Source organism: Mustela nivalis, assembly GCF_964662115.1.
Source record: "Mustela nivalis genome assembly, chromosome: 8".
In the NCBI taxonomy this organism is placed as follows: Eukaryota; Metazoa; Chordata; class Mammalia; order Carnivora; family Mustelidae; genus Mustela; species Mustela nivalis.
Window position 1 is genome coordinate 23,509,877 of NC_139027.1, and position 256,551 is coordinate 23,766,427.

At 46.8% G+C, this 256,551-nt stretch overlaps 2 protein-coding genes and 9 long non-coding RNA genes across 13 annotated transcripts; 8 read left to right on the plus strand and 3 right to left on the minus strand.

The window, feature by feature from the left end:
* Positions 1–16,149: 16,149 nt before the first annotated feature.
* Positions 16,150–77,823, minus strand: LOC309871789 (glucokinase regulatory protein-like). 2 transcript variants are annotated; one of them, XM_082745230.1, is made up of 6 exons: positions 77,548–77,823; positions 29,251–29,347; positions 28,974–29,071; positions 28,794–28,876; positions 16,997–17,052; positions 16,150–16,445 (listed from the first exon to the last, which is right to left on the minus strand). In XM_082745230.1, exons 1-6 carry the CDS (start codon positions 77,572–77,574, stop codon positions 16,357–16,359), a joined length of 450 nt encoding a protein of 149 aa, XP_082601356.1. In that variant the 5' UTR covers positions 77,575–77,823; the 3' UTR covers positions 16,150–16,356. The 2 variants fall into 2 exon arrangements, with proteins under 2 accessions (XP_082601356.1, XP_082601357.1); XM_082745231.1 differs by lacking the exons at positions 16,150–16,445; positions 16,997–17,052 and adding an exon at positions 19,618–19,697.
* Positions 33,445–35,597, minus strand: LOC309871824. The gene is made up of 3 exons (XR_014315504.1): positions 35,326–35,597; positions 34,084–34,178; positions 33,445–33,498 (listed from the first exon to the last, which is right to left on the minus strand). It is a non-coding gene; the product is annotated as an uncharacterized lncRNA (long non-coding RNA).
* On the plus strand, positions 36,681–49,221 carry LOC309871833. Its single transcript, XR_014315513.1, has 3 exons — positions 36,681–37,232; positions 37,979–38,031; positions 49,003–49,221. It is a non-coding gene; the product is annotated as an uncharacterized lncRNA (long non-coding RNA).
* A 3,360-nt stretch (positions 77,824–81,183) lies between the features above and the next one.
* Positions 81,184–82,664, plus strand: LOC309871839. Its single transcript, XR_014315515.1, has 4 exons — positions 81,184–81,297; positions 81,706–81,889; positions 82,031–82,184; positions 82,605–82,664. It is a non-coding gene; the product is annotated as an uncharacterized lncRNA (long non-coding RNA).
* Positions 82,665–87,397: 4,733 nt separating this feature from the next.
* LBH (LBH regulator of WNT signaling pathway) lies at positions 87,398–113,670 on the plus strand. Its single transcript, XM_082745268.1, has 3 exons — positions 87,398–87,648; positions 90,276–90,378; positions 111,124–113,670. Exons 1-3 carry the CDS (start codon positions 87,623–87,625, stop codon positions 111,310–111,312), a joined length of 318 nt encoding a protein of 105 aa, XP_082601394.1. The 5' UTR covers positions 87,398–87,622; the 3' UTR covers positions 111,313–113,670.
* A 1,697-nt stretch (positions 113,671–115,367) lies between these two features.
* On the minus strand, positions 115,368–120,984 carry LOC309871840. Its single transcript, XR_014315516.1, has 4 exons — positions 120,601–120,984; positions 118,594–118,648; positions 115,594–117,335; positions 115,368–115,540 (listed from the first exon to the last, which is right to left on the minus strand). It is a non-coding gene; the product is annotated as an uncharacterized lncRNA (long non-coding RNA).
* LOC309871842 lies at positions 117,521–157,765 on the plus strand. Its single transcript, XR_014315519.1, has 3 exons — positions 117,521–118,550; positions 147,514–147,612; positions 157,661–157,765. It is a non-coding gene; the product is annotated as an uncharacterized lncRNA (long non-coding RNA).
* A 17,940-nt stretch (positions 157,766–175,705) lies between these two features.
* LOC309871841 lies at positions 175,706–178,574 on the plus strand. Of its 2 annotated transcripts, none has more exons than XR_014315517.1 (2): positions 175,706–177,049; positions 177,377–178,574. It is a non-coding gene; the product is annotated as an uncharacterized lncRNA (long non-coding RNA). The 2 variants fall into 2 exon arrangements; XR_014315518.1 differs by having other exon boundaries at positions 175,706–176,580.
* A 2,262-nt stretch (positions 178,575–180,836) lies between these two features.
* Positions 180,837–188,971, plus strand: LOC309871843. Its single transcript, XR_014315520.1, has 3 exons — positions 180,837–180,966; positions 188,232–188,339; positions 188,920–188,971. It is a non-coding gene; the product is annotated as an uncharacterized lncRNA (long non-coding RNA).
* Positions 188,972–189,016: 45 nt separating this feature from the next.
* On the plus strand, positions 189,017–193,063 carry LOC309871844. The gene is made up of 3 exons (XR_014315521.1): positions 189,017–189,084; positions 192,214–192,345; positions 192,551–193,063. It is a non-coding gene; the product is annotated as an uncharacterized lncRNA (long non-coding RNA).
* Positions 193,064–194,966: 1,903 nt separating this feature from the next.
* Positions 194,967–198,405, plus strand: LOC309871845. Its single transcript, XR_014315522.1, has 3 exons — positions 194,967–195,591; positions 195,735–195,888; positions 196,469–198,405. It is a non-coding gene; the product is annotated as an uncharacterized lncRNA (long non-coding RNA).
* The last annotated feature ends 58,146 nt before the right edge of the window (positions 198,406–256,551 follow it).

Here is a 256,551-nt window from a genome sequence, read left to right on the forward strand (position 1 = left end):
AAGATTTCAATCTTTTTTATGGCTGAATAATATTCCATTGGAGATGTATATCACATTATATTTTTTTCCATTCATCTCCCAATGGATGTATAATTCTATTTTTATAAGGTTCAAACAAGGCAAAATTAATCCATGACTGTAGACATCAGAATAGAGATTGCCTCTGGGTGGGAGGAGAACAGACTGGAAAGGATTATGAAGGAACTCTCTAGGACTATGGCAGTATTAAAAGCTTGACTGGGGGTGCTAGTTAATAGGTGTATAAATTTATCAAAACTCATCATACTGTACATTTAAGATGTATGCATTTTGCTGTTTATAGTTATGCCTGAATGAAAAGTGTATTTGACAAAAAAGCTATTTTTACATATATATGTACTAATAAATTTTATTAATTATGTATCAAGGTGACACTGAGGAATTTACACTATATATCCTTCTGGGAAAGCAACGAACGTTTGCCCTCCCCAAAGAGGGGAGCCAGGCCTTGGTTCTTAAGGACTTAGTTTTCCCAATCCACAGCAAGGAGTTAAGTTTCGCCTGCTGAAAAAATTGGCAAGAACCTAAAAGACACCCCTCATGTAAGACTAAACCTGTGGAGGATTTTAAGCTGAGTTGTGCCGGAAGCCTAGTATTTGGTGTTTCCAGGGTGGAGAAGAGCAGGCAGCCGGCTTCCTGGTATGGAAACAATGCTGCAGCTGCAGCTACACTGGAATAATGAGGCCCTGAGCCTCGTGGGATTTAGGTCCTCCTGGTCCTAGGACCTCAGAGATAGTAGACTGGGAGTCTTGACAAAGGTCTCTGTGACCAAGCTTGGCACATTGGAACTGAGCCACAGTTTTTGCCTTCAGATGGCAAAGATGAAAAGCAACAGTTACTCCTATGGTTTTAAGGACCTAACCCTCTGGGCACCTGGGTGGGTCAGTTGGTTGAATGTCTCTTGATTTGGGCTCATGTCCTGATCTGAGAGTCATGGGATCAAGCCCCACATTGGGCTCCATGCTCAGTGGGAAACCGACTTGAGGTTTCTCTCTCTCCCCCCTCACTACCCCTCCCCCATGCTTGTGCATACGCTCTCTCTAAAGAAATAAAAATAAAATCTGTTTTTAAAAAAAGGACCTGAGCTTCCGCCATTTGGGATAAACTTCAAAAGCTCCAGAATTCCCATACAATACAAAGGTTGGGGGAGGAAAAACTGACCCTGGGCTTTTTAGACAACCTAAAGTAGATTATACTCGATGTAGACAAGAAACTATATTTGCCCTTTCTTATACCTAAGTGTTCTCGAACAATTCACACCTGTTAAAGTCAATTAACTTTCATGCCTCACCTGTTACATGGGGAAAAGTGGACATTTGTCTTTTCCTCTTAAAGATGTTAAAATGAACTTTGCAACTTTAAAAAACATGCTGCTTTAAAATGAAAATATTATATACCTAATGTCACTTATCATGTATTATGAAAAAGAGATAAAGCGATGTATAAATTCCCAAGGGGTTGACAAATTTTGACAACGAAAGTTTTGAGGGTCCAAACAGGCTGGGAAAAGCTGCTGCAGGTGGTGGGGTGCTGAGAGATTTTGTTTGTTGGTTCAGTCAGTTTTGGCGAGTGACACAGTCAGCCCCAGGAAGCTCTGTGCGTGTGGTTTCTCTTCCATAAAGCCAGGGCTATGTTCTACGCTCTAGGCTGGAAAAAGTTGGTAGGAGACCAGCCAGCATACCATAAATAGATGAAGTCCTAGTGAGGACAGTAATACTCAAGTGGGATTGCTGTGTTTGAGAGATGTTTCTGAGAAGAAAAAACATTGAAAGGAACTTTGTGGCCAAATATATTGCTAACTAGATCTACCTCCAAGATCTAGGGTATAGGCTAATGCTGTCCAATAGAATTTTCTATGATGATGGAAATATCCAAGATCTGCTCTGTCCAGTGTGATAGCCTCTAGCCACATGTGATACTTGAAACGTCCACAGTGCGAGTAAGGAACTGAATTTTAAATTGTATGTAATTTTGGTTAATTTAAATTTGAATGGCCCCACGTGGCCAGTGGATACCGGACTGGGTAGCACAGGTCTAGACAATTAATTTGAGCGGCAAGGTGAACATGTCCGCATAGATTTTACAAGCACTTCAAATGGCATAGCTAATTTTCAGCCTCCTACCACACAACTTCTGCCTAATGTTTCCTATTTTGTTCATAATGCCATCATCTTGTCAGTCGTCCAGGTTTAAAATTGAAAAGTCTTTTATTCATTTCACAAACACCCAGGGAGCACTTACTAAATGTCAAGCAGGATACTAGGCATAGGGAATACAAAGATGAATATAGTCCTTGTAGGAAAACAGTGATAATATTTATAATTAACTCTTGTATTTGAGGTCCGATCAGGGAAAAAACCAGACTCAGTCCCTTCTCTCTTGCTGCTTTACTTTTCACATCCAAACTTTTGTCACAATAGCCCCCTGAGGGGAAAGACTTTCGTCCCTTCCATTTACCGCTGTATCCATAGAGCCTAAAGGAGTGCCTTGTACAGGGTGGTGGTTGCGGCTGGTCAACATCCATCCGAGGACTGAATCCGCGCCTCTCCTACCATCCGGCTTGAATTCCCTTTCCCTCCTTCCCACTACCTCGTTAACAGTCTCCAACTGGCTTAGCTACCCAGACAACTGCCACAGACACGTACTGGCGTGATTTTAAAGTTTCACTTTCAAACTGTGGTCCTGGGTCAGTAAGGTAACAGTATATAAAATCGATACACAGAAATTCATTGCATTTCTATACACTAATAATGAAGCCATAGAAAGAGAAATTAAGAAAACAATTCCATTTACAACTTCGTCAAAAATAATAAAAGACCTAGAAATAAACTTAACCTAAGAGTAAACAAGGAGGTAGAAGACCTGTACTCAGAAAACTAGAAAAGACTGATGAAAAAAACTGAAGATGGCACAAATGGAAAGAGAGTCCTTGCTCCTGGCTTGGAACAACAGATATTGTTAAAACACTCATGTTACCCAAAGCAATCTACAGATTTGATGTGATCCCTTCCAAAAAAATCATCGGCATTTTTCACAGAACTAGAACAATCATAAAATTTGTACAGAACCACAAAAGATCCCAAACTGCTGAAACAATCTTGGGGGAGGAAAAAAACACATCTGGAGGGGTCACAATCCCAGATTTCAAGGTATACTACTACAAAGCTATAACAATCAAAATAGTATGGTACTGGCACAAAAACAGACACACAGGTCAATGGAACAGAATAGAAAGTTCAGAAATAAACCCATGATGATATGGTCAATTAATCTTCGACGAAGGAGGAAAGAATATGTGATGGGGAAAAGTCTCTTCAACAAATGGTGTTGAGAAAACTGAATAGCTACATGCAAAAGGATGAGATTGGACCATTTTCTTACAACATACACAAAAATAAACTCAAAATGGGTAAAGGACCTGTATGGAGAATGAACCCATAAAAATCCTGGAAGAGAGCGTAGGGAGTAAGATCTCTGACTTTGGCCACAGCAACATTTTTCTAGATATGTCTCCTGAGGCAAGGGAAAGCAAAGCAGAAATAAACTGTTAGGACTACACCAAAACAAAAAGCTTCTGCATAGCACAGGAAGCAACCAACAAAACTAAACAGCAACTTACTGAATGGGAGAAGATATTTGCAAATGACATAAAGGGTTAGTATCCAAAATATACAGAGAAATTACGCAATTCATCACCCCAAAGACCAAATAATCCAATTAGAAATGGGCAGAAGAGAGGTGCCTGGGTGGCTCAGTTAGCTAAGTGTCCCAACTCTTTATTTCAGCTCAGGTTGTGATCTCAGAGTCATGAGATCAAACCCCATGTTGGGCTCCACACTCAGGGCTGAGTCTGCTTGAGATTCTCTCCCTCTCCGTCTGCCCCTCCCCCACACTCATGTTCTCTCTCTCTCAAATAAATAAAATCTTTTTTAAAATTTAAAATAGAATTATGTTATCCAGTAGTTGCATTATTAGGTATTTACCCAGAAACTTTGAAAACGCCAATTTAAAAGGAAATATGTACCACTATGTATATAGCAGCATTATTTTTTTTAAAGATTTTATCTATTCACTTGAGGGAGAGAGCATGCATGAGTAAGGCGGAGGGACAGAGGGAGAGAGAGAAGCAGGCTCCCCCTGAGCAGGGAGCCTGCCAGGCTTGATCCAGGACCCTAGATTCATAACCTGAGCTGAAGGCAGACACTTATCAAACTAAGCCACCCAGGTGTCCCTAGAGTAGCATTATTTACAATAGCCAAATTATGGAAGCACTCCATTGATAGATGAATAAAGAATATGTGGTGTATATATATATATATATATATATATATATATGTATATATGTATGTGTATATATGTATACACACGTATATATGTACATATATATACACACATACATACACACACACAATGGAATATTATTCAGTCATAAAAATGAATGAAATCTTGAAAAAAATGAATGAAACCTTGTCATTTGCAACAACGTGCATGGATCTAGAGAGTATAACGTGAAGTGAAACAAACTGGTCAGAGAAAGACAAATTCCATGTGATTTCACTCACATGTGGAATTTAAGAAGCAAAACAAATGAACAAAGGAAAAATAAAGACAGAAACCAAAAGATAGACTCTTAACTACAGAGAACAAACATGGTTACCAGAGGTGGGGATGGGTGAAAGGGATTAAGAGTACACTTATCTTGATAAGCACTGAGTGATGTATATAGAATTGTTGAATTACTATATTGTACACCTGCAACTAATATAACACTGTATGTTAACTATACGGCAATTAAAATTTTAAAATAATAAAATAATATAAAAATTTTCTTTCATTGAAAAAAAAATGTGACGGGGCACCTGTGTGGCTCAGTGGGTTAAAACCTCTGCCTTCAGCTCAGGTCATGATCCCAGGGTCATGGGATCGAGCCCCACTTGGGCTCTCTGTTCAGCAGGGAGCCTGCTTCCCCCTCTATCTCTGCCTGCCTCTTTGCCTGCTTGTGATCTCTCTGTCAAAAAAATAAATAAAATCTTAAAAAAAAAAGAAGACCTTAGACATCTTTTTTTTTTTTTTTTTTTTAAGATTTACTTATATATTTGAGAGAGAGAGAGAGCATGGAGCAGGGGGAGGGGAGGGAGAAAGGAGGAAGGGAGAGAGCCAGACTCCCTGCTGAGCGCAAGGCAGGTCACCGGGCTTGATCTCACAATCCTGAGATTATTACCTGAGCCTAAATCAAGAGTCACAGACCAACTGAGCCACCCAGGAGCCCCCTGACATCTTTCCATTGCATATAGAATGAATATATATACACACATATGTGTATATATATGTATAGATACGAATTCTTCAGCCTGGCATTGAAAGCCCTCTACAATGTCACCTCTGTCAATTTTCCAGATTTTTTCTCTCACTGACCTCCCTATACTTCTACATTCCAACCACATAGGTGTCCTCTCTTCAAACATATCCAACACTCTTCAGTTTCCCCTGCTTTTCCCAATCCATTCCTTCCAACTGGAAAGTTGTCCCTACTGTCTTCCATCCACCCTATCCATGTCCAAAGCCCTTCCCTTCTTCTGAAGCACAATTCAATCCTGAGCTCCCCCAGAGGCATTTTCTAGATCCCCCTGCTTCAAAAGACTGCCTCCAACCTCTTCAGCAATATTTATACTTCTACTAACTCTTATCATTTTCTCTTTCATTATGTATATATCCATCTGTCTCCTCAGGTTCGCCTAGAGTTCCTAGAGGGTGGGGTTGGGGTTTTATTTTTCCTCAATGTCTAGTACACCACCATATATAATAAGAGCTCAAGGTTTGCTGAAATAAACTGAGCATGATTGACACTTCTAGGAAGACATCCATAGGCACTGTCTCAACTCCCCTCTTCCCCCACCCAGTTCCTCCCCTGGCCCAAGAGGTAGGCATTTCCAGTGCTTCAGAGGCAGGGATGGGGAGCAGTGGATTTCCAGGGAAGGTTGCATCACATACCTCTGAGGCTCTCTTGGCTGCCACCTGCTCCCTGCTCTGTCTCCCAGAGAAGAGCAGCCAAAGCCCCCAAACCAGGAAACCACATAGTAGTAGAAGGCTGACATATGACGGAGGCGGTATGGCCAGCCCCCAAATCGGTGCCATTTCTCAACCCCATGCCTCTCTCAGCCAAATAATATTACCCCTCAGGGTTGTGACTCCATATGACAGCACAATGGTCATTGCAATGTCAACCTGGCAGGGCCCAGCCATTGTGCGAGCTGCTTGGGTCTCTTCTCGAAGATGTGTCCATCAGAGGCCCCTTTCTGCAGCTGCCCATGGACTCTGCCTTGGCAGCCAATGCTCAGGGAAGACCTCTTTTAGCATTCTACTAGGATTGGGTTGGACAAGTTGGCATAGAGAGTATGGAGGCAAGATTTCAAAGGAGCAGCCCCTCCAAAGGACTTGTCTTGTCCTATAAGCATCTTCTCTGGAACCATTCACTCCCTAGAGGTCCAGGTCTGCTGTCATATGTTCCCAATCACGAATTAGAATACTGAGGCAAGTACATTTAGGAAAGCTAGGCTATTTTAAGTACAGATACTCTCAGGAAATGTGATTATATATGGTTTCCTAACTCCACAAAGTTTGACACATTTCTTAGTTGCTATAGCATTGAAACAGAGATGAGATGTCACTTAGGGAAATTAAATGATCTTAGAGGATCACTCAACTCCAAAATCCATAGTCTCATTTTCTAGAAGATTTATTATGTCATTACACTCAGAATTAACTGGATTCTCTATGGTTAATTCACTGTAAACAAAATTTACAAAGAATCAACTTATGCTATACTAAAGATGAATAAAACTGGCCAGGGTATTTTTTTTCTTGTAGGAATGTTAATTTGGAAGATCAATTCAGTTAAATAACTATTGAATAGCAGGCACTGTTTTTGAAAAAGACAATGATGGTATCTTACCTTACAGAATTTTCAACCCACTGGGGCAGCCAAAGTAATATTCTCAGTAAGCCCATCATCAAGGAAGTGGTTAAAAAACACATGATATGTTCATATTATGAAAGACTTTGCAGTCATATAAAGATTATAAAGAATGATACTTGATAGGCTGAGCACACCTTCAGTGGCAGGTTACTAGTATATGCCCGCCTGGAGTTCTAAGGTTAGGGGTAGAGGTACAGTTTTCGTTCTTAGAACATGTGTGTACAATTTGACAAACACTTTTTAAAAAGGATTTTATTTATTTATTTGAGAGAGAGTGAGAGAGGGAGGAGTCTCTGAGCAGGGGGAGGGGCAAAGGGAGAAGGAGAAGCAGGCTTCCCACTGAGCAGAGAGCCAGACACAGAGCTTAATCCCAGGATTCCAGGATGGTGACCTGAGCCAAAGTCAGACCCTTAAGCAACTGAGCCACCCAGGCGCCCCACTGTTTTCTCTATGTGTTTAAAAATGTATTCTTTGAGGGTATCTGGGTGGCTCAGTGGATTAAGCCTCTGCCTTCAGCTCAGGTCATGATCTCAGGGTCCATGGATCGAGCCCTGCATTGGTCTCTTTGCTCACTGGGGAGCCTGCTTCCCTACCCCTCTCTGCCTACTTGCGATTTCTGCCAAATAAATAAAATCTTTTAAAAAATGTATTCTTCGTGTCTTGAATATTCACTCACCATTATGTTTGAGTTATCCACGCTACTCTGTACCTCGAGGATTCATTTTTATTACTTCATTGCATAGTATAACCATTGCATAACTCACTTTTTTCTTTTTCGATTTAAACTCAATTAGCCAACATATAGTACATCAAAAGTTTCAGATGTAGTGTTTATCAGTCATTGCCTAACTCATTTATCTATTATGATATTGATGGACATTTGTTTTCCATGTTTGGCTGTTATAAACAATGATATTAAAAACATCCATGTCCTTGTAGCTCCATGGATATATATTCTTGTTTCTCTATGGCCATGGCTCTTCAGCTTTAACATACATCAGAATCACCTGGACAGTTTGTAAAAACACAGACTGCTGGGCCCAACCCCTAGAGTTGCTGATGGATTAAGTTTGGAGTAAAGCTCAGGAATTTGGCATTTCTAAGACGTTTCTAGCTGTTGCTGGTCCTGTTGGACCAAGGACCACACTTTAAGGACGCCTGCTCTATAGTATCAACCAAGGAGTGGAATGGTTGGGTTCTAGAGTATGTGTAACTTAAGCTTTAGAAGACAGTGCTAAACTGCTTTCTCCAGAGTGGCCGTGTCAATAGCTCCCCCAGTGGTGAATGGCGGATCTTCCTGCTCCATTTTCCTGCCAACGTGTGGTTTCGGCAGGCTGTTTCCGTTTAGCCAATCTGGTGTATGTGGTAACAGTATTCCATTCCTTAACTTAAATCTCTCCAGTTACTAATAATTACTAACTTGTGAACACATTTTCATGAGTTAATTGGGCATTTTTCTCATTGGGCATTAACTCATTTCATGAGTTAATTGCTGCATTCCAGCTGCTAATATTTTGTTTAGGATTTTTGTTCCCTACTTTCATTAATGAGGCCATCCTGTGATTGTTCTCTCTTGTTCTGTCTTTGTCAGGCTTTTGGTATCAAGGTCAGGCTAGACTCCTGAGTTGGGGAATATTTCCTCTTGTTTTTAATGCCTGAAAAAGTTTGCACAAGATTGAAACTATTTGAGGGGCGCCTAGGTGACTCAGTGGGTTAAAGCTTTCGGCTCAGGTCATGATCTCAGGTCCTGGGATCGAGCCCCATGTCAGGCTCTCTGCTTGGCAGGGAGCCTCCCTCCCCTCTCTCTCTGCCTGCCTCTCTGCCCACTTGGGATCTCTGTCTGTCAAATAAATAAATAAAATCTTTAAAAAATAAAATATTGAAACTATTTGATTCTTCAACATTTGGTACAATTTGTCAACAAAGCTTGGGGTTTTGAGTGACAATTTTTTTAAAAAGATTTTATTTATTTACTTGACAGAGATCACAAGTAGGCAGAGAGGCAGACAGAGAAAGAAAGGGAGAAGCAGGCTCCCCACTGAGCAAGGAGGCCCATGTGGGACTCGATCCCAGGCCCCTGAGATCATGACCTGAGCGGAAGACAGCAGCTTAACCAGCTGAGCCACCCAGGCATCCCAAGAGTTTGTAAATTTTTTTGAATCTTCTTTGGTGAGTTATATTTCCTAGTAATTTTTTCTGTTTAATCTACATTTTCAAATATATTAACATAAAATTATTCAAATGCAGTACTGTCTTCTTGTTTTTATGAGATTGGTTATTTGAGTCTTCTTTTTTCTGTTATCTTTGATCTTGTTAGAGATTTGTTGATTTGATTTTATTTTTTTAAGGATTGTATTTATTTGAGAGAAAGAGTGAGTGAGTACGGGGGGTGGAGGGGCTTAGGGAGAGAAAGAAGCAGACTCCCTGCTGAGCAGAGAACCCCGCTGTGGGGCTCCACCCCTGGACCCCAGGATCAGGACCTGAGCCTGAGGCATGTGTTTAATCAACGGAACCACCCAGGCGCCCCATGTTTTGTCGATTTTAATCAATAATTTCAAAGAGCCAACTTTCTGTATGTTTGCTTTCCATTTCAATCATTTCTCCCTTCGTCTTTCTTATTTCCTCACTTCTCCTTTCTCTTTTGCCCCCGTTTTATTGAGATATAATCGACAATTCTACTTTCTTTGGATTTATTTGGCTGGGGTTTTTTTCCTAACTTTTTGAGATTAATGCCAAGATCATTCACTTTTAATCCTTTTTCCCTAATATAGGCATTTGAGAGTATACATTTTCTCCTAAATACTACTTTAGTTTTGTTCTGTAAGTTAGGACACATAGAATTTTTATCATTCTGTTCCAACTATTTTCTAATTTCTATGGTGATTTCTTTGATCCATGCATTATTCAGTAATTCATTTTAAGTTTCTAGACATATGGGGATTTTTCAGTTATCTAACAAAGTTGGACTGTGGCCAGAATATATACTTTAATTTCACTCCTTTAAGTTGTTCTAAGACTTTATTCCCCATTTATGGTCAGTTAAAAAAAAATTCTCTGTGTGCTTAAGAATTCTGCAGGTATCAGGGGGCAGCTGGTGGATCAGTCAGTTAAGCGCTAGACTCCGATGTTGGCTCAGGTCAGGATCTCAGGGTCCTGGGTGGGGAGTCCGCTTGGGAGTCTCTCCCTTTGCTTCTGCCCCTCCCCCTGCACCTGTGTGTGTGCGTGCACGCTCTCTCTCTCTCTCTCCTCTCTCAAAGAAATAAACCTTTAAAAAAAAAAAAAGTCTCTTCAGAGTTTCCTCTTCTGCCTGGGGTTGGGGGGATGTCTCTATGACCATTTGGTCAATTCTGTTCATCTCCATGTTCAAATCTATACTATTCCTAAACTTTTGTCTGCTTTTTGTCCACCAATTACTAAGACAAGTATGTAAAATTTCTCATCATGATTGTGGATTTGCTTATTTCTCCTTTGAATAGTGAGAATATTTGCTTTATGTATTTGTAAGTTTTATTTAAAATCATCATTTATTCCTGGTGAATTAAGTCTGGTATTACTAAAGACCCTCTTTATCTCTAACAATACTTTTGGCCTTTAGTTCTTTTGTCTGATACTAGTATTGCTATAGCGATTTTCTTTTGATTGGTACTTGTATAGTGTATCTTTTCCCATTCTTTCAACCTTTCTATACCTTTTTAATATTGGATAAATTAAAAAATCTAAATATATGCTATTGGCAAGAGACACGTCTAAAACAGATTTTATTGGAGCACTGACAAGAGTAGGCAATGAGCTGGACAGGGGCTGGAGGCAGGGATGGTGGTAAGTAGGTTACACATTAGAAGCCTGGGAGCACGACACCCTGACTTTGTGGCTTCCAAGTCCCCTGGGCTAACAGACCAAGAGCCACAGGTGCAGAATAAGCCACTCTCCTCTTCCACCTCTGCCCCAGGGTAACCCCTAGACTCATTACAATATATTTGTGATGGGGTTTTAGCCCCCCACTTCTCATGGGGGAAACCTGCCCTGATGGTTCAGGGACAAACTTTGTAGGATCAAAAACTAACCTCCCGGGGAGCCTGGGTGACTCAGTGGGTTAAAGCCTCTGCCTTCAGCTCAGGTCATGATCCCAGGGTCCTGGGATGAAGCCCCACATCTCTCTGCTCAGCAGGGAGCCTGCTTCCCCCTCTCTCTCTCTGCCTGCCTCTCTGCCTACTTGTGCTCTTTCTCTCTGTCAAATCAATAAATAAAAATCTTAAAAAACAAACAAACAAACAAACAAAAACCTAACCTCTCTCAACCTGTGGGAGGACTTGCTCAAAGGATTGGACGCAGCCTCCATTAGAGGCTGACCAATGTATGACGCAAGACCCCCTCCACCCCCCACCCAACACACACACACACACACACACACACACACACACACTCCTGCAGCCCCAGGGCAGTTGCCTTCTCTGAGCCTTCCCCCTTCTCCCGCCTTGAGAGTGTACCGTCCTCAATAAACTCTTTGTGCTTGCTGCTTTCTTCTCTCCTTATTTAAACTCAAGTTAGTTAACATACACTGTATTATTAGTTTCAGCGTGGAGTTTAGTGATTTATCAACACTGTATTATTAGTTTCAGCGTGGAGTTTAGTGATTCATCAGTCCCATATAACACCCAGCGCTCATTATATCACTGTCCTCCTTAATGCCCACCCCCCGCCCCAACCCCAGCTGTCTTTATGAGAGCACGGATCCGCACGGAAATCTTTCGTGGGGAATCCAAGAGCCAAGACCTCCACTCACACAGCACGGACTGTCCCACCCCAAACGGCACGCCCTCCATTTCCAGTTCCATTACGCATCCCATTCTATTTAACGCAGTTACTAAAACATTGAGATCAAAATTACCCTTTTACGAGGCACTTTCTATTTCATCCTGTTTTGTATTTCTTTTTCTCTCATAACAAAGTATTTTTAATTAATTACTCAATTTGTTCCTTTACTATGTGGAAGTTCGATTCTGTTTTTGTTCTTTCGGTACAAGGGTTGACAGACAAACTGTTCTGTGGGTCAAGGCTAGCCTGATACCTGTTTTTGTAAATAAAGATTTACTGGGACCCAGCCACACTCATTTTACTTACTGTCTTTGCTTTGCTACAACAGCAAGCAGTTACAATGACAACCATAGGGGGTCTGCAATGACTAAAATCTTTACTATCTAGCCAACCCCATTTTTAAAAAGATTTTATTTATTTATTTGACAGAGATCACAAGTAGGCAGAGAGGCAGGCAGAGAGAGAGAGGGGAAAGCAGACTCCCCTCTGAGCAGAGAACCCAATGTGGGGCTTGATCCCAGGACCCTGGGATCATGACCTGAGTCAAAGGCAGAGGCTTTAACCCACTGAGCCACCCAGGTGCCCCGCCAACCCTATTTTTTTAATGCAACCCCTTTAAAATGCAATATACACACTTAACATTTCAAATTCTTAAATTAAAACCTCTGTCAAGACCCTCTGAATATTTTAATTATATTTACCCCTTTCCACATATGGGTTACTATGATCAGGAATTTTATTTTCTTAATAAACTCTATTTTGGAATAATTTTAGATTTACAGAAAAGTTGCAGAGGGAGCCCAGTGAGTTCCCATACACCCTTCACCCAGTTTCACCCAATGGTAACATCTTATAGACTTTGGTACACGTGATTAACACTGGCACATTTACTTTTAACTGAGTGCCAAACTTCATTCCGATTTCACCAGGTTTTCCACGAAAGTCCTTTTCCTGTCCAGCATCCAACCTAGGGCCCACACTGGATGTAGTTGTCATGCTTCTTTAGTCACCTCTGGTCTGTGACAGTTTCTCTGACCTTGACAGTTTATAGGAGTACTGGCAGGCAGGTTCTTACATTTGGGTTTCTCTGTTTTCTGGAGGCTTAGACCGAGGTTATGCACTTTGGGAAAAATACCACAGAGGCCACATGACCTTCTCATTACATCATCTCGGGTAGTACCTGATAGCAGCTGGTGTTTTGAATCTTCATTACTTGGTAATGAAGATTACAAGGTAGTGAGTGCCTGCCAGGTTTCTCCCCAGTGAAGCTATCATTTTTCTCTTTCCGTACTCTGTTCTTTGGAAGCGAGCCCCTATGTATAGCCTACGTTGGAAGGAGAAAGGGGTTGTTAAGCTCCATCTCTTGCAGTGGGGTATATCTACCTATATTATTTGGAATTCTTGTGTAGGGAAGATTTATTTCCTCCTCTAATTTATTTATTCAATTATTTTGTTATATCGGTATGAACTTATGCATACTTATTTTGAACTCTGTGTTATAGTCCAGTCCAACATTATTTTGTTTGTTGCTCAAATTGTTCCAACGTTGGCCACTGGGAGCTCTCTCAGGTTGATTCCTATGTCCCTTTGATATGATCTGATTCTTTTGTTTTTATGGGCGCTTCTTTACTTTCTGGCATTACAAGATGCTCCTGGCTCCCCTTTCTGTCTCTTCCTCCCATGACAGAGCACACCAGCCTCTAGTTTATAGGTGAGCCCAAATCTTCTCTCCTCCAGGATGGAAGCATTTCACACCTCCTAGACTCAGTGCCTAGGATTTGACCCCCTCCCTGTCCAAACCATAGCTGAATTTGGATTGGATCTTAGACATTTTGCTGTGCTTTAGGGCCCATCACTGGAGTCGTATCGAGACCCCATGATCTCCTACCTGGTCCCAATGTCTTCTTTCAGCCTTACTGTCCCAAGTGCCTGGCCCTAGCCTAATATTCAAGACCACCCATGTTATGAAAAGAATGACTGATTGAGAGGACAGATCCTGGGCTCCAGTTTTTAATATATTAAGTTTGAAGTATATGCAATATCTAAATATCTCCCACCCTCACCTCTTACTTTTGATTGAGCAAATGAATAGAGCAGGAAATTGTTTCCTTCATTTTCCACAATCCAACCCAGTCTTCTGGGATAGAGCCTTTCATCGCTTCAGCAGAATTACTGCCTTGTGTTGATAATAGATTACAGCTTTTTCAACCTCAGAAGTTTGCTTTATGCAAAGTAATGGTAAATCTTGTCACCCTACCAATTGTCTCTGGATAATTTTAAAAAGTCTTTGAACCTCTTTAGCTCTGCCCAGAGGATAGGTTCCATTGACAATGACCTGACTCTCTGATATTAGAACCACACATCAGTACAAGTGTCCAAACATTCCCAGGTTTTCTTTGGATGTTCCCTCACCCCACCCAACCTCCTCTCTTTGTTTTCTTTCTTTTTTTTTTTTTTTAATTTTATTTATTTATTTGAGAGAGAAAATGAGAGAGAGCATGAGAGGGAATAGAGTCAGGGGGAGAAGCAGACTCCCCACTGAGCAAAGAGCCCAATGTGGGACTCGATCCTGGGACTCCAGGATCGAGTCCTGAGCTGAAGGCAGTCCAGGATCGAGTCCTGAGCTGAAGGCAGTCGCTTAACCAACCGAGCCACCCAGGCACCCCCAACCTCCTCTCTTCCAAAATTTTCCTTGAATCTTGACCTTCCCCGTAATTTCCCCAAATAAGCCTACTTTTTTAATCTATCTCAACTCTCTCTGTCATGTATTGGAATTGTTCTTTTGTGCTTGTGAATTCCTAGGGGGTGGGGATCAGACCTTAGCCATCTTTGTCTCCTCCAGCTGCGACTCCATCAAGTTCATTATACCTGAACATCACACACAACTGAACCAGACTTGAACTGACTTGGTACTACTGCACCATCCAAGTACTTGGCAACAGAACACAACAAAACACCCTCTGGACTTCTAGAGTCCTCCTGCATCCAGCACTGGGGAAATCGGACCCTGAACCATATCCATCCCACATCTGGGAGCAAGGCTACAGCAGGCCAGCATCATCAACAGCATCAACGGGGTACTCTGCCCTCTCCCTTGCTAGAGAGCTGGGTACCTCTTCTGACGACCCTGCTCACGATGCCTAGAAGAAAGAGGAACTGACCCAATGAAGACAAGCAGGAGAGTTCTAGGTAAAGAGAAGCAGAAATCTTTTGCAGGACCCTTTCCTCACTTTACCCATCTTGAGCTATAGAGTTAGGAAATGCATTTGTGGAGGATGAAAACCAAAGGGATGAAACTGAAAAGTCAGGGGAGTGGTGGTTGAAGAAACTGGCCCTGGTAAAGGATCTCATGTCAGTGCCAATGTATGACGTCAGTGCCAATATATGACAGGGAAGGAGTGCTCCGATCGAGGCTGGAGGCCCCCAGACATTTTAGGGGCACTTACGACTGACTTTACAAGGCTGGTGACTCTACCTCATAAAACCAAAATCTCTTTGGCTCCTTAGCGGTCACCCTACTGCCTGAAGGTTCCAGGGAGCTCCAGAGCTTTTCCTTTTGTACTTCTCGAGCACAAGGGGGAGCCAGCACTCTTTTATCAGAGTCCTACGCCCTAGGCACTGGAGGTCTGGAATGGGTCGGCTTTGCCTTCCCCATGTCCAAACAGTCGAAGCTGAGGTCTAAAATGGACGGACCCGGGTTCTAGTGTTCGTCGCACCCCACCACCAGAGGCTGTTCAACACCCCCAGAGTTCTGGATGTCCCCCTTACAAACTAGGGCAGGGGAAGCAGCTCTCACTTCAGAGTCTACTCTGTGGATGCAGCTTTCAATTCTAGGGATGAGGAGCCTGCTGTCCTGCCTAATTGGGATCCTTTCTCTGGGCGTCCTATGTTGGGGATACAACTTTTCCCCTTCCTCTGGAATCACCTAGGTTCCCGCTTCTCCCTGCGTGTGTGAGTCCGTGCAGGAGCCAAAGGTAGGCGCAGGTGCGCGCACACACAAATCCACATGTTGGCGATGAGGGATACAGAGGTGCTGGGATAAGGTCTGGATCAGTGGACAAGGAAATGGGTTTGAGGGGCAGGGCGGATGTAAAGAAATAAACTGGTTGTTGGGACCAACCCATGCCACCCGTCGTGTCCCACCTTTAATTTATTGACTCTGATCTACGAGATCGGAAGGTTAACTTTTCAAAACAAGGCATTTCATTTTATTTCTGAAATCAGAATATGCCAGTGGTCAAGGGCAAGAACCACCCACACCACCACCACCACCACCACCACCACCACCACCACCACCACGACCACCACCACCACCACCAAAGTACAGAGCCTCTTTTCCCCCACCCTCTGCTGCGGGTGGCCCTGGGAACTGGGCCTCTATTCCTACTCCCGTGCTGTGAGCCCACCATGCCTCTAAGGGCTTCACGCGCCTAGAAATACCAGTTCACAGCGGGGTAGGCTCTGGGGCTTCCAGGGGGTCCACGCTGCACTTCCGACCTGGCGCAGAGAGGGCGCTCCGGACAGCCTCACAAACGGATGGAACGGCAGCCAGCGGCGCCTGCGCCTCGGGGATGGAGCACCGACATAGGAGGTTCTGCAGGGCTGCTGGGATCACCTGTGGGGAAGAGGCAGGGAGAACTGAAGCCAGAGAGAGTGAGGCCATCTGCGAAGAGCCCCGGAAGAGCCAGAGCATTCAGTGTGGGTGTCAGAAGCCACTAGATTAGATGCAAGCACTGAAGGGAGTTATCAAGACCAGAAATTGTAGTCAGGTGTGTTAAGAACAGAAAGACGCCTTCCCCCAGGCCCAGAAAACTCTCATTCATCCTTTAAGACCCAGTTCAAAGGCTCTTCCCCCTCTTTTCTGGCTCCCCTCCTCAACAGACCCCTTTTCTGCACCCCTGCAGCAGCCTTTCTGCACCTCTGTGCCTCCTTGTCACGATCGCAGCGCCCCGAGGAACAGGGAGCTCATTGGCAGAACGTCTCTAACTTTGTAAACCCAGTACCAAGCAAGATTCCTGAGACAATGAGTCCTGAGGACTCAGTAAATGTTTGCTGATTGACTCGCTGCCGGCAGGATACCTGCTCCTTCTCGTGTGCGAGCTGGATGTGGAAGGAGATGGGAGCAGCCCGAATGTCATCTGATAGTGGCTGGGGGAAGTGGATCACCTGCAGGAGGGTCTCCATGCATCGAGCCTTGGGGCATGGAGCTGTCCAGAGAACCGCTGTGGAAGAAGCAGTAAGGTCAGTGTCCGCTAGAAGGTAAAGGCAGGGGTGGGGGTGGAGGAGGAGAAAGAAGTGGGAGAGTTGCAGGCAGGCACCTGAGATCCTGAAGGCTGCCCACAGAGGCTGCAGAGAAGTGGTCCCCATAGGTAATCCCAAACTCGCAATCCCCAGGTGTGAAGAAAAAGGGTTAGTGGTGGGCTTTGATTGGCTGGGTTAAACTGGAGGATGAATGGCAAACTGGTCACACTTTCAGCCGTGTGCCTCCAACCCCATAGGCTGGTATCTTAAACTCAACTCACTCTTTTGGTTTCCTCCTTAACCGTATCCTTCTTTTATACCCTGCCAAGATGGCTCATTGGCAAAGCTGTTCCTTTTTGTCACCCTCCCCTCCCCTCCGCTAGCTCAGCACTGCCCAAGAGTAATATAATGGGAGCCACAAATGTAATTTAGGATTTCCTAGTACTCCATTAAAAGAGAAACTGAAAAATTAATGCAAAAATTAATGCAAAAGAAACAGAAAATTAATTTTAAATATGTTTTATCTCATCCAATATATCTAAAATATTATTTCAACATGTAAATAATATTAAAAATCATCGGTAGGATATTCTACAATATTTTTGTATCATGTCTTTGAAATCCAGTGTCTAGTTTATAATCCCAGCTCATCTCAGTTCAGGTACTGAATTTCTATGTAAAAGTAAAATCTAGTTCTATCAAAACAATAAAGTTGCATTTAATGAAGAAAATTACCTGCTTCGGTTTTTTTTTTTTAAGATTTTATTTGTTTATTTAACAGAGAGAGAGAGAGATCATAAGCAGGCGGAGAGGCAGGCAGAGAGGGGGAAGCAGGCTTCCTGCTGAGCAGAGAGCCGGATGCGGGGCTCGATCCCAGGACCCTGGGATCATGATCTGAGCCGAAGACAGAGGCTTAACCCACTGAGCCACCCAGGCGCCCCTACTCTGCTTCAGTTTTTAAGCAAAACTTCAAGTTCAGCTCCTCGGACACACTAGTCACATTTCAAGGGCTCAGCAGCCACATATGGGTGGTTGCTGCCATTTTGGATGACTTGGGTCTAGCTAGATTTGGCAAGCTCAAATTCTGGTCTGGCTTTCAGTCTTCCACGTAATCCTCAGATGGGCCACTCTGCTATGGCGAGGCCTGGATCAGACAGATCTCTGATTCCCCCTACCCACCCCAACCCCAGGATCTTAAAGAGCATAATGCACTTTTCTTTTTCTGGTTGGTTGTTTCTATTGATTTGAGAAGGTTTTAGGGACCTGGTGGGTCCTCACTAAAGCTCTTTGATTGATTCCCTTTCCACAGGGTTGTCAGATTTAGCAAATAAAAATACAGGATACCCAGGAATAGGAATTTCAAGTGAATAATGAAAAGAATACTATAAGTACGCCTCAAATATTGTATGAAATACACTTATACCCCCCAAAACCTTTGTATATCTGAAATTCAAATGTGTCCTGTATTTCTATTTCCTAAACCTAGCACCCCTCCTTTCACGACCAGCGGTTGCACTATGTGCTCAGCAGCAATTCCTCCTCCTCCTAGTACCAGCGCCTTGACCTTCCTCAGAAAACTATCGTCCCTCCGTTCTCAGGCCAGGCTGTTTGACTGACACTCACTTCCCACTCTTTGCCCCAGGGCCATCCCACAGGGAGAGCACATGAGCCAGGCCTGGGCAGAGGGCGGCTTTCCCCTGGAGAACGGTGACCAGCTCAGGGATGGCATGTGACCCAAGACAAGCCACCTTCCTCCCAGACATGCATGGGAATCACGGGCACAGATACACTCTCCGTCCATCCGGTTGCTACATTGGTAGGATGCAGGACCGGCACTGCTGGGGCCCCGTTTGCCACCTGTTGGAGAAAAGCTGCCTGAGAAGGAGAGCAACCTAGAAGAAAGCTCAAGGCTGACATTCTCTGGAGTACATTGTTTAGAGTACTGGGATCTGGCTATCCTGGGAGCCCAGTTACGTGAACTAGTCACGTGCCTTGTTTAGCTTAAACCAGAATGAACTAGGTGTCTGTCCCATACTTGTAACTGAAAGAATTGTCTGATAGTTATAATCTCACAGGCATGCCCCAAGCATGCACATGCGTTCCCTAGAGGAGAGGATGAGCCCAATAAGACAACAGCAGGAGGGGGGCGCCTGGGTGGCTCAGTGGGTTAAGCCGCTGCCTTCGGCTCAGGTCATGATCTCAGCGTCCTGGGATCGAGTCCCGCATCGGGCTCTCTGCTCAGCAGGAAGCCTGCTTCCTCCTCCTCTCTCTCTCTCTGCCTACTTGTGATCTCTCTCTGTCAAATAAATAAATAAAATCTTAAAAAAAAAAAAAAAAAAAAGACAACAGCAGGAGGAAAGTCAGCCCTTAGCCCCACCCACGTCCATAGCTCTGCGGCAGCCCAGGCAGGAGGCCAGGCCCCAGCCAGCCACGTCCCATCGCCGCCTTCCTGCAGCATGGCCAGCGCCCTCCAGAAGAGCTTGGAGTTGCGAATGCGCAGGTCTAACATGTGGTTTTGGAGGATCTTCCCAAGAAGCACGTGGGTCCCCGTACTCACGGTATTCAGCACCCACTTGGTGCTTAGCTCATGCTGGAACTTCTGAACAGGGCACACACACACGGGGGTCTGGGAAATGAGAGGATGGGAGAGCAGCAGGGTGCAGAGGGCCCTATTGTCAGACAAGAATCCAGGGATCAAAAACCAGGGACCTCAAAACAGATGGAATTTGTTTGACCAGCCCCGAGTTTAGATGTTAGGATGGTAGTTATAAACCAGGACTGTCCCCGGCAAAACTGCTGCTGTCACACATTTGTGGTTTTGACCCCCCAGGACACACATCTCTTCTCTGAGTTCTTGCACAGAAGGGTTTTGCACTTATCAGAACGTTCCTTTTGCCCCCCAGGAGCCCGACAGGGGAGGAGTGAAGGTCCTGGGACTAATTCCACTAAACCAAAGGCTCCTGGAGCAGAGGTGGTGTCTTACTCTGCTCCAGAGCCCCAATCTTTTTGATAATGGCTGATACATGGTTATTGATCAATACACATTTGTTGAAAATTAGTTTAATTTAACCCCTATAACAACCCAATGACCTAGGCTTTTTTATCCCCATTTCTACATCTGTGGAAACTAGAGGTCAAAAGTAAAGTAACTTGAGGGGCACCTGGGTGGCTCAGTCAGTTAAGCCAACTCTTGAGTTTGGCTCAGATCATGATCTCGGGGTCAGGAGATCGAGCCCTGCTTTGGGATCCCATGGGAGATTCTTTCTCTCCTTCTCCCTCTACCCCTCCCACCACTTGTACTCTCTCTTTCTCTCTCAAATAAATAAATAAATCTTAAAAAATAAAAAGAAGTAACTTAAGGGGCCCGTGGTGGCTCATTCGTTAAGCGTCTGCCTTCATTTCAGCTCAGGTCATGATCCCAGGGTCCTGGGATCAAGCCCTACACCCTGCTCCCTGCTCAGTGGGGAGTCTGCTTCTCCCTCTCCCACTCCCCTGCTTGTGTTCCCTCTCTCGCTATGTCTCTCTCTATCTAACAAATAAATAAAATCTTAAAAAAAAAAAAAAGAAGCCACTTGAATAAGTTTATATGATAGTGACATGTAGAATCAGGACCTAAATCCAGGTCTTCTGATCTGTGATGAAAGCATTCCCTACTTGGCCACAATCATCTCCTTGGGGGAATAAGGTAATGTATATGAAAGCACACTGATACTAAAACACTGTGCAAACACACAGTACTGTGAGTGAAAGCCCACCTGTCCTTGGCTCTCATCTCTTGCCCTTATATAACCTTCTATTACTACACTTTGCATCTATTACTGTAACAAGAGTCCAGAAAACGAACTGAGGGGATTCATTACTGGGTCCTTGCCAGGCTAGGGAACAAGCTACCACTACTTCTGCCTCCTTATTCTGGCACCCTAGAAGGAGCAGGTCACACACACCCCTTGCAGAGGGTATATTGAAAATACTTAACAAGCGATTGACAAGGACATGAGTACTGAAGAGGAACATTTGCAAGGATGTGGCTGGAGCTAGAGACTATGAGGATAAATGAACTAAGTCAGTCTGAGGAAGATGCACACCGTAGGATTTCACTCGTGTGTGGAATTTAAGAAACAAAACAAACAAAGAGGAAAATGAGAGAGAGAGAGGCAAACCAGGAAACAGACTGTTAGCTACAGAGAACAATGGTTACCAGAGGGTAGTAGGTGGGGGCGGGGGTGGGTGAAGCAGGCGATGGGGATTAAGGAGTGCGCTTGTGATGGGCACCGGGTGTTGTATGGAAGTGTTGAATCATGATATTATACACCTGAAACTAACATTACACTGTATGGAATTACATTACATTGGATTTAATTCCATACATTACTGTATGGAATTAAATTACACAGGAATTTAGATAAAAACTGAAAAAAAAAAAACCAAGAAAAATATATTAAGGCTCATTTGTCAAAAAAAAAAAAAAAAAAAAAAAAGAGTGCACGCAGAAATCTGACCAATCGGAATGAAGCTAGCTAGTATGCAGTACACAGACTGCCCTGTGGGAAAGAGATCAGTCAAATCTGGGTTATATCATTTATGTCACTGACCATCAAATAACCATTTGTACCATGAACTATCATTAACACAAAAATATTTTCAAGTGTACATAATCTGAATCCAGACACATTCATTTTAAAGTCCACATAGAAAAAAGGCAGCAACTGTACCTAGAAAAATCCTTAAGAAGAAGAGTGAGAGAAGCATTAACCTTTCAAATATTAAGCCCATAATAAGCCTCTGTATTTAAACTGAATGGCATTATCACATCAATAGACAGACTGGTAGAACAGAACAGAAAGTCCAGAAATAAACCAGTGCACATGGGAACTAAGTATCTGATAGAGGTTGCACCTCAATTCACTCAGGAAAAGATGAATTTTAAAAATGTATTGAGGTGGGGCGTTTGGGGGCTCAGTTGGTTAACATCTGCCTTCAGCTCAGGTCATGATCTCGGGGTCCAGGGATGGAGCTCCCCATGGGGCTCCCTGCTCAACGGGTAGCCCGCTTCTGCCCCTCCCCCAGCACCTTCTCTCTCGCTCGCTCTCTCTCTCTCAAATAAATTATATATATATATGGAGAGAGACAATCAGATAGTCACATAGAAAAAAATTAAATTGGGTTCATACCTTAACCCACAGAGAAGAATAAACGAATGAATTGCAGGTCTAAGTGTTTAAAAAAAAAAAAAAAAGGAAAGGAAAAAAGAAATCATTTTTACCAGAAGAAACATGTACTAGAAGAAAACACAGGTGGAGTCCCTTTATAACCTGGGGGTAGCAGAGAGCTTTTTGTGCCTCACGGTCCAGATTCAACAAAAAATGGATTAATAAGTTCTACTCCAGTAGAATTAAAACAAAGACATTTGCATGGTTAAATCCCAAATGAAATATTTACAATGCATATCAGAAATAAAGAACTAATGCCCCTGATTTATAAAGTACTAAAAATCAGGGGCTTGGTCAGTTAAGCCTCTGCCTTCAGCTCAGGTCATGATCAAGGCCAGCATCGAGGTCATTGCTTAGCGGGGAGCCTGCTTCTCTCTCTCTCCCTCTGCATGTTGCTCCCCCTGCTTGTGCTCTCTCACTCTCTGTCTCTCAAATAAATATATTTTTAAATAGAAATAAAGTACTAAAAATCAAGGGAGCATCCAGACCCCAATACTATTAGAAAATGAGTGTATTTCATGTATTTACATGAACACACAGTTCACCACGAAAAAGGTTTACTAAGACCTTTAATAATGTGAAAGAATGCTCAACCAAACACATAATCAGTAAAATAGAAATGAAAACCACACAGAAATAGAATTTCTCATATACCAGATTGGCAAAAATTCAAAAGCTTTTGAATGCTTTTAAAGAGGCTATGGGGAAAGGGTGCCTCGGTGGCTCAGTTGGTGAAGCATCCAACTCTTGGTTTTGGCTCAGGTCCTGATCTCGGGGTCATGGGATTGAGCCCCATGCTGGGCTCCACACTCAGTGCGGAGTCCACATAAGACTCTCTCCCTCCGCCCTCCCCTCCCTCCAATAAATAAATAAATCTTTTTTTTAAAAAAAGGAACTATAGGAAACGGGCATTCTCCTATATTGCTGGTACAAGAAACAAAATGGGACAATCCTTCTGAGGGGAAATGCTGCCGTATCTCATGGAATTACGTATGTATTTGTCCTTTCATCCAGCTCTCGTTCTTCTAGGAATTTACCCAAAGATACACTTCTACATGACAGAAACACACGCATATTCATTGCATCATTATTGGTAACAGCAAAACGCCGGAGACAACCAAATGCCCTACATCAGAGACTGCCCCAATCATTCTTGCACATGTACAATCTACACACAAATGTAAAAAATAATGAGGAAGGGTTTTATAAACCCAAGTGGTTATTTTCAGAATATCTCATTAAAGCACAAAAGAATATACATAGGACAGTGCCTCTTGTAAAAGAAAAAATTGCAAAGTACAAACAAATATGCTTTTTTTGCAAAAAGAAACATAGGAAGGCAAGTCAGTAACTAATGAAATTGTTTACCTGCTGGGATGAGTGGAAACAGGTGGAAGGAAGAGTGAAGGGGAGGGGACATCTCCTTATTATTCAGTTTGACTTTAAACCACGTTGTGTTTTACATATTCGAAAGACAAAGTGATATCGAAAACAAAAAACTCAGGGACACCCGGGTGGCTCAGTTGGTTAAGTGTCTGCCTTTGGCTCAGGTCATGATCCCAAGGCCCCCGGATGGAGTCCTGCAATTGGGCTCCCTGCTCAGCAAGGAGCCTGCTTCTCCCTCTGCCTGCCGCTCCCCCTGTTGTGCTCTCCCTGTCTCTCTCTCTGACAAATAAATGAATAAAATCCTAAAAAAAACCCAAACCCTCTAAAATGGAAAAAAAAAAAAAAGGAAATGAAACTCACTATATATCATATTGATAACATAACTACAGAGAGAGGAAAAAATTTAATCCTAGTGACTTTTTTTAAAAGATTCTATTTATTTATTTGACAGAGAGATCACTAGCAGGCAGAGAGGCAGGCAGAGAGAGAGGGGGAAGCAGGCTCCCTGCTGAGCAGAGAGCCCCCTGCGGGGCTCAATCCCAGGACCCTGAGATCATGACCTGAGCCAAAGGCAGAGGCTTTAACCCACTAAGCCACCCAGGCACCCTAATCCTAGCAACTTTTGAACACTTTATGTGTCTTTTGTGGAATATGGTCAGAAGACAAAAAGAACTGCAAAGAAATCTTTACTGTTTCTTGGTAAGTTTGTTGATGGTAGTGGTATCAGGGTAGCAATTTCAAAATGGGTATTTATTGTAGGACTAAGGAAATGGACAAATAAACTGATAATGTTGAGAATCAACGTTCTCATTAAGGGGAAACAGGAAGGAGAACATATATAAATTCATAAATATGTGCGTATGTATATATACACATATATATATCTACTTATGTGAAAAAAACATATACAGTTGCTCCTTGGACAAAAAAGGTTTCAACTACACAGGTCCACTTATATGCAGATTTTTTTCAAAAATACAGGGTTGTGTACTATAAATGAATTTTTTGTATAGGTTTCTTTTCTTTTTTTAAGGTTTTATTTATTTATTTGACAGAGAGGAAACACAGCAGGGGGAGTGGGAGAGGGAGAGGGAGAAGCTGGCTTCCCACAGAGCAGGGAGCCAATGCAGGGCTTGATCCCAGGACCCCGGGATCATGATCTGAGCAGAAGACAGACGCTTGAAAAATGAGCCACCCAGGCACCCCTCTGTATTATTTTCTTAACGTTTTCTTTTCTCTAGCTCATTTTACTGTAAGGATACAGCATATACTACATATAACTTAAAAAATATGCGTTAATTGGGTGTTTATGTTATTGGAAAGGCTTCTGGTCTAGAGTACGCTATTAGTTAAGTCTGGGGGAGTCAAACGTTATACAGGGATTTTCAACCGTGTGGGTTGCCAATGCTTCTAACCCCCATGTTGTTCAAGATCAACTGTATTTCCTTATTTGTTCGTTCATTTTCTTTCTTTCTTTCCTTCTTTTCTGAGACAGAGGAGAAAGAGAGAGCCCACGCGCACATGCAAGCAGGGAGAAGGACAGAGGGAGAGAGAGGATCTCAAGCAGTCTCCACGCTGAGCTTGGAACCAGATGTGGGGCTCAATCTCATGAAACTGAGGTCATAACCTGAACCAACATCAAGAGTCCAACATTTAACCGACTGTGCCACCCAGGTGTCCCTGTATTTCCTTGTTCTACCCAAGAATTTTGCTTAGAGGCAAAGTCAGCAGTAGCAGTGAGCGTACCTAGCACCTAGGTTTCTAAATACGGCAGCCTCCACTTACCTCAGGGGATAAGTTCCAGACCCACTGTAGATGTCTGCTACTGCGAACAGTACGGAGCCACACACATACCATTTTTTCCTATCGTACATTCCAACGATAAAGATTAGTTCATGCATTAGGCACAGTAAGAGATGAACACCACCAATAATAAAATAGAACAATTATAACAGCAGACTATGATAAAAGTTATGTGACTGGGGTCTCTCTCACAAAATACCTTATTGTACTGTATTCATCCTTCGCCTTCTGGTGACGATATGAGATGACAAAATGGCTGCTCCATGACATGGAGGGACGGGAATGACGTAGGCATCGTGACATAGTGTTAGTCTACTACCGACCCTTTGGCGATCCGTAAGGTGGTCATCTACTTCTGGACTACCAGTAGATTAGGGTAAATGAAGCTGTGGAAGCACAACCGTGAGAAGGCAGGACTGCTGTACCGATCCCCAAGGACAGCCACCAGCGCTCCTTGAAAATTACGGATTCCAGCCAGGACTGGAACTAGGAAAGTACAAGGTGAACCTGGGACAACATTTCTGTTCCCCTACATAGACGGCTGGGGACACTACTGTACAGACACACATCTACATACACACACATAGGTAAGTAATAATTAACAGAGTTAGAAACTGAAGTGGAGTGGTTTCTAAGATATCTTGCTAAGAAAAAATGCAAGGCACAAAAGACTATCATACGCTACTCTTCTGCATTAGAGAAAAGGTGCTTTTTTTTTTCTTTTTCTAAAAAGAAACACAGCAAAGAGTGTTCCAACACTAATGTGACTATGTCACAATGACAAAGGGGCCAGCTTGAATAAGTTCTCATTTTGAGTATTAAAATCAGTAATGACAGGAATGGGTTAAAACACATTTAACAACAAAATATTCATGACTCCACACTGAGTCTAAGTAAATGTAGATGGGGTGGGGAGAGAAGGGAGAGATTTTCTTTACAGAAGAATCCCAACTAGTAAATGTAGACAGAAAGATAGAAAAATCACCATTTAAAAACCACCAGAGTAATACATTGATTCAACCAAGAATGATCTGTGGATGCTAAAACTATTGAGTGAAAGATCACTAAGAACAGGATGCGAAGAAATCTGACACACCCAGGGCACCTGGGTGGCTCAGTTGGTTAATCTTCTGCCTTCAGCTCGGGTCATGATCTTGGGCTCCTGCGATGGACTCCCTGCTCAGTGGGGAGTGTGCTTGTCCCTCTCCCGCTGCCCCCCTGCCACTCCTAATCTCTCTCTGCCTCTCTCAAATAAATAAAAGCTTAAAAAAGAAAAAGAAAAGAAATCTGGCACTACTTTGAGTAAGTGAGAAAACATAACATTACCAGTAAAGGAAGGAACTGACATCAGGCATCTCCCGATGTGATACCCTCGTCTGTGAGCCTCATCTCTGCGGCACTCCTGCCAAAACGCTTCACCTGAATATAATGAAGAAACAATCGGGCCAATCCAAGGTGAAGCACATTCTGGAAAATAATTGGTCAGACTCCTGTACTATTAATGTCATAAAAGACACAGAAAACAGCTAAAGAATTCATCTAGATTAAAGAAAACTAAGGCGACCTAATAACTAGGTGCAACGAATTATCTCTGATTGGATCCTGGACCTGGAAATAAAAATAATGCAGAGATAATTGGGGAAATTTGAATACAGTCTGCATATTCAATAATCATACTCACGGTCCTTTTTCCTGAGTATGAAAATTATATTGTGGTTATGTAGACAACAAATGTCCTTGTTCTTAGGGGACACAGTAATTTGCGTCAAATGTCATCTTATCTCCTTGACACCTGCCCATCTTATAATGATATTATAAATGAAATAGTTTGTAAAGCACAGAGTCCTACGTGCGTATTAGGTATGATGACGGCATAGTGGAAGCTAGAAGAGGTATCTCACATCAAGGAGGGTTCTAGACAATGTGGGTTTCATTGGAGAAGACTTCTCAGAAGATGCAAGATGTCAAAGGAGACAACGAATGTGGAAAGTATGCCAAAAAAGTAGAGCTGTGACCAATGAACACCATTTGGAAGGGAAGACAAAGGTACCCACTGGAAGGAGCATGGACCCCCTGGCTCAGGGGGAAGGGCTTCCTTTGAGTTCTGAGTGCAGGTAAGAAAACATGGCAGCTGTTTGGTCAAGTCAGGAAGCTTCCTGGAAGAGGTGATCTGAATAATGGATGAGACCACATCTCTCCAGCGCAACCCTTCAGAGCCCTGGTTGTACCCTGTGGATGGTGGGCAGGTGTCAAGTGGGAAAGCGGAGGAACCACAAATGCAAAACTGCCTTCTTTCTTGGGCCCCAAAGCACAGCTGAACTAACACTCAGATGTCCCAATGCCCTCTCCAGACTAAACTGCAAAGTGTATCAAACTGATAATTATTTCTATGATTATTTTCAGTGCTTGTACTGACAATGTCTTGCTAAAGCATTATCAGTGCTTCAGTAGTGAAATTATAATTAGTAAAATTATAATTAAAAATATTATAATAAATATTAATTGGTGAAAATATTATAATAAATTATAATTAATGAAAAGTAGTGAAATTATAATTTCATTAAATTACAGATAATATCAATAATTTTGTCTGCAGTGAATTCAACATAGTGAACTTGCAAGGATATACCTTAAAGACTTTTGTATAGTCAGGATGACTATAACATCAACAATGAACCTGAAACAAGGTGTCAGGTGACTGGTGGCCTGGCCTGTCTTTTTCACATATTCCCGGAGAGAACTGAGCCATTACCTTGGAAACACTGACCAGTGACCTGGTAACACAAGAACTTGCCCAGCTGGCTTTCTGGGAGTCCAGCAAAGCTTTCCACCCTCTAGCCTTGAGGGGCTTTGTGTGTGTGTGTGTTTTAAAGATTTTATTTACTTTATTTGACAGACAGAGATTACAAGTAGGCAGAGAGGCAGGCAGAGAGAGAGAGAGGAGGAAGCAGGCTCCCTGCTGAGCAGAGAGCCCCATGCGGGGCTCAATCCCAGGACCCTGAGATCATGACCTGAGGCAAAGGCAGAGGTTTTAACCCACTGAGCCACCCAGGTGCCCCTGTGTGTGTGTGTTTTAAGATTTTATTATTTATTTATTTATTTATTTGCCAAACAGTGATCACAAGTGGTGAGGGGAGGATCCCTGCTGAGCAGAGAGCCTGATACAGAACTCTATCCCAGGACCCTGAGATCATGACCTGAGCCGAAGGCAGAGGCTTAACCCACGGAGCCACCCAGGCATCCCAACTTTGAGTTTTCTAATTTCTGGAACCCTTCCCCCTCTGAGTCCCTCAGCACAGAGAACACCGTCTCATTCCTCATACCTGGATGAAGTTCCCTTCGTATTCGAAGAAAAGCAGTGGCCACGTGATGCTGATGATGGAGGGAAGAGCTTCCTCAGAGGGGTCTGGAGAAACAGAGAGAGAATGAGCCAGAGCAGCATCCCCAGGAAGGCCTTGCTGTAACTGCCACCCCAGGTTCCGTCCCCAAGGCTGGACCCTCACCGGCAGGGTCTGCCCCACGGTGCTATGCGCCAGGGCCTGGATGTGGGCCGTCTTCTCCTTCACCTGCTCCACCAGCGCCTGCACCTCCGTGAGGTTGTCTAGGAGAGGGGAGGGCGCCAGAGATGAAAGCTGATCCCGTTCCCTGCGGTCCTGTCAGGACACGCGCCCCTCTCCCTCCCTCGGAGCAGGTGCTTTAAGACCCAGAAAAATGGCAGCTCCCCTGAGTCACTCCCCTGCCTCCCTCTGCTCACCCCACCGCTCCTGCCTTCCCTCTCACCATCCAGGGTGAAAATGAAGACCACGGTGCCGATTTCTGTGAGGGATGGCAAGATGCACGTCAGGAGGTCCTCTTGGGAGAAGGAGAACTGGGGACCCTGGGCATGAGAAGATGGGGGGCCCCCTCCCATGAAAAACTCCCACCCACAGGCCTGGGGACCACAGAGAGCCTCACAGGACCTCTCACACAGCGTGTTTGTACACAGATGGAAGAACTGAGGTTCAACGAGGTCAAGTGTTTTGCTCAAGATGATGCAGCAAGTTGAGGGCAGAGCCCTGGACTAGAGCCAGCTTTAGAGGGAGAATCCAGAACCTTCCGCCCTCCCTGTGCTACCCCAAAGCCTCCCGACCTCTAACCCATATTCCCTTCCCTGGACTGTCTGCCTGCTCTCCTCCCCCACCTGTCCCCAGCGCCCCTCACCTCCCACTCCCTGCACACCTGTCACCTTCACAACCTGCCCCATGTCCCGTCATCCCCCACCCCTGGCGGAGGAGCTCAGTCCTCTGGTTAAACATGTCACTGGGATCACCAGTGAGAAAGCCGGAGGCACCTGGGAGAAAGGCCAACAGCTCGAGGGGTGGGCCCAGGGCCCCCTCTAGACAGCATGGGTACCCAGCCCTGCCCAGGGGAAGGCACAATTCCCTGACAACTAACAGAAAGGACTTCCGTGAGCAGAACATAAGACCCAACCGAGGCCGAAGGACATGAAGAGAGCGGGGCGAGGAGGACGGGCTCGGAGCGGACGCGGAGGTCAGCGGGGATTCTGGGAGCCAGGCCAGAGACACAGGCCCCCGCAGAAGGAGTTCTTCCTGCACAACCTGGGCCCTCCCCCAGCCAAAGACTCTCTGAAATGAGGTGAGCTTTTGTGTCCCAGGTGGGCACAGAGATCAGTGGGACCTGAGGAGCCCAGGGTCTGCTGGAAACAAGTGAGACTTTGTGTGCTAAGAAACCCAGGCCAGCTCTTTTCCCACGGCCCAGGGTGCGGTGGGGGTGGTGGTACTGGGCCTCCGTCTTGCTGCCATTAACCAGTCTGTCTCTGCGTCCACACTTGCCATTCCCCAGCCCATACCCACCCTCTCCCTGCCTGACTCTGACTGTGCTCTCCTACCTCTGAGAGGCTGGGATGCCTCGGTCCACAGTCTTATGGGCGGCCAGTAGCAAGGCTTTCAGCAGGATCTTGGTGGTGCTTCCACCTTTCATCCGTGAGGAGCCACTGAGGCCCTCAGGCTAAGGAGGTGATGACACCGGGGAGAGGTTGGGAGGGGAAGGAGGATCCTGTTCACGAATTAGTGGCTGCTGGGCATGCGCTCTGGCTAGAGGCCCCTGGCACAGAGCCTGGTTAGTGATTCCTGGGCATGCGCTCTGGTTAGAGGCCACTGGGCCTGCATTCAGCAGGACTGGGGGTGTCCAGTGCGCTGTGAGGAAGGCTGGATTGTGGGCTTCACTGAGACAAGCAGAAAGGGTAAGGGCCACCTCTGGTCATTTCCATGGCACATTCAGGACTCTAAGGAGAAGGCCACGATGACTGAGTGTCCCGTTAGCAGGAAATAAGTGTTTTTTGGAGAGGGTTTTGTTTGGTTTGTTTTGTTTTTTCAAGAAGTTTCTTCCAACCCAACCCTCCACTTTTTCAATAGCAGTTCGTCAATGCAAACATCACATTTCAGGTCCTTTGGACAGACCATTGAAGCAGCCATTGTAATGGACAGGGATGTAACACATCACACCAAGCATAAAGAGACTATTGCAAAGAGAATGATCAAATTGGTGACTGAGAAAGGAGATTAAAAGTAAACAACTGCAGATGGGAGGAGAGATAAGCGCCTGAGAGCTGAAAGATACGGACCTCACACGGGGAGGCTGCCTTCCGTTCTCACAGAAGGAAGAGCAAGGAAAATGTCACACATGGGTCCATCCCTGGCAGAGAGGCCCAGGGGCAGGCACTCGGCTCAGGGCCTTGTCCAGTCAAAGTGAGGGTAGACCACACTCCAGAGAAAGAGGAGCACAGAGGCTTGGAAGGTCCACCCAGTTTTTGGAGAGGATTAGGAAGGCAGAAGAATGAAACTGCATCCCATTGTTTTAAAGCCCACCTTTGAAACGAAAATGTAAGAGAAACAGAAAGCAATTCACCCTTCCATTCAATCCTCTCTACTCACAGATGCAAAAGAGGTTCTTCAAACAGGAAACCTGCCCTAGATGGGTTAGCTGTTTAATGATGACGGATTCAGCAGACAGGGTCAGGAGGGAAATACAACATCTTAAGGTGAAGGAGGAAATGGGAAAATAGGATTTGCTTTACATTTTAGTTGACACACTACGCCAGGAATTCAGACAAGACATAACAAGATCGGAGGCATCCAGGAGGCGGCAAGCATTCCCTAGGTGAGGGTGCGGAGGATCCTACCTCAACAGCAGGACTGAGCCCGAAAGCTTCCTGTTTCCCGGCAGCTTCTGCATGCGCTCTGCTATTTGTCGGAATGCGGAACTCCAGTCTTCTATGGGTCATTTCTGGGGTCCACAGAGAGAGTGAGGTGGGGAGATGGTGAGAATCTAAAGGAAGGGCCTCAGATGAGAGTCAGGATCAAAGACCACATTGGGATTGGGGTCTAAGGTCAACATTCTCCTAGAGATGTGCTTTGGAGCTCAGAGGGGCACCGTGTCCCTAAACCCCAAGGAAAAGGGTTAGTAAAATATTCAGCAATTTAATCCCAGAGTAAAGCCAGCACTCAAGTTTAAAGCTCCAGCCTGATACCAGAACTTTCTTGTGCCCCCGTCCTTGCCCGTGTCTCACTGCCATGGCCACAATACCCACAACTCTCTGTAGGCCCCTGGAGGAGTGCCTATCATCAGAATGTCAAAACTGCCACTTTATTTTCAGTCTTAAGGTCCATCAGAAGCCCTTCCCATTCCTGGAAATATATTCTGGCCATCTCCCCAAAGAGTGAACCCCTCACTACCTGAGGGAGGGACAACCGCTCCTGCCGAAGGAGCACAGCTACAAGGCATGAAGCGTAGCATCCAACAGTTGGCAAACATTTCTCGAATAAATTAACCACGAACAAAACAATGTGTTAAGGGGACGAGAGAACATCAGGCTTGTTACCTGCTTAGGTGCAACCATGGAATCTCAAAGAATGGGGATCTTCTGTAGTTGACCTCCACTGGTCAACCCTGCTAGGGGATACCCGGCCAATGACCCACTGTGGCAGGAGCTCAGACAGTTACCTCTGTATAAGGCCTCCCGAACCTCCCCTCATCATCCCATCCCTGCAAAATGTCCCTTCTTTAACTACTTTTGTATTTTTTCATTTGTATTTCCTCGAGGGCAAGCAAATTTCACATATTGCACGCCCATTTTGTAAAAGTGTTTCCTGTCATTTGTCCTCCAACTACTTCGGAAAGTCCCTAGAGACCTAGGCAGAGCCTGGAGCCAGGGTTCATTGTGCAGTTTAACACGGAGATCCCCAAACTTGCTAGTCATCAGCATCACCTGGGGAGTTTGGGTTGGTGTTTTTTCGTTTGTTTGTTTTTTGTTTTTTTAAACTACCCATTTCTGGATACCGCGCCCACGCTGAGAGTCAGTTTCAGGAGTTTGGGAGTAGAGCCCCCAAATTTGTATTTTTAACATGCTTCCCAGAGGACTCTAAAGATCAGCCAAGTTTGGGAGCCGCTGATTTAAGGAACAATTGGAAGAGCTCCACGCCCACATGGTTTGAATCCGTCATTTCACTTGGTCACAGGGCCTGAAATTAGCATCCACTGCAGCACATACATTTTTGGTGAAAGAGAGTCCTCCATTAAAAGGAGCAGGGTTAAAAGTATCTCAGAATCATTTATATCTTCACATGAATTACGCTACACGCCTGGAATCTGGGAGTTGAGAAAAGGACCTCAGAAAGCACCCGGCCGCCCCTCCCCCCAGGACCACCACTGCATGTGCAGAGCGGCTCTTGAGGAATCCACAAGCCTTCCCTGGAACATTCCAGCGACAGGAAGCCTTCAGCTTCATCAAGAGGCCCACACCAATGGTGAAGTCAGCAGAGCCTGGCCGGGCACCAGCATCTCCAGGGATGGTCTTAAAAAATAAGGTATTTCAGGGCCTCACCCCAAAGTGACAACATCTGAGCTCTCGCACAAGGGCCTACGAATCTACTTTCTTCTTGTTTTAACACTCCTGAGGCTGGACATCCAGGGAACCACACCTGAGCACTATTGGTTTCACATGCTGACCTCTGGGATCAAAGCGGCCATCTACATAGAGAATAAGGCGGAGGTGATTGGGTGGCACAGAGTCCTCAGGAAAGGGGGACAGGGTGGGGGTTTGAGTAGCCACAGGGGGACCCAAGGAGAGCCTAGGATGACAAAGGAGAATGGTTGCTACAATAAGGGAGCTGGGCAAAGGGGAATCAGAGGCCACTCAGCACCCACGGCTCCTTTGAACAGATGCTTTGGGGTCCGCATCGTCCCGACCCTATTCTATCTCCTGGGTCTTGTTTTCCTTGTCTCTTCATTCCTGTTTTGAATGTCTGCTTTCTGGTATTTTATGTGGCCTCTGTAAGCTGCCTTCAATCCTTCCCGAAACAAGAGACTACATCAACCAGTGGACCAAAAATACGAAACAAAAACAGAAACAAAACAAAACAAAAACTCACCAAAAACAAAAACCTCATAAGCTCAGGGACAGTCCGTATTTACTTGAATGTTCTGAGATACGGTGAATATGACCATAGCCACCATGCCCTCCTCTTTGTGGCTAAACTGAAGATTTTGACAGGTTTCCTCTCAGCCTCCCCCAGGGGCCTGGCCCGTCAATGCCTTTCATTACAGTGGGCTCACCTGGCCATGTTTACGGGGCTGAAACCAATCAGGACTGGTAAGAAGGTGCCTGGGCTGTCCATGCCGGAGTCCACCTGGCCTGCCACAAAGGGAGCCTGATGGCAGGGGGAGAAAAAGGGTATGATGAGAGCGCAGGGGTTACTCTAGTGTTTCCTGAGGCGCAGGACCATCAGATTCCCCATAGTCCTTGTTAGAAATGCAGAGTTCCAGCCCCAGGGAAGATTTACTGGATCTGCCTTGGAAGGGGAAAGCTCCAGGCCTGTATTTTTAACATGGTCCCCCAAGGAAATCCTCTGCATGGTAAAGTTTCAAAACTCCCGGACTAAATTGTATGCTCCTTAAGGTCGGTGTCCTGCCCTCCTTGTGTGTCTCCTTCCGCATCTAGCATTGCTCGACCTGTTTCTCTTAGTGAATTGTTAGAATCAGTACACTGCAGTGGTGAGAGAAAATTGGGGTCACCAAATCCAGTGCTTGGAATCTTGTCAAAATGCAGATTCAGACTCAGTAGGTCTTGGTGGGGGGCGAGATTCTACATTCCTAGCAAGTCCTAGGAGATACTGATGTTGCTAAGCAAGGACCATGCTTAAGTAGCAAAGGACAGGTCCAGGGGTCAGCTTCTTATGTAAAGAGCAAGAGAGTAAATATTTTAGGCTTTGGGGCCCCTGTGAACTCTATGCAATACCCAACCCTATCGTTGTAGCATGAAGTGGCCATAGATCTTATGTAAACACAAATGGCTGTGTCTGAATAAAACTTTATTTACATAAACAGGCAGAAGCATGATTGGCCACTGTGGTTTGCTGACCCTGGGACTAGTCCATCTACCTTGCTTGTTGAATGGACTGATACACAGGTATTCTGGAATCGGATCCTTTCCCTGTCATTCCACATTCATGCAGCTGGGTCTCAATTAGTGAGAGTGAAATCAAAATTCCTTGTGCGAACCCTTTCTGTTTTCTAGTACCCACTTCCTCAATCTATTTTCCATGCTGTTCTGCCCCCACCCCCTTCCTCCCTGTAGAATGTATCCCAGAAAGGAAGGAAGCCATTAAAGGTGTTATCACTAATCCTTGCTCAGTGGTGATCTCAATAGAGATGTTAAAAGGATTAAGTTCTGCTGTGAGCTTCCAATAAAAGACCAAACCCTGAAAAGCCCCCAGTGGTAACCCTATGGGGATCCCCTCTCACTCCTGAGAGCTTTTTCTGTCTCCTCATCTAACAAAACTCCATTGCTTTACTCACTCTCCTTTGGTCTGGAGATTCAGTCTTTGGCTCCGTGAGACAGTAACTCGCTCTCCTGTTTCAGCCTTCCTTGCGGGCTCACAGAACTCTCGGCTCCGTGCTGTTTCTGCTGCTGCCATGCTGAACACAGCCAGGGTCAGGCCAGCAGCCTGCGTCAGACTGCAGGGTTCGGACCTCGGTGCCACCAGGCGCTTACTTCAGGCTACTAGATTACATTTCCTGCGCTTCCTTCTCGTCATCTATAGAATGGGCCCACTGGCACTTCTCAGAGGTCTGCTATGGGATGAAAAGAGAGCATGTAAAGTGTTCAAGAGAGTGTCTGTCACCTAGCGGCCATTGCTGACAGCTGTCCGGCTCTCGTGCCATCTCTCTGTGACCTCTCCATCCAGCCTGGGCTCTGATGACCTCTCTTTGTCACTGTCTGGCACAGTGTTTCCCTCCTGGATGGACAGTTTTCGTGGGCCTCTGGCCTCCTTCTTGTCTGCCTAAACGTGGCCGTCTTTGGCTATGAGGCACTCTCGCAAGACCCAAAGCGGGGGACATTATGGTGAGGATCCCTCTTCCTGTGAGGAGGGGTGTGGCTGTGCAGACGCTGAGTCTCTGGGCTTCCTCCTTGATAGCAAGCAGTCCCTCCTGAACCTAGCAGAGGAGACAATGTCAGCCACAAGCCCGCCTCCAGCAGAACATATTCCACGGCTGGGTAAGGAAGGGTTCTGAGGATTATAATCAGAGGAAAACACAAGGACGTTTGGTTCCTCTCTCATCCGTGGGTGTTTCAGAAGTTTGTCCTGTACTCTCCTTGATTTAAAAATTCATTCCTCAGAGGCTATGCTGGTCGTCCACCTTTTCCCACCCCGGCACCCTTGAGTGGCCCACTCCCATCAGGAACAGCCTCTGAGGGCGGCAGGAGTCTCAGGCTGGGGCATAATTATCTCCAAGGGCACAGCCAGCTTGAGAAGAAACAGCTTCTTCATTTTCCTCAGAGGGAAAGCATTTAAGAGTGTGTTTCCAAGGTTCAGCTGCTCGTCTAATAACAATAATAATTACCTTAATGTTCTTTAATAGGGGGTTAGTTAAACAAATTATGGTACATCCTTGGTACATGATGCAGCCATTAAATTAAATGAAACAGAACAATACACTGGACCTGTTTCTCGCTCTCTGAAAGTAGAGTGTTTCTATGAAACCTGAAATGACATCCAGCAAAGAAGCAATCCCCATTAATCTATATAGAAAAATTTTTGATCATTTCCACACTCCCCAAAATAACCTCTTTCAGGCTCTTCTGATATCTTAGGACACATCTGGCTCATGCTCATGGAAGCACAGAGTAAGTCAAAGCTGTAGTGGTTTGAGGCCTCGATGCTGAGTGCAGTTCCCAGAGATGGCGCTTGGGGGCGCCACCCAACCCTAGAGGCTCTCGCTTTTCGCCTTTTTTTCCTTAAAAGTGAAAATTCACTTCTGATTTCTTTCGGTTAGCGAAAACAGGTGCCAGTGTAGGTCCTTCCTAAACGTGAAGCGGCGGAGGGCGGACTTTCAACAAGCGGGGATACCTGTATGTCTTTAATGGGTCGGTGGCTCTCATCCCGCACCCTGCGTGGGGGGAGGGGGGTTGCGAGTGGTGTAGGTCTGGGTGGGGCTTGCCAGGCCAGATTTTGGAACTGGAGGGCAGTGCCCAGTCGCATCTGGAATTAAAAGCATGCCCCTGGATGGAGTCCGAAATGCATTTTCATACCCGCCACCCACCCACCTCTCCTGGGGAGGGGTAAACGTCCGGCCGGAGCAGGTTTCCTGGAACACCACGGCAAAGCCAAAAGGATACTGTAGAGACGAGGCTGAGGCTAGAGTTACAATTTCTGGGAGACGGCACGGTTCAGAACTGCGTGTTCCGAGTGGAGAGCGATCGTGTGAGTCACTAAATTGAGGAAGTCTCTGAGACTCCCTTTCGGAATCAGAGCAAGGCTGGTTCAGGACCAGCAAGCTGCTGCCGCTCCCCCCCCCCCCCCCAAGTGCTGCCTTGGGGCCTGAACATCTGGGAAACACCAGAGCAGACTATTTTCCCCTGGAAAGATCTGCAGCGAGCTCTGTGCTGGGGGGCAGGGAAAAGGTTCTGGAAGGGCTTGGAGCGGGCTGCAGAAACAGCCCAAGGGTGAACACGGAGATGCGCCTGTGTGAGCATTTTCAAGGCCCCACCCAAAAGGGACTTGGCAGGAGGGCATTTCTGGGCAGCTTGCCCTCGGTGCTCTGAAATGAGCGTGCAGCATGGCGGATAGCAGCTGGGGATGGATATGTTGAATTTATAACCTTACAGCAGGGCCTGGGGGAATGTTGATGATTCCTGAAATCATTGCAGTGTGCTTTCTGCCTCCTACCCAAAGAACAAGGCATGGGGATCCATGCATGCTCTCACTGAGTTCCTGCTGCAGTGACATGCAGCTAAAAATTAGTAAACCACGGTGCATCGGCCCTTACTGTTTCCTTTCCCTGGGGTACCTTTGGATGTGAGTGCCAGTGGGCGGAGAAGAAAGAAATGCAACGCTAGCTGCCAGCCCCAGACACAGGACTGACCAGTGGAGCTCCGATCTGAGAAGTCCAGGCAGGCCTCCGTCTGAGCCAGGACCCACCCTCTAAGGACAGATCTCTGCTTTTCCAGGTCCCCTGGGTGTAGACAAGCAGGTTCCCAGGCCCAAGACTCTCCGGCAACAGGTAGGAGTCTCTAATTTGCTTCCCATGTGGCAGGAGAGTCAATAAATGAGGGTGCTGTATTCTAGCCGTTCACCCTCTGACGTGTTCGTGTGAATGAGGTAACCCCCCAAACCCAGGGTATTGGCAATGCCTCTGTATTAGGTATCAATGGCTGAGTAACAGATTAGCCCAATAACTAGGAGCTTCAGACAATAATAATTTATTATCTCTCACTGTTTCTGTGGCTCCAAAGTTCAGACTGGGTACTGTGGGGATGGCTCATATCAGGAGGCTCCTCCCCTCGTGTGGGTAGCTGCTAACTCTTGATGCTGACTATAGCCAAAGGCCAGAAAACTGACACATGGCCTCTCCACGTGGCCTGGCCTTCCTCACAATATGGCGGCTAGTACCAAGGACAAGGGTCCTGAGAAAGAGAGAGAGCCAAGCAGACACGGTATCCTTTATATGCGCCATCTTCAGAAGTCGCCATATTGCATTGATTAGAAGCAAGTCACTAACCCATATGTGAAGGAAGGATTAGGCTCCATTTGCTGTGGACCTATTTAAAAACTACCGTGGGCTCGGCAGGGCACTTGGGTGGTGCAGTTGGTTAGGCATCCCAGCTCCTGGTTTTGGCTGGGATCATGGTCTCATGGTTGTGAGATCGGGCCCCGCATTGGGCTCTGTGCTCGGTGCAGTCTGCTTGGGATCCTCCCTCCCTCTCTCTCTCTCTTTCCATTGCCCCTCTCTGCATGCTTTCACTCTCTCTCTCGAATGAATGAATCTTTTTTTTTTTTTTAAGATTTTATTTATTTATTTGACAGAGAGAAATCACAAGTAGATGGAGAGGCAGGCAGAGAGAGAGAGAGAGGGAAGCAGGCTCCCCGCCGAGCAGAGAGCCCGATGCGGAACCCGATCCCAGGACCCTGAGATCATGACCTGAGCCGAAGGCAGCGGCTCAAACCACTGAGCCACCCAGGCGCCCCTCGAATGAATGAATCTTAAAAAACAAAACAAAACCTATCGTAGGCCTCACAGTTACATGGGTGATGACAAATAGAAGCATTTAAAAGCTGTTTCTCCCCACATTCCCTTTTCTTCACCATAACTAAGATGTTGACATGTACAGGGGGTAGGGGTTGAAAATGTCATTAAGTTTGGCTCTCATGGTGCCATTCCGTCCCCGGCCTGGTAATGAAGGGTAGTTGGGAGACAGGCTGGCAGAGACAAGGGGCGCTCCCACCCTAAGAGGAAACCACCCCAAAAAGGATTTGACACCAATCTGGAAGGAGCCCTCCATCTTTTCCCATGTGAGCACCTACCTGATAGGGAGAAGAGCACGTGAATAAAAACCTGATTGGGTGACAGGCACAGAGAGGGCTAATCAGATTAAAATAGCCACCAACAATCTCATAAAAAACCCTAAACTTAGAAATGCCCACAGCAATGTCCCCTTCCTCTTCGGGAGCTCTGTACTAGTGCTATATAAACTTTGCTTTGCTGCCCACCACACTTTGTCTGGTCTACCTCTTCATTCTCTGAAGTGGCATGACCCAGAACTGTGGGCACTGAAGGAGGAGGGAAATCCTGCAACACTAGGAAGTGGGAAGGAGGTAAGAGGGACTCACTTGGGCTCCAGCATGTCGTACCCACAGAATTCCCATAGAGAAATTGAATATGGTCCTAAGAAGATCATGATATGAGGAAGGGAAGTTTTAGCCTGTAAATGGGGACACTTCACAGGAAGCATCATTAGACATTGGCTGTTTCTTTGAGAAGGTCCCTAAAGTCCACGGAGGGGAAGGGGGACTGAACAAAACCTATTAGCATCTGATCCTGGCCTCTGGAATATACTAGCTATTTAAATTGGAAGTGCCTTAACCCGCACAGCTTCTTAGCCTGTTTAAGCTTTATTTCTCTCATCTATAAAATGTGAATGAGGACACCCATCTGGTAGGGTTTGCATGAGAATTAACTTAGATGATACAGCTTTTCTCATGTGAGAGAAGAGACCTGGACTCACGCTGGAAGTTTTTAAATGCAGAATAGCTCAGGTCTGAGAGCCCAGTAAAGGTGAGAGAAAAGGAAGATTTTCTTTTTTTTTTTTTTTTTAAAGATTTATTTATTTATTTGAGAGATAGAAATCACAAGGAGACAGAGAGGCAGACAGAGAGAGTGGGGGAAGCAGGCTCACGCTGAGCAGAGAGCCCGATGCGGGGCTTGATCCCAGGACCCTGGGACCATGACCTGAGCCCAAGGCAGAGGCTTTAACCCACTGAGCCACCCAGGCACCCCAAAAGGAAGATTTTCTAAGACAAACCTTGCATCTGGTTAAACAATGCAATTATGAGCTTGAGTTTATTTTTAACTTTCAGTTGGGGATTTTTATTTTTATTTATTTATTTATTTGGTCAGGCCACTGCTTAGTGTCTGGACCATCTGGAGACAGTCTGATACGTGTTACATATTTTACATACGTTACATATTTTTAACTAAAACTAAGGCTGTTGGTATAGCATTCTTACATTGGTGCAGGTTTTTGCATAGAAAATTTCTAGAAGAAATATAAGTAACCATTGCCAGTAGTTTTCTCTGGGTTGAGAGAGAGAGAGAGATTTTTCATTTTATATCCTTTGGTTCTACTAAATTTTTCTTCAGCTTGGGTATGTACCACTTTTTCAACCTATTTAACATAAATTAGGTGGTTTATGATTTAAATAGCCATTTATTAAATAACCATTTAATAATCCATGTTAGGAATTTTTTTTTTAAGTAAACTCCACGCCTAGGGTGGAGCCCAACGTGGGGCTTGAATTCAAAACACTGAGACAGAGACTTGAACTGAGATCAAGAACCGGATACTTGACCGACTGAACCACCCAGGTCTACCTGTGTTGGGGATTTTGGATGCATTGTATCTGATCTTTCTGTCAACTTTTCAAGATTGGTTTCATTACATCCTATTTTATAGATAAGCAAATTCTATATAGAAAGATTTTAAGAGAGAAAAGGTATTTTAACGAATTGGCTTATGTGATTGTGGAAACTAGTAAATCTTAAATCCCTATGGTAGGACAGCAGGTTGGAAATTGGGGTAAGAGCTCATGTTGCAGTCTTCAGCCTAATTCAGCATGGCAGTAGGCTAGAAACTCAGTCAAGATTTCTATGCTGCAGTTCTAAGAAGAATTTTTTTTGAAAAGATTTTATTTATTTATTTGACAGAGAGAGAGAGAGCACAAGTAGGCAGAGTGGCAGGCAGAGGGAGAGGGAAAAGCAGACTCCCCACCAAGCAGGGAGCCTGATGTGGAACTCGATCCCAGGACCCTGGGATCATGACCTGAGCTGAAGGCAGACACTTAACCCACTGAGCCACCCAGGTGTCCCACTGAGAAGAATTTCTTCTGGAAACCTCAGTCTTGGCTTTTAAGGCCGTCAGCTGATGGGACGATGCCTGTGCACATTATGGAGTACTATCTGCTTGTAAATGTTGAACACATCTAAAAACGTGTTGATTGTAAATGTTAATCACATCTAAAAATGTCTCACTACAACGTCTAGAAGGGGGGTTGACCAAACAACTGGACATCCTAGCCTCTCCAAGTTGATGCGAAATTAACCATTACAGTGAGTTGGACAAAATTTCACAGCTAATAAATAGATAAGCCACAATGCTAGATATTTCTAGGGTCAAAGGCCAGAAGAGCAAACCATACACAGTATGCCGAGAGAAAACCCTACACAGCCAGATGGCTGGCTGTCTTGGATAGGGGTTGGCCAATGAGTGGTAAAGTAGCACTCCCTAGAGGTCGTCTCTGGGCAGATGAGCTCTTCTAAACTTCTAGACTGAGTTCCAGTGCCAACTAACTATGGGATACTAGGCAAGTCACACCTCTTTGTGTCCATTTCATTTATTTCTCTTCTAAAGGGAGGGATTGGAGTAGATGGTTTTTTAGGTTCTTTCAAGCAATACATGGTAATATTCAATGCTACAAAGAGAAAATTCAAATTTATACATATATTATTACATATTATATTACTATAACATATTATTATATATTATATATTATAATATATTGTTATAATATGTTAATATTATAATAATATATATTATATTATACATATTATATTTATATATGATATATCATAATATGCATATTATATTTATATAATATATATATTTATATATTATATATAATATAAATTTATAAATTTGCCTTTATAATATATATTTGTATATATTATATAATATTTATATATTATATAATATAATATCTCTAAGGTTATATAATATATAATATAATATATAATATGTATATTATAATCATATAATATGTATATCATAATCATTTATTAATATATGACATATAAACATAATATGTATATATAATATAATGTATATTATTATAATATTAACATTATTAATGTTATTATTAAATATTATGTATTTATTAATGTAATTTATACATTTATTTATTTAATATGTAATTATTAATGTATTTATTAATGTATATTATTAAATATTAACATATTATAATAATATATTGTGTATATATAATATATAAATACATATATATTATATATTATAAATATATATATTTATACATAATAATTTATTAAGCTCATTAGACCATTTATGTCTTACACACTTTTAAAAAAATTAATTAATTTATTTATTTGTCAGAGAGAGAGAGCGTGCATATAAGCAGGCAGAGTGGCAGGCAGAGGCAGAGAGAGAAGCAGGCTCCCTGCCAAGCAAGGAGCCTGATGCAGGATTCGATTCCAGCACCCTGGGATCATGACCTGAGCCGAAGGCATCAGCTTAATATACATATTATATTATGATATATCATATATTAATATATATTAATTATACATATTAATATATATTATAAAGGCAAATTTATATTATAACAAGGTATCACTACATACCCACCAGAATGGCAAAACTTAGCAAGACTGAAAATACCAAGTGCTGGAAAGAATTGGAACAACTGGAACTCTCCTAAATCAGCAGTGGGAGTACACTTTGGTATAACTACTTGGACATCATCTGGAAGTTCTACAAGAGCCAGCTATATTCCGACTCTGTCACCCAGCAGTTACATTACTGGGTACCCCAGACCCAAGAGAAACAACTACATTCGTCCCAAAAAGACATGCATAAGAATGAGCATAGGAAAAAAAAAAGAAGAAAAAGAAAAAGTGGGTGGAGGGTAATAAAGGTTACATGAAGTCTTAGGGGCGGAACCTAATTCGATAGGACTAATGTTCTTACAAGAAGGGGAAGAGACCCGGCACACACACAGGAAAGACCATGTAAGGACTTAGCGAAGAGACAACGAGCCATCTGTAAACCAGGAAGAGAACGCTTATCAGAAACCAATCCTGATGACACCTTGATCTTGCACTCAGCCTACAGAGCTGTGAGAAAATATTAATTCTGTTATTTAAACTGGAGGAGGAGGAGGTGGGGAGGGAGAGGAGGGAGGGAGGGGGGGGAAGGGAAAAGGAATGTGCATAGAAGATTTACTCATATTTATTTATCCTTAAAAACTGGAAACAACGCACTGTTTATCAGTAGAACGGAGAAATATTAGGGGACATATTTATACAATGAAATATTACATCACAATAAAACAAACCAACTACTGTTACATGCAACAACATGGGTAAATCTCAGGTATTATTGACTGTAGGAGAGAAAACAGACTCTAAAATAGGCTTCCATTTATGCCAAGTTAAAGAGCAGGTAAAACTTACGTGAAGTGGTAGAGGCGAGAATAGTGGCAGCCCTTGGTGAGTATTGGCTGACAATGGGCATAAAGGAGTCTGCTGGGACACCGGAAATGCTCTTGAGTTAGGTAGTGATTACACAGGTTTATTCATGTGCAACAGTTCAGCAAGCTTTGTGCATTTTACTATATGTATGTTATAACTTGGTAAGAAAGGGTCAAATTAAAAAAAGATTATTGAGCAAAAGGTTATTATTATTTTAATGCAAGGAGGTGATTCTGGGGAGGTAGTAAGGGGTTGTAATCGGGGAAGGGCAGGGGGAGGCTCCTGGAACGCAGGTAATATTCTGTTTCTTGACCTGGAAGTAGTCACACAGATGACCACATAATAATTTATTAAGCTCGGGGCGCCTGGGTGGCTCAGTGGGTTAAGCCGCTGCCTTCGGCTCAGGTCATGATCTCAGAGTCCTGGAATGGAGCCTTGCATTGGGCTCTCTGCTCAGCAGGAAGCCTGCTTCCCTCTCTCTCTCTGCCTGCCTCTCTGTCTACTTGTGATCTCTCTCTCTGTCAAATAAATAAATAAAATCCTTTAAAAAATAATTTATTAAGCTCATTATAACATTTATGTCTTGCACACTTTAAAAAAAATTAATTAATTTATTTGTCAGAGAGAGAGAGCGCTCATATAAGTAGGCAGTGGCAGGCAGAGGCAGAGAGAGAAGCAGGCTCCCTGCCGAGCAAGGACCCTGATGCAGGACTCGATTCCAGCACCCTGGGATCATGACCTGAGCTGAAGGCATCGGCTTAACTGACTGAGCCACTCAGGCATCCCCGTTTTATACACTTTTATTCATATGGCTATGTTTTGCAATTTAAAGTTTTCAACAATCAAGCAACTTGGTTGTTATTCTCTCTCCTTTTTTTTTTTTTTTAAAGATTTTATTTAGGGGCACCTGGGTGGCTCAGTGGGTCAAGGCCTCTGCCTTCGGCTCGGGTCATGGTCCCAGGGCCATGGGATCGAGTCCCTCATCGGGCTTTCTGCTCAGCGGGGAGCCTGCTTCCCCTCCTCTCTCTCTGCCTGCCTCTCTGCCTACTTGTGATCTCTTTTTTAAAAAAAGATTTTATTTATTTAAGAGAGAGAGCAAGAGCAGGGTCAGGGGCAGGGGGAAAGGGAGAAGCAGACCCCCAGGTGAGCAAGAAGCCTGATGTAGGGCTTGATCTCAGGCCCTGGGATCATGACCTGAGCCTAAGGCAGACGCTTAACCGACTGAGCCACCCATGTGCCCCAGTTGTTACTCTCTTGATGCAGCTGAAGATTGGAGGTTCTGGGAAGGACTCCCGGGCAGAGTGGCTGCAGCTCAGAAGGCCAGCTCCCGGTCTGGTTCTGCTGCCCCCCTCCCTTACTTCAGGGCACCCGACCAACAGGAGGTGTGTTTGATTGTACGCAGATCATTCCATTTCCCTTCAAGAAGCAGCATTTTCTTCTCTGGTCTGATGTGTTGATTACATTTCAGACAGGATTAGTGGGGTGGATGCCATTAAGCAAAAAGGCATCTCTTTTGGAAACAGCCCAGAATGTCTGGATTCCATTTTTAAAAAGCCTCAGATCCCATTAAGATGAAATAGAACTATGTGGATTCAGATTCAGTGGGAGAAGGCAGAACTCCGAGTACCCGGCCGGCTCCTGCGGACTCCTGGCGGGGTGGGGAGGAGGAAAGCGGTAAATGAGACAGTGTAATTTGGCAGTAAGATCAGAGCATGCTCAGCAGCTCTCTTTCTGAATAACAAGGGATCAGGAAGTTAAATACTGTCCGTCTGCTGGGGAAGGGCTAAATAACTTGTCGTACCCCTACGCTACGAAACTATGTGCATCCCATGAAAAGTATCAGTTCGAGTTACAGCAGGGCACCTGGGTGGATTTCTACGGGCAAGATGCTTTAGCTCTTCAAGTATCTAAAATACGATCCTATCATATAGACAACTTCCCCATTTCTGTACACGAGTACTTATGTCCTTGTGCCTGTATGTGAGTCCACATGTATGGAAAGAAACACACCAGGTTGTTAGTATCGTCCCCCCGGAAGGATTTGGAGCGGTAGCGGGGCCTGAAGAGGGTGGAGGAAAAGCAAATCGCAACAAACCGCCAACAAGGACGATGTGATCACGTGCGTGTGTTTATGTGAAAATGAATAAGGAGGCAGGAATTCAGTTATGTATTACATCTCTGCAGTCACTAGCCCTGAGCCCAGCCCCACAAAGAACAGACAAAGACTCTGCACCAGAGGCTTAATCTCCTTTCGGGGAAACAGGGCATAAACCTATACACTCTCGGGGAGCCTGTCCACGTCACCCAACATTCTCATGCTCTCTCTCCTGCTTTCCTACCATTCTGTTGCACTGTTTATTTAACAAGCATTTCCTGAGCTCATACTAGGTTCTAGGCACAATCACTGCTCAAAGGAACGTTTCTAATTATGGAAAATATCATAGAATTAGAGATGGGTATATAGAGATGCTAAGAAGATATTTATTGAATGGGTTGAAACTAGCAATAATTGGGACAGAAAGAGGTGCTACGTAAGATTTTGTCATTATTGTCTTGGCAGCCCATTCCAGCAGACTCTGATGAGACCTTACTCCTTAGCTAGTCTAACTTCCATCTTCTAGATCTGAAGAAGCAGAGGCCCAGGGTAGGGCAGAATTGGGATTCCAGCCCCCAGCTCAGGAACCAGTTTGTTTCTTTCCACTGTCCTAGGAAGTCTTCAAGAAGAACTGAGAGCAAATGACACCTGAAAGCGAAGCATTTGCCATTTTAGTCATCTTTCGTATGAGGCAGCTGATATAATGCAGGAGACGTGGCACTATGGGTTGATTTGTATCCCTCCAAAGTTAGGTCCAAATCTCAGCCTCTGGAACCTGCGAATGTGACCTTATTTAGCCACAGAGTCTTGGCAGATGTAACCAAGTCAAGATGAGGTCATACAGGATGGGTGGTCTCCAAACCCTACGTGACTGGTGTCCTTGTAAGAAGAGGGTCATTCGGGCACCGAGATACAGACACAGGGGAGAAGGCCAAGGGAAGACGGAGGCATGGACTAGATTGATGTATCAGTAAACCAAGGAGCACCAAGGTTTACTGGCAACCACCAGAAGCTAGAAGAGGCAGGGAAGGATTCTTCCTCAGAGCCTCAGAGGGGGATGGCCCTGCTTAATTTCAGACTTACACCTTCCAGAGCTGCAGAAGGATATATTTCTACGTTTGTGCTACGATGTTGTTAAGACCCACAGGACGCAACACACATGGGTTGGAATTTGTTCAATTTGGGGTAAAATCTGCTTTTTGTTACTTACAAGTTGGATGATCTTGGGCAAGTCAACACACTGGATCCTAGTTTTGTTTTTTTTTTTTTTAAAGAGGTGCTCACAGGCACCTCTGAGTCAGTATGTGCTTAATTAACTCTTTTGGCCCATTATTCAAAGGGCTTGTAAAAACAAAAACAAACAAAAAAGCTCATTCCTTTTTATTAATGACTTGCTTCATAGAGGGTGGTATTTTTTTTTCCATTGGGATATGCAATTTCCAAAGTCACAGAGCACATCCCCAACTCAGGAATAGAACCGGGGTCTTGTATCTCAAACCTATCTCCTCTCTCATCAGCTTGAGCCCAGTCTTCCTAGCGCATCACTCTTTAGGGGAAGAGTGACACTGTTCCTGACGTCAGAGAGGGACAAACCTTAGCCAGCAGCAGCAGCATTCTCCAACACGCCAGCCACTACTGTCAGTTCACTGCAGCTGAAAAGATGGAGGATTGGACAGCCTCACTGCGCGTGACGCTGTGAGGTGAAGAGGGGTGAGGAGCTTCAAGCCTGCTGCCCAGCCTGGTCCATTCTCTTTCTCAGAGTTCAGCCAAGGGATCAGAAAGCTGGGTGCCTTCCCTGAATTACCTGGTTTAATCCTCACAGCAGGTAAGAGGCTGCTAGTTTACAGATTAAAAAATCCAAGGATCCAGGGGCCCCAGGATGGTTCAGTGGGCTGGGCCTCTGCCTCTGGCTCAGATCATGATCCCAGGCTCCTGGGACAGAGCACCGCATCAGGCTCTCTGCTCAGCAAGGAGCCTGCTTCCCCCCCTCCCCCCACCTGTCTCTCTGCCTACTGTGCCTACTGTGATCTCTCTCTGTGTCAAATAAATAAAACTTTTCAAAAAAAAATTTTAAAAAACAAACTGATTCAGCTCTAGATATAGATGAAAATTTGGATTCATTCAGCTTCTAGAGGAGAAGGAAGACAGAATTCCTTCCTTTCTGTATGCCGCCTATGAAATGTTTTTTGAGTAATCGCTAGGATCCAAGGACCCAAAGATGAATAAGGCACAGTCCTCTGTGCCCAAGCCCTCACCATGTGCAGGTGGAAGACAGAATGTTGTAAGTTCATAGCTCATGAGAGCTTCAGAAGCTGTGATCCTGCTGAAAAAAAGCGGGAGGTTTCTAGAGCTTCTGAAGGTAGCAGGAGGGAAGTTCAGGGAAAGCCTTTTAGAGGAAGAAATCCTATGTCATCTTTCCCAGTTGTTGGTTGTAAAAGGTGATTCTGGTCTCAAGTATCACAGGGACGCCTGGATGGCTCAGTCGGGTAAGTCTGCCTTCAGCTTGTGTCATGATCCCAGTGGCATCGAGCTCTCCATCGGGCTCCTTGCTCAGCAGGAAGCCTTCTCTCTCTGCCTGCCACTTCCCCTACATGTGTTCTCTCTCTCTCTCTGACAAATAAAATCTTTAAAAAAAAAAAAGAAGAAAAAGAGGTATCACAAGTTATGAAATCTCCTCCAATTCACCCACAATATCGGAAACACCCTTTTTCTCCCTCTGTTTTATACCTTCTTAAAAATGAGGTGTCTAGAAAACTTAGGGCCACAGAAAAACCTGCACAGAAATGCATATTGGTCTCTGCCTCCCACCCCCTGCATTCCTGACCTAGAACTCCTAGAACCCTTGAAATTCTCTGGATGATAACGGCATGAGTAACATCTTTTGTTCAATATAACATTTGGTCTTTGATCCAGGTTCCTGACACTGGGCTTCTGAAAACCTGATAGATCCCTGGATGATAGGAGTGTTTCTGTTCTCTTGAAGGTCCTGGATGGCTCCTGGGGAGAGTGGGTCACAAGCCATGATTAGAAGCCTGGAATTTGCAGCCCTTGAGAAGGGAGAGGGCAGAGAATGGAGTTACTGATCCATCACGCCTACGTATGATCCCAATATGTTTTAGGGTTGAAGAGCTTCAAGATAAGTGAATACACATCCGCTGGAGGAATAACACACTCCAGATCCACAGGGACAGGAGCTCCTGTGTTTGGGATGCTCCCAGATTTTGCCCTACCCATCTCTTCATCTGGCTGTTCATCACATTTTCTGAGAAACTGATCAGTGTCAAGTGTTTCCATGGGTTCTGTAGCCGCGCTAGCAAATTACTCAGACCTGAAGAGGAAGTCATGCAAATCTCAGCTGTGTAGCCAAACTGGACAGAAGCTGTGAGTAACTGGGGACCTACTCTTTTTAATCAGTATTCAAAGTGAGATGGAAACAGTCTTGTGGGACTGAGCCCTGTGGGATCGGACACTATCCGAGGTAGATGGTGTTAGAAAGGAGTTAAATTGTAGGACACCTGCCTGGTGTCATGCATGGTGGCTTCATGTGGGGAAAACCTTCTCTACTCTTCATGACGACAAGCGTCAGAAGTGAAGTGTCCTCCTTGAAGGTGAAGGAGACACAATATAAAGACACAGTGTGTGTGTGGGGGGGGAGGAAATGAGAGAAAAGCTGGGTTTTTCCTATTTAAGGATGTGTGCAGCAGCTTTGTCCATAATTGCCAAAATGATGCCCTTCAGTGGGTGACTGGATCAGGGAACTGTGGTATATCTGGACAATGGAATATTTTTCACTGATAAAAAGAAATGAGCTAGTGGGGGCACTTGGGTGGCCCAGTCGGTTGAGCAGCTGCCTTCTGCTCAGGTCATGATCCCAGGGTCTGGGGATTGAGCTCCACATGGGGCTGCCTGCTCTGTGGGAAGCCTGCTTCTCCCTCTCCCCCTTGCCACCCCCCCGCCTTGTGCTCACTCTCTCTCACTCTCTCTCTCTCAAATAAAATCTTAAAACAAAAAAAGAAATGAGCTATCAAACCTTGAAAAGACATGAAGGAAATTTAAATGCATATTACTGAGTGAAAGAAGCCAATCTGAAAAGTATATTGTGTGACTCCGACTGCGCGATATTCTGGAAAAGGCAAACTTAAAGAGACAGTAAAAAGATCAGCGGTGTCAGGGACTGGAGGGGAGGGGAGGCTGAGTAGGCAGAGCACAGAAGATCTTTAGGGTAGTGGAAATACTCTGTGTGATACCACAAGGCTGGAAATACGTAATCACACATTTGTCCAAACCCACAGAATATCCAACACTAAGCGTGAACCCTGAAGTCAACCATGGACCTTGCGTGATTATGATGTCTCCTGTAGCCTCACTGATTTTAATGAACGTCCCATCTGGAGCGCGTGTTAATATGGGGCAAGTTATTTGTGAGTGCAGGTAGGGATATACAGGAACTCTCTGTACTTTCCGCTCAGTTTTGCTGCAAAGTCAAAACTGCAAACTTAGAGTCTATTTTAAATAAAGGAGAGAGATGCTCTTGGTCATCTCTTGGTAAAGCGAAGAATGCCTCTCTTACTCTCCCTTTTCTTCACCAAACTGTCTCCTGTGAACAGTGGCCGTTGAGTGGGATTACCCTGAGTGCCAGGTGCAGGGAAAGAGATGTCCATATGCAAAGGAAGAAGAAATGCTGGCCGCAATCTGGAGCTCCTTACCTTGGAAACAGCAAGGTGCGTTTCAGGAATCTTGTTTGAGGAGGGGTCAGCAGGGGGCGCTCTCGGTAGCACGAGCACTTACCACTGTATACTTCCCCAGAAACAGGAGCTCGGATCTGTTTGTCAATATCCTGCAATCAAAGTGCCCGGATGGTGGCAGAACACCCTACCAAGGTAAGAGGGTCAGGGCTGTGGGCTGCACCGCGAAGAGGGACCCAGAGATGAGGAAGGGGAAATGTCCCAGGGGCCCCTGTCTTGAAGACGGTGAAACCCGATGGAAGGAAGGAGGCAGCTGTGGCCGGAGGGAATTGTCCGGTTCTCCCCCACCCCCCATTTTCCCCTCCTCCTTATCAGTGATGGAGCTATTGGGCTAAACACTTCACATGGGTTTCTTAATCGTCAGCTTAGAATCTGAAGATGAACCCACTCTTATGAGCTGTGGGATCCTAAACCTCTCTCTGTCCCCACGTGTGAAATGGGGACATTAACACCTGCCCCAGACCACCGTCTTTCCTTTTTAATTGAATTTAATTTAAATGTTATTTTCCATAGAAAGCAGAAGAGTAACGTATTCCAAAGGAGGGCGGGGATCAAGAAATTCATCCTGAAAAATTACTTTTGTGTAATTCTGTGGGGACAGATGTTCCCTCTGTGAGCCTGTCCTCTGGTTGATCACCCCCCTGGAGTCTCAGTGTCTTGTGACAGTTTTTAGGTATTTGGTTGATTCCCATGTTGGGTATAGGTGGGAGACACCTTCAAATCCACAGATTTTAAGGTGAGAGTGACGTTATTTCTCAGCACGGCACCTTCTATCTCAGAAGACTGCACGGGCTTTTTGTGGAGTCAGCAGAGTTTAGGTGAAGCAGGCACATAATTATCAGAGTGTTAAAGAGGTGACAGGAAAAAAAATACCACACTGTGGACTAAGGTATTCAGAGGTGGTGTGAATTTTTAAGGCAGTTGGTGGCCTAAATAGGCAAGTTGAGGCTGGTGGTGCCAGTGACTGAGGGCATGGCCAAGTGCAGGCAGCCTGGTTCCTCATGGGGCAGCCTTCTGGGACTCCTGACACTTCTACTCACCATCTCCCGTTGCCCTATGGTAGCACAGGGATGGGCATACCACTTGTGTGGCCTTTAGGGGAGAATTTAAAGAACTTAATGAGAACCGAAAGACCCACCATTTTGTATTTCCCTGAGAGATGAGTGATGTTGAACATTTTTTTTCCTGTGTCTGTCGGCCACTTGGATGTCTTCTATGGGAAATGTCTGTTCATGTCTTCGCCCCAGTGAAATACCACCTCACACCAGTCAGAATGGCTAAAATGAACAACTCAGGAAACAACAGATATTGGTGAGGTTGTGGAGAAAGGGGAACTCTCTTAACACTGTTGGTGGGAATATGAACTGGTACAGCCACTCTGGAAAACAGTGTGGAGGTTCCTCAAAAAATAAAAAATAGCGCTCACTCCCTATGGCCCAGCAATTGCACTAGTAGGTATTTCTCAAGGATACAAACATGGTGACCTGCCCCCCCAGTGTTTATAGCAGCAATGTCCACAAGGGCCAAACTCTGGAAAGAGCCCAGATGCCCATCAGCAGATGAATAGATAAGGAAGATGTGGTGCAGTATATATAATGGAATATTACTCAGCCATCAAAAAGAATGAAATCTTCCCATTTGCAATGACGTGGATGGAATGGGGGTATTATGCTGAGCAAAATAAGTCAATCAGATAAAAGACAAATACCATATGATTTCACCCATATGTGGAATTTAAGAAACAAAACAGATGAAGGGGAAGGGAAGGAAAAATAAGATAAAAACAGTGAGGCAAACCCTAAGAGACAGTCAACTCTAGGAAACAAACAGGGCTGCTGGAGGGGTTGTGGGTGGGGCAGGGGAAGAGGTCATTGGGGGATAGGCATTCAGGAGGGCACCTGATGGAATGAGCACTGGATGTTACATGTGACTGATGAAGCATTAAATTCTACCCCTGAAACTAAGAAACAAAGACCCACTATCTGAACATCTGCTCTGCGCCAGCCATTATACTAGAGCTCACATCATCCCATGGAATGAGATGCCCAATGACATATGAGATACTCAGTTTTCCCATTTCACAGACAAGGAAACTGAGGATCAGAGAGGTTAGGTCCCAGAACGAGGCCTGTGGGTGCACTTTTAGGATCAATGACCACAGTATCACAGGCTCTCATACCCTTGGTTCCCTGCCCCAAAGCTCACAGGGCTGCTGTAAGAACCAATGACCAGGCTTTTCTTTTCTTTTTTTTTTTTTTATTGTTTATTTGAGAGAGAGAGAGAGAGAGAGAATGAGAGGGAGAGAGCATGAGAGGAGAGAAGTCAGCGGGAGAAGCAGACTCCCTGCTGAGCAGGAAGCCAGATGTGGGACTCGATCCCAGGACTCCAGGATCATGACCCGAGCCAAAGGCAGTTGCCCAACCAACTGAACCACCCAGGCACCCCTGACCAGGCTTTTCTAAACAACAAAATGAAAATAGGACTTTGTCAATGTAGGCAGCTTTAGAAAAAAAAAGTGCCTTTATTTTTTAAGTTGATGTTTAGAAGTAAGAAAGCATCTCAAGTTTTATATTCTCGTCTGTAGTCTTGTTTAGGATGATAAAAAAAAAAATTCACCAACAAAAACATTAGCGCAGCTCCCCAAAATCGTTTACTTACAGGCATCCTCAAATTTGTTTTTTATGTGACTGGTGCCATTTTGAATGTCAGAGGACAGTCTGCAGAAAATCGAAATAGAGTTTTGTTGGAAAAACAACAACAAGAGCAACAGGACATCATTTCGTCCGCACAGAAGGTATTGAATAAAAAATACAAAGAACACTTTTCTCGTTTCGGCGGCAGTCACCTGTGGCCTGTGTTCTCTGTCCTGCGCACCCCCCGCCCCCCACCACTCTGCCTCCTCTGTGCATGTCTGCAATGGTGTCTGGTTTCATTTCTTCAGTTTCCTCTCCAGTGGATGTTGATGCTGTTCGGTGGTACCTTCCAGAAGCTGGGGAGGAAGGTCCGTAGGATGGAGGAGAGGGCTGCAGGTGAGGCCTCGTGGGCAGGGCTGGCTTCGTGCACCTGCGAGCCCTGCCAGCACTACAGGCCTCCATGGCTCCCAAGGGCCCTGTTCTGAGATTCTATGCTCACGCAGTTTCTGCCTGAAATTCTTAGCTATTTTGTCTTTCTTAAGTGAGGTCTGACAGGACAGTGGAGCTTGATCTCACTCTCTTCTCTGAGCCCTGGGGCTCTAGTCCTTATGTGGCCTGACCCTCCCCACCCCTGTCCTGCAGCCACTGCTGTCTTCTGCCCGGGGTGGCTCCTAGGTCGCTTGAAACAGACTCAGGAACCTAGATACAGGCATGGGGAGGGTCAGGATGGGGACCCCCTTCTCATGACATCTCAGGGTGGGGTCAGTAACTGTCCCCCTTCAGGGCTGGCATTGACACCTTGGCCAGAACGTTCTGCCCCTTTTTGTTGGAGGGACAAGTGCATTCTGGTGCACATACTGAAATCCCTGCGGGTCACAGGGTCCCTGGTAGGAGGTGAGAGCCAGCAGACCATGGGAAGGGGAGCATGACTTCTCTGACCCAACAGGGGCCCTGCAGCTTTATTTGGCGTGGAGCTCACAAAAGACGTAGCAGGCCCTTCCCCGGGCCTCTCTCTAACTGTCCTTCAGTGAACACCAGGGTCCCCAGGTGGCCTGTCATTCTTGCCCTGCCTCCTGCATGCCCCTCCCAGTGTCCTTCTTTGCCACCTCCTGTCTCTTCAGAGCGCCATTTAGATGCCCCTTCTGGGCTGGGCCCACGCTAGTGCTCACGGGTGGCCCTTTCCTGGCCCTCCACCTCTGACTTTTGGGCTTGTACTTCCAACTCCTCTGTTGGGCCTGTTTCCTCTATATAATGGGGACAGAACGAGTCGGGGAGTCTGTGGTTGCACATGTGGGGGTCACCCCTCAGAGGATGAGGCCTGGAGTCCCTCTCATCTGTGCCTAGCACGTTGCCGACATCTGATCCCCATGGATGGAATTGGGTGTGGGAATCTGCAAAACACCCGATTTCTTAGCCCGTTCACACTCCTGCGGGGGATCTCTACATCTGTGTAGCCCCGTGCAGCTTCGGGCTTCGGGCACATCCATCGTGCCTCTCCCGGTTCTTCCTCCTGTTCCCAGGGGACTGAGGCTATCACTATGGGATCCTGGCTCAACCCAGAAGTGACCTCTTCTGGCTTTGTGTCCCATGGAGGCCACTGCTGTCCTGACATGGGGGCCCCTGACAGCTCCCACATGCACTGAGAGCCTCCTACTCGAGTAGGGCTCTCACTTGATCTTTTTTCTCCAGCCTGATTCAGATGCCCTTTGCCCCCAGGAGGCCAACAGGCAGCCACTTGGCCAGACACTGAGAGCGTGAGGGCAGCAGCTTGGAGGTCCAGCCTTCAGATGTCAACCCATTCGAGGGGGAGCAGCCCGGGGCCATGACGCTGGGGAAACAGCAAGAGATGAACACCTCCTCCAAGGAGTGTGGATGCCTGAGACAGCCCAGGTTTGAACACATACCGGGGGGAAAAGAAGACCCCCTCTCCTCCGTGGGTTTCTCAAACTTTAGAGTGCAGAAGAAACTTTTAGGAAGATTCTTTGTCATCTGCTTCTCCAAACCTCACTCTCCAGCAGGGACAACTTGGTGGCTGGGGAGGCGGGGCCCTGGAGTCTGAATTTGTAACCAGCCGCTGTGGCAGCCCCCTCCCCCACCCACGGAGAGCAAGTCCAGTGCTCCGTGAGCAGCGCGACGCGCCGCACAGACCGCGGCCAGAGACCGGTGGGCCGCCCACACACAGACCCCTGAGTGGGGAAGCTTGAGCAAGCCACTGAGGCAAGATACCAGACAGAAAAGGAACTTGCTAGTTGGAGTAGGCCTGGAGCTAGAAGGTTATGTGGACTCTAGGGCTGGGGGAGCCGGGTTGGGCCCTGTTAGGATGATAAATAGAGGGGTGAAAGGAAGGGGGAAGGAGGGGGACGAGAAGGTAAGGGGGGGGGAGAGGGAGGGAGAGAAAGAGAGAGAAAGTGTGTGTGTCTGTCTTCCCACCTCTGGCTCTGCCACTTCCCTTCCCCTGCTGAGACCAGAGGCCTCATCCACATCTCCATGGGTTTCTGGCGTCTTCTGCTCCTGGGGTGACTCTGTTTTGCCAGCAGAGGCCTGTAGCACACAGGGCAAGCACTCCCCGACAGCAGGCAGTGGTGCTGGAGAGCACCTGCGCTCCTCAGCCTGCGGGCCCTGGTGCCTCCAGGGGCAGCCGGGCCCACTGCATTGCTGCATTCTCTGTTTGCATTTCCTCAGGTAGCTCTGGGAAAGGGATTACTGAGTCTGAGGGTGTGGCCTTGTTCCAGGCTTTCTTGCACGTTGCCCACCTACTATCCCGCACCCCCAGTGGAGTGCCTGCTTTAGGGCAAGGCACTGGGCCAGGGAAGGCTCTTCCCGGCTCACAAGACTGCAGGGGATGGGGAGTCAAGCAGGTTCGTGAGGTACTGGGGATGCCTCTCACAGGGTCCAGCTCTGGGGGGCTCTGTTTTCTTCAAAGAAAGCAGAGCCCAGCGGGAGCTCTAACAATTCCAAGTGTTGTAGCAATGCTAGTTGGGCGTGCAGTTGCCAACGCAGCTGACCCCTGAGCAACGTGGGCTTGAACAGCGCGGGTCTGTTGACATGTGGATTTTTTCGGTAAATACAGTATGGTACCGCAAATGTATTTTCATTTCCTTATGATCTTCTTTCTTTCTTTTTTTAAATAAGATTTTATTCATTTATTTGATACAGAGAGAGATCGATCACAAGTAGGCAGAGAAGCAGGCAGAGGGGGAGGTGGAAGCAGGTCCCCCGTTGAGCAGAGAGCCCAATGCAGGGCACACTTCCAGGACCCTGGGATCATGACCTGAGTCGAAAGCAGAGTCTTTAACCCACTGAGCCATCCAGGCGCCCCTCCTTATAATTTTCTTAATAGCATTTCCTTTTCTCTAGCTTACTTTACTGTAAGAATATAGTATATAATACACAAGAATATAGCATACAGTAAGTAATACAACAGTGTGAATCGACTGTTCCTGGTAAGGCTTCTGGTCATCAGTGGGCTCTTCGTAGTTCAGTTTTTAAGGAATCAAAAGTTCTCTGTGGATTTTCAGCAGCTCAGGAAGTTAGCACCCCAACCCCATGTTATTCCAGGGTCAAGAGTAATTGGAACAGTTCTTGGTTTTCTGAAACAGGATGAGGATTTATTGGAGGTCATGGTCAGCTGCATAATGGTACTTGGAAGATGGCCAGTTCCTGTTTCCTGCAGCCTGTGAATGTATCACCTTGCAGGGAAAAATGGGCTTTGCAGATATGATTAAATCAAGGATCTTGTGATGGGGAGATTATTCTGGGTCCTTCGAGGAGAGAAGCAGGTCAGAGTCAGAGGAAGAGATGTGACCTTGGTAGGAGAGGTCAAAAAGAGATTGGAAGGTGCTCTGCCGCTGTCTTTAAAGACAGATGAAGGGGCCATGAGTCAAGGACTGCAGGAGAAGGCCCTGTTCGGCCGCTGGGAACGACAGGAAATGGATTCTCCCCAGAGTCTCCAGAAGGAACCGGTCCAGCCAGCACCGAGTGTGTCCCTCTTAGACTTGTTTCAGATTTCAGACCTCCAGAGTTGTGAGATTGTCAGTCTAGGCTGTTTGAAGTCACAGTGTTTATGGTAACTGTGGAGAACCTGACCTCCCTCAGCCTCCAGTCTCCGAGGTGCGGGGTGGGGGGCCCTGCCTCCTGGCTATCTCGGGAAATGCCCCCAGAGGAAAGTGTTCAGGTGGCTGCTGGCCAGAAGGACAAATTCCCACCCCAGCGGCTTGGGGCTGCTCAGCACACTTCTCTGGGCCTTCGTGTGTTATGACTTCAAGGTGGAGAGTGGCCAATTCCCAAGTTCACTTCCAGGTCTTGCACCGAATACATGTTTGTTACTTGGTGAGGTGCGGGAAGGCTGGCCAGGGGTGGAATGGAACCTTTCATTTATTGCCATGAGATGTGGCATAAGAGCCCCCTCCTCATCCTGGTACAGGGCGCCCGCCGGCTTGCACTGGCCCTCGCCGCAACAGGAAGAGACTTCGTAGCTAGACTCCTGGTTTGCACAAACCTGGGTCTTTACCCACGTAAACCCAAGCAAAGCCGGATTTGTATGTCAAGCCTGGATGGAGAAAAGGAGTCAGCAGCTGTCTCTGGACCACCGAAAAGTTCTGGACGCTCGTCCCGTCCAGCTTGGCGAGGAGCAGCACATTCAACAGCCATTGAGGCCGCAGGACAAGGGACACACTGTAACTGCACTCCTCTGACCCGGGAGCTTTGGGAAAGGACATATGGAGCACTGTGCTACTGGAGAAGTGCCATCCTGAGCCTCAAGAGTCTAGCGTGGTTCCCCACTCGGTTCTCAGGCAGGAAGTCAGCTGGAGGCCCAAACCCGACTGTGTGCCTGAGAACACAAGACTGATATAGTTTTTAAAAACTACTTTTTAATTTATTTGAGAGAGAGAAAGAGAGAGAGAGAAAAAAAACATAAGAAGGGGGAGGGCCAGAGGGAGAAGCAGACTCCCCGTTGAGCAGGGAGCCCGATGTGGGGTTGGACCCAGGACCCTGGGATCATGACCTGAGCCAAAGGCGGATGCTTAACCGGCTGAGCCACCCAGGTGCCCGAAAGGGCTAATTTAAACATACCCGAAAAAGAGAGCGAAAGGTTAAACAAAACCCAAAAAACCCTCCATTATCCATCACCCAATAGATATGTTCCACCACCAAAATGTTCTACCCTGCTTCATTTATCCCTTTTTCCTTTTTTTTCCTTTTCCCTCTTTGCTAAAATATTTTAACAGAAATCCCCAGCACTGTGTTATTTTGGAATGTATCTGAAAAATGAGAAATTTTCGTAGAGAACTCCAATGTCACTGTCACATTTGCCTCAATGAGCTGTGATTCCCTGATGATCTAATATCTAGGTCTAACCAGATTGCCCCATTTAGCTAAAAGGTGTCTCTGTGAAGGCAGTTTATTTTAATCAGGATGTCTCCCCACCTTGCCTGGGATACTCTGATGCTTCATTTTCTTGTAACCTGGCGATCCACTCACCCCTTTTCTTCACTCCTGTGTTTTCTCCATGTTATTGACTTGCTGCAGGTGCTGGGCTGATTGTCCCATAGAACAGATTACCCGGAGTATTGGGAGACTGAAAGGGGGGGAACACGCTGCTATAGTCATATAAATGTGTTACAGAAGAAGTTTGGCCTTTGTAGCGTGTCTAGGTATCAACACCGGGACCTGGGATTCGTCTGTGTGTCTTTGGGCCCCTCACTCTATCCCATGGGTCTGATCAGTGAGGCCAAACCTTTATGAGTGGTGTCCAATAGAGGTATCTGGGGGGATTAGATCCCGTGAAGTTGTGGATGCCGGTTGAGCCGTCTGTAAGAAGGGGTTATTCCTACATCAAGTGTTGGGCCTGAAGTCTCTTGGGCTGGCAGGTGGGAAGGGAAGATAGACCCGGAGCGGGGGAGGACAACCCAAGACTCACAAAGACAGGTGGGGACCCTCGGAGAGAAAATGGAGCTCACGTTGGCTCCTATTTGTAAACAAATTTGTAGACAAATAAAACCATAATGAAATAATCCACAGATAGGTACTGCTCATGGTTAGGGTTTGGTCTTTTTTCTCTTATATCTCACACACACACACACACACACATTCACGTTATATCTATTTCACAGTTGCAGTTAATTCCTTATACGGTTCCGAATCCCATTTTTTTCTGTTCACATGATTCTTGTATATTCCCAGTCATTAAAATTCTTGGACAGCATTACTTTCATTGGATGTCATCTCCCCCATAAAGCTGTATCAGAATTTATTTAACCGTGTCCTTGCTGTTGAGCATTTATGCTACTTCCATGAAACATTTATGCTACTTTGTTGAAAATTACGCAGTCTTAAGGGGCAATGCCAGGGATGTCTGTGTGGCCCAGTGTTCATGTCCTCAGGAGGACGGAACTCCTGGTTAAAGAGCACTGACATGTCAAGTTTTATCCCCAAACAAATGATGACTTGAACATCTAGAAAAAATAGATCCAGAGAAAGGGAATATTTCTTTTCCACTCGGAACCTGCAAGCCAGGAATGCATCCAATTTTGCTGGTTTGGCTGGTACTGGGTCAGAAACGCATAGTTGCTCCGTAATACCCAGCTCTGCTTCTTAAGTAATTAAGACACGAACCCAGGCAGTGATGAACATCCCACTCAGGGCCTCTCGGCACTGAATTGCTCTCAGCCTCCTCTACTTCTGTGGAGGGGAGATGCTGGGGCTGGGGGTGGGGGTGGGGACCGCTCATGGCGGAGCACAGCCACTGTTCTAACCCTGGCTCCCCAATCGCCTCCCCGTAGGAGCCCTCCAGAGGGAATCGATGTTCCCAAGGCCCATGCATCCGAGGCTCACTCTTGGCCAGAATCTAGAACAAGGAAAGGGAAACCGCATCTGTGCCCAGGTGAGCCTGTCTGGAGGGGGGTCCCCGGCTATGGGAAGGAAGGGCAGGCACATCCGGGAGCCAAGTATGGTGGGGAAGGAGAACAAAGGTTCACGGGTATCTCATCCTATAGAACCAATTACCCTGAGGGTCAAAGGAAAAGGAGGGGGCACACTGGGAGAGTGTGGGGGAGCCCTCATGGGGACCCTTTCCAGATACAGCTCAGGGGTTTCTGGGAGAGAAGCTAATTCCCTCACTCCTCCAAACTCCTGTGTCTGACTCCAACTAGGCATGCCAGCTGCTCTGCTACTCTGGAACACTCTGGCTTTTCTCTAAGAGAAATAGCCTGACAAGAACACCAGAAATAAGCTTGGGACTCTCCATCATTTTCTAGATAGATCTGGTCCCCAGACAGAGAAAGGACAGGCACTGGCTCAGAGCTGTGGGCAAGGAGGAGGTAAACAGCCTGTTACCTGTACAGAGTGTCCTATATCCAGGGGCTCTGTCATCCTACTCCTTCTCAAAGGTCTCCAGTGAGCAGGGGAGCTGCCAGAGACCTGCCCTGCTGGGACCCGGGCCTTGGCAAGTCTGCCCCAAGTTTCCCCAGCAGCTTAGCTGAGCATTCCCACTGCCCCAGCACGGGCAGCCCTGGGATTCCCTCTAAAAGTTCTGGGTAGAGCCCAGCCACCTCAGATGGGACCACAGAGGACCAGCCGCGCACCTGAGAGCTCCTCCGGGCCCTCCTGGGAAACATCTCATTTTCTATTTGCAGAATCACAGATGTTGACTTTTGATCTCTCCCTCTCTCCCTCTGGGCCTCAGATTCGTGAGGACAGCTATTTCCTTTCTTTTTTCTGTTCCCTACAGACAGAAAAAACCAGGAGGGCTCAGAAAGGGGGTTCAAATATTGGAAGAGTTACATACTGGCTACTGGGGTGAGTAAGAAAAGAAAAGACCAAGCCTTTCCATGTGAGGCCGGGCTGTCTTTAGAAGATGGGGAGGGGGCACCCTTCAAGGCAGTGTTTCCCCACCTTTCACGTGTTTGTGAATCACCCAGGAATCTCGTTATGATGGAGACTGAGATCAGTAGTTCTAGGGATGAGCAGATGAGGTCCACACTAATGGTTCAGGACCACACTTAGAGAAACAGTTGTCAAGGGGCTTCCTGTTGCTCCTTGCTCTAGTCCTGAAATGCCATGATCAGCAGATCTCTCTGCCAGCTTCACGCAACCAGGTCTATGCAGACAAGATGCGGGTCTCACGAGCTTCTCTTAGCAGATACTTCAATATAACTAAAACCCTCACTTAGGTCTATATTACTTCTACCCCATGCAAACATAAGGACATTCAGATACACACAGATTTCCAAGGAAGGTGTCTGCGGACCAGGATCTGCCCCAACTGGTCACACAGAGGCTCTTACTGGAAGGTGGGGGTCTTCTTTCTCTCACTCTATTCCATCCCTAGCCTTATTTGTCCCCCTTTAAAAAAATATTCAGCTCAAGCATTATATTATACTGAATCTTTTGCCATTCCATGAATGGGCAAGTTCCTGAATACCCCGTGAAAATGACCTTTTTCCCTTTTCTATTTCCTAGTTCCTTTTAAAAAATTTCAAGTTCTGTAGATTTTGTGTACACGGGCTCAACTTTAAGAAAATGCGTTACGAGATAACTCAAACATAATATAGTGGATTCTTACCATGCATTAGAAAGTGAGTCTCAGCTTTATAAAAGGATTTGCTGCATCCTGCCTTCAGGTAATGAGCTCTTGTTGGGCATTTAAACTATGAGAATCTTGCTGTCAAGATTCCGATTTAATTGTTCCGAGGAGGGACCAGGGCAATGGTATTTTGTTTTAAAGTTCCCAAGATAATTCTAATGCACGTGCGAGGAGGTGGGCAGGGGGACTACCAGACTGAATGATGCCGGGTTTTCAACTTTAAATGACTCCCACGACTTGCCGGACATTTAAATGCAGCAGAGATTTTTGTGCACCTGCTGTATGCCAGGCACTCTGTGAGGCTCCCAAGACGTGAGGGAATCAGCCCCAGGTCCCACCCTGAAGGCATCCACTATCCAGCAGAGGAGATAAAACACGCAGAATTAATTTCATCCAGGCGCCCCACAAGTCGTGAAACAGGGAAACGGTGCCGCACCAATAAAAGGAGAGGCAGGAATGGGGGACGGGGCCCTCCATGGTCATTCCTGTCCCTTTCCCTTCCTCCCAGAAGGTGTGAACTCAGACTCAATATTAACGCGAGGAACTATGTAGCTTTCCGGACTGGGTGACTTCTTATGGTTTTCTGTAAGTGGCCAAGGCTGAGTATGAGATGATTTTCAGCATCTCCTCTGCCAAATGGTCAAGCAACTGCTGCTGCCTTCTCCACTGTCCTCTTACTTCTTTTCTGGATGCTTCTCCAACCTCTGGCTTTGGGTGCTCTTCTTCCCAGATGGCTTCAACTGGTCCCCTCACTGCTTTCCATCCCTCACGCCTGGGCTTGCCTGTCCCTAGTTTACCTCTCAGCAATGGTGGGCCCTAAGGTCTGGACTCCACACTGAGCTAGAAATGGCTGAGAGACCCGTTCAAGAACTCCGGCTTCATAAGGCAGGAGTCTATTACTCCAAACGCCATTCCCCAGAGGGGAAATTCGTGAACGAGTCATTTTAATAAAGGCAAAGCCAGGTAGCCCCCAATTTAAGCCACCAAAGAATAAAGCAAATGGATTTTTGGCAGAATACAGCATAGGCCCCAAGACTGCGCTTTGACCTCACTTCTGGGTCTCAGCAAGTGGTCAAGTGGGGTCCTTACCCAGCAGGGAGAACGCACCTGCTCCCAAGCCGAGCTGCTCAGAGAGGAAACGGTCTGCTTCGTGGGAGGCGAGCTTTACACTGGAAACATTTTCCCATTGGATGTGAGGTGAGGTTTTGGAACAGGAGTATTTGGGCAATGCTTGGGGTGTTGGCTACTTCTAATGAGCCTTATAGGATCCTCTGAAAACCATGCTGTGGCCTGCCTTTCACTGCCTTCCAATTCCACAGGTCTCTGAAATACTGAATTGAGTTCAGTGTGCATGTGAGGGTGGCCACGGTCCCGCAGAGCAATGACAATGAGCCAGGGAGACTGGGACTTTCCTCAACCCCCGCTCTAGGACCCTCAGATGTATCCCAGGGCTCAACCCTCACAACCCCTTCAGCGTGGAGACAGCACTCCCACTTTACAAACAAGGAAAACTGAGGCTCAAAGATTTGCCCAATATCCCACAAAAGACAAGTGGTCTGAGTCCAGGTTTCCTGACTTTGCATCTGAGTCTTTATAGTATGATATCATGATTTTGTAATCTGTTCAGACACAGCAAAAAACGGAAAAGCTCCCCAGAGTATTTATCTTCCAGAAAGAAAATGATCTCAAAGAAGTGGATTTGGTGGAATTCAGCACTGGGTTTGCTGCCAGGGCAATGCTCATGGGTCACCAGGAGGCGGCAGAAGCCTACCATTCTCGGTGCTTCCATCCTTGAGAAGCCCCGTTGGCCCCAGGAGTTAAGTAGAGTAAGACCTTTTCACAGAGAGAGAACCCAGTGAAAACGCAGGAATGCCCACGTGGACTGCTAGAAAAGCCGGTTTCAGGCAGTGTGCATCAGAGCCAGAGGCATGGAAGGAAAAACTCTCCCCTCTGTGGCTGCCCCCAGAAAGTAGGAGGATGCCCCCAGAGGACCTTTAGTGGCACAGGATTTGAATATAAATGATCTAGAACTTGGGCCATCTGTCTGCCTTGTCATCTTTCCGGTGTCATCTCTTCTGTCTGCCGGCTCCCACGGCGAGGAAACGAAGATCGTAACAGCCCCGTCATAGGACTGTCGGAACTATCTGGCAAAAGCACTTTGCAAACCGTAACGTGTACTCACACGTTGCACACAGGTTAGTGGAGGTCCGTTCATGGGCTACTCCCCTGACATCGTCCCCAGTAGCATGTGAGCTGGTGACAAGGTGACTTTATGACGCTTGTGCTGGGGGGGGGGGGTGGCTCTAGCTGGCCTTGAGGGGATAAGCAGAGGGAGAAAGGGATGCCACTGCCCCCAGTCTTTGGTAGGGGTCATCCTGAGCTTAGGATGTGTGCCCAGTGTGGTGTGCCTCTAACGGACTCTCTGTTCCCTTGGGGTCTTTTGTCCTCAGAGGAACGCCCTCAACCTCTTTGGGCAACAGCTGAGAAGTATGAGAGTCGGAGATGAGAGCCAGTTCCCTCTGCCCCAGGGACCAAGGGCAGAGTCCCTTCCAGGCCATGTCGCTCCAAACCCAGGAACAGTCCTTCTTGCTTCTGCCCAAGGGCATGACTTCAGGTCACATTCATGGTTTTATTCATCAGCTGACGACCCTGAGAGGCCGGGAGGACAGATTTGCCTTTAATCCCATTTTCTAAGATGAAGAAATGTTGCCAGTTTAACTGATTTGCTTAAAGTCTGATGGTGGTTAAAAACAAGCTCAGAATCTGGTCTTGGGACCCTAAAGACACCACCCTGCCCTAATGTTTCCACTGACAGAGATCTCCCATCCCTCTCCATCTGACCTTAATCTCTTTTTAAATTTCTGGCGTGGAAACGTCGGGTCATCGTTCTCAACCTATGACGCATCACCGTTATCAAGCTGTGTGAAGACCTTCTCTGGCCTGTTCAATTTCTTCCATTTTGTCTTCCCATCACCCCAGTTTGTACTCCCACTCCTCCACACTTCCTTCTCAGCCCCCAAATCGGTGCTCCTTCCAAGTTGGTTGATCAGGTGATTAGTTCATTCATTCATTCATTTGCAAGCTGGAGCCAGATATGTTTCTGGCCATGACTGTTTTGTGATGCTTTCAAGTGTGTGTGTTCAACGAGTGTTATTATGATATCATACTATAAAAGCCTCAGATGCAAAGTCATATGCAAAGTTTTTGGTATTGTTGTTTTCAACTCATGAACCCTAATCTCTGGTGCTTCTTCTGCTATACTCCTAGTGTCTTATAAGCTTTCCTCATTCCCTACTCCAGCCATCCTGAAATATATAACTTGCGGCTTGTACCTATTTCATTTGCTTCATATTCTTATTGGCTCTGATATGTTATATATTACTCTGGACTTTAATTCTAAAACACCTTGAAGGTGTTTCCTGGCTCATTTAAAAAAAAAAAGATTTAATTTATTTATTTGACAGACAGAGATCACAAGTAGGCAGAGAGGCAGGCAGAGAGAGAGGGAAGCAGGCTCCCTGCTGAGCAGAGAGCCGGATGCGGGGTTTGATCCCAGGACCCTGGGATCATGACCTGAGCTGAAGGCAGAGGCTTTAACCCACTGAGCCACCCAGGCGTCCCTGTACATGCTTTCGACTCCTGTGTCCAACGCAGTAACGGTGATGTTCAGAATCAGTCACTTTAGATCAGTCCTCAGTCATCACCTAAAAGTCCAAGTTAATTTCTCATAAGGCTAACAGTAAATCAGATAATAACATTGTATAAGTTTAAGGGGTACAGGAGTATTGATTTGATACACTTGTACATTGCCAAACGATTATCACCATAGTGATAGCTAAAAGCTCCTTTATACTGCATAATGGCCATCTCTTTCTTTTTGGTGGGGAAAACATTTAAGTTTTACTCTCAGCAATTTTTGAATGTATGATACAGTATTACTAACTATAATCACCATACTGCAGATCTGCCAGGGCTTATTCATCTTGTAACTGGAAGTTTCTACTCTTTTACCAGCATTTACCCATTTCCTCGCACCCTCCAGCCCCTGGTAAACACCATTAGTCTATTTCCATGAGTCAGCTTTGGTAGATTTCGCATATAAGTGGTATCATACAGTGTTTGTCCTTCCCTCTCTGACTTGTTTCTCTTAGCATAATGAGCCCAAGTTCCATCCATGTTGTCACAAACGGCAGAATGTCCTTCCTTCTCATGGCTGAGTAATATTCCAGTGTGTGTGTGTGTGACATCTTCTTTATCCAGATGCCCCAAAATTGTACACTTTAAAAATATTTTCTATTTTAACTTACTTTCCACTGCTGATGTAGAGGGAAGATATTCATTTTTATAATATTATCTTTATTCAGCAAACTATTCAGCCAAAGGCTGAGCTTTTGTATTAGTACTAATAATTTGTTGATTATATCCTGTTTTCAGTGTGGTCATCATTCCCTTTCCTTCCTCTGGTTCTTCTTTGTTCTGATTATGTGGCTGTGGCTAAGCCTCCAGTACTGGGCTGGTCCATACCAGTGAGAGCAGGCACCTGGTCTGGCAGAGGTGCATCTAAACTTTTTCCATCTAAACTTCCTTTGCTATAAATACTCAGTAAAGAGCCTTCATCAAGTTGAGAAAATATACATTTACTCTAGCTCTGTGAGTTTTTTTTTTTAATTCAAGGGTGTTCACCAAATACTTTAAATGCATAAAATGCATGAAATTTTTCTTCTTTAGTTCATTAATGATAAAGACTACCTTAATAGTTTTTTCCTCATATTAAAGTCTCCTGTATTCTCGAATAAAACTTAATTGGTCATAACTCTTTAAATACATTGTGGGATACAGTTAACTAATATTTTATTTATAGTTTTCATATCTATATTCAAGTATGAAATAGTCTAGTAGTTTTTTGTGTGTGTTTTTATAATCCTTACCTGACTTTGTAATAAAGGTTACACCAGTCTTATAACAAAGGAGAAACCAATTTCTAGTTTCTAGAACAATTTATATATCTCATGTGATTATCTCTTCCTTCGAAGTGGGTGGAACATCTTTGTAAAACCATCTGTGCCTAGGGCTTTTCAGGAAGAGGGAGGTCTTTGTGTTGTAATTCTTAACTGAGTCCTTTCAACTCTGTGTGCTATTTATTCTTATTCTAATTTTAGAAATCACATTTTCCCAAAATTACATCAATTTTGTTGTCTCCTAATTACAATTTCTCGTAATATTGTTAGTCTAAAGTTTTCTGTTGTGTTTGTGGTTTTTTCAGTGTTTATTCCGTGTTTACTTTTTTTAAAAGCAATTCTGTTTTTTAAAGCAATGCTTTTTTTTTAAAGATTTTATTTATTTATTTGACAGACAGAGATCACAAGTAGGCAGAGAGGCAGGCAGAGAGAGAGTGAGGAGGAAGCAGGCTCCCTGCTAAGCAGAGAGCCAGATGTGGGGCTCGATCCCAGGACCCTGGGATCATGAACCGAGCTGAAGGCAGAGGCGTTAACCCACTGAGCCACCCAGGTGCCCCACTCATGTTTACATTTTCTCTTTCTTTCCCTCATTAATTTTTTCATGTATTTGTGTATTTTATAATCTTTTCAAAACACTAGCTGGTTTATTGTCTTCTTGTTGCTGCAGTCCTTTTCTCTGATTTTTGACCTTACCTATATGATTGCTTCCCGCCCTCCCTCCCCCTCTCTCTTTCTTCCTTCTCTCTTCCTTCCTATTCTCCTCTTCCTCCTCCATCTTCTTCTTTTTCTTGTTCTTCTTCCTCTCCTCCTCCTCTACTTCTTCTCTCCTTCTCCTTCTTCAGGTTTATTCTGGAGCTTTTTTCTAGCTCCCTTCCTGCACTAAAAAATTAGCTCCAAGAATTTTTGAAAAGGGGGTTTATATAACTAATAAAAAGGGCTTATGTAACTAATACTATTTTTATTCTACTTACATTTAAGTGGTATTTTAGCTGGCTATAAAATTCTAGATTTGAAATCTTTTTCCATCAGCACTTTAAAATATTACTTCATTGTCTTGTGTCCAGTTCTGTTATTGGGGTTTCATGTCATGCTGATTATTTTTCCTTTTTATTTATTATTAATATTAATATTATTATTATTTTACAGATTTATTTGTTCACTTTGGGTGGGGGGCAGAGGGAGAGGGAGAGAGAGTCCCAAGCAGACTCCGCACTGAGCAGAGAGCCTCACTTGGGGCTCGATCCCACCACCCTGAGATTGTAACCTGAGCCATAAGCAAGAGTCAGATGCTCAACCACCTGAATCATCCAGGTAATCCAATTCTTTTTCCTTTTTAGCTGATCTACTTTTTTTCTTTATAGATGTTTTGAGAATTTTCTCTCTGTCAGAGAAATTTTGAGAATTTCTCTCTGAAATTTAATGTTCTTAAATTTCACTACAACATATCCAGGCATGAGCTCGTTTTTCATTTATCTTGTTTAACACTATATCATTTCAGTCCGAAGTTTTATATTTTCTTTATTTCTAAGAAAGTCTCTGTCATTATGTCTTCAAGTATATCCACTCTCCATAATTTATTTTCCCATTCTGGCTCCAAAGTATGTGATCCTAATCACTACAGTACCCTCCCTCTCTGAAAAGAGTCAACATTCTGTTGCCCTTGTCTATTCAGGTTCTGCCTCCTTCCCCCATACTGTGAAAGGCAATGACAGAGTCCAATTTTTGTATTCCTAGTGCATCAGTGCACACTGTGTGGCAAATGAATGAATGAATGAATGAATGAAGAGAATGGAGGAGTGGACAGACCATACATTCAGAGCATGCTGTGCTATTGGGTCAGGGCAGCAACCAAGCTTCATGACAATACTGTGTGCCCACACTGAGATGCATGACCTCTATGGAGGGAAGCAGCCCCTTTAGCAGATCCAACCCTGTGGGAATAAGCACCTGGGACAGCCGGCCTGGCCCAGCCATGCTCTGAGATAGTGACTGCCATATCCACAACCGGTTCTGGCCTCAAGCTCTGTTCTGGCAGTGGTGGGGATCCCAAGGTGAAGCTGGCCTGACATTTTTCTGTACAGCTATGAGATGTATGGCAAGTTGTCCTGTTCTTTGACCCTCGGTTTTCTCTTTTATAACGTGGGGATGATGACATTGCCTTGTCCAGCTTGTAAGGGTGTATAGAGCAGCAAAAGAGATGTTTAAGTGCTTTGTACGTGTGAAGGGTCAAGTGTAACAGGGTGCCACTCTCATCAGGGACACATCACAGTGTACCTAAGAACCTCTAGCCCTTGGGTCTGAGTTCTGAAGGGAGGTTACCCCATGGTAATGTGGAGTCCTAGATTTAAATCCTGCTTCCTTAGAGATGGCCATGACTCCCCACAGGTCTGTGTCTCTCCAGATCATTGGGAAGAGACTTCCAGGAGCCAGAGCCAGCTTCCAGATGGAGCAGCAGTTCTAGGCTGGTAATTCCTTGCTCTCCCCTCCCACATGCTCAACCACAACTTCGTACTGTATTTCCCCACTCCTCCCCCTTCACCCTCCCCTTCTTTGGTTTCATTGAGTTCCCATTCTGGTCTCCCCTGCTTGTAAGAGGGCCCCACACTCTGAGCTTTTCCCTTCCTCTCTGCCCAGCAGAACTTCCTTCACTGCGTTTGAACCTTATGACCCTGTTCTCAGCTAGGCCTGTGCTAAGGCATTCAGTCTAAGGGTCTCCTAGCTGATAAGAGTTTACTTCTCATGAGTGCTCTCTCTATATACACATTAGAAGAAATATATACTTTCAATAGAGTACCCAAAGTCTTAACCCAAAATGTGTACCAGTGGTGGGAAATGTCAGGTCCCCTGGACCCTGGTGTCAGGGCCGGGGAAGGACATCTTCCAAACCCCTCAAATAGCCCACATAGGCAGTAATATAGAAAAAGGCCCCATTGGTTTCCAAGGCACAGACATTTTTCTGGATAAGATTGGCTCTCCTCTACCTAGGCTATCAGCTCTTAGACAATACCATTTCACTTTTGGCTTCTCTTAATGGCCACTCTGATCAACCTTTGAACCTTTATCGATTCATGAGATTTTTCTACCATCTCCTCTTTTTTACTTTTTAAGTAGGGTTGATGTCCTTTCAATATTCCCGCTTTTCTGATCTTTCATAAAAAGTCTTCCTTTTGTATAGCTTTATTTGAAGCAGCTTCAGGTATGAGGTGGGAAATTGGATTGGATTATCTTGGACACCATCCAACCCTCAACTCATTTAATTCCATGAAATTTATAATGTAGTTAACACTGAACTAGCACTACTGAGGATCACTAATGATTAAACCTTCAGTTAAGGTTTCTCAGCTTACTGAGAAGATACAGTGCTAACCAGCAACTTCTTCCTTCCGTGTTAAGATTAATGAATTACTACATCATCTAGTTTGAACATTCCATCTAGTCATATTTTTCCAATGTGTTTGGGAAATCCTATCTTAGTAATGACAGTAATAGATGACACACAGTATACAAGTATTGTCCCAAGCTCTTTAAATACATTAACTTGTTTATTTCCCATAATGATATTATGACATAATTAATACTTTTACTCCTACGTGACAGAAGGGACAACTGAGGCACAGAGATACTAAGCAATTTGCCCAAGATCAGAGTCAGTAAATGATAGAGCTAGGATTCAAACTTAGCAGTCTGGCCTCTTAACGACTATGCATGCTACCTCCTGAAGCTCAGAAAAGATTACCGTGCACCCCTTCATAGGTAATTATGCTGTCACACCTCATCCCAGGAGACTATGAGAACCTCTCCTCTACCCCCTTATCATTGTACTGTGTGTCTGGGTGTTACCTGTTGCACACGGAAAAGAAGAATTAGGAGACCTTTGAAAGAGGCAAGTATTGGAAGTAAAGATACTGAAGCCACAATAAGAAAGAGGAAGTAAGCAAAGTTTGAAGGTCAAGGTCAGAAGGGTTGGAGAGGGGAGCAGAGGAGGAAATGAGGGTCTACTGAGGGCTGCGAAGTCATAAGCACATGCCATATAAAAGAATATGAAGAGGAACACTCCAAATCACAAAGTTGTCAAATTCATCAACAGAATTTTATTTGAAGCCTAACAGGGTGTTTTGTTTTGTTTTGTTTGGAACTAGACAATCTGATTTGGAAGAAATTGATTTCTCAAAATGGATTTGGAAGAGCAAAGGGCCAAGAATAACTGAGAAACAATTTTGAAAAAGGAGAACATGGAAGAACTTGCCCTACCAGATATCAAGATTTATTATCAAAATATTTCGTAATGAAGACAACAGAGTTTGGGCAAAAGGATAAACCTTAGAACAGAATGGAAAGCCTAGCCACGGGCCCACCCATGTTTGGAAACAATACCAAGCAGAGATGATATTACAATGCGTGGGGAGAGGGTAATCTATTTAATAAACGAATCCTAGAAATGACTATCCATATGGAAAATACAGAATTAGACTTCTCCCTTAGATCAACTTTTCGTAGATTGAAGAACTAAAAATAAAAAGCAAAACTTTAAAGCACAGAGTGAAAATACAGAAAATTTTTTTTTTCTTTAAAGATTTTATTTATTTATTTGACAGAGAGAGAGACATCAAGAGAGGGAACACAAGCAGGGGGAGTGGGAGAGGGAGAAGCAGGCTTCCCTCGGAGCAGAGAGTCAGATGCGGGGCTCGATTCCAAGACCCTGGGATCATGACCCAAGCCGAAGGCAGACACCCAATGACTGAGCCACCCAGGAGCCCCCAGAAAAATTCTTTGTGATCTTAACATAAAGAATAATTTCTCTTTAAGAAAGCAAACCAACAAAAAAGAGAACATAGAAAAATCGATAATTTTGTCTTCATAAAAATTAACTTCTCCATAACCAAAGGCCATAATGACAAAGTGAAAAACAAGCGATAGCCTGAGAGAAGATACATGCAATGAGTGTAACACGTAAAGAAATCCCTCAAATTAATTAGAAAAAGATAAACAGCACTTGGGAAGAAATGGGCAAAGAATATCAACTATCAATTTGTAGATAATTTGTAGAAGAGGAACCCCAGAAGGTCAATAGAAATACAAAAAGATGCTTGCTTCCACTATTAAGCAAAGAAATACAAACAAAGCAACAGTAAAATATCATTCACACCTATTAAATCAGCAAAAATTTAAGCCAGCCAATGCCAAGTGTTGGCAGAGCTGTTAAATCATGGAAATGCACTCCCTCCTAGTGGGATTGTAAGTTGGTACAAGTACTTTGGAGAGCAATTTGGCAATAGCTAGTAAAGCCGTAGGTGGTCATGTCCAGAAGTTCTGCTCCTAGGCATCTAGTCTTGTATGTGGGCACAAGGAGACGTGTACTAAGATGTTTGCTGTAGCTTGGAAACCACCTAAATGTTCGTCAACAAGAAAATGGATAGCTGAGTCGTAGTATAGTTCTACAAAGGAGTACAGTACAGCATGTATTGACATAGATAAAAATCTCACAGTTATAATGCTAAGGGAGAAATGAACACAGCAGAAGATTCTGATACTGTATATAGACACATATGTAGCTTAAAAGCTGGCAGGGAGTAATAAGTAATACTTTATAATGCTATGGATACATAAAAATGCAATAAAAATCATAAAAAATATAAAAACATGCATGAAGAGGACTAACACTGAATTCAACACAGTGCTTAGCTCTGGGAAGTGAGGGAGGAGATGGGCTGGAGAGGAGTACAGAGGGGAAATCCATTATATCTCTAATATTTACTTTCTTTGAAGTAGAAAGACCTGAAGCAAATAAGACAATATACTAATATTTGCTGAAGCTGATGAGGCCATCATTAGCACTGCCCACCGAATGTATCTGGCTCTCTGCCTCCCAGGCCCATGGTAGGATTGCATTTTCCACTCTGAAGTTAGGGGTGGCCTAGAGACTTATATTTTCCACTCTGAAGTTAGGGGTGGCCTACAGACTTATTCTGGCCAGTGGGCTAGAGTGGAAGTGACTTCTGGTTCTGACCAAAGCTTTGGCCAACATGGCCGTGCCGAGTCAAACCTTCTCTCTTCCCCAGTCCCTGAGCAGACACAATGTCTCCAGGCAGCCAGTGGGGGTCAGGTGGATGGGTAACACATGAACTTTGTTGCTCTCAGTCATGGAGATTTGGGGATGTTCGTTAGCACAGCACAGCACAGCACAGCCAAGTCTTTCCTGATGGATACAGCTGGAAAGTTAGTCCACAGGGGTTCCCTGTATTATTAGTCTCTGATCTTATCTGCATATTAAAAAATTACAAATAAAATTTTAAAAGTTCTTCATTTTGACTGGGTTAATCCTATTCCTCAGTCCGGAGCACATTATCCGTACTGGTCTGTGCAAGGCCCTACTCTCGTGTTATTAATTTTTTTAAAAAGATTTTATTTATTTATTTGACAGACAGAGATTCACAAGTAGGCAGAGAGGCAGGCGGGTGGGGGGGCTCCCTGCTGAGAGAGAACCCGATGCGGGGCTCCATCCCAGGACCCTGGGATCATGATCTGAGCCGAAGGCAGAGGCTTTAACCCACTGATCTACCCAGGTGCCCCTAATTCTTATTTTCTTATAAGTACCTCAGACCCAAGATGGAAGCAATGTTGACCTGCAGGAGATCTTGCTAAGAGGAGTGAGTGATGGGCTTGCCCACCCTGCCTGATTCCAGCTGCTGCACGCTAGCCTGCAGTGTCTCTCGGTGGCTGGGGGGCACCTGAAACCCAGTCAGAAAGTCTTAGCTCTTCTCCAGAGAAGCAGAAACAAGAACTGTGATGAACGCAGTGGCCCCCAACTGTTGCTGACTCTTTGTAGGGCTTTGAGAAAACTGGTTTTACTCTTCGTTTCCAGTTCTCTGATGTGTCGGAAAACACCAGCCTTGCCCCCAGGAAGTCCCTTTCCTGGCCCCTTCGAGTCAGCACCTGCCCTCCATCCCAAGCAGCCCTCCACCCTGTCCCCAGAGGCCGGTCACCTCTGCAAGAAATGCTAGGAAAACTCTCTCCCCCACCTGCTGGCTTCCAGGTTCCTTTCCAGGGCTGCCTGCAAGACTCCAGAGAGAGGTGGGGGAGGAGAGAGGGCAGAGGGCAGTGGAGAAGGAAGAGAAGCTTGTGCCCCTGGCCAGCTCTGTTCCTTGAGGCGCAGCGAAAGGCAAGCGTGGCCTGGAAGTCACCGTGAAAGGCGATGCCTTTGAGAAGTTCCGTGGAAAGAATGATATCATGGCCAACCACTCCCTGCCCCCCCCCCACCTTTTTTTCCAGTGGGAGTGAGAAGTAAATAGACTGACACATTTTCCAGTCAGGGAGCAGTTGTGGAGAGCAAGTTTACCTTGGCACCGGCGCTCAGGTGGGGCTGTGAGAAACCTTATCTGAGCTTGCCCGGTAAACAAGGAGCCCTCATCTCCCCGGAGCCTTGGCCACCGCACAGGTGACCGCAGGAGGCAGGTGAATGGGGTGAGCAGAGCAGCGGCCTGGCCAGAGCCCCAGAGCCAGACTGGCCCGGGGTGGGGGGCAGGGGTGAGTGGGGGTGGGGGTGCAGACCACAGTAGGTAATTATTGCCTCGATTTGATTGACGGACTCATTACTGACTCCGACGGTTGCCAAGAGAAATGCCATCAAAGCCACCAGATTAAAAGGTAGCATTGATGTCCCTGAATTCCATGATTCTCCAACTGTAATGCATATATAGTCACCTGGGGGGTCTCATTAGAAATCACATTTCTAACAAGCTTGAGGGGCAAGGGGTGCTGCCTGTTGGTGCTGGCCCACCGACCACACTGAGTGAACAGGCTCCACGTTCAGATGACTGTGGGCCTGCTACACAGTCGAAATAGTACCCATTTGAGGAGCTGTGTCTTGACTCTGTCAGGTGCTGTACAGGTGTTTTCTGCCATCTAGCTCTTACTCAATATACCAGCTCTACAAGGTGGGGGTTATTACGCCTGCCCTCTCCTTGATGGGCAAGGAACTAGAGGCTAGGAGAGGTTAATTCATGTGATGTACGTATCATTGCCAAGAGATTTCATTCCTACCTTCCTGATCTTCCTTGAACTGAAATAAACCAAGGTCAACGGATGATAAGCAGCCTGCAGTCGGGGCGGGGGCGGTGACTGTGCCCCTGCCCATTTGCCCTCTTGATCGCCGAGAATGAGCAATGTCTTTTGTATGGAATCATCAGGGCCAAGCATAGGAATTCAGGAACTCTAGAATCAACCTGGGGCCCCGTAATTCCTGGCCTCGATCGAGGCAGCTCTTCAGAAAGGTGGACAAGCCCCATTTTCCATCCCTCTGGCGCTGACATCTTCGCCCACAGGACATACCATCTGAAACTCTTCATACCTAGAGCAGATGCTTTGATGCGTCAGCTCGGAAAGAATGCCTCTTAGGGCCATTCGGAAGACAAAAACCGCCCCAGCTTGTGGGAACACCAAAGCGAAGGCAATTATAACTGGACCGACTGACCCGGAGATCTTTAAATGCCTCGAAGAACTGTGATGTGCTCTTGCAAAACCCAGACTGCCTCCAGCCATGAACTTGCATCATGTCCGGATCTCACCAAGCGCAGCAGCCACCCCACACTGGGGTGCGGCCTGGGGAATGAGAGACGCCCCCCTGCGGACCTGTGGGAGACTGGAGTCCGGGGGTGGGGGGTGGTCCCGCAACAGGTGGGGACACCATCAGCATTTGAACCTCACCCAGAGCGGTTCAGAGATGGGACCGCGATGTGCACTGAGGAGTGGGGAGGGCCAGGTTCAGACCCTCCCAGGGAGCCATCCCGGCTTATACATCCCAGTTGTTTACCTATAAGATCATTCTAGGAGGCATCTGAGGGAGTTTACAGACACTACATAAAATAGAGCAAAGTTAAAAAAAAAATATGAGAGAATACGAGGGGGAGGAAGATTAAGAGAAAAGAGGATCTAATGGGGGTAACACTTTCCCATATACTTGGTCCCATATACTTGGGACCTAAATCCACCCGGTGCTCCCTGCACCCACAAGGTACAAGAAAGAAGCAGAAGCTTCAGGGACATGTGCATATCCAGTCCATTCCTGGTACTGAGGCTCCCCATAGGGGAGAATCAGAAGTCCTCTGATACCTTAAGGGGGAAGTCCTAAAGCTCGTCCCCCACGCTACTCTATGGGCACTGCTTTGGGACCCTGAAGGGCCGTCTTCATAGGCCCTCTGGGCCCTGCCTCTCTGGAAATCTGAATTCATTCCTTCCCCCGGGCCTGGTGCCGTCCTCACTCAGGACTTTGGGGAGTGAGCCCCTTGTGCTCCCAGCCAACCTGCGGACACGGATGGGCAAACTGGGGTCACAACGTGCAGACCATCCACAGACTGGGAGCAATGGTCTTCCTGCCCTGAGCCTCTGGGCACAGAGCGGTCTCCTTTCTTGGGATAAGCACAAGTCAAGGGACTGGAGGACCAGACCAAGTGCTCGTCCTGAGTTTACTCACGGACTGTCAGAGCTGAGGAAAGGCAATTCCTCTCTCAGCGCCTCAGTTCTGTTGCCTGCAAAATGGGGGGCATGGGCTAGTGTTCCATGCGTCCCTCCCTGAGGAGTCCCCAAGCTGCCGCCCCGGGCTGTGCATGACAACGTGAAGAGAGGCCATAACGCAGAGTTGCAAGCTTTGGGTCTGTGGTAGAGAGAGAAATGTGCCACCTGGATCCCCTGTCACAGGAGGACCCACTGCCCAGCTGTGGTAGTGGGGTCGGAAGATGGCCTCTAGCCATCAACTCCTTTCGGGATGGCACAAGCCAAAGAGAGCCACCTCTTCCAAGACCGTGTCCTACCCCAGGACAGCTCACACTGTGGGCCTAGCAGAGCCAGGAAAGGCAGGCCCTGGAATTTTGTCCACTCCAACAGGTAGGATTTGCTCCCCAGCTCCCCGTAGGACTGGCCAAGATAGGCGGAGCCCGCCTCTCCATGAGACTTCCTTCTGGGCCCACTTCCGCTTCTCCTGCCATTCCTGGGTATTGGTCCCAAACCCTGTTGCCACATCTGCCTCTGAAGAACCCATCCGCCACAGCATCCAGGCACCCCCAGAGTGGCCAGGCACCTCACCTTCAGATCTGAAATCCTGGCCACCTCGGACCCAAGAGTGAGAGAAACAACCGGCGTAGTGGCTAGGACAGCACGTGTGGCCAAAGCTACAACTTGGGGTTGTCCTCCCATGCGAGCCCAGATCCCTAAAAGGCAGGACTCCCTTCCCCTCAGACTAGCTCCTCTGCACTTGGCTTTTCCAGTAGGTGGTGCCAGTTTTGCAGTTCTGGCTCAAGACATCCAAGGTTTCTCCAGTTGCCTTTCTCCTCTGCTCCCACAGCCAAGCAAGTACTGGGTTCAGGAGGCTCTGCCTCTGCCCCGCCTCCTGCCACCACCTGCCTCTGGGCTCAGCGCGGCCTCCCACTTGGGCCACTGCCACAGCCCCCTGCAGACCTCCCTCTCCGTTTCGCCCCTCCTTTCTGATTGTCAGATGGCTATCCCGGTGCAGGCTCCTACCCCTGGGATGCCCCCCTCTGCTCCCCCTCATTGTTCTGAAGGAGGAAGGAAATGCTAGACGTGCAGGAATCACCCCAGTCCCCTACACCTGCTCCCCCCGCCCCCCGGCACTGGGTGTGGGGTGTTCGTTGCTGCTTGAGACAAATGCCCCCAATAAAAACAAAGGTGGTAAAACAAGGTGAATCGGATGAGAAGTTTCTGCTTCCATATGGATTCCGCGTTATTCCCTTACCTCGGACTCCGAAGACTGAGCGCTCATTCAGCGGCGGAGACGTCGCTTGCTGCTAAGCACCTGTGCCTGCCTGTGCGGGCGTGTAGAGTCCCAAGAACAGAAGCGCTGGGCGATTTGCTGGCACTCGACACCAGGGGATTGAGAAATACTCTGTAATACAAATAGCTTTAAAATGTCCGCGCCCCCATGTGTAGACGGGCAGCTGTGCGTGTGGGAGACCTAGACCTGCCCAGAGAAGTCTGGTATAACCTCCCTGGGCTGCCGCCGCTAAGCCGTAGCTGCACACCTGTGTGCTTCTAGCTAGGGTGTCGGCAGGTGCGAGAGTCAGTGCAGATACTTCGAGAAAGTGCTGGAAAAAGCGAGAGATGGGATGTCATCCTTCTCTTCTAAGAGAACTGGCTTGGCCTGGCTTTCTCAGAAACCAAGAGAGGCTTGCTACTCTTGCTGTATTTTCCTGTTAATAAGCAACAAAACAAAGTAATTGCTGTGAGTTTCACTTTCCCCTCTTTGAGCTATTCATTTTCAAGCAGATCCCGTGGAGGATAATTTAATACCGCCCTTGTCTGCCAAGGAAGCTGAGTGCTTGCCCCTCTTGCATCCTTACTGTGCCGTGACCTGAGGCCAAGGAACATCAGGCCCATTTTACAGATGAGTAGAGTGAGGCCAAGAGACCTGTTCATTCTCTTGTTAAGGATGTCAGACAAAATCATAATCTGGGGTGTAATTCGTTAATCTTTATATTTTCTTCTTCTTAACCAGCAGAGCCACCCAGGCACCCCTATATTTTCTTCTTTACAAATCGAGAAATGGATAAGCATTGTGGAAGATTATTTCCTGCACATGAAGGGAATAAAAATGAGAATGACCCTGGGGAGTATGTGTGAAGGGGACCCTCGCTGGGGTGGAACTGGAAGGAAAGTGAGCCGAAGTTCCCATCGGCATCCTCCCCAACCACTCTGAAATTCCGAAATTCCAATGAGCAGGTGGCCAGAGCAAGGAACACCCCCAATCTCCAGAAAGACTCAGCGCACAGGATGCTAGCTTTTCTCATTAGTAGCATCAGAGACACTAAAGCATAAAGCTAGATGGCAGCCTCAGGTGAAACTCCTTCCACTGGTCTGGGTTTTGTTTGTAAGAGGAGGCCTGGATGAAAAGGTAGAAGACAGGGGCCCACTCAGAGGGCAGGTGGGGAGGACAGGGCAAGGTTCTGCGGTGCTGCAGGCTCCAGCCACCCCACTGCCCCCAGGAGCTGGCCACGCTCCTGCCTGAAGCTAGATTGTACCACTCCATCTGCTCAAGAGCCTTAGAAGCCCTGGGTGGGAGCCTCTGTGCCCTGAGGGCCTCATTAAGCCTGTGAAAAGGCATATGGTCTTTCTCACTGTCTGGGCTTGTCCAAGGCTCAGGCGGGGGCAAGATCTCTCTCCCGGGGTGCACCTGGGCTGCTGGGCCTGGCCTGGGCCTGGACAGGTGCACCCAGGCCCTGGGCCCACTCAGAGGAGTCCCCTTCAGTCTGAAACTCTATACCTTCTTTTTGTTTGTTTCTTTATTTTTTGTTTTTTGTTTTTTTTTTAGAGTTTATTTACTTATTTGACTGAGAGAGCGCAAGGAGGCAGAGAAGCAGGCAGAGAGAGAGAGAGGAGGAAGCAGGCTTCCCACTGAGCAGAGAGCCCAATGCAGGGCTCGATCCCAGCACCCTGGGATCACGACCTGAGCCGAAGGCAGAGGCTTTAACCCACTGAGCCAAGCAGGCACCCCTAAAACTCTGTACCTTCTTAGTGAAAAGGGTCTGCTGAGACTCTCTCCCACCACTGATCAGTGGACTTAATCCACTCGAGGGCTGTGGCCAGATCGCAGTTGGGGACAAGGATTCCAATCAGATCCCTCCAGAAGGCAGGCCCACTGGTTGCAGCTACCCCAGCCCTTCCGGGGGGTTCACTTCTTGCTCTGTCTTACCATGGCCTGGTTTCCCCTCAGATTTCTGCCACCAACCATCATCACCCCTGTGACCACAGAGCTCGTTCTTCTCACCCACTTACCCGGCCTGAAATGCCATCGTTCGACGGAGGCCACGGGTGTATCACAAGCATGTCTCTCTCACCATAGTGTGAATTTATGCATCAGATCAAGTGTGCTTGTCTAGCAGCTGCGTGGGATTGGGAAGAGGAAGCATGGACTCTCGCATGGGAAAGCAAAGCGTGGCTTTGGAGCTTGCAAGGCTGTGATGAAGGGAGCCCGGGTTTCTTCAGATCAGCGGGCAGGCCAGAGAGAGGTGTGAAACGGGAGGAGTGGAAAGGGGAAGTCTCAGAAGACGCGGTTCACATCAACTCCATCTGACCTACTTCACATTTCTGCTTGGGCGCCACCTAACTGGAAAAGAAATGCTGATATTCACTCAAATAATGAAGAGGTGAGGGTGACTGGATGGCTTTGGCGGACAGAACTGACCGATTTTTTTTTTTCTGCTAGAAATTCTGTGCACAATCCGTTCTGCAGAGTTCAAGGACCTTTGCTAACAAACAGGCATTCTGTTCAGCATGCAAACTTGGACTTGCCAGGGGGTGGGGGCCTCCCGCGCTCCCTCCCAGGATCAAGATTCTTCTGCTCACTCGTCATTCCCAGCACACCCCTGGCACTTTCTCACCCCTGCGCCTTTGCTTTTGCTGTTCTTGTCCTAAGGACTGGCTTTCTCTGGCTTCTACCCATCCTTTGAGGCCCGCTCGATGGTGTCTTTTCTCTTTAGCTTTTCTTGATACCATCCATCCATTCATTCATTCAGTCAGTCCTTCAGCAAATGTTTCCCGAGTGCCCACTAAGTACGAGGCAGTCTTCCACTGATGAAGTCCAGCAGTAAACAAAACAGACAGACTCAGCCCTTACCCTTATGGAGCTTGTATTCTGGTAGTCAGCACCCTTCTTCCCAAGACAAAAATAATCACGCCACCCCCCAAGGTCACATGTCCAAACTGCAGTAGTTATCCTATGGTCTTAGAAGGGGCTGGCATCTGGTCCTCCCAATCTCCTCTGTGATGTACCCCATGCCAAGCACCGGAAGCAGCCCTTGATTTCTTTATTTTTTTTTAAAGATTTTATTTATTTATTTGACAGAGAGAGATCACAAGTAAGCAGAGAGGCAGACAGAGGGGAAGGGGGAAGTAGGGGGCTAAGCAGAGAGCCAATGGGGCTGGATCCTAGGAATCATGACCTGAACTGAAGGCAGAGGCTTAACCCACTGAGCCAGGCACCCCTTGATTTCATTATACAAGGAATTAAGGAGAGCACATCTGGTAGGAAAGGGAGAGGTAAGGGGGTTTTTTTGTTTTGTTTTGTTTTTTCTTTTCTTTTCTTTTTACGATTTTATTTATTTATTTGTCAGAGAGTAAGAGAGACAGAGAGCAAAATCAGGGGGAGCAGCAAGCAGAAGGAGAAGCAGAGTCCCCACTGAGCAAGGAGCCCAGTGAGGGGCTCTATCCTAGGATCCCGGGATCATTATCTGAGTCAAAGACTTAACCCACCTAGCCACCCAGGCATCCTAGAGGCAAGCGGTCTTTTTTTTTTTTTTTTTTTTTAAGATTTTATTTATTTGACAGAGAGAGAGACACACACAGAGAACACAAGCAGGGGGAGTGGGAGAGGGAGAAGTTGGCCTCCCATCAGCAGAGAGACTGATGCCAGGCTGGATCCCAGGATCGTGGGATCATAACCTGAGCCAAAGGCAGATGCTTAAAGACTGAACCACCCAGGCGCCCAGAGGTGAGAGATCTTACATGCAAACTCATATGCAAAACTTGTACGCACAGCACGTGTGCTATTTTTACTCGGCCTTAGTATTGCATAAGGGATCACTAAAGCAGTTTGGGGAATTTATCCTAAAGCCGTGTTATCCCGGTAGACACAGGGTTATATCCCTCGGGGTGTGTTTATTTGGGATGGATTGGGGGTGATGGATTTAGGAGAGCTTAAGTTCCCCTCAGGTGATTTCTTGGGAGCCACCCCAGTCAGGTCCATTGTAGCTGCCCAGGACCCGGTGGGACTGTTGCTGAACAGGCAGGAAAGTGTAACATGGACCCGGCCATCTGATCCCAGGGCCGGGCACTGTGTGGGTGTGAAGCACACTTGGGACTCCAGCGAGCTGGTGTGAGCTCGGGTTACCATTGGCAGAGGCCCTCTGAAGGAGCTGCTCCCGGGCTCACTCCTCCTCCTCGGAGCCCTGGGGATGAAGCCAGGAGGGCCGCAGCTGCCCCTGGAGGAAGCAGGGCGACATGCTGTATACTTGAAAAGAAAACTGAAAGTGCCTTTCTTCACAAGAAACTATTGTGTTTTCCTCTTTTTTCATAACCCACAGGTATGACAGAGTTCCTCTGGTCCCAGGCTGAGGGGGCGGGGGCGGGGCCGGGGGGGGTGGTGGTGGTGGGGGGAGGGGGAGCCAGAGAGGTATGAAGGGAATTTGGATTGTTCCGTGGTGCGTGTTCTTTGTCTAACTCAGGGAAGGTGTCAGCCAGCTGGAGCCCACCCCGAGGAGCCCCGTGCTATATGATAGGGTCCTGGTGATAGGAACCTCTCTTCTGGCTGTTAACGTGCATTCCTGTGTAGATGTGGAAAGAGAGAAAGCATGCCGGAGCCGGAGCTAGGGTAGGAATGTGAGTATTTCCTTAATTGGACACGAGAGCCTTGAACTGGTTCCAGTTTGGGTGTTTTCTTTCAAGAGCCTGGACCCCAAAGATTCCGTAGAGTTTTCTTTCTCACAAAATCCCTTTGGTTCAAAGGCCCCTTGATAGAAATAAAGAAAAAGCCAGGGCTGAATCTCTTTGATATTTGGGAAGGCAAGATTCCAGATCGCAGGCTTCTTTGCGGGGTGAGGAGGTATTGGGTGGAGAGAAGGAGACCCCTCCTAAGATGGTACAGGGCAAGAGTGCCCACAGGCTTTCTGTCAGGCCTCAGAGCCTGGATGGGAGGATGCAAAGCACTCTCCCCTCGAGCATTGATAGAAGAAATTTCTCTTAGCCTTCTGAGTGTTCTGAGAACTCAAAAGATTCCTCTTGCCTCCTTTATTGCTTTAGGAGTCTGCAGCACAGAGAAGCCATGCCACAGGCCTGAGAACTCACAGCAAGTAAGTCAAAGGCTAGAGGATTTTGTCTGGTAGGTTTGGTGGTTTTGTGTGAGGACTAGTCACCTGATGGCTTACGTGGGAAAGCAGCCCACAAACAGGCATTGGCCATGTGTCCAGAACCCAGGTGGACACTTGCTGTGAGGCACCAAAGACGAACTCGTAGAGGGTGAGGGGTGATGTGGGGACACTGGGAGCACCCACTGGGCAGAGCTCTGCTACCTGCCTCTCATGTCTGGCACTCCCCCTCCCCCACCCAGCACTGGAAACTTCAGTCAAGGGACTCCAGGGGAAAATGGGGCGGTCTGTGGGAACTGAGTGAAAAACCAAAGCAGATACAATCAGCTCTGCTGAACCCCATCTTTTCCCCCAAAACACCTTAAAAACAAGCCCCGCGTCTGCTCAGTGCTTTCCAGCTTACCAAGTGTTTTCATAACACTCTCTCATTTCATCCTCACATCAACCCACACACATTCTTGCCTTTCAGATTTCTTATGTACTCAAATGAGTTTCCTTGAAAAAAATTGGCTAGAAACTCCCCTTCTTCTACTCATTTTTTTTTTTAAACCCCAAGACTTTGACTGATATCTTTAAGAAGCTCCCAGATTCCCAGGGTGGGAAACTTATTTATTCTGCCAGCCCTAGCCGACTGGGTGGTGTCCAGTAGTTCTGGTCTTTGCTATTGGAACTACATTAAAAAACAAAACACTTATTTGTTTGAAAGAGAGAGAGTGAGCAGGGAGAGGGAGAGAAGCAGGCTCCCTGCTGAGCACGGACACCGCCCCACGATGATGATGATGATGATGATGATGATGATGATGATAGTGACGATGACAATGCCGGCAGCGACAGTGATGATGGCATGGGGGGGATGGGAAGGGGCTCGATCTCACAATCCTGAGATCATGACCTGAGCCAAATCAAGAGTTGGATGCTTACCTGACACAGAGCCACTCAGCTGTCCCCGGAGCTAACATTTTATATTCAGCTTGTAGTTGATCTGTTAAAACAAATAAAGGCACAAGGGCTAGGATAAGCCTAGGACTGTGGGGAAAACAGAGGCTTTAGAACAAAGACCCAGAGTCAAATTCTAGTTCAGCCATTTGAGAACTATGTGGCCTTGGCCCAGTTACTCAACCTCTCAGAACCTCTCTCTCTCCATCTGACAAATGGGACAATAGTGCCTATGTCTTAAAGTCATCATGAGGGGTAAACATGCTAGCAGATGCAAGCGCACCTTAGGCAACAGCTACTTTGTGAAGTCCCTTGGAGCTGAACACAGCACCGACGTCACCACTGCTAGGCAGGTTAAAAGGAATGCTGTCTTTTTGCAAGGCTGGAGGGAGATAAAGCATGGAAATACACTGCAAAGGAATTTAGATGGAGACTTTTTTACTCAATGAATAATTAGCTACACGGCCTGCATACCTGCACAGGGATGCCACGGGTAACTGAGTACCTTTTATTATTTTTTTTAATTCTTATTTTAGGTGCAAGAGAAAAGGAGCTGGGAAACTGGATTTAGGCGATGTTGGAAAGCAAGGCGGTTCTGATTACACTTGGATTTTTGTTGAAGCAGAATTGCAATTCGACTCTTGAGTCCCTGAAGCAAAGGCGGCAGAGGGAGAGGTGCAGAGGGCTGTTTAGATCCCTGAGCGGTACACAGTAGGTGCTCAGGAAATCCCAGTGGTGGGCTGATAGGGTTCGGAGAGTCCAGATCACGAGTTTGACTTTCGCTGCTGACTTCTTGGCAGAGGCATAGCACTGTAGTGGAAAGAACATTTGACCAGTGGTCTGAAGGCCTGCGTTCAGGTTCCATCTACACCATTTAATAGCCTGGTGACCTTGGATGTGCCATTTAATCTCTTAGGTGTCTTCTCACCTGTAAAATGAGGAGACTGGATTCGGTGATTTGGAAAGTCTCTTTCAGCTCTAAGGTTCTGGGGCTCTATGTTCACTTCACTCAGTGGTGTTTCTGTTTCTTTATTTGAAAGCAATAGGGATAGAAACCTATCTCATAGGATATTTGGGAAGCCGTGGTCAGTCTGCATGTTTAAATACCCTGTGTCTTTACAGGTATGATCACAGCCATGTAGCAGAGTAGCTGCGTGATCTCCGGCAAGTGCCCTAATTTATTTCAGACTCTGTTTGCACACTCTGGGCCAGGGACCACATATTGTGCTATGGGACTCTTATTACATTCTTAGGAAAGCTGAGATCATGAAAATGCTTTGAAAACGGCAAGGCACTACATCAAGTATTATGATTGTGAAATGGCATAGTTGTTATAGTGACATCAAAGTGTAGCCCCGTGCCTCCCCTATTTTCATATGAATGAATGTGTCGCCATGGTTTCAGAAAACAAAGTGTACATTTGGGGTTCTAACCTAAGGCTTGCTTTCCACTCCAACTTATTGACAAGAAGTAAATTTCAGTTAAAATGGGCATTAATATAAAGTTTCCTCAAGAGCAGGCATCTGGGGGCACCTGGGTGATTCAGTTGTTAAGTGTCTGCTTTTAGCTCAGGTCATGACCTCAGGGTCCATGGATGGAGTCCCGTATCGGGCTGCCTGCTCAGCAGATAGCCTGCTTCTGCCTCTCCCAGTCTCCCTGCTTGTATTCCCTCTCTTGCTGTCTCTCTCTGTCAAGTAAATATATAAAATCTTAAAAAAAAAAAAAAAGAAAGCAGGCATCAGGGAGTTACCCCAAGGTTCTCCAATGTAGGGGATTTTTCAGGAGCCCAGATATCTGCTGGTGGAGACCTTACATCCCCACCCTCTTCAAAATGAGGCCATTTTAAGGGTGTGTGTGTTGCAGGAGTAGGGGATAGCTTTCTGAGTCTAGAAAGTTTTGCAAGTAGTAATCATCAATATGTAACTGGGGGGGTGGGTATTGGTATATGAAAATGGTGAGTCAGTCTTTCATCCCAGGCCTTGCCAGGGATTGCTACTAGGGAGAAATGGCAGAAGACACGAGCCCTGCTCTCCCAGGGCCGGCATTAGTCCCTGGAAAGCCACAGTGTGTAATCCAGCTCTCCGAGCACGGGCATCTTCTTTGACTCCCTAGATGACTACATGTCCCAACCAACCTTTTGAGAACTTCTCCCCCCTTGCAAAAGGCACAAACAACCCTGTTAGCAGTAATCCCGTACTGCTAAGTAATCCCCTTAAGCATGGGTCCACAGGAGCTCTGGTGCCCCCATCAGTTCGCCATCTCCCCAAGGAACACCACAGAGTGGCACTTGGAAGCATGAATCAATTTCTCATTTATGGTATGCGGTGGGGTGGGGGTGAGCAGAAGCTCCTGAATTTCTCTAGTTGGAAGGATCAACTTGGGGGTGGCGATCAGGGAGTGAGGGGTTGTCTTGGAGCTGTGTTTTCATAGGAAGTACACTGTTTATTACTCAGGCGAGACATGTATGAATGACCAAAAATAGCAAGGTTGTTTTTATTTAATCCTTGTCGTTATTTTTATTTGGGTTAGCTTGGGAGGGCTCATGAAAATTATGAGGGCCTCCTCATGGTCCTGCCCCAGTTCAACCGACATTACCATGAATCCTATAGCTCCTCACCCCAGTTCCGCTTAGGTATTTCCTCTTTTAAGCCTATATATGGATTCAAGACATTCACTACCTTTCAAAGAGCTGATTGACTTCAAAGCCCATTTAATTTTGCCAAGTTTTTGAAAGCTCCCCCTTCCTCTCCTGCACACACACACTTCCTCAATCCCCAGTACACACATAGATCAGGGTTATAAAGCCATTTTACAGGAGTTTTTGAAGCAGAGGTGTGAAGCAACGCGCTCCCGCCACAGAGGGGCAGACTCCCAGCCTGGCTCTGGGGGCTGCGAAGCCTGACCACCAGGACAGACCCTGGAGTTGTAATTCCCGGGCGGTGTGGGAGGGGTTTGGCCCAAGCTCTTTGTTTCAGATCCCGAGTCAAGGCTAGTTGGGGTGCCCACCCGCACCCCCTGCCCCGTGCCGCCGTTGTGTAGGTGTCCAGTGGAAAAACCCTTCGACGATACCACATCCTTTCACACACAAATAAAACCCTCCACGGATCCGCGGGCTGCAGACCAGTCCCTTGCAAGCTAACGCGATCCCCACGGGTACTCGGTCTCCCCGGCTTCGCGCTCCCTCCCTCCTTCCCACTGCCTCTTTTTTAGCGTTGCTCCGGTTCTCACACAGCTTGCTAGAGATGGAAGGGACGCGCCTCGGGCCTGGTTTGGGGGATGAACTCTGAAGAGGGGTCCCGAGTTATGAGTCGGGGACGGCGAGAGGGTGCAAAGGAGGGCGCCGGCGTCTGGCATTCAGGGTCGAGGGATGGCGCCCTCCTACCGCGCAGCGCGGCCGCCGAGCGGTCACGTCCGGAGCGGGTCCCGTGCCCTTCTCAAGCCTACGATCCTCCGCCCCGGGTGCCCAGGGGGTGTGTGGAAGGAGGAGGCCGCGGGCGCGGGAGGGTTTGTCACCAGGAAGCGGCGTTGACATTGAACTGGTGCGTGCGTGTGTGTGCGCGCGCTCGCGTGTATCCACGCGCGTGTCTGCGTGTGTGAGTCTTGGGGAGGGAGCCCGGCTGGAAGCAAACCACGGCCTTCGGGGAGCTGAGCCGAGCGCGCCCCCGAGCCGCTGCCTGCAGGAGCTGCGAGCGCTGAAGCCATTCATGATTTTGGTGACGTTATTCCAGGAGTGGGCGAGAGGGGGGCGGGGCCTCCCGGGGCCGAGCCCCGCCCCCGCCCCTATAAATACAGCTTCCCGGGCTCTTTGTGGGGCCGCGAGCTCGGTGGAGAACCGCGAGCTCCGTGTGTGCTGCAGACGCCCTGGCAGTGGGGTTGTCTCCGGAAGGCGGACCGGCGAACGCCTAGTGCCCGCACCCCGCCGCCTGCCGCTTCTGTCTGCGCCCCTGACATCCTTACTCGGGACGCGGTGACCGTTTTTAAATCACAAGGGCGTGGGTCAGCCTCCCCTAGGACTTCATGTCTGTATATTTCCCCATTCACTGGTGAGTACCCTGCGCCCTCGGCGGGCATCCGTCTCGCGGCCATGGCTGCGGGGCCCGGGCGCCCGCTCCTGCGGGCTCCGGTGCGAGGGCAGCAGGCGGCGCGGACGCCGGCACTCACCCGCCGCCCCAGCCCGTGCAGGAGTCAACGTCAAGGTTGCAAAGGTGGGGGTGGGGGGAGGTGGTGCCGAGAGCATCCAGACAAAGGGAGTGAACTCGAAGCCCTCACTTAAGTGACGGCTGGGAGGGTGTGTATGTGCTGGTGGTGAGGTGGGGAGGCGGGGGGGAGAACCTGGGATCAAGCCCGAATCCCGCTAATAAAACCCCCAATGCGGAGGGCTGCGGGAGGCACGCGCCCCGGCTGGCGCAGGGGGCTCCAGCTCTCCCCCGGCCCCTCCCCTTTTTCTTTTTGTTTGCATGCAAGTCTCGGCGTCGAGGCCGGCGGCAGCGGGGCTGAGCTGGTGCAAAGGAGGCTTTTGCAGAGCGTCTAGGGGTGGGGAAAAACGCTCTCCCCACACGGAACCCGGTTAAAGCCACAAGCAGCAGCAGAAGCACACGCCGCACCCTCTCGATTTCATTCCTCTTCAAAAACCCGATGCGCCTTTGTGGGGGCCCGGGCTGGGGCCGGGGAGCCGCCCTCGCCGGCCGGGGTGGAAGAATCCCGGGCCGGGCCAGGGGCGGAGGAGGTTCGTGCGGACCCGGGATCCGGGATCCGGGCCGGGAGGGATGCGCCGCGGACGCCGCGCTAGTTGCGGAGCGAGGCCCGGGGCCGCGCCGGCTGCCGCTTCCTTCCTGCGCCCGGGAAGAGGAGGAGCGGCCGGGGGGAGCATTGGCGGCGCAGGAGGGCGCCCTCAGGTGCTGGCAGGGCGGGCGGGACCCGCAGGTTCCAGCTCCGCGCTGTCCTGCTCAGCCCAGGAACCGGAAAGTTCATGCGTCTCGCTTCAACTTTTGGGGCCCGCGCCACAGCCCGGAGCGAGGAGCGAGCGCCCCTACACCAGGCGAAGAACCGGGCGAGAGCCTCTGGGCGCTCTTCTGGCCCGTTTCTTTGCGGGTCGGTTGGGCAGCCTTTCCATGACCCGGGATCCCTTTGGAGTCCCCTTCCCACCGCCCCCCCCCCTTCCTGACGCTAACCCTTGCCGGAAGCCCAGCATCTGTCTCTCCTCCCCCACCTTGGCTCTGTTTAGAGAAATGAACTCTCAGAACAAAGTAAAAATTCCCCTACCCGTGAGGCTTGCGTACCCCCTCCTTGGGGGCGCCCCTCCCCTCCCACCTCCCTGGCGAGTGAGCAGCCAGGTGCCATGTGGGGTAAGACTTGGAAGGCTACTGGAAGCTTTGTGCTGGTGGCCACCCCAGATTTGCCAAGGTGGGTGTTAGGGCCCATCAGAGTTACTATCCCTTGAGAAAGTAAGGGGAAGAAAATAATTGGGAATTATTTTATAGTTGGTTAGTACTTAATAGCTTGCCATGGTTTTTCCACCCGAGATTAGCCATTTAGCATAACTGATATATGCATTATTAGCGTTATGGTAAGAAACAGGGCACCTGTGGCTCAGAGAGGTTGTATTACTTGTTCAAGATCACACAGCTCTTGAATGGCAGAGCTTGCACCAGACCTAATGCTTCTGTTTCCAAATCCAGTGCTGTTTCTACTCGTTGTAGTAAGCATGAAATGAAGAAGAATCCAAGGAAACCCCTGTTTCCTTAGATGCAGTCTGCCTAAAGCCTTGCCCACATTTTTCTTCTTTTTTTGTAACTGTGTGTAAAGGCATGATGGTGAAAATATTGGGTGTTGTGTAGGGAGTACACTGACTTTGGTATGTACTATTTGGCATTATGCATTCCGGACCCTGTATGTGCCCGTGGTTTGTGTGAGGATAATGGAACATTTGTATCCTGCTTACAGAGTACAAAGCACTTTCACATGTCAGCCATTGGTGGGCCAGCTTGGCCCCTCTGGAAATTTCCTTTGCAATCAGAGTCTGGGCATCCTTAAGGCTTTTAATCCAGGGGATGTTTTTCAGGCTTCGAGCTTGCAGCTGCTGTGGCCAGCCTAGAGAAGGGGGTTGGATGGCAGATGTGAAGCTTGCAGAAAGCTGACCCCTTGGGGCTTTAAGTGGGACATTTTGCAAAAACGAACACCAGAGAGAGAGAGAAAGAGAGAGAGAGAGGAATTTGGGAAGGCAGCATTATTGGACTTGGTTTCCCTGAGACGGACTTGTTATCATTATGTAATAATAATATGCAGTTCCCCTAGAGACGGGTTGAATTGGTTTTAATATAGACAGATGGACTCAGCTACCTACTGTTTCGGTTTTTTCTAGTTCTGTCACTTAAAAGAAAATCCAGAGTCTCTCTGTGCCAGTGGGGACTTGCACAGGAGAGGAGGGAAGAGAGGTTTGCCAGAGAGGTTTCCAAGCAGTTTCAGGGCTTTGTTGGGGGAGGCTGAGAGCCCTGATGCCGTGGCTTACCAGGCACTTCCTCAGGGTGTGAGCTTGTTTTTCTGTGAGTTCTGTTTTGAACACCTCTCATCCTGCCTCCAGACAGTCCCCTGATCTAACAGCAGAAAGCACCAAGGATAGGAATGTGAAAGCACGCATGTTTGTTGACTTTTGGTCTGGGTTTCTTGGCAGCCCCGACTATCTGAGATCCGCCGAGATGACTGAAGTGATGATGAACACCCCATCCATGGAGGAGATTGGCCTCAGCCCCCGAAAGGACGGCCTTTCCTATCAGGTGAGTCCTTTCCTATCCCGGGGTCCTTCCGGCACTTCAGAGCCTGGTGACTTTCGCTGGGGCTGGAGGCAGATGTGGTTCTGCATCCCAGTGCCACCTGGAACAGCTGTGCGACCTTGGGAAACTCCCTTCATGCCAGTGAGCCTCAGTTTCTTTGTCTGTAAAATGGGGCAACAATAGTCATTACCTCAGGGGACTGTGGTAAAGATTCAACCTGAGGAGATGCTGTGTGGAAGGCATTCACGGTGCCTGGGACACAGTCAGGGTTCGGCAGGCGTGAACCGATGTCACTCATTAGTCATCCTGGCTGCTGTGGCCTCTCACACTGGCAGCAGCAAGGGGGGCAGATGTGATTTGAGCAGTCAGTCCAGACCAGCGCTTCCCTTCACAGCCATGCCTTGGGCACTAGAAACATCACCTCGAAGGGTAGCTTATGGGGAGAGGTTATTTGGTGGAGTGGAATGCTGCTTTCTTCCTCAGGTGATGGTTGACCCACTGAGGCCCACAGAGTTAATGTTCAGAGTACGTAGAATTGAGGAGCCCTTTCCCCAGAGGCAAGCTGTCTCAGGGGTGTGATTTCTGGCGTCTAGATTAGACATTGTCCTATGTGATGGATCCAAAATACAGGAGGACCTCAAAAAGTGCCCTCAATGTGACCTTCAGACTCTTGAAACAGTGCTCTTCCTCACCTGCGGTGCGCTTGTCTGCTGCCCCCAGCTAGCTACACGACACCTTACTGTCTCTGGAGACATGAACTGCTCATATTTCCAAGGAGAGTCCCGAGGTTCTTACATGTGGGAGGGGAAGGAGTCTATTTTTAAGGGAAGACCTTGGAGCTAGGGAAATTGTGTGCAAACGGTGCTTGGCTTGGGGAAGGAAGATGAATGGGCTCGTGGGCCCATTCAGCAGATACTAACTGAATGTCTGCGGTGAGCCGGGCGCTTTCCAGATGGTGCTCATTTACTCTCAACCAGAGCTCTGAGGCGGGAGCTCTTGCTCTGTTTAACAGATGAAGAAACAGGCTCACACTGTTGTAGTCCCAAACTGCAAAGCCTCGCTCTTTCGGTGTGTCATGGGTCCGGACCTCGAGTCGGTTCTTGCTTAGAATCTAGACTGGCTCTGGCTAGTCGTTCTGTAGAACCATTCCAGGGCATTTATTTTGTAAAGGAAGAAACAGAGAGCTGTGGGTGTGTGACTCAGGGAAGGTTGATCAGAGAGCTGAGGTGAGAGCTGAGTTCGTGTGAGGTAACTTGGTAGTTGACAGCAGGGCCACCTCAGACGGGGAGGCTCAGGAAGGCCCCTCTGTTCGGTGTCAGGGTCTGGCCGAGCCCCTTTGGCTGTCTGGAAAGAAGTATTCATTCGGCCTGAGGAGATGAGGGAAGTGGGGGGAAATACCCTTTCCTGGTTGGTTTTCTACCCTCTGTCCCCAGAGTGGGTCTGAGAGAGACCATCGAAGGCCCCAAAGCCTGTGGGAGGGTAGAAGTTTCCTGGCCCACCAGTGAGGGTGTTTTTGGATACCAGTTTCCAAGCCTCTGAATCAGACCGAATCTCTTTGTGGTTACAGGTGAGGTTTTCTCTCAGTTCTGGGTTTTAGCGTTCCATCACAGAACGCTTCCAAACACAGTCTCAGTATAGCTTGTGTGTGCTTTCTGTGTTCTCCTTTTGAACATTTTCTGGGATCAAGGTGCCACATCCTGCCGCGCCATTGTCTCCACCTTCGGGCCACCCTGCCGGAGTGAGGGCCGGGACAGGTGAAGGGCGTGGAACGTACAGCCGTTGGTGGGGGGAGGCTGACTTGGGGTCACAGCAGCAACCATCGGATCGCCTCCAGGCTCCCCAGATGTCATGATGCCACCTGAGAAAGGGCCCTAACTCTCTCCTAGTGGAGCTGGCCTAAGAGTCTGGCCCCTTGGGAAATCCGTTCCTGCTGCCCGGGCGAGGGCTACTGTCCACTTCCAAAATACCTTATCTGGAGCTTCAAAGCGCTCTTGTCACCAGATTTCAGGAAGGTCTTCTGGTTGCCTGCTGAAGAGGAAGGGGGAGAGCATCATTTGTCCTGGGTGCTTGCTGTCTGCACTATGCTGCGGTGGGCGCTTGGTGGAGGGCCCAGGGCTCCCGGGGAGAGCAACATGGGCATAATACCCAGAACACAGGCAGTCTGGGGCAGCGGCGCAAGGCCATGGTCAGTCCAGGTACAGACGGCCGTGAGAAGGCTTGGCCAGTCAGACTGGGGCTGGGCCCTGAGAGAATATTAGGACCGGGAGAGAGCAACTCCATCTCTAATCTAATTTTCTTGCACACACCCAGATACCCCTTGGCTTGCCCCGGTTTATGCCAGCTGCTGGGCTCTGCAGCTGGCTGATCCAACAATTGTTATATGACCAATATCCTCTGGGCCCACTCAGAGCTCGTGTCATGCAATTAAACACATTCCCGCTGGAGCTCTGGGGACTGGCCGGGACTTCGCGGGCCCAAGCCCATCCCCGGTGCATGCTCGGGCTGGGCTCAGATCTGGGGCGGGACATCTCAGAACTCTGCTCTTGGCATCCTTCCCGAGAGAGTAATAATAGTACATGGCTTTCACCAGGCCCTGCTTTTCCAAGGAACTGAAAGTGGGAAGGAGACATCAATCCCAACTTGGCAGATAAAAAAGAACCTCAGGCTTGTGATTTGACCTTGAGACAAGGTCGTAAAATGGATAGGCACCCTGGACTTTGTCAGTCATTCCCCCACCTTCCAGATATACCCAAGAAGGAAGCTTTCCTCATTTCTCTGCCCCAGATGTGACCTCTTTCTTCTTTCAACACCTGTGGCATTTGTGTTCTGAAGTAATGCCGCCCTGCCCTTTGTGGGTGTGGGTCCTGCCCAAGGCTCTGAGGGCAGGGGAGGCCTTCTTTCCTTCTTTGTGCCCATCAGCCTCCCCAGCCCAAGATGCTTGCTGGTTCCAGGCCTTTCCAGACTGGTGCCAAGTGAATGGTGGTTGTTTTGGTGAGGTTGAGTTTGATGATCTGAAAGCTGGCTATCTTTGCTTCTGCTTTAGGGTTTTGTTTCGTTTTCTTTTTTAAAAGAGTTTATTTATTTGTTTGACAGAGAGATCACAAGTAGGCAGAGAGGCAGGCAGAGAGAGAGAGAGGGAGATGCAGGCTCCCCGCTGAGCAGGGAGCCCGATGCAGGGCTTGATCCCAGGACCCCAAGATCATGACCTGAGCCGAAGGCAGAGGCCCAACCCATTGAGCCACCCAGGCACCCCTCTGCTTTAGGGTTTTTAAAGGGTCTTTCCAGCTCAGGCCTACCAAGGCTTTGGATAAATATCTTTATCCCCTGGAAAATTTGGGTCAGCCCTACCTTTCGTGCTTGGGAGTTAGTGTTGTTTTGTGAGCATCTATAAAAGTCAACAGAGCCAGTGCCTGGTTTCATCTTAGCATTTATTTGGAGAGTCAGCTCGGTATGGGAACTCCATGTCTGCACACCCGCTAGGCATGAATTATGGCACCTTGCTGGGGTTGTGAGTAAACAGTTACATGAAAGTCTGAGTACATTCTGGGTGGGCTGTGGGGAGTCGCCGGGTCACTTGGACTGAGTGGGAGGGTCCCCATGAGGACATTTAAATCCCCGATGGTGGCAGCTCCCTCCCCTCATGGAGTCTGTGGGCCTCCCATGGTACCCCCACTCGTGGCACCAAAGCATCTCCTGCTGACACCTTCTTCCTTGGCCCCAACTTAAGGAAGCACTGGTCAGCGGCTGCCTTGTGGGGCCCTCCATTGGCTCCGGAGGCTCTAAGAGGGAAGCATTTTGGAGTGCCTCGCCTCTCTGATGGGGTCTCTTTTCCTGCTGCAGCTGACCTGGCCTGGGTCCTGTGTGGGGAAGGATCCTGAGCGTTTGTCTGTAGATGCCAGCATGGCCCGGACCCAAGGGCTCTCGGCAATCTGGCCTTGCTCCCTGACTTGCCCCCGGCACAGCACAGTGAGCCTTCAGCAGTCTTACCATTCTCACTAAGTTCTAGAGAGAAGCATGGCTTCTAGGTTTGCATTTAAAATTGTCCCTTCTCTAGCATCTGGATGGAGATCTGATAGCTCTGTCCTTCTGTAGGCTCTTTAAATTCCTCTCTGATCAGCTGGCGCATCTCTGGCTGTTCCTTATCCCCTCTGCTGTTCTTGGTCACGTACTCCTGCCCCCTGACATCCCTTCGGCAGTCCGACAGGCAGCGGGGGAAGGCAGGGAGGAGGCACCGGAGAAGGAGCTCGCTCTTCGCGGCCTTCTGTGTCCTGTGCCTTGCCTTTGATCTGCAGAGCTCAGGACTTCCCTGCCTCCTCCCCTTCTTCCTAAGACTGGAGGAGGGATAGCCTGGCTTTTGCACCAGAGGGAGGAGGGAGAGTGGGGGCTGCTGACCTCTTGCCACAGTTCTGTCCTTTGCTTCTTGCAGTCTGAGAGCCTGAGTTGGAGCTGGGCGTTCAGGACCGGGGTAGAGCACTAGGCCGGCTGAGAGCTGTCCCCCACCCCGATGGGATCTCTCAGTCTCCTCTCTCTGCAAGGCCCGACAGCAGTGGGATCCCCCGTCCCCCTCTCGCTGCCTCCCTTTATCAGAAGCGCAAGTCCTGTCTCAGCGACCAGGCTCGGGTTAATCTCTAAAGTTAGGCCTCGGTTTGGAAACCCCTCTGTGTGGAGCCTTTCTTTAGGAAGACCCCCAAGTCTGGCTCCCCCTGGATGCTCCCACCGGTGCCAATGCATGTGCTGAAATACATGACAGGTCGAGCTTCCGGCCAGGGTTCAGCGCTCAGAGAGGTTTGAGCTCCTCGTCGTCCCTGCCTCCCTCCCCGACAAGCCCTGCTCAGGAGGCCATTCCCCGGGGGGGACCCATCCACCGCCTGGTGAGGCCCAGGGGTGGTACCCCACATGTTCTCAAGAATTTGGGAGGCCCTGCTGCGTGGCCTCACGGAAGTCCCACGGTCCCTAGGAAATCATCTTCTACAACATCAGACTTGAAAAGCCTCTGTTGTCCCTGGAGGGAAATAAAGCTAAAATCGCCGAGCACTTGGCAGGACACGTCCAGCTGTGGCCACGACGTGTTACTGGAATTGCAGCAAGTTTTGTTTCTCCTCTCCCCACCCCCTCCGCTCCGCTCCCTCCCTGGTACAGCTCATAACGAGGTGAGGCAAAACAGGCAGTTCGGGTCACCTGGGGCCAAAGCCCAAGGAGCGCCTCGTTTCTGAGTGGGCATGTGTCTACACACGTGGCCTCTAAGTCCGTGCCTACCTCGTTCAGATCAGCTCTCCTTTGAGGGACCCAGTGCCTTCCTTCTTAGGCCCAAAGCCTTGACACAAACATCGTGTTCACTGTTTTAGAGTGCCCCAGGGGGTGAGGGCCTGCAGGAGGCTGGAATCAGCCCCCTGGGGGGCCCCCAGCCCCCCCAACAGCTCACACGCTGTGGTCACAACAGTCTGTCGCATGGCCAGGGAGAGAACAAGCTTTCTTCACTTCCCCAGCCAACGTGTTGCACGCTAGAACCGAGCAGCCCAGCCTTCTCTCAAAGGGCCTGTGTTAGGCCTGACGCCTGTCCAGTGGTGGCGCGATCCTCACTGCCCGGAGCCAGGGGCTGTGTCTGAGACTGCTCTGTTCCTGCGCCCCTGTGTCCTGAGCTCGCAGGGGTCCACTGGACCCTTCCCCTGTCCGTTTCCCGCACGCAGAGCTATCCCTCTACCGAGGCCATCCCACAGCCATCCCACGGCAGAGATTTTTAAAGCATCAGCGTCTTCTTGACATCGGCCCAGACTTCGAAGTTGAATAGAAAGGAGGATTGTACCATTGGGGAAAGGGATGAGTTTGGGTGGCGAATCTTGTGACCGGAGCCAAGAGCTATTCCTGGGTGTCTAGTGAATGTCCTGAAATGATCTTTCAGGTCCAAGTCCTGAAATAATCTTGGGAGTTATGAAGACAGGCCCTCATTCACATGGGGCTCAGCGTTGTCAAGCCTTCACTCCTTTCCAGTTCAGAGACGCTGGACTGCCTCTGCCACCTGTGGCCTGCCCACCCCAGGGGGATTCTTGATCAGCAAATCAGATCTCGTGTCTGCTGCTTCATTCCTTGGCTGGGGGAGGTCCCTTATTGCACAGATCTTCTTAGAAGAAAATTAATTTGCCAGAAGTTTCTCCAGACTACTGTTCAGCTAGCATTTTATATTTAAAGGAAGTTTGGGAGCTTCTTTGGCCCCCTGACTGCTAGCATTAGGTGCCTGCACTGTCAGAAACTCCTTTTTTAGGCAAACTATAGAGAAGAGGCACCCAAGCATTTAGCTGAAGCAGCATTGACTGCTTGCTTCTCAGCCACAGATATTATTGGAGCCAACAGGAAGGAAGATTCTGGATCTCTCATCCTAAGTAGAATTGGCCTGAGCCTGAAGGACATTCACAAATCTAAGTTCAGAGGTGGTTGGCTTCTAGGTCTGACCTTAACCTAACTTGAATCTGAAGGTGGTTCTCAGACGGAATTAATAATATACCTTGATCTTGGGTCCTGCCTTTACTTTGTAGAACACTGGTCCACCCTGTGGATTTCAGAAGCATCCTTGACTTTCCAAATTCCCGAATGTTTTTTTCCAGACATACACCTGCATACAAGCTCTGATTTAGTAGGTCACTATTAGCCCAAAGTGTGTGGGCAGCACTGAGCTCAGCCACTGATGTCTGTGGACAGAGCCCCAGGTGCCTGCTGAAGACTCAGACTCATACACACACACTTGTAGACACTCACACGAACACCCACGCATGCACACACGTGCACCCATGTATACACACCCACTCACTTATGACCAAAGGGCTGCTGGTGGAATGTTAATAGGGGTTGTTTTAGACTGGAGTGCTGAGATGATAGGAAAATTTTCTCTTCCTTTTCTCAGTAATTTCACATTTTCATTGAAGAGTATGTATTTTATTGTCCTCTTGCTTACTTCTCAAAGTTACTTCCCAAACTGTGAAGACACTGGCCATGTCTTCATAACCTCTGCCCAGGATGGAATTTTAATTTTCTTTAACCTTTTTGTTTTCTAAATCACCGTGATCTCACCTTGCCCAAATCACAGCTGTTCACATTTTAGCATCTTTTCCAGCGCCCTTAATATTTTCACATAGTCAAAATTGCAGAGCTGCGTTCTGCTTTTTTTTTTTTTTTTTACTTACCAGTGTGGAAGTCGTCAGCATCTCATCATTTCAACTTATCTTAAAAATGCTTCAAAGCCAGAATTTTTAATAAGTGAACAGTATTAGATCCTAAAGTTAAAATACGATTCTTTTTTTTTTTTAAGATTTTTATTTATTTATTTGACAGAGAGAGATCACAAGTAGGTAGAGAGGCAAGCAGAGATAAAGAGAGGGAAGCAGGCTCCCCGCTGAGCAGAGAGCCCGATGCGGGACTCAATCCCAGGACCCTGAGATCATGACCTGAGCCAAAGGCAGCGGCTTAATCCACTGAGCCACCCAGGTGCCCCTAAAACATGATTCTTTTTCCCATTCTCCAGTTGTTGAAAACTTTTAGATTATCTCTATTTTTCCTCTTACAAATTATGTGATGATTTATATATAACTTTATATATCAGTCTGTCCATAGTTGATACATTTTTCTCAGAGTAGAGTCTTAGGACAGTTTCTAAGTCAAAAGTTGTGTGTGTGAGTGGTGTGTGTTATAACTATAAAGATAATACTGGTTTCTTTTAGAAATTTAGAAGAATTTAAAATACAAAAACCCACCCATATTTCTGTCACTGAAATATTTTGGTATGTTTACTTCTAGTATTTTTTTTTTAAAGATTTTATTTATTTATGTGACAGATTACAAGTAGGCAGAACAGAGATTACAAGTAGGCAGAGAGGCAAGCAGAGAGAGAGGAGGAAGCAGGCTCCCTGCTGAGCAGAGAGCCCGATGCGGGTCTTGAGGGTCTCGATCCCAGGACCCTGAGATCATGACCTGAGCTGAAGGCAGAGGCTTTAACCCACTGAGCCACCCAGGCGCCCAACTTCTAGTATTTTTTATACATTTAGGTTTAAAAAAATAAAATTGGGATAAATATGTGTATGCTCTAGTAAATTTTTTTTCACTTACTATAATTTTGTGACTCTGTCCATTTGTTTTTCTTTGGAAAAAGGCCTTTCGTTTTGTTACATGCTACTTCTTACTGCCAAATCTTTTTAGGTTATGCCACATTTTACATGAATCTCTGCATAGACTTGATTTCTTTCCTTGGAATAAATTCTTGGAAGTACTAATTCAAAGAGATTCAACATCATTAAGCTTCTTGATTGTATATTACTTTAAAGACAGAAAACAAATAGAAGGGTTTATTAGAAGAGAATCTTCTCACCTGGAAAGCTCTAGCGCCTAGAACTTCAGGGGTATAAAAGCTATAGAGATGAGATCATGAAAGCGCTCTGTGGCAAAAGTCAGAAAGGTGTTTGGTTTATTTCAGAGTGTTTAGGTGATGTTGTACATCTTCTTGTAGTTTGTTCCTTGTGTATTTTGAGCAGAGACAATAACAACTAATGATGGTTAGGCAGCACTTAGCCAGCCTTGCAAAATAGCTGGTGATCATGTTTTTGTTCCTTCCTGGGTATAATGACACACTCTGGATTACAGATGCATGTGGGTCGGCAACTGTCCTACTTGTCTCCTTTATTCTGTTAATGACAATGGAACACCAAGTGACCTTGAGGAAGACCAGTGATATCATCTCTGCCTGGAGGCCCATGACGTTTGGACAGATGCAAATATGGTCCCCTAAGCCATCATGCTCTCTTGGGGTGCCACGTGTGGCTCATGGAATGGTCATGGTTTAGAAATATGGCTTCTCTGGAATCCAGGATGGACTGGGCTCTTAGAAGCAGATCTGAGCATTATAGAAGTTTTGGGCCCAGAACTCAGGTGCCTTTTACCTAACAACTATGCAAACCTCAGGTTCTTTGCAACAAGTAAGCAGCCCAAGCCAGTGTTCCAGTAGGGTCTGCAGATTCCTGGTGGTTTACAAAGTGCGTTCAGGTGTTAACACAAACTTTAGAAATGGCAGTATATTTTTATGGTTACTGCTTATGACAAGTAATACTCGTTTTCCATCTATGTAGTGATACAGAGTTTTATTTTTATGTGTTTTAAACAAGTTAGTAAGATAATTGAGCCATCCTGTGTATGTGGACAAGTAGGCGTTAATTACCATGGTGTCCAACTTCCGGAGATTGGCATCACTATTGTTATCATGAAGGAATTTCTTCTCTCCGACTCTCGTATCCTCTAGATGAAAGCATTCCTAAAGATCAGCTAACACTCAATCATGATTCCTGTGATTCTTTGGTCATTTGCCCTTCACATGTGGCAGTTGAAGCCTTAGTATCTTTTCTGGCTGTTTTCCTCGGCAGCCTGAGATCAGAGGTTCTCAGGCCAAATTACTTGTTAATAATGCTCCGTGTATATACTACTTGATGTTTTAACAAAGTGTTAAAACCAGAGGACAGCTGCCCCTGGGGTTCACGGAAATTTTCGAAGGGATTTGACAGCAGAGAGTGTTTTCGCGAAACCTAGTCCCACATCTTCAGCCTCCCTGTGTTGCTGTTCGAAAATCCCGTTTCCTGAACCCGGGCTTCCCCAGGTTCTTTGCCTATTTTCTTGTCAAGCTTGCCCTTCCATCCCCCCCGCCCCTTTATAAGAGAAGGAACTGCTTCTTGCTCCTGAGTCTTTTAAGGTGACTTTCCCTAGGGTGTAGAAACCAGAAGGTCATCAGACAAATGGGCCATTCAAAATGCTACTGCCTAGGAAGTTCCATAAAATCCCGCCGATCTATCACATGAAGAAACCAATAAAAAAGATTACCTTTGTGTGGAACAATTACTTGCGGTATGTTTATTGATCAGTTACATAGCTGCCATGAGCCAGTCCAGATTTGTTGTTGCTAACAGGCCTTAGGGTCATTTGACATAAAAATATTAACTGTCCATTTGTATATGTGACTGTCTATTGCAGAGAAGTATGAAAAAAGCTAATGACTAAAAACTTGTATTAAAATTCCAATGAACAGTAGGATGGAGATACAGTTTCAAGCAGAGAAAAGAATAAGATTTTAGAGCTTGTTTATGAGTTTGTTTTTTATCTTTTTAAATATTTTATTTAAATATTTTATTTAAATATTTAAATATTTTATTTATTTGAGAGAGAGTGCATGAGTTAGGGGGGTTGGAGAGGGAAGGGAAGAGGCAAAAGCAGACTCCCTGTGGAACAGGGAGCCAGACATGGGGCTCCATCCCAGGACCCTGGGATCATGACCTGAAGTGATGGCAGATGCTTAAGCGACTGAGCCACCCAGGTGTCCTGTTCATGAGTTTTTTCATGGGTGATAGTTGATACCAAGTTACTTTGGAATTTATGAGATATTGGGTACATTTAAAAGAGTGGTATAAAAATTCCATTTTCAAATGTTAATGTTTGTGGGCGCCTGGGTGGCTCAGTGGATTAAAGCCTCTGCCTTCGGCTCAGGTCATGATCTCAGGGTCCTGGGATGGAGCCTTGCATTGGGCTCTCTGCTCAGCAGGAAGCCTGCTTCCCTCTTTCTCTCTGCCTGCCTCTCTGCCTTCTTGTGATCTCTCTCTGTCAAATAAATAAATAAAATCTTAAAAGAAAAAAAGAAAAGAAAATGTTCATGTTTGTAATATATCAGGAGTTTTAGATGTCAGTTTAAGAACATGTGGAAGGACACAGAGTTTTTCCAAATTCTTTCAGAGAGTAGATAAGCAGGTGGACTCAAACTGGCACTAGAGCCGCTCAGACGGGGGAGTACACGTGACTGCAGTGTGGTCTTGGGTCACTTAGGTGTTCTTTGGACATAACCAGCGATGGCATTTCAGAACATCTCAGCACAGGGGATGATGGGCTACAAATCTGGATAACTGGTTTCTAATCTTGGCTTTGCTCCTACAGAACTCTGTCATCTCAGGAGGAAACTCACATCACTTCTTTTGGCCTTGATTTCCCCAACTCTACGGGACAGAGTGGATTCTCTCACCTTTGTTAGAAGGTTGTGTAATGAGGTGAAATCCTCCGTCCTGATCCTAGCTCCACCCACTGGAGTTAGAAAGAAATCTGCTCTTTTCTTCATGTCAGCCTTCTAGCTGTTTGAAGGCAACTTTGTGTTCCTCTCCAGTCTTCTCCAGTTTTAAAACATACCTTCCTTCAACCTTGACTTAATGTGGTCATCCTCTGGAGGGTGTTTTTTTCTCTAGGCCAGCAGTTCTCAAATGTTTTGATCTCAGCCCCTTTCACATTCTTAAAAATTATTTAGGACCCCCAGAGTTCTTTGTTTATGTGGGCTCTGTCTTTTGATATTAAAACAGAATGTTTAAAATTTTCATGTTTTAATCCCTTTAAAATAGCAGTAAAACCATTACATGTTAATATAAATAATGGTTTTTAATAAAGATAAATATGTTTTTAAAAACCAAACCCAGACCAAAGTTTAGTGAGAAGAAAGGCATTGTTTCACATTTTTTTTTTTTTGGCAAATCTGTTTAATATCTGGCTTAATAGAAAATGGCTAGACTCTCATACCTGCTTCTGCATTCAATTTGTTGTCATACGTGTTGGTTGAAGTAAATGAAGACAATCTGGGCCATGCAAGATCTATTAGAAAAGTTAAGAAAAGGAAGAAATATCTTCATAGCCTTATTCAGGTATTTTTTCTTTGCTGTTTCATGAAAATTCAACAAGTGGTGGTTTCTGAAAGGTTAGCAGCAACGTGGAATCTGAAACCTTATCAGTGAGGTTTTTGTGCTCTTCCATTCAAATCCAGCAGCAGTCTGTCTGACACTTTGAATGGGTCCTTTCCCCACTTTTAGTTTTGTAATGTGATGTGTTGATCATTTGGAAAATACCTGTTCGATGAGTAAGACAGAGCTTCCAAATATGGACACATTGCATCCTAAAACATCAGAAAGTCACATTTATGCATGTCTTTACTGGTCTCATCAAAAAACCTTCAAGTATTAGGGAACAGACATGTTTACAGTGGCTGATACGATTTATGCTTGAAAGCTTGATTTTTTATCATTGGGACCAAATATTGTTAGTCATTTTCCACAAAGTGATGTGCTTATTTTGCTCACTTTTGAGGACATGTCCCCCGAATACCCAAGTCAAAACAACCATGGTTTATTGGGCAGTCATGTTTTCAAGTTGACACAGTGTTCCATGGGGGAAGTGGCTAGTTGAGCTGGTAACTGCATCACATGAGTACTTTTTCTTGAGATGACCGTTGTACTTTGGGATGCAGCAGAGTGCTGTCTGCTGCTGGCTTTCCATTTTATCACATACAGTACTAAAACAACATGTACTTAAGAGGCATTATTTAATAAAAATTCATTTTGACTGCTTTATCAAGGATATTAGGTCTTTTTTTCTTTTCTTTTCTTTTTTCCTTTTCTCTTTTCTTTTTTTTTTTTTTTTTTTTTATTGTGAGTTGGAGGTGGTAAAGACTATAATGACTACAGGTACAGTTTGCTGCTGCTGCATTCATTAATTCTGCCAAGGTGTCAGCAATTTCACCCCCCAGTGTTTTGTATGCCATTAGTGCCAGGGTCAACACAGGGAGAAAGGCAAATGACATCTTTGTACTATTAAGAAAGTATTTTAGGGGCGCCTGGGTGGCTCAGTGGGTTAAAGCCTCTGCCTTCAGCTCAGGTCATGATCTCAGGGTCCTGGGATCGAGCCCCGCATTAGGCTCTCTGCTCAGCAGCGAGCCTGTTTCCTCCTTTCTCCCTCTCTGCCTGCCTTTCTGCCTACTTGTGATCTCTATCAAATAAATAAATAAAATCTAAAAAAAAAAAGAAAGAAAGAAAGTATTTTAACTCTGTGGACACTCCTTCCAGGAAAGGAGCTTGGGATCTGAGCTTTGAGAACCACTGCTCTAGACTGAACAGAAAGAATAGGTCTGATCAGAGGACAACAGGGCTATTGCCTCCTTGCTAGTATAGACAGCTTCTAGGAGTACAGCCTTGTTCGTTTCAGTGTTGTAGCATCAGTACTGCAGTTCTGACCAAGTAAAATCTCCAGACCTCTCTTATAGCGCCTACTATCAAGCAAGGCTTCCTGTTTGGGAAGAAAAAAAAAAGTTTTTAACTTGAAGGAAGATGGGTCCATTAGCTGATGACCCCACTTTGGGACAAGTGAGTTGGAGATGATGGATGTTATCTAAGTGGAGATGTTTCATGGAAGGTGGGAGGAGGGAAGTGCAGCTGTAGATTGGGAAATCCTCTGCCTGTGATGGACAGGTGAAGCCAGGAAGCAGAGTCTGAAGAGAAGCCTAGGATGACACCTAGTCTAGGGAGGGCATCTGTCTAGGTAAGATGAAGGTAGATGAGCCAGGGCAGGGGCATATGAATCAGGAGAGACCGTGAAGCCTGAAGCAGGCTGAATGGCCTGGTGGGGTGCTGCAGAGGTGGTGTTGAGTGAAAGCCAGGCAAAGGCCATGGGGCAGGGCTGTAAGGAAGTCCTCAGAGACTTGAAGGGGCTGTTTCCATGCAGGGACGTGTTTGGAAGTCAAGTGGTTAGGGGTCAGGAAGGGGAATCCAGACAATGACGGGAGGTCTGTGGGACTAGGCCAAACATTCAAGATTTTTGTCTCCAAAACCAAGAATGAGAGAATGGTTGGAAATGGTAGCTGTGCCATTTTGGGCTTTCTGAATGAGAGGAGGTATGCTTTGGGACATTTGGCCAGTATTAATGGAGGAGGATGGAGAAAGGGATCTGTCATCCCTAGGGGCCCAGAGGTGATTGGGAGGCATGTCTTCTTTCTAAAGGGCAATGATAATATAGTCAATAGGATGTGGGTATTTGAAATCATCGATGCCGGATAATGGCGCTCTTTCTCTTGCTGCTCTGGAGAGCTTTGAGAAATGTTCTTTAACCTTCCAAAATCCCCATAGCTCACTGGGCCCAGAGTTATCAGTAGCAATTAGTGCTAATTAATTGGAATTTGGAACTCTTGACCTGCAGGATGGGTGTGTGTTTGAGAGATGTTTATGAAGGATGGTGTTTATCTGGAGGATTTCCTTTTCTTTTAAGTTTCAGGGCTGGAGGCTTAAGCATCTCTAATCCAAAGGAAGGAGAACCCACAGTTGTTACAAAGCCTGAAATCTCTCCTCAAGTCTCCTCATAGGATTAGAGACACCAGAGAAGGGTAGGAGGGAGTAGGGTGGATGTTCCAAAGCCCCAGACCAGAGGGATTTGAGCAGAGCGAGAGCGTCAGGGATGGGAAATGAGGTGACTTGCATCCGACTGGAGATGAGACTGTTCTTCCTCCCTGAATCCAGTTAGGAGCCCCTCTGCTGTTTTCTCTGGTTCTTTCTGTTCTTACTAACCACATTGCACTTTGAAAAGTCAGTAAAATGCAAATAGTGATGATGGTGGTGATGATGGTAAAATAGCAGGAGGCAAGTATTTCGAAGAACATACATATATTCCTTGCCTTCACATGTTGTTAGGGGACAAACAGCAGGGTGACTTTTGTTTGGATTCACTGCTCCCTTGGCAGAGCAGGATGCTGGTGGAGATCTGCCCATTGTTAGAAACCAGCCACTCCTAGGAAGGAATAAACACACATGGCCAATCCATTGTTGTTCTGCAGGAAAAATAAGAAACCCAGACTTTGGGAAGCTGAGCGGCAGGAGGGGTCTGATGGCCCGGGCAGTCGACTGCTGGAGTGGGCTGAGAGAGGGGCGGGGGTGTGGAGGTGCATAAGGGAAAGATTGCTAGCCGCAGGGGCTTCTACGGAAGACCAGGATCTGGACAAGACAGTACTTTTTGTTCTGCTTGGCCTAACCCATGCCCTGGAAAAACAGAAACACCAGGAGAGAAGTGAATGAAGTCTAATACATTTCTTCAAAGGACCTGATCTAGAATTGTTGACCCCAAGCCCAGGAGTGCTGCTTACTTGCTGGTCCAAGCCATTGGGACCTCACTCTAACTCTCCTTGGGGACCCCAGTGTTACTTAATGAGAGCCATCATTAAGAATTTAAAGTTTACAGAACATGTTCACACAGACCTATGTTGGATCCTCTCCGAAGCCCTATGAGTTGGGAATTAACATTAATCCCAACCTGTAGATGAAGACAGGAGGGAAATGGGCCACCGCAGCTTCGAGCCTTTGGGTCCTATGCTGGGACTCAACATGCAGGAACGTGTAATCAATCCTATAAAGTAGAAATCCCTTCCTTGTTTCACTCAGGAGGCTACTGAAGCTCAGAGAAGTTACAATAACTGGACCAAGGTCACAGAGATAATAAAGAAGACATGGGGGCAAAGTTAAAGCCCAATCTTTCAGACTCCTGGTCTACCACCAGTGGGCGTGGCAAGTTTCCATCACAGGCTTGAGGTTGATTATTCCCCCTCTGGGATCAGAGAGGGGAGAGGCTCACTGCATGGTTTTGTGTGCGAGGCAGGTCCCTCTCAGTGCCTTGGGGACTGCCTGGTTATCCACCTCAGGCCCTCTGCCCCATCTCCCCTCTCTACCCTACCCCAGTACACCTCATCCCTCTGTTGGAGCCCGGCAAAGAGGAGCGAGCTGCCCACGCTCCAGAGGTCTCAGCTTGCAGAGCTGGTAATGAGCCCTTTGTGCGTCCAGTTTGCCACCTTTCATCTCCTGCTCCCGCTGGTGTCCGCTTTCCCTATTAGCATCTCTCAGCTCTTTGCTGAGCCCTCCGCCCAGTTTGTGGCCAGCTCGAGTTGTTTGTCAGGGATGATGGCTGAGGGATATGTGCACTCAGGGGAGGGCCGCTTCAACCAGAATTGCTCACATTTTCCATCCCAGGTGCCAGACATCTCTCTTCTCTCCCCACCGCAGAAGCAGTGAGGGTTAGGTCACCTGGCTTAGAGGCAGACAGTTGATAGCTAGGCCCCCAAATTTCAGGCCTTTGAAGATCTGCTATTACCTTTCAATTCCCCCTCCACGGGTGAAATAGGAGCTGACTGACCAGCAGCTCTTACACTTAAGCAAAAAGGTTTCTGACTAATTCCTCACCGCCCCCACCAGCTTGACTTTTTTCTGCTATGAGGCTCTGCCCATGAGGGCCCATTGACCAAACCTCCTGACAGTTTTTCTGGACAACCCTCTTTTCATGGTCTTCATATTTAACTGTTTGTGTTTGCACCGCCCAGTGCAGCGGCCACTAGCCACACGCAACTATTTACACTTAAATTTATTTTGTATTTATGTATATCAGATAAATTTACATTAATACAAGTTAGAGAAAAAATTAACAGTTTATCTTGTTTCAAGTGCTCAGTAGCCATCTGTGGCCACTGGCTACTGCTTGTGCAGCTAAAGAACATTTCCACTGTCATAGAAAGTTCTAGTGGACAGCTCTAATCCACACAGCCAGAAATGCCAGTATATTGGCAGCCGCAGTTCCATCTCATGGACCATCTCTCTCTCGTGGAAGATCCTAAAGCTCCCTTGACCTTTCAAATGAACCCATGTGAGTTCCCAAAATGTCAGGGCCTGTTGGGGTTAGAGGCCCCCCTGGCCAAGGATGCCTCCGAAGACATGTCCTCTGGAAGATTCCCGAGCGCCATGCTTGCGTGCCTGCCATCCCCACGCAGTGGGTCACGCAGGACCCAGCCAGAACGGTGTGTAGGATCTTTGAGACTTCACTCCCTTTGTAAAGGAAGGAACTGGGCGTCCATGAGTTTCATCCAAGCCCTCAGCCCTGGCAGCTGCATAGGACAGCTGGGTGGCTGGATGTGGAATCCAGTGTTGGCAGAAGGAGGGCAGGGTAGGCCTGAGAAAACCACAGCTGAGGATGGATGCTTCCAGACCTGCCCTGCCCTCGGTGTGGGTTAGGGTGGAAAATGCTTCTCAGAGCCTCTCCACTTCCTTTCTGGACCTCTTGGAGGGGAGTCTTGGCTGCAGAGGGAAGAGAAAAGGATTCTTTTTTTTTTCCTTCTTCTTCTTTTATTTATTTATTTATTTATTTATTTATTTTTTTTGCTTGCCCTTCCCCACTGTAGAGAGAAGGGGCACATTGGAGTGAGAGGTTTAACCAGAAGCAGTTTCTCTTTGGACCGGGGGCAGTTCGTTACTCCCTGCCAGCTCCTGCAGGCAGAAAGCATGCCAGGCTGGCCTGGCGCCCCAGCCCTACCTGTCATGTGCTTGGCAAGTCTGACTTGAGTCCTTTTTTCCACTGCCTCCCTACCCCGTCACACTGCAGTTGCAACCTCTCATTTTTCTGCTGCCTAGATGATTAAAAAGCATGACTTAGTGGAAAAATCTCAACCGTCTTAGGGTCAGCCTCTTAAGCAGCTGTTGGAGATAAGATTGTGCCGGCAGAATACTCAGCCACACTTTGCAAGGCTTTCTGTCTGCACGGGAGGAAATGAGAAGCTGATCGGTTCCGGGTGCGTGTTGTTTGTCTTGGGAGAGAGCTCCAGTTTTCAGAGGCATCAATTGGTATTATTGGATACAAAATTAAAATCTTTGATGGAAAGGTGAGAATATTAGAGTGCTTTTTTTAAAATTCAGGGAGCAGACTTTGTCAAGAAAAAAAGAGTTGTTTGTTTGTTTGTTTTTTAACGGCACCTGCTTTGAGCAATTCAGGGAGCAAAGTTCTCTGGCAACTGAGCAGTATCAGAAATTCAATGCCCAGCCTTCCCCCCAAGGACTTAAGAGACTTTAATTGTGCAGCTCCTGGTAGGGAAGGCATTGTTTGGAGTTATTTTAATTACCATGTGAGAATTGCCACCTCTTGCTTACTGAATGCATACTTACTGTCATCTTGTTGATACAGCTCCAAAGAGGACATTCCGATTTTAATTCAGCATATGTCCTCAAAGCATTTTCTCATCTCTGTGTCTGCCAAGAATTTGTACCCATCTGGTGAGACGCGAAGGTCGCTTTGCTTTTCAAAAGGAGAAACTGAGTCACGGGCGGTTGAGAGGACTTGACTGGGGTTATGGAAGTGATGTCAAGGACACAGTGAGGACCTGGGGTCTGTGGCTCTACGCAGTGTGTTATCCAATGAGCACCTCATCTGAAGTCCTGCAGGTCTGAAGGCAGGTCCCCATTCAGCCACTTCCTAGCTGTGTGGCCTTGAATAAGTTGCTTGCTTTCTCTGTGCTTCAGTTTTCCCTTCTGTAGAATAGGGCTCACACTACTAAATACTTAATAGGATTATTGTGAAGGTTGAGCTTCTGCCCAACAAATGTGCCTGGCTTCTCTTCCGTCAGCACCATCATCTTTTTAACATTCTAACCCCCTAATTTTAGTTAAAGACCTATTCCCAGCCTGAAACAAAATTACACGCTCTCCACTCCCACCATGCTTCTCATCTTCCTACAGCTGGTCTCCCTGTGTCTTGTCCCTTTTGCTCTTCCTTGGCTCGGGCGATCATAGTTAGAATCCGGTTGTTGGGACGTCACAGGTGGGTCAGAGGGTAGAGGCAGGTAGGTCAGAGGGTAGAGGCAGGAGCCAAGGTCTGCTCTGAGCCAGGTGTCCCAACTCCTTTTGACATTTCATAGCTCTTTTGCAGGTCTGGAAGATTTAGAACAACTCTCTAGACCAGGAATCTTATCTTCTAGACCAGGAAGCACATCTTTTAGGCTGAGCTGCCCAGAGGTCATCTGGCGCCTGAGCTGGACGGCAGTTGACGCCAAGTCTTGCCCACTCTCCCTGGTCAGTTTTCAATCTGTAAAATGGGCATCCATTCACTTTTCAAAAGGCCGAGGCCCTGAAAACAGCAGATCTAGGTTTGAATCCTGGCCCTTCCATGTTTCCCTCAGAGCCCAGGATCTCACTGCTTCTCAGGTGTGGTCAGGCCTATGTGAGGTGAGGTCTGAAAGAGCTTTGCAAACTGTAGTGTGCTTTCCCCTTGCTGGGTTTCCCCTTCCTCACTCCCAAAGCTCGTGCGTGGAGGGTACCTGTGTTTCACCCGCATGGAGGGGCTCCAGGTCCAGTGAGGAGCAGTGAGGACAGGCCAAATAGACGACTTGACCCTCTCCCCGCTCAGCGCATCAGATATGTGTGCCCAGCATAGATCCAGGGCAGAACCACGAGGTCGGCTGCATCAGGAAGAGAAAGGTTGGAGTGGGGGTCTACTTTTGCCCCAACTCGTCTAGCCCCTCCTCTGGTTCATTTTCCTCCCGGCTGCCATTACCATACTTTTTATGAGCCTGTTAAGTCTTTAATGATGCTGGGTTGTGCAGCTGGCTTAAGGCTTAATCCCAGCAATAGGGCTTTATTGGATAAATGGTTAATAATCACTTGTCCACAGGGATTGGGGAGGTTTGTTGAGGCCCGTGACTCCCGAAAGCCCCATGTGGCCTGTGACATGGCCTGTGACGTGGTCTGTGGCTGAGCCAGCACTGCTCGGGGCTGGGGTGCAGGGAGATCAGGCACCGCAGGAGCTGCGAAGGCCTGAGTTTGTAGGAGACATTCCTTCTCCCTCCTGAGAATACAGGACACTTGCCCATTGCTGGGGGCCTGTCTTGATCGTTGCCTTGTTCAGGCAATGCCCAGGCTCACTTGCAAATGTTGTCTCCCCCCACTCCCGACTTTGCTTTCCTTTCTTTTGACATTAACAGGCTGTGTGACCTTGAGCAAACCTCCTGTCCCCTCTGGCCATTGGTTTCCTCATCTACCAAATGGAGACATTGGAAGAGATGGCCTTGAAGGCGCCACGTGGCTCTCAATGTCTGTGTCCTGTGAGCCTCAGTGTCCCAGACAGAGGCTCCTCTCTCCCGCTCTTGGGTCTGTCACCGAGGGCTGTGGATGGCAAGGGACCAGCAGCCCATCGGATTAAGTATTTAAGCTGCTGGGCCAAGAATTGGGTCAGCTGCAGTCACAGGGCAGTGTGTATGCAGGGAATCCGCAGAGCCCCTCATGGCCCTTGATTTTATGGCCTGGTGCGGGGTTTCTCCCAGCGCTGGGCGGGACACACAGTAGGCGTTAAAAAAAAAAAAAACAAAACAGTCTTGCTGAGGGGACTCTGAAAAGACTTCCAGGGGTAGAACTGCCAAGGATCCAAGAGCTGTTCACAGCTGAAAAATTCTGTTCATGGCTTTGCTGTGACTGCGGCTATGCGAGCACATGTCCCTGATCAACCCTGATTTGGCCTTGACTTAAGAGTTGCAGCAAGATTAGGACCCATCTGTGTGAGGGGCGGGGTGTTAGCGGGCCATGTGCACGGGGCTCCGACGGACCTGGGTTTGAATCCATTCCTCTACCACTCATTTCCAGGCTGTATGGTTTGGGCCACCTCCTTCAAGTCTTTAAGAGAGTATTAGCAACAGGTGTTTTCAGCACGACTGTACTGGTTCACAACGATGTATGTAGAGCACCTGGAAACTGGCTCCTCCTAGTCACTGATGGTCACCCTGGGGAGTGGGGGGCGCCAGTGCTAAGGTACTTGTGGCCATGCTTTTGGCTGCCAGGGTCACGTGCTGGCTGCAGGCAGGTGCGGCGTACTATGGTTGACGTGATTTTAAGTTCTTTTATCTGCAAGTAAAAGACAAGAAAAGCTACGAACAGAGCCACCCCACAGATTTGGGGGCACTGCCCTGGAAACTTGCAGCTTCAGGATTAAAGTCTGCTGGGGGACGGTTTCCTGGGCCCCAGAATGTGTGTGTTCCCTGGCTCCCGCTCAGTCCTCCCCGTGTGTGTGCAACAGAGGAATGGGATTTCTCTTTTCGGGGACTGTAGGTGATGGGGACTCGCTCTGCTTTTCTTTTAGATCTTCCCCGACCCGTCGGACTTTGACCGCTGCTGCAAGCTCAAGGACCGTCTGCCGTCCATCGTGGTGGAGCCCACGGAGGGCGAGGTGGAGAGCGGGGAGCTCCGGTGGCCCCCCGAGGAGTTCTTGGTCCAGGAGGATGAGCCGGACAACTGTGAAGACACAGAGAAAGACAACAAGGAGCAATAGAGTCCCTGTCGACTCCCTCGGGGGCCACACCAGACGGCATCTGTCCCTGAACTGTGTTCTTTCCCATTGTGATGGAAGAAGGGAGTGAGCCACAGTCGTTCTGAAAATGTCAAATGATGGCTTCCGTTTTGCACCTGCAAATCACCGAGTTGGTTTTCTTTTCTTTTCTTTTCTTTTTTTGAAACGTGCTGGGCAGTGGAGCCCTCTGCGACCATTTGCAAGGCCTTCTGAGAAAGGAAGCCGCTTAGAGCAGGGGTGGGTGGGTGGGGGTGGGAGATGGTGCGTCTTTGAGATGGGTATCTGAACCGGCGCAGGCTAGAGGCAGCGCGGGATTCCAGGGGGCCCTGGGGGGCTGGGGAGGGGGGTAGGGAGTTGTGCATCGCCCGTAAGAAACATTCAGGTTAAGAGAACCCATGGGAGACAGGAGACGGAAGATAAAATACCCATTTGAAAGGAAGCCTTGAGCAGAGGAGGGCCTCTGGGAAGTTGCCCGCCAGCGGCTGCTGCGGTATCCGAAAACAACGCGTTCCTCACTCTCTCCAGCTCTGCCCACCACCAGCCTTTGCTTTTATGTCAGCTATGTTGGTCTGTTCACGGGAGGCTGGGAAAGAAGAGCCGCAGAAACCGGTGTCTGCAAAGCCGGCCGGAGGCAAGCGTGGGAAAGGGGGACTCCCTGCTCCTCCTCCAGCCTCTGCTCCAGCTGTGGCAGGTTCTGGAGGTTTCTTAAGAGGCAGCACTCTTGAGCTTCACTCTCCTGATTTATTCTTTCGCCCTCCCCCAGCCCTTTAGGAGGAACGGGAGCACTTCCCACTCTGGTGGGGACACCGAGGTGGACGCTGGACACGAAGACCCCTCCCCCCTGCTCCCCCAGGCTTGCTCTGTTCCGAGCAGAGGCACAGAGCCCTGGCTCTACCAGGCCGGCCCTCCTTCTCCTTAGCACCATCTCTGTAGCCCCTGGGCCGAGCAGTCAGGCGGAGGCGACTCCCAGCCTGCCCCCCGGTGGTGCCCACCCCCGCATGGGCTCCCGGACCCTTTTTCTGGTGGGAGCTGAGGGGAGAGAAGTGGAGACTCTTTCTGTTTCTTGTTGGGAAGCTGAGCTTTAAGGGAGATCCTAGATCTGGGAATTATCTGATGGGGGTAACAGGGCTCTCATGCAGCAGCCTGGGGACTGAGTGTGAAACTGAAGGGGTCATGAGATCCCCCTGGTTTCTCCTTGTGCTCTGGACGTAGGTAGATGGACGGCATGGTCAGGGAGCACTGAGCATTGGTCCACATCCCTCTCCGCCCCTCACTTGTCCCCTGCAAGGGCACAGCTGCACGAGAAAGCTAGCCTTGGACTTATAGCTTCTTTTAGTTAAGAACCATCTGGAGCAGTCGGTTGCAGGACACACTCTTGGAACCTTCTCTAGCTTTCAGCACGAGTGTGCAGCTGAGAGCTGAGCTCCAGAGCCTCCCGGAGGCTGAACTGGGCCCACGGAGGCACGCTGGCAGCTCTCCCGTGGGTCTGGGTTGACCCCAGTTTGGGACTTGTGTATAGAGCTGTATTTAATACCTCAAGGTTGGTGTGGTTGGGGGGGATCTGGGGCAGGAGGAGGGTGTGTGATTGACATCGCGGCAGGATTTGGTTCTGGGAAGCTGACGCTCGCCCCTCCCCGCCCCCCTCCCACCCGTGTTGTCTGCTTGTGTTACACACACCGATGGCAATAACTTCTTCCAGCTCCTTGGGGCTGGGAGAGGCCTGCAGCCTGCTCCGCCCGGGTGTCTCTCCCTGCTCCCGCTGGTCCTGTTCTGGCTGCGCAGACTCCTCCCTCCTTCCTCATGCCCTCGCAGCCGCATTTCTTCTGCACCTGCCTCCCTTCGTGGATGGACTCTTGCCTTTTAAAATCCTGTGTTTCTGTGTCCCTCTCATCTGTCCTGGTCTTGCCGTGTGATGGGAACGTGCTTGTAAACTGCATAACAAATCTACTTCGTGTATATGTGTGTTTATGGGGGTGACTTGTTATTTTGTCGGTCGCTAGACACCTTCGTATGACCCTTTGGAGTCCGAGCAGGCGGGGGGCTGACAGCTCGAGTCCGGACCTGCAGCAGCGAGCCTGTGGGAGGGACCCAGCCACTCCTGGACAAGTGGCTGAGCTCCTGTCTGGCCTCTTTTTTTTTTTAAGTAACTTGTGTGTATTTCTAACTGATCATATAAAAAAAATAGTATTTCAGTAAAAATGCCTGTTGTAAGATGAACCTCCTGTAACTTCTATCTGTTCTTTTTTGAGGCTCAGGGAGAAACTAGCATTTTTTTTTTTTTTTTCCAAACTACTTTTTGTCACTGTGACAGTTGTAAATAAAGTTTGAAAATGCTTTCCATTCTGGTCTAGTTCCCTTCTTTCTTCCACCTCTGCTGGAAGTGGCAGAGCACAGCCCTGAGATGCCTTGTTCATGGGAGGCTGAGTCAGGAGAAGATCCAAGTGAGGTTCTGGATGTATCTTGCCTGTTGGCCCTTCCGGGGTGAGTCCATCCATGGGTTTTAGTTACGTGGCTGAATGAAAGCAGACTTTCCTTCTGTGCCAGCACTTTTCAACCCTAGATGTACATCAGAATCACCAGGAAAGCTTTTTAAGAAGTACAGCTATCTGGATTCTACCCCCAGAGACTTGGATTTCAATGGGCTAGGATATGGGCTGAGCACTAATTATTATTATTTTTTCTTTAGAATCATGGGAAGCTTTCAACACCCAGCCACAGTTTTAAGTCACCTTTCTTAGGGAAGACAAACACCCATGATATCTTAAAAGGTCATTCACCAAGACTCTTGGGGAGTAGTGGATGAGCTTGTATACAGCTAACAAGAGCTCTCGTAGCCACTCAGAACATTTACTGAGTGCCTATGATTTGTCAGGCATCATTCACAGATTGAGATAAACACCATTAACCGTGGTCCCAGCCCTCACTGCGTTGCTTTAGTGTAAATGACAAGGATGGTAAGGGCCACACAGGAAAAATAGAATGCCCTGAGAGTATCTGTTGGAAGGGCCAAGATGGACCTCCGAAGAAGGGGGTGAGGTGCACAGAGAGAGCACTAATAGCAGAGCGGCTGGGGATGAGCTTAGCTAGTGGGGGTGGGGAAGGAGTGGCAGGAGGGCTGCTAATGCCTGGGTGAAGAGTTTGGATTTTATTCTAGGTGCAGGGCATAGAATGGTATCATTTACATTTTTTTTTATGCCATCTCTGTGGAGATGGGATTGGAGGGGACAAGATGGAAGGCCCAGAGTTCAAGAAGGAGGCCTCATGAAGGTGGGAGTAAAAGAGATGGTGCTTTGTGGAAAGGGTTTTCTAACATTTTCCAACAGAAGGCTGGATATTTTTGCCTTTACTTAGCTCATATCTGGGTTCATAACTAGTGAGTATAGATAATCAAGTGATCTGTGCTGAGGATATCTCCCAGGATTAATAGAATATGAGTCCATTTTAACATTAGCTTAAATAAAACTATCAGATTTACAGATCTGCTGCCCTAAGAATAACTTGCAGCCTTGTGTCATTCTCATCCTGGATTGTCCCTCTATTTCCTTCCAACAGCTTGAGGATGGAGTTTATTAGAACACAGCTTTCTTAGAGATAGCCCCTCATAAAATGGTCTTTATTCACAGATAACATCATCTATATAGGAAAATAAATCCCCCAAAAATCCACCAAAAAACCCTCCCCAAAACAAACAAACAAAAAAACCCCCAAAACCTACCAGAGCTGACAAAATGAGTTCAGCATGGTTGTAGGATCCAAGATCAATGTACAAAACTCAGCTATCTTCTATATACTAGCAATGGACAGTTAAAAATTGAAATTTAAATTATCACTTACATGAGCATAAAAAATATGAGGTATAGGGATAAATCTGACAAAAGATGTGCATAATCTGTTCAGTGAAAACTACAAAACACTGTTGAGAAAAATTAAACTTACATAAACAGGTATACCATGTTCATGAATCTGAAGATTAGCTGTTGTTAAGATGGCAGTTGTCTCCAAATTGATCTATAAATTCAAGTCAAAATCCAGCTAGCTTTTTTTTTTTTTTTTTTTTTTGGCAGAAATTGAGAATCTGATTCCAAAATTCATATGGAAACACAAAAGACTTAGAATAGCCAAAACAACAACTTTGAAAAAGAACAGTTAGAGGACCCAAATCTCATTGTCAAACCTATTATGAAGCTACGGTAATCAAAACAGTTTGGTACTGCGTTGGTGGTATAGTGGTGAGCATAGCTGCCTTCCAAAACAGTTTGGTACTTGCATCAAGACAGACAAATTGATCTGTGGAACAGACCAGACAGTCCAGAAATAGACACAAATATAGTGCATTGATTTTGACAAAAAGTGCCAAGGCTACTCAGTGGAGAAAGAAGTCTTTTCTACATGTGGTGCTAAAACAGTTGTGTATCATATGCAAATATCTCCTGGGGATAGAAACAAAGTCTTCACTTCTGTTTCCCATTGTCTCCATGTGAGTTTCTAAATAGAATAATTACTCATTTAGAGAAAAAAAAAATTTTCCTCCCCTATGGCCAATTGCTTCAGTGCTGTCCCTGCTTTATCCCAGTTCACTTCTTCTCTCTGTAAAGGAAGAGTAACCTTGATGTGTTATTCAGGCTGACTTGCATTCAAGGCCTACTCAGTCCCTCCACATGTAATCTGGACCAATTTCTTAACGTCTAGCAACCACAGCATTCTTTTCCTAGTACTAGGAAATTTTGAGCACTCAGTAGGTGCTCCATAAGTCAAGATTTTTTCTCTCTTCCCTTTAAAGATCTGGCAGTTAAGAAACTAGTCCCTGCCTTCTGTCCCCTGCTATTTGCTCAGGATCATTTGTACACATACAGTCAAGGAAAACCTCAAGGTGAAGACCCCTCCTTTCCTGCAAATGCAATTCCATGTTCATCACCATGAGGGAGAGAAAGCAGGAAAAAGAAGAGAATGTTAATGTCTTGTCTTCTTTCCACCAAAATATTGGAGAGGGAAGAGGGAGACACCGCCCACCAAGATGGGCCTGTTTTCTGGCTCCTTTTTAAAGAGGTGATTCTTGGTCAGAGACCTATTTGAAGTGATGGTTGAGCTTTATGTACACTGGGGAGAGATTCCAGGTGGGGGTGATAGTGAGTGCAAAGGTCCTGTGGTAGAAATTAAATTGATTTTTTGAGGGATGTCTGTGAAGCTAGCATGGCTGGAATAGAGGGAAAGAGAAGTAGCTGAGGTCAGATACCACAGAGCAGAGTGGAGAATCACTATTGCCCATTGTGAGAAGCCCACTGGGGAAGGAAGCAAACTTATAGGACATCCTAGCTCCTGGAAATCCACCAGTCAGCCCATCCAAAGTTGTCTGATCAGTGGCAAATTACAGTCATTATTAATTGACTTGAGGCATTGTCACATCCTGTAGGGGTTTCTAGATCATCAAGTGAGGATTAAGCTAAGTAGAATTTTATTTGTACATCTATCCTTCAGTTACTAAAATGTGATTATGGCTTCAGAGAATGGGCTTAGAGATTGGATTCCTGAATCTGTAGCTCAGCCCTGCCTCTTACTAGCTGTGTGACCTTGGGCAATTTGGTTTTCCTCTCCGGGCCTCACTTTCCTCCTCTATGAAATCAATTCCTACTTCACAGAGCTGTGGTGAGATTTAAACACATCTTTATAAGTAACATGCTTAGAACTCTACCAGGTACATAGGAAGCACTCAAAATGTTAACCATTGTGGTAGGCAGAATAAAGATGCCCACATCCTAATCTCAGGAACCTGCGAATGTGCTGTGTTTCATGGTAAAAGTGGTAATTAAGGTTGCAGGTGGAATTAAGGCTGCTAATCAGCTGACTGGCTTGGATTATCCAATTGAGCCCAATCGAATTGCAACGGTCCTTATCACAAAACAGGGAAGCAGAAGCGTGAGTGCCCCAGTCAGAGAGCGGTTCCTCCGTGAAATGCTGCTGGCTTTGAGAATGGAGGAAAGTCAACTAACCACGAAATGTGGGTGCCCCTGGAAAATGGGAAAGACCAGGAAAAGATTCTCCCTGAAGCTTCCAGAAAGCACACAGCCCTGCCAGCACCTTGATATTAGCTGAGCAACACCCATTCCAGACTTCTGACTTCTAACGCGAGAAAATACTAAGTTTGTGGTAAGTCATAAAATTAGTAGTAATTTGTGACAGCCACTGTGGGAAATGAATACAGCCATTATTATTATAAATATGGCGAGGATGAGGATACAGACTCCTGTGTGGCCTCAGAGAGCAGGGTGGCCATGAACGGGAGAAGGTTCCAGTCAGACTCTACTCTGGGGGGTCACCAGGCTGAGGAATCCGTCAGACGGGGAGGGGGGCAACCATTGCACTGGACTGGATAAATTTGAAGCTGTAAAGCCCTTATTCTAGAATTTTGAAAATTAGTGATTAGTGTAGGATATATTTGTCAGTATAGTCTAGGAATCAGAATATTTATCAAAATACTCCTTTCTCTCTTCTGTCTGCATAGACAGTCCTGCTTTGAAATGCAATCCATTTGCAATACTTTCTTTGCTATTTCCAATTAGGAAAAACACGAATTCCCTCTTCCGTTTACACCGCTCATAGCTGGGCTATAGGCTGCCTTTATTCTAATTCTCAATAGTTTTGCAAAGTGTTTTTTGTTTTTTGTATTTGTGTGTTTTTTTTCCCCCCTGCACAAATTCCATTTAGCAGTGATGGAAATAACACAAGATAGTGGCGTTTGGGACCCCATTTCAAACCCCATCACAGAGGCAAATAATTATTTGCATTTTTGTTTCCTTCCAGTCATTGTCCCTCTTACCAGACTGTCTTCAGTGAATAGAATTTTTCCCATGAAGTGGGCATTTTTTAATGTTATTTACAGATGAGGAAGCTGAGGTCAGAAGGCTTCAAGATATACTGACGGTGGAACCAGAAAGAGCAGGGTGGGAAGCACCAGTGCACAGTAAGTGTGTTAAGGGCTGGTTTTCCAAGGGAGGAGGCGGGGGGAAGCCCTGATTTGCAGCATTTGCCGTCTTCCATGCTGTAAATGTCCACCCCCCCCCCCCGGGGGGCTGATTCATGGGCAAGCCACTCAGGCTTGGGGAGTCTCAGCTTCCTTTTCTGCAAAACGAACAGAACTCCAAACCAGGGCAGTGCCTGGTTCAGAGGACCTCCAGAACCCCCAGCGCCTTTCATTCAGAAAAGAGAACCAGCTCCAGAAAGAGGTATCTTGTACCATATTTTTCAAACTGAATCATAAATCCTTACTGGGTTGTGAAATTGATTTAGTTGGGTTGCAACCAGAATCTTCAAACAGGAAAAACTAGAATAGAACAGAGGGGTAAAAAAAAAAAAAAAAAAAAAAAAATCAGAGTTGTTTTTTCCCAGACACGGGAAGATGGTTCTTCCTTGGAACCTTTCATTCCTACGGAGGTATGATGTGTGTCCCCAGTTAGGAAAAACAAAGACCTTTTTCTTGCTGCCAGTCACAGTCTAAACAGTGGGAGAGCCACTGGCTTGGTGTAGCTGGCTTGCTAGAAAGCAGTGCTTTTATCTCCTAGAGCCTTGGTGTGTGAGAGAGGCACCTAAAAGAACTAGCTTTGCCCCCATTCTCTGCACAGGGAGAGAGAGGCTGGGGTACTCTTGTGGTGGGGAGGAGGGGGGACGAGCCAGGGAAGGCCCTTGGCTGCCTCCAAGGCCAGGGCCAGGCTCCAGAAGCCCTTGGGGGTGGCCTGCCTGTGAGCCCTGGTGGAGGGAGGGAACCTTACGAGAGGAAGCGACGCAGGAAACCGTCCCTGCGAGCTCACGGCTGCTGGAACCCACCGCAGCAGCTACTCAACGACCAACAATAGCACCATTAGATAAAAATAACCCGTGGGGTCTGCAGCCCTGATGTGCAGTGCAGGGCATGCTGTCTAGAGGGTGGAGATGTCACCAGGCTACGGCTGGGGTCACGCTGCTTGGCGCCGTGCTAGGCCTTGATTTCCTGATTGCTAATTAGAAGGCAGTTCTCCAGCTGGAGGTCACTTGGGCTGGGCCAGCAAACCCCTCCCTCCCCCAGGGTCTCTGGTCTCCTGTCTTCATGCACAGGGTGAGATATATAAAAAATAATCCCCTCCTGCTAAGATGTGGAGGCCTGACTGTACCACCTCTCCCAGGGGGAGTCTCTCTTAGGGGGGCTTCCCTGAAGCTGGTCTTCCACGGGGTCTCTTCAGGGAGGCCTCAGGGATGAGGTTGCCAAGTGCCCTCAAAGCCTCTCCCTTGGCCAGGTGGTGGGCTGACCCCAAGGCTCCTCCCCCTGGTCCCCAAAGAACTCTCTCCAGGCTGCAGAGCCCTGGCTCCCCGGCTGCCCTGGGCCTGCACTCTGCCAGCCGTCTATCCTCCCACACACGGCAATGGAGGGAGGAGGCCAGGGTCACGCCAAATGTTATTTTTATTAGCATGAAGCCTGTTATTGAGAACCGGCAGCCAGCTCTGAGATACAGAGACTGGGCTCCCCTGTTTGCTTCTGGCCTCAAGGTTTGCCGGCTAATAATCCGGTTTGAGCCTGCTTCTCAGCCTCCTGTGCCCATCCCAGAAGCACCCACATCCCTCAAGGGCTCAGAGCACTCCCAGGGCCCTGCACTCTACAGTTTGCACCCGCCTTTCCTACACTTACACAGTGCTTTTCCGCCTGCAGTACATGGGTAGAATTCACGCGTATGGGTGAACTTGGATGGGCCAGAAATTACCCCTCTATTTTCATGAACTACTAAGTGAAACTCAGCATTCCCTCCTGGTGGGAGTGGGGGCCGCCCGCCACAGCAAACTCAGTGGCACCTGGGACGGCCACCAGCGGATATCGCAGGTAGTCCCCCTTCCGTGGTGCGGTTGCTGCGGGGTCACGAACGGCCATTCATCGTCCTGAGCACTCTGGCACCCTTCACGCTGCTGGGTTCCAGTAGGTAAAGCATTCGTGGAGGAGGACGTTTGTGATTTGATAGCAAATGCCCATACAAAAATCTTTTGCCAGCAGTCTCTCCGCGTCATAGATGTTCTGTGTGACCCTCCCCATCTGATCCTGTGCATGGAAAGCATTCTTCTGAGGCGTCTTCAGGATGCCGGGAGGCTCTGTGGCACAAAAAGATCAAGAAACCCGCGCCCACCCCCCAGCACTGGTGCAGGGGCACGGAGCAGAGCTAGAATAGTGTGCAAAGGCAAGGAAGCCTCGCTCATACCCCCAGGGGCTCAGAGCCAAGAAAATACCAATAAGGAAATCAACAACTGTGCACTAACCTGATGGGCGCTGTGAAGGTAGAGACTGGACAGAAGGCTGTTGGAGAAACAGGAGGGTCTCAAAGGTGGTGGCTATTACTTCCTGGGTCCACTCCATTCCTCCCCACCCCTGCCCAGCGCCAGGCCTTGGGAGCAGAAAGCTGAGCTGTCCCACTGCCTTGGCCTGAGACGTTTCCCAGAATACAGAACCTTTGGTGCCCAAAGCAAGAGTCCTGGGCAAACTGGTTACCCTACTTGGAAGCCAAACCCCACCCTTTCCTCCTAGGACTAATTCAACTGCCTGGAATTCGGGTCGACTTCTTCCCGTAAACACCTTCTCTGACCACCTTAATCTGCGCGTGTCTACCTGGGTTTCCCGCTCTCCCTCTCTCCCCCTCCACCCCATTTTTCCTTTAGCACCCTCCGTGCTCCCCAGCTCCTGCTGGTCAAGTGATTTGAACGTCTCATTCCCCTGGGGCCTGCTGCGAGCACCACTGGCTCTTTGTTTTTAATTAGGGTATAATTTACATAAAGTGCTCAATTCCCAGGTGAATAGCTCAGTGAGGTATACACCCACAAAACCAGCCGCCAGGTCCAGATCTAGAGTGCTAGCACGCCCCAGAAGGCTTCTGAGTGTCCCTTTGCTGTGCCTTACTCCAAAGGGTAACTGTTGTTCTGACCACTGCCACTTTCAAGGGAATCTTGCACTCTGTACCCATTAGGGACACACCTGCCCTATTGAAACTGCTCAGGGGACCAGTGCTGGGAGAGCCCCCCTTTCAGAAGGACCACAAAGCAAGGTGGGGCGGTAGAGAGCATGTAGGGAAAATACCAGGCCTTATGGCTAGAGGGAATAAGTAACCTTGTTTTCCAGGAAGGACACCAGGAATCAAAGAGGGATGGTTCACTTAGCCCTTCACCTGATGGGCAGTGACTGGGATCAGGATCACAGCCCGTGGAGGGGAGGCAGAATGAGGGTAAGGACCCAGGATCTGAGGGTAACTTTCTTCCTGTAAGCCCGATGGCCGCCTTTGGGAAAAAGCCAGGACTGGCTCCCACTGGCTGAGCCTGCCTCCTCTGTTTCTTCTGTTTCTCCCCCTGCCCAGACACCCGTCCCACCTGACTGCCTCCGTGCTCGCTGCATGTTGGAATCTCCAGGGGAGCTTAAAAAAACCCCACAAAACCCTTTGGATGCCCAGGCCTCACCCCAGACCCATGAACTCAATGTCGCTGGGAATGAACACCCAGGTGCCAGTATTTTTAGAAATTCCTCAGGCAATGCTAATATTCTCAGGCAGGTTTGTGAGGAAGAAGCTCTTCTCAGACTTTACAGTGTGTATGAACTTTCTGGAGCTCTTGTTAAAATGCAGATTCTAATTCAAGAGGGCTGGAGTGCCCTAAGCCTCTGCATTTCTTCTTCTTCTTTTTTTTTAAGATTTTATTTATTATTTATTTGACAGACAGAGATCACAAGTAGGCAAAGAGGCAAGCAGAGAGAGAGGAAGGGAAGCAGGCTCACTGCCGAGCAGAGAGCCTGATGTGGGGCTCAATCCCAGCATCCTGAGATCATGACCCGAGCTGAAGGCAGAGGCTTTAACCCACTGAGCCACCCAGGTGCCCCAGCCTCTTCATTTCTAACAAGCTGCTGAGTAGGACCAGGGCTACCAGTCCAGAAAAAAGGCCTTGAGTAGCAAAGACAGAGAGGGCCATTCTGCATCTTAGCTCTTCTGCATATAAATCTATTTTGTAGCAATGCGTTTTTCAGTTTGTCTTTTAAATAGAAGACTTACTCCCCTATCTCCCTGCCATATAACTATGTTTACCTACCTTTACCAGAAAAGGCTGCAATGATTTCTCACGTGCCAAACATCTTCCTTAAGAACTTTGGGGATACACAGGTGAAAAATATGAAAACACCCAGTAGAGACAGAGCAGAGATGAATATCTAGTACGCATCCAGTTGGGGCTTCGGAAGCAGATGGGAAAAAAATGAACAAAGAAATGGATGAGAATTTGTCATAAGAGATTAGCAACAACATCCCATGGATTTGAGAAGGCCACAGAAATGCCCCCCTCAAAAGATGGAGATACACAGCTAAATGCAACAAATTAACATCTAGAACAACTGAGACAAGAAGGAAATCCTAAAAGCAGCCAGAAAGAAAAAGATGATTAACTTCAGGGAATTTAATATTCAAGTGGCTCCAAACTCCCTCCCCGTACTCAAAACAAAACCAACTCTGAAGAGGGGTAGCCCCCACCTTAAGGAGAGAGTAGCTCCGAGTCCCGTACTCTTAGTGGCTGTTTTAATTCCGAGACACCAAGGCTCTTTGGGGTAAGGCATCCATCCCTCTCTCACCACTTCCTTTTAAAATTGTGACTACTAAACTTTTGGGTCTGAAGAAAACTGATCTTAGGGGTTGCAGACCTCACCCAGTGTCTAGAACAAACTGAACCAGAGAAAGGTCCATTTTGAAAATCTCACTTCCTATCTCTTGTTCACATCTGAGTCCTCAGATTCTGCCCTGCCCAGTCAGACCTTCACCAGAACTTCCTTCCCAACACCCCTTTGCTCTCTCACCTCTGTCACTACTCCACCCTGGCCCGACCCCACCGCCATGGCCCCGCACTATGGGGGGGCTTCTCCCCAAATGTGAGAGGTGCAGCCCGGCTAGAATGTCCTTAAGCAGTGCACAAAAGAACCACCCAGTCCTGCCCTGTTTCTCTGTCCTTTACCCAATACTACTAGCTAGGTTTAGGCTCCGGGGTCCTGGGTGGCAGGTTGTGGGGAGGTCCCCCAACAGTCCTGCCACCAAAGAGAGTCTCCCCACAGAGGTGAGGGCTATGCTATAGCGCAGTGCCGATCGAAGGGTCTGTCCTCCTGTCCCCTTGCCTGGAGGAAGGCAGATTTTACAGCGAACAGCAATGATACCCAGCAGGACCCACGGCCCCAGCTCCTCTTGTCCACTGTCCTTCCCTGGCGTGTCTGTTAGTGAGGAACGAGCTGATGGGCAGAGCAGTTCTCTTCGGGAGCTTGGATCTCTATGGCTGGTGAGCCTGTGAAATCCGTGGAAAGCTCAACTCCGTGGCCCCAGTGGGATCCTGCACGGACAGCTCTCTGATGGGAGGCACCCCTGTGTGGCGGCGACAGATGGAATTTCAAAGTCACACCGGGTTCAATACCCCTATCCTCCCACCACACCAGAGCTGACCATGGGACTGAAGTCGAGCTTCGGTTTTCTCCTTGGTGAACTGGAAGAAGGCTGTAACGAACCAGAGCAATTGCCCTAAAGATGGGGTATGTGTCGTCGCTGACACTAAGTACACGTTCAGGCTCAAACAGTCCTTACTGTTATGAGGGCGACATGAAATGTTACCCATGGAAAGAAGGGCGCAGTTACCTCGGCTCCTGGCCCCGAGACGGTGCTCACCCCATATGATGGGTCTTTCCCGTTCTCGATGAGCATTTCTCTGAGGTGTAATGAGCCATTTCTCTGCTCTTCCTTCATGCCAGGGAACGGAGGAGTTGGGGGTGGGACGGGCCGTGGTCGGCCTGACCTCACAGGCTTCCCACCCCTCCGTGGGACCCCCCTTCCTGGACAACCTCCTGGGACCATTTGCACCTGTTCCTTTGATGCGATTTCTGGGACCAAGAAGCCTCTGCCCTTGGCCTTGGGGAGTTTATCTTAGGTGTTGGGGGTGAGAGAGAGAAAAACGTTGGCATCTGGAGTTGTTCCCGATGGCCCTAACTTGCAAGCTGACACGGACAATCACCATTTATCAACTCATCGGAAAAAATGACTACAATTACATTTCACACATCAACAAAAAGGAAAAAGAAAAGCCCCATTGGAATGTCTGAGTCACTCTTCAGAGCCTTTAAATTACCCATGCGTTATGACCCTTCTTCTTGCTGTCTTCCGTGCAGGGAAGCACGGGGCCAGGCCAGCTGGCCTGAAGTCCCTGCAGATTGTCTAGGGCTCTGTGTGGGGCTTAAAACAGACTGGGATCAGTCAGGCTTGTGGGGGTCATTCTTCTATGGGCTCAGTGCTCTGGGCTCACTGGTGACTTGGGCGTCTCATTGAAGCTGAAAGGAAGGAGGAGGGACCACAGCCCACAGGTTGATGTGCTGTCACCTGGTGCCAGGCTTCACGTCCAGATGTAAAGCTTGCATGTTTAGAAAAGCAAATGCTTCACGTGAGAAGGTAGGAGGATTGTACAGTGTCCCTTCCCAAAGTTTCGTCTCTCTCCTGCCAGAGGCGTGCAGCCCAACACACAGTTGGAAGCCATCTGTATGTTTGCTGGAAACTGGGTGTAGGTCAAATACTGGTCCTTAGATTCACAGGAACAGTGGTTTTAAAAGCATTTTGGGGGGCTCATGCACTTCTTTGGAAATCTGATGGGACCTCTAAGCTTTTCCCCTACAAACATCAGCATACTGCTTGCCAATTCCAGGGAATTCACAGGCTTCCCTAAGAGGCAGGGTGTCCTGGGAACCAAAATTGTACAGGATAGGATAGACTTAGGTTTTTGTGGGGTTTTTTTGTTTGTTTGTCTTAAGATTTTATTTATTTATGTGGGAGGGAGAGAGAGAGAGAGAACACAAGCAGGGGAAATAGGAGAGGGAGAGGGAGAAGCTGGCTTCCCACTGAGCAGGGAGCCCCATGCAGGGCTTGATCCCAGGACCCTGGGATCATGACCTGAGCTGAATAAAGGCAGATGCTAAACCAACTGAGCCACCCAGCTGTCCCTGGATAGACTTGTTATCTGAAGAAACTGTGTGGGGAATCTCTTTGCAAAGTGTCCTTCTGTATTGAACTCCCTCATCCCACCTCACCCCCTTTCATGTGTTTTGGAAGATTCATCTTGGCAAATAGGGTTTGCTCATGGAAGGAGAAGTAGCTCCCACATGGAGGCCCATGGGCCCCCCCTCCCAGGTTCTGGAGAAGTTCTGGAATGTCCCCAGAGCTCTTTTTTCAGCTCAGATACCAAGACCTTCTTTCCAAATGAGGAGACAGGGTCAGGCCAAGCTCAGCACAAAGCACCCACCATCTGGGCCCTGTGGGCAACCTGACCTCTCATGGGTCACTCCTCACACCACCAACACCAAGACTGTCTTCGAACCCTTAGCCAAGCCCATGTCCCCCACCCCCCAAGGAAATGCTATTGGAAGGCAGGGAATGGCAAGTCTCACGAGTGAAAGTGTACACTCTGCCATACCCAAGGCTTCTAGAATCTTGGCTACCATCCATGCATTATTTGACTTGGGAATTAAATCTGTGGCTACAGTGGGCGGGGAGCAACAGGTCTGGGCTGGAGAAGGTTGTGTTTACAAAGCAGTTTTATGTCTGCCTGTCTGTCTGTGAACTTTGGAACGCTCCTCAACCACAGCGCTGTAGTAATTATCAATAACAATAATATAACGATGTCTTACTTTTGTGTGACACTTTTTACCCTGTGTGAAGCACTTGGCTATATATTCTTTTATTGTGGTAAAATAGACATAAAATGTGCCATCTTAATCATTTTTAAATATCTCAGTCAATGGCTCTAAGTACTTTCGTTGTATTGAGCAACCATCCCTACTATCTGTTTCCAGAACTACTTCATCGTCACAAACAGAAATTCCATACCATTTTCAGTCTCTATGGATCTGCCTATTCTAGATAATTTCATATGAGTGGGATCCTCCAGCATTTGTCCTTTTGTGTCTGGTTTATTTCGCTTAGCCTCGCTTAGCCGGATGTTTTCAGATTCATCCCTGCAGCCTGCGTCAGCACTTCCCTCCATTTTCTGGATGAATAATATTCTACAGTGTGTGTGCATCGAATTTTGTGTCTCCCTCTGTTTCCCCCAAGGACACTGTGAACATAGGTGAAGGAGTATCTGGGTGGCTGCTTTCAGTTCTTGTGGGTGTTACATAGGAGCGGAATTGCTGGGTCACGTGGTGATTTTAGTAGATTCTCCTATTTATATTGCAATGAACATCTCTTACTTGATTATAACTGTTTGAGACATGAGGGTACTGAAGCTCAGAGAAGGGAAGGAGATAAAATCACTTGAAAGAGGTTTTAACTTCGGAATGGTAAATACTCTTGTGTCTGGGGTTGTGACTAGGGGGAGGCAAATAAGCCATCTAAGGTGCAGAATTCAGAAGAACTCAGTCCCAAGCAACACAACCCTTTGCCATGGGCAGCTTTGTCACCAAACACAGTGCCTAGGACCCAGGATAATTTTAGGGGCCATTACAATGTTTTATTTTAAAATCAGAAGAGGGCACTTGGGTGGATTAGTTGATTAACCATCTGCCTTAGTCTCAGGTCATGATCCCAGGGTCCTGGGATTGAGTCCCGCATCGGGCTCCCCACTCTTTGGGGACTCTGCTTCTCCCTCTGCCCCTCCTCCCACCCATTCTCTCAAACCCTCTCTCCCTCTCAAATAAATAAATGAAAATCTTTAAAATCAGAAGAAAAATGTGAATAGAATCCAGCTTGGATTACATTAGTCTTTTTATTAGCACAGTTTGAAAATATAAGTTTTGATACATATTTTTTAGGAAGGAAGGGGTCCACAAAGGCAACAGTGCATAGGGCCCTGTAAGTCTTCATGGTTCCCATTCTGAGAGCTATGAAGGGTCCTATGAAGGACACAGCATTTAAGGAGGCTCTTAGATTTAGTATCATGCAAGGACCAATCCTATCCATCACTAACCCCAGAGTGTATACCTCCTTAAATTTTGCACCTTAAGCACTTGGCTTGCCTCATCAGAAGCCTTGCCCCACCTGGGTCTACACCAAACTGGATGGTTCCTCCTGGCACTCTGGGCAACAACATCTCTGGCCAAGGCTTCCTCACTTGGTAGCACACTTGTGTTACTTAGGGCAGGAACAAGGCCAGGGAAGCCAGCCTTAGTCATTTAAAGGCTAGGTGTCCGGCCACGGGGAACCCCACACCATGGCGCCCTTCACTAATGTTTACAACATTCACTCCATTTCGTAGGGTTTGTCACTTCTGTAGTTATCTTACCTAGAGAGTCTGTATTTGTGTTAATTCCCAAACCATTAGCTCATTCTGCCAACCCATAAGCACTAGAGAAGGAAAGATATCTTTTGTAAAGGTCTACCTCTGGATTCGTAATCATTTTCTCATCCATTCGAGGGAACCCATGCACCCCCCACTTCACAAGACCATTGCTTCACATCCACTGTTGTGGGCAGAGGACATTTGGCAAATCTTCACTGAGCACCCACTCTGTGCTTCAGCCCTGGGGACAGGAAAGTGAACAAGACAGTAAAAACTCCTGGCCTCTGTGGTGCTTACATTGCAAGAGGAGGATAGAGGAAACAAAAAAATAAATGACAAACCTATAGTGAGCCTGATGGTGATGTATAATGGAGGGGGAGGAAGCCAGGAGTAAGGAATATGGGGAGGGAAAGGCAGCGTGGTTGTAGATCATGTGATCAGAAGAGATCTCATTGGCAACTTCCATGTTAGCAAAGACTGGGGCAATATGAGGGACCCCACTATATGAATATCTAGGAAATGCATTCCAGGAAGCAAAAAACTGGATGTACAAAGGCCCTGGGGTTGGAGGATACCTGGTTGATGGCAGTCACTATCATGGCCCCAGGGGTTGTTTCTTTGGTACAGCATCAAACCAGGGTCCCTCCTGAGGACCCCCATGCTCAGGTCCCAGCTCACAGGGACCCATTTTTCTAAGAGTCACCAGGCTGGCCGTATTAGATCCTGTGTTCCAGGAGGTTCTGTTAGTGGTCTGGTTGTGGAGCTGTGCCATGGCCTCAAGAGCCATGGGGTGAGCCCATTTGTACCCTCCTCCCTCAGCATCACATTCATGCACAGAAGCAGAGAAAACTGTTGGTGATGAGATGGTAAAGCAGATGCGCGGGCAGGAGGAAAGAGGAAGGCCCAGAGACAGGGATGCACATGGACAGAGGGAGAGACCAGAGAAATGGACACAAAGATAGAAAGTGGGAAGCTGGAGACTGGGAGAGAGGGAGACAGACCGTTTTTAGGGTTCCTAACAGCTGTGGGTTCCTGATTCCCATACCTCCTGGAGAGGCTCCCCAGGTTCTACCAAGGGAATCTACCTGATCTCTGCCATTACTCCCACCTCTTCCTCCCTTTCTCCTAAGTGAGCCCCGGGAGCCCAAACTCTGGGATTCTTTGTGTTGCTCTATTGCCCTGCCTTTTGCCATCTGCATCCCTGGAGGAGTGGCAACTTCTGTGCAGGGGGGGGGGGGCGATGGAGGGGTGGCAGGGTTGGGGGAGTACTGATTGTTTCAGGTAGTGCTGTGAGGCAGAGAGCTCTGGGCGTGAACTCCAGGGCTCGGGTTTACCCTCCAGCTCAGCCAAGTACTAGCCACATGACCTTGAACAAATCATCCGAGGGCCCAAAGGCTCTCTCTCTCCACCTCTCCTGTGGACACTATCCACCCTGCCCTTCTCACCTTTCTACACTGTTGTGAAAGTACAGTGGAACCCACATGGAAGGGTCCTGTGGGCTATCAAATGCCGTGGAAGGGCATGTGGTTAGGACCCACTGTGTTGTTGCGGAGCCACGTGGCTGGCTTTCCTGGCCTGGTGCCATGCCTCAGCTGGGTGGCTCAGCCCCCACCTCAGTCCACCCAGCCGGGTTCCACCCAGCAGCGCTCCTTCCTGTTTCCTCCTTCTCTTACCCCATGTGTTTTCCTATTGAGTTGGTGACTCTGAATCAGCCCATCCTCCACTAGCTTCTCAAAAATCTGCATTTTTCCTAAAGCTCCTTTGCTTTATGAAAGTCCCCACCTTCCCTGAATGATGTGGCTCATCTATAGCCCTTGGAGGCTACCCCAACCCTGGGCCTGTTGGTGTCACCAAGACAAAAACAGATACTGCTTCATGCTGGAAGTTTCCACATTGTCCTTCGTCCCAACATTTAAAGAACCCCTTGACTCCTCATTGGGGTGACAGACAATGGGCTGGCTGAGAACCATGTAATATTGCTCAGCTGTCCCTGGAATCCATTTTTTCTTCCTCATAACCACTCTCAGGCTCCAACTGAAGTCCCCAGCCACTCAGGAGATGATTGCCATGGGCTCCTGGCTCTTCCTGAACCTCTTCTGACATCTCCTTGTCCTCAGAGTAAAACTTTAAAAAACTCATCTAACCCCTTTCTGCCTCAGAATTGCTCCTGACTGATAGTGGTCTATGGGAATGAAACTCTAATCTCTTCTCTGGCATCCATGGCCCTACACAACTTGACCATATCCCTTCCCTGGCCTCTCCCATTCGGCCTGCTCCGTGCAATGTGGCAGGCAGCCCCCAGTCAACCCAATCTCCTGACTTGTGTGTAATCCCCTTCTCTTGAGAGTTGCAGGCCATGGTGGTTTGCTTTTACTGTCAGAGTAAGGCAGGAACAATGGGCTATCAGTTCTGAGATTAAGTCCCAAAAGACAATGGCTTCTCTCTTGCACAACCTTCCTCACTCCCACTTGCCCTGAGGGAGGCCAACTGCCATGTTGTGAGCTGCTCTCCAGAGAAGCCCACAAGGTAAAGAACTGAAGGAAGCTATAGGTCAAGTGCCAGGGAGAAGCTGAAGCCCTCAGCCCAGTAACCTGTGAGAAACTGGAATCTCACCAACAGCTTGACGCTGATCTTTCCCAAGTGGAGTCTTCCAAGGAGACCCCAGCCCTGGGCTGCACTCTGGAACTGTGTGAGAGGCTTTGAAACAGATCACCCAGCTAAGCTGTACTCAAATTCCTAACCCAAAACTGAGATAGTAAACAAAACTTTAACAAGTTTTGAGATAACTTGATGAACAGTAATAAATAATCAACATAATACAGTCCCGCCAGGTTTTAGAAAGCCACTCTAGAATTTCATACTACTATAAATTCTTAATTGGCATTTCCACAGATCTGTCCTACAGCCCCACATTCTAATGTTTCTCTGGTCACCTCAACCATTGTCTCTCCACAATACCAACTCTCTTCAGATTTCTTGGCCTCCTAACACCCACCTTTGAAGAGTCCTTCCCAATACACACACCCCTTGCTCCCAGTAAACATATTTATGGAGAGTATGAAAGCTATTAGATGGGGTGTCTCTTCCCTTTCCACCCTAAAGGGACAAAGCTGTTCACTTCAGTGACCAACCATTCATTGCTCAGTCTTCCTACGATAGAGGGTGACTCCGTATCACTGATCCCAATTCCTCTGCCAGGGCTCTCGGTCCCACTGCACCCCTCTACATTTGCAATGATCCCATCTTTCTCTGGTATCTGGACTCCCTCCCTCTCCTTCCCAATAATATTCCAGATCACTCAGTTCTCTTCCATTTTAGCAAATATTTCCTTGATTCCACAACACTCTCCAGCAACTTCCACCTCTCCTTCTTCCTTCTACAACCAAACTCTTGTGGTGTCTTCTACATTTCCTTCCTTCTCATTCTCTCCAGTCTGGCTTTTGCCCTCATTGCTCTACCAAAGCATCTCTCTCCAAAGTCATCCATGACCCAGAGGTTGCCAAATCCAATCAAAGTTTTTTGACCTTCGGGAAGCCTGAAATGTTGACTTTGGGCTTCAACTCTCTCCGGCCTCTTATTTATAGATTTTGTTGTCACTCCTCAACCTCCAGCTTAGGAGTCCCTCAACCTTCATCCCAGGTCCTCTTCTCTCCTCTCAGCCCCAATATTTTCCTTTTACTAGGCCATCCCAGCTGCATCTCAAATACCACCTCTACATTCATGACTCTCAAATTTGCACCCCAGCCCAGGCTTCTCTGAGCTCCAGGTCTATGGAACCAACTGCCTGCCATCCACTCAGATGGCTGCAGCTCTTACATCCAACAAATCCAGACTGGAATTTATGTCATGACCCCACAATTGGCACTTCCCCAGTGTTTCAGTTCTCAGTGAATTGCAATAACCCAAACTCTGGAAGGTTGTACTTCTTGGTTACTTCTCTCTTCTACCTCCTAAAAGTACCCATTGTTTGCCTTCCATCACCATTACGCCGAGCTACCATTCGGTCACCTGCAGTGGAGAGATGACACCCTGTTCCTCTTCCTCTTCTTCAAAGAGATATCCTCATACTCCAGGCTTGTCACCCCTAGATATGCAAGCAGGACTTTAAAAATCCACTAATGCCAAAACTACATCCCAGACCAATTAAAAAAAAAAAATCTCTGGTAGTGGGAGATTACCTTCCTTATTACAACTTTCACAGTGAGCTCTAACTTATAGTTATGATGGAGACACACTGGTTTAACTGGTTTCCCCACATCCATTACTTCTCCACTCTGTTTTCTGTGGGGGTGGTCAGGGGCAGACATATCTCATTATGTCACCCCTCTTGCTCTTAAGATAAAGGATGAAGCCTTCTGGCCCTGTGTCATCTCACTTTGCCTTCATCCCATAAGCCAGGGTGCTCTACTGTCCAGTCTTCCATTCAGTACTACCTTCAGATGTTCTTGAACCTATGCTTTTTCTACTCCAGAACTGTCATGCATACTGTTCCGTTTTCCTGGAATGTTTTGTCTGACTGATCAGCTCAACTTGTCTTCCACAGGGAAGCATTTCCTGGTTCCCAGATCAAGAGGGCCCCTCTCACCCCATTCATGTTCCCATAGCTTCTCTTCCCCTTCACAAACTTGGCACAACTGTATACTTATCTGTGTGAATTTTGTTTGTTTAATTCCTGCTTTTCCACTAGAAAGAGGGAAGGGTCATTTCTGCCTTATTATTTTCTGCTCTCCTGACACGGAACCCAGTTACCTGGAACCTAGTAAAGTTTAGGTAAAAATTCACAGAATGATAATAAATACATGTTTCTTCATATCCCCATAGTTTAGTACAGTTTTCTGACTCTCTGGAATGCACCAGTCCTGTCCAACGCCTCCTCACTTTTCCTCCTGGAAGACTCCTATTCTTCCTTCCTGACCTGGTTTTAAAAATCCTTCTTGGCAATTCCTTCCTGGTTCCTTAAGGCAAAGTTAGTTTCTCCTTCTGTGTAAGCTAATAGCCTTTTCTTTCCCTCTGTCATAATTTCATTAACTTGCTTGTGAACCTTCTTCCAGCTGTGGCTGGACTTCATGATCATGTTCCTCATTCTCATGCTAATAACTCATTTGCTGGATGAATGAAAAAATAAGCTAATGAGATCACATCACTTAATCGTAACTTTAAACTGAGGAACATAGGTATGACTTGCCCCCTACCATATATGCTAAACTCTTGGGTCACGTGTCGAGCTCTGGTGCTGCATGCCTCTGGCAGAGCTTTCCTGATGTTCCTCTTGGGTCTCTCCAGCCGGGTCCAGAGGACTTCTTTGATGCAAGCTACTGGGTGAGTTCCTATAATGGGGAGGGACTTGGGATTCTGCTTCTAGAGGGTGGGGAGGGGAGATAGAGTCCCAGCTCGGGCCCCTCTCCCCATTACCACTGAGCTGTTTTCCTGGGGGAGCCTGACTCTGCTTTTGGTGTCACATGGAACCACTGAATTAATTGCTCAAAGCCAATAGGCCTTAGTTCCAGACTAAGAGTGATAAGGAGAGACCATGACCATGATGATGGAGCGAGGATAAGGTCTGCATCAGGATGAGGGAATGAGGAAGAAATGCTTCACGGCCCAGCCTCTCACCACCTTCAAATGGGAGTTCCTGGTATTTTCCAACAGCTGCTCCCTCCTTCCCAAGGTGCTCAGCCTAGGAAAGAGCCCTTGCCCCTGCAGAACTGCTCCAGTACATCCCTGGGTCCCGGCCCTGGGCAGCTGGGTAGGAGGCCTGCTGTGTTGGTTCATGTCTGCTGACCAAGTGGAGAGAAGCAGAAGCGGGGCTGGGCAGAAGTCATCTGGGGAGATGCAGCTGAGGGACCCCTCCCAGCACAGCCCCATCCTGTCTGCCCTCAGACCCACTTGCTCTTCTCTTGCGCAGCTCAGCTCCGCCAGCTGCCAGAATGAGCTGTGCGATGTCTGGGAATGGCCTTTGGGAAAGACCCCCCTGCCGTGTGTTAGCAACACTGCCAGTGGGGTGGGCAAGAAACACCTTCTCCGGGTCAGAGAGGTGGAGCAGGGCTGATATCATGGACGATGATAGTAATAATAGTGGCTCTTGTTTACTGAGCACTTCCAAATCACCAGGCCAAGTAAACGCCTGACACAGATTGTTAGAGTTGTTCTATTGAAGCACCTCTCCTCTTCAGATGTTCTTCAAGAACCCTCTGCAAGTGGCAGATACAAGACTCATGTGTCCATGAGACACCCTTCTAAAGCACCTTCACCCTCGGCCTCACCGTTTCTGGGTCCCTGGCTGCTGCTTGCACTTCAGCTGCTTCTGTGCCTCAGCTCCAGCCAACACCCAGGGGCACCGTCATGCCAGCCCCTCAGCTCATCTGCACACTGTACACATCTTCTTCCTACCTCTGGGCTTCCATGTTGCCTCTGAGGTAGGAGGTGCCACTTTCAGGTCTCATACACACAACCCCAAAGCAGGAGGTTGGGCAGATCTTTGGCCAATGGAGACAGTACACACATTCTTTCTGCATCCTTCCCTTTGGCTGGGCCGTGCTGAGACTCAGAGTTTCATACAGCTTCTTGGAAGATGGCCCCATGATACCAAACAATCAGTTGATTTCACGTAAGTGAGAGCCAGCTCAGTAGCACACGGCATGTTGGCTCCCCTGGCTTCCTGCCTCGCCCCCTTTTCATTTGTTCTTGTTTCTCAAGAACTGCATACCATAATAAGGCAGTAGCGTATCTTCTTGTGCCTTGAGCTCTGCTTTCTGGGGTACCCAGGCTAAGGCAAGCTTCTGGGAAAACAGACATGAATGCACATCATTTATGCTAAGGACGGAATAGAGGTTGTGGAGAGTTCCAGGCTGGAGGATGTGGATTTTTTTCTGTGATAAGAGGGAGCTGTAATTTGCAGGAAGATAACTTTTGCAGCCTGGTGGGGGATGGGGGGGATGGTGAAAAAATGCAGGCTCAGATATACTCTGGGTGGCAGCAGGCACACAGGTCTGGGAGGTGCTGGGCTGAACTCAGGCAACTCTTACTTGTGTGCTTACTTGTCTGGTGGCCTGTGGGTGACCACCCTTTCTTTGGAAGAAACAGTGGGCGAGGGAAAGAGATGAGCCCCTGCTGTGGAGCCTCACTTATCCCTTGAGAGAGTGTCTCTGAGCCCCTTGAGCGCCATTATCAGTCACCTCCATGGAGAGTTCCATGCTTTGTCAAGGGCAGGGCGTTAGAGACTGGTGTCTCTGATGTGCGACTCTGAAATTCAATTCTGGGAAAACATTGCCTAAAATGGCTAAATGCTTCAGAAGTTCTGCTCTGAGACCAGAGCTCTTTGCCCCCAGAACGGAACAGTCTTAGCTCTTTGTTCCTCCCCATAGAAAGGACTGTCCCATGCGACTACCTAATAGTTTGAGCCTGGTAGAGCTTCCTTGGTTCAGCCCTATACCATTGACCTTGACCTCATCCCTTAGGTATTTAGCTGTCCTGCTTCCCTATCTGTCTGACTCTACTCAGGTACTCATTCGCAAGCACCATGGATGTTCCCTCACAATCATGGTGGTTTCCACTGACGCAAAGGTAATTGCCAGCAGCTATGGCAGGAAGTTCCAGGGAGTAGATTTTGATTTTGCGTGGATAGCCAAATCACGTTGGAGGAAGGGTTAACTCAGTTTGAATGAAGTAGGCAGAATTGCACTCCACTGGGGCTGAATTCACACCAGGACCTGAGGATGCCCCAGCACTCCCAACTTGGCTAGCATCCTTCACCCAGCAGCATAAAAAAGGCTCAATAAATAATAATAGTAATAATAATAATAATAATAACACCAGCATCCTTGTCACTTAAGGGGGCCCTACCCTGTACTCAGCTCTCACGTCTGCCCCTGGCTTGGGAGCCATGATGACTTGGCACATTTTCTGGTCACTCCACCCACAGCTCTTCCTATGGGCACTTTTCTAGCAGCTGTTCCTGCCTGGACACGAAGACAAAACCAGTCTCTCACCCAGATTCCTTCTCTCCTCCCCTTTCCCCATTGTCTGTGCACAATGACCACTGAGGCTACTGATGCCCACTTGATAGCAGTTCATAGAAGAGGATATTCAGTTTTCCCAGCAAGGGAAGGTGTGGGAGGAACACTACTGATGCCTTTTTTTCTGTACATCCCTTCCCAACCCTCAGGCTTCTAATCTCCATGGTTAGAGGAGAGATTTTCTGATTGATGTGATCATGACATGTCTTCTTCCATCTTTTTAAAAAGAAAATATTTTATTTATTTGACAGAGATCACAAGTAGGCAGAGGGGCAGGCGGGTGGTGGGGGGGAAGGGGAAGTAGGTTCCCTGCCAAGCAGAAAGCCCAATGCCCAATGCAGGGCTCAGTCCCAGGGCCCCGAGATCATGACCTGAGCTGAAGGCAGACACTTAACCAACTGAGCCACCCAGGGGCCCCCTCCATCCCCCTTTTTTTTTTTTTTAACCTATATGTGTCTTCATATTTCAGTTTGGTTTCTGATAGACAAAATGTGATTAGAATTTACCTTTTAAAAAATCTAGTCTGAAAATTTCTGCCTTTTAAATGGAACTATATATATAATTTACATTTAATGTCATTATTGCTATAATTAACTCTAAATTTATATGGTCTTTCCCTCTATTTCCCATTTGTCCCATCTGTTTTTTCCCTACCTTCTTTGTTTTCATTTTTACATTAGAGTATATTTTTTATAATTCTATTTTCTTTCTCATATTGGCTTATTACTGATACCTTTTTGGTTTGGTTTGGTTTGGATTGTTTCCTTACTGCTTATAATATACATTCATCTTTAATTTGTCACAGTTTACCTTCAAGTAATATTATGCCAACTCACATATAACATAGAACTTTATAGTATACTCCCTCTTCATTCCTCTCCCCAAACTTTTGTGTTACTCTTGTCAAATATTTTGTTTGTACATATAATATAAATCCCATAATATATTGTTATGATTTTTACTCTAAACAATCAATTATCTTTTAAAGATATCTTAAATATCTTAAATTCAAAATCTTAAATATCTTAAATTCAAAGTTTTTTTTTTAAATATTTTCCCACATATTTAGCACTTACCATCTCTTCATTCCTTTGTGTGGAATCAGATTCCTATTTGATTTCATTTTCCTTCAGCACAAAGTTCCTCCTTTAACTTTCTCATAGGACTTGTGATCAGTTCTTTTGGCTGGTAGATGTCTGAAACAAATCTTCATTTCATTTCAGTTTTGCAAGATTTTTTTTTTTGCTTTGTATACCACTCTATACATTTTCATACAACTTAAAAGAAGTTGCTCAACTGTCCTCTGGATGGCATTGCCTCCAACCATGGGTCTGCTGTCATTCTTCTCTTTGTTCTTCCTGGCTGTTCTCTGGCTGCCTTCAAGATTTTTCTCTTTATCACTTTAAAAATATATATATTTTATTTATTTATTTGAGAGAGACAGAGATAGCCTGAGAGAGCATGAGTGGGGAGGAGAGGGAGAAGCAGGTTTTCTATTGAACAGGGAGCCTGACGTGGGGCTTGATCCCAGGGCCCAGGGACCATGACGCAAGTGGAAGGCAGACACTTAACTGACTGAGCCACCCAGGCGCCCCTTTCTTTATTACTTCTTAAGCAATTTGACTATATGTATTGGTGTCATTTTCTTCATGTTTCTTGTGTTTGGGAGTCAGTTGAGTTTCTTGGTTCCTTTTATCAAAATAGGGAAAATTTTCAGCTCTTCCTTTTCTTTATCTCTCTACTCTCCTTTGGGGCTGCAATTATTCCTCTATTATGTGCTTGAAGTTGTCCTACAGCTCATTGTCCTACATGCTCTGTTTTTATCCTTAAGTCAGTGTTTAATCTATGGTTAGTCCCATCTGATATGTTTTTCATCTTAGACATTTAGTTTTCTTATCCCTAGAAATTTGATTTGGTTCTTTTGAAAAAAAAAAAAATCTTTTATATTTTTCCTAACATGTCCATGCTTTCCTCTATCTTCTTGAACATGTGGAATGTATTTATAATGACTTTTTAAAAAAATGTTCTTGTCTGCTCTTTCTATCATTGGTGTCATTTCTATATCTATCTCTATCAATTGATTTTTTTTCCCATTATGGATTTTATTTCCTCGTTCTTTGATGCCTGATAATTTTTTAAAAATATTTTTTAAAATTTTTTATTAAAGAGAGACAGAGCACAAATAGTGGGAATGGCAGGTGGAGGAGAGGGAGATGCAGGGTCCCCATTGAGCAGGAAGCCTGATGGAGGGCTTGATTTCAGGACCCTGAGATCATGACCTGAGCCAGAAGGTAGATGCTTAACCAAATGAACCACCCATGTACCCCTGTGCTTGATAATTTTTAATTGAATGACAGGTAATATGAATTTTACATTGTTAAATGTGGGATATTTTTAAATTTAAATATTTTTGAGTTTTATTCTGAAACTCAGTTAAGTTCCCTGGAAGCAATTTGATCTTTTTTTTTAAAAAAAATATTTTATTTATTTATTTGACAGACAGAGATCACAAGTCGGCAGAGAGGCAGGCAGAGAGAGAGGAAGGGAAGCAGGCTCTATGCTGAGCAGAGAGCCCGACGCGGGGCTCAATCCCAGCACCCTGGGATCATGACCCGAGCTGAAGGCAGAGGCATTAACCCACTGAGCCACCCAGGCGCCCCGCAATTTGATCTTTTGAGACTTGCTTTCAAGTTTCTTAGATAGGACCCACATAACCTGTAGTTAAGGACCCAATTTTCCCATTACTGGGGCAGGTAGTGGTTTGTAAGTAAGAGAGGGTCAAAATAGGATTTGCAATTAATGAAACCACTCTGGCAGAATGAAGAAGATAGAAGGGAAAGGATGGGACAGCAGAGAGAACCCAAGCAGCGCCTACTGCTTATCCAGACAAGGGAATGGAGAAGACTGTTCAGGCAATAGCCAGTGCAGGGGTTGGAAATAGGGTTGGAGTCAGTGGTGCTTTGTGTGGGCCAAGCAAGAGGGAGAAGACTGAGTCTGAAATGATCCAAGGTTTCTCATTTGGGCTTCTGGTGGATTCAGAGGAAATGAGATCCATGTGAAGCCATTAGTGGGGTTTCCAGAGGCCAAGAATTTCCAATCACTCTGTGTTGAATTTCTTTGTCTACAAGCAGAAATCCAATTCCAAGAAGGAGGCAGAGTTAGGACCCAAACAACCTAGACCCCTGCTCTGGGTATCTGATGGGCCTTTTCCTCTGGAGGCTCCAAAGAGTACCAGTATCCAAATTAAGATCCTAAGCATCCATGACTTCTCTGCCTATAACCTCACAGACTTTCTCCTGTTTAAAGAGAAGATTTTTCTGTGTAAGTGTACCATCTGGTACCAGAGGAGCTTGGCAAGTTAGAGGCTTTTATAGTACTGACTTTTTATAATGTGATATTAAAATTACATTAATATCTCTGGTGCGACAATTATATTAGCCTAGGATTAAGTCTGCCACTCTCTAATGAAAAAATGTTAATGAAGAATTTCATTCATAAAATGTTGAAATGGGCTCCCCTGTTCTCACTGAACTATTCAGAGAAATTTCCTCAAGGCCCACAGAGTCTATGTTTAGTCCCAATCTGTGATCCATCCTCTATGCCTATTTTCAGAAAATGTTCCTCCATAAGCTACGTACCACATGTATAAATTTCCCCCTTTCTTTGATGCAGCAACATGTTTTCTGGCAAGACATCTGAGAGCATTAATCAAGTATGCGCTGGGAACCATGACTTTGGGGATTAAAATGTACTTTGCTACACCAGGGTAAAGGAAGAGTTAAGGTTAAAAAAAAAAAAGTTAAGAAGTGAGACCCATTTACTTCCTCTCTCTCCTTCCTCCCTGGCTGTAAATTTGACCAAGAGTAAATGAAGTGTCTCTAATTAGCTTGTCCAAGGAACAAAGTACCCCCCACCCTGTTAAGGGCCCAGAAAAGCCATGAACTTGGGCTGCCTGCAAAGGCTCTTGTTTCCCCCAGGATAATCATTGTTTGGGGCCCCAACCTGACAGCTGAAGAAAACGGAAATTATAAACGTAAGTATCGCAGTTCATACACTTCGCAAATTGTTGGGGCATTCTCTCATTTCCTCCCTCTCCTGTGTTTCACACATATGTGCACACCCAAATAAGCCAGCTAAAAGTATAGGCAAAGTCGCATTCAGCGTCTGTTGTAGTTCTTAAAGCCATTAAAAACAAACAAACAAACAAACAAACAAACAAAAACCCCCCAACTGTTAACTGAAGCCATTAAGAAAACAAAAACATTAACCAAAGGTAACAGAACTCGCCCTCAGTATTATACCCCTTCTATTGCAAAGGGAAAAAAAAAATCTGGAATGAAGGGTTAAATTATTTGCATAGTTAATGTCATACAAATTGTCTGAAAAGACGCAGGCCCCAGCTCTGTCTTCCAAAGCTAAGAAAAGGCTAACTATGGTGTCTGTCTCCTGGCATTAAACAGGCAGCTCTTAAATGATCCCAAATACCAAAACATGCCCAGGCTGTGTTTCTAAAGCACTGAAGTTGAAATTTCCCACATAACAAACCCCCAAAACATTTGGTTTCCAGCAGTGCCTGGATATGTTCAAGCCTGATTCTGTACAAGTCCAGGGTAAAAGAATAGAAGACTCTAGAAGGTGGAATGCACGGGGTGGGGTAAGGAGGAGATGAGCGGGTAATTGGTGAGGATAGGAGAGCCGTGAAGTGAAACTGAATTCAAATAATGGGCTAAAAATAGAAACAGTCTCCTAAAAGGTAAGGAAGAAACAACATATTATTAAAAGATAATTTTCACAAAAAGGTAAAATCCTGACTGGCACACAGATTTAAAAATGTGCATGTTCAGGTATTTATTTTCCTCATGAAATGAGGGAACCAGGCAGATATTCAAAGGAATAGTCAGAAACATCCAAGTGGATATTGAGTAAATAATGTTGAGATGAATTGGAGATAAATGGAGATAAAACTGGGTTGAGGAAGTCAATTAAATCTCTATCAGTACATAATTTACATATCTATCAGTTATGATTAGCTTAAAGACAGTACAACAGGAGAATCTGATAACCAGGGAGGGTGTGTTCTAGACATGCATAGTTTTCCACTGAAACAAAAAATTGTTTCTACAATATTCATAAAAGTCTGCTAAGGGGAAGTTGGGTTCTTGGTGGGAGGAACACCCCTTCCCAGAGAGGACGGTGTCACAGAGTGGTTAAACCCATACAGAGGCAGGGTGGGGTGTCAGTAGGAACTCCTCCAACAAGGGTTGAGTCAGAAAACAAGAGACACAGACTAGTAATTTTATTATTTATTACATTTGGTCATCTGCGTGTATGCACACACATGCACACACGCACACTAGCTCTAGTATAGAATCAGATTATGAAGGCCAGAAGAGGCCTTCTTCATCTTGTGGTCTAGGCTGAGACCCTGGGCTGGGATTTGATTGAGGTCTCTTAACTTCTCCGTGGCCATGAGCTTGGTTCTTTAAAGTTCATGAGCCTAGTGGAATCTACCTAGATGACTGTGGACAATCTACAGTTTGTGACAAGTTTCCCCACCCCCACCAGGCATGCAAAGTTTATATGTATAATCAAAGTGTATTTTTCTGGGGATGAGTTCAGAATGTTGATCCCTGGCTTTACATTAAACCCAGCAGTACACCAAGTATATGTCTGAATCTAGTTGTAATAAATGAAACTGAAATGTGGCTACCTTCATGCAACTTTCAAAAGGCTTTTTATTTTTGGAGGAAATATTTTAATAGCCCACATCTTAAATTAAAAAAAAAAAAAGGCTAAGAAATCTGAACAATGTGTTCCTTTTCCCTGTAATAAGTGGAAACATTCCAAATCACTCCGTTGTTCCCTCTACAGTTAACTGTTTCAGAATCTGAGCCTCAAGGCTGACCCAAGTCTTCAGCTGTGGGAATGTGAAAAATAGAGGATGGTTTAACTCCTCAGTTCCTGGTGTGCTTTGTCTTTCTTTCCATCCCCCTCCCCCAGCTCTGGAAATCTCTAGGGTAGGAGAGAGGAGAGGGGAGGGAGCCCTCTAGTAGGGGACTTCAAGATCAAATGGACAGCTGACTGAAGGCTGCTGTTTAGGATTCCAGCTATCCCCTGTCTCCGCTGCCTCCCCACTTTTTGTTCTCTCCCCCAAATCCAGGGCCAGTGATGGAGACTCTGCTGTTGGAAACTAAGTGAGTAGAAGAAGTTGACAAGGAGCAAGTTGAGAATGAATTGCAGGCACCATGGTCAAGAAACAAGACTTGCAGTATAACCTACTGTAACTGATCTGCATCTCAGATCACCCCCAAATGTGTGTGAGGTGATTCCTCTAGCTTGGCATTTAAGATAAGGGTTAACCTACACATCATACAGAGTTCCTCTCCAGAAGAAGCAAGTCAGGGCCCAGGCAACTGGGAACCAGCCAGAAGGGATGGACATTCCTAGGGCAAGCATGGCAAGGCAACTGCCAAAGATGTCCTGAGTGCCCTTCACAGAGTGTCCCCCACTTTAGGGCCACTGGCAGCTTTCAGAGTGGATTTTGCATCAGGATGTGCACCTCAGGTCCTTTCTGAGCCTCTGGCTTAGGTGCTCCTTGGCCATTATCACCAATCGAGATAGTGAAGACAAGAGAAAGAGCAAACTTATGGGGGAAGAGGATATTGAGAGGAGGTTTGGACATGGTGAATATGGGAGGCTCCCAGGTAGATATCTCTCCTAAATCAGCAGATGGAAGAGTCTGGAATTCAGGGAAGAAATCAGGCTTCCCAATTTCAAATGGGAGTCCCTGGAGATAAAAATATATGTTTATAAAAAATAAAAAATTTAAAAAAATTTAAAAAATTAAAACAAAATTTTTTAAATAAATAAATAAACTACCAAAAAAAAAAAAAAAAAGGGGGGAGTCATCCATTTATAAACCCTTTGAGTGCCAGGCACGGGTCAGAGTTCCTTTGCAGCGAAAGAGTGATTGGGCTGACCCTAGACCATGCCACCACTGATGTTCATAAACATTTAATGCAGGGAAACCACTGCAAATAGGACTGGGAGATACCAAGACCTCCCTGCCCACCACAGAAGGGCTTGCTATGGTTGATCCTTACTTCTCATGGAACATTGTGTTCAGTGTGGGTGAGTGGGATGCTCTGATTCATCCTGGGAAGGGTTGCAGTGTGTGCTGATGCTTTAGTCCAGTAGCTGGATTTTCTGTCCATATTAGGCTGAGAGTAGGGGTGTCCTCTGGTGCTGTGTAAACCATCAGTGGGTGATCCGTTTGCACCTGTCACATCATTCGCTGATGACTTCAATCAGTTACAGCAGCCAAGAGAAAAGAGGGAATGTGTGGGCAAGATATTGAGTCACCCTGTGTTATCTGCCCTCTGAAGACAAAAAAATGCCCACTCCAGGCATCCCTAGTGACTCCATGCCAGGTTCTCAGACAAACATCCTCTTGAAGCCTCCTGTTCCTTCTTCCTTTCTCGCTTACTCAGTCTCACCCACTCTCAGCTAATTAGGTGTGCACTCAGCCTTAAGGGTCCAATCATCCACAGTCCAGGACTTGGAGTTTAAAGAAAGGGGACCAGACTCCAGGAAGCAGTGAGACCTAATTTGTTATGAGCCCTAATGATGAGCCAGAAAACCTGGATTCAGATCCTTGCTTGGGTCGTGATGAGTTGCATGGTGTCCCTCATCTTCCTGACCAACTGTAAAATGAAAATGTTGGAAATGATGCTATTAACTTCTAAAGATCTTTTGAAACTAAATGAGAGGTTGTATTTTAAAAGAGTCCAGCATGTACTGAGAGCTGACATTTTTGAGTGATTACATTTGATCGGGCAGTTTTATAAAAACTTTTTTTATTTACTAACTCATTCATCTTTGTAGCACCCTACAACAATCCTAAGGTACAATTCTCCTCACTTTCTAGGTGAAGAACTGTGATGTGTTAACTGTTCAGAGTCCAGAGCTAGAAAAGTGGTGAAACCAGAATTTCCCCCCACTCGAAAGTGTGTAGCTCGAGAGCACACAAGCTCAGTGTTTATATCAATGATTCTCAAAGATCTCCGGGCCAACCGCCCCAGCAACATCTGGGAACTTGTTGGAAATGCAAATTCTCAGAACCCACCCCAGAGCTACAGACTCAGAAATTCCAGGGGTGGGAAGCAGCAAACTGGTTGGACAAGCCCCCACCACATGATTCTCTGACACTCAGTCAAGTTTGAGAATCATTAGTCTATCCTATTTATTCTGTCAAGGTTAGTGGAATCCCAAAGAGGAGTTAGAAGCCTGGTCCAGTTGTTTCCTAGTTGTGGGACTCAGGCAAGTCATTTAATCTCCCCAGGGCTCATTTATGTCACCTCTGTATAGGGGAGAAGTATCTGCTTTATAAGATTGTTGAGGACTCTGGGGAGCCTTGGTGGCTCAGTGGGTTAAGACTCTGCCTTCAGTTCAGGTCATGATCTCAGGGTCCTGGGATGGAGCCCCAGATCGGGCTCTCTGCTCAGCAGGAAGCTTGCTTCCCTCTCTCTCTCTCTCTCTCTCTCTGCCTTCCTCTCTGCCTACTTGTGATCTCTCTCTCTCTGTCAAATAAATAAATTATATATATATATATATATATATATATATATATATATATATATATACAGACTGTTGAGGACTCAAAGAATGGAATGTGAACAGTGGACTAGAGTGTCACTGGGCATGACTTACTGTTGCTTCCCCACCCACTGCTCTAGCTCGTTTACCTACTCTCTTGCTCTTACATTCCTCCCCCTCAACCTTCCCTACCCATATTGGATTGATTTTAATCATGAGAGAAAAGGAGGAATTCACAGCAGAACTGGTGTGAACCTGAGAAGGTGGGCCATGCCAAGGTGGGGGGGTCTCTTTTCTATGTTGGAAAAGTTGGGCCAAATGCAGCCCCTGCAGTGGGTGGCCTGGGCCATCTGTGTCCCAGATGCCTGGGAATGCTGCTTTTGCCAAAGTTCCTCCTTCCTGATGCAGCCTCCCAGGGCCCTGGGGTTGCCTTACAAAGACCATAGCACTTGCCCTAGGAGGGGTGATTTTCCTCAGGGAAACCAGAATTGAGATGGCAGTTTACTCCATCACAGGCAAGGCACTCTTCAGAATTGTCTGCTGGAATGGTGGTATTTGACCTGACTCTCTGAGGTCAAGACTTTGCCTTGAGCCTGTACCTAGAACAGTTCCCATAGCAATGGCCCCTAAATATTTCTTAAAGAATCTATTCCTTCTTCAGACGTGCTCATGGATCCACTACTGGGTTGTTAAAAGACTCAGATGAGTTAATGATACAAAAGTGCCTTGTCACTTTTGCTTTTTGTATTTTTTAATTTACAGTAGAAGTGTCTTTGTATCTTAAATTTACATACAGTTGCCTGGGTTTTAACATATACAAGTTCATGTAAGTGTCACCACAGACAAGATAAAGAACAATTCTAACACTATAAAGAACTCCCTCATCTACCCTTTTACTCAGACTCTTCCCCCACCCCAAGCCCCTGGAAACCTCTGATCTATTCTCTGTCCCCACAGTTTTGCCTTTTCCAGAACACCATATAATGAAATTATACAGTATATAATGAAATGTATGCCTCCCCAAAATATGCTTCTTTGGCATGAAAATCATTTTGAGCTGATTATTTTAAGAAACAGTAGACACAGAAGTTTTAAAAACAGAGTAGAAGTTACCCTTTTGTAAGGGATATTTACATTCAAAAAGGAAGCCTTCAATTGCAAAGATGTCTCCTTCTTTGTACCAGGAAGAAAAGGGAGACTCTAAACCTCCAGAGTTATCAGGGGAGAAGGCACAGTCTTCAATCTGCATAACAAAATCTTACCCTATTTGCCCTGCATTTCCTAGTAATTTCCCATAGCCAGCTTCCCTCCACCCATGCCCCAAACTTCTTTCTTATGTCTTTAGCTGAAGATGGTATTTAAGGTGGTGGCTTGGACCACCTCAGAGAGTTACTCAGTTTTTCTGGGTATCTCTCATACATATATGAGGTATATATTAATACACTTCTGTTCATTTTTTTCTTGTTAATCTTTTATGATAGGGGGTCTCAGCCAAGAACTCAGGAGGGTGAAGGGAAAATAATTTTTCCTCCCGTGCAATAACCCTTGAGACTGGCTTCTCCCACCAAGCAGCATGCGTGCGAGATTCATCCAAGTTGTATGCATTGATGTTTACTGTTCTTTATTACCCAGTAGTATCATATCCTGTTTTGTGGTTGTACCACTGTCTGTTTATACATTCACCCAATGAGAGATATTTGAGTTGTTTCTAGATTTTGGCAACTGTAGATAATGCTCTTATACACATCCAAGTACAGGTTTTTGTATTAACATAGGTTTTCATTTCTCTAGTATAAATACCTAAAAGTGGGATTGCCAGGTCATATGGTAAATATATGTTTAGCTTCAGAAGAAATAGCCAAATTGTTTTCCACAGTGGCTGCTCCATTTTGCATTCCCATTAGTAATGTATGATGAGAGTTTCAGTTGCTTCATTCTTCATTTGGTATTGTCAGTATTTTTAGTTATTCTTATAGGGATGTGATAATATTTCACTCTGGTTTTAATCTGCATTTCCTCAATGACTAATGATGCTGGAGATCTTTTCATGTATTTATTTGTCACCTGTCTGTCTTATTTGGTAAGGCACCTTCTCAAATCTTTGCCCACCCACTCAAAAAATTTGAGTCTTCCTGAATTTCAAGAGGGTTTTTTTTGGTATATTCTGGGTATAAATCTGCTGTCTGATCTCTGATTTACAAATATTTTCTCCCAATCTGTCAGGTTTATACTCATTCTCTTTAAAGTGTCTCTCACAAGAGTAAATGTGTTTAATTTTGATCAAATCTAATTATTTTTTCCTCTATAGATCATGCATTTGTTATTGTACCTAAGAACTCACAAAGAATTTCTATGTTTTCTTCTAAAAGTTTTATTTCTTTATTTTTAAGATTTTATTTATTTGACAGAGAGAGAGACAGCCAGAGAGGGAACGCAAGCAAGGGGGAAGGGAGAGGGAGAAACGGGCTTCCCACTGGGTAGTGAGCCTGACGCAGGGCTCAATTCCAGGACCCTGCGGTCCTGACCTCAGCCAAAGGCACATGCTTAACGACTGAGCCACCCAGGTACCCTTTCTAAGAGTTTTATAGTTATACATTTTTCCGTTTAAGTCTATGACCTATTTTTAGTTCGTCTTTGTATGAGGTATGAGGAATAGGTCAGTGTTTATTGTTCTTGTGTGGGTTGTCTACTTGTTTGGGCACCATTTGTTGAAAGAACTCTCCTCTCTCTATTGAATTGCCTTTTCCAACTTTTCCAGAAATCAAGTGCCCATACTAGTGGGGGCCTATTTCTGGATCGTCCTCTCACCAAAACCACACTGTCTTGAGGACTGTCACTTTACAGTATGTCTTAATGCTAGGTAGTGTGAGTCTCCAAATTTGTTCTTCTTTTTCCAAAAAGGCTTTGGCTTACCTTCCCATACAAATTTTAGAGTCCTCTTGTCCAGACCTCCAAAGACTCTTGCTGTGGTTTTGATTGGGAAGGCCTATAGGTCAATGTGTAGAGAATTAGCATGTTAACCATGGTGAGTATTCCAATCCATTGACATGCTCCAGTGAGGAGGCTGGAGAATGTTAAGATTATAAGAGCATCCTGGCTCTGGACCCAAATCTGCCAAGTTGGGTGATCTTGGAAAAGTCACTTCCCCTCTCTGGCTCTAGAGTTCTTCAGCCATGAAATGGAAAGGTTAGATTAGATCAACTGAAAGTCCCCTTTTCAGTTCAGACATTCTGTGATTCCCAGTGTAACCTTGAACTGACCTTCCAGAACATAAGCAATATGTTATTGGGTCTCCCCTCAGGGCCTGTCTGATGAGATGATCCAAAGGCCACTGTATCCAAAGGCCAGCTCCAAAGCAAATTATTTAATGTGGGAGACCTGCTGATTCAAGACCTCAGAGGTGAGGACTCTTTCTCATTCCTAGAACACCAGAGGCCAGGTAAGAAGTCCCCCAGTGACAGCCCATCTGGGACAGAGCAGCAGATGTGGGTTTATGTTACCCCCAGTTTAGGAAAGTAGCATGAAGAGTAGGCCTTTCCAGGAATGCACAAGAGAAGAGCTTCTTACCCCCATCCCACCCTATTCTCATGTCCAGGCGATGGGGAGAAAAGCCCGGTGACCGAGCAGCACTATTTATAGTGCTCAAACATTGGAGGCAACCCAACTGCCCAGCCATCAGGGAACGCTTAAACAAAGTATGGGACATCGGGACCCTGGAATCTGGTGTAGCCAATAACAATGACAAGTATGTGGGTTATGCATTGAAGTGTGCAATAGATAAAATAATGTCAAATAAAAAATGTTGGGAATCAAATAGCACTTGCATACCATTACAGTAATGCTAACATGTTTAGAAATTACATTGACAGGATTTGGAAAGAAATTACTGGTAATGCAAACAGTCTGTGATTGATAATATGAGTATAATTGAGCAGCTGTTCAGCTGAGGCACTGTGGTAAGTGCTCTGGGAGATTCAGAGAAGCTTGTGGCCTGAGGCTTGCCCCAGGAGGACCTCACAGCCGAGCTGGGAATCTATCACCAAACACAAGACTGTGAGTGAATTCTGACTGGAGGCTCCTTCCACAGTTATTCCGCCTCAAGCTTCCAAGTCGAAGCATCAGGAATCTTGTTTGAGAGGGGCTTCTACAGAACAGCTCTCCCAGGCATCTCATGGATGCTGGAGTCACATGATAAAACAAAGTTTGGGCTAGCTGGAAGCCCACCAGCTCAGGCCTCAGCCCCAGTTCAATGGCTTTGGGCCTCCAAGACTCCTGGGGCCATGTGATAGACTGAATCCCCTTCAGGTGTGCCTTGTGGAGTTCCCCCAGACTCCTGCTGGGGACTCTGACTTCTGGAGCTCCTGACCCACCATCTTTGGAAGGTGGGGTAGAGGGGGTAAAGACTCCCACCCCTCTGGTGGGTCAGCTGCCCTGAGAGCTACTCTTCAGAGAGCTGTTCTAGGCCAGGCTGGCTGGGCGCAGGAGCCCGGATTTGGACCCAAGTGCCACTTGCCCGCTAGTGGTCCCAGGCAAGAGACTTAAAGGCCCTGGCCTCAGTTTGTCCATCCATACAAGGAGGGATGGCGTAGTGCACTTCTACGTCTGTAACATGAAGCTTTTGTTATGTCTGTTGACTGATGAGGGATAGAAGCTCAGGGAGACTCAGTGACAATGCCCTGGGCCACAGCAGTGGGCACTTCCTAAGGGCACACAGTGGCTGGTAGCTACTCGGTTTGTTGAGAGTCCCGTGTTCACCATCAGAGCAGCTCCAGCCCCAGCTTGGCCTCTGGAACCCAGGAAGGGAGTGGCCTTGAACACTGGCTGAGTGACTAACACTGGGGCCTGAGGGCACCCTGTTTAAATCAGGCTAGTACCTTTTGATCCTTGAGGGCACAGGGGGTTCTCTGGGGGAGACGCCACAGAGCCAGGCTCTCTGTGTCATAACTGTGTCACCCCTTGTTGATAGTTAATTATTTAATTATGGTAGAGAGGCAGAACCAGAGAAGAAATGCCAACTTTAGGTCAGAAATAGCACTTAAACCATGAGTAACTCACATTAACTCCGATGACAGGCCTACTCTGCTGCGAACAGCATGGAAGGGAGCTGGTCTTCCAGGAGACCTTTGGTTCAGGGCAACTGAGCATGGCTGGTTTCTAGGCTGAGGAGGCAGGAGAATAGGCCCAAGTGTCCCCCTGCAGAGTCGGTCCCCACCCCACACCAGCTGGGAACTGCGGGTTTGGGTGGTGCCTAATTAGGTGATTTTAGACACCTTTCCTTCCCCAATGAGAGCTGAAGGAAGAAGCTGCTTGCTTCCCTATTCTCTCCAGAAGGAAGTGCTGTTCTGTTCCCCTCTCCTGGTACCAGGGTCCTTCCTCACTGATCCTTTAGAGCCAAGCTATCCTATCCTCAAACTTTTTTGGGTGACCAAAGAAATCTGTGAGATGGAGTGAGAACTCAATCATCCCTTTTGGTATTTAAGAAATGGTTACCTTAGGGACTCCTGGGTCGTTCAATTGGTTAAGCATCCAACTCTTGGTTTCGGCTCAGGTCATGATCTCAGGGTCCTTAGATGGAGCCCTGTGTGGGGCTCTGTGCTCAGCAGGGAGTCTGCTTGAGATTCTCTCCCTCGGCCCCTCCCCTCACTCTCTCTCTCTCAAATAAATAAATAAATCTTTAAAAAAAATAGTTGCCTTAAAGGAGGAAATGTCCCCATTAATGTTTTGAGACATGTCAGTCAGTGCCCACATTCCTCCACATCATTGAAAGGCACTGAATGTCTTCTGTCCCCACACCTTCCCAGTTACTGCCCCCTGCTACCTTCCCACCTCCCTAAGGATAGGTGACCATGTCAGTTATCATCCAACTGAGGTATCTCTGAAGAGGGAAGGGAAATGGGGCTATGTGTGACTCTCCTGAGGCAATAGGCACGAGCCATGACTGTCCCTGGCAAAGCTGGTCATTTTCCTAAGGACAGAGTCCCAGCTGCTTTCCTTGTTACACGGGATCACTCATGCTAAGCCCCTGCTGGCGTTGTGGCCTCATGTCTGGACACACTGGCCCTGTCTTCCACCCTCTTGGCCCCACATTTCTTTTCCAGCCCACTCTTTCCCCTCTACACCTTTGCATATGCTGTTCCTCTTCCAGGAACTTCTCTACCCACCCCCCCACCCACCCTGAACACCTTATTCCCAACTCATCCTCCAGCTAACAGCTTCAACAGCATTTCTTCACCAAAGTGTTTCACAGCCCCTACTCCCAACCCCGAATCTGGGTGAGCTGTACCTGCCTGGTGCATCCATGTTTCGCCTGACCACCCCGTCACTGTACTTACCCTTAAGGTCTCCACTGGACAGTGCTCTGTGAGCCCAGGGGACATGCGTGTCTTGACCACCATTGTCTTCCTAGATTGAATATCTTCCCAGCACAGAGTAGACGCTTGTTGAATGAATCACCTTATCAGAACTTGTGCCCAAGATTATAAATTCATTCTCACTGAGGCAGAGTATTTTCATTCAACACATGACAAAACCCCATTTAGCTTAACCTTAAAATGATGACATTCTGATTATAAATTTCAAATGCCAGCAGCCAGCTTGGAAATCACCCCCACGTAAGTGGTAGCAAATTTCATTGAGAACTGACCCTGGTCTTGTTGAAGGTCAGGGCTAGAAAATCTCTTTGACACAGATGCACCTGAGTGCACTTGTCACTCTAGTCCTTGGGAATCCTAAGATAGCAAATATGTCACTTGGAACATTTTATTTTATTTTATTTTTAGATTCAGTTTATTTATTTGAGAGAGAGAGAGAGAGCATGAGAAGGGGGAGGGTCAAGGGAGAAGCAAACTCCCTGTAGAGCAAGGAGCCTGACACAGGACTCAAACCTGGGACTCCAGGATCATGACTTGAGTCAAGTAGTTGCTTAACCAACTGAGCCACCCAGGTGCCCAGAATTTTATTTTTTTTAAACACTGGCCTTTGATCTAAAAAATAAAAATGTTTTGGTGCAATTTAGAGTTTGTAAAATTTTTCTTGTATATTAAATTACCTGTCTCAAAACAACCAGCAAGAAAGCAAGGCAAACCCTTTTGAAGATGAAAAGCCCAAGACCCAGAGAAGTTAAGGGACTTGCTTGAGGCTTCTTAGTCAGTACATAGCTGAGTCTGGAACCCAGCTGGGTAGGCTGTCCAAACCCAGAGCTGTCTCCACCACAAGTCCTTGTCAGCACGGATGATGGAAACAGGGGCCATGTTCTTCCCAACAGCAAAGGGGTGGGCGGCCTGGATATTGACCTTGGCTTTTAGATCAGTATTACTGACTGATCACCATGTTTTATTTTTCTCTAGTTGATTATAGCTCCTTAAGGATAAGGTATACATTCTTTTCATGTTTACATATTTCAGATCCTTATAGGTTCACATGCTGCTAGAATGTAAGCCTGAAGAGGTAAAGGACTTGCCTCTTATTCACAGCCACATTCTCTGCACCTGCTAAGTGTGTATAAGTATTTACTGAAGGAAACTCTTTTTATGTTATGGGGGGCCTGCTGTATAGCATGGGGCATAGCAGGTGCTCAGTCAATGCTTGAGAATCCTGCAAAGGTCAACACTGGCTCCTTCTTTAGAAGGGTGATTCAGTGGGACAGATGTCCTGGGAAGAAGGCTGGCTACTGAGACCAATTAAGGAATATCGATATTTGGGAGACAGCTGTGCCTTCAGCTATATGGTCTTTCTATTGAGAGAGAGGGTGTTTATAACAGCAAATGGCAGGAACACAAAGGAAGCAAAGCCCAGGGCTCAGTCTCTGAAGCATTTCAGATGCCACCTTCCAGAGCAGAACGATTCATTTCACACCAAGATCTCCACTCAAAATCCTCCTGCTATGACAGTCCACTATGGAAGGGATGGTGGGTCTTTTTGTACTTGGACCTGGGTGGGGAAGAGCAAAGGGTGACCGTGCATCCAGGATACAAGGCATGTGTGCTCACTGGAGAGCCTGAGGGCAGTGGGGGCTCTGGTCTGGGCCAGGCCCACTGTGAGCGAGATCATATGAGGTCTGATACTTCCTCTCTGTAAATCTCGGGATTCTATGGTTATGTTATTTTGGCACCATTGGGAGAGAGTGCCAAGCTGGTAGGTTAGCCTGGCCACTAGTTTCCTACATGTGGCTGGTTTGGAGAAGCAGGGTAGAAGGAACAACCTGAGCCACAAACATGCCTGAAATGTTCTTTTGTAGAGAAAGTGCCCACAGCGCCGTTTCCTGGGGTGCTACAGCTCAGTAGTAGACTCTGGGCTGACAACAGAGAGAAAGCATGAGTCTGGTGGCAGCTGGCAGAGCCTCCCTTGTTGGCCTGTGATCGTCTCTTGGCAAGGAAGGAAGTCTTAGACCTCAGGACAGGGAAGCAGCCGGTTCACTCAAGTGGCTCTGAGCCCGGGCCAGCTGCTGGGAATCCTGGATTTCCTCTGCTTCCACAGGTGACACGGGTCCGGATCAGTCATTTGGAACCCAGGTGTGGGTGCCATAGACATTGAAAGCCATTCAGGGTCAGAAGTCATTGGATTATGACCCAGGATAGAACCAGGGGCCCGAGCTCACCTAGTGAGGGGGGTGCCTGTTAGAAAGGAGTGGCCTATCAGTGGAGTCAGGTAGGTTTACTACGAGTGAGGCCTAGGATGGGGGAAAAAGAGAGGGTGAGCTTATTAGAAAGTTCAGGGCAATGGTACCACTCACCCCTTCCCCTTCTATTCTGACACCATGCTGGAAAGTTGGGCTCAGCTCATACTACCTAAAGTTAGTACCAAAGAGCATCTAGTCCTACACTGTCTTCTACAAATGGTGGAAAATGAGGCCCCCTAGCCTTCAGTGACTTATCCAAAGACTTGCTTCCAGGCACATGAGGAGAACTGGTTCCCTAGACTGGTCTTAGGCCCCTACCTTCACCCCCTCAGACCTGACAGGATGTTGTGTAGCCAGTGCTAAATGGAGCTGGAGGACGGCCAAGTCTAAAAAGACAAGAACAAGCATGCCAGAGGGTATCAGATGAAGTCACAGACACAGATGTCAGCATCCTGGAGGATAACAAAAGATGTGGCAAGAGACAGAGGTTGGACGAGGAAGGGCGAACTCTCAGGAGTTTGTTACACGTCAAAGGCAAGATGAGTAAGTTGCCCACACTCCTACTGTAGTACTCACACTGATACAGTTATGAGTATTAGCTTCTACAAGTGATTCAGTAGCTGGTGAGTTCCTTGGGGGCAGGAGTTATGCCTTATTTATCTTTGGATCCCTGGTACAATCCCTGACTCCAAAAATGGTTGGTAAAGGAATGCATGCATGCATGAATGAATGAATGAATGAATGAAAATGTCAGCAGGGCCTACAGAACCTTTGGAATTCTGTTCTCTGCTCTGTCACCTGCTCCAAACCTGGAGCACGGAACTAAAAAACAGTAGTACCAACAGTACTCCTGTCATGGGGTTGTATGAGGATTAAATGAGATCAGGCATCTGAAATGCCCGATAAATATTAGGTGTTTTTACGATGACTATTTTCAGGAAGCAGAACCAAGGGGGACATTAAATTCAATGATCCTGGAGCATGGTGTGTAGCTCAGTGAGAAATGTAGGCTTTGGTATATCATGTGTCTCCATTTCCCTTGGCATTCCCACCTTTCTCTCCTCTCCCCACTCTGATTGCTGGAATTCACCTGCTCTTTTTCTGAATCCACCTGATCTTAGATGGGAAGACCTTTATTTGAGGATGTGGGCAACCTTGCTTGTTTCTAGCCTATGCCATCATACACATCCTGGCTTTAGAGGACAGCACAGACAATAAGCCCCCCTGCTTTTATGGTTCTGCAAATGATGGTATTCCAGACTCCATGGCACCTGGAAGAACCAAGTTATCTGAGACCTTGGCCTTCTTGAATCAAGTCACACCGTGATGGTGGGCAGCCATGCCACATGCCTGCTCCGAGGCCATCTTGAACAGGGTGATAGGACAGGGCAGTGAAGGTCAGTCTCACCATTCTGACCACCTCTCCTTCTAAGCTCTGGGGAACCCTAGCTAATTCACAGGGGAATGCATGTATCCCCTTTTGGCCAGGCTTGATGATAGGAAAGCAAATCACCAGGCAGAAAATAAGAAAGATACATTAGAACTAAATCCTGAAAGGCCTTATATGCCAGGCTATGGGCTTCTAGGCTTTCACCAGCATCTGATGGGGAGCTGTTGAACATTTCAGAGAAGAGATGTATGTAACCTGATCCAAAATCTGTGTTTCTGAGAGGTGATCTTGCAGACATGCAGGGAGAGAATTAGCATGGAAGGATAGAAGTGGGAGGGAATTAAGAGCAGCAAGGAGTCTCCAGGGGCAGAAGATGACTGAAAGGTGGGAGGAAAATCATTCCAGAAGACCTCCCTTGCTACCTGATGGATCAGAACCAGGTCACGTGGCCATGCCTGGCCACAAGGAAGTCTGGGAAAGTAAGCAGCTGGATTTGCTCTGTCTTTCATGATGAGTGGGGTCTGCCTGTGGGGAAGGGGGCTGCTGGGGAAGGGCAGTGGGTAAGGCAGCCAGCCATGAGTACTGGTTACAAATAGACCAAGTATGGGCCTCCAAAGATGAAGGCCAGGACCATGGTCAAGAGGAGGGAGAAGAGGAAGAGAGTGAAAGAGGTACTGTGGAGGTAGAATTGGCAGGGTTTGGTAACTGACGACGGCTTAGGGAAAGGGAGGGGCTGCAGAGCATCCGGAGGGCCTTTGAGCCAGGGCAACTAGGATAGTGTGATGTGTAAGCAGAAATGGGAGGGGGGCCACAGGGGACAAATAGGTGGTAAGCTCTGGGGTCTTATGGGTTTGAGGTGCCTATGGAACATTCAGATGGGAACTTCCAAGTTGGAAACATGGAACTTGGAGGGACTCAAGAGAAAGTCCCTATGTTATAGTCCATCAGCTTCAGTGCTAAAGGGCTCCAAAGAGAAGACTGGATGAGCCACATGAAGGGCTTCCTGCAAGAGGTGAGCAGGAAAGAGAGTTTCAAAAAGGAAATGCCATGGAGAGAAACAAGGAGGGTCACATGGAATAGGAAATGCCGGTGCAAAGGCCAGAAAGGGACAGAGGTCAGACTCATAGCTGCTGGGGAGAACTAACCTATTACAGACAAGGAGACAAACTTCCGGGTGAGGCTCGGTCAAGGTCAGGGTGGAAACAATGCTGCTAAAGGGATTTAGACTTGGAATGAGGAGCTTAGGTCTCCTAAAATAAGAAAGAGAGAGCCAGTGACTTTTCTTGACCTAGAGAGGATGACAAAGTGATATCTGAGAAAAACCAATCTTGTGAGTACTTCCAGAGCCTATTGCCTAAGAAGTTCCTCACTTGGAAGAAATAGAATATTTTCCCATTATGTGAATCTTCAGAGTTTAAAACAAAAAACAAAAAACTTCTCATCTCTGCCACTATCACCTTATGGAAGAGGGTTAGGGAGAGTCATCCCCATTGTAGACAAGGAAACAGACCCTGAAAAGTTAAAAGTAACCTCCTTGATGTATGAAAGGTTAGATCAGCACAGGAAAGGAGACTCGACATCGTTAGTCATTACAGAAATACAACGGATAACCACTGTGAGCTACTGCGACTCCCCACCAAAGTGGCTAAAATTTAAAAGACTGACAGCACCAAGTGTTGGTGAGGGCAGACAGCAACTGGAATGTTCATATTGTAGTGGTGAAGTGGGAGCCGGTACCTTCACTTTGGAGAAGCTGGGCAGGTTCTTACCATTTGGGCTTTTTAGCTATAAAGTTAAATAGACATCTTGCCAAGTGAGTCAGGAATTCTAGTCCTAGGTATTTGCCTGTGAGACATGAAAAATATCTGTCCATACAGAAGCAAGTGCACATGTACCCATCACAGCTTTATTTATTATAGCCGCAGGGCAGGAAAAGAAACCAACATCCATCAGTGGGTGAGCAGGTAAAAGTTGGGTGGCACAAGCATACAATGACATACGACTCATCAGTAAAAAGACAGGAACTATGCCTATAGGCAATGACACAGATCAGTCTCAAAAGCCTGCTGAGAAAAAGGAACGTGCTGTTTGACTCCTTTTATATCAAATTCTAGAAGACATAGAACTAAAAAGTGATCAGTGGTTTCCTGAGAGTTGTTGGGGGAAGGGCCTTGGGTATAAAAATGCTTTAACAGAGGGGGAGGCATCTGCAGGGGTGTATACATTGTTGAGAACCCATTGCACTGAACCCTTAAATGGGTGCATTTCTTGTAAGTTCTATCACGATGAAATTGATTTAAAAGAGAAGGAAAGGTGACGTGCTTGCAGTCACCCAAGTAGGGAGTGTAAGAGTGAGGAGTAATGTCCCACCAGTGCTGCTCCAGGCTGGCAGGGTGGGCTTTGAGCAGGGGCTGGTGGGGTGTGGAAACCAGGGTACATCAGTGCAGGTGGGCCAACCGGGGTAAGGGAAAAGATGGGTGGGCCCTAACCAAGGAACTCAGGGGCCCACTGGGCCACAGAAGAGCAGAAAGAGGACTCAGGTGGAGAGTGACAGCCCAAATAAGTGGGGGAGCTGGGGAGAGAGGGAGCTGGGAGGTTGAGAGGCAAGTGGGTAATGAGTGGAAGCCTCTGGCAAAGAGCTCCACGGGGGCGGGGGTTGATTTCAGGGAGCACCCCAACTGAGGCAGTCGCTTGTCTTTCCAGAGGCTAGATCCAAAATGCTGCTCAGTTTCCTCTAAGACAAAGACCAAGGTCATTGTGAACTGGATCTTTCTAACAAGTTCAAGGGAAAGAGAAGAATGACTTTCACGCATGGGGTGAGCCAGAGGTGTCTCCTTTCTGGTCCAGCCTATGCAGATGTGTTTGATTTCCTTGAGTTCTGGGAGGGCATATGGTATGGGTGTGTCTTCATATGCCCCCCCCCCCCCATAAAAGGGACCCTACTGGAGGTCGTCATCCAGTAAGTGCTAAACTGATGCAGTTTTGTAAAAAAGTAAAACTACACAGCTTTACATTCCTTTGTGTTTCTCAGTGTCCTAATCTTTACAGAGGCATCAATGTGTCCTTCCTTAGTCAAAACACAGATCTTCTTTACACTGAAATGGACTTGAATAATCCCAACCTTATTAACTTCTCTGCATGATTAGAGTTGAATTCTAGGAGCGGAGGAATACAAGACACCTTATTCCTTTGTCTTCCTCATAATGCCTGGAGTTAGTCAACTGTGCAAAAAGATTGGTCCCCTCGATTTTTTCACTGGTCATGGTGGTCTGCACTCGTTGGGATAGAATGTTAACGATCTCGAGCTACAGACTTTATGTTGTTGGAGCCGCACACGGAGAGAAAAAAAATACATATTTTGAATCATTTAACACAGTCTCTCACCACGCCGCCAAACTCCATAAAAAGCTCCTTTCAATGTCTCTGTTCTTTCCCCCACAGTCCTTGGCTTAGTCTCATCACTATCCCCAGAAATTCAGCTCTGGCCCTCAGCTTACAAACCCAACTCAAGCGTGGAGCTCACCAACCCTGCCCATCTTTGCAAGCAGGTGAGTGATGAGTACACACCGAAGGCGGCGTGCCCTGAAAGTTTCACACCTACGCACACCCACAGAGCATTCACCCCACAAAGCACGGTTCTTTCTAGGCAGGATGTGGCAAACATTGTTGGTGCCTATTTGGCCATCATTCCCCAGACTTTCTGGCCAAGGGAAATATCCCCGGGGCCTGGCAAAGTGTTGTAACTGGTCCAGGCCAATGGTTCTTTGTTGTTGTTGTTGTTCAAGACTATATTTTTAGAGCAGTCTTAGGTTCAAAGTGACATTGATGGGGAAGAGACAGAGTTTCCCCAAATTCTCCCTGCTCCCACACATGTATAGTATCCCCCCCCATTATCTCCATCCCCCACCAGAATGGTACCTGTGTGACCAAGGATGAACTTGCACCCACATGTCATCATCACCCAGAGCCCAGAGTATACATCAGGGTTCACTCTTGCTGGTGTGTATTCTACTGGTTTGAATGAATATACAATGACGTGTTTCCAGCATAATAACGTCATACAGCATTGTGATCGATCATATTATACATATCATATCAGAAATACAATTTCACTGATCTAGAAATCCCCTGTGCTCTACTCATCCCTCCCTCCCCACTAACTGCTGGCAACCACTGATCTTTTTACTGTCTTACAGTTTTACCTTTTCTAGAATGTCATAGAGTTGGAATCCTACAGTGTGTAACATTTTCAGATTGGCTTATTTCCTTTAGTAATATGCATTTAAGTTTCCTCCATGTCTTTTCATGGTTTGACTAGCTCATTTCTTCTTGACGCTGAATGAAATTCCATTGTCTAGAGGGACCGTGCTTTATTTACCCATTCACCTACAGAAAGACGTCTTGGTTGCTTCTGAGTTTGGGCTGTTATGAATAAAACTGCCATGAACATCCCCATGTGGGCACTTGTGCTGATCAAGCTTTTTAAAAAAATTGTTATTATTATAATAATAACATTGTTATTTTTATCACCCTATGGAATCTTTTTAGACTTTCTTCCCCCTAGTAGCCTCCCATGAAATTTTAACACCATAGATATACTGTGTATGTTTATATGCTGTATGTGTATCTCTGCTTTATACATAAAAAGAGTAAGAATTTTTGCTCCCTGAAACCAATTTTCACCCCCTTGAGGGTGACATCACCCCCTTTGACAATGCATGGTCTTAGTCAGCAAAGAAGGACTTTTGCCGGTGACTGGTCTGGAGTGGGCATCTGATCTAGTTCTGGCAGGTGAAACATGAAGGAATCCTGTTTGGGAAAGACTTTCCTCCTTGATTAAAGAGACATGGGAAGAGAAATGGCCTTTAGTCACTACCCACTTCCAGTTATGGTCTCCCAGGTGAGGACTTGCCACTTGGAACTAGGGCTGCCATCTTTTATCCGTGAGAATAGTAGAGAGAAAAGACAGGAAAAGCCTAGGCCCTGCTGAAATCCCTGGGCCATTAAACGGTCCTAACCCCTGCCTGTTTCCAGATGTTCTATTAAATACAATAGTGGATGTTGGTATGTTTGAAGCCACTCTCAGTAGGATATTGTAGACCTTGCAGCCTAAAACCTTCTAGCATTAAGTACGGTTTCTGCTGCTACGAAAGAAGTTATTTCTCCCCATGGTACATTTTATGGAGGCAGGCTTGAACAAGAAGGACAGAGAGGACGTTAGTGTGCTGGGCTCGCAAGCATCTGGACATGAATAAGGGATGTGGTCCAGGCATCTGAGAAGGGCGCCAGGGAAAGCTGTGCTGAGAAGTCACCACTGTAGCCACATGGCGAGGTCTCCTTCAGGCCAGTGGTCCACAGGAAAGTGCTAGAATTTGAACCCTTGTGTCATATAAAGCAAATGAGGGATGATGATAACTGTTCTCCCAAATAAGAGTACCTTAGTTCTTGCTCTCTGGGTGTCTTACACAGTGAATCAGACCCTGAGTCTATGCGCTCCTGGGGCAGAAAACCCCATGTGGGGCTCCCCCCAGACCCTGCTTCTCCCTGGCCCACCTGCTGTCCAGGGCGGATCAGAGGTACTTCTCCCCCCAGAAGCAGGAGGGTAAGGTGTGAGGACAGGCCAGGCTGCGTGTCTGCCAGCACAAGTCTGGTCCCGGCCCCGAATGTAGGTAGCAGTTACTCTAAGACCCACGGACAGGAGGGGGACACCAACCTAGAGAAGGAGCACCCAGTCCCACGATATTTATAAAATGAGGAGACTGAGGCCCGGAGGGGTGAATACAGGGAGCTAGGGGTCCAGGCCAACCACTCACCTCCCAAGAGGTCAAAGATGACTCCGATAAGAGCAAGATGTTGGTAGTGCTGGGAGCAGAGCCTTTGTCTCCTGACCCCCACACAGGGGCCTTTCCCAGGACCCTGGGGCTATTGTTTATTGCTCCTCATCCTGAGCTGACCCAGGCGGACTCAAACTGTCATTTGAATCTGCTGTCATTGAACAATTCACCTGTTCATAACTTATCTTCCCAACTAAATTGCAAGCTTCTGGAAAGCTGGGGTCCTGACATACCTGTGTTGGACGCCGTTATGCATGCGGGACACCCAACAAATAGTTAGCTTCATTTCTAATCAGCAGATGTAGTGAAAAGACTGCAAAAATGTCATCGGCCAGGGAGATATTTGGGGAACTTTTGCACCTGGTTCTGGGATCTTTCACGTAATGGTCATCCAGGTGCTGTCGTGAGAGGAGATAAAAGCTCAAAAAACCCCAAATTTATTGCATTCACGGGTGCTAAAGACAGAAGGCAAGGGGCTCCACGCAGAGTCACATGGGAAGACACCAGGGTGGTCGGGAGGCAAAAGACAGGAGCAAAGAGAAGGTTTAGGTCACAGTCTTTATTGGGGTTGCTGGGGGAAAGGCAAGTCAGAGCAGGGTCAACAGCTTAGGATTGACTAGTTGGAATAATTTTGATAGACTTTGGCTGTAGAAATGGTCTCTAGTGCCTGGTACCTGACCCTGTGTGATGAAAGCAGGGGCATATTGCCTTCTGCAGTGGCTAGGATAGTGGAGGTGTGTGGCTCTGGACTGCTTAGTTTGTACCGCAAAGACACGTGCTTGGCTGAGTTCTCTGCTCTGCCTAATGATTGGCTAGCCTTGGGATGAGCATTTCTCCCCAGCCAGAAAGGTTTTTAAGATGTCAAAACATTAATAATACATAGAAACAAATAAACCATTAACATGTATATGTATGTACATGTACATATATACACACACACGCACTTCTCCTTCTAGAAGGGCTAGTCCTAAATCACCCAGGTCAATAGATGGGAATGTTCACAATCCCACCAGACCCGGGGCTCCGTACCTCTTATTCACTGGCTGGCCATGGTGCTGACTATTTATGTAAATAAGTATCAGAATCATTGATTCCAGAGCTAGAAAGTGCTCCTTCTGACTTCCTCAAACCTCCTCTTGTAAATACCTCCTTTGAGGCAGTCACCTGTTGAGCCAAAAGAGACATCGAAGGTGAGGGGGTGTCCCAAGGGGTTGCCTTGAATCTGGGCTGGGAGTGCAGTCCCCCTGCCTGGGACTGGCCCGTGCCTTCCCACCGTCAGAGTCTCTCTTCCGAGCCCCTCCTCCTCAGGCTTCTGTCTGCGTGGCTGGTATGACAGGTGTCATGTGATGGGATAAGGGGATCTCAGGGTCTGTTTTTCATCTCTTGTGTTCTAAGACGGTCTAAAGGTGGGGAAAGGAATGGAGCGCAATGAGGCAATAGCACTTCTGGAAACAGAAACAGTGATAACGGACAGCGTACACTGAGTTCTGTGAACACGGTCCCTATTCTAAATGCTACTGTCGCAGTGACACTAAGACATGCCTAATGTTATCTATCCCCATTTTACAGATGAGGAAGCTGAGATGCAGAAATAATAAAGCACTTAAAGTTACACATCTAGTAAGGGGTGCAGCCAGGATTTGAGCCCAGACAGTCCAAATGTGCCATTGGGAAAGGCAGAGCTGGTTTTCCAGCTGCTATGGAGGGGCTGGGGTGCTGTTCCATCCAGCAGTCTCCCTGGGGAGTGGAGGCCCAGTTCCCAGGTTCCCAAGCCTGGGGAACAGCTCTGGTGCCAGCAACAGCAGAAAGAGGTTGGGAGAGAAAAAGTAGGAGGAGGAGGCTGGCTGGCTACTCCTCTGTTTGGGGCACACACATACCTTGCTGATTAGCAACGATGGGAAAGGAAACACACACTGAGGGCCCTTGACAGCTTAATGGGGTTTTAGAAAAATACACATCTATATTTTTAAACTTTTTTTTTTCCATTTGAACATTTTTAGCTTCAAGTTTGGGACTGAAATAGCAACTGTCTTAGATAACTCTTCATCCTCAGGCTCCCACGTTTGCAAAAGGTCTTGGCCCAGCCTGGGGAAGAGAAGGAGAGATTAAAAAGGAGAGACTGAGAGAAGGGTAGGGGGAGAACAAGCTTAGCACAACATCTGGTACGAAGATAATAAATGCTTCTTTGACACCAAATGGATGGATGAATGAATGGATGGATGGATGGATGGATGTAAGAAAGAAGGAATTTGATGGGAAAAGGAATCATGTTTATCTATGAAATTCTTCTGAAAACTAAGAGTAGACCATTTTGGAAAGATATAGTCACCTGCTTGCCAATGACCAAACCCTGGGTCACAACTAAAGGACTGACAGTCCCCTGGGGTCTGGATTCTTCTAAGTAGTTATAGCCAAGCCTGGTGAGAAAGGACACTCACAATTCAGCTCCACCTACCAACCCTCTCTGCAGTCCCTCCTTCATCTTCATCTAATCTGGACCATTCACAATTTTGCTAAACACACTGTGGCAGATTCCATAGCTTGGTTTGATCAATCTCCATTCTGATACTCTTCTACCTTGTGTCCCATATATAGTACAGAGGGTGGAAAGAGAAATACTCAAATTCCCACCCTGTCTTGCAGGTAAGGTACCAGGTTGATGATACCATTCTAGCTGGCCCAAGGTAGGCAGAAGTCCTGGAGAATAGCTTCCCACCAAGTCCATCACTTCCTCCCTCTTCCTTCCTTGATCTCAGACACAATGTTTGGTGGTGCAGCAACCCCTTTGTGAGGAACAGGACAGAAGCTTTGAGTTGGGGATGTCAGAACAGGAGGACAGAAGAAGTTGGGTCTCCAAGGGCCTCATTAAACTGCCATACCAGACTTGGGCTATCTCCCTCTAGTCTCCCAGTTGTATGAGAAAGATGAACCCCTTACTCATTTAAGACACTAGGTGAGGGTTTTCTGCTACTCTCTGCCAAACAATCTTAACTGATACACAGTTCATGTGTTGTAGCCCTCCTCACATTGTCAATTTGACTTCCCCTGCCTTAAATGTCCTTCTCTGTCTTTTCTTCTAGTGAACTCTTATTTTCCATTAGGTTCCAATTTCTGCAGACTTCCCCGAGCCCCCGCGTTCCCCTCCGGGGTGTTCTCTTTATTGCCCACATTATCTGTAGAGGCCATTTGTCCTCAGGCCCACTCCCCACCCCACCACATCCCATTCAGGATCTTTCGTTTCTTCCAATCTTGGTGCTCCATCCACTTTGTCTAAAGGAACGCTCAGATCTCCCCTATCTTCTTTTTTAAAGATTTTGTTTATTTATTTATTTGACAGAGAGAGAGAGAGATCACAAGCAGGCAGAGAGGCAGGCAGAGAGAGGGGGAAACAGGCTCCCTGCTGAGCAGAGAGCCCGATGCGGGGCTTCCTCCCAGGACCCTGAGATCATGACCTGAGTCGAAGGCAGAGGCTCAACTCACTGAGCCACCCAGGTGCCCCAGATCTCCCCTTTCTTGAATAAACTTTGGTTTGCTCTTGCCTCCCCTTGGAACTACTAATTCTCTCTACCTTTGCACTCTGACCGACTGTAGTTGGTTTTCTTCCTACCTTACTGTGAAAGGTAAGGGTGGGCGGAGTCAAACAGGCTGGGATCCCATCAGATCTCTATGACTTTCTACCTGTGGGCCTTTGGGTACCTGTCTCTGAACTGCTGGACCTTCATCTGGAACACGAGAATAAGTGAATAATCGAGTGTGGTGATATATTCCAAGTACACCACACACACACACACACACACACACTCTACAACAACAACCCAAGTATGAGACACAGAGAAGGTGCTGGATAAATATTCGTTCCCTTGTCATTCTGGTGGCCTGCCCACCTTCCTCCTTCTCTCTTTCCTTCCTTAAGCACGTTCTAGGCACAAGAATGACTTAAGAAACACAAAGTTGGCTTAAGCGTGATTTTTCCCTCCTTTCTTCCCTCCTTTACTTCACCTCGAGGTGAACTACCCCTGGCTTTCATCCTTACTCTCCTTTTCACTTTCACTCTTCTGTTTCTTCTCACCCACATCCACCACTTCAAGCTTCAATGAATAGTGAGTCATTCAGCCCCAAATCTGCAAATCAAGGGTGGACTTTTCTCCTAAATGTCCATGCCCCAGCCCCGAGTTGCTGGAGCCACTGCCCCCCCCCCCCACTCCCAGAGGTCCTACAGCCAGATGCACTGCTCTTTCTTCCAAAGTGTGATGATAAACTTAATTATCTGTCCAGTATCCCTGGAGGGTAGTAAGAACAAGTGTGATGAACAGCGCCACTATTCTTCAAATAATGACAGTTATTGTGCCACAAGATGCTCTCTTTTTCTTAACAAAATTGACCTAACTTGGGAAGGTGTTGGGGTGTGATGCTGGGCATGAAGTGTCTTATCAGCGCAATGGAGTCTTTTGTTACTACAGCAAACCCTGGCTCCCAGCAAGAAGGAAGATGGGAACAAGGAGCCGAGCTTGTATTTGTGGCCTTAGCATTTATTCAAGGAATTCTGGGCTGCAAATTTTGGAGAACTCAGTCCTTGTGCACAGGGAACATGTTTATCCCTTCCTTTAGGGGTGAGCCTTAGGCCTTGGTAGTCCTCAGAAGCACCTCCACTTGGATTTTTTTTTTTTTTTCCTAAATGCCTAGTTTTCTCCCATCAGTGTCCGTTCTCTGCAGCAGTAACCTTGGAGTCCTCACAAAGCACTTGGTGGGGACTTTCTCTGGAAGGCCCCACCCCACCCCCATAGTCTTTCTTTCTTCTTGGAGGACTGGCCCCCGTGCCACCAGTCGGGCCCCTAGCTCAGCTCCCCTGGCTGACCCACTGCAGAAGGGCAGAGGGCAGAGGGCAGAGGACAGAAAATAACTCATGAGAACCAAGCACAAAACCCCATTGGAACCACAAATGGAACTAGTTTAGGGAAAAAGGATTCTGGGATGCTGGGGCTATTAATAAAGCCATGTGTGCCTCGGACCTCTTATCCAAAGAAGCAGGCCAGGCCAGCTCATGGCCAAGCATGTTCATTCTTGGGAAGTCCCCAATTTATCCAGACCCTATTCATTTTGCAAACTCCTCCCAGCACACACACACATACACACACAATTACACACGCACGCACACAAACACACAATGTTTTGTCTATCAGGTCTTGTTAGCACTGACTTACCTCTAACTCCTTGTTGGTCCCAGTAAGGGAAGAAAGCACAAGAACAAATGGTTATGTATATGGTCTTAGAGACTTTCGAGGACTTGGTCAGAGGTAACCATGTTTTTGCATTTATCCTCTATGACCCTTCAGAGCTTAAACCACAGGGACTTGTGTGTAATCCCACTAGGGACAAACAGACAGGTACATCTACTTGCTTACAGATTGGTGGGAAAAATCCCTAGAATTTTCATCCTTGAAGTCGTCTGCTACCTTCAGCCGACATAATTCTGGAGCCAACGGATTTATCATTTCTACTCCTTGATCGAATTTTCCAGCACTTCTCTCCTCTTCACCACCCCTCCCCCATGTCCTGCCCCAGGATCACAGAGAACCCTAGGGAATATTCTGGAATGGGCTGCACCAAAACAGCTAGCCCTTCCCAGCTCACATCTTGGAAAGCAGCATGTGAACCAATTAGCACCTCTCAGCCATGGAGAGGCTCTGAGTCACAGACTCATAATTGAGGCTCAGAGAGAAATGTGACCAGAGAGGGCCTTCCCACCCAGCCCCCTGCCTTCAGGCAGAGAAAGCATCAAGCCTGTTGCCTTGATGAGCCTACTGATCCAGTAGAAACCTCCATCTGGGGCAAAGCTAGGTCAGTCTGCATGTCTGCTAGATCCACTTGCTTCCTGAGAGTGTCATCACCTTGGGCTCTGTCCTCCTCACCTTCTTACATCTACTGAGCCAAACTTGCCAGGGGAATAGAGGCATAGCACCCTAACTATTCCAACAACGTTTATCTTGGTCGGGAACCCTAGAGGAGGCTACTGTTATTTTGATTCGGGAATAGCCTGCTTTAATTAGTGTAGGCAAGAGGTTGTGTTCCACCCAAACTGCCCCACACAGTGTGGAGAGCCAGTGAGGCAGACTAGTAACACTGCTCTACCGACTTGCGTAACAATTTCTGCTCTGCTTATTTGTTAAGTGAGTAAACAACAAGTTCATATCATCCTATTATTAAACTGATGATTTTATCTTGGTGTTGTTTGGGCCTCCGTGGCCTGGAGCACAAGATTTTAGCTTTGGTCAGGGCTGGCTATTGAAATCAGCAACATCAGACTAGGCTGCTTGGTATTGGGGTGAGGTGAAACCCTCTGGGATGTGGCACCACAGTGTATCAGTGGGGTCCTCACATCCTATCACAGCACACATCAGAAGACACACCAGGTAAGGGGCAAGTCTTTGGCACAGGGCAAGGCAACGGCGTGGTAGCAAGCATATTTAACACGTGCCAGGATTCCTGTGTCCTTTGTCTTAGCGTGCACAAACACCCTACCAGATGGGTGCTTTTTGATCCTCTTATTATAGGTGAGGTCACTGAGCCTCAGATAGGTTAAGTCATTTGCAGAAGGTCACCTGCTATTGAGTGGAAGGGCAGGATTCAGAGACCAGACTGACTTTAAAGACCGTCTCTTTACCTGCTACGCCCACTCTGAGCCATCCTGCAGAACCAAAGAACCAGACAGAGTCACAGTTTGCCACAGCACTAGATCGACCCAGCCCAGATGCCTCATTTTGCGCATGAGACCCAGAGACATTCCCAGATTGTTGTCCACACAGTGCCTACAACCCAGCCTCTTATCTCCAAAGTGTCTCTGTTTCCAGCCTTCCCAGCCCTTCTCCCTTCCCACTGCCTGGATCAAGGTTCCCCCTGGATCAAGGTCCTTCTCAAGGCAAGAAAAGGAGTTTAGAAGGGACTGATATTCATTGTGGTCCCAAGCACACCATCATTTCAGAGACTCACAGCATGAATAATTTAATAAATGGTTTGCTGTGGAGGATAGTGTAAACTTGTATTCTGGAAAACTTTAAAATTTCTGTAGGGTTGCATCCATTGGGGACAGCTGAGACCAAAGCTGTGGGATTGAACTCCCTCCAGGGTCCTTCCCCTCATCAGACTCCATGGCCCCCTTTTGTAACAAATGTAACACCCCCTATATTATCCTGAAATGAAATTCCTAAAAATGTTGACCACCCTCAACATTTCAAAATTTAATTTAAATTCCATTTAATGCCCTAGTAATAAACCACTAGGAGAAGTAAGAGGATAGACAGACACGTCCATACCTACATTCAGTGACCTATTCAATATGGAAATGCCAAACCCCCATTACACGGAAAGACTCAATGAGAAATGTTTGAGTCCCCATGTAGATTCAACTTGACAGCCGCAGCGCCCATGCAAACCGATATCCACATGTTGTCTTCTTGGCAATTCCACTACCAAGAGCAGGTGCCACCATGGGTGAAGTGATTTTCCACAGCAGCCAACAACGCTTGGGAAAGTGAAGGCTAAAATCAAGCACAATTTTCCCTTGATGTTCAGAGAAGTGGTATATCTAGAATATTCCCTATACGTTAAAAACCACGCAAAAGCGTGGTTTCTAGGTAATATGGAATAGAGTTTCCAGGCTCTGGAAATGATGACTCGGGTTTTCAGTGCACGAATGTCTGGAGGAAACACTGGAGAGACAGGTGGGAGGGAGGACAGGGCATTCTATAGGACTGTCCCCTGCATTGCAAGGCATGTAGCTGCTGTGACCCTCTCCTCCCAGCGAACAAAAGTGCTCCACAAATTTTCAAAACGCTTCTTAGGGAGGAAGTATTACTCCTTGGAGAACCATGGGGCTAAATAAATTTTTAGGTCCCCCCCGGCTTCCAGCCTCAGCTTGTCAAACACGTATGGGGGATTATGGACCTCAAGGCTTTGAGCTAGGCAATGCGACTGTTGTGGGTCCCATTGTTGTTGGGGATTTGGAGAAACGTGAAACCCTATCTCTGTCCCGCAGTGTGGTGGCAGACGGATGGGTGGGAGGGGGAGTACCGCAAGGAAATGAGGCATGAGGTCACCCCGACTCTGAGCATGTGTGATCGCTGGCCCTGTGAGTTTTACTCACCTTTTCAACCTAGTCCCGGCCCTGGAACTAGGTGTGTATGTCTTGGGGGTGGGGGTGGTCCTTGCTGCATGCTGAATGAGGGAGAGGCAGTAAATTGGAGGCTGCAAAATCTGCAGTTCTGTTAGTATTCTGTCACAGAACTGACTGAAATGAAAGGAAGGGTTTGGGGGGGGGCATTCTTTCAGGGACAACCGTTGACCAAGAACACACTACGGCCTACTTGCTACTAATGGAATGGGGGCCAGAAATCTCCTCCGTGACTAGAAGAGTCAGTGGGTCAAGGCAACCAGGGAGGGGCTCTAAGATACCCCCATCAACACACACACACACACACACAAACACAGAGCCCTGGCAGTCCCCTTCATCTCCCAAGGGACACTCCTCAATTCACACAAGGCTGTCCTCCAGGGCAGCCAGCCCCTCCAGCCATTTACAGATGGGGGGACGGGGAAGGGGGTGCAAAGTCAATCCCCTTCCAACCGAGAAGCACTTTTCATGCCTCCCAGGGGGCAGCAACCCATCCCAGGCTTGACCAACCTTGAACTTCTCAGGTAGAGGCTGCTCTGGTCAGAGGGAGGAGAAACCAATGCTTGGATTACCTGTGAGGCTGAGCAACGTATGCTTACGGCACCAGGGGGAAAACATGTATGTCTGGGGGAACAAGACAAGGGGGGAAAAATGTATGTCTGGAACGATTATTTTTTAAAGCGCTGAAGTAGCCACTAGGGAAAACAGTCAGAACTCTGCTGTACCTTCTCACGTTGTTTTATGATGGAGTCCTAGATTTGCTTTGAACTACATGTGTGAGTGGGGATGGGGGTGCTACAAGCCTTTCAGGGCTCAAAGTAAAGTTCTTGCAGTGGTTAATGGTTCAGACACTGGGGACAGATTGGTTGCCTCTTACTAGTTGCATGGCCTTGGGCTAGCCACCACCTTTTTTTTACTCAGTTTCCCCATCTGTAAAATGGAATGATGATTATAGTACTTACCTCTTCACAAGATTGTTAAGAGGATGTTAAAGAGTTACTATCCAAAAGGGGTACAGAAGAGTACTTAGCACGTTTTAAGTACCAGCAGCAGCAGTAGTTGTACTTGTCATTAGCAGCACTACCAGTAGTCATAGTATTGTCACTAAAGGTATTATTCTGGCCTGAAAAGAGAAGTTGGGTCAAGGGCGCGGTTGTCTGCTCCCAGACCTACAGAGAAGTCAACAGCTCTGCAGATTTCCAACTCTGTGTTAGGAACGTTGAGAAGAGAAAGCCAGAGGGTTCATGGCAGGAGGAGCTTAGGAGCGCTGGGTTTTCCAGGTCCTCTTTCCCTCTTCCAGGAGGGCCTGGATCTTGAACACTGAGGGTACAGAAGTGGACTGTAGGCTGAGAAAAGTGACTGGTGGAATCCCATGCCTGGGAAAGTGGGTCAAAGGGGGCAAGGAGCTGTTGGGGATGTAAGGAAGGTGCTGGGTGCTGGAGGCTGGGCTGCGTGAGGCCGGCTGTGCGCCTGTGTGTGTGTGAGCCTGTGCGTGTGTGTGCGCACGCGTGTTTGTGCGGGCATGCATGTGTGCGTACGCTGCACTCTGCGGGCCTGCTGCAGAGTTCCTGCGGTGCCGGACTTATCTCTCTGATAAGAGAGATAGGTTATCTCTCTGGTTTTAAGGAGCAAACATTAATCTGGGGCCCTCCCAGACTGTGATGACCTTGTTCTTCCTAACTTCCTGGTTCCGTTCAGGACTCTTTGGAGAACTGGATCCTTTATTCAACAGGTCGGAAGACCCAACCTGGTGCCAGGCGCCACCCAGAGGAACTAAGACTTTTACTTTGCATGTACTGAGATCCTACTCTGTGCCAGGCCCCATTCTGAGCACATTGTATTTATAATTCATTTAATCTTTTTTTAAAAATTATGTATTTATTTGAGAGAGAGAGAGAGAGAGAGCGAGCTGGGGAGAGCGGCAAAGGGTAAGATTTAATTTATTTTTTAAAGTATTTTAATTCAATTAATTAATATGTAATGTATTAGTGTTTCAGAGGTACAGGTCTGTGATTCATCAGTCTTAATGTAACACCCACCAATGCTCGTTACATCACACGCCCTCCTTAATGTCCATCACCCAGTTACCCCAGCCCTTCACACCCACTCCAGCAACCCTCAGTTTATTTCCTATGACTTAGAGTCTCTTAGGGTTTGTCTCCCTCTCTGGTTTCACCTTGTTTTATTTTTTCCTCTTTCCTGATTATCCCGTTTTGTTTCTTAAATTACGCATATCAGTGAGCTTATATGATAGTTGTCATTCTCTGATTGACTTATTTCACTTAGCATAATACCCTCAAGTTCCATCCACATCATGGCAAATGGCAAGATTTCATTTTTTGATGCTGCGTAATATTCCTCTGTGTGTGTGCGTGTGCGTGTGTGTGTGTGTGTGTGCGCGCCACATCTTCTTTATCCATTCATCTGTCAATGGACATCTGGACCTTTTCCATAGTTGGGCTATTGTGGACATTGCTGCTATAAACATTGGGGTGCAGGTGCCCCTTCAGATCACTACATTTGTATCTTTGGGGTAAATACCTAGTAATACAATTGCTGGATCATACAGTAGCTCTATTTTCAACTTTCTGAGGAAATGCCACACTGTTGTGTGTGTTGAGTGGCTGCACCAGCTTGCATTCTCAACAACAGTGTAGGAGGGTTCCCCTTTCTCCGCAACCTCACCAACATCTGTTGTTTCCTGACTTGTTAATTTTAGTCATTCTGATTGGTAGGTGAGGTGGTATCTCACTGAGGTTTTGATTTGTATTTCCCTGATGCCGAATGATGTGGAGCACTTTTTCATTGCCTGTTGGCCATCTGGATGATTTCTTTGCAGAAATGTCTGTTCATGTCTTCTGCCCATTTCTCAATTGGATTATTTGTTCTTTGGGTATTGAGTTTAATAAGTTCTTTATAGATTTTACATACTAGTCCTTAATCTGATGTGTCATTTGCAAATATCTTCTCCTATTCTGTCGGTTGTCTTTTGGTTTTGTCAACTGCTTCCTTTGCTGTGCAAACCTTTTTATCCTGATAAAGTCCCAATAGTTCATTTTTGCCTTTGTTTCCCTTGCCTTTGGAGACGTGTCTAGCAGGAAGTTGCTGAATCCGAGGTTGAAGAGGTTGCTGTTTGTGTTCTCCTCTAAGATTTTGATGATTTTTAACTCACATTTATCTTCCATTTTGAGTCTATTTTTGTGTATAGTATAAGGAAATGGTCCAGTTTCATTCTTCTGCATGTGGCTGTCCAGTTGGAGGGCAAGAGTCTTAAGTAGATTCTGTGCTGAGCATGGAGCCCAACCCAGGACTCAATCTCACAACACTGAGATCAGGACCTTAGCTGAACCAAGAGTCAGATGTTCAACCAACTGAGCCACCCAGGTGCCCCTACTCATTTAATCTTCAGAGTAATCTTGTGAGGTAGCTCTCACTATTTTTATCATTCTAAGGGAGAAAACTGAGGAACAGTCATTTAATAACTTGCCCATATATATATACACAGCTTTGGACAGAGCTGGAATTTAGACCCAGGAAATTCGACTCCGGGTCCAGAGCTCATGATCTCCACCCCCCCACCCCCCCACCCCCAGTCTCTGCCTCTTGAAGGCTTCTACCTTCCAGGCACTTAGGAGGTGGGGCAGGGAGGTAGGGGTGGAGGGGGGGTAAACAACTAACTAGGAAACTTCAAGAGCCACTCCCAAGTCCAACCATGAAGCAGAAGGTCTCCAAGGAAAGCAACTAGCTTCACAGCTAGGTTCCTTCCCTTTGCTGCTCCAACAGAGGGTGCTTCTCTTGTTCCTCCTACAGCTTCTGCTGGATTCCTGCCCCATCAGAGCTTTTACCTTTGGCCATTTCCTGCTAGAGGAAGAGGGGGAGGGTATAGTAATCACCTCTGCTGCCAAGGGGGCTCTCCTTACCAACAGAGTCCATGGCAACAACACTGGCCCTTCTTTTGTGTGTCTTTGTGGATCAGGGAGGAGGGAAAGACTCAGGCATTGGTGTTGTTGCTTTTTCAAGTTCAAACAAGCACTGTTTTCTAGAACTGGTGGTAACAAGCTTGGAGTCACCTGTCTGTTTAACCCTATGTGGCAAAGAAAGGGGCATCACCGGTGGTGAGCACTGCCCCTGTGGGAAGGGATTCACAGTCTTTAACAAGATCACTGGCACGGGAACCATCATGGAAAATTGCCTTGGTGGCCCCTGGGTCCTGTTGGCTTTTGATTCCCAGCTGCCTTTTCCAAGTGCCCTGAGACTTCAAAGCATCCCACTTGCTTTCTGGTTTTCCATCCTACCTAGATTCTCCATTCCAACTATATTAGTGAGAGTTTGGGTTGTAAGCAATGGAAATCAACTCCAGCCAACTTGGTAGGGAAAGTCATTTACTGAAAGGGTACTGGGTCATTCACAGAATCTATAGGAAGGCTGAAGAACAGAGCAGAGGCAGGAGCCGAGGATGGCAAAGGCTCAGTCAAGCCCATTACTGGAGCAGTGAGCCTGGGATGATGTCTGAGCCATCATTGCCACTGACCCCCTGCAGCCCTGCTGGCGCGCATCACCCCCTGGACACCTAGAAACCCCAGCCTCAGCACCATTAGCACATATTATCCCCGATGGACCCTTGAGACTCTGTGTGGCCTCTCTGGATTCTAAGTCCCAGCCAGGCACCTGCAGTTGGCTGTGCTTAAGCCCTTGCTAATAATCTAGATGCCACAGGTGAGAAGAAGAGCTCACTCCCCCCCACCCTTTGGCTTCCATAGTTGAAAGGGCCTTGCAGCTCATCTGTTTCATTATTTCCCCCCAAATAGAAAGGGGCTGGTGGAGGCAAACACAGAAAAACCTGCCCTCCTACAGATTCCCTTGGAGGGGAGCTCTTTGTTGGATGGAGAAAGGTGGCCCAAGCCACTCCCGTTGTTTCTCTGTCACATAAACAAATAGATTTCCATTTTAGCTAAGATACTTTAAGAATCGCCTTTGTTTTCTTACAGCCAAAAGCATCCCAACTGTTATTTCTACTTCCCTACCTGTGGTTCTTAGCCAGGGATGGCGTTGCCCCCCACAGAATGTCTGGAAATGTGTGGAGTGTTTGCCATTTAGTGAGTGTTGACAAGGACACTGAGCATCCTGAAAGGCACAGCACAGTTAAACACGGTGAGGACTGTCCTCAGCTGAATGCCATCAGCGCCACTTTGGGAACCACAGCACCTGCATCAACCATGACCAACATCACTGATCAACCTCTGCAGCTCAGTCATCCCACGGAAGTTGGCCGTGGCTCCACGATCTTGGTGCAGTGCGGAGCTGTGACCTGTTCATCACAGTTGGCAAAACCACACATTTGCTGCTTCTGTTTGTAGACCAGCTCCTTTTGTACAGCTAAGGAAACTGAGACAAGGAGAGAAAGCACAATTTAGGCCAGGCCACACAGCTCAGTCTAGAATCCATCCTCCGGCCCTAGCAAAGGGCTCTTTCCACGACACTCTGCTGTTCTTGCTCTTTCCACTGAAGCAGGCTTAGAAAGTCTGGACTTGCTCTGAAGTGTTTCCAGGAACCTCCCTGAGAGCTTCCTGGTGATGGCTCACAGGCTCAAGGCGGGGCCCTGGGCACCAGGTTGCCACCTGCAGACACTGAGGTCAGAGAGAGAGAGGCTGTCTGCGGAAGGGGCTGAGCTTTGTGGGCAGAGCCAGCGCCCAGCAAAAGGGATAAACAGAGAGCTCAAGTCTCCCCCAGGGGAGGGGGAGGGCTGAGGATGATTTGCAGAGACTTGGAGCAGTGTCTTCAACCAGATAATCACACAGGAACTAATTAGCACCTTCCTTCCGAGCACAGCCCTCTTGGGGCAGGAGGATGCTCAGCGGAGAAGAGAAACCCATTAATTATTTTATCAGGATACACTGATAAGCACCCAAAAAAGGTATTGCTCCAAGGCTCCCAGTTAATTAAAGAGGACTGCGGGGGGGGGGGTGTCTTGCCCTGGTGAACAGAGCACTTGCTTTGATCCTGAGCCTGGGTCCAGAGCCCTAGACCAAGGGCAACTGCGGGCTTCTGGTCCCCCAGGGACACCCCGACCTTGCAGCTCAGCACCCCCAAACCTGGGGTCTTTGGGAATCATGGAGTCTGCTGGTTATAGTGCCATAAATCACCCAACTGGGGGTGCAGGACGTCCTGGGGGAGGCGCTCTGGTCTCTTTCCCGAGACTCCACACAAACAACACCCCTAGGATCTGATGTGGTATGTGCATCTCCTCCCTGGGGTTATTCTCGTGCCCATTTTGTGGAGGAGAAAGATGAGGCTCAGAAAACATAAAGTGTCCAATCAGGGACCTCTCGGGTAAGGAGAGGCAGAAGCCAACCTTGAATCCAGATCTCCAGCTAGAAATCCTGTGTCATTTGCACACACTGTTATTCCACAGGATCTGGAGACATTGGCTTCTATCCAGGCAGACCTGGGTTCAGGGCCTGGGCTCCTCCTTTCCTTAGCTTTCTCTGAGCCTTGGTTTCCTTGCCAAGGAAATGGGACTGCCATCACCTACTGAAATGGTTTTAAGAAATGTATGTCACAAGATGACATATGTAGATCCCCCAGAACAGAGCCTGGTACCCATAATTTTAAGACTCTAATGCAATGGTTTTCAAACTGGTTTTTAGCTGCCAAAATTTTAGTTCAAATGCAATCTTACAAAGATGTGCAAAAAAGCAAGACTTCTCTGGAGGGAGGTTGGTGGGTGCTGAAGACCCAGAATTCCTTAGAATTCCTCCATTCGAAAGAAGCAAGATACTGAGAGATCTCAGGGGCCTCTGAATAAATGTCCCATATTAGAACAAATGGTGTCCTTCATCCCACAGAGGGAGTTAATGACTCACCACCAATGGCCCATGCGTTCAGGCTCTTCTCCCAGAAGGACTAATGGATTTACACAAGCCCCTCTTACCTTGTTCCCACCTGGTTACCTGGCTGAGGAAGGGCGCGGGGCATGAGGGGGTGGTGGAGAGCATAATCTGCATAAAAGGGACCAAACCCATAACCTCGCATCCATTGCTATACTCTACCCCCCAGGCTAGGCAGCCAGGCATCCCTTTAGACCATGGTAATATTTTGTGGATACACATTTGTTTCAGGCCTTCCAGGAAAGTCAAAAATCACACTCAGGATAGCATTGTTCTGCTGGATACTTATAAAATGGCCTAGAGCAGGTGCAATGCCTTTCTTAAGAACAGTTCCAAAGGCTAGAGCGAGGTTGGAAAATACTGAAGCCTGGATCCCAGAAAGTAAAATGTGATGAGAGCACAGCCTGACTCGGCAGACACGCAGAGGGGATAGCATCACCTCCACAGCTGCTGAACAGGAAGGTTTGCCCTAGCAGGAGTGAAACGCTTGTGCATTTCTTTTGCTTAGTGAACGTGGCCCAGAATCACTCGCCATACAGGCTTTCTGGGAGATCAGGAGGGATTGGCTGGGGAAGGGGCCTCTGCTATGGATTCTTCCTTCTGCAAGGGGGTTCATAGCTGTTACAAAGGCTGTTTATAAGCCATGGAGAGTTGAACTCCTGCCTCTGCCCTCTCCTCTGCCAGGTTGGGCTGCTCAGAATTCAACGAGCATCGACTGAACGCCCACACGTCTGCTCTGTGTCTGCTGCTGGTTCAGCACACCTCGGGCGTTTTCCATTGAATCCTCAAAACTGCCCGGCCATGCAGGGACTCTTGTCCCAATTTATGGGCATGGAACTGAGACCCAAAGAGGTCTGGGGCCTTTGCTGTGGCATCATAGCTATTGGGTAGCCTGGATTTGGGCCTGGGTCCATCTTTCAAGCCTTCTTCATGACAGCTTTCCAGAGAAATCGTACCTGTGTTCAGCCATTCTAGATACAGCCTGGCAGCACCAGATAGCTGACAGAGGGAGATTTTAAGAGAACGGGGAGACCTAAGTTCTAGTTGCTTCTAATTTTAGCAGCTCCTTTCTCTAGATGTCGGTGTTCTGATGTGTAAAGAAGAGGGAGTGGCCCCCTGAGCCACTTCCTGCCCTGCCCCCTCCACCCCATGACTGCCTGTGCGTATCTGAAGCCAGCTGTGCTTGGTCCTGGGTCTCAGTCTGGTGTGTCGATATGTCCACAGCTCTTCCTGCCCATGCTTGGCCTGTCCCTGGTGAAGGACACCAGGCCTGCTTCCTCCAGCCCCTGCCCTGTTGCTGTTTGCCGGTGTCCCCAGCTCAGAGGCACCTGTCCTACCTGTCTGGGGTGTTGGGTACATAATCCTGATGCTGGAAGGTGGCACAGCCCCCTGGTGGCTGTGGAGGAGGTAACCCCCGATGCCTTGGTGCCTTGGCAGAGGTTGGTGACTGCCTCCAGCTGCCCTCTCGAGCAGGTAGGTGTCCCCCAATAAGGGAACTCTCAGGCTGCTTTAATGACAAGGTAAATGCACACTGCCCTGTGCTCATTTTTAATCTTCTGATGTGCATGAAACAGCGTGGAAATGGTAGAGTTGTTAAAAAAAGAAATCGCACAGTGAGGTGGAATCACAGCTCCCGGATGGGTGAGAATTGTCAGGAATTCCAACACCGCTGCTCAGAGTCAACGCTCAAGTGTTCTCGAAGCATCGGCCACCCCCAAGCTGTTCTCAGCAGTAGCAGAGTTGCTGGGTCCACGCAGATCAGGGTGGTGGGGAGGAGGAGGGTAGGAACTGCCCCAAAGGGGCCATTTAGTCTAATAGTTTTTCCATGAAAGTAGGCACTTGGAAGTGTGAGGGATACAATACAAACGAGGCAGCCATGGCCCTTGCCCACATGGAGCTTTGCATGGAAAGGCGAGGAAAGAGACAATAAACAAGTAAACTGGTAAATATGTAATCTCAACTTGGGAAAGAACTAGAAAGGCAAAAAGCAGAGTGGGGTGACAGAGAATAAAGGGGTGTGTGGTGGGGGTGGGTTTCAGGAAGAAGCTTCTAGTAAAAGCAAGATTGTCAAGGAAGCTTTATTTGAGTTAAAAGGCGATGAACCAGCTGGGCAAGATGCTGGGGAAAGAGCCCTAGGCAAGGTCAAAGGCCTTAAAACAGGGGTCAGCATACTTTTTCTGTAAAGGGTCAGATTCCACACAGGTAAGGCTTCACTGTCCATAAGTCTCTGTATTGTTGATGTTCTAATAAAACTTTATTTACAAAATAGACACGGGAAGTATTCTGCCAATTTGTGCCCTAAAACAAGAAACCACTGGGAGCATGTCAGGAAAGAATGAGGCTGGCCTCGGAGGAACCAGGAGGGAAGTGTCTCCAGGTAAGGAGATGACGAAACAAGGGTGGGGTGCGGAGGGCGTAAGGAGTTTGGGCCGGATTCTAAACACCGTGGAAAGCCAGGGGAGGTTTTTAAAGCAGTCAAAGGGCAGGATTGTGTTCACACCTTCACAAGATTACTCTAGCTGCTGTGTGGAGAGAGGAGAAAGAACTGGCCAGAGGAAAGACAGGAAGAAGGAAGACCCACTTCCCCTCTACTGCAATAGGTGGCGGGAGAGGTGTGGGCGGCCTGGCCTCCGGGTCAGGGTGAGGAGACATGGGGGGCTTTGAGATGTGATTCGGAGGTAGAATCAAGAGGATTTGCAGATGGAGGTATGTGGGGCTGGAGAGCTGGAAGACCTCAAGTACAGGGCCCGAGTTTAAGGCTGGAGCAAGTGGGTGAGTCTACTGGGCTGTAGAAGATGGGAATGGAGGGTCTGGAGTCAGGGCATCCATCCAAGGCTGGAGATCAAGAGTTTAATCTCAAATATGCAAACTTGAGATGCTTGTCAGTCTTTCCAGGTGAGAAGACCAATAGTAGGTATGTCAGGATCCCAGAGGAGAAGTTGAGACAACACGCCTCCTTCCCTCATTCCACTTGGACCTCTCTACCCTGGGCTTTGGTTCTTGTCCTGACTCCTAGCTGACCCAGCCCCAACCACAGGATGACCTCCACACCATCATAAAGGCTGTCACTGTTGTTGCGTCACCTGACGCTGCTCAAAGACCCTCCAGGGATAAGGGTCCATCAAGACTGACTTCCATGACACCTGCCATGCCAGGGACGACAGTGGCTCCAGAGTTTCGGTCCGCCCACCTAGACCCCTGGAGTCCTCCTGGAGGGGCCCAGTGACATAACCAGAGAGCACAAAGGACTTTGTACTGCAAGAGGCAAACTTTGACTGAGGGAAACAGAGCTGGGAAGGAACTGGCAGATACACTGTTTACCTTCCCTCCTCTGACATTTCTGAGACGTAGTCATCTCCACAATACAAGATGCCACCTTGTACTTCCTTCCTTCCCTGCTTCATTCCCCCTTTCCCTCAGTCCACCTTCCCTGGGATTCTATCCTCCAATAAAACATTAGCCCCTGAGCTTTGCCTCAAATTTTCTTTTGTAGGGGGCTGGGGTAACATAAGGGGTTTAGATGCCAAATATGGTAAGCATCACTTCTTTATTTTACGGACATATCCAAAGCACTTGTTACATGCTAGATATTGTTCTATGTGTCTTACAGATATTAATTTAGCTTATCCTCAAAATGATCCTATGAGGAAGATATTATGGCTATTCCTGTTTCACAGATGAAAAAACCATGTTAGAGTTTAAATAGCTGGGTTGATGAGTGCTTTCCAGGAGAAACATAATGCAAGTCACATATGCAGTTTTAAATTTTCTTGCAACCTTGTTAAAAACGCAAGAAGAAACAGGTGAAATTTACTTTAATAATATTTTTATGAATTAATATAGTTTAAGATATAACAAGTATTAATTTTAACATGTAATCTGTATTAAAAATTTTCATGGCATATTTTACATTCTTGTTTTCATATTGAGTCCTTGAAATACAACGTGTATTTTATACTTAGAGCACATCTCAATTGGCTCTAGCCACATTTCAAGTGCTTAATAGCCACTTGTGGCCAACGGCTACCCCACTGGGCAGTGGAGAAATGGATGGTATGTTGCCTTGGGAACGAATGAGAGTGTAAAGAAGAGAGTGCCCTCAAAACTTGGCTGGCGTTCCTCAAGATGAACAAAAATATGGATAAAGACCATCTTTTCTCAGTAAGAGGACAGAACTAAGTAAGTGGTGGTCATTTCCTCATTCGTCCCAATTCTTTGATAATCTCAATTCTTTGATATATCTAGCAACAAGTGCTGACCAAAAATACAGTGAGCACATAGCAAACAAATGTTATAGAAAATACATCACAAATAGGTGTTCATAACTAGTTTGTATCTTGCAAGTGCATGCTAATGCCTGAAGGTTCTATGTTGCATACTAATCAAATGTGGGTATTTTCTACTGTTAAAATTGTTCCTCTCATCTGTGTGGTTGAAACAAACTTTCGTCGAATTTAGTTTCAGTGACTTGCTAAGTCCATGCCAGGCACATGCTGAGTGCTGGGACTATAGCAGTAGACAAAATGGTTGTCTACTCTCAGGGAGCCGGCAGTCTGGTTGGAGAACAAGACCAGTCATTCATATGGAATGACAAATCAGTATGATGGGAAGGGTGGGGCACTGGCAGAGCAGGTAGGAAGGATACCTGCCCTGGAATTGAAGGTTAGGGAACGCAGCAGGGAAGAAGAGAGGATGTACTGGGATCCCAACCATGAATAAGAGTTAATTAAGTGACAAAGGGGTGAGGGCGCACAACGGAGCCCAGGTATGACGTAGGCAAAAGCAAAGCCTATGCAAAGGCTAGATGAAGAGGGCATGGCACCTTTCATTTCTATGTGGTATTAGAAAACAAAGTGAACAGGGGCACCTGGGTGGCTCAGTGGGTTAAGCCACTGCCTTCGGCTCAGGTCATGATCTCAGTGTTCTGGGATCAGCCTCTCTGCTCAGTGGGGAGCCTGCTTCCCCATTTCTTGCTGCCTGCCTCTCTGCCTACTTGTAATCTCTGTCTGTCAAAGAAATAAATAAAATCTTAAAAAAAGAAAAAGTGAACAGACAAGCAAAGCAGCAACAGACCCACAAATTCAGGGAACAAACTGGTGGTTGCCAGAAAGGAGGGATGGGCAAAATGGGCATGGGGAGGGGGAGGCATAGCCTTCCAGTTATGGGATGAGTAAGTCAGGGAATGAGAGGTGCAGCTTAGGGAACTGAGTCAATGGGATTGTGACAGTGTTGCATGGTGACAGACAGTAGTAGCTACACTTGTGAGTAGAGCTGTCAACTCACTGTCATACACCTGAAATTAATCCAACATGGGGTGTCAGCTGAACTTCAGTAAAAAAGAAAAATAGCCATGCATCATCTAAAGAGTGTGAGAGAGAGAGAGAGAGATTGAGAGAGAACAGGATGCATCCAAAGACCTGAAATCAATTTAGAGCAACTGGATCAGAGTACAAGGTGGGGCGCGGGGAGAGGCAAGGCCAAGGGCTGAAACAAGAGACAGGGGAGAGGACAGATGCTTCCACTGGCTTAGCCGGCATTTCTCAAAGTGTGGTTCCCTGGAGTGCATCAAAGATGTTGGGGATGTTTCTTGAAAATGAGTTTCTGGGCATCTTCTGGGACTGGGGTTTGGGAAGCACGATGCTGTTTACTTCTGCATTCATTTGAAACCTTCCGTTATAAAATGCTTTTGTTCAAATGAATTTCGGTGACATTCATTCATTCATTTGACAACATTTGCCAAGCGCCTACTATGTGACCGAAGAGGATGTTTCGTGCTAAGCAGTGATCCCCTCAGTGTGGAGCCGCAAAAGCAGGGACAGAGGGACCTTTGGGAGCAATTTACAGTCACCTATCACAGAGGTCAGTGTTAAGATCTCTTCTTAGTTGACTTTTCTTTCATTTTTAAAAATTTTTTTTACAGATTTTTTTTTTTAAATTTTTAAGTAATCTGTACACCTAACGTGGGGCTCGAAGTTAAGACCACAAGAGCCAGAGTCACATGCTCCCCTGAGTGAGCCATCCCGGTGCCCCATCTTTGTTTCTTGTAAAGGATCAGGAGGGCACAGTGATGTCTCTGGCTTGGAGGAACCCAAAATCTCCCAGGACGATGATCTGTCAAACCGATCGAGGAAAATTGCCGAAACTGTGCACAAAGCTGTGGAGGGAGAAACAGACATCAGATGGAACTCAGTGCCTTCATTGTTGGGACTGGTGGCCCAAAAGAAAATAGACAAATAGACCCACAGAACTTCCAAGCTGATGAGCTCTGAGTCACAGTGACAACCCGGGTGAGGCTCCAGCAGGTGTCCCATACTGTTGCTGCAGAGTCAGTTCTGGACCCTGTAAAACCCAAACCAAATGTTAGCAGGGAAAGCGTCGGCAACCCAAAAGAAGTCAGGCTGAGAACAAGCTGAAAGTTTGCAGACTGCCCCAGACCTTGACTTCTGAGTGGCCATCACCTGCAAGACAGGCCATTCATTTTATAACTGAGTTGGGGGAAACTGTATCCCATCAACTGTACACTGTGATTATAATATATATCCAAACGTCATCAACACTAAATGGTTAAAAAAAAAAAAAAGTTGTCCCCCGAGAATCTATGTTATGTATTGAGATCCTACTTTGTCACCTAATTTTTTAAAATCTCATTTTAATCAAAAAATCCTCTGGGGAAACCCAAGTTTGTTAATTAGTCTAGGGTTCCTTGACCCTTTTAAGTGGCAAAGCTGAGTTCAAATTTGAACTGAGCTGTCCGCTAACTGGGATCCATGGGACATTCCAGGGGGTCATCAGGCAAAAATAGGAATCAGGAAACCACTTTCCAGACCCTCTGCTTCCACAAGCCCTCTTTCCTAAAATAGAGTTGCTTGCGAACAAAAGAATTCACACACTAGAGCTTCCCCCTCCAATTTAAAAAAGAGGAGGGACCCAACCTGGCAGAGAGTTGCCTGAATTCCATCCCCGCAGGGTCTGCTGCCCTCCTGTACTGCTGGTGGGAGGAATAACAATTTTCATTTAATAACTTTGTTCTTTCCTCCTGCTTTCATCAAAGAATGCACACTCCTGAGGGAGAGTCCTATAGGGGGAAAGAGAAAAGTCTTCATTGTTAAAATGGCTTTCTCCACCTACTTAAATGTAATCAAGAAAATACTTTGAAGCATTAAAAATATAACGGGACAGAAGTCTGTAGAGGAAGTAGGAATAGTAACACACGTTCAAGGTGGTAAAAGGATGTAAACGTTCTAAATGATAAACGAGATTTTTTTTATACATTTTTATACATTTTTAAATGGATCATAGATGGTATGAGATCATAGATGTTCTATTTCACTGGATAAGTTTAAAAGTGTGATGTAACAGTTAGTTTTAATTATCAATATTCACAACACACCAGAAATCACACTCTTTGCAGCTATGTAAGCTTAGATAAACAATTTTGAGATTTCATTTTTAAAATGTGCTGGAGGCAGGGAGTGGATGGTTTTAGAAAGTTATTTTGGGGGTACCTAAATGAGCAAGAAAAGTTGAAGGCCGCGGCCCCTGACAGTCTGAGGAAATTTTGTGCTATTTTTTACTTCTCTAAACTGGCCCCTAGGACCTTCTCAAAACTTGGGTAATAATTACATGAAAAGGCAATGAAGATGTGGGTCAGGTGTTGAGGGGACATTGGTAAATTTTTCAGTTATGTGTAAGTCCTGGGGATCTCACATAGAGATGGTGACTGTAGTTAATGATACAGTTATATATCGTTGAAATTTGCTAAAAGAGAGCTTTAGTGTTCTCACTAGCGAAAGCAAAAGGTAAAAAAAAAAACAAAAACAAAAACAAAAAACAAAACAAAAAACAATGTAGGGGCGCCTGGGTGGCTCAGTCAGTTAAGCATCTGCCTTTGACTCAGGTCATGATCCCCAGGTCCTGACCAGAGCCCTAGATCAGGCTCTCTGCTCCCCGCTGAGCAGGGAGTCTGCTTCTTCCTCTCCTTCTGCCCTTCCCCCCTCACTCATGCTCCTTCTCTCTGTCTCAAACAAACAAATAAATAAAAGCTTTAAAAAAAAAAAAAAAGCCAATGAAAAAGTAACTTCCCTCCCCTGAACTCCAGGAAGTTGGTAAGAGACTAATCTATATTGATTGAATACCTACCAAAACCTGGCCCCCATTAGGGGCTTTGCAGCCATCAGTCTTCATTGCTGATGATGAGCACTATAATCTCCATCTTACCGATGAGGAATGAGAGGCTCAGAGTGGTAAGGGAGTTTCTAATGTAACTTACAGCTGCCTTATGCCTTGCAGCTGGTAAGCACTAGCTCCAGGTTTCAGCTCTGTCTTAATCCAAAGTCAGTGTTTCTTCATTGTGCCATGCACCTCCAGGAATCAGAGAAGAAATCTGGGTCCACATTGGTTGTTTTCTTTCTCTGCCACATGACCCTGCCCTGTTTTTTCCTCCGTTTTCCCAGGCCAGGGGCATGGTCACCCTCTAGTGCTGGGGCAGAAGGCTGGAGTGTCAGCTGACTAGCTCCTGAGAGAGCTTGGCCAGGCCCTCCTCCCCTCCTCCCCCTTCCTTCTTTGTCCAGGCCCCATGGTGAGCCCCAGACTTACTCCTCTGGGGCCACAGTGATCAAAGGAAGGGAGAAAACCGTGGCAAGCCAGAACCCTTCAGACTTGCCGCTCAAAGGGGATTTTGGTCGGATGTTGAGTTTACCTGGAATGCCCCGGTGCTATTTTGGGAAGGCAGACATCCTATGGAAACAATGAAGTGGAAAAGAAAACAGCTAAAGCAAACTCCAGAAGCCCAGTTGTTGCCAAACCAGCCCTATGCAGCCTGAGCAGGCCCTGGAAGTCCAGGTCAGTCCTGCAAAAGACTGAGGTTGTAGGTCTCTGGTTGACCAGCAGGAAATGTGAGCTAGAGGAAAGGGTCCCTTAGATGTTCCCAACGAGTCCATGACAAGATGGATAGATCCTTCGAACAGCCTTCAAGTAAGAGAGGAGCACAACGTAGCCTGAGCTGGAGCTTCCATTCCACCATCCGTTAGCTGGGTGACCATCCAGAAGACGGGCAGATTCATAATGGTTGCCCCAGGGTTTCTCTAAGAAACAAGAAGGCAAATAAAATGATGGAACCATGAGATGTGCGATACTGGCTATCTCTGCATGATCTCCAAGGCACTAGTTAGGACCATATAACCAGTGATCGTCCTTTTTCAACTTCTTAAAGGATCAGGGAACACACCCACCTCATGTGTGTAGCATCTCTAGGAACCCAGAGAAGAAGCATGTGCTCCTTATTCTCTTTCCCACCAAGGTGGAGGGAAACGCCTTTCTGAAATAGGTCTGAGTCTGTGCATGGCTGGAGCAAACAGGATTCCCTGTACTGTAAATGAAAGCTTAGATATGTTGACATTGATTTCAAGGGGAAGTGTTTCAACTCTTGGCTTGTATGACAATCCTTTGGTCAAAAAGCCAGAGAGGAAGAGTAAACAAGAGGAGAGCAACTTTTGAAGGAGGTTTGGAGCTAAAATGGAAAAGCAAGACAAGTGTTCGTAAAGATGCAGAGCTATCAGAACCATCTTCTGCTGCTGGTAGAAATGTCAGCTGGAGCAGCCACTGGGGCAAACAGTCTAGAAGCTTTTTGAAATGCGACAGATGAGGTTACCATGTGACCCGGCAATTCCACTCCAAGCACCTACCCACAGGTAATGAAAATGGGTGCCCACATGAACACTTTTCTGGGAATGCCTGTAGCAGCATTATTCCTAATGATTAATAAATGGAAACAACCCCATGTCCATCAACTCATGAATGGATAAACAGAAGTGGTACATCCATACAATGGAATAGTACTCATTCACCAGAAAAAGAAAGTATCAGGGTATGCTATGATGTGGATGGTTCAGTTTATGTCAAATGTCCCGAATTAGCAAATCCACAGAGACAGGAAGTAGATTAGTGGTTTGTAGGGACTCAGGGGACAGGAGATGGGGCGTGACGGCTGGTGGGTGTGGGCTCCTCCTTGGGGGCCAGTGAAAACATTTTGGATTTATATAGCGGTGATAGTTGTACAATTCTACATGGTCTGAAAACGACTGAAATGTACACTTTAAAAGGCTGAATGTTGTGATAGGTAAATCATATCTCAATAAAGCTGTTGAGAGGGGAAGAGAACGAGAGAGATGTCTCAAGTCCAGGATGTGGAAAGGAATAAAATTTACTGTGAAGGAAAAGAAGAAATCACAGATGGCTTGCTGGATGAGAATTCTAGAGTGTAGGGAAAAATCATGGTGGGGGGAGGGGAGGAGAAAGTTTACAGATTGAATCACGGGGGAGAATTTGTTTAGGGGAAGAGAAAAAGAAAGAAATTCCAGAGCCAGGAGGGACAGAACAGAAGGCCATATCCCTGGGAGCTCCCCGTGCATAGTCTGATTTTGCTTTGCAGCCTAGGAGCTCCCCGTGCAGAGTCTATAGTATTCTGGTTCTGGATGGACGCTGCAAGGTACATTTATGAGGGGTTGATTGAGACTCTGCGCTGTGCCACACGCCTTGCTAGTCCTGTAGGGGAAGAGGAGCTGAGTTGACCAAGAGTGGCTCACCTTTCCCTCCAATGTCCAGATCACCTGCCTGCCTCTCGGATCCCACGGGCAGTCAGAATTTCAGGCCTTTCTCCATTCTCTCTGTCCAGTTCCTGGGGATCCTGCAAGTATATGTCTCTCAGTGAAGTTTGTTTCCAGATTCTTGACCCGCACAGGTCTGTCCTCAGTAGCCACCACCTGCTCTCCATGTGGCTTCACATCCCTAGGCCTGCATTGGCCAAGGAAGCACAGGACAGCTGGCGTAACTGACTTCTGCTGTTCGGTAGAAATGTGGGGGAAGGCGACAGAACAGAGGAGAAAGACAAGCTTAAAATGGAGGATGGGGTGCCTGGATGGCTCAGTGGATTAAAGCCTCTGCCTTCGGCTCAGGTCATGATCTCAGAGTCCTGGGATCGAGCCCCGCATCAGGCTCTCTGCTCAGCGGGGAGGCTGCTTCCTCCTCTCTCTCTCTGCCTGCCTCTCTGTCTACTTGTGACCTCTGTCTCTGTCAAATAAATAAATAATCTTTAAAAAAAAAAAAAAAAGATGGAGGCAGGTCCCTTGGCCAATCCGGAGTCAGGGAACTTCTCACCAGCCAGCCCTTCGGGTCCTCGTGGCTCCACCCATGATGCCGTTTTGCCAAAGAACTATCCCCTCCCTCTCCTCTTCCAGACTTTGCCAGCTCTCAGAGGAGGCCCAAGCCTCTTTCCCTTGGACAATCCAAGGGTCCTTCACACATTTCTGTCACGGTATTATACAGAGTCACGTAGCCCATTTTTTTTCTCCAACCTTCTTCTACCCAGCCAGGGGATAGGCTGTGCCTATTTGGGTGGGGTTGGGGGGGGTCGGGGTGAGGGAAAGTGGGAGAGATGGTTGATTTCCGAACAGACCCTTGTTTTCCGGGGAAGTTCTGACTGGTCAGCGGGCTCAAACGCCCCTTTCCAGCCATTGACCCCGGTCCCTGTCCTCAGACACATATACCCCGGCAGCTGACTCTGGGCTACACGAGCCCCATTTCTGTCACAGGGGGTGGGCATTGCTCTACAGGTCCCTCCCAGCCACCCAGACAGTGACAGAAACTCTTGCCTTGGTATGTTCGTTTCCTAGGGCCACAAGAACAAATTGCCACAAACTGGCTGGTGTAAAAACGACAAAACTGTATTTTGAGCTCTTTCACGCTCTAGAGGCTAGAAGTTCAAAATCAAGGTGTTCTGCAGGGCCACGTGCCCTCTGAAGGCTCTAAAGGAGAACGCTTCCTCAGATCCTCCAGGCAGTTCTTGGCTCATGATGACATACCTCTAATTCCTGTCTCCCTGCCTTCGTAGGAGTGACACATTCTCTCTTTCTTCCTCTTCGTGTGTCTCGATGTCTCAAAGCTTCCTCCCCTTTCTTTCATAAGGACACCATCACTGGAGTGAGGGCCCACCCTTGAGATCCATAACTTAATTAATCCCCTTAATTCCAAATCAAGTCACGTTCCTTGGTGACAGGACTTAGGACACGCACATATCTTTTCAGGAGACTCAAGTCAACCTACTATACTTGTCCTGGGACTACTTTTTTAAAATTCTGGCTTGTCAGCTTTGTGACTTTCAACATGCTAGAGACGAAGGTCAAAGAGAAGGTAAGGGGCAGGGTTGCCGACCCCAGGGTCAGTGTAGTGGAAAAACAACAAAGAGCAGAAGGCAGAAAAGCCTTCCATCCGGAGTCCCTCACCCCCCCCCCACACCCACCCAACGTCTCACTCCTTCCCTCTTTGCAGTATCCCAGACTCTTATGCTCTGGATGAAGACAAAAGGAACCATCTCTTTCCTAAGACACCCCATGCAGCCGGCTGGAGAACATCCAGGAGCCTAGAAGCCCAGGACCTTGGCCACCTTGTCCTGGAAACGGACATCTGTCTCTGTGTCTGTCTCCTGAGACCTTGAACCTCAGCCCTCACTGCTCTGGGGAGAAAATGGCACCTTGACCTTATACAGCCCTTCCGTTACTGAGCAGCACGTGTGCGCAGGCTGCTGGGATGGACTAGGTTGAAGTTATCAAGCAGAAGCTTGGGGTGTTTGAGGTGTTTTCCCATCATCTGTTTCCAGGTCCACAGCGCTGAGCATATACCCAATTCCAAGCTAAAGGGTCAGCTCTGGAGCCTGACTACCTGGGCTCCCATCCCAGTACTATCTTCTTGCCACTGTGTGCAATCCCGGGACGGGGAGGGCGGGGCTTACCCTCTCTGAGCCTCTGTTCCCTCCTCTCTAAAGTGGGGGTAGCAAACGCACCCTCCTCACCCAGTTGCAAGTCTTCACTAAGGCAACGCACATGAAACACGGTGCCTGTCGCAGGGTGGGCGCTCAGTGAACACCGACCGCTCTTGGGAAAGAAAACCCAATCAAATCGGTGGTGATTAACAAAAGTAATAAAAGACCCCAGCTGCCTTGGTCAAGGGCGCACTCCTAGAGGCCCAGTTTTAACTGGTTAAAAAGAGATTGGAATCTCGCATCCTGCTAGCTTGGCAGCCCACAGAAGCACCGGCCAGGCACCAGACTGCTTCTCCCTCTTGGTTTGCAGGACCGCACTCCTCTCCTTCTGAGGGCTGGCGTTCCAGCCCAGAGCTAAACAGAACGGACGTGGAGGAGGACAGTGTTCTCCAACAGGCCTGGCCCCCACCCAGCTGGGGTTAGCATTTCCCTCCCAGAGTCCCAAGAGGTGACAGTCCCAAAAGATAATGAAAAATCAGCTGGCAGCGGTTACCGAGAAAAAGGCACTGAGCTTCCTGAGCACAGAGCAGACAGGGCATCCAGGTTATTAATTACGCGCACTCACATTTGCGTGGGGTCAAGGACAATTGTCAAGTTGGTAGCTGTCAGCTTTGAATAGTGTTTGTGCATCTCTATGACTTGTTGGCCATGGGGGTCAGAGAGGCTCTCCAAAGTCCGTTTTCTAGAGTCTGGAGGAGGGGTTGGCAAACAACTTGTGATTTACCTGGTTTTACCCTGCAACTCCAGGGAGATTCCAGAAAGTCTTGGCATCGCTGGTTTCTCCCCTGAGCCCGTGACATGGGTCGTATGCTCACTCCTCCTTCCATCACCGGACACATCGAGGTGCTCACTCCCCGTCACTAGATAGATTGAGGGCCAGAGAAACAAAGCATGGGACATAGTGTGACAGGGATCCTGAGGTCCAGAACCTCCCAGATGTGTGCAACTGCGTGTGGCCAGCCTGGCACACCTCTTTACACACCAGTCTCTGTGACCAGGTAGAGGCATGACTTAGGAGTGTGCCGGAGGTCGGGCATGAGGATGTGATTTACTTCTCCCCCTGGGGCCCTCTGGGGACAAAGCCGCTGCAGGGGACGTGGCTGGCCATGATGACCCACTTCAATTGCAGACGATGACCAGCATGATGCCTGGATCTGCTCAAGGTGAGATTTCCCTTTCATCTGCCTTTTAAATGCTACTGTTTCCAGTGACTACCCTTAATAAGAGGTATTTCATAGACTGGCACACCAGAGTGGACCCTGCCTAGCACCCTGTTCTAGGCACGGACCAACCCTCTCTCCTCTACCCCTAGTCCTGCCCACCTGGTCAGAACAGAAGCTGCCATGTCTGCACAGTATGGCACTGTCCCTCTGGTGTTCCGGATACAGAACTTGACCTCAGACAGGGATCAAATTGTGAGAGGACTTACTTCCTTTCCAGATGTTCCCATACAGGTAAACTTGGAAGACATGGGTAGTCATCCTCAGCCATGAGGATTGGGAGCAGAGAAAGCAACGTGAGAATGAAGTCAGATCATCCTGAACTGTAATCCCTGCTCCATTACTTACTGGCTGTGTGTCTTTGGGCAAATTACTTAGCCTCTCTGAGCCCGATAAGAACAATGATACCTACCATGTAGAGTTGCTGCAAGGCTTAAATGAGGATGTACACCAGGATCCCATTACGGAAAGGTGATCATTCAGTGGTGATCCTTCTTGCCTCTTCCTTCCTTAGCTTCCAAGACGGGGAGAGATTTGGGCAGCCAGGGTAATGGGGTCCTAAGGCACTGTCTACACACAAGAAAGCAGTTGCGTAGAGCCCAAACACTGGCCTTGCTAGTGCATGAGGACATATTTATAGAGAGGTTTTCATGTGATTCAGTTGCAAAAGCGCTTATCAAGGAACACGGAGGTGAATAAAATGAGTATGAGGAGGGTTGTTCTCGCACAGCTGTCCATGTGACACACAAATTCCAGACAGTCAGCAGGGGCCAGGCCCAGGATAGCGAGAAGGGACAATGCTTCTCCCATCAATGAGGACCCTTTTGGACAGGGTCATGAAAACCCTGTCACCCTGCTTCTGCTTCTGCTGGAGTGTGTTGTGCTGTTCCTAGTGGCCTGTTGGCACAGTTTGCCTATAGTCCCTTGAGGAGAGCCATTGTCTCTCTGCTCATCTGATGCCCTGAAAGCCAGAGAAGTTACTAGAATGTCCTAGAGAAGAGAGGTCATGCAAAGGTCCATAGGCAGATAGCAGTGCCATTATGCTGGGAGAAGAGCGGTCTGGGGGCAGTAGCAAGCTGTGCAAGTCAAAATGGTAATAGCCTATGGGTCAGGACAGTCTTGTGGACTCTTTTAAAAATTAAGATTTATTTATTTATTTGAGCAGGGGAAAGAAGGGGAAAGAAGAGGGGGAGAGAGAGAGAGAGTCTTAAGCATTTTCCACTGATCAAAGAGCGAGACACAGGGCTTGGTCTCACAACCCTGAGATCACAACCGGACCAAGAGTCGGATGCCCAACTGACCGCGCCACCCAGGCAACCCTCGCAGCCTCTATTGAATTAATGACAGCCAGTATGCAGTTTGCTCCTATCACTGGTTTGGTCTGGCTAACGTGTTCTATTTGAACAGTCTTATTTAATCCTCAAACAATCCTATGGAGCCGGTGCTATTTATATCGAAGCTTCACAGATGAGAAAACTAATGCTCAGTGTGGGAAGGAGTCCTGTTCAAGGTCACATTGCTGCAAAGTCATGGCCCCAGGACCCTAACCCAGGTCTCTAGGAGCCTAGGGTCCCTCAGTCACCATGTCTGCACCACTTCCAATACAGGAGCTGAAAACTCCTTGGGAATCTGTCCTCAGGGGCTCGAGAGGTGATGTGCGTCACCTGGGAGCTTGCAGGCTTAAAGCCCCACCACACCCACTGAGTTAAAATCTGCCTTTCAACACGAGCCTCTGGGGTTCTGTCTGCACCTTCCGGTTGGAGAAGCCCGGCTCCGGCTCCTGCTGAGACCATCCTTTCTCACGAGGTCTTCTCCAACCACTAGTGCTCCAAGGTGTTCACAGGAATGTGAAAGTTTCGTGGTCAAAGGAGTTTAGGAAAACGTGGGTCGAATCAAGCCAAACCTGCCTCTTTGTTGTTGGTTCTCTTAGCGTCTTTAACAGGTTGATGTGTGTCTTACGATGTTCTAATTGGGAAGCAGAGTTTACAGTAGTCCTCAAGTTTATTTGACCTTGAGTTTTTTTTTTTTTTTTTTTTTTTTTTGGAGAGGCAGCTTGAAAAACTAGTGTAATTCACTTTGGGAATGACTGATGTAAAGCAACGGCTTTCTACCGCTGTGTGCATGCGGTGAGGAGAAGCCTTCGATTTGCAGGAGGTGGCAGTCCGCTGGTGGCTGGGCGGGGCCACCATCAGGCTCACAGTCTGAGCGCTGGGCAGCTGTTTCCAAGGTCCTGGGCTGGGAGGGCCGCAGATGAAACTCCAGTTGTGACCCTTTTGCCTCCTCAGCTCTCTTTCCCCTGTGGGAAAAGTCAGTCACTGTGCTCCAGGATCAAGCACGACAGGAGGAGATGGAATCACACAGGCTAACTCGTGTTCAGACCCCTCTCGAGAGGCCTGAGATCACAGAGCTGACAAGGGGTGAGGGGAGGAGGGAACACAGGTGGGTCCAGCTGCAGCGCGGGGCTCCCTCCCTCTCTGGAGGCGGAGCTCCTGCTACACCAAGCAGGGATGAGTCTGGAGATTTTCCGAAGGGTGAGTCCTGAGGGAGGGCCCAGGCCTCCTCCCAGACAAACTTTGGAAAACCCATCCACAGGATCACAGAAAAACAGTGAGTCGGAAGCCAACACTTGAGAGGAAAAAAGGGCAGGGTGTGGGGGGTGAGGGGGTGGCCAGGAGGGCCTCTCTGGGAGGCAGACACTGAGGAGCTGCCTGCTGCCTGGCAAAAGAGCTCAGACGCTAAGGGGCTTCCTTGGATCTTGAAGAAGTGACTCCTCCAGCTTTTGCCAAAGGCTGGATGCAGCAGGGAGCGGTCCCCCGAGGATGAGGAAGGTCACAAAAGCAACTCCCCCTCCCCCACCCCGAGCCCCCGAAGAATAGGTTCATCTTCCTCGGGGACTTCTACCTGCCTTCCCTCTGGACCTTCTCCTGCTTTCCCTTCTTTGGGACATTCAAGACTCTTCAGTGTGCTCCTTCGAACTCAGACCTTATAGTTAACTTGTAGAATGGGGGTCATCCTGTTGAAAGGGGCTTGGCCCATTTCATCCCATCTTCCCAGAAGTCCCGAGAGGCACAGGTCAGGAAAGGGCACTACAACCCAGGAGAGAACTGGGACATGAACCCGCAGCTTTTGGACTCTAACACTGTCTCAGGCGGGAGCACTTTGAGTCTGGGGAAGCAGACATAGGGAGAGAAAAATAAAGTGGGGGTAAGCAATACCCATCACCTGTGAAGGGTGGTCCAGCTCTGGCCCTGCCACACCAGGGCCCCAAGGACCCACAGAAGGCGAGATACTCAGACCCATACTGTATGGGTGACCTCTGCATCCCCAGATGGAGCCCAGGAATCCGTTTGTTAAAGATTCCCAGGTGCTTCCAATGCACGGTCAAAACACCAGTCTCCTTGTTCTGCAGATGGGGACACTGAGTCCGGTGAAGCAGCTTTCCCATGCTTGTGCAGCCCATCACACCAGCAAGGACCCCAAGCAAGGTCTTTTCTTTCTCCACCAGCCAGGACGGGCTTTTCCAGACACCTCTCCCAACGACTAGCTGCGTAACCGTGAGTCAGTCATTTATCCTCATGATGAAAAACTTAAATGCTTTAGGTGCAACGAGTGTTCAGGGAGCTCAAGTGCTCTCCCGCCCCAGCCCTAACCTCCAATCCTACCTTCTACTGTAGAACAAAGGACAGAGAAATAGGTGCGCAAAGGTAGCGTCAAGAATCTGACCATCCTTGAGCCTTGAGGACAGGGCAGGACTTCGGGTGCCGGCTGTGGAGGTGTTGCCTGCGCCCAGGAGTCCTGGGGAGGGACCCAGATGCCAGACGGATCAGCAGGGAGGGAGAGGGAGGAGGCAGCTGGATGAGGTGGCTGCCACCTGGTTGGAAAGTCTGCCCAGAGCCCTCTCCTCCTACCAGGAAATGCAGGTGGTGCCACCAGGTGGACAAAGGGGCTTGGTCTTAGGTGCTCTCAGGCTGGGGACAGCTGAAAGGCAATGTAAAACACGTGCTTCTCCTCCTGTAGGCGCCTTAGCTCTCTGAATACTGGTTGACTAAAACCCGAGAGTCGATATCCTAAACCGTTCGCGGTGTTTATCTCCAGTACAGGGCACTGATGGGGGCTTTCACTTTCCTGGTCATCCGTTTCTCTGGCATTTAGCTTTCCTGCAACGACCATGGCACTACCTCTGTTACAATAAATAACGAAGTTTTAAACGCTGGTATAAGAACCCCCTGCTTTTCGAAAGCCCACGTTACGCCACTCCACTTTACGAAAGAGCTGTGCTGGTACCTGTTTTTCCTAACTGAAAGAACTGCGAAGAGGGTTTTCGCTTTTACAGAACGGTCGTGGTTTCTTTGCTCTCCTACCAGCGCATCGTAGAAAGGTTTCATATGAAGGTTCTGCTGTCAGACAACGGGGGGCGGCGGGGGGGGATCCTGCATCAATATTTGCAGATAACCGGCTACCCGCGCTTTCAAATGGACTTTTGGGGAACAACAGTCCTTTGGAGGAAGATTTTTTAAATTAATGCAACCGAGGCATGATTGGTGTCCTCTCCCTTACCCTAGCTGTTTTCAAGGCCAGTTTCCTTAGCTTCCTGGGCAGGAAGCATTTCAGACCTGATCAGCTTCGGTCCCTACTATTGCTCTGCTGTCCAAACCACCCCCTGCCTTTCTATCCATCCTATGCTTGGTGCTCTGTTGGCAACAGTCACATTGGAGACTCACACTTGTCCCTTCTCGTGCCTCAGTGGCGAGAAGATTCCTGCCTCCAGTGTGTAGGACGGATCACCCCTCCACCAAATGATAGTTCTCAGGGCAGGAGGGGGAAGGAGGAAGAGGCTCCAAAAATATGACTGTGCTAGAGAAACATTACTGTTCTGTACCCCAGCATGGCCCCGAGCCTGGCTGTCCCGACGGGTGATGTCATGAGGAGACAGCAGTAGGGAACACTTCAAAATAGCAACTTCCTGAAAAGCAAAGTGAAGGCAGGCTTGGTGCACAGGGTTCAAGCCTCTGGGGGGTGGGGGGAGGGTCTCCTGGCTTCTCAGTGTTGTTTACCCTGGTCCTGCTGCTTTGCCCAACCAGACACAGCCCTGCGTGGAGATGCGTGGAGCACTGTGAGATCACATCGTGTTAGTTTGGGGGCAGTTGAGGGGGCACTGGGCCGGCTGTCCATGTCAGGAGCGTACACCCCGGGCGCCAGAAGGTGTGAGTCTGCCTGAGTCCCTTGAGAGCATGGGTCTAGTGCTCCAAGTACACACTTTGCATACAACGCGGTCCCCAAATGTAAGCCAGCCACCTCGGTGCGTGCTCAGCCAAAGTCCCATCTGGTCCCATGCTGACGGAAACAGCAGCTGGCAAACCAAATGGAAGACAATTTGACAGTCTCCGACCTGGTGCCTTCAAAAGGAGGCCTCAAGGGGCTTTTGGCCACGCAGGGTCTCTCCTTGTGCACCGATTTTCAAGAGGAACCCTAAAATGTGACGGCCCGGAAGTTGCAGGGCCCCCTCCCCCAACTTCTGCTGCATTTGCTGCCAACCTTTGTCCTCTATCCAACTCCAGACCCTCGTCCCCAAGTCGTGACCCAACCCCAGGCCTTGCCTGTGACAGTAAGCCAAATGTTCCATCACAGGGGACCCCTGGAGTATCTGGGTTGGGTCAGAGGCCACCAGAATTTGGAGGGGGGGGTCTTCTAATCCCTTAATGGCCAAAAGGGGTAGAGAGCCTGGCATTTCATGGACAAGACATCACCTGTCTCATGGAGCTCAGCTGGAAGGAGGCCGGCTCGTGGGTGCCAGCCTCTTCATCGTCACAGGAATCCGAACTATGAAGACACTGGACAGGGGACAAGGCTGGAAGGCAGATGAAGTATTTCTCTGGAAGGGAATCTTGGCTTAGTGCAGGCCTGGGAAGTGCCAGGGCTTAGCTCCTGAGGAGGGCCGCTGCTGACGGCTGGGAGGCAGGCCTCTGAGGCCGTTCTCTGTGTGGGGAACCAGTGGTCCTAGCACAAGAGGGGTGCTTCGGGGGATACAGAGTCTGTTCCAGACTCTGCAGACACCAAGCGGCTGTCCTCACTGAGGACTCCCACAGTGTCAGAGCCACTTCGCAGGCACCTGCCACACACAGCAGCTGAGGCTGAGTGCTTCCCGAGTGTGGCGAGAGGGTGGATGGAGAGAAGCAGGCTTCCTCCCAGGCAGTTCTGCAGCCCAGAGGCCCCTGAGAGTCACGGGACACTGGGCATGCGCCCCAGAGCCGTCTCCGGGTCTGCCGGTGGAGAGAACAAACTTGGGGGCCTGAAGGCGGAGGTTCCCGTCCCCCTCCTGGCCGGGTGACAGCGGAGTGCTACGGACGAGCCCATGGACTTCTCCAGGCTTCGTCTTCTCACCTGTCAAGTAGGATATTAACACCGTGCTCGCAAGGTTGTTGCAAGGTTACAAGAAAAAAGGGACAAAAGGTACAAATGTGTGTCCTGGAGGGTGGCCTGTGCTGGGGAGCCTGAGCTACAGGGGGCAGGGCAGGGAAGGACAGGTGGGGGCCCCAGACAACGAAAAGGATCCTGGCTTCCTCAACAATGTCTTCTGCTTGTTTTGTTTCCAGTAAAGAGCCTGAGGAAAAGAGAGGAGCTCCCTATAAGAAGAAGGGTCTAGAACACAGGGTGGTGGAAGAGGGAGGTCAGAATGAGCAGGTATCTGTCCCTCTTCCTGGGTGGCCATGAGTTCTGCCCACATACGTCTGATGGCCCACATTTCAGGTAAAGACTCCTATTAACCCAAATAAACTATTTATACAATGAAGGGATTGGATGGGATAAACTTCAAATTCTAAGAACAACCCAGTGTCTCTAGATCTCCTGAGGCTGAGAAACCACCTCTGCACACACACACACATGTGCCCACTCCCATGTGTGCACAATGGCTCACACACATTTTCTTTCCAGAGCCCAGGTTAGAAGGAGCTGGTCTTTGTGGGAAGCCATGGACTTGGGCTCCAGGCTTGGGCACCTCTTGGCCACTTCCATTAGGTTGAGAGAAGGACTGAGGCCCAGGGCCACTCTCTGGTCGGGTCTCTGCACCATTCCAGTGGTGAGGTGGAGAGTGGGACCACGGAGGGTACAGCAGAGAGGAGGAGGATGGGGACCTGCCCTGAGGCATGGCAGGAGGCAGGGGTGTGGAGCCTTGGCTTTCCACACCCCAAGAAGCTCCCAAGAGAGCAAAATGCCAGGCTCAGCCTGGGAAGAAGCTGGAAGACCAGCCAGTACCCAGGTCATGTCTGCATGGTTGGGCTAAAACCAGAAGCACTTGGGAGTGATACTTACAATTCTCTTCCCCCAGCTGTCTTGACCGAGGACCAAGCTGGGTGGCTCCTGAGGGTAGCAACATTGACTCATTAAGTGAGTCATTCATTCACCTAACAACCATTCCTGAAGCAGATCTACTGTATCCTGCTTTGGGGGTGCTCAGAGCTTATATCCCGGTCTTCCCCCGAATGTTTCTTGTGCTCCGCATTTCTCAGAAAGATGGAGGAGGCCTTCTCGGGAAATCTGAGCGTGATGGGAGTGCGGCAAATTCCAGCGGAGGGTGGGTTTGCAGCCTGGGAACTGAGAAGAGTCTCCTTTGCCTCCTGTGCTCCACACCTTGTCTCCATCCTGTGCCTTCTCAAGCTGACGCCAGGCTTGGTTAGGATGTCTGCGCGTCACGAAGCAGCACCCTCCATCCCCAGCAACCACAGCACCAGGCAGATCCACACAGACGCTTTGGCACAGGAGTCATTAAACAGACCCCCTGTGTGGACAGAGCAAGAGATTAATTCTGGCTTGGAGAAGCGAGGGAAGCTTTGCGAAGGCAGGAAGACATGAACTCGACCTGAGAGACGTGTGGAGGGTTGATGGAAGGCAAAGGCTGGCAGGCAGGGGCGAAGGGAGGCGGGATTACGTTTTGTTACTTTCCTCAAAAAGTGACTTAGCGCCAGTCCCTTCCTTGTAATTGCTGGAAAGAGCGTGGGTTTTGGAATTCCGAAGATGTGGCCACGAACTAAACGTTGTGACCTTCGGTAAATCACTTAACCACTCTGAGCTTCAGTGTTCTCGATAGTAAAATGGGGATGGCCCCACCCACAATAGCCATCTCCCAGCCTCATCTGAGCTTCAAGTCCGTCATCCCCTGAAGCAACGGGCTGGGACTGACCTCGCGCACAGTAGGCAGTGACAACTCTGTCTCTTCCTGTTCCTTTTCCAAGCACCTTTAGACTACTTCGGGCAATGGGGCTTCAGTGGGGAGCTAGGACAGCTGGGAACCAACAGGGAGAGGGCAGGACGGGAGAGGAGAGAGGAGGCCAAGTTGTTTTTCATTCGCAGTTTCCAGGTCCGGCCAAATAACATCTTTAAATACTATTGACGTGACAAAGCCAAACTTCTTGGCTTAGGCTTGAATTTTTTCTGTTCTTTTTTTAAATCCAAAGTTGAAAAATATATCTCCTTAGAACTCTGCCTGTCAGCCCGGTCCTTTCTGTCCATGAGGGTCCGGCTTGGAGCTAGTCTCGTTTGCCAAGGTCAAGGAGTCTTTACCTGGGATCCCGCAATGCACACTTGGGGGAGGAAACTGAGCTGTGCAGGAGGTCCGGGCATGGAGGCTTTCTCCTGCCGGAAGGCAAGCCTCCTAGATTCCCTTTCCCATCTCTCTCTCAAACTCCTGTTCCCCTTCCCACTCCCGTGTGTGAGCGCACGCCTCATGTTCTGTGCCTGCTGTTGGGTCATTCTTAATGAGGAAGCCATTCCACAACTGTCTGCAGTAGGACTGCAAGAATTAAGTGCAATGGAGAAATTAGGCCATTATTTCAGTTCTTTGGGTTTGAGACTCCTTCTACATACCTGGAATAACCAGGTCGTCAAGGTTCAGGTGGATGGCCCTTCTTGCTCCAATGACCCACGTCGTCACTTCCATTTCCCTGCTCCCGTTGTGTGTCTAAGACATAACATTAATATCATCCAGGTCAAAGAGCACAGATATGAAATAAGCTGTGTAAACATAGAGGTCCCCAGCCCAGTCTCTCCACAAGTGGCATGTTTAGTCATTTACTCAACAAATATTTTTCAAGCAATAAATGTTTATTTTGCCAGACACCGTGCTGGGTGTTGGGGATACAATGATGACTAAGCAAACATGGTCCTTGTCTAGATGGATTGTACGTTCGGGAAAGGGAAAAAGAGAAAAACAAGTGAATGAACAGATATGATGATTCGAAACAATAGTAAAGGTCAAAATGAGTCAAACTTTTTCTATGCTTATTGTCAGCGATTTAGGGTGCTTGTCCACAAAAACAACTAACATCTGTGTGTAAAATCAAGTACCTGTGATCGTATCTGGTTGCCCATGGAATCACGCCTGTGGTCCTTTCCCAGGTCAAGGGCTCTCCCCACAGCTACATGAAATTAACAGATTTGCCGGGCACACCTGATCAGCCAGAAGAAGCCCTGAGCCTATGGCCTCTACTATTTGAGTGACCTTGAGCAGGTCACTTTACAATCTTTTTCTGATCAATAAAATGGGCAATATCCCTACCCAACCAAGCCACAAGGTTCTTGGGAGGACCAAGGGGACAGTGCGGGGTACCTCTCTGCAGCTCTGGGGGCAGGAAGTGGTGTTGATGAAGGAGCTCCACAAGGAAATTTAGTAAATCTGAGCGGGGAGGGGAGGAGCGGGAGGGAGGAAGGGGAGGAAGGGAGAGCATTTCACTGTCATCCTATTAACCCCCAAATAGCCCCGTGAGATAGTGTCATCCTTGTCTACAGAGGAGGAAACTGAGACACAGAGAGGTTCAGGCAGCTATAGCCCTGACCCCTGGGGATCTGGGGATGGATCTTTCCACTCCCAGAGCTCAAGACCTCACAAAACCAGGACTAAACTGATGGAGGAAGGACGTCCAACCCCCTTCCTTTCAAACTTGACGCTTTAAGCTCCAAACTGGGCCTGCCCAGAATATGCCACAGGTGATCGATTCCCTTTAAACAAAGAATGGAACAAATCCACCCAAGTTTAGGGAATCGATGTGACTTGACCAACCCTCTCTGCATAGATGAAAAAACCAAAAACCAAAAACCAAAGTTCTGTAAAGTTGAGGCCATCTGCCCAAAGCCACGTAACTGATGAGTGACAGCTTCGGAGAAAAGAAAGGATAGATTGTCTAGATGTTTTTTCTAACTGCGGGTGCTTCTCACCAGTCATTACATTCATTAGTGGGTCATAACCAGTCATTTAAAAAAAATGAAATAGGACAGGCTAGAACATCAGGTGCCTTGTATCTAGTAAAGGGAAGTAATGTTTCATGGTTCTTTTCAGTTCTCTGTCTGTGTGTGTGTGTGTGTGTGTGTGTACAGAGCCCGGGGTAAAATGACAGGTCATAGTCAAAACCCTTTGAATGCCACCAGCCTGGGGAGTAAGTGGAGGAGGAAGAGACTAGGGGAATTGACAGGAAGTTTGAGCAAAATCCAAAATTTACTTCTCTGATTCAAGCCAAATAGCTCGAAAATAGCCACCAGGCCTATTTTTAGCACGTGCCCAAATTACCTTCCCTTTGATCTCTGGCCTCCCCCAGGAGAGCTCCCCAACAGCTCCCTCTGCTCCTGGGGCTTGTAGCCGCCACACAAGGAGAAAGCCAGGGGCCAGGCTTCTCTATAAACCCCGTGGGTGTCTCCTTTCCTCACTTCCTCTGCCTGCCTGGGTAGCAGAGCAGGTCCTCGGAAACAGGGAACAGCATCCTTCCCGACAGGGGTGTGGCAGAGGGGACCACACACTGCTCTCTGAGTCAGGCCACCAGGGGTGGGTGGGAGCCAGCCTCTGACCCCACTGAGTCACCAGGGACACCTTAACCCTGCAGGGAATGGGAGCAGACGCAGCTGAAGGCCCGGAGGGTGGGTCCAAGAGATCTGTCCAACTGTCCGCAGCTTCAGGGCCCGAATCTTGCACCTGAGTCCATCAAGCACCCAAAGCTTGGGGTGGGGAATCGGTGACATTTCAAGGATTTGTCCTCCTGGGCGAGCTTACATGCACTTGTGTATGTGTGTGTACAAGCGCACACGGAGCCGGGCAAGGATATGAGTGTAGAAGAAACTAGAATCATCTGTACATCTATGAGGGGACTCAGGAATCTCATCCCTGGACTGTGGAAGGGTTAGCAACGCCCCTGCTGTCAGTGAGTGGAGGCACCAGCCTCGACGTTTGCTTTGGATATGTGCGGGGATCAGGGAGCCTGTGGTAGGAGAAGCTGGGAACGGAGTGAGGCTAAAACTAGTCATGACCCCACGGGAAACTTGCAAGCCCCATAGCAGAGTATATCTAAAGAGGCAACCGAGTGACGACTGAAAAAGTAAAAATGTGGCTGAGTTGTGTAAAAGAACACTCCACCAATGGCAAAAACCACTCAACATTAAGGTCTCATTTCCATGATTTCCAAGGTTGAGGCTTGATGACAAGGAGCCTGGGTCCCAGGGGTCGATAATAGTTACGCCTGGTGGGACACCTGGGTGGCTCAGTTGGTTAAGCAGCTGCCTTTGGCTCAGGTCATGATCCCAGCGTCCTGGGATCGAGTCCCATATCGGTCTCCTTGCTCAGCAGGGAGCCTGCTTCTCCCTCTTCCTCTGCCTGCCACTCTGTCTGCCTGTTCTCACTTTCTCCCTCTCTCTCTGATAAATAAATAAAAAACTATAAAAAAAAAAATAGTTACGCCTGGCATGGCAGTGCATTTAAGTCTGACTTCGTTGTAGGTTTGTTGGATTACAGTAAGCTCTGCTTGTGAGGGGATCAGCCTTCTCAGAGTCCTGCTCCACACACAGAGCTTTGGGGGCTCACAGCCTAAAGTAGCTGTAAGGGAAAGTGGGAGATCCTGAGAACCAGTGGCAGTCACTGCCCGGGGAACAGCCTCCTGGGAAGACAAGTGTGTGTGGTCAGGGAATGTGGCCAGTGAGAGCTGAAGCCAAGCGCTGGAGTGTCCTGACTCCCAGCCCCTAATCTGCGAGGCTGGGCTCTTCGAAGTCTCGCTCTCTGCCCCTTCGACTCTGGTGGGAAGGACTCCCAGGAAAGACGTTCCTGGGAGAGAGGCTGGGGAAGGCTCAGCAGCTGAAGACACACGAGAATCTATCATATCTAATTCTAGAGCCTCTCCTTAAGAACCGTGTGACCTTGACCTCAAGTTGCTTAACCTTTCCAAACTTGATTTTTCTCATCTCTGAAAGGGAGAGAGTAACACCTGTGTACTGGGCTGGGAGGCGTGAGTGAGGACCGGGAGCAAGACGTCCTGGCCCGGTGCTGGCAGAGTTAACACGACACCAGGGCTGGCGCTCTGCGTGAGGCTGGCAGTCACCTGGAGTTGACCCTTGGGACAGGGAGGCCCCACTGCTCATCCCCCCGAGTTCTCAGTGCTTGGGGGAGCCTCCTGGCAGCTGGCGCTCCTACCTCAGTGAAGTCTGAGACTTCCCTTCCTGCCCCATAGCCTGGGGGGAGCTCTCAGGCCCCAGCAGGCAGAGACTTGCCCTCCAGGACTCTGAAGCAATTGTGGCTTGGGAAGAATTCCCAGCATGTGTCACGTTGTCTCCCACAAGGCACAACCCACGTTGTGCTGGAGAACTGCTTTGTTCTGGGGCCAGAAAGTCAGTTTGTAGGAGGTACCCCATAAGCCTACATGCTGGGCAGCACCCCTTCTCCCTCATGCCCTCTCCCCTGATCTGGGGTACATGTGTCCTGAATCACCCATCCAGGCAGCGAGAGAGGTGGCTCGCACCGAAGGAGCCATGGCCGTGGGGCCAGGGTGTGCTTTCCCCACCTGGGTGACCAGCAGGGACAGGAGCGGGGTGGGAAAAGGGGGTGGGATACGTTTAAGAACTCAATTTTCTCAGCTGGGCCGCTCAGCTGTGTCGAGCCCTGACGCAAGGCCCATCCTTTCTTTGGGTCCCAGTCTCCTTACTGGTGAAGTGAATATGGGCCCTTCTAGCTTTATGATTTTCAGGCTATTGAGCCCGGGTTTTCTCACCGGGCCCACAGCGTACTGGGGACAGGAGACCCCGTTTAGCATGTTGAGGCGGATGGGAGGGTGTGCAGTCTGGGGAGGCGAGAGAGAAGGCAAGAAGCCAGCACAGTGGGTTTGGCTCTCCCACTCAGAGGATCAGCGTGTACCAAGTCATTTTCTCTATCTTTCCGTACCTGGATTTCTTTTCTGTCTCAAGCCCCCATTCTGGTTGATGCAGAAAAGCTAGCAGAGCTGTTTCCAGGTGAATGGGCCACTGGAGTCATCATCTCGATCATTTCGGTGCTGGGGGCTTGTGTTCTGGCCCCTCCCAGAAGTGAGTGCTGGCCCTGCCACAGCTGGGCAGGCAGTGAAGCAACGGCTCTGCTCCTTCTGTCCCAAGCCCAAGTGAGATGTAAGGTGCCTCTGCCTGGTCATGCAGGATAACCCCCTTTCCCCCTCCCCCACTTGGCCCCCCGACCAGGCTGCTCCAGGCTGCTCCATCCTCAGGCACCATGCCCTCCTGCCCAGGCCCCTTTCAGCCTCAAGCTTCCCTGTGGCCACCCTCTAAGCTTGTTCCTGCTCCCCCTGCAAGAGCCATGGGAAACCCATGTGTGCAGGGGTGTGGGGAGAGAGATGAAGGGTGGGTGGGGTTGAAGGGGCTCTCCGCCTAGGCATGTCACCCTGCCCCTTCTGCTCTGGGTCTCTGGAGCACACCTTGGGGGCCAAGGGGACCCCCTGAGGTTTGCCATCCTCCCTGGACTTCCCAGACAAGTGAGGCACAAGTACTCACTGTGTCTGACCTCCAAACTTAGAGTAGGGTCTGCTACCTCCACCACCTGGGCCCTGGGGGTGCATTTCACCTTTTAAACTTTCTTCCTCTTCTCCGGGTTACAGGCTATTGATCTGGGGATGGGGTAGGAGGTAGAGAGAGGAGTGTCCAAAACAAAGTTGTACCATATTTTATATCTCATCATCTTTTCACCTGTCCTCATACCTGGTCGGGCCTCCAGAGCCAAGCCCTTGGTGTCTTTGCTGTCTCACTCCTTTAAGACAACTAGCCTTTTACGGTCTGAGTGGGAAAGAATCACACAGCATTAACATACACCTATCAAAGCCTCTGGAAAAGCTGGGCAAAGGCTCAGAGCTGGTCCTTGGCTCTGGATTGCCTTTGACAATCATCTGGAAATGCTGGTGTCCAAAAAATAATAATAATCATCATCATCATCATCATCATCATCATCAAACCACCAAAACCCTTTACAGTCAGTCCAAAGCACAAACGCTTCATCCAGATGTTCAGGTTTTCCTCCTCAAGGCTACCCCCTTTTCCTCCCCATCCTCTCCTGACTGTAATCTCGCAGGCTTTGGGGCAAATTTCCTTCAACAAGGCCTTGGTTTAACTCTGCAATAGGGTTAATCATTCATCTCTCCCTGTGCTATGATGAGAATTCTAATCTATAAGTTAGTAGATTTCTACTTAACTAGAAGTAAACTCTAGCACAGAACCTGGCATATGGTGGGTTTCATAGGGCTTTAGTCGCTTCCAACCCAATTTCCAGCCAATGGAGCACAGTCTTGTCTTCACAGCTTTGCTCCACTCAAGCGTCCCTCTCTGTCTCCTAAGGCAGACAGGATAGACTGCATCTAACGTCTACCAGCAAGTCTCCTCTAAAATGCTACCACCTCCAGGAAGCACTCCAGGGATCAGCATGAGGTTCCCAGCCCCTCTCATATGAGAACTATTCATGCCCATGACTCCTCTTTCACCCATGAGGTTTTAAGCTTATTGTAGGCATGAGCTTATCCTGTTTTATACATCTTGCACATAGCCATTGCAACCAGCCTGACCCACCCCTGCACCACACCCCTGCTGCCTCACCAACCACTACTCAGTGCTCCAGGTGGCTGCCCAGGGCCACCCCCTCACTCTCAGCCTCTTTGTGCATTGGTCCCATTGCCACCTGATTCCCACTCTTGGATCTATGACTCTGACCTCAGGTCTAATCTCTGACCTTCCAAGTGGGAGTTACCTGTGCTCTCCAGCTTGGCTTAACTTTTGGCTCTAAGCTGTCCCCACTCCTACCTTGACCCCAATCCCTGTCCTAGTGCCCCATGTCCCTACTGTCCAGGCCTGTGTGACTAATGCTATAGTGAATATCCGTGTGTGTGTGTGTGTGTATGTGTGTGTGTTCTCAAGATTGCTGAAATACCCCAAATGAATATGGCAGAGAAATGAGAGTCAACCAGAGCAAACTTCTCCTGGGTGACAGTCACCATTTCCTGCCAGTCAAACAATTGTCTATTTGCTGGGAAAAAAGAAGATAGGACTGGTCTATCTGCCCTAATAGGCCTAAAATAAGATGCTGATGAGCGATGGTGAGGGGCTTGCCTGTATGTTGGGAAAGCAGAGGGCTTTCCCAGAGGTGGAGCCTTGGTACTCTTCAGGCCTTGTCTGGTCCACAGAACTAAAGATTTGTGCATAACTGTGAAAACTCTCATAGAGGGTTGGTTACAGGGTGTCTGAGCCAATGGCTGGGGTCTTATATCCTCATAGTCTTGACCCATCCAGGCTTGGAGAAGATCTGCCTGGGGTTCCCAAAGCCATAGGGTCTGAAGAGGGGAGTGTGTTGTCATCATCCTAAATTCAAAGTGGGTAAGACAAAAATGCAAGTTTCCCCCAAAGCAGGACAGGTCATGAAGTGAGCTCCTTCAGGGACTCTTTCCATCTGTGTGTGTGGGGAGGGAGGCGGGGGGCTTTCTTCCCTCTTCTAGTACATTCTTACTAGGTCCCTTCTACAAGAGCCAGGCACTGAACTGGACACTGGAGATACGGACGTGGGAGACAGGTGTAGGCCCTGCCCTCACAGAGCTCACAGGACTGACTGGCGATGGAATAAGGAACAACAATGGAGAATGATGGGTATCGCATCCCAGGGAGTACTTGGCAGGGGTGAGGGACGGGGAGGGTTTAGGCTAGTCAGGGAAGGCTTCCTGGGAAAGCTGACTATTAAGGGGAGACTGGAGTTTTTATCAAGCAGACGGCAGGTGTGAGTGACCAGTGACTGGAGAGAGAGAGGACAGGACCCTCCGGACACTGAGAGACATTGATGACTGGGCACAGAGGGCAATGCGAGAGAGGAGAGGGAGGCTTCAGAGGGAAGCGGGCACCAGAAATAGGAGGGTGCGGGCACCTGGCCTGATTGCTTAGTACTTACTTGCTCCCTCCTTTCTAGCTTCAAATCTCGAGGGAGGGCTGCGACTCTCTTCGTACCCTGTATAGTATCTAGAACAGAGCTCTGCATACAGTAAGTGCTCAATTAATACCTGTGGAGTAGTTGACCAAGGAGAGAGGTAAATGAAAGATTAGGAAATTAGTTGTACACAGAGACCCTTGGGAAACAAATGCACGTACTTTGAATCATATGATCTGTAAGTTTATGGCTTTGCAGTTGCGATTTTATAGCTAAAACAAAATATGCATTAAAAACCAATAGGAATGTGTAAAATCAGCACTGGCCAATCTCAGTTGGCAGGCAGGAAACCTGGCTCCTTGAAGCCTGCCTGGTTCCATGGTCAAAACATGCCTTGGGTAGAGATCCAGAGGTAAAAATTCATTTGGTTCTGGGAACCCGAAACAGACTCAAACCCAAAGGAGCAGGTCTGAGCTCTCTAGGGCAAAATGACATTGCATGCCTCAGATTACTACAGGCGGCCGGCTTAAATTATTTCACAAGCACATTCACTACCATGGGAATTCAGAAGAGGCAACCAGCCCTAGCCAGAGTCGGTGGGACTCGGGACTTGCACTATGATGGGACCTCAGTCAGGTTGGAATTAAATAAAACTCCCCAGAATCCACCTCGTTTGTCCTGCAGAAGCCCAGGGACCTCGCAACTCTCCTTCCTTCCAGCCACCAGCTCCTGCCTGGGCCCCACTACTCAGCTGACCAGGCCTTCTCAGCCCACATTTTGTCACCTCTATGCACACATGGGCCACCTTCGTGAAGCCACACCCCTTCGTCAGTTGATTTCTCAATCACTTAGAATGCTGAATGCAGTAATCTTTTTTTTTTAAGACTTTATTTATTTATTTGACAAGAGATCACAAGTAGGCAGAGAGGCAGGCAGAGAGAGAGAGAGAGAGGAGGAAGCTGGCTCCCCGTTGAGCAGAGAGTCCCATGTGGGACTCTATCCCAGGACCCTGAGATCATGACCTGAGCCAAAGGCAGAGGCTTAACCCCCTGAACCACCTAGGTGCCCCTCAATGCAGTAATCTTGGTTCTGGTTAAATAACATCTTTAGATATTTTCTCCTCGGACTCCAGATTGCCTCTCTCGGCCCTTCTCTCCAACCCTCATTTCCCTCATGGTTTGATTTAGGAGTCAGATGAGTTTTCTAGAAATACTCCATAGAAATAAATCCTCATAGGCAAGGCAATAAATTATCTAAGTTATGCATGACTGATAGAGCCTTCTGGTAGGAGACACTGAAGAATGCTGATCGTGGAAAAACAAAATTCAAGAGGCCAAATTTCACAGGGAGCAATTAGTATTAAATAAGAACAGGTCAGAGGCACTGGAGCTTTAGAAACTGGCTGTCCCTGCCTCTTTTGTAAGTCGGGTTTACTAAATGGAACGTAATGATATGTAACCAAAATACAAGAAGGCCATTTCTTTGCTAAGGAGTCCCAGCCAACAAACACAATGGAAAAACAAGAGTGATACCTTTCACTCTGGGATTTGTTGTTTTCTGTTTTTTGGGTTTGGGGTGTTTTTGGTTTTTTTTACTTTTCAGTCTCTTCTGGGTGTTAGAGGACAGACCATACAGCCTTGAAAAGCCCTGGGATAGCCTAGATTCAGTGGAAAAAGTTCTTGGATTCAGTGAAAAATTTCCTAAGCTGGGTACTGATAAGAATGTCATGTTTGGAGAAAGAAAAGCAGTCACTAGTTAAATATCTGTATTTGCCAACCTTCTGTCCCATGTTAAGAAAGGGACTTTAAAAAAAAAAATTTTAATAAAAATGTGCATTATCATCTAAATGATTGGCTGGTTCTTGCCCTCACTAGAAGCCTAAAGAGAAAACTATTTGGGGTTACAAAATGGGAAAAATTAGTCACCAGTGATTCACAGAGACTATAAATATGTGGCTATATTGTTCTCTTACTTACGATCCAGCTGGGATCTGCTGTTTGGGAGGAAGTTGTGGAGAGAGCATGACCCTCCAAAGCCTCCCTGTTAGAGCCTCTTTGGGTTCAATGCTGGGTACCGGCTGTGCAGGGCACAGCACCTGGAAGGCTGTCCTAGGACTTCTGCTGGGCTAGAGCAAGGAACAGGGGAGTGACAACACTCTTTCTGTCTGTGCTGTCCTGGAGGGAGAGGGTGTAACTGACTGGGCCATTTCCTGAACTGGGGAGAAAAACAAAAACAGGGACAGGGAGAGCTGTCAGCCGGCAGAGTCTGGCAGCCTGGTACTCAGAATTCTAGAAACTCAAGGCCAAAATCCCCCTTACACATCAATGCCTGCATACACACATAAATCATTCATTCACTCGTTCATTCATTCATCTACCAGAGTATATTGAGCTTCTGCCTGGGGACCACGAGGAACACGATGGTGAGGAAGACGAGCCTGGCTTTGCCCTGGCAGCGCATTCTGCCTGATGGAAAGGAAGGGTATCGACCCCACAGTTCCAGGGGAGACTGACGAGTACAAGGACCCAGCGTTCAGCCAACAGGGAAGCGTGCTGTAGGTGCAGCCAATCTGGTTACAGACCAGGAAGGGGAAGTTTAAGCCGAGCCACATGAGGGAAAGCTAAGATCCAGGCAGGGCAGACTCAGAGGTGCTGAGGAAAGCAGGTCTAATAGGTGAAGCTGAGGTAGGAAGAGCTGCCTCAGCAGTTTGAAGCATAAGGATGTAAGTGGGAGGGACAATGCAGAAAACAAGGGACCAATGGCAACCTTGTCACGGTCTCACTATGGCACTCACTGGAATACTGGGTAGCAAGTACCCAGTCTCTGGGTTCATATGCCACCGTCTGGATCTGTTTCTTCCTCAAGAGTTTCACTCTGCAACACTCTTGTTGCCTCAGGGAGACGCCTGAGGCAATATCAGGTGATATCAAAATGGGAGAGAAGGCATGATTTATTGACTTTACAGTCAATATAGTTTTTGTTATGAATTGGGGAAACATCATTTTTAATGGCTGTATATACTATCCCGTCACATGAATATACTCTAATCTATTTATCTCCCTGTGGTTGAATATGTCGTTTGCTTCCAAATTGTATTCAGATAGTATTATGATGAGCAACCCTGCGCAGATAGCTTTTTCTATATTTGAGATTTCCTTAAAAGAAAATAAGAGTGCTGGGGCACCTGGGTGGCTCAATCTTTAAGTGTCTGTCTTCGGCTCAGGTCATGGTCCCAGGGTCCTGGGATCGAGCCCCATATCAGGCTCCCTGCTCAGCAGGAAGCCTGCTTCTTCCTCTCCCACTCCGTCTGCTTATGTTCCTTCTCTTGCTGTCTCTCTCTCTCTCTCTCTCTCTGTGTCAAAATAAATAAACAAAATCTTAAAAAAAAAAAAAAAAGAAAGAAAGAAAAGAAGAGTGCTTTACATAGGTCTGTGCTCATTATCCCATACCCCAGCTAGCTTTGATTAAATTCCTTTTTAAAAGTCTGATTGAAGAAACCATTTCCCCCTTTTCAACAGTTAGGAAAATGGAAGATCAGAGGCTTCCAACCTTTCTCAGCATAAGCAAGTTGAGAAGTGGTGGAGCGGGCTTTGAAGCCTGGTCTGCCTGACTGCCAAGTCCTCATCCATACCACAGCCGTCCTCTCCATAGAAAGGCCTGGTGGAAGGAACTAACTGACAGCTCGATCCTATTCCAACCTTTTCCATTGACTAGCTCATTCACTTTCAGTCTCAGTTTCCTTGTCTGTAAAATCTGGGTGCCTTACCTACCCATCTACCTTCACAGAGCTGTCACGATGAAATAAGATAAGGAATATGAAGCCTCTTTGGAAATTCTAGAAAGTTCCACCTGATTATAGACTTCAAAGAGGCATGAGTACTGCATTCTATGTCTTCTCAAATACATATCTAGTTCTCATGTTTATTCAGCATTCATGTGTGGCAGTTACTATAGGTTAAGTGCTTCCTAAGGAATATCTCATTTAACTCTTCTGAGAGCCTAATGGGTTAGATGCTGTTTCTGTTTTAGAGATATGAAATTAAGGCTATGTCTCACAACCAGTAAATGATGGAAACGCATTTGAATCCAGGCTATCTGACTCCAGCTCTTGAGCTCTTGTTGTTTTCATATGTCGGTTTTATTGGGACACCTGATGGCTCAGTCAGAGGAGCATGCAACTGTTGATCTTGGGATTATGAGTCTGAGCCCCATATGGGTGTAGAGATTACTTAATAAGACTTTTTTTTTTTTCCTAAATGTAAGCTTTATTATTATTCGGGTAGAATGAGGCCAACAAATCAGGGCATGATTGCCATTGAAAAGACAGTTTGTTATGGTTCTCAAGAGAAGGGGCACTCCATACCACACAGAGAAGCATGAGGGTTGGTCAGGAAGCAGAAAGAGTGAAGGAAAAACATGGGCAAGAGCCTATAGAGTGGTTTTCCTAGGACAGAATGGGTGAGGCAGAGTAAGCAGGTAATACAGGTTTAGGATTGGCTAGTTTGAATGATGTTAACAAGCTCCCCAGGTATAGGGCCTTCCCCTCATTGCCTGGTACCTGGCCCTGGAGTGATTGTGGCAGGGGTTAGTGGCTTAACCTGTGAGAGCCCCATAAAGAAAGTAGTTGGCAAGTATAGGTTCTGAATTGGTTGGTTTGCATATGAAACAGATTCACAGGGGAGTCATTTGCTATCTCTGGGAATTAGACCTGGGAGAGGCCATCTTTCCAGGATTAGCAAGACCTCCTATGCTGGAGCATCAAGAATACAGAAAAAATACACAGTTGACCTTTGAACCATATAGGGGTTAGGGGTGCCAAACCCCCTTGCAGTCAAAAATCCACATATAACTTTTTTGAAAAATCCACATACAACTTTTGAGCCTCCCAAAACTTTACTAATAGCCTACTGTTGACCAGAAGCCTTAACAAGAACATAGTCAACTGACACATATTTTGTATGTTATATTATATACTGTATTCTTACAATAAAATAAGCTGAAAAAGAAAATGTTTAAAAATCATAAAAAAGAGAAAATACATTTACAGTACTTTATTGTATTTATTGAAAAAAAAAAGTCCAGTATAAGTGAACCCATGCAGGTCAAATTTGTGTTGCTCAAGGGTCCACTGTAGCTAATGTACTGTGTGTGTGCTAAGCTGGGCTGTCTTGTACTCTTGCCATAGCTGGAATGGTTATCATCATCGCCAGGAACCATTATAAGAGCAACAATGTCCCACAGAGACCATGTAGCACCCAGCACACAGTGGCATTCAGGAAGGGTCTGTTGAATGAATTAATGAATGAATGTTCCTAGGGCTGCTGAGCTTAGAGTTTTGTGCAGTATGAAGAACACATAGGCTTAGGTGCTCAATGAAGGTCTTTGTTTCTTCACTAGGTAAGCAAGAGGGCATTGAGGAGGATACTAGGGAAATGTGACCCTCAGCAACCTTATTATCCATGATTTAGAACTATGTGCTTGCAAAGAGCTCTTCCTAGAGGAACCCACATAGTTTTCCGATCCTATCCAGTGTGGATCTCAAGTAGATCTGCCCTGAGGACTCTTGACTCTGTCTTCAGAAAATATATGTTGCCTCCTCATTTGACTAGTAATCTGATTTTGGTCCCGTCTCTCTGAAGGTGAAATGTCTGCCTTATTCAGGCTGTCCGTCGCCTGGAGAATACACTCAAGAGATTCTGGCTCCTTTTCATCCTCAAATTTCTGCCCTTATCACCAAAGTCATCCCAAGCATCTTCAGTCATTTATGTGTATTCATTCACTTAAGAGTGTTTATTGTGCACAATTATTTGGAATGGTCTCATTCATAATTTGTGACTGTCTTCAAGGAGGACCTGTTCAACAGAGTCCCCCTCAATACATTCAGCCATTTGTCAGAATTGGTGTTCTTGGGAATTGACAGGTGGAGGGCAAAACACACCTTTTGGGTAGACCTTCTAAGCCCTAAGAGAACTTTATGCTGCCGTATCTCACAAGCAGCACTGACAAACTAAAGGAGTGTTCTGGTGCTATGTGGGGAGCTACAAGAGGACTCCCTGCTTTCAAGGCATTTACAAAGAATAAAAAGCAATAGAAACAAAAGGACAGATCCATGACATTTTAATATTGTCAACATGAAGTGACAAATACATTTTAAGAGGATCACTGACAAAGGAAATATGCAAATAGCAGGATTATATAGTGCACATTGGTTTCAGAGCCACTTCCTTCTCCAGGAGTTCCCGAATGCAGGTTGGCTTCCTATCCCATCTCTTCATGTCAGTAGATGTCCTAGACTACTTTCCTTCTTCTCTCCCTATTCAGTCCATTGAAAGGTATTAATTAATTCTAGAGGTTACTTCTTCAGAAAAAATAAGAACCAATGGCTGTGCAAAATTAGAAGGACTGGGAAGTAGGAAAGAAAGATGAGGCTTCAACTCATGGGTGGACCAGAAACTCTCACCCCTTACCCAGAGGCTATTATGTCCACTTCCTTTTCCAGCTTCATTCCAAAAACATCTCTCTACATCTATTCAGGGATGCCTGTTGCCATGGTTACTGGGTGACAGATGCTTTTTGAATATAGTATGTGAAGAGCTCTCCCAATCTGCAATCCGACCTGGAACAGGTGGCTATTTTTAGCCACATGCAGCTAATGCATGCTTTAGAAATTCAGCCTTTAGTTCGTACTTACACTTCACCTTTTCCCACACTCCCCTATTTCACCACCCTAGTGGTTTGATGCATTTATAGGAGTTTTTATTTATTTACCATTACTACAATGTGAAAGACATCACAAAGACCCCAAGATTCAGGCTATCTTTTAAACTCAGAACACTCATCAGGAAGCCAGCACAAGTCAGTTTGCTCTTTTACATGGAGGGCTGCCCTCTCCAGGGCTACTCTTTGAGTGTGTGTCCCCCATGTGAGGCTCAGAATTGCTGTCACCATCTTGCTCCTAGTCTCTCTGCTTGTCTCATTTTCTGTTTTTGCTGAAGTTCTCAATTTTATATATCCAAATCTGTACTATCATTTGTAAAATAATATTTAGGATTCTGTGGTTTTCCCATGCATGCGTGAAGACAGCCTGTTCTAATGATAAGAGTTACAGGCTTTTCCCACTTCCAGTTTAGTTTGACATTGAAGTCCTTACATGATGTGGCCTCAAGTTACCTCCCTAGACTTACTTACTTCTCAAATCTCTTAACCCCCAAGCCTGAAGTTCCCAGGGCATTCTTGCCAAACATGCATTGTACTTCACTAGAAATTCTACATGGCTTTTAATGCCCATATCAACTCCACACAGGCAGGAATTCCTGTGCCATCACTCCTTATCTCCTAGTTAAAAGCATTCAAGCATTCCTTCCTTTCTTTAAGTCCTATGTCATGATTAAATGTATTAGAGCTTGAAGTACTGCACACAACTGTTGAAGTTATGTTATGCGGGCATTTCTTAACCTTCACACACAGTCCAATGGGGGCAAAGGGCAGCAGAGCAAAAATACCGTTGAAGGAAATGACGGCATGGGGTCTTGGAGAGCAGAGCACAGATTGACTTTGTCATCTGGGCCCGGGCTTTGTTGGGAACAAGGGCATCACAGTCCATAGTAAGGGAATCCAGAAGAAGAAGGGCCCCAGGCCAAAGCAGAAGAATCAGTCAGAGATGGAGCCCAGAAATCTAAATGTTAGTGATTGCCACAGAGGCTTTTTACTTGCACAGAATGGGGATCATTTTTTTGAGAGATACTGATCGAGATCAGACAAATTAAAACTAAGAAGCATATTGATTAACTACTGTTGGATCAGAAACCCCAGGAGTAGGAAAATGGCAATAGAAACAAATCATTCATAAAACCTGGGAAGGCAAGGAAGAGAGAAGTTAAATTTAAGAGAAAAAAATACAAACATAAGAAAAGACATTATTGAATATAGGTAAAGCAAGACTGAAGACAGACACACATGAAGCACATGGCATAAATATGCAGAAGGCTAAAAAGAAAAATTGGAGTCAGATTAGTATTCATTTTTCAAGGCTGAAGATGAGTGGAGAAAATCACTCCTGGATTTAAGGATAACAACCTTGTAAGAAAAAGTTTTTAAGAAAAAGTATGAAATGTAAGAAAAAGTTTTTAAGGAGCATGTATGCAACTATGGACCAGAAGACACTACTGATCCAGAGTCCTGCTGAAATGAATAACCAAGAAGAGAAACAGAGGCCACATGAGATAGAATAGTCACTGAGAGTCGAAAGAATTAGTGATGATAGAGTAATGAGTAAGTCAGATAGGCAAGAGCGACAGGGTCAGTGTGGGCTCAAGGCAAGTGATCTCAGGACCATGGATAGCTCTGTGTCTGTGGTGTCTGGGACAAGGGTGCCCTTTAACCCAGAGTTACCTTGACTGGAAACACTGATGAGGTCCCATTTGGGATATTAAAAGGATCTGTTTGCCCAATTAAGCTATAAGTTTTTCTTTTTATTTTTAAAAAGATTTTATTTATTTATTTGAGAGAGAGAGAGAGAGAGAGCATGAGAGGGGAGAAGCAGACTCCCCAAGGAGCTGGGAGCCTGATGTGGGACTCGATCCTGGAACTCCAGGATCATGACCTGAGCCGAAGGCAGTGGCTTAACCAACTGAGCCACCCAGGCATCCCTAAGCTATAAGGTTTTAGATCTAGGAAAGAGTTATCTATCTGATGGTCTTTGATAACTGTCTTCAGAGGTCATATGGGGTGGTTAAAAGAGTACTGGGCTTAGAATCAAGAGGTCAGGTTTTGCTCCTTTAGCATTGCCACTTGCTAGATGTGTGGGTTTCTTGAGGTGAAATTTGCTGAAGCTCAGTTTTCTATTCTGTAAAATGGGATTTATAAGGTTTTTTCCTGTTTCTTACACAGACCCACTGGGAAAAATCAAATAAGTGTATGCATATGAAGGCACTTTTAAACTCTAAAACCCTAGTTATATAGGAGCAGCTGTTGGAGTTAACCTCCTATGGAATGAACTAAAAGGTTCCACAGAAATTCCGCAGTGTCAGGAGACAGGGGCGGGAGGCCAAAGCTGTGTCTGAGCCCAACATCTCCAAAAGCAGAAGGAAGGCACTGAAAGGAATGTGGGTTTTCCAGAAGCTATGGGAGCAGGTTGGAAAGAGCAACAAATGTAAAAGAGAAAGTGAAAGAATAAAAGCAAAAGTTAAAAAAAAATACACCAGACTTGCAAATATATAAAGGAAAGGTTGATTATTTTATGTCAGTTTATGGATGATAGCCAAAACAAGCTAGAATATCAAATAGGTGAAATAAGTTTCTTGGAAATTCAAACCCACTTCAATTATATTATTGTGATTATATATAATAAATATAATAGTATAGTATATTAATTAATAGTATATTATATATAGTATTATATAATACTATATATAATTATACTATTAATAATATATATACTATATATAATGTATATATTAATATGTAATATATATGACTATATATAATATATATACTGCATATAATTATGCTATATGTAATTATATAAATATGATTTAATTATATTTATATAATTATATATTATATATTATAAATTATATTATATATTATATATAATTATAGTATAATTATATATATTAATTACTATACTATATATAATATAGTATAATTAATTAATATACTATACTATAATATTATATTATATATATAATCACAATAATATAATTGAAGTGGGTTTGAACTTCTTTCTCTAATACATAAAACAGAAACAAAGAACCTCTTGGACAAAACTGGATCTCCTTTTTGTTACTTTTAAAGGACTTAGTTTTAGGACATCTAAGGGCTCAGTTGGTTACGCAACTGTCTTTGGCTGGGGTCATGATCTCCGGGTCCTGGGACTGAACCTTCTGTCAGGCTCCCTGCTCAATGGGCAGCCTGCTTCTCCCTCTTTCCCTTGCCCTGCTCATGCTCTCTCTCACTCTCTATCTCAAATGAATAAATAAAATCTTTTTTAAAAGACTTAGTTTTAATCTAATCTTCTTACAAAAGTAATATATAATTATTATAGAAAAAATCAGAAGAAATTTAAAAATCAAAAGGCAATATTAAAATATTAAATTACTCTCAATCCTATGAACACCAATATGATTTTCTTCCTGCTCTTCCTTGCATGTAGAAGGAACTGGGTTTATTCCCTTAAAAAAAAAAAAAAAGAATATGGGATCATCATCATATCACTTTGCAATATCTCTTTTTAAATAACCCAAAGTCAGGAATATCTTGTCATATTTATTCTCTAATAAGAAAGAAATTTGGGCAACACAATTTTAGTGCTTATATATAATATTTGTTGCATAAATATATCCTACTTATTTAGCCATTTCTTTATTTTTGGATAGTTCGGTTATTTTCAACATTCCTTTATTGCATACTGCGCCAGAAGGAGTTTGTGTGTGGTTAATCCTATGGGTTCTGATGACAAATTTTAAGTCAGTTCCCGGATTTCCTGTATATCAATCACATATCTTTGGGAAAGTTACTTAATCTCATTAAGGCTTAGTTTCTTCATTTGTGGGATGAGTTTAAAAATAGTACCTACTGAGTGCTGTGAAGTGTGTAAACCTGGCGATTCATAGACTGTAACTCTGGGGATAAAAGTACATTATATGTTTATTAAAAAATTAAAAATTTTAATTAAAAAAACTACCTGTTTTCATGCAAAAAATAAAAACCGCTTATGATATTAAATGGAGAATAAAGAAAAATAAAAATTATTTTTAAAAAATAGTACCTACACCAGAACGTATTGTTATAATTAAGTGAAATAATATATTTAAAATACTATGTAATGCCTAGCACATAAAAGGCACTTAATAGTGATAACTTTTTAAACCCTTGTAACTATTCTCTGTACTCATCCTTAATTATTTCTATAAGATAAATTTCTAGAATTTTTGCATCAAAGGGAGGGCATATATATTTTTTAGGTAATGCCATATTTTAAGTGTAGAGAAAAGAATTGAATTGTCATGACAAAAAGGGACACAGCCAAGCCAAATGTTAAAAAGTCATATATGGATGCAATGATTTAGGTCTCATTGCTATTGAACTAAGAGTGAGCATATCCTAGAAGTCATAATCCTGCTTCTAACAAAATATCTTACAGAAATAATTACATGAATATATATGTCTGATAAGCACATTCATCAAAAAATTCAGCAAAAAATTGAAAACAATTATGTCAGTGGGAGAATGATTAGACATATTATGGTAATCCATACAGTTGAATATTAGACAATCATTTATAAAAATGTTACATATGTTATGCTACATATGTTAACTTTGCAATGAGTTCCTAATATAATGTTATTTGGGGGGAAAGTAGAGTGACAGAGAGGAAACATAGGACAATTACACACTGTGACAATCTTTTTATTTTATTTTTTGAGAGAGAACGTGTACAGGAGGTGGGGAAGGGGCAGACGGAGAAGGAGAGAGAGAATCCCAAGCAGGCTCCACACTCAGCGCAGAGCCCAACACAGGACTTGATCTCCTGACCCTGAGATCATGACCTGAGGTGACATGAAGAGTCAGATGCTTAACTGACTGAGCCACCCAGGTGCCCCTGTGTGACCATGTTTAAGGATACAGAATTCAGGTCCCATTACTTGCATGTGTTAGCCGTGGAACAAAGCTAGATGCTATATCTGAAAGGTATCTGAACACTGTAAGGACTACATAAATTTTATCATTCCCACAGTATGACGTAAATGTAATAAAAGTGACAGAGTAATAGGGTAATGAAAAGAACAGGACATGCAATAAATTGAATTGTAATAAAGGTTATTACAAAATGAAAACCATCTCTTTATGATCATAGAAGTCCAGGTGTTAAAGAAGGAAAGAAGCTTGAGAGATTATCTTGTTCGTCCCTTGCCTTTCAGTAAAGGATATTTATCCTCAAATATCAGTAAGTATATTTATCCTTAAATGTAAATGGAAAACCAGGGGTGCACAGAGCTAAGTGATTGACTCAAGGTCATAAGCTCATGAAAGTGGGGTGATGACCATGATTCTCTCGTCTGATCAAAATGGAATTCTTAAAGTCTTAGAAACTTGGCAAGATCAAATAGAGAATATGCAAATTCCTAGTGGAACAGGAAGAAATTAGAACTATAAAAAAGATTATTAAGGGGAGAGGAGACTTACTCCCTTTTCAAGATGCCATGAAGAAATAGGACATGTTAAAAATACATTAAAAAATGCTCAAAGGGAGACACCATGCCAAGGACTTTAACGGAATAGCTCTCCCTTTGCTCAGAAGTGATCAGTGTGGAGCATTCCCCCCGCCCCGTAAAGGCAAAGGAAGTGAAGCAGAAATAGCAAACATCAAAGAACAGATGAGGAATGTCTCCATCAACAGGATCATGGAGATGGGTGAACATAAAGATGGCTAATCAAGAAAAAAGGACAAGATCTTTTGATACATCAGAGGACTAAGGGAAAGATGACTGTGGCTCATAGTGGGGAGAAGGCCAGATCACAGGTGACCTCCTGAGAGCCACGCAGGTGACAGCCCTGCAAACCATCACAACAGGTCCAGAAAGCAGCACCCATCAGCCTGAAGACAGGGAGCATGCTCCTGAGCCTAGTAACTTCACTGACTACAATGTCCTACACATCAACAAAGCATGGGAAAATAGTCAAGTGACCAACGGCGACCCCAAAGTGGTGTTAATTTAAAACAAGGTAGGGGCTCCTGGGTGGTGCTGTTGGCTAAGCGCCTGACTCTTGGTTTCAGCTCAGGTCATAATCTCAGTTGTAGGAGATATTACACTGAGTGCAGAGTCTGCCTGAGACTACCCTCCCCACCTCCCTCTGCCCTCCCCGCTGTGTACTTGTACTCACTCTCTCTCTGTGTCTCATATAATTAAAAATTTTTTTAAAAAAAAAAGCAATGTAGGGCTGTTGGGAAGGAAATCAGTGGGTCAAGGAGGGAGAACTTGTGAAGACTTGAGGCTGACACAGTGTCTCTGCAGCCTCCCTGTTTCCATACTTCTGCTCTAGCTCGGCTGGCTTCTCTCTACTTCTTCACCTGGGAAAGTCAGGAGCAGCACCATCCTCATCTTCAGAGCAAAAAGGTATAATTGACACTTTTCAAATGAAACTTATAAAGACCAAGAATATTTGAGAAAAATAAACCCCATTTTAGACATGAGACAGCGTGCCTGACATTAGACATTTAGACGGTCCCCTTTCCCCAAATACTCAAAATGCAGTAATTATGAAGATAGATAACTAAAATGTGTTTCATAAGCATGCGATCTCCTTGAATTATCCACAGCTCAACTCAACTCGATCTTGTCCAATTGTTCTGAAGTACAGTCAGGAGTTGGTCAGTCCTGGGGTTGGTTGGCTCTTCTACTCTTCTATGCTTGTCTCGGGCCGATTCTCGCCCAGGATCACACTGGGCATCTTCCAAGGAGCATCATATCCTCAAATTACGTCTTGCATGAGAGACACTCTTCTTGTCCTCTTCTGCAGCTCACAGCCCCTGGGCGAAAAGAGTGTTCTCTCTGTCAGTTCCACAATCACCTAAGTTTTTCACGGCTCACATAGCCAACTCATCCAACATCACCTAGTGCCTCACAGGACCCCATTTCAGGGGATAGTTATTAGTTTTTTCAATTGTAATATCCCTGCTCTTATACCAGCTAGGATTATAATCAACTGCAAAGAAAGCCCAACTATAGCTTAAGCAAATAGGAGAGTCATGGTTGAAGCATGAGGACATAGGCAGGTTGAGGGGAGCCATTGCTCAGTCATTCCACTGAGGTCTTTTCCTCCATGGTTGGCCTCCCAGACTTCACCCCTTGCTTGTTGCCTCATGGTTGCAAGATAGCTATGCTCCTTGCAGCCTTGCATCCATGTTCAAAGCAGGAAGATGGGAAGGGGTGAAGGACTTTCTCCTCCCAAGGCTTTGTGTTTGTCTCTGGAAGCTAAGTCTGCCCCAGTGGACATTTCAGTGACCAGACTGCATTACATGGTCATGTCTGGCAGCAAGGAAGCTGGGAAGTCAAGAACTGTATTTTTACTTCAACAGTGGAAAAGGCACAAGAGAAAGTAATTTTTAAAGAATATTAATAAGCTATTGAATGGTATCTGCTACTGGAACTCCTTTGGCTTCTCAGCATCATGGATACCCTATTCTATTATACATGCTTGCCCCCACTGCCCATCACCAAGAATGAAGACTCTAAGTCTCATCCAGAATCTCCAGGGATGCCTGGGTGGCTCAGCTGGTTAAGAGTCTGCTTTGGCTCAGGTCATGATCTCAGGGTCCGGGGATCATAGCCCCACATCAGGCTCCACGCTCAGCTTAAGATGCAAGCTTGTGGCACCAAGGCCAAGCTGGCCATCGGTCTCTGTGACATGGAGGACCCATTGTCTCATTAGTTCTTCATCATAAGCCTATGAAATTGGTTCTACTAGTGTCTTGATTTTACATTGAGGGAACAGAAGCTCAGAGCTTCAGAGATCTTAAGGCACATTTCCAAGGCTACCTGGTGAGTAGTGGAAGAGCTGGATTCAGGACAATGTAACATTTGGGGGCAGAAAGGCAGCCGCTAGACAGTGACGTAGGGACAAGGTGATTCGGTAGATGTCATTCTTGTGTCTCTAAATGTCCTTTCATCATGAAGGAATTTGTAGACAATCCGCTAAGCTAGTGTGGGAGCTGGAGTTGAGGAGCAAGCCACGGGGACGAAGAACACATTTTTTCCAGAGGTGAGTGGAAAAAGGAACAAAGGATTACCATCTTAGAGATTAGGACAGGAAAGTAAAAATTGCCAAAACCTATAATTATGGTATTAAGAGAACTGGCCAGAGGAGGAATGGCAGCTTTAGAGAAGAGAGGGGAAAAAAGGGGAAAGGGATTTGGGGGGGGGGGGGCTGCATGTATACATGGCCCCCTTAGAAAGTGATAGACAACGTTTGCAAAGGATACATGGATTGGGTGGGGAAAATTCTAAAAGCATTAAAAATTTAGCTAATTTTTAAACAATTTTAAGCGCTAAGGGATCCAAGGAGATAATGCATGGGAAGTGCTTAAATTATACAGTGTTATACAAAAGTAGAGTGGTACTTAGCTTTATATGAGTGTATTTATAATAAAACTGGAAAGACAAGGTGAAGCCAGGCCAAGGGGCTGAGCTGACACTGCTGGGCTCTGCTCCCCTCTCCCTGAGTGTGTCTTGCCCGGGAGGTGCCTCTTCATCTTGTTTTATTGCGTCTCTGTTCCACCTCTGGGACTGAGTGCCAAAGTGGTACAGCTGTTCAACAGCTGGCCCATGTCTACCCCAGGTGGTGGTATTTAAGGAATCAGTTGAGCAATGACTCTGCTATATGTTGTTTGGGGTTTGCAAAGTCTCATCAGGACTCTGAAAGGCACAAGTCACCTCCCAGGAGCCTCCAAATGTGGCAGAGGAAGCCCCGATCCTATGCTGGAGAAGTCAGTTCTAGAAGTGAAGGAAGGTCATGCTGAGGCCACGGAACAGGACACCTGGTAGAGGGGGCATCTGCCATTTATAGGGAAGGCAACTGTTTCCTTTCCTGAGGGTTTCTGAAATCTATGAGTTGCTTTTGTAGGACCTCGCTTGCACAGACCTTGTCTTTGGGGGGTTTCTTGGGCTGAGACGGGCTAAGAGGGGATGAACCACCCATGGGGTGCCCTGGGTGGCTTAGTCAGTTAAGCATCTGCCTTTGGTTCAGGTCATGATCCTGGAGTCCTGGGATCAAGCCCTGCATCCGGCTCTCTTCTCAACAGAGCTCTGCTTCTCCAGCTCCCTAACCCTCCCTGCTCATGCTCTCTCTCTCTGTCTCAAATAAATTAAAAAAATATATATCTTAAACCAGGTGCCGCACAAAGGCAGCTTCTCCTGTCTACCACCAGGAGGGGTGGGCCACGTGAACAGAGTCCAGGGCCTTGAAGGCATTTTTGTTCAGTAATCACTTCCTTAAAATAAAAAGTCTCGCTCAGGGGAGCCTTCTGGGAGCCCCACACTGGGAGTGACAGGCTTGCACTGATGAGGACGTGGGCTTTCTGCTTATGCTCACCTGACCTGCTCAGAACTGCCTGCTCCCAGTTCCAGGATCTTCTCTGTTTTGGAGCTGTCTAATATGCTGGAGACTAAAGGTGTCCGGGAGTGAGTCCCCATACTTCTGCTTCCAGGTGCTTCTCCCTAAACATTTGCTTTTGAAAGATTTGGTCTCCAACCAATTAAATGACTTTATTTTTAACGACCTATTAAGATGACTTCATTTCTCCGTGTTCTAATGAATCATAGATGAATGTGTTTGCCATCCAGGCTTCCAGTGGGCGCGAGCACTTGGTGTCCCCACGTGACGAGGCACAATTGCAGCTTGGTGCCAGAGGCCAGTTGACATTTCAGTTGACCTTTGAGGTTTGATGGCAGATAAGTGTGCTTCTTCCCCTGGGCTTCTAAGCATGTTTGAACACCACTGGAGACCCAAGACATGCACTCTGCCTTCCCGGGGAACATTGCTTTGAGGTGCAGAAGGTGACAGTTAAGGTAACTGATGAAGGGGACACTCAACAGAGAAACGTGGCTTTGAAGGGTGCGCTTCGGAAAAATCAGATCAGCACAGGAAAAGGGGAGGGAAATGTACACCCCAGAGAAAGAAGGAAGGAGACATTCTGGAAAGGGTGGATCCAGATTCAAAGCTTATGTCCTTTCTAAGGTAAAGATTACAAAATTAGGTATCAGATCTTGGTAGGTCCTGCAGCTTTAGGGTTTACTAGTTTCCAAGCAAATCTGCCCCAGCCTATGGAAGACTTCATGGTGGGGCTCCGTGTTCTGCTCAGGTAACCCTAGCATGCTGGAGACGTAGCTCCTGGTCTGCTCGGCAGGCCCTTTTCCCAGAATAGCCGCAGTGACTATCTATCTTGACACTTTGACCCTGAACCTGATCCTCTGACCTTGGCTCAGTGTGCATGACACCCTCGTACAGTTTCAACAGATGTTCTGAGGCCATTTATCTGCTCTATGCAAGGAATGGGGGGCATAAACCCGAGCAAGTCAGACTCAGCCCCTGAGGACAGAGCATAATAATAGAGGCAACAAACATAGAAACCAAAGTTTAAGGTGGAGGTTAGTAAAGGGGATTCAAGGTATGCATAAGTGGCTCTGGGAACCCCCAGAAGGAGTGATTAACTCTGCCTGGGATGGAAGGAGAGAACACACAGGGAGTCTAGATAGATCAAGTCCACCAAGCAAACTTTTCTGTACTTAACACTCAGGCTAACATCAATAGGTGCATAGACTTTCCTCATATTCTCTACAAAAATGTGATTGTCCTGGGAAATTCAGGAGAGAGAGGGATCCAGGTTTCCAACTTGGGTTGGCGACTTATTAGCTGTATGGCACTGGCACAAGATTTAAAAATGTTTTTGTAATCCTTATCTGAAAATAGGAACCACCATAGTATTCATAGGGTCATGTTGAGAAGTAAGACAACAAATGAAAGCACAGAGGTCCAACATACAGTAAGTCCCTAATAAACGTTAACCATTACCATATGCATGTTGTTCTCAACCACTTACATATAAATCAGCTTGCTTATCTCCATGAAAATATGGAGAGCACTACGTTTTTCGTGGCTACATACTATTTTGATGTGGTCATTCCAATTTACCTAACTAGTCCCCCATTGATGCATGTTTGGATTATTTCTAAATAGTTACAACTACAAATAGAACTCTAACAAGCAATATGGCATGTACATCTTTGCACAATTTTGCAAGTGTTTCCATTTCATGAACTGAAACTGTTGAGACTGTGAATTTGCCTATTAGAGTCTTTCACAGATATGGTCATTTGCCTTCCAAATGGGGCATACCACTTTAAATTTCTAGCCTTGGTAGATGAGACTTCCCCTCTACCTACCAACCTGAGACATCACCAGTCTTTTAGGTCTTTTCCATGAGGACTTTATTGGAACAGAAAGGAACAAGAGCAAGTTCAGAGGGAGGCAGGGAAGCAAAAGAAAATATACCCAAGGTTTGAGAAGTCCAAGGAGGGAGAGAAAGGTTGAGATCAGAGGGCTGACTGTCCCATGTGCAGGCAGACCTGTCTCTACTCTGGTCTGCTCAAACCCTAGGAGTCTGCCCCTCTGCCCCGGGGACTGGGTCTTCAGCATTAAGGCAGTGCCAGAATGATTCTGGAAGTATCCATGATCTGAGCCCACAGCACTAGACCACCAGGCCATATCATCTGTTCCTTTTGAGGGAAGCCAATAGCAAGGTCTTCTCCAAACCTTCTGGAGTCTCAATTTAGGGCTACAGCAGTGATTTCAAAATCACATTTCAAGAACACCAGTCTGTGGCACAGCATTCTGTGAAGAGTTTCCTGAACAGTAGAGAATTTCAGAATCTAAGTTCAGGTACTTTCCAAGATCACTCTTAAGCTTTTACCCCCTGAGGCAATCTAAGGCAGCAGAAGGAGCTTTGGACATAATGGCTTTGGATTTATGTAGACTTACAGTAAAATCTCCCGCTCTAACACTCTCTAGTTGGGTGACTCTGATCTCAGTTACCTCATCTGAGAAATGGGGATAAAATACCCCCCCAAAGGAAAAATCTTTTTGTGAAAACTACACATCTATGAATCTATGTCAAGGGCTCATCTGCAAAGGTAAGGTCCCTTTCCCCTAACCCAGTGTGGAACAGGTGTGGGGCTGGTACCCCCAGATACACTGGACTGGCTTTTACACAGGGTTGAGAGTAGTATGTTTGAGTTGGACTTTCTGCAGAATTTGGGGGAAAAAAATGAAACAGCATCATCCCATTATCTACTCTCTCAAAGCACTGCCTATATTGAAAGATTGTTTGTGACAACTCTGTGAAGATGATAATAAAATTCACTATATCATATGCTTTAAATGAGTGAATTGTATGGTCTGTGAAAGACATCTCAACCCAGTGGTTATTATTCAAAAAGGTTATCTATGGAGGTCAGTTTTCTGCTACCTAATTTTGTGTCTACAAACAACCAATGAGAATGAAATCTAATTATGTATTGAAATAGTAATCTTTGTGCTTCTCTATGCTTTCTTGGTCTTAATTCTCCTCAAGACATCCATGTCATTTGGTGATAATTAGGATTATTCAAATAAGAATGCAGAGGGGGAAAGCCAATGTTTTTTTTTTTCTCTTCCAAATTTAAAAATCTTGAAAACTGATTTTTTTATTTATACAAGAAAGGTTTTGTTGAAAGAAAAGGCTCATGACATCAAAACAGGCAGCCCTGAAGGAAACAAGATAGTTTATGCTCAACATTGACTGGGAGAGCATGAGGGATGACCAGACCATTTCACTTGAGCTGCTGCACTCCCCCACCCCCACCCCCACCCCTGGAAAGCAGAGGAGATCTCTTGGTTGGGAGCAGGATGGAGCAGGACCCTGGAAACCAGGGGACTAGGGTGGTATGAGTTGGGGGTAGAAAGATGATTTGGGGGGATTCATGGAGAAAAGTGGAGTCAGCAGTAACTAGGTGAGTCTTCACCATTGACAAGGGCAGCATGCTCCCAAAGACCAAACCTGTAGGCTTCCATCCCCACTGGAGTATGACCAGCCTATTGAACGTGCTGAAGAGTAGGGGTGCAAGTCACTGTCCCATGAGGGCCTTTTCTCCATAGCTGCCTTCTCCCCACCTGTGGATGTCATAAGTGTCACATCTGTCCATACACTAAGATTTTGCTTAGCCTTGTCCCCACTGCTCCAATTGCCTCATGTCATCACTCCCTTTTCAGTGGCCCCAAGTGCAGATCCTATAAGCACTGACCTAGAACATCCTGCAGGCAGAGCCCTGCCCTGCCTGTCTTCCAGCCTCAACAGAAGACCCACAACTTTGCATGGTTCCCCATTGAGTGCTCTTCCTAAGTACTTTGTGTAGGAGTCTTTAGCTATGGATGGGTTCTTTTTATCTTTTATCTTTTTTTTTTTTTTAATAATGCTATGAGAGCCCTGCACAATTTTATTCTTTGGGCTCTCTCTCTCTCTCTCTTTTTAAGATTTTATTTATTTATTTGACAGACAGAGATCACTAGTAGGCAGAGAGGCAGGCAGAGAGAGACGAGGAAGCAGACTCCCTGCTGAGCAGAGAGCCCGATGTGGGGCTCAATCCCAGGACCACTGGGATCACGACCCAAGCTGAAGGCAGAGGCTTTAACCCACTGAGCCACCCAGGCACCCCTATCATTTATTTTTTAAGCTCAACTCCTACTCTATCCAGTTCTTGCCTCAGCCACTGCTCTGCTCCCTGGCACCAAATGAGAAGCATGAAGAACACATTTAGCTCACTTTCTAAATCATCTGACGTTTTCCAGACTTTTTAGCTTAGAAGTAGCCAAGAGGAGGGATGGACAGGGGTATGTGACCCATAAATGATTTGTCACCTCCGACATTACTTTGTCAGGAAAGGTCCCAGTTCAGAGAGTAGAAGAGTTGAAAGGGAGGACAGGAAAGGACAAGATTCTTGTTGTCCAGAAAAAAGAGAAAGCAAGTAAGAAAGCAAACAAGCAGGAAAGAATGAAAGAAAAGAAAAGAGGCAGAGGTAAGGGATGAAGTCACCCTGCCTCTTCAAGGGGGATACCCCTCTCCCAAAAATGCCTTCACAAGAATGTTGAGATTAAGATCAGAGGAAGATAAATAACTCAGCAAGGATCCAGGCTGAGCCTAGTTTGGTGCTGGCATTGACGTCCAAGTCAGACCCTGGCTTACCAAACCCAGCAAAGCCTTGAATTTTAAAATTATAATGAGGCTTTGTGGTGATTATTTCCAGAGGAAGAGAAAATGAAGAGAAGCAAAATGGCTCAAAATGTTCTTTCTTTATCCTGGAACATGTCCCCTGATTTGGAAAGGGACAAAACTAAATGCAAAATCCTGAACATCCACCATCACAGCTGAGAAAGGATGGACATGGAGCACCTTAATGACAATTGATGTGCAGAAGATCCAGTAAGAGTGCTGAAACTTCAGAATAGCCCATGCAATCCAGGACTGGGCTTTTGTTAAGGCACAGAGCCTGGAATATGGAGATGGTCCTTTTCTATCTCTCACTGGTTGAACTGTGTCTGAACTGCTGGGCTGATTTTTCACAAAGGAGAGGTCTTCCAACCAACAGACGCTCTCAACTCAATGCTATTGCCAGCTCTTTTCATTGCCCCATCTCCAACCTCCTGTCCCCAGGTCCCCAGAACTAATCTGGAGGGGGGCAGAGTGTTGGACATCTACCATCTGAGCTTCCCCAGGTCCACCCTCGTTTCCTTCTGGGAAATTACCCCTCCACCATTCTCTGCCTCACATGGTCAGCTGCCCACCTCTGAGCTCCAAAAATGTGTGCATGACCCAATTGTGGGACTTTTTGTTACAGTTCTTAGGAAACATTCATTTTTAGCTTAATTTGAAACTAGGAGGAAGTGAATGAAAGCTTCTGGAAGGAACCACATGGAAACACGGGCTTAAGAGGAACATCTACTTAGAGCTAAGAGATGGAGTCACCTAGATCCAATAGCTTCTGAAGCAGGACTTACCCCCAGACCAATAGCTTGGAGTTTTATGAACCAGTAAGTTTCCTTTGTGCTTAAAACAGGATGAGTTGGGTGTCTGCCCTTCCAAAAAAAAAAGAATCTTGATGATACAGACAAGGTCAATAGCTTTGACCCCACGTTCTGTGAAGCTTAGAATTCAAAAAAATAATTCTTAATTCAAACTGTTCCTCCAGCTTCTTCTCTGATCATCCCACATGGCAAACTTACCCAGGACCCAAAATCCCCTTAGGCTTAAGAATTTGAGTTACTTCCAGCTGTAGATGACCTCTTCCTCCTACACATTATCCCAGTTGGTAACTCTGTAGTTCTTCTTTAATTCTGATTCTGTGGCCCACACTGCCAGATTGCTCTGGATTCTCTGATCTGGGGCTCTTCCTACCTGTTTGGACCTCCCAAAATTGATCTGTACCTGGCCAGGGTCTGAAATTACTGTGAACTTTGAGCACTTGTTGGCTACCTTGGAAGTGCACCCCAACAGCCAAGTCTATGCTCTATCCTGGGGAAATGGGTCTTGAGACATGAAGGATGAGATATACCCCTAAAGACCAGTATGATTCAGATACACACCCAAATGGGAAGTCAAAAAGGGACCAATCAGGATGACAAGGAGTCTAGAAACCAGGTGCCTACATTCAGATGCAAAGAAATGGTTGCATTTGTCCTGGAAAAAGGAAGGCTAAGAGATGTGTCTTTCTGCATATATTTATAAAACTATCATATGGGACTAGAACCCATGGGTGAATGTCCCAAGGAGATTAAATCTAGAGTCAATAAAGAAATTATTTTGGATTATTTCCAGGCTCTTGAGAAATGCCCTTGACTTTAGCAAGAATATCTTCAACATCCCTGTCATCTCTGACATGCCAGTCCCTGGGCAGTTCAGCAAGCACTTCTGGATGGATTTCTGGCAATGACAGCTGGGAGGAGACTGGGGAGGCTGGAAAGCTTGGAGTGTACCTTCATAAAGGATATCCACTTCCCAGAGCTGGAGCAAATTCCTGGACTTCAAGAGACTAAGAATAAGAGTCACTGAGCTCAATCACCAATCAATTGAGAGTCACCAGCTCAATCCCAGGGAGCTGAAATTTGTATCCACTGGAGGACAAAGGGAAGAGCCCCTTGTGCTAAATAGGAATGCAGCCATCTTCATAAGACTGGTGGAAAATGGAGGTCCGAGTTTAATAATGGTAAATCTATCAAAACCAAATGGACATAGCTCACATCCTGTGGGCAATAAACATCCACAGGTGAAATTTTATGAGGTTTTAAAGGGAACTTTATGAGTTTTGAGGGAGCCTTAGTATAAACTGAAACCAGTCATGGAAAAACAATATAATGTGAACTGTGGAAAGCAATAGTTGAAAATTCTGTCACTGTTACCAAACCAAAGAAACTCTTCAGGGAAAAGAGAAAGATATACTAGACTTTATGTCTCTCCCATGCTTTCTGGTGAGGAAGACTGTCTTACCAGCAACATTTTTAACTCCTTGACATCAAAGACTATTAAAGGTCTCCTGTTAGCTCCACAGCACCTGGTACAATGTAGGTGTCCCTGTGTGCACAAACACACACGAACTATTTCTGAAATGGGCCATGATGTTTTTACATACTTCCATAGGAATGCACTTCCGCACTGCTTTGGGGACTTTTTGCATCACAGGTAGAAAACTTAAACTCAGTTTTAAGAAACTTTCCCAAGATCACATAGTTAATAAATAGCTGAACCCTGATTTGAACCCATGTCTCTGTCCCTACAGCCCATGTCCTTTTAACCACATCTCCATTTGCCAAACTTTTGGATCTCATCAACCAATAGTGTTTCAAAAATACTCAAGACAACCCTGATTGGGTTGCTAGCATTTTACTGGGAGGATACTGTTGAAACTGAGACAGTTAAATTACAATAGCCCAAAGAGATAAGACACAATCTCAGAATAAAGAGAATATATTGAGTATGGAGAAAGACTCACCCCTTACCATGAGTGTGTGCGTGCATGTGTTTGTGCACCTGTAAAGACACAGTCATTGACAAGCACTTGGCTGACTCTTGAGACTGTAGCTCTCTGCCACACTTGACTCTCTTCGTCCCTCATAACACTGAGCGCAATGTCCCACACGGAGTAGGTGCTTTAAAGAGACCTGCCATTGGATGACTAACATTATTTTCTCTTTTCTGTATGACCCTCTGAAAAGACCTCACTGATTCGGGTTCTGGGTGGGATCATGGACCTGGACAACTTGCTTCATCATGTTTAACTTTGCGTGTGTGGCTTAGGAAAAGCAGGACTTTGCTACCATTTCCTTCTCCTCTCCCCTCAAGAACATCAAGGTTTCTCCTCTTGGCAGACTCTATCAACACAGCTTTGTGTCTTTGCACTGAAGCAAATCCACCACCACCTCTCTGGCCTACAGCCTCACTTGCACAAGTAATTTAAAGAACGGGGTCAAGGAGGGCTAGGTAGCCCCTAAGAGGTGAGTGAGCACCTTGGCCTGGGGCTTCCGTGGTTTGAGCGTTCTGTTCTCTTGTCCCCCTTCTTCCACTGGGTGACCTTAGGAAATTCTCTTCTTTGGATCTCAGTTTTCTTCATGTACGAAAAGGGGGTGGGGTGGGGAGGATGTTGGGCCAAAACAGCTAAGAGGGTGCTTGGAATCTTGGCAATCTCCACCTCCCTTCCATCTGGCTGATTGCAGCTCCTTCCACATCACGGCTCCTTTTGTTTGAGCAAATCTGGAATTTGGGGATGGAGTCAACAGCAAGTTGGCCCTTGAGGAAGATTCTGTAATATGATCGCGCAGCTGGTTAGTGATTCTACATGAGTGCAAGATCACTTGAGGGTGGAATGTCAAAGTTTACCAGACATTATCTTGGACCAATTCTCCTTTTTCCATGAGACCAAATCATTATCCTCAAAAGCATTACTAATTGTGCACATCCACCAGATGCTGGAAGGCCCTAGCTGGGGAGCAGAAGACCCACGCTGGGGGTCATCCACCCTCCTCGGATTTCTCCTTAGCTGGGCTTACACTGGAGCGCCCGGCAAGAAGCCAGGCTATGCACTGAAATAAATGACTTGTCCAGTGCCCAGCCATGCCCCCGGAGGGGCTCTCAGACCTACTTGGCCTTCCATTTATCTTTATAGCATGGAACCAGCCATGCCTCACTGAGAGAAAGGGTAAGTTACAGGGCCCAACTTTTAAAAAATGTTTTTAAAAAGACTTCCTTCCCCTTCAATTTGAGAATAGTTACCTCTTTGGCACCCACCAGAATGGGGTTATCTGGCTGTCATCTACAAACAGAGAAGAAGGAGAAAGCCAGCCGGCTGGCCTGCCTGCTGGGTCAACCTTGGTTGCTTTTTCACATACAGATCAAAAGCCTCCTGAGCAGGTAACCCCCAGCAAGGAAGTGACATCTATAAATAGAGAGAATTCAGCAAAAGTGAGCATGTACTATGTGAAAACGTATTGCATTGTTCAGTGCCGGAGTTTCTGGTCAGCTCTGTAAATATCCTGAATATGAGCTTTGGGTCCACTCTGGAAAATCCCTGGGATCTATTAGCCATCTTAACTGCAAGAAGGAAGGTTCCCCAGACTCTCAGAGATTTCATGGTAACCCTATCTCCATAGAGACAACTGAGGTGGGGGGTTGGGGGAGTCAGGTCTTCATGGTCTTTTCCTCTTGGCAGTGCCTGGTACATACCCTCTGGTGATCAGTATAAGAGCTAAAGCATAGAAAAAAGAGAGGCAAAGACTTCTGTGTCCAGGGCGCCTGGGTGGCTCAGTGGGTTAAGCCACTGCCTTCGGCTCAGGTCATGATCTCAGGGTCCTGGGATCGAGTCCCACATGGGACTCCCTGCTCAGCGGGGAGCCAGCTTCCTCCTCTCTCTCTCTCTCTGCCTGCCTCTCTGCCTACTTGTGATCTCTCTCTGTCAAATAAGTAAATAAAATCTTAAAAAAAAAAAAAAAAAAAGACTTCCGTGTCCAAACAAGAAATAAGGAAGACAGTGTGAGAATGAGTTGCTTCAGGAAAGGTCTTCAAGAGGTTTGGAGAGCGGGCGAGAGCACAGAGACCCTCAGAGGAAGCTGATGTAGGGAGGGAAGCCCTAAACTAGGAATGCGCCTCTGAAGAAAAGCCAAATGGTGTTCAGGCACTTCTGACCTATTGCAAAGGGTTGTGAAGAAAGAGTCCAGAAATTAAAAAGCCAAAGGGAAGCCCTCTATTTAGGGACCGCCTGGAACATCCTACCACCAACCTGATGAGCCAGGGAGGCTGTTCTCTTCCTTCTGTTGATGTATTCCTTCCACACCTGTGAATACAAGTGTGTCAGCATCACAGAGTTAGAGATCAACCGTGCCTTATTTTACCGATGAAGATACCTAAGGTCACCCTGAAAGCTGGCGATAGAGGCCCCGGCTGGACCCCTCCTTCCCCAGCCAAAAGTCTTTCCACACGTATTTCAATCTCAGGCACCCAGAGAGGGCATATCTCTGTGCCCCCATTTTTGGAATCTAAGAGTCTCTCGGGTCTGCTTATCTCTCTGCTCTAGATCTTCCCATCTCAGCCTCTTGTTTACATGAATCTCGTGCCGCAGGTAGCAAATCTGTGCCCCAGAGTTCACAAGTGCGCAGCAAGCCTCTGCCAGCTGCCCTGGGCCTGCCGGCGGATCCGTTTCACCACAGGCCCCGGAGACTCTCCTGGCCTTGGCTCCTGGTGCACAAGTTTTCCATCTCCACTCAGGACAGGCATGTGTGTGATTTGGAGGGGTGGGGTGGGGTGCGGACGTAGAGGGAGCGGGGAAGGAGGTGAGTGGCCATTAAGACCGCTGTCCCTGCACATTTCCAAACACAGATGGGAGAGAGGATCACAGGCGGACCTACGGGTTACACATGTCTGAATGCTGGTGACATTCTGCCCTAGTCTAAACAGTGAACAGTGAAACTCTCAGAACTGAGAAACGTGAATTTCCAAGGCCTCTAATTACAGGTTTACTGCTTAAGCCCAAAGCTTTTGTCACTTTGCTTGAGAACTGGTTAAAAGGTTAAGAGGATGTTTCCAAAAAGTCCTCTAAAGCAGGTTCCATTAGCCCCAGACCCTGTATATATCCAAGCAGAAAAATAGAAACAAGACGTAGGGACCAGAAGAGAGGCTTCACAGGAGGAACTGGTTTCTGTCTGAGCGGGAATGAGCTGTCAGATCCTTCGCTTAGGAAAGCCACAGGCTCCCAAGGAGCCCTGAGCTGGGATGGAAACAAGGCTGGACTAGGCTGTAGGAAATGATCTTTCTCAAGGTCAAGTGTAAGGTTTTGCCGGAATCTCCAGATATTAGAGGTCCCACCTTTTACTCTTTAAAAGGTGTATGACTCTAGTTCTCCCGCTGAACCCCTCTAGGTGCTGTTTTTTTCCAACCCAAAGAAAGAACTTAGCAAAGACCTGTTCAGAGCCAAGCACCCAGTCTAGGGCTTACGGGGATGCAAAATTCAGCGGAGTAGAGCCCTTGGCCTCACAGAACTTAGAACAAGGGTCATGAAAAGTTGAACTGCAAAAGTTTGGGAAGTTTTAAAAAAGTTTTCTCAAATTCTTTCCCTGCACTGCTGAGAAGTCGGCTCGCCAGCAGGTCTGATTGCCTGTGGCACCAGAACCCCGGTTGTGGAAGCATGGCGAAGTCATCCGTCTGGGTGCCATCCACTTGACTCTAACTGAGTGATCCCCTGAGCTCGGTATGGAGTGAGCCCAGGCTGCTTCTGAACCCCTGCCCCAGAGGCCTTGCTGGCCCTGGTGTCTGGGTTCTGGGGGTACTTGGTGGTGTTGGGGTGGCAATGTATCAGGGCCCCAGCAGTCCCTCCCCTGGCCCCAGGATGCTTCTCTCTGTTTGTACCTATGGCTTTTCTTAATGTCAGTGTTTGGGGGTGTTGATGAACCCCCGGGGAGGATTTAAACATTTAAACCCAGTCCTGGCGGGGGCCCCACCGGATGATGAGAGAGCGCGGGAGGAAACAAAAGTGCTTGTGTTAACAGAATGTCATTTCCCAACATGATTCAGGCCCTGAAGCTGAGGCAGGAAAAGGAGAGCCAATGCCTTCCCATTCATCACGTCGGACACAGCTATTTTTAGAGCCCACGCCAGCCCAGTGCTGGGCTCCGGGCTCCTGGCTCTGGGGCCCCCGCCATGGAAGGCACCAAGGTCAGGTGACTGAGCCAGTCAGGCGTGGAGATCATGCAGGTGTGTGCGTGTGGGGCGTGTGTGGGTTGTATGCCGTGTGTGAGTGTTCTTGCATGTGTGTGATGTATGTGTGGTGTGTGTGCACGCTCGTGCACAGTGTACGTGGTGTGCGCATGCCGTATGTGTGTATGAGCATGGTGTGTGTGCATGGGTGTGCTTGTGCTCGGGGTACCTGGTATACGTAGCGTGCATGTGCGTGGTGTGTGTGCATGTGCACAGTGTGAGTGTGTGCTGTCTGCATCCGTGCATGTGCGTATGTGTGCCCGTAGGGAAAGGAGGAGGGATGGGCTGGCCCTGTCCTGCCAGAACTGCAAGCGTTGAGCCAAGCCAGGCTTCCTTTGTGCGCAGGTGGGAGGCAGTGTGGAGAGAGTCGTGGGGGGATGGGTGAGAGAGAGGAAAGGGCCTGGGACTCAAGTGGGGCCTCAGCTCTGGAAGTACCCCTCCCCATCCCCACGGTGGCCTGACCCCCCTTCACGTGTGCACAGACCCTCCTCCCAGATGGAGGGCAAAGCTGCCTGTGTCCTAGACCCTGGGGGATGTTGGCCAGCTGCAGGTGCCCTTGGCTTTGCTATCATAGCCTTGCAAACATCTGGCTGCTCGAAGGTCTCCGTGCCCAGGTGCACTGGCCTCTGGGAAATAGATTCTGCTCCACTCAGCACGTAAGCACCCATTTTCCTAAAAGACAAAACTTTCCCGACCATGGAAATAGGCACCCACCTAGCCCCCCTCACACACACCCTTTTTGCAAGAGACAGAGAAGAGGTTACCCCTCATTTTTACCCATCACTGGCTCTCTTTCTGCATTGAACTCAGCCCTGAGGCAAGACTAGACCAGGGTGTGGCTCCAGGCAGTGCTCCCTCTCCATCACAAGTCTTCTCTCCTTCCATCTTAGAAGGGATGTCCTCCCAACTTGCACCTCTGCAGATCTCTCAGCCCTGAAAAAGATGCATAAACTATCCATTGTCCCCCTTCATATTTCTCTTCTCCTAATGTCCTCCATGCTATCTCCTATGCTCCACAAGTAAGTGAAACCATGTAATAATTGACTATCTCTGTTTGGCTTATTACACTTAGCATAAGCTCCTCCAGTCCCATCCAAGTTGATGCAAAAGTTAGGTATTCATCCTTTCTGGTGGCTTGAGTAATATTCCATTGTATATATGGACCATATCTTCTTTATTCATTCATCTGTTGGAGGGCATCTTGGCTCTTTGTGTATTTTGGTTATTGTGGCCATTGCTGCTATGAACATTGAGGTGCATGTGGCCCTTCTTTTCACTACATCTGTATCTTTGGGGTAAATACCCAGTAGTGCAATTGCTGGGTCAGAGGGTAGCTCTATATTTGATTTTTTGAGGAACCTCCACACTGTTTTCCAAAGTGGCTGCACCACTTTGCATTCCCACCAACAATGTAAGAGGGTTCCCCTTTGTCCACATCCTCTCCAACATTTGTTGTTTTCTGCCTCTTTACCATTCTGACTGGTGTAAGGTAGTTTTGGTTTGAATCTCCCTGATGGTTAATGATGATAAACATTTTTTCATGTGTCTGTTAGCCATTTGTATGTCTTCTTTGGAGAAGCATCTGCTCATGTCTTCTGCCCATTTTTTGACTTGATTATCTGTTTTCTGGGTGTTGAGCTTGAGACGTTCTTTATAGATCTTGGATATCAGCCCTTTGTCTGTAGTGTCACTTGCAAATATCTTCTCCCATTCTGTGGGTTGCCCCTTTGTCCCATGATAGACTGTGGACCCTGGGAAACAAATGGAGGGTTTTAGAAAGGAGAGGGGTTGGGGGGAATGGGCTAGCACAGTGATGGGAATAAGGAGGACACATTGCACGGAGTACTGGGTGTTATATGCAAACAATGAATCACGGAACATTACATCAAAAACTAATGATGTACTGTACGATGACTAACATAACACACATACACACATGAAAAGAAACCCAAAAATAAATAAATAAATAAAACCCAAAACTTTCCATTGGATGAGAATTGACAACAATAGCCAAGGATGAGGCTACCTCTTCCTTTTTTCCCCAAAGTTCTCTGGACTATGGAACTATGTAAATGTAGTTTATACTCCATGGGCCTCAGCTGTTACTAAGGTTCTGGGCAGTTTGGGACCTTCTTACCGGCAGAGAGAGTTTAGATGACTTCCTGCACAGCCATGCATGGCTTCCCACAAGCCAAGGCTGCCAGACAAAGCATCCCATGGTGGGAAGTGCCTACCGCTACTCCTCCCCGGAAAGCAGGGGAGGCTCTGTGAAGTCTTGAGGGAGGCGCCCGCACACTGCAAGCAGGAGTCTCCCCACTGCCCCTTGGCAGCACCCAAGAGATGGAGGCTTTATCTGCTTCGCGCCGTAGCCTGGATGGTAAAGGAATGGGGAAGAAATTGGTACTTGGAGGAGACAGCATGTTCATTTCTTTTCACCTGTGTCTTCTCCTCTGAAGAGTCATCACAAAGAAGTACCATCCAGTCGGTAACTTAGCAGGAAATAAATGCACTTGGTCATGTTCAAGGACTATCAGGATCTCCTGTAGACACAGGCCAGCAGGTAAGGAGGAAGCAGCCAGGTGCCCAAATCCCATTTTGGCCACTAGTTTGCATCCATTGTGATCTTGAATCAAGCCGTCACCTCTTTGGACAAAAAAAGGAATAGCTTAGATGAAATGATCATCGTTCCTTTCCAAAGTAGCACAAAAACATATATAACTGGGGAGGTGGGGCTTCTAGAAAAATGCTCCTTGGAGAAGTTAGTCCTCATGCCAGTGGTGGGAGCTAGCAGAGTAGAATACCAACGGCTAACAGTTATTGATCCTCTAAATACCAGGCCCTGCGCCCATCTTACCACCAAACTTTACAAGAACCCAGCAAAATATGTGTTATTCTCTCAGTGTGTAGATGATAAAACCAAAGATCAAGAATGTTAAACCAATTCCCCAAGGTCACAAACTGGCAAAGGTAGGATCCCAGCCTGCATCCTTCTGATACCAAAGCCCACGTGTTTCATCACACCATACACACGCCTCTTGGTGGATCAAGGGGAATCATTACTGTTTGTTCCTTTTTCTATTTTGAGTATCTTCTTAAAAAAGTCTGGCCCTTCCCTGTACTCCATAAAAGTCTTATAAAACAACAGAGGTGCTGCCCACAGCTTCCGCAGAAGCTGCACTGGGGAAAGTCAGGAATCGTGTTGATAAAGCACCAGGCCCCATACGCCACCAAATCAGAGTGGTTTACAAGTGGTGGTCAAGTGACCGCATGGGAAAGCTTGTGCGTTGTGCTGGGTTCTTGGGGCACAGGAGGCTGAGTCAGCCGCCAGCCCACTTCTTTTCCAAGGACCTGAAACCACCAACTTCCTGCTTTTCTTTCTTTTGAAGCCCAGTGCGTGGTGGTGCTTCAGAGTCCAAGAGGGTTGGGCAGTTTGTCCAGGTCCGTCACAAGCTCTGTGGTTCCGGCTGGCAGAGGCACGGGTGTACCTTGGTTCTTTCTGCTGCCCCTTTTCTCCTTTGATCTTTGGCATCTCCTGTGACTTTCAAAGCCTTTTAGCAACGCCCCTTCCCAATGATGTTCTATTCAGCTTTTCTGTTTTCCAATCACTCTCCCACATCTCTTGGACCTCATCCCTATCCTTCCTCCCGCTCTTGTTCTCCTTGGTGGCCAGGAGCTAACCACTGGGCAGACACACAAGGTTGTACCCATCTGCAGTTGCCTTTCCGTGACGGCAGCAATCCTGCCTGACAACAGCAGTACCCAGGGTGAGGTTCCTAGGAGCTGGCAAAGGAGATGCTTCCCTTGATGCTCAATGTGGTCTCAGAACATGATTCATGAACTCCAGTTCCCAGGCATGACCTTCAACAGAAGAGGGTCCAAGAGGGGATCTCAGCCTGCAGTAGGGGACAGGGAGAGTTCACGTTTCTGCTCTTTCTCTTTCCTCTTCACTGGTGACCTGAGTTAACCATGAGGTTCTTTGGTCATGGGGACAACAGAGGGGTCCCAGAGATGCAAGACATGGGCAGCATCTCAGAACCAACTGGCATTCTTCTCTTGCTTCCATTCCCAACAAGACTTACTTCAGAGGAATCTTGCAGAGGAGCTCCCCAAAACCTTACCGGCCTCAAAGACGTCCCAGTTACCTCTGGTCCCAAGAAATTCTCCAGGTTGAGAAACCAGTAAAGTTGGCAGGCTTTCCTGCATGCTCAACACAAATAACTTTGTGTGCTTGGTAGGTGGGAGGATAGTGATGATAAAGTTTTGTTGAAATAAGCAGAGGTGGTTCCTAGATACACTGATCTGAAGTTCAAAGGCTCTTATCTTCTCCCCTGTTCCACCTCTGACTCTCTGTGTGACCCTAAACCTTGTTTTCTTTTTCTGTGCCTTGGTTTCCATATTTATAAGATAGGCTTGTACCAAGAAGAAACCAATACATGACTGGAAAAGAGAAAATGTTATGTAAATAATATTAGAGATTCCCCTGCTGTTTGCTTGACAGCAGTTCACTTAGAAGGTTCAAGATCCTTTTGATCTGAGATGAGAGGGACCAGCTGCTGAGAGACGGAGTCTGATTTAATCCAGAGTTAACCTCGCAGAAGCTCTTTGTAGATAATTTGTGGTGCTTCTTTGTAGTCTAAATCCAGGACAAAGGTGGAGAAGATGATGTGCGGAATGGGTAACCACCATCAACTATAGTTTCTGGCCAAACCGTTTTCTTCTTTCTGTCCTGTTTACGTTCCCACATTTCCCACGTATGTCATCCTGGACAGACTCAATGAACCATTCTCTCCGGATAGGTACGTATCACTTCACAGAGGCCTTTTATACTAACCGTGGGGTTCTTTGGTCCTGTGTATCCGAAGCTATATAAAATTCAGGATGGAAAGAATTTCCAGCATCTTCGACTCCCTACTTCAAGGGGCCTTAAGACAGTGTGGCTCCACAGAGCCAACACAGAGAAGGGCTAGCTGCAGGTCAGGGGTCGCACAACGCACTTACTGGACTCGGTACAACTCTCTCCCCATGATCCTCCCTTGCGTCTCCACAGCCAGATTGGAGCAGCCTGTGGAAAAAATTCCTGTCTATTTTCAGAAACAGATAAAAGCATTCAGATTATGCAGTGCAAATCTCGGCCTGAAAGCGGCTGGAAAAATCTGTTCCTTGCCACTGTCACTGACCCCCTGACCCCTCCAAGTAAGGACATTCAGGCCTGCTTCCCCTCCTCTCTCTCCACCACAACGCCCCCCTCCCCCGCCAGGCTGACCCTCCCACCGCACAGCTGGTCCTTGTCTGCAGCGTCAGTGCTCTCCTGCCTGGAAGGACCACAGACAACGGACTACAAGTTGGTTAAAAAAAAAGAAGGCAACTGGTTCAAGGAGAAATCAGTGTTAAATCAATGTTTCTTTGTATCTGGAGTTTGGGGGGAGCATATTTCCAACGCTGTCTGGCCCTCAGTACCCATCCCAGGGCAGGAGGCTCCGTCTCAGGCAGCCCCACAGGCCTCACAGGTTACACGCGATCCACTGCTGGGAGGGACAATATTCCATCTTGAGCTGAGCTGCCTATGGCCAGATGTCTCCCTATCCTGATCTCCCCCAAGCCCAGAGGTTTGGGAACACTGACTAGTTCATCAAACTGGATCTCTTGCTCAGGGGATTATTCCTAGATTTAGGGAAAAGCCCATTCAGCGACGTCTCCCCTGTCCAGGGCTCTCCTGTTTGCCACGAATCCGTTATGCTCTGAAGATACGAAATTGTCAACACAATAAACCAGGCTTATGTTTAGTGAATCGGGGAGCAAATATCAGTCAAACACACTTGAGATGTGTTTAGCTTTCCATCTGGAAGGCACCCAGGGTCTCGGGGGCTTCCTATGCAAAACATCTTTTTCTTCCAGAATGCTCTGTGCTTGCACTCCTCGGTGAATAATTCATTAAGCACCGAACTCCTCCCAAAGGGCCCTTGTTTTGAGCACTGGTTTTTCCACCTCCCCTCCAGGCAATGGGTCCACAACACAAATAGAAGCCAAGCGGTGCCAGCTACCGAAGAAACCAGACAGGAAGACGCTTCCCAGAGGAATGGGATGGGCCTCTCATTTCCTCCTCCCTGGCTTCCTCCTCTAGATGCACCAGAGGGGCAGGGCTGGAGTGAAGAAGCCATCATCAAGCAAGAACCTTTTAACGGGGAATGAGGGCCCGTGCATCTGGAGATAGGTAAAGCTCGCTGTTGACGCAGAGAGGGGCCCCCACTTGGGAGAAACAGAGCGCGGGAGCAGAGCCACATGCAAAATACACTCCAGGTAGGATGTGGGCAGAGCGGGAGAACTGAGGGGCCCTGAAAAACCCCACCAGGGCTTACCACCCACCTTTCTGTGTCTTCACTTTTAGAGTGAAGGCTCATGTTCTATGAGGCAAGAACCAAGGTTCAAAGAGGAAGTGGTGGTGATATGTAGTTTAAAAAGCAGTAGCAAAATACTAGAAGGAGAAACCATAACTCAAATCATGCCATCTGGCATATCTTTGAATGTTTTGTACAACTCCAGGCTTTTGCTCAAGCTCTTCCTCTGCCTGAAATGAACCAGCTAGTCCACTTGTCAAACTCCTACTCATCCTTAAAAATCCTGCCCAAATGTTGTCTCTTCTGTAAGGACGTCCGTCCCTCGTACTCCAGCAGAACCATCTCTCTCTGTGGTGATGTATTCTATCTTCTGGTTCGTGTTCTAGTTAGTGAAGCATGTGTCTGTGTCCTCCAGCAGAGGGTGAGCCCCCCGAGGACAGAGCCCAGGCTTTATTCAGACCAGCGGCCATTTCCTCTACTGACTAATGGTGTTGAGCGTGCTTATTGGCCATGATCGTAGATCTTCTTTGGCAAAATGTCTCTTCAAATCCTTTGCCCATTTTTAAATTGGGTTATTTGTCTTTTTGTTATTTAATTCCAAGTGTTCTTTATTCTGGACATTAGATTGTTATCAGGTATATGTCTTGCAAATATTCAATTCATCATTTAAATCATTTGAACATGTAGCGATCAGTGGTTCCCAGAGTCGCGTGACCATTGGCACTCATTGCAAATTTTTGACACTCCAAAAAGCAACCTCATACCCACTCAATAGTCATTTCCTATTATCCCCTTCCTGGATTCCAGAGAACTACTAGTCTACCTTCTGTCTCCATGAATTTGCCTACTCGGGACATCTCATAGAAGTGGGATCATACAATATGTGTCCTCTTATGACTGGCTTCTTTTATAATATAATGTTTTCGGGGTTCATCCACATTGTGGCATGTGTTTGCACTCTGTCACTGTATGGATACACTACATCTGATCTAGCCATTCATCAGTTGAGGGACATTTGAGTTGTTTCTACCTTTTAGTTATTCTAAATAATGCTGCCGTGAATATTTGTTTACATGTCTTTGGGTGGACATATGTTTTCAATTCTCCAGGGTATGTACACATTTACAAGTGGAACTGGTAGGTCATATGTTAACCCTATATTTAACATTCTGAAGAAGCACCAAATTTTTCCAAAGGAACTTCATCATTCTGCATTTCCACCAGCCACAGGGCTCCAATTTCTTCTCGTCCTTGCCAATACTTGTTATTCTCTTTTGTTGTTGTTTTATTTTTGTTTTTTGTTATAGCCATCCCCATGGGTATGAAGTGGGTATCTCACTGTGACTTTGAATTGCATTATCTCTACTGACTAAAGATGTTGAACATCTTTTCACATGCTTATTGGCCATTCGTAGATCTTCTTTAGCAAAATGTCTATTCAAGTCCTTTGCCCATTTTTAAATTGGGTTATTTGTCTTTTTGCTATTTAATTCTAGGAGTTTTTTTTTTTTTTAATCTGGGACATTAGATTCTTATCAGGCATATGTCCAGCATATATTTTCTCTTATTCTGTGGGTTTTCTTTGCACCTCCTTGGTAGTGACCTTTGATGCACAAGTTTTAATTTTGATGAAGTCCTTTTCATCTATTTTTTTCCTTTGTTGCCATATCTAAGAAACCATTGCTTCATCCCAGGTCATAAAGTTTATACCTATATTTCCTTCTAAGAGTTTTGTAATTTTAGGAGCACCTGGGTGGCTCAGTGGGTTAAGCCTCTGCCTTCGGTTCAGGTCGTGATCTCAGGGTCCTGGGAGCAAGTCCTGCGTTGGGCTTTCTGCTCTGAGGGAAGCCTGCTTCCCCCTCTTTCTCTGCCTGCCTCTCTGTCTACTTGTGATATCTCTCTGGATGTCAAGTAAATAAATAAAATCTTTTAAAAAATCTTTACATTTTGTAATTTTAGGTCTTGTATTGAGGTCTTTGATTTATTTTTGGGTATAGTGTAAAGTATGGGTCCAAATTTATTCTGTTGCATGAGGATATCTAGTCCCAGCACCATTTGTTGAAAAGACTGTTCTTCCTCAGTTGAATGGTTTTTACACTCCTGTTGGAATCAATTTTTCATTCATATTTTGCACTGTTATTTCCTTAAAATCATCACTTGAAATAAGGTCATTGGTTCAGTCCTAGGATTTGAAAAACTTGATAATGTCAAGACTTTTTTTTTTTTTTAAATATAGCAATCACATCGACCTGTCTTCCCCTTATACATTCAGAATCCACTCCAGGAAAAGTTGGCAATATCCAAGGCTACACATTTTCACAAGTGGGAATCACTTGGACTTTTAGACTGAGAGTATAAACCAAAGAGAGTGAGAAGGTACATCTCGGGGTTGGGAGGCTGGGGGAGCTGTGGGACATGGGGCTCGAGATGAAGGTGTAGCAAAGGCAAGTACACCTTGGGAGAGGAGAGAAGAGTGATGACAGAAGTCATAAGAAGGAAAACAAGAGTGAAAAAGCAGACCAAGAACTGAAGGCTTCCCACTTGTGATGTTTGAAAGAAGGGCTTCTCTAGTGTCCTTGATGATTTAGAAAGGTAGATGTTGGACACTGAAATAACTTGCTTTGTAAAAAGCACCAGGAAGGGGCACCTGGGGGTCTCAGTCAGGTAAGCATCTGCTTTCTGCTCAGGTCATGATCCTGGGGTCCTGGGACCAAGTCCTGCATTCGGCTCCCTGCTCAGAGGGGATGTTGCTTCTCCCTCCACCTCTCCCCTTTGCTTATGCCCTCTCTCTCCTCTCTCTCACTCAAATAAACAAAATCTTTAAAAACACCAGGAAGCTGAAAGGTAACTCTCCTTCAGCCAGCTGTGCTTTGCTGTCTTTCTGGCCAGGCGTGGCTAACGCTGTGTCCTCCGGCTCAAGGATCCTCTTCCTCATCCCACCCTACCCTGCTGGATCACCTCGTCCTTCCTTGTCCACCTAACCCATCCGTGCCATCTCGGAATTTCCAGATTGGGCTAGCACCCTCTTAGTGTTCCCCAGAGAATGCTACCAGATGTCAGAGTTGGGACTTAACACATTAGTATAGGGTACATTTGTGTGTTTCTGCACTGGATAGCAAGCTCCTTGGGACCAGGAGCCCTGTCTCCCTCGTCTCTGTAAGCCATGGCCTGGAAGCTGTGTTGTGACACTGAAAGACTGCCAGACTGAATTGCAAGGAATGTGTAGTCAGCCTACAGAAACGAACAGTGACTGAGGGCTTGGCCTTAAGAAAGGATCTACATAATAGAAGGGCAGAGGAATGAAAGGAAGCACTTAATTCACTCTGGTATTCTCTTTCAACCTGTTCCAAGCTAACTGTATATGCTACGACTGTGCTTGTGATCAGCTAGCCAGAGCTTTACTCTCACTATAGCGAGACAGCTGGGTACATTACAAAGAGTAGATGCATGTGTGTCAGCGGAGGCTATCAGGGCAAGGGGGCTGCTGCTCTAGAATAGAACAGGGCAGTCTGGGCTGGGATTGATAGAAAACATTTCCTTCCTTGTTTCCTGCCAGAGAAGTGGCAACACACACACATACACACACACACAACCCACAAAAAGAGCAAGATCAGAAAGCCAATAGACAGCCAGGTGTTTGAATCTTGCCCTGTAATAGATGGGTGGTGGTGTGGTGGGAGCGGGGGCGGGGGTGGGTTGTGGGGGGAGTAGGGGATGGGCAGTGGGGGCTCTGACCACAAGCAGCAGGTCAAAGTAGAAGGAGCAAGTACTAAACTCAGAATCTACCTGGAGTTCCAATCAGCATGGGGAAAGTTTTTCCCTTCTTTTTAATATTCTTTTTTTTCTGAATCAAAAATCAATATAGCAAAGCCGAAAACACTATTTTAATTTAAAAAAAAAAGTCAAAATCTTAACACTTTAAAACACAAACTTCTGTATATTTTCTCCATCTTGCTAAAATATATAATTCACTATCTAATTCAATTATTCTATTGCTATGATATTAAATTTTATATTCTCATTTTTGTCATTTTATCACAAACATTTCCATACATCAACCTTTTAATTTCATTCTTTTAATACCTGCATAGTATCCTTAAGGTTTCATGGTCATCATTTTATTATCAATTTTGATTACTGCACAAAACTGTAACATCAATCATATAGCTTCTTTGTTATTGATTTTTTTCTTTAGGATAAACTGCTAAGAGAGCAATATCTAGCTTATAGGGTATGAATATTTCCAGAGGTTTTGATATGGGTTGTCATAGTATTTTCCAAATAGGTTGTAACAGTTTAGGCTGCCACCAGTAATGTACAAATTGCCAATGTCACTCACAGCCTGACCAGCATTGGATGTCACATTTTAACTTCCCCCAGTTTAACAATGTAAATCGCTGAGTCAATGTTGCTTTAATCTACACTTACTTAATTATAAAGATAAACCGTTTTCCTTCAGTTTCTAGGCAATCTATAGTTTCTCTTTTATAAATTAATTGTTCATCTGATTCTCTTCACCTATGGAAATCTCAATGTTTTGTTTTAAAATTTTAATGAATTATTTATAAAATATCACATACTTATTAAGTATATACTCTTGGCCAGGATTGCTAAAAGTATTTCCCCAGCCTTCTCATGGCATTTTATATTAGAGTTACCATTTTTCATTATTTTAAAACTCCCAAAATATTTATTTGTATCTCAATGATTCCCTTTATTGCTTCAAAATTGAGAAAGCTATTTCTCCACTGTTTCAGCAAAGGGTCTATGCTGATTTTTTGTGTGTAGCTTTGCCCTATAAATTGTCTAGTTTTTTAATAATTCCTAGCCCAGCTGGAGTTTCCTTTATGTCTCAATATGATATAAAGTATTAATCTAAATAAAACATTTTCCAAATTGATCATCAGTGATACCCACAGTAGTTACTGGGGAGCTCTTTCTACTCTCTTATTTGTCACATATCACATTTATAAAGTGAGACTGAGTGCTGGTTTCTCTTTTTTTCTGAATTATCTCTTTTCTCTATTTAATGATAAAAATCACTCTTGTGATTATTTGTTTTTCTTAGTATCTCCAGTGCCAACTATATTGACTGGCATGTAGTATATGTTCAATTAATCTTTTTGTGTATTGAATTCATATTATATACTAACACCATCCCAAATTTCAATACAGAGTATTTTTTTTAATTAGAGAAAAATCAATTTTTACCTCTCTTTGCTGAACGACTTGAATGACACCACAGAGTCTTTTTCTCGACTCTCTCCAGAGCATCTCAATTCCTTCCCACCTTCATTACTTGCCACATTCTTTTGAGAAGTGTGAAAAGGTGAAATAACAGAATACGAGAGCAGGCAAGTTTCCAGACCAGTTTCACAGGCAGGATTACATTTGGTTCTCGCAACATACACAAGGGGCAGGCATTCTTTTTCCATGTAGGAAGAGGAAGCTCAGAGAGTTTCGTCCACTTCCCCAGGTCACACAGCATGGGATTGTAACTCAAACCTGAATCATCCTGTTCTAAGTCCAGTGTTCTTACAACAGCCTGATTTTAGAGATCCTAGGGCTATGTGCCATAGTTACCTAGGCAGTCCAGCTTGTGAGCCAGTCAGTATTTTCTGGCCAAAAGCTGACAGTGACATGTTGCTTAGAAAGAACATTCTGGCAGATTACCCCCACTAAGATCTAAGAGATCACCATTCCCTGCCCAGAACTAGTTCCGACCACAGCACGCGCTGTGGATATAGGTACGGGGCAGGGCTGAAGGAAACCAGACACCCAGTCTGATACGTGACATACCCGGAGGTAGGGAGGACCCAGGGAGCCCTCATCCTTGAGTTTTGGATGGTAGACTGCTGAAGGAGAGTCCGAAGGGTGCACTGGAACTGAAGCATAGAACAGCTCTGTTGAAACACGGGCCTTGAGCTGACCACAGGTCACGGGCAGAATAGCAAACGGGAAGGGACTAAGACTAGCTGCTGCAGCTGGAAAGCGAAAGTCAGGCCTGACCTGTGAGTAGTCTAAAGAGGACCTGAGGCAAAGCATCAGTCGCCCTGTTGCTCCCTCCCGCTGCGGAGTGCCCCTCCCCCACAGGCAACCTCATTCCAGCAGGGGGACCTCACAGTTTCCCTGGAAGAGCAGCGAGCCCAAACCATTTCTCCATTCCCGTGTAAGGAGTTAAAACTTAAAATGGCAAGACGGCCTCGGATTCAGGGACAAGGCTCCTCTGGGTCCATCCTGCAGGGCCATGAACCGATCCTTTATTTATGCTGGGTTGTCTGTCTTTGTTCAGTTCTGTCTGCTTCGCCAGATTGGAAATGGTCTGCTGGAAAAAATTATGGTGCTGTCTAACATGATGTAACAAGATGTCATCTTCTGACTCCAACGCATAAAATGGATTTACAGGAAGGAGGAGGGGAAAAAAAAAAAAAACAAAGCCCCAGGGAGCACTTGACTCAGATAAAAACCACTGGGTTTTGTTTGTGAATGTCAAAAAGCTGCATGTTATTTTACTTTAGAAGAACATGAGAACAGACTGGTGTTTCGGGGGGAAAGCAAAAGATATGTGCACTCGAGCCCAGAGAAGTTTGCTGAGAACACTTAAACTAATATTCATTTCACATTGCCTACATACACAAACATGCCACAAACCCTACATGCAAATCACACAGACACACGAAACATGTGCCACAAAGACCACACACACACACACACACACACACACACACGTCGACCACCCCGTCTAAACCTTACAGACACATCACACGCTCACTACGCACATATCACTGCATATCCTCCAGCGTCACCCCAGTGATGTCGCCGCAAAGGCAAACAAACATTTTAATCAAGAATTCTGCAGTTCCTGCACCACTGAGCCATGGGAGTGAGCAGATATTCTGGTTCTAAGCTTTTCTGGTGCATATCTACAAGTCTGTCATGAGCTTTACAGAGCTCTCTTTTATGAGAAAGCATAATGGAAAAGACAAAGTGGAAAAAAGGTCAAAGGTTTTGTGGTTCTTTTTCAGTATACACCACTTCTAGAAAAGCACATTTCAACCCAATCCTTATACAGCTACTTCCCTAATATGGGAAAATAACAGGAGTAGGAAAGGATATGATAGGGTTTCTTGGCCTTTTGTGTTGGTTAGCACACCATTGCCTATTTCTGCATTCAAAGCTGGTTCTGGTGTGGCCTCTAGGGACTGTCAGAGCCCCCTCTCCCCCTCCTATAACATGCAGGTTGACAAAAGGTCACTTTTGTCACTGTAGTCCTTTCTCTTTAGAGTCCTTCCTTACTCACCAGGAAGCTGAAGGGAGAGCACGTTAGCAAAATGTCACGTGTCAAGAAACAAAATAAAGGGGTGCCTGGGTGGCTCAGTGGGTTCAAGCCTCTGCCTTCAGCTCAAGTCATGATCCCAGGGTCCTGGGATCGAGCCCCGCATCAGGCTCTCTGCTCAGCAAGGATCCTGCTCCCCACCCCCCTCTGCCTGCCTCTCTGCCTACTAGTGATCTCTGTCAAATAAATAAATAAAAATCTTAAAAAAAAAAAAAAGAAACAAAATAAAAACAATTGCATTAGAGTTATGCCCCATTTCCCCTGTTCTGGAAGAAGTAGATGTGCAAGGGTGAGCTATGAAATACACAGTACACGATTTCATGAGTACACACGTGAGTTCAGCGCTCTGAGATTTCAGTTTGGCAGAGCACAAGATAGACAGCAATGGTGAAATTCTTGCTGATCATTTTAAAGCGATCATTTTTCTTCAAAAGATAATTAAAAATGCCATGACAAGTAGAGAGGGAGAATGTAGAAATAAAAGAAAAAACGTTATATTTGAGAGCCTCTGAAGGCACCTTTTCCTTACTCTTTGGAGGAGAGGCCCCACATTTCCACAACAATGTCCTACAAACAATGTCGCCAGATCCAACTGTCTGTTTCCCACACTGAAAGGTAAGCTCTGCCCAAGCTGGATTTTGTCTGTGTGAATCACTCTTGTAGCCTAAGCGGCTGTGTGGCACCTGGAACATAGAAAGCTTTCAATAAATAGTATTTGAATAAATAAATGAGTGCGTAAATTAATGTAAGCCCCTGTCACCATGCCTAGTCCTTTGAAGGCAGCATCCGCTAGAATGCAGGGCACCAATAGCCCATTTCATTTAGAACAAACCCACTTACTCAAGCTCACCTTCAATGATGTCTTCATTCATTCTTTTATTTGACACAAATTTATCAAGCATATCTAGGTGCGACACAAGGACACTTCAGAGTAGCCTCAGTCTCTAGCTTTGAAGAGATCGCTGTCTAGAAATGGGAACACAGGTACAAAGAGAAAAGTAACGAGGTGTCAGAAGTAGCTTGAGAGAACCATGTGCAGGGTACATGGGCGTGCTGCTCAGTAATACCTCAGGGGCTCTGGAGGGATGCTGGGAGGAAGGAAACCAGATCCCCTGATATGAACCCCAGGCTCCACTACAGCCAGTCTTCCAACCACCTGGACTGTACCGTAGAGGTGAACCTTCTTTGCACCCATGATTGTCTCTGCTACCGCCATCCCTTTGTGCTCGTTGTCCCTCCAGGAAGATCCTCTTGGCTTCTCCGAATTTCCTTCATCTTTCAAGGACTTTTCGGTCCAAACTGAATTCTCCTATTTCTGAATGTGTAGTAGAACAGTAGAACAATTTAGCCCTTGATGGTACACAGTTTTATATACATTAATTTATCCACCATGCCTTACCCCCAACCACATGCACACACATATGCGCACACACACACACACACTCACACATGTACGTGCACACACACCAAACTGGGTTGAAAGCCCCCGAAGAGCAGTGAGCATCTGCATTGTGCCATATACTGTGTGATGTGTGCCTGGTGTGTGCCTGGTGAAATCATCTGGTTCTAGTGAGAGGTACATACGGGCCCTACTCCCCAAACCTGTAGGCTTCTTAGAAAAGCCTCCAGGTTGGATGCCCACGCCTTTATGGAAGAGTAAGTCAGCTCTGGATTCAACCCAGACCCATGCAAGGTCCTCTTCTAAAGCCCGTGGCCAGACAGAATGGGAAGTGGGCTGGGAGGCACAATGACCTACTAGCACTACCTAGGAAATATAAAAAGAATGAATCCAGGCTCCCAGACCCTTTTGTTCAAGCCACTATGCTCAAATGGATTCATCTGATGCAGACAAAAAGCTATTAATTAGCTAACCAAAAGCTGTTTCCTTTCTGACTAGCCTGGGCAGATGTTCATTCTGGATTCAGCTTTTCCATGACCATTGCTAACAGTGCCAAGACACAGAGTCAAGCTGGCTGTCTCCCAGCATATGTGCCTGAGCATTCCCCTCCCACTTTGGATAAAATACTGGACTGCCATAACAAAAATTTACCCTGTGCCTCTGCCCTCACCGGACCCACAGTGGTCCAGGGCCTGAGGCTTGAAAAGTGTTACTTCATGCAACAGAAGGTTGGCTGGCCGACCGCAGAGCATGAGCTAATGAGTGAAGTAATCAAGATAAAACCCTCAAAAGTGAGGTCCATGGGACCAGTGGGTTCATAATGCAACTGTTGAGTACTATGAGCTCAGGGCTCATGGGTTTCAATTACATTGAACATTTATCGAGCACCTACTATATACCTAGGTCAAATCTGTAGGGGAATTCAGGACATTCTTTCACTCGGGGAAAAAAAAAAGATGATACAGGGAATTAGGAGGTTATGAGCAGGAATGTTAGCTGTTGGATATGGTGCAGGTTCTTGATATAATCACCAGATCTGCCAGCCCCCATATAATCACCAGATCTGCCAGCCCCCAGACACTTAGTTGGGCAAACTAAACCTCACTTGCCTCATCTGAACAATAGGACTGATAGCAGTGCTTTCTTTCTTCATAGAGGTGAGATAAAGATTGCCTGATATATTAAAGATAAAGCTCTTAGCCCAGTTGAGCCATAAGTGCTCAGAATGTGGATGATGACAACGATGATGACATTGATGACGTTAAGAGGGGGAAGTCCTTGATTTTCTGTGGAACACGGGGAGAAGTATCTGTTTGCAAATACATTCTTTTCCTAACCTTAGGTCATTTTCCTTCTAGCTCAGAGTACAAGCAGTAAGGTCTTGGACCTTGTGATCACCCAGTGAGTACTCAATGGTGATGGAGATGCTGAAGTGATGACCCTGGGATGGGTCATGAGTGGGTCCAGGGAGAGTGAAGTCTGAAGGCAGGATTAGAAGCATGGAGTCCAGAGCCTGTGTGGGGAGCCCATCCCCAGTGTCCAGCCAGGGGCCCACCAGTGACCTAGAGGAAAAGGAGGAGACGGTCAGAAAATAAAGAGACATCAAGTCAGATATATACAGAGTTCAAGTCCGTGTGAAGTCTCCTATGTCCAATATCCAGGGATTTAAAAGGTCCAACTTTGGGGCACCTGGGTGGCTCAGTGGGTTAAAGCCTTTGCCTTCGGCTCAGGTCATGATCTCAGGGTCCTGGGATTGAGTCCCAAGTCGGGCTCTCTGCTCAGCAGGGAGCCTGTTTCCCTCTCTCTCTCTGCCTGCCCCTCTGCCTACTTGTGATCTCTGTCTGTCAAATAAATAAATAAAATCTTTAAAAAAAAAAAAGGTCCAACTTTAATTCTGCCCTGCTGAGGTTGATCAAGCAGTTCCTCTGTGTCCTTGCACAGGAACTGTAAAGGTTTGGTCCTCTGTGGCATCTGGCACGGCTGTCATTGGAGCCTGTGGGTCATTCATCCTTGGCTCTGGGAGTCCCACATGTGTTCACAGACATAGCAATACAGAACAATAGGGTTCTTTTCTGGAAAAGGACCAAGATCTCTGAATGCCTCCAATTTTCCAATGTCTCAAAAATATTTTCTTATTCCTTTCCCAGACTGCCCATTCTAACCTCTTGTCTTTTGTCATTCCGCTTCAAGTAACTGGATTTCCAATGTGGCTCACATGCTTCTGCCTTCTCTCCAGGGACACTGGTTTCCGCCTTTCGTTTTCATTGTACTTCGTCTGATTTTGCCAACCCTAGTGACTATGTAAAATAAATCTTTTTTTTTTTTTTTTAATTTGATTGCCTTGTCCTTTACTACTACTTTGCCTTTGTTGTTACTCTACCATCAGGAAACCTGGATATGATACATTGGCTGTGGGTATCCAAAAGTAATAAAATGTTGCTCTCACAGATCTCTTTCCGGGATTCATCACCAGTGATCTCTTCCTACCTTGAAACATTTGGTGTTTTTGCTCCCCTTTGTTTCCTGCCATTGGGCCAGTCCCTGTTCTACTGGTGCCAGTTTTTCTCTTGCTCCTCAGACCCAACCTTAGAGGCCATTGTCATCTCGGGTCTGTCTATGTGAGTCACTAGATTATTACTTCGCTCGAGCTCCTGCCTGCTTTCCAGCAGAGACCCTCAGCGAGGTTCAATATCTTGCTTGCAATTTCCCGGTGTCCCCGACAACCTTTATCTTGATGCCCGAGCCCAGGCACAACCACCCTGTCTCCTTTATCTCAACGCAGAACTGTCTGCCTGATGAGGGAGCCTGCACATGCTATCTGAGGCTTCCATCTTCATTCCTTGTAGAACTGCTTTGGTTTACGCTCAGTGCCCTGTTCATGTTCAGATTCTCTCTGATAGGATTTTTGGAGTTTTGTTTTTGTATGCTTCAAAGTCTGATGAACCAGGAAAGAACTGTCCGGCTATTTACCTATCAATGGGGATGATGAGAAACAATGATGGAGAAATTCCAGAGCTTTGCTTTCACTCATGCTCCTCTCTGATTTGATTTTCGGAAGCAACGCACGATGCTTTTGTTTTTTATACCTGAAATCTCCAAGGGGTCCCAACCTGCTTTTTTTCTCTGTACTCCTTTCAATCGGAAGCCAGCGCTTGGGTCTTAAGAGCAGAGTACCAGACAGTATCTGCAAAGTAACTGTATCCTGTCAGAACACGAAGTTCCAGTTCTATCTTCCTGTCCCCATGAGGATGTTCCGACACATTTACCTAGAACTTTCTGCTTGTCTAAATCAGATAGAAGTCATGGTAAATTTCAGCAGCCCCCAAATGCGCTCCCTCTTTCCTGAATCTCGGGGTGCTGGGGCAGGGCAGGGTGCACTTCCTGTGTACCAGTAACTCAGGAGCAGGCTGGTGCTTGCGTGTCCGACCGGACTCTGTAAAGGACGCACTCTCCATGCGAGGAGTTTCTGCTTCCAGGACTCCCTGGAGGTCAATTTCCTCTCTTCAGTCTCCTTGTCTTGTTTGTGGGGAGTGACCCTGGAATGGCAGATTCCTGGATTCATGGAAATGAAATGACATCCGGAAGCCATCTCCAGGGTTAAGTGTTCTAAAAACCTCAGAGGTAACAGCTACCACGGGGGCCTCGTCAGCAAGGGAAGAGTTTTGCTCTGCAGCTTCTCTTTTATTCCCCCAAATCAAAAATAGTCTTATTAATTTTGCCATCTCTGAAGCATTAAATACATACACACATATCTAAAAACATAAATCCCTGAGTAAGAAAAGAGAGAGAAAAAGAAAAGAAACCACCTTTTCATGCTACAGTACCCCCACCAAGTCAAGGGGGCCCTCTTTACAGGCAAACCAGGCATAGGGGCTGATCTCCAGTTTCTTTCTTTCTATCTTTGTTAAAGATTTTTTTTTTCTTTAAAGATTTTATTTATTTATTTGACAGAGAGAAATCACAAGTAGGCAGAGAGGCAGGCAGAGAGGCAGGCAGAGAGAGAGAGAGGAGGAAGCAGGCTCCCTGCTGAGCAGAGAGCCCGATGCGGGACTCGATCCCAGGACCCTGAGATCATGACCTGAGCCGAAGGCAGCAGCCTAACCACTGAGCCACCCAGGCGCCCTCTTTGTTAAAGATTTTTATTTATTTATTTGACACAGAGAGAGAGCGCGCGAGCACAAGCAGGGGGAGCGGGAGAGGCAGAAGCAAGCTCCTCCCTGAGCAGGAAGCCCGACGTGGGGCTTGATCCAAGGACCCTGGTGTTGTGACCTAAGCTGAAGCAGCCATTTAACCGACTGAGCCACCCAGACGCCCCTCGAGTTTCTTTTAAAGTGAATCTTTCCTCAGTTTCTTGAATTTTTTTTCCATTCGTTATCTCATCTAAGAAACGCTGGTGCTAACTGGCGGGATGGGTGCAGTTAGTGAGATTCTGCCCTAAAAAAGCTTACCTTGGAGTGATTAGATATGGAGAATACACATAGAGTCCAGTCTTACAATTATAAAAGCAATATAAAGTGATGCTGGATCCACCATATACTAGCTGTGCCACATAGAGCAAGTCACTCAACCTCTCTGATTCTGTTTCCTTATCTGTGAAATGGGAATAATAGAAGTACCTACTTGGTAAGGTTTTGTAAGATATGAATTAAGTAATCCACTGTTCTTGGCTCCTGGGTGGCTCAGTTGGCTAGGCGACAGACTCTTGATTTCTGCTCAGGTCATGATCTCAGGTTTGTAAAATTGAGCCCAGCGAGCCCAGCATTAGGCTCCATGCTCAGCAGAGAGGGGAGTCTGCTTTAGGGATGCTCTCCCTCTGCCCCTTCCCCACTCACATGCATTATGTGCACTCTTTCTGTCTCTGTCCCTAAAATAAATTAAAAAAGATAAATCTTTAAATAATCCACAGTTCTTGGCACAAGGTAAATTAGAAAATGCTGCCTATTGATATAACTACATTACAAAAATATTTGAAGATAAATAAGAGAAACACAGCTCTAACAGAGTAGCCACGATTGGGGCAAGGCGGCAAGGCACTGGAAGGGAGAGGAAGCAAGTGACTAATGTTTTCCACCATGGGCTTTTTGGTTCTGTTGGATTTGTAAACAGTGCGCAAACATTCCTTGCTTTTCATAAATATTAGGAGAGTGCATGTCATATACAGCTGGCTGATAATACTGAATTGTGTATTTGAAAGAGGATAGAGTACATCTTTAACGTCCTCCTTGGAAAAATGTTTGGTAACTGAGAAAAAGAGAACAGAGAACATTTAAGACAAGAAACTGTAGAGTTAGACTATGGAAATTACTCTGGGAGGCATGTTGGTGAGTGGGTCGTGTAGGAACGGCGTCGGAGAAGAAGGGAACCCAGTTTGGAGACCTCTGCAATACTGTCGGTGGGAAGGACCAACCTGGAAGCTAGGGCAATTTAAGCTTTTCTTGTCTGATGTGGGATAGGAGTTATACCCCCTTACTTCTCTTCCAGTCTGCGTCCTAGTGCTCTCACCGCCACCCCCCGCCCCCGCCTCCCTGCCAGCCATCAGGCTGTCCACTGCAAGGCACCGGGTTGGTGGGAGTCACAAGGTGACCGGACCTGTAGTCCCCCTGGAGGAGGAACTTTCTGGGATGCTGGGCACTAGTTGCTCATCTGCCAGAGCCTGAAATGCAGCCCAAGTTCATTCTTTATACAAACACGTGTTCCGTGCCTGCCACCTCAGGGAGGGTCAGCGCCTATAATCTAATTTCTGGACTCCTATGCTGAAGCCGGCGCCTTCTGGTCATTTTCATACAGGTTTTGCCAGTTACCTGTAGTCGCTGTTAATCAAATTCTTCCCTTCCTTTGAATTCCTACATTCCTTTCTTGCCTGTGCTGTTGACATTGGCTGTGGCAATGGAATTTTCCAGTTTCATAGAAACTGTAGCAATTTTAAGGTTAAGGCTGCTCAGTAAACTCTTTGTTTCTGTTAAAGCCTGAGCCCCCGAGATCTGGATGAAACTTTTTATAGGATGTAAGGTTTCCCTCTGAATAGACACACTGGTCAAAGCGCAGATTACCACGGCCTCAGTTGGGTAGCTGGAAAAGTCCTCTGTATTGCCAACTGATCTGGGTTGTGTTGTTTTAGGGTGCCATTTTGTAAAAGACCATAAGCAACTAACAACAGCAGGAGGAGACACTGGGGGGGGGCTATAAATAGCGCAAGGTGACAATTGAAAGCATTGAGACCTTGGTAAGTGAAAAGAAGGTTACAAATCACGAAGTAAGGACAGGATGAACCCATTGTTCTAAGTAGGTAAGCACGTAGGCACGTGTGTGCGCGCATGCATACACAGATAGGAACATCTAACAGTGATTCTCTGAGACTGAGCGATTTATGAAAGATTTGTACTTTCTTAATTTTTGCTTGCCTGGTTTTTCCATTTTTTTTTTCAAACGAACATGTGTTATTTTGTAATAATAAGAAAAACAAGTTATTTAAAAACATAAATAAAAACAGCAAGATCCTGGGCAGACACCATGTGTTTTGTCTGAATTCCAAATACCCTCCAAGAAGGGCCAAGAGCTGGCTTGGCTGGTGGGGGGCTCACAGAGCTGTGGGTGGCAGATGCTTGTCCCAGGTGGCAGCTGGGGGACGTTCAAACTGAGGAACCAGCACATTCACACCCCTTTTAAGAAACCAAGTCCACAGCCATCAGATGGGTGCTTAGAGAGCTGATGAAAGAGACCGAGGCATGTGTTAAAGCTGCACTCAGAGGCAGAAACGCAGGCGCCCTGGTTCCTTGACCCATTGAGCACCCACCTCGGGCCAGTGCTGCGCTGAGAATCAGTGAGTCAGGGCAAGGGCAACCGGGGAGGATCCAGGCAAGGACCTGCTATACCAGGCTTGCTGGCAGGGCTGAGATGTGGGTCAGTCCTCGTGGCTTCCAGATCCCTAAGAAGAGCCGTCATGCCAGGATCAGACAGGGGACCAGAGGAACAGCTCTGTGGCAAGACAGAACTCTGGAACAGGAAGTGGGAGGAGAAGCAGAAGGCAAGGTGTATGGGAAGGGGCTCAGGACTTCCATAATCTCAAAGTATGCCATGCTCCCCATATGTCCCCGTGTTTATCAGTCTGGAAGCTCTCCAAACCCCATCCTTTGGGGATTTTACGGAGGTTTCATTACACAGGCATAATTGATTAAATCATTGTCCAGTGGTGATAGAACTCAATCTCCAGCTCCTCTCCAGAGGTAGGGCAGGAGGGACGGCTAAGAATGAAAATTCCAGCTCTTTGACACTGTGGTTTGTTACCCTGGCAACCAGCCCCCCGCCAAAAGTGACCTAGGAGGTTTCCAGAAATCACTTCACTAACATTACAAAAGATTGCTATCATTGCTTAGGAAATTCCAAGGGTTTTAGGAACTCTGTACCAGGAACAGGGAGGAAGACTGAATATATATTTCTTATTATGAACCACAAAATCACAGCAGGGAACATGCATTTCTGGCCTGTAGTCCAATACTCTTTCCATTATACTGTCTCAAACTTGTTTGTCCTTCAACCCATTTATTTGCCCAACAAACTCTTACTGAACACCTACTGTGCAGAAGGCCCCATACTAAGTATTGGGAATTCAGACACAAAATCATTCACTCTTTCAATTGGCTCATCACTAGGATGTCACAGATGTATTCAGAAAATCAGGTATGGACCCCCATAATTACACTCCAGTCTCTGACCTAGATCCATGATTCTCAACCTTGAATGCATTTAGAATTGCCTCGGGGGTAATACCAAGGCCCAGACCCCAACAAACCAATACAATTTATAATCTCTGCTATTTTAAAAGCTCCCCCTGGGTGGAGGGAGTGCCTGGGTGGCACAGTGGGTTAAGCCTCTGCCTTCGGCTCAGGTCATGGTCTCAGGGTCCTGGGATGGAGCTCTGCATTGGGCTCTCTGCTCAGCGGGATCCTTCTCCCCCAGCCCCCTCTGCCTGTATGTACCTACTGTGATCTCTCTCTCTCTCTCTCTCTCTCTCTGTCAAATAGATAAATAAAATCTTTATAAAAAAATTTTAAAAGCTCCCCCTGGGAGTTCTAATGTATAGCCAAAGTTGAGAACCATGCTTCTTGAGCGTGAGCACAAAGTGTGACCGTCTCAGCTAGCTTGGGGGAAACAACAGAAGCTGCAAATACTTGCCAACCACCCAATTCTAACAAGACCCTTCCGAACGCTGGTCTTGAACTACCTGAACTCAGAGGTTCCTCTTTTGTCATCGGATCCTCTGGGAGGGGTGGACATTGAGTTAAGTGTAGTGGGTCATGACTCATCTAGGATGGCCCAGGATAGCTGGCATTC

Coding starts and splice junctions, on each gene's coding strand:
- LOC309871789 (XM_082745230.1), bottom strand. CDS start 77,574: ATGAGCGCTCAGTCTTCGGAGTCCGAG. Junction 29,072..29,250: donor CTTCATTTTCACCCTGGATG/GTGAGAGGGAAG, acceptor CCCCTCTCCTAG/ACAACCTCACGGAGGTGCAG. Junction 17,053..28,793: donor ACGAAGGGAACTTCATCCAG/GTATGAGGAATG, acceptor CTTCTTCCACAG/CGGTTCTCTGGACAGCTCCA.
- LBH (XM_082745268.1), top strand. CDS start 87,623: ATGTCTGTATATTTCCCCATTCACTG. Junction 87,649..90,275: donor GTATATTTCCCCATTCACTG/GTGAGTACCCTG, acceptor GTTTCTTGGCAG/CCCCGACTATCTGAGATCCG. Junction 90,379..111,123: donor AGGACGGCCTTTCCTATCAG/GTGAGTCCTTTC, acceptor CTTTTCTTTTAG/ATCTTCCCCGACCCGTCGGA.